This window comes from Elephas maximus, chromosome 18 (genome assembly GCF_024166365.1).
Source record: "Elephas maximus indicus isolate mEleMax1 chromosome 18, mEleMax1 primary haplotype, whole genome shotgun sequence".
NCBI classification, from domain to species: Eukaryota; Metazoa; Chordata; class Mammalia; order Proboscidea; family Elephantidae; genus Elephas; species Elephas maximus.
The window spans coordinates 16135840-16411924 of record NC_064836.1 but is presented as its reverse complement, the minus strand read 5'-3'; the positions used below and the strand labels follow the sequence as shown (position 1 = coordinate 16411924).

General features: G+C 47.4%; 4 protein-coding genes, 2 long non-coding RNA genes and 1 other non-coding gene across 26 annotated transcripts; 3 read left to right on the top strand and 4 right to left on the bottom strand.

Annotated features, from left to right (window-relative positions):
- Positions 1–15243: 15243 nt before the first annotated feature.
- LOC126061844 (U6 spliceosomal RNA) lies at positions 15244–15350 on the bottom strand. The gene has a single exon (XR_007513898.1). It is a non-coding gene; the product is annotated as a U6 spliceosomal RNA (small nuclear RNA).
- Positions 15351–52296: 36946 nt separating this feature from the next.
- LOC126061484 (uncharacterized) lies at positions 52297–75178 on the top strand. 4 transcript variants are annotated; one of them, XR_007513810.1, is made up of 7 exons: positions 54442–54562; positions 54865–54945; positions 56538–56658; positions 56973–57773; positions 70767–70942; positions 72068–72578; positions 74147–75178. It is a non-coding gene; the product is annotated as an uncharacterized LOC126061484 (long non-coding RNA). The 4 variants fall into 4 exon arrangements; XR_007513811.1 differs by having other exon boundaries at positions 54865–56658; positions 56973–57080; positions 57632–57773; XR_007513812.1 differs by lacking the exon at positions 54442–54562 and adding an exon at positions 52297–52539 and having other exon boundaries at positions 54865–56658.
- On the bottom strand, positions 58749–71760 carry DYRK3 (dual specificity tyrosine phosphorylation regulated kinase 3). Of its 6 annotated transcripts, none has more exons than XM_049858040.1 (4): positions 71531–71621; positions 70210–71221; positions 68711–68822; positions 58749–62945 (listed from the first exon to the last, which is right to left on the bottom strand). In XM_049858040.1, the coding sequence occupies exons 3-4, from the start codon at positions 68792–68794 to the stop codon at positions 61371–61373; spliced, it is 1659 nt and encodes a 552-aa protein (XP_049713997.1). In that variant the 5' UTR covers positions 68795–68822; positions 70210–71221; positions 71531–71621; the 3' UTR covers positions 58749–61370. The 6 variants fall into 6 exon arrangements, with proteins under 6 accessions (XP_049713997.1, XP_049713998.1, XP_049713995.1 ...); XM_049858041.1 differs by having other exon boundaries at positions 70210–70394; positions 71531–71609; XM_049858038.1 differs by having other exon boundaries at positions 70210–71271; positions 71531–71603.
- A 21261-nt stretch (positions 75179–96439) lies between the features above and the next one.
- On the top strand, positions 96440–122000 carry EIF2D (eukaryotic translation initiation factor 2D). 3 transcript variants are annotated; one of them, XM_049857734.1, is made up of 15 exons: positions 96440–96700; positions 97940–98130; positions 101086–101169; positions 101682–101772; positions 104720–104827; positions 106423–106667; positions 107140–107257; positions 109022–109067; positions 109497–109600; positions 109717–109866; positions 110216–110305; positions 111123–111218; positions 112881–113001; positions 117880–118054; positions 121307–122000. In XM_049857734.1, the coding sequence occupies exons 1-15, from the start codon at positions 96645–96647 to the stop codon at positions 121348–121350; spliced, it is 1719 nt and encodes a 572-aa protein (XP_049713691.1). In that variant the 5' UTR covers positions 96440–96644; the 3' UTR covers positions 121351–122000. The 3 variants fall into 3 exon arrangements, with proteins under 3 accessions (XP_049713691.1, XP_049713690.1, XP_049713692.1); XM_049857733.1 differs by lacking the exon at positions 121307–122000 and adding an exon at positions 119858–121277; XM_049857735.1 differs by lacking the exons at positions 96440–96700; positions 121307–122000 and adding an exon at positions 119858–121278 and having other exon boundaries at positions 97983–98071.
- Positions 122001–122716: 716 nt separating this feature from the next.
- Positions 122717–225852, bottom strand: RASSF5 (Ras association domain family member 5). Of its 2 annotated transcripts, XM_049857736.1 has the most exons (6): positions 225347–225852; positions 191953–192074; positions 130282–130392; positions 127896–128193; positions 127250–127365; positions 122717–125292 (listed from the first exon to the last, which is right to left on the bottom strand). In XM_049857736.1, exons 1-6 carry the CDS (start codon positions 225798–225800, stop codon positions 125140–125142), a joined length of 1254 nt encoding a protein of 417 aa, XP_049713693.1. In that variant the 5' UTR covers positions 225801–225852; the 3' UTR covers positions 122717–125139. The 2 variants fall into 2 exon arrangements, with proteins under 2 accessions (XP_049713693.1, XP_049713694.1); XM_049857737.1 differs by lacking the exons at positions 191953–192074; positions 225347–225852 and adding an exon at positions 161769–163219.
- An 11708-nt stretch (positions 225853–237560) lies between these two features.
- IKBKE (inhibitor of nuclear factor kappa B kinase subunit epsilon) lies at positions 237561–273299 on the bottom strand. 8 transcript variants are annotated; one of them, XM_049858127.1, is made up of 22 exons: positions 273040–273299; positions 272275–272364; positions 270548–270665; positions 269539–269679; positions 268244–268373; positions 267463–267644; positions 266742–266902; positions 265765–265875; positions 265052–265231; positions 264245–264441; positions 263429–263493; positions 263258–263349; positions 263016–263102; positions 258103–258178; positions 257678–257790; positions 253430–253506; positions 243869–243908; positions 242979–243080; positions 241566–241662; positions 240380–240501; positions 240060–240131; positions 237561–238068 (listed from the first exon to the last, which is right to left on the bottom strand). In XM_049858127.1, the coding sequence occupies exons 3-22, from the start codon at positions 270632–270634 to the stop codon at positions 238035–238037; spliced, it is 2166 nt and encodes a 721-aa protein (XP_049714084.1). In that variant the 5' UTR covers positions 270635–270665; positions 272275–272364; positions 273040–273299; the 3' UTR covers positions 237561–238034. The 8 variants fall into 8 exon arrangements, with proteins under 8 accessions (XP_049714084.1, XP_049714085.1, XP_049714086.1 ...); XM_049858128.1 differs by having other exon boundaries at positions 270548–270661; XM_049858129.1 differs by lacking the exon at positions 243869–243908 and having other exon boundaries at positions 257695–257790.
- LOC126061550 (uncharacterized) lies at positions 271193–273381 on the top strand. Of its 2 annotated transcripts, none has more exons than XR_007513831.1 (3): positions 271193–271249; positions 272491–272786; positions 273293–273381. It is a non-coding gene; the product is annotated as an uncharacterized LOC126061550 (long non-coding RNA). The 2 variants fall into 2 exon arrangements; XR_007513830.1 differs by having other exon boundaries at positions 271229–271549.
- Positions 273382–276085: the final 2704 nt, after the last annotated feature.

The window sequence follows — 276085 nt, the reverse complement described above, 5'->3', positions numbered from 1 at the left end:
CTGGGTCTTTTAGAACAGCAGCAGCGAATTGGAGGAGGGGGTATGTTTTGAAGGAGAAGGGATGGCAAGTGTGAGCTTGATAGGCGCTCAGGAGTTTGTTGAAATCACTGGGGCCGTTCATCCTAGAAACACGTGTGATACTAATATTAGATATTTACTTAATTGAACAGTTCCCTCGTTTACCTATGAGTTTTGGATTTATTTCCTCATACATGTATTGTTTTTCATATGAATTTAAAAGGATGCGGGATGGGAAGAGGATGGGTCGAGATCCAGATCACCTGAAATCAGGTGAGCCTTTACAATTGCCTGGCTGCATGATCAGAGAAAGACAGACTTTGCCCCTCTCTCTCGGTGGAAAGAGTAGTGACGCCTTTCTCATGGGCTTGTGGAGAGTATCAGGTAAGATCATGGAGAAAAGGGAGAGTCTGGGGAATAGGTTCTGATTTCCAACGTGGAAAATGTTTTTCCTGAACCTACAGGCATAAGAAGAAGCAGGCGTTTCTGAACAAGCCTAGTTCTGGCCCAGGGTAGCCCCATGTATCTGAAGAAGATGCCAGCGAGCTAGGGGGTCCCATAGCATAGCCTGGATCAGGGCAATGAGTGGGAGGCCCTGAATATAAGCTGCCAGGAGGCCTGGGCATGCATTCTGGTGGGGCCTGGGCATGACTATCAAATGCATCCCTGCTGACCTCCTCCCCTCTCCGACTAGTAGGGCAGTTGAGAAGTAAGACACAAAACCTCAGCTTAATTACTCGTGGGCCAAATTAGAGAATGTGGCTTGACCTATGGCCACCATCGCCCCTATTATGTCCCTCCACAAGTCCAGAGCCCCCTGTCAGGGGAAACTCAGCTTAGGGAGAAGCAGAGAACTTCCTGAGGACCAGGCTTTTGAGGAGGGAGCCCAGGAGAGGAAGGCACAAGTACCAGTGACTCCTCCCTCCCTCACCTTTCCCAGAAGACATTTCTCCCGCTGGGAGGCCAGAGTGAGGGGGTGGAGGGAAGGGCAGGAGTCGCTGTCTGGCTCTGTCCCTCCTGAGACAGGAGGGCTTGCTCTACAAACCAAGGAGCACATTCATTCTTTTTAAGGAGCACTTATTTAGTGCTGACTGTGTACATGGTACCATGCAGTGATGGATGGTGTTAACAATTTTGAGGGTAAGGAGACACAGACATGTACTAGATATCTTTAGAGAGGCACAGACCCAGCCCCGGGAGCTGAAGGAGTAGCGATCCTCTGTCTGGGGTAGCAGGGAGCTTCCTCCTGTGCTGTAAGGACGGGTAGGGTTAGACACCTCCCCTGAGCTCCCTGACTCTTCAAAGACAAAGAGGCTACCCAAAACCACAGGGGTTGGAAAACACCTCCACCTCCCCAGTTCTAATGTATTGCTATCACCTGAGGCAGGCTTGGGAGATCCCCCAAAGAATTAGGGTCACAAGGATGGGGGGAGAAAGGCTCCGTCTGATCAATTTCTTTCTCAGGTAGAGGGGTCACTGGTCTGGGGCTGTTCAGGGCTCCGGGTTGGCCTTTTTCTCTCTGCAGAGGAGTAGGGGACAGGGCTTCCCCTTGCTTGGCATTGCACTTGACTGGCTTCTCTCACAAGGCTAGGAAGAGTATAGCTCCTGGTGCTCTTTCAGAGGCAGCAAGGCATAGTGGAAAGAGAATAGAAATCAGAGACAAATGACCCGAATTCACGCCTGTCCTCCAGCTGAGTTATCTTGAACAAGCCATTTAATGTCTCTTTATGTCTAGAAAATGAAGAAAATAATAAAATCTGCTTTCAGGGTTGAGTGAGAATCCACTGAGATAGTGCACATGAGAACCCTTCATAAACTGTAAACTAAATTATCATGAAGTGTTAAATATTATCATTATTTGTATATTGCTGGCCTTGCTCCCCTGTGCTGAGCCCACTGCCTAAGGGTCTGTCCCTGATATCAAAGCCGCCTTCCTATCTAGCTGGGGCTCTGGGGAGATGCTAAAGCCTGATGACCTAGGAATAACATGACAACTGGAATCCTCATGGAGTTGAGAAGTAAGGCAGATTAGCCCTAGAGCGGCATGCAGGACTCTAAGGACACATAGACAGTGCACAGAGATTACATATACTACACACGCAGCCCCAGAAAACACACACATGTATGTGCCTACCTGAAAACCAAAACTAGATCCATTGACCTCAAGTCAATATCAGCTCATGGCAATCCTAGTGTTACAGAATAAAACTGCTCCGTAGAGTTTTCTTAGCTGTAATTGTTACTGAAACAGATTACAGCAGTACTGCTGGGTGGGTTCAAACTACCAACCTTTAGATTAGTAGTCAAATCCAGATGATTTGCACCACCCAGGGACATTTAACAAAAAAAAATGCCTAAATGGATGAATAACTGAGGAGCGAGCTGGGCTAAAGGAAGAAGCACTAGGCAAGGGAACCAGAGTCCATTGTGGTATTAACTAGCTATATGACCTCAAGAACATACCTTACCCTCTTAGTTCCCTCTTCTCATCTGTAAAATAGTGATAATAACATCTGCCCTGCCTACCTTGGAGGGTATCTTAGTCATCTAGGACTGCTATAACAGAAATACCACAAGTGGATGGCTTTAACAAAAGATGCTTATTCTCTCACAGTCCAGTAGGCTAGAAGTCAAAATTCAGGGCACTGGCTCCAGAGGAAGGCTTTCTGTCTCTGTAGGCTCTTGGAAGGTCCTTGTCATCAGTCTTCCCTTGGTCTGGGAGCATCTCATCACAGGAACCTCAGGTCCAAAGGATGCGTTCTGCTACCGGAGCTGCTGTCTTGGTGGTATGAGGTCCCTGTGTCTCTCTGCTTGCTTTTCTCTTTTATATCTCAAAAGAGATTGGCTTAAAACACTAATCTTGTAGATCTCATCAGTATAACTGCCACTAATCCTGGTGGCGTAGTGGTTAAGTGCTATGGCTGCTAACCAAAAGGTCAGCAGTTTGAATCCGCCAGGCGCTCCTTGGAAACTCTATGGGCAGTTCTACTCTGTCCTACAGGGTCTCTATGAGTTGGAATCGACTTGACGGCAGTGGGTTTGGTTTGGTTTGGTTTGGTTTGGTTTAATCCATCTTATTAACATCATAGCGTTAGGATTTACAACACATAGGAAAATCACATCAGATGACAAAATGGTAAACAGTCATACAATACTGGGAAGTATGACCTAACCAAGTTGACAGATACTTTTGGGGGACACAGTTCAACCCATGACAGAGGGTTATTGTAAGGATAAAATAAAATAGTTTCCCATAGGGCACAAAGAAGTCCAAAGTCCTACTTATATAATAGCAAGCTTTCAGCTGCCTGTAATGAGCTACTTAATAAACAGTTTTTATGGATTTATAAAAACTTCAAGGGTTAAAAGTCTATGCCAATAGAAAGTACTGTTTTTATCTACAGTTGACAAGCAAACAGACGCTGTGCAAGATAGTACACAGACAATGTAAGCAGCTCAGGTACACAGAATGGATTACTTATAATCATTGATTCATGACGTCGCCTCATCACTGGATCGGTGGCCCTTGTGCCTCCACTTTTATGTAGTTACTTGTTATTTTTAATAAGGTAATAGGCACCTGTGAACCCACTACCCAAAATTAAAACTAGGCGTTTGACAATGATTTACATCTAAACAGGTGGTACCTCGACCCCCTCCCCCAACCTATTTTTGTTTCCCTGGCCCAAGATAACCATCATCTTCAATCCTATGTTCATCATGCCCTTTCTTTCTTTTTTTGTATAATTTTATTTCATGTGGACACATTTAAAAGTTTAGGTGTCCAACCATCATAAAAGATGAAGCTGAAAATGTCTTAAAAGGGAAGTAGATATGGGTGACTTTATTAGCAAGAAGAGGTTAAAACAAGAGACCCCTTATGATAGCTTCCAAGTATTCCTTTCCTGATGATGATGCTAATGATGAAGATGATAACTGCTCACATTTACTGAACACTTACTCTGTGCCTGATAATTGTGTTCAGTCTTCCACTTGCATTGTCCCCTTCAAATCTAATTACGATCTGTGGGAGAGATTAATAGTTATCTGGACCATTATCCATTTTCCCCTTTGTCTTAATCATCTAGTGCTGCTATAACAGAAATACCAGAAGTGGATGGCTTTAACAAACAAGTTTATTCTTTCACAGTGTAGAAGGCTAGAAGTCCAAATTCAGGGCACCAGCTCCAGAGGAAAGCTTTCTCTCTCTGTTGGCTCTGGAGGAAAGCCCTTGTCATCAGTCTTCCCCTGGACTAGGAGATTGTCAGCCCAGGAATCCTGGATCCAAAGATGCACTCTACTCCCGGTGCTGCTTTCTTGGTGTCATAAGGTCCCCATGCCTCTCTGCTGGCTTCTCTTTTTTGTATCTCAAAAGAGATTGGCTTAAGACACAACCTAATCTTATAGATTGAGTCCTGCATCATTAATACGTGAGTCCTGCATCATTAATACAATGCTGCTAATCCCATCAGTCCCTGGAGAAGGGCATCATGCTTGGCAGAGTACAGGGTCAGCGGAAAAGAGGAAGACCCTCAACGAGGTGGATTGACACAGTGGCTGCAACAATGAGCTCAAGCATAACAACGATTGTAAGGATGGCGCAGGACCGGGCAGTGTTTCGCTCTGTTGTGCATAGGGTTGCTATGAGTCGGAACCGACTTGACGGCACCTAACAACAACAACAACAATCCCATCTCATCACATCCTAGAGATAGGATTTATAACACATAGGAAAATCACATCATATGACAAAATGGCAGACAGTTCACAAAATACCAGGAATCATGGCCTAGCTAAGTTTACAGGTATTTTGGGGGGACACAATTCAAGCCATGACATCCTTCCTTGACAGTGAAGAACCCCAATATTTAGCACATGGCTACCTGGAGTAGAAATTCCACTCCCAGCCTCCATTATAGTGGGTTGTGTTCATGAGACTAAGCTCTAGCCCATGACTTATAAATGGAAGTAGCTGAAGGGAAGAGTAGGGCCTCCTCCATCTCTTTGTTTTTGCTCCTTCTTGATGGCTGGAACAAGGACTTTGTAACTGGAATTTCAGCAGCCATCTGAGATAATGGAGGTCACAGGTTGAGGCTGACTGACAAACCAGACTGAAGAAGCCTGTGTCCCTGGTAAATGTGGAGCCACCTACCTAGGCTTTCATATGAAAGAGAAATAAAGTGAAGAGACTGATGTCCTGAGGTTTCTCTTACTCACAGCCAAACGTTTCCTGTTGTCCAGCCCTCTGAGGTATGCACTCTTACCTCACTGATCTATCTTACAGATGAGAAAACGGAGTCCTAGAGAAATGAAAAAGGTCACACTGCTAGCAAAGGACAGAACCCAGGTCTTTCTGACCCAAAGTCCATGCTCCTGGCTCTCACTACAAACCCCAAGCATGCATGTACCCACATGTCCTTCTTAATGTCAGAAATATGGCATCTGTCATTTAGGAGTGGCCTAAAGAAGGGTGGGCTGTACTTTCCATTTTAGATAACCTTTAAATCTCCCACACCTCCAACTGCAAGCCTGGCCTAACCTACTATAGAGTATAGGCCTGTGTTAAGTTGCATAACCATAAAAAACCAAACCCACTGCCGTTAAGTCGATTCTGACTCATATCGACCCTATAGGACAGAGTAGAACTGCCCCGTACAGTTTCCAAGGAGCGCCTGGCAGATTCAAACTGCTGACTTTTTGGTTAGCAACTGTAGCACTTAACCACTAAGCCACCAGGGTTTCCAAAGTTGGATAGGCTAGTTATATTAAAGGCTTTATTTTGAATCCATGACAATCTCTCCTCCCCAAGCTTCCCCACCTTCACCTTGCCTTCACAAAAATCAGGGAGTAAAAATTTCGTATTTTACTATGTCTTGATCTGCATGAATTACAAAAACAAACCCGTTGACATCAAATTGATTCTTACTCCTGGTGACCCCATGTGATACAGAGTAGAACTGCTGCTTAGGGTTTTTCTTGGCTGTAATCTTTATGGAAGCAGATCACCAGGCCTTTCTTCTGTGGTACCATTGAGTTGGTTCAGACTGCCAACTTTTAGGTTAGTAGTTGAATGCAAACTCTTTGGACTACATAAGGACCTCCTTATGGAGATGTCAGGTGCTGTCAAGTCTATTTTAGACTCATAGCAACCCCATGTGACAGAGTACAACTGCCCCACAGGGTTTTCTTGGCTGTAATCTTTATGGAAAGGGATTGCCAGGTCTTTCTCCCAAAGAGTCTCTGGGTGGATTTGAACCAACAACCTTTCTGTTAGCAGCCAAGCCACTTAACTGTTGTACTACCAGAGCTCCTTCCATATGGATAATAGAAGGTGGAGACCTATTGCTGTCACGTGCTGTCGAGTTGGTTTTGACTCATAGCAACCCTCTGTACAACAGAACGAAACACTGCCCAGTCCTGCACAATCCTCACAATTATTGTTATGCCTCAGCCCATTGTTGCAGTCACTGTGTTAATCTATCTCATTGAAGGTCTTCCTCTGTTTTGCTGGCCCCCTACCAAGCATGATGCCCTTCTCCAGGGACTGGTCCCTCCCGATAACGTGTCCAAAGTGTGTGAGACAAAGCCTCAACATCCTCACTGCTAATGAGCACTCTGGTCATACTTCTTCCAAGACAGATATGTTCATTCTTCTGACAATCCATGGTATATTCAATATTCTTTGCACACACCATAATTTAAAGGCATCAATTCTTCTTCAGTCTTCCCTATTCATTGTCCAGCTTTTGCATGCATATGAGGCGTTTGAAAATACCATAGCTTGGGTCAGGTGCACCTTAGTCTTCACAGTGACATCCTTCCTTTTAAAACTTTAAAGAAGCCTTTTGCAGCAGATTTGCCCAATGCAATACATCATTTGATTTCTTGACTGCTGCTTCTATGGGCATTGATTGTGGATCCAAGTAAGATGAAACTCTTGACAACTTCAGTATTTTCACTGTTTATCATGATATTGCTTATTGGTCCAGTTGTGAGCATTTTTGTTTTCTTTATGCTGGGGTGTAATCCATACTGAAGGCTGTAGTCTTTGCTCTTCATCAGTGACTGCTTCAAGTCCCCTTCACTTTCAGCAAGCAAGGCTATGTCATCTGCATATCACAGGTTGTTAATGAGTCTTCCTCCAATCCTGATGCTGCATTCGTCTTCATATAGTCCAGTTTCTCAGGTTATTTGCTGAACATACAGATTGAATATGTATGGTGAAAAGATACAACCCTGACATACACATTTTATGATTTTAAACCACTCAGTATCCCTTTGTTCTGTTCCAACTACTGCTTCTTGGTCTAAGTACAGGTTCTACATGAGCACAACTGAGTGTTCTGGAATTCCCATTCTTCACAATGTTATCCATAATTTGTTATGACCCACACAGTCGAAATGTATTTGCATGGTCAATAAAACACAGGTAAACGTCTTTCTAGTATTCTCTGCTTTCAGCCAGGATCCATATGACATCAACAGTGATATCCCTTGTTCCACATCCTCTTCTGAGTCTGCCTTGAATTTCTGGCAGTTCCCTGTCAATGTACTGCTGTAATCGCTTTTGAATTATCCTCAGCAAAATTCTTCTTGTGTGTGATATTAATGATATTGCTCAATAATTTCCACATTCTGTTGGATCACTTTTGTTTGGAATAGGTACAAATATGGATCTCTTCCAGTCGATTGGCCAGGTAGGTGTCTTCCAAATTTCTTGGCATAGATCAGTGAGTACTTCCAGTGCTGCATCCGTTTGTTGAAACATCTCAGTTGGTATTCTGTCAATTCCTGGAGCCTTGATTTTTGCCAATGCAATCAGGGCAGCTTGGACTTCTTCCTTCAGTACCATTGGTTCTTGGTCGTATGCTACCTCCGGAAATGTCTGAATGTCAACCAATTTTTCTTGGTACAGTGACTCTGTGTATTCCTTCCATCTTCCTTTGGTGCTTCCTGTGTCGTTTAATATTTTCCCTGTAAAATCCTTCAATATTGCAACTTGAGGCTTGAATTTTTTCTTCAGTTCTTTCAGCTTGAGAAATGCATGTTCTTCCCTTTTGGTTTTCTGACTCCAGGTCTTTGCACATTTCATTATAATACTGTATTTTGTCTTCTTCAGCCGCCCTTTGAAACCTTCTGTTCAGCTCTTTTGCTTCATCATTTCTTCCTTTTGCTTTAGCTACTCCGCTTTCAAGAGCAACTTTCAGAATCTCTTCTGATATCCATTTTGGTCTTTTCTTTCTTTCCTGTCTTTTTAATGACCTCTTGCCTTCTTCATGTATGATACCCTTGATGACAGTCCACAACTCGTCTGGTCTTTGGTCATTAGTGTTCAATGCGTCAAATCTATTCTTGAGATGGTCTCTAAATTCAGGTGGGACATACTTAAGGTCATACTTTGGCTCTCGTGAACTTGTTCTGATTTTCTTCAACTTCAACTTGAACTTGCATATGAAAAATTGATGGTCTGTTCCATAGCCAGCCCGTGGCCTTGTTCTGACTGATGATATTGAGCTTTTCCATCCTCTCTTTCCACAGAAAAAAAAAAAAAAAGTGGGTTTGAATCCTGTGTATTCCATCTAGCGAGGTCCACGTGTATAGTTACCATTTATGTTGATGAAAAAAAGGTATTTGCAGTGAAGAAGTCGCTGGTCTTGCAAAATTCTATCATGCGATCTCCAGCGTCATTTCTATCATCAAGGCCATATTTTCCAACTACCAATCCTTTTTCACTTCCAACTTTCACATCCCAATCGCCAGTAATTATCAATACCTCTTGATTGCATGTTTCATCAATTTCAGACTGCCGAAGTTGGTAAAAATCTTCAATTTCTTCATCTTTGGCCTTAGTAGTTGGTTCATAAATTTGAATAATAGTCATATTAACTGGTCTTCCTTGTAGGTATATGAATATTATCTTATCACTGACAGCACTGTACTTCAGGATAGATCTCGAAATGTTCTTTTTGGTGATGAACGTGATGCCATTCCTCTTCCATTTATCATTCCTGGCATAGTAGACCATATGATTGTCTGATTCAAAATGGCCAATACCAGTCCGTCAGCTCACTGATGCCTAGGATATTAATATTTATGTGTTGCATTTCATTTTTGATGATTTCCGATTTTCCCAGATTCACACTTTGTACATTCCATGTTCCTATTATTAATGGATGTTTGCAGATGTTTCTTCTCATTTTGAGTCATGCTGCTTCAGCAGATGAAGTTCCAAAAGTTTAACTCCATCCATGTCATTAAGACTCTAAGAAGCAACCAAGGTGCCCATCAATGGATGAATGGATAAATAAATCATGGTATATTCACACAATGGAATACTACACATTGATAAAGAACAGTGATGAACCTGTGAAACATTTCATAACGTGGAGGAATCTGGAAGGCATTATGCTGAGTGAAATTAGTCAGTTGTAAAAGGACAAATATTGTATAAGACCACTATTATAAGAACTCGAGAAATAGTTTAAACAGAGAAGAAAATATTCTCTGATGGTTACTAGAGGGGGGAGGGAGGGAGGGTGGAAGAGGGGTACTCACTAATTAGATAGTAGTTAAGAACAGTTTAGGTGATGGGAAAGACAACACACAATACACGCAAGGTCAGCACAACTGGACTAAACCAAAAGCAGTTTCCTGAACAAACTGAAGGCTTCAAAGGCCAGCATAGCAGGGGCAGAGGTTTGGGGATCATGGTTTCAGGGGACATCTAAGTCAATTGGCATAATAAAATCTATTAAGAAAACATTCTGCATCCTACTTTGGAGAGTGGCGTCTGAGGTCTTAAACGCTAGCAGCAATCTAAGATGCATCAATTGGTCTCAACCCACCTGGATCAAAGGAGAATGAAGAACACCAAGGATACAAGGTAATTATGAGCCCAAGAGACAGAAAGGGCCACACAAACCAGAGACTACATCATCCTGAGACCAGAAGAACTAGATGGTGCCTGGCTACAACCAATGACTGCCCTGACAGGGAACACAGCAGAGAACCCCTGAGGGAGCAGGAGAGCAATGGGATGCAGACCCTAAATTCTCATAAAAAGACTAGACTTAATGGTCTGACTGAGACTACAAGGACCGTGGTGGTCATGGCCCCCAGACCTTCTGTTGGCCCAGGACATGAACCATTCCCAAAGCCAACTCTTCTGACAGGGACTGGACTGGACAATGGGTTGGAGAGGGATGCTGGTGAGGAGTGAGCTTCTTGGATAGGGTGGACACTTGAAACTATGTTGGCATCTCCTGCCTGGAGGGGAGATGGGAGGTTAGAGGGGGTCAGAAGCTGATGAAATGGACACAAAAAGAGAGTGTGGAGGGAGGGAGCAGGCTGTCTGATTAGGGGGAGAGCAATTGGGAGTATGTAGCAAGGTGTATATGGGTTTTTGTGTGAGAGACTGACTTGGTTTGTAAACTTTCACTTAAAGCACACTAAAAATTAAAAAAAAAAAAAGACTCCACTTTGAGGAGTCAGCTATTCCCCAGTTGTCTTTTGAGTGCCTTCCAACCTCGGGGGCTGATCTTCCGGCACTATATCAGACAGTGTTCCACTTCTGTTCATAAGGTTTTCACTGGCTAACTTTTTTCAGAAGTAGACTGTGGTCCTTCTTCCTAGCCTGTCTTAGTCTGGAACCTCAGCTGAAACCTGTCCTCCATGGGTGACCCTGCTGGTATTTGAATACCGGTGGCATAGCTTCCAGCATCACAGCAACACACAAGCCTCCACAGTATGACAGACTGACATACACATTGTGGGGGAGATCTATGGAAGTGGATTTATTGGAAACTTTCAGATAATACTCTCTTGATGACGTAGAATCATCCACAGGGTGGTGGATATACATATGCACGTAGGTAAACTGGTTTTTGTATCTACTGCTAGCACAGCAAGCAAAATACTGAAGATGGGAGCATGATCCACAGGAGAAGGAAAATGACTTGAGGCCTGAGATAGAAAAGCAGCCTTCATGTCAGAGGCTAGTATTTCTTTGATAAAATGAGAAATATTCTAAAGCAAAAATGACAGATATGTAAGAATCATTAACCCCCCCTCCCCCCACCAAAACCAAACCCATTGCCGTCGAGTCAATCCTGACTCATAGTGACCCTATGGGACAAAATAGAACTGCCCCATAGGGTTTCCAAGGAGCAGCTGGGGGATTCGAACTGCTGACGTTTTTGTTAGCAGCCAAGTGGTTTCAAACACCAGTCTCGATGGCCTCTACCGCTCCTTGCATCCTACCCCTGCCTGAAGGTGCTAAGGGCTGATCCACAGAAGGAAATCCTACCCAAAGCAAGTGCTGCTGGCAACACCCTATGTGAGAACATCCCAAAGGGGAAGGAATGCTCAGTTCCTCCTCTGTGCCCCTGTCTGCACCCCATCCTTTGACAGTTAAATGCCATAGCGGGCAGCAGCTAGAGCAGAGGAGAAGACTAGGAATGGAAAGAGAAAGAAGGAAGTACTCAAAGAGGAACAGAAACTTAACTAACCTCTGCTCATCAACAGACATAACATTGTCCAAAGGGACTACAAATGCAACTAATTGGGACTAAAGGATGACTAATTTTAAATTCTGTGGCTTAATATGGGAAATGTAGGCAAGAAAGGAAAACATTCGACAACATTCAAGAAGACACAAAGCTGTTGTCCCCATATTGAAAGCTTTGCCCTTCCATTCTAGCCTATATTTGGCATGTCAATTGAAAATCCAGATGCATATAGAGCTTGTATATCAAATTGGGGAAAGGGGACAGGAAGAAGGATTTGTCATTCAAGAACACAACCAGGGTGGGTCAATCCTAAAGGACCATTAGGTCTTTACCTGGTGACCTGGTGAGCCCTGTATTTTTTTCCCCTCACTCAGGATAAGTAGATGGAAATGGGAGGGTAAAAGAAGTAAGGAGGAGGCGTGTGAGAGTGTCTATGAAATTGATGGAGGTTTCCGAGGGTATAATCGTAAGTAACTTCACACGAGAATGAAACTTTGAAGCAGCAGAATATAGTGGAATCAGATCCAGAGTTCAAATCCCACCTCCATCGTTTACTAGTACTATACCTAACTGAACCTCAGTTTCTCTTCGTATCATGGAGGGAGAGATAATATTCCCTAGATTAAATGCATTTGCTAAGAACACACTCAGCATTTCTCAAGTGAAAGAACTGAAGAAAAAATACAAGCCTTGAATTGCAATACCGAAGGATTCTATGGGCAAAATATTGAAGCAGGAAGCATCAAAAGAAGACGGAAGGAATACACAGAGTCACTGTACCAAGAAGAATTGTCTGACGTTCAACCATTTCAGGAGGTAGCATATGATCAAGAATAGATGGCACTGAAGGAAGAAGTCCAAGCTGCCCTGATGGCATTGATGAAAAACGAGGCTTTGGGAATTGAGGAGGGAATACCAATTGAGATGTTTCAACAAATAGATGCAACGCTGGAAGTGCTCACTCATCTATGCCAAGGAATTTGGAAGACAGCTATCTGGCCAACCAACTGGAAGAGATCCATATTTGTACACATTCCAAAGAAAGGTGATCCAACAGCATGTGGAAATTATTAATATTATATACAAATAAAATTTTGCTGACAATAATAACTCTTGCAGCAGTACATTGATAGGGAGCTGCCAGAAATTCAAAGTAGATTCAGAAAAGGATGTGGAACAAGCGATAACATCACCAATATCAGAAGGATCTTGGCCAAAAGCAGAGTATAACAGAAAGATGTTTACCTGTGTTTTATTGACCATGCAAAAGCATCCAACTATGTGGATCGTAACAAACTATGGATAACATTGCAAAGAATGGAAACTCCAGAACACTTAACTGTGCTCATGGGGAATCTGGACATAGACCAAAAGGCAGTTGTTTGAAGGGAACAAGGGGATACAGAGTGGTATATTCTTTGCAGGTTGCAGGCTATGCCTGCTTCTTTTGAGCCATGTAACCTGCAATTTATTCAGTTTCCACAGGCTTTCTCTCTATGACCAGGAGTTTAAGGTAGCTGATAAGTCATTTAAGCATTGGTAAGATTTTGAGGAAAGACTTAAATATATCAGGTATTTTGTTTTAATTTTGCTAATTTCATGTCTGATAGAAGTAGGAGTTATTTTATTTTTTTCATATTCCTCATTATGTTGTAAAAATTATAAAATTGCAAAGATAAAAGGAACATACGGTGATCTCCTGATCTATCCCTCCTCCAAAGACCACGCCTACATCATCACAAACAGGTAAGTGTGTGACCTTAAAAACTTGAGGCTCTTGAAACTTCTGGTGCCTGGTTACATCACAAGAGGAAGTCCTTCCTTTTTTATTGTTGTTGAAGGTATTCACAGCAAAACATACACCAATTCAACAATTTCTATATGTACGATTCAGTGACATTGATTACATTCTTCAAGTTGTGTAACCATTTTCACCTTCCTTTTTTTTTTCTGAATTGTTCTTCTCCCATTAACATGAACTCACACCTCCTAAGCTTCGTATCTAACTTTTGAGTTGCTGTTTTTAATTCGATTCTATACAGATAGTTCTTCAAAAAAGTGCAATGTTAAAGGCAAACATTCTTTACTAAATAAGCTAACCAGTTGTTTAGTTTAAAGAAGACTTTGGGGGATATTTTTGATTTAAGGTTTAAATATTATCTCAAGGTAAAAGTTTCAGGGATTCATACAGCCTCAATGGCTACAGAAAGTCTAGATTTCATGAGAATTTTTAATTCCTTTCCATATTTCCCCCTTTTGATCAGAGTTGGACGTTCCTCCTTTTATGTGTCCCATGTACCACATGCTGCAGGCAAAGTCCCTCTAGTTCCCCAAAGCTCGGTCACTTGATGCTAAAGGATGTCTTACTTGGGCACTGGGTTATTCATTTTTCCCTGGATGAATGTTTAGAATCTCCCCTCCAGCAGGAGGAGTGGTGGGTGCAGGGAAAACTGAATGTGATAGGGGAGAAAGTTGGCATGTAGCCAGCCTGACACCTGTACCTTCCCCCACTGCCATCAAGTCTGCACCCTTTCTCATGCCAGCAAACATTTACTGAGCACCAGTTAGGGCCAAGTATTATGCAGGGCATGGGGATGCCCAGATGCCCTCCAGCATCTAGTAGAAACGCCAGACAGTCAACTTTAATAGAGGTACAACTCTAAGTGCCTTGAGAAGGCTTAAGTGTGGTGCTCTAGGGCTCATAATAGTTACCCCTATTTTTCTAAGTTTAAACCTAACTTTTATTTCTTTATATCACCTTGACTTCCTCTCCATATGAAAGATCTATGACTACATTTTTTAGTCTCTCTGTATTGTTTTAATGTTGTTATCTTTTACATAGCAACATTGCTGTTTCCCTGTTCTGAGCATTTTCCTATCTTGATTTGTTTTTGTGATTTCCCTAGCTGGGTTGATATCTAGTTGCTCTGTCCTATGTTTTAGTCTTGGGTTGATATCTGATATTATTGGTTTTCTAACCACAGAACTCCTTTTAGTATTTCTTGCAGTTTTGGTTTAGTTTTTACAAATTCCCTAAACTTCTGTTTATTTGGAAATGTCCTGATTTCGCCTTCATATTTGAGAGACAGTATTGCTGGATATATGAATCTTGGCTGGCAGTTTTTTTCCTTCAATGCTTTATATAAGTCATCCCATTACCTTCTTGCCTGCATGGTTTCTGCTGAGTAGTCCAAGCTTATTCTTATTGACTCTCCTTTGTAAGTGACTTTTTGTTATCCCTAGCTGCTCTTAAAATTCTCTTTATCTTTGTTTTTGGCAAGTTTGATTATAATATGTCTTGGTGACTTTCTTTTGGGATCTATCTTATGTGGCGTCCGATGAGTATCTTGGATAGATATCTTCTTATCTTTCATGATATCGGGGAATTTTTCTGCCGACCAATCTTCAACAATTCTCTGTATTTTCTGTTATCCCTCCCTGTTATGGTACTCCAATTGCTCATAGTCTTGAGAGAGTTCCACATGATTCTTAGGGCTTCTTTATTTTTTTTCAGATTCTTTTATCTGATTTTTCTTTGAATATATTGGTGCCAAGTGTTTTATCTTCAATCTCACTAATTCTGCCTTCCACGTCCTCAATTCTGCTCCTTTGACTTTCTATTGAGTTGTCTAATTCTGTAATTTTATTGTTAATTTTCTGAATTTCTGATTGCTATCTCTCTATGGATTCTTGCAGCCTATTAAATTTTTCATTATGTAAAAATATGGAATGCTTTATGAATTTGCGTGTCATCCTTGCTTAGAGGCCATGCTAATCTTCTCTGTATCATTCCAATTTTAGTAGATGTGCTGCCAATGTGAGCACTCTATGGCTCATAAATGAGAGAGATTAATCCAGGAAGTCCTCACAGAGGAGGCAGCATTTGATCTGGGCCACTAAAGATAAACAGGAATTCTCCTGGCAGAGGCAGAAAAAGATAGCATAACAGTGAGAGGTCACACTGTGAACAAAGGAATGGAGAGAGGAAAGAATGTATGGCCTGTGTAGAAGTAGCAGGTTGTATGTGTGGGCTGGAATGTAGGATGTGTAAAGGAGTGTGTCAAGGTAGGAGACAAGAGGCAGAGTTAAGGGATAGAAATTCCACTAAAACTTTGGGCAATAGGGAGCCATGTTATTTGAAAGTACAAACTTTACCATATCATACAAATCTAACAAATTTAGGACAAAAAGAAGAGAAATATTTTTTAGAGAAGTAAATGTCCTAAGACTAATACACCATATCTGGAAACCAGAGGCAGCTTCTGGCATCTACCTTGGAGGGCACTGGTGCCCAGGGTGCTGGCATTGGCCCATGCCTTCCCTGTTGGCTCCCAAGTACAAAGGCAGCAGAGCAGCTCTGATGGCCTGCCCCAGTTGAACTCTCCAAGAAGGCGGGGAGGTGGGGGAGAGCTGTGGCCTTCCAGGCCTGGGAGGACGGCAGGAGAGCGCCAGGTCCATCCCCCTCCCCGATGAGCCATTTAGATCTGCTCAACAGCAGTGCAAGCTCTCCTAGTGCAAGACTGAGTCACTCAGACTCACAGAAAATCTCAAATCCCACTGGCTACCTCCTAACTCTAAAGTCGGGCCCAAGCGAGGCCTCGACAATGCAGTCATCTCAAAGTCCCCCTACCCTGAGGAGAGGGACAAGGGACTAGTCTCTATTTTTGACATATAGAGTTACAAACCCATAGGTTTTTTTCTTTTTTTTTTTTTTTTAAGAACCTTTAAATACCTTCACAGGGTACAAAACGCAAAAGCCTAAAAGGACATATAATAAAAAGTCTCCTTCCCACCCTAACCCCTCAGCCACCCAGTTTTCCTCCCCAGTTTGTTGTGTATCCTTCTAGAGGTGTTCAAACCATCCAGCTTCCAACTAGGAACTATCAGAGATTGTGTTTGACATAAGTCCCGGGAGATGAAATCCTAAACTCAGAAGTCACATTGTTAAGAAGAGATCCCCGGACTGGGACAGGTCACCAGAAGGCAAACAGCTCTGACAGCATCTAGACTGGGACGAAATCCCAGGGCAGCCTTCTGAGAGGTTTCTCTTCGCACTAGTGGGGAAAGTGTACAGATCTCTCCCATGGAGGAATAGAGAGTAGGGGTATGACAACAAAGGGTGGGAGCTGGGTAACTGAGTAGGGAAGAAAAGAAAAAAAAAAAAAAGTTTTTGTCAAGTCAACTCCAACTCATGGTGATCCCATGTCTGTCAGTGCCCCATAGGGTTTTCAGTGGGTGGTTTTTCAGAATTAGATCACTAGGCCTTTCTTCCAAGGTGCCTCTGGGTAGATTTGAACCTCCAGCCTTTTGGTTAGCAGCTGAGCAAGTTAACCACTTGTACAACCAAGAGCTCCTGAGTAGGGAAGAGAGTGGAGCAAGTCCTGAAAAAGGGGAGATGGGGAGTACCTTAGTCTCTCTCCCGGGGCTACCCTAAAAAATAACACAAAATGGCTGGCTTTAAAGAACAGAAATGTATTTTCTCACAGTCCTGGAGGCTGGAAATCAGAATCAGGGCATTGGTAGGCCCGTGCTCTCTCCCTGACCAAGCTGGGGGAAGATCCTTTCTTGTCTCTTCCAGCACTGGTAGCCTCAGGCGTCCCTCAGTGTTCCCTGGCTTAGAGATGGATCTTCATACGGTATCTTCCCCTATGTGACTCTGTTTCTGTGTCTGTTCTCCCCTTTTACAAAACACCTTTCAGTAGGGACGAGGGCTCACCCTACTCCAGTATAACTCTTTAACTTACCTGATAACGGGAGAAAAACCCTATTTCCAAACAAGATCATATTCACAGGCACAAGGGTTAGGACTCCAATCTACCTTTGTGGGGGGACATTTCGATCCATAGTGAGGAAGATATGACCCTGCTTGGGACACAAGCCTCAGGCTGACTTGTCTGCTAGTCTCTGCAGAGGTGTTTATTATCAAGGCCTCTGTAACTCAAGCAGGTGTGACTGGAAGGGTGGCAAAGATGGGCCTGTGTGACAGTCTTTCCCCTGGGCCTTCCCCCAAACAGGTCGGGGCTGAGCAGAGGTGTTTCTTCACATCCTTGGTGTAATCACATCTGCCGCGTAACTCCCCAGGATCTGGTTCTTGTTTACTTTGAAGAAGCACGGTTACTACAGAGCCTAGTGGCCCTCTTCCAGCTTCTCCAGAGAGCTGTGGAGGAGTCCAGGGTCTGGGGAGGAGAGCCTGGCCCAAGGAGAACGGCTGAGTGGGAGAACCAGCAGGCCTCCCAGCGCCCTGCCCATCCCCAGGCTCCCTCACTAAGGCAAGTCAGAGAAGGGCCTGGCAGGTTCCAGGGGCTTTCCTTGGACAAGACATCTGGGCCTATCTTTCCCCAAAGTTGAGGAAAGAAAGAACAGGGAAGGAGAAGTAAATGAAGGAGAGAACAGATGAGGGGCGGGGCCAAGGAACCAGGAAGAGTTCAATGTGATGTGACATCACCTTCTATGTGGTTTTCACAGTGGTAAGAAAGAATAGAAACTGGGGGAGGGAGGGAGATTTTTGCTCTGTTAACTTTGTACCTATCCCCAGTGACTTGCCCGATGCTTGCCATGGATATTTTTGCTGGAAGGATGGAATGGAGGCTGGTGGAATACAGGTGGAGAGTGAAAGAAATAAAAAAGATCATGACGGTAGCTCCCGTTTATTGAGCAGTGGTTAAGAACTCGGCTGCCAACCAAAAGGTCAGCAGTTCAAATCCACCACCCGCTCCTTGGACACCCTATGGGGTAGTTCTCCTCTGACCGGTAGGGTCATTATGAGTTGAAATTGGCTCAACGGCAATGGGCTTATTATGTTCCAGACATGGTTCTAAGTGCTTTCCATGTGTTAATCAATCCCCAAAACAACTCTACAAGGTGCTATTAATACCCTTTCAGTATCCTTTGAGGATACTGAGTTCCTGGGCGGCGCAGTTAACTCGCTCAGCTGCTGACTGAAAGGTTGACAGTTTGAGTCCACCCAAAATTTCCTCAGAAGAATGGCCTGGTGATCTACTTCCGAAAAATCAGCCACTGAAAACCCTATAGAGTACCCTTCTAGTCTGACACACATGGGGTCTTCCATGAGTGAGACCTCCATGAGTCAAACAAACAGCAACTGGTTTTTTTATTTTATTTTTTAAGTAAGGGCTGGCATAGGGATTTGAATGCAGGAAACTAGGACCCAAAGCCTGTGTTCTTATCCACCACGCTGTCCTGGACAGGAAGAAGGACAAGCTGGAAGGTGACTAAACAAACACATATAACTGCTGCAGCTTGAGGTATAAATTCTAGGCTAGAATTTTTCTTCCTCAATCATTTGCCCTGCTAAGACCCTTATCCCCATTGAAACCATCGTGGAGGCTCAGAAAAAAAAAAAAAAAATTGTATTGATAATAAGACGGTTATGTTCTTCCAAAACCAAATTTCCAATAATCTAATAATTTAGGATGAAAGCCATGAAAAGATGTGGGCTCAGGTGACCAGAACAAGACCCCTGCATCCCACCCAGTTTAAGTGCTCTTTCTCTCTCTCTGCTACCCCTCCTTGATGCCTTCCTCTCTCCTGTTCCCTCTGAGATTTTCAGAACATTGTCCAAATAAGAAGGTGTTCCTGGAACACCATTTTGGTTCCGTTCATTTACACCCCACGCAGCTGCCTGCTCTCCTCTCCCTGGGAATTTGAGTTAAGGAGGTATGTAATATGAAAATCAGGTCGTTTCCACTGTTCTTCAGCTTCCAAAGGCCATGGTGCTGCAAATGAAAATGTCAAGATGGGATAATGACATTGGCCCTGACACCTTGTTTCCCAGCTATATTATTTATCCAAAATCAATTCCTGAAAAAGACAAAGGATGTGAATAATCAACCAACCAGATGGAGTGTCAAGTGTGCAGGCCGAAGAGAGGAACAGGCTCCCTGAAAAGAGAAGGAAGAAAGGCCTCTGGCCTGGGGAACATCTCTGCCATGGGCACAAAACACAGCACGAAGAAAAGCATATGGCTCAGACCTGGCTGCCTTGGCAGGTAAGGCGTATCCCTAGGTCTAAAAACAGATGCAATTCCATCCCTAGGTCTAAAAACAGATGCAATTCCAGGACGACTCAATCAAGTAACTTTAACATCAATACGACCTGGTTTATTTTATGGTCAGTGTTCCGAAATCTGCGGAGCAAATCATAGCTTTATACCAATTGTCCTAGAACTAGTTCCACTTAAATACTTTGAAAACTGGTCAGCATCACTAGCGTAATCATTAAGAAGCTATAATAGCACTAACCTTTTAAGTTAGAGTATGAGAACATAGAATTCTCCTTAATGAATGGAACAAATAGATATTATTATTTGATTACTAGTAGTCGTAATTGTACTTACGACACTAATAATCTTTCTTCACCTTAAAACTCTGAAGATTATTCGCTTCCTTTTCCCAATCTCTAAAGAACTATCCAAGAAGTCATGTGTTTTCCCTTGAAAGAAGAAGTGAACGAAGAACTATCCGCCTTCTTCGATGTACCCGTAGGTACAATAATCCTAACTATTGCATTTCCAGCAATTCTACTTCCAACCCCAAATCGCCTAATTACCAACCGTTGAATTACAATCCAACAATGACTAGTCCAATTAATCATAAAACAACTTTTGTCTATTCATAATACAAAAGGACTGTCATGATCTCTAATACTAATTACTCTAACTTTATTCATTGGCCTGACCAACCTACTAGGTCTATTACCCTATTCATTCGCTCCTACAACACAACTAACCATAAACTTAAGCATAGCAATTCCCCTATGGACTGGTACAGTTGTCCTAGGCTTCCGATATAAAACTAAAATCTCACTAGCCCATCTTCTCCCACAAGGAACACCTACATTCCTTATCCCTATAATTATTATTATCGAAACCATTAGTCTCCTCATTCGACCAGTCACCCTAGCGGTTCGACTCACCGCCAATATCACAGCAGGTCACTTACTCATTCATTTAACCGGAACCGCCACACTAACTTTACTATCGATTCATTCAATAACAATTACAGTAACATTTATTACAATAGTTCTACTTACAACCCTAGAACTTGCCGTAGCACTAATTCAAGCTTACGTCTTTGCTCTACTAATTAGCCTCTACCTACATGAGAGTGCTTAATGACTCACCAAACACATGCCTATCACATAGTAGATCCAAGTCCCTGACCCCTTACCGGAGCATTATCTGCCCTACTTATAACATCCGGCCTAACTATATGGTTTCATTACCACTCTGTAATTCTCCTGCTTTTAGGATTAATAACTAACATCCTAACTATATTCCAATGGTGACGAGATGTGGTTCGAGAAGGAACCCTCCAGGGCCACCATACACCTGTCGTGCAAGAAAGTTTACGATATGGTATATAATTTTATTTATCACCTCTGAAGTACCAATTACTCACTGGTCTTCTCCTTTGACATCTTCTGACAGCTGTGGGAAGCACTCTCTAGGAAATGGGGAAGTAAGTAGTAAGAAAGGACCCTCAGGATATCACATGAAAGGGAAAACAGGAGCATTAGAATAAGGTTCAAATTCTGGAAACCGGTAATTTAAAGATACTCCTTGTAATACACACACTCCACGCACGGGAGCTTGTTAGAGTCTGGGGCAGGGCCACAGTTTTCTTTGGCTGGTTTCTTCTTGCCTTTAGGTCTGGCTGAGGAGACGGGGCCAGGCATTCATTTATCACTGGGCATTTTAGTCAGTCTCACTTCCTGTTTCTCATGATGAAGCCATGATCATCCCATAATGATAATAATAACTCTGCAGTCTTGCCTCTGCCTTCTATTTATCTAGGGCCGCGCAGAAGGGCATGTGTAAGTGGGAGTGGGAGAGTGCCGGCAAATCTGCTAGATCCATCAACAGCTGGGGGTGGAGGCAGGCAAGGAGTGAGGGTGGGGGACAACAATTAGCAACGGAAATTATTAAGCTTGGTTTTTTTCAAGACAAGGAATCTAAATGGCCTGGTAGTTCCTCCAAATGACTATTCTCATCACAGGGACATGTGTAAATCCCTTCTCCCAAGGATCTCCAAAAGTAAGACCTTCCCCAAACCTTTCCATCCTCCAATCTGCCTCAATCAGGGTAATCTTTGTGGTCTGAGGCTCAGGGAGTTCAAGCTAATTTCCCAGAGTCCCACAGCAGGGAAGACAGGACCGACCAGGCTTCCTGTGCATCTACCTCAGCTGCAACCAAGAAGGGACTTTCCAACTCTATGGGGAACTTGCAAAATCGTTGGGAAAAACCACAACTATTTCTGCTAAGGAAAAAAATATGCAGTCCCTGAAAATTTGAAACCCTAGGACAATAAGAGAGAGCTCCCTTATTACTGGGAGTGTGTTCAAAACATCTAAGATTAGGATTGGGCAGGAGGAGCAGCTTCCGGACTTCACTTGGGACAATGGGTTCTTAGAATTGGGGTATCAGGCCAGTATTTTAATTTTTCACCACCACTGAAGGGCTGTACTCTAAGGACAAAGGTTGAGCATTTTCCAGGCTCTGGAGAATCAGATGGGAGTGGGGGGAGGGGAAGCCATTATCTTGATGAAAGTGAGTGACATAGTCCTTTAGATCCTGCCCTTCCCTTGGGGAGCTGAGGAGAAGGGAGGGAGGGGGGAAGCCAGTGGTTCCAGAGTTCTTTCTATACAAAGAGAAGATGCAGATAAAAATAAGAAATAAACACCAGAGAGGGCCTTTAATCAATTAAGTTAAAAGAAAAGAAAAAAACCAACTCCCTCTCAGACACACGCACTCACACACCATGAAGCACTGTCTAGCTAAGCTAAGGAAAAAGAAAGGATATGATATCACACGTGGAATATATTCATCGTTGTTGGATTTTTTTTTTTCCAAAGGACAATCATAGACCTGGGTTGGATGGTGACCGACAGGTTAAAAATGTTAAAATGAAACAAGTCGCCGGTGACCCTGTGAATAACCGGCCTAGGGCGGTCAGTGTTCCTTCAGGAAGCCAGGATATCACGGTGATAGCAAACACCACACAGCAGTCGACACGTGCCAGACAGGGCTCTCAGTGCTTTCCATGTATTTGCTCACTTCATTCTCACAACAACTCTGTGCAGAGGCTGCTATTGTTAGGACATTATCATTCATGTTCCTTTTGATCTTGCCTGCCCAGCATTTCTGAGCCTGTAGAAGCACTGGGGGATTCAGCCCCTCACCTCTGCCTCTTCTCTTGATAGCTACTATCACAAGCCCAGGACCAGGTACACAGTTTGCAGGACCCAGTGCAAAATGAAAATGTAAGGCCCGTTGTTTAAAATTATTAAGAATTTTAAGGAGATTGACAGCAGAGCTTTAAACCAAGCATGGGGCCCTCCTAAGCATGGTCCCCGTGTGAATGCATAGGCCACCTGCCCGTAAAGCTGGCCCCACATCACACTTCCCTGAGTCCTTGCACAAATAAACTGTGCTGTCTCCTATTATCCCACGTGCTATGTGCCTAACTCCGGAACAAAGAAAGGGAAGGGAGAAAAACGCATCCTGTCCCAGTGACCCCACTGTACATGGGGTCACCACAAATTGAGGGCCAACTCAGTGTCATCTAACAACCTCCCCGCCCCGCCCCACCACCAATACACCAGGCTTCTGTGTATGACTTTGTTGAAGAAAACATTCTACAGCAAAAGGAAAACCATGATCTGAGCGACTGTTAAGATCTCTCCCAACCCATGTTAGGAGAAGTGCAGTTTTCTTCATCTCCTTCCTCGCATACATCCACGATTCTGCCTCAGCAGGCCTCCGTACCCTGCCCTCTTTTCCATCTCTTTTCCATCTCCCCACCACTGCCTAGTTTCCCTTCACCTAGAATATTCCATTAGCTCGCAAACTAGATTCCTTACTTCCAATCCCATTTTTCTCTTCCACCTTTCACTCTGCTTCTGTTATGGCACTTGTCACACTTGAGCTTTTATTAGTTACTTTTTGCGTCTTTCTCTCCCCTTGGGTGGAAAGTTACTCCGGGATGGGTACGCTACTGCCAGCCACCTGTGCCCTCCTCAGTAACCCTGAGTGCTAGGTACTTACACTGCGTACTTGCCCAATGCCTCCCCTGAGTATGCCTCTCCTTTCCCTTCAGGCGCCTGCTCTGGTACAGCTTAGCCTTTTGAACACTCAATCCAGAGATCAGCACTGCTCTTCTGTCTAAATTCTGGACAGAAACATCCAGAGTCCTACCTATTACCATCAAAATGTAGCCAATTGGGAACAACTCAAAAAAGCAGGGTGAGAATGGTTGCACAACTCAAAGAATGTGACTAGTGTCATTGAATTATACATGTAGAAACTGCTGAATTCGTGTATGTTTTTGCTGTGTATGTTCTCAACAACAACAAAATTAAATAAAAATTTCCTTTTAATGTAGCCAGTTGCAAAGATTAGGAAGATCCTGTGGATCAATCAGGAATGGTAACACTGGTGAGAAGGTGGGAAGAGGGCTAATCAGTGTTCCCTGCTTTCAACTGTAGATGGGAGGCTGGTTTAGCCTGGCTTTAGTCAGAAAGCAAAGGGGGCCTACCCAAACCAAACCAAACCCAGTGCTGTCGAGTCAATTCTCACAGTAGAACTGTCCCATAAAGTTTCCAAGGAATGCCTGGCGATTCGAACTCCCAAACCTTTGGTTAGCAGCCGTAGCACTTAACCACTATGCCACCAGGGTTTCCAAAGGGGGGCGGGGGCTGACTGCCATAATTTTCACTGTTTTTAGGTGCTTTGGCGTCACCTCTGACTCATAGCAACCTATGTATAACAGAACCAAATGTTGCCTGATCCTGCACCATCTTCACAAGGGATGGTTTGAGCCTGTTGTTGCGACCAATGTGTCAATCCATCTCACTGAGAGTCTCCTTCTATTTTTGCTGACCCTGTACTGTCCCAAGCATGATGTTTTTCTCCAGCGATTGGTCCCTCCTGATGACATGTTCAAAGTCAGCAAGAGAAGTCTCCGCATCATGGCTTCTAAGGAGAATTCTAGGGGTACTTCCTCCAAGGCAGATTTGTTTGTTCTTCTGACAGTCCATGGTATATTCAGTATTCTTCTTCTACACGATTTGAACATGTCAGTTCTTCGGTCTTCCTTTTTCATTGTCCATCTTTCGCATGCATATGAAGAAACTGAAAATACCACCGCTTGGGTCAAATGCAATCTTCTCTCCCATCACAAAGGAATCACTAGCTCATAATTGTTTTAGAGAGTGATGGCTTTGATCACTATTTTAGGGAAGAACCACCAGTCAAAAATGATTCACCTCAACATTTAAAAAAATCTTACTGGTACCCTGATTTCATTTCAAGACCAACTTAAATTACCTTGGGTTCAGAATAGGACCACATCCCTATGGTATTTAGGATGCATTCAGCTGAAAAGGTAACTAGCAGTGGGTTAAACCATAATGGTTAACACTCTTGGCTGGTAACAGAAAGGTTAGAGATTTGAGTCCACTCAGAGGTTCCTCAGAAGAAAGGCCTGGAGATCTATTTCCAAAAAATCAGCCATTGAAAACCTCTGGAGCAGAATTCTGCTCTGACACACAGGAGCTCGCCATAAGTCAGGGTCATTCCAATTTGTGGCCTACTCCATGGCAACTAAGGAGCCCTGGTGGTGCAACATTTAAATACTCTGCTGCTAATCAAAATGTTGGGCATTTGAACCCATCCAGTGGCTCTGTGGGAGAAAGACCTGGCAATCTGAAACCATGAAGATTACAGCCTAGAAAGCCCTATGGGGCAGTTATACTCTGGCACATGGGGTCACTACGAATTGAAAATCGGCTCCACAGCACCTATCAACAACCACAGCAAGTGGTTTTTAGTTTCTTAATAAGACTGAAGGGAAGTGATCTCAATGCTGTTCTGCAGCTGTGAGAGTTAAGATTGTGTATCAACTTGGGTGGCCATGATTCTCAGTGGTTTGGCAGTTATGTAATGATGTAGTCATCCTGCATGATGTAGTCATCCTGCATGATGTGATCTGATGTGATCAGCCAATCAGTTGCAAGGGGAGTTTCCTTGGCAGTGTGGACTGCACCCAGTATATATATGGACATTCTGGCAAAGCTCGCTTTCTTGCTCTGGATCCTTCATCTGGCTCGTCATCATCTGACCTCTGGTTCTTGGACTCTAGCCAGCTGCCTACTATATTACCTGCAGATCTTAGGATTCATCAGCCTCCACAGCCCATGAGCCAGCAGCCTGCTGTCTGACCTGCCAATCTTGAGTTCCTCAGCCCCTGCAGTTGCATGAATCAGGAGAAGCCTCCAGCCTGACTCCTGACCCATGAACTTGGGACTTGCCAGCCTCTACAACCATGTGAGCTATTTCCTAGAGATAAATATCTCTCTCTCTCCATATATATATATACACACACATATATATGCTTCACTGGTTTCACTTCTCTAGAGAACCCAGTCTAAGACATTTGGTACCAAGTGTGGTTCTAGAGAAACAAAATTGTAAGGATGAGTTTTCTAAATTGGTTCTAAAGTCTAACTAGTCTTAAAGGCACTCATGACTCTCCCTCCCGTAGTAAAGACATGCTAATGCATGGCGTAAGGTGGCAACATTAATCCACAAAATATCACCACCAATAGATCAAGTATTGGTGAGAAGCAAGGCTCCGGGTGATCACACTTTTGATACTTTTCTACAGCTTGTCAGAATGAGAAGTACAGGGAAGCTGGCTGGTTGGTCCTACTTGCAGTAGACAAAGTGGTGAAAGAAAGAGATAAGCTCAGAACATCAAGTCACAGCTCAAGTGCCACATAAAAGATCTGAAGGTTGCCACTTGTGCCCTGAGAGAAAGCCTCATTTCTTGTAGTAACAGAGCTGATATTGTGAAAAACCAACCCCAGAGTCTTATCAAAAAAAAAAAAAAAAAGAGTGGCTGAATTACAGCTCTAATTGAATTCCCAACTTTGAATGGTGTCTGAAGTTAAAGTAAGGGTATTGATTGGGAAGAAATAGGATCCTGAACTTGGGATGGGGTCATGTGGACACATAATCAGGAAGCCACAGGCACTGAGCCCCTAAATTCTGTCGAATCACTCCTGCCAACAGAACCAGCCCTCTAACTCCCATCTGGAGAGATCACTCCACCTTTGACTGCTAAGCCACCCTCCCCAGTAGAACCATTATCCCTTCCACTCCCTTCTGATGAGATTAACCCAGCTGTGCGTGAAGACTCTTTGTCTGAGATATCACCTGGGACAGCATCTGGGGCATTGCCTGGGGCATCCATCGCTTGACATAGGGGCCTTACAAGACATTGCTGAATCTTTCAAGGACCCACCCCCACCACCCATTTTTGCTTCTAGACCCATAACTAGACTTAAGTCCCAGTGAGCTCCAAAAGATGAAGTACAAACGTGACCCAGGAGGAGGTACACTACACTCCAAAAGAACTCCTTGACTTTTATAATATGTACAAACAGAAACCTGGGGAATATGTGTAGGACTGGCTATTAAGGGTATGGGATAATGGCGCAAAGAACATAAAGCTGGATTAGTCTGAGTTTATTGATAGGGGCCCACTAAGCACAGATTCTTCATTCAGTGTTTCAGCTTAAGAGGTTAGGAAAAGATCTAAGAGTTTATTCAGTTGGGTCACTGAAGCATGGATTATAGAATGGCCTACACTCAATCGAGTTGATGTACCAGACCTGCCTTGCAGAAGAAAGTATCCAAAGGCTTAGGGAAATTGGCATGTTATAGTGGATTTATCAGGTTAGACCCACAGATTCACATATGGAGTGCCCAGAGAACACAGCTTTTACCACAATGGTGAGGAACAAATTTGCGAAGGGAGCCCCAGCATCCCTGAACACTGCTGTGGTTACTGTTATATGTACGTCAGATTTGGCAGTGGGAACTGCCCTGGCTGAATTAAGACACGTAACTACAATGAAGCTGCCTGGGCCCCCTGGTGGTAGGGGCCAAGTGGTGGCACTCGATCAACAGAGTCAAGGTGATCATCGTTACGGTAAAGGACAGCAGAGTCAAAGCAGTAATCAAAATAGTCTGACTTGTATGGACTTATGGCACTGGCTACTAAGTCACGGTGTCCTTAGGAGTGAAACAGATGGAAAATTTACTACATGTTTACTTGATCTGTACAAGTGGAAAACTTCTAGGTCTAGTGAACAGCAGTTTAACTTGAATCACCAGAATAGAGAGTCACAGCCCCTCAACCAATTTCCAGACTTGAGCCAGTTTACAGACCCACAACACCTTGAATGAAGGAGAGGCCTGGTCCCCTTGAGGAAGAACCCTACTATGCTGCCAAAAATTTATACAGTTAATATTTCTTCCAGCTTCCCCAAAGGAATCTACGGCCTTTTACAAGAGTGACTACGTTGGGGAAAAGGAAATAATCAGACTTTTTGGGGATTACTGAATCCTGGCTCTGAACTGACACTAATTCCAGGAGACCCAAAATATCACTGTGGCGCACCAGTGAGAGTGAGGGTATATGGAGGCCAGTTATTAATGGAGTCTTATTTCAAGTTCATCTCACAATGGGTCCAGTGAGTCCCCAAAATCATCTTGTAGTTATTTCCCCAGTTCCAGAATGCATAATTGGAATACATACACTCAGCAACTGGCAGAACACCCACAGTGGGTGCCTGTCAAATGGAGTAAGAGCTATTATGGTAGGAAGAGGCAAGTGGAACTCATTAGAACTGCCCCTACCTAGAAAAATACTAAACCAAAAGCAATCCTGGAGGGACTGCAGAGATTACTACCACCATCAAGAACATGAATAATGCAGGAGTGGCGATTCCCACCACATCCCCATTCAACTCATCTATTTGTCCTGTGCAAAAAAAAGAGATGGATCTTGGAGAATGACAGTGGATTATCATAAACTTAACAAGGTGGTGACTTCAATTGCAGCTGCTGTTCCAGATGTGATTTCATTGCTTGAGCAAATTAATGCATCTCCTGTTATCTGGTACACAGCTATTGATCTGACCAATGCCTTTTTCTTGATTCTGGTTTCAAAGGAATACCAGAAGCAGTTTGCCTTCAGCTGACAAGGCCAGCAATACACCTTCACTCTCCTACCTCAGGAGTATATCAACTTTCCAGCCCTATGTTGTAATTTAGTCCACAGGGAACTTGATCTCCTTTCCCTTCCACAAACCATCACACTGGTCCCTTACATTGATGACATTATGCTGGTTGGACCTAGTAAGGAGGATATGTCAATGACTCTGGACTTATTGGTAAAACATTTGCACACTAGAGGGTTGCAAATTAATCCTAAAAAAATTCAGAGGCTTTCCACCTCAGCGAAATTTCTAGGAGTCCAGTGGTGTGGGGCATGTCAAGGTATTCTTTCTAAAAAAAAAAAAAGTAAAGGATAAGTTGTTACATCTAGCCCCTCCTACTATTAAAAAGGAAGCACAATGCCTGGTGGGCCCCTTTGGATTTCGGAGGCAACATTTTCCTCATTTGGGCGTGCTACTTTGACCTATTTAGCAAGCGACTCAAAAAGCAGTTAGTTTTGAGTGGGGTCCAGAACAAGAGAAGGCTCTGCAACAGGTTAAGAATGCCATACAAGCCACTCTGCCACTTGGCCCATATGATCTAGCTTATCCAATGGTGCTTGAAGTGTCAATGCAGGTAGAGATGCAGTTTGGAGTCTTTGGCAGGCCCCTATTTGTAAGACACAGTGCAGACTCAGGATTTTCGAGTAAAGCCCTTGTATCCTTTGCAGATAAATACTCTGCTTTTGCGAAACAGCTTTTGGCTTGTTACTGGGCCTTAGTAGAGATTGAACACTTAACCATAGGCCACCAACTCACCATGAAGCTTGAGCTACCCATCATGAACTGGGTGTTGTATGGCCCACAGAGACACAGAGTCGGATGTGCACAGCAGTACTCCGTCATTACATGGAAGTGGTATATATGAGATCTGACTTGAGTGGAACCTGAAGGCACAAGTAAGTTGCATGAGGAAGTGGCCCAAGTGCCCATGGTCTCAATTCCTGTCACAATACCTGCCCTCTCCCAGTCTGCACCTATAGCCTCATGGGGAGCTTCTTACAATCAGTTGACTAAGGAAGAGAAAACTCATGCCTGGTTTACAGATGGTTCTGTGCGATATGCAAGGACCACTCAAAAGTGGGCAATGGCAGCACGACAGCCCCTTTCTGGGACCTCCCCGAAGGACAGCGGTAAAGGAAAATCCTCGCAATGGGCAGAAATTCAAGCACTTTGCTTGGAAGGAGAAATGGCCAGATGTGAGATTTTATACTGATTGATGGGCTGTGGCCAATGGTTTGGCTGGATGGTCAGGGACTTAGAAGAAATATGATTGGAAATTGGTGACAAGGAGGTATGAGGAAGAGGTATGTGGATAACCAAGTGGATAGGATGATGTGCTCTGTACAAACCAATCATCCACTTTCCACAGCTACTCTCGTCATTGCCCAGTGGGCTCATGGACAAGGTGGCCATAGTGGCAGGGATGGAGGTTATGCATAGGCCCAGCAACATGAACTTCCACTCACCGCGGCTGACTTGGCTACAGCCACTGCCGAGTGCCCAATCTGCCAGCAGCAGAGACCAACACTGAATCCCTGATACGGCACCAATCCTTGAGGCAATCAGCCAGCAGCCTGGCGGCAGGTTGATTACATTAGATAACTTCCATCATGGAACGAGCAGCGTTTCATTCTTACTGGGATAGACGCTCTGGATACAGATTTGCCTTCCCTGCACACAATGTTCCTGTCAAAACTACCACCCGTGGATTCACAAAATGCTTTATCCACCATCGTGGTATCCCACGCGGCATTGCCTCAGATCAAGGGACTCACTTCATAGCAAATGAAGTATGGCAATGGGCCCATGCTCATGGAATTCACTGGTCTTACCATGTTCCCCATCATCCTGAAGTAGCTGGCTTGATAAAAGAACGATGAAATGGCCTTTTAAAGACACAATTACAGTACCAGCTAGGTGTTAACACTTTGCATGGTTGGGCAATGTTCTCCAAGAAGCTGTATATGCTCTAAGCCAGCGTCCCATATATGGTGCTGTTTCTCCCATAGCCAGGATTCACAGTTCCAGGAATCAAGGGGTGGAGATAGGAGTGGCACCACTATTACTCCTAGTGACCCACTTGCAAAAATTTTGCTTCCTGTCCCCACCACCCTAAGCTCTGCCTGCAGGTCTAGAGGTCTGAGTTCCAAAGGGAGGAATTTTCCTGCCTAGAGACACAACACAGGTTTCATTGAACTGGAAGTTAAGAATGCCACCTGGCCCATTTGGGCTCCACATACCTCTGGATCAAAAAAGGCAGTTACCATACTGGCTGGTGTGATTCATCCTGACCACCAAGGGGAAATCAGATTGATGTTACATAATGGAGGCAAAAAAGGGTATGTATGGAATACAGGAGATCTCTAAGGGCGTCTGTTAGTACTACTATGCCCTGAGATAAAAGCCAGTGGAAACCCACAGCAACCCAACTCCAACATGACTGCTAATGACCCAGACCATTCAGGAATGAAGTTTTGGTCACCACACAAGGCAAAGAATCACAACCAGCTTAGGGTAAAGGGAATACAGAATGGGTGACAGAATAAGGTAGTTCTAAATACCAGTCACAACCACATGACCAGTTGCAGAAATGAGAACTGTAATAAGTGTTTCTTCCTTGTGTGTATCAAATTTTTTTTGTTTTCTTCACTTGCAAAATATAAGATGTAAACAGGGCTAGTGCATTTTCAGTTTTACACATGCTAGTTGTACCATGTTAGACACAAGTATGACTTTGTAATTGTCCTTATTTAGAAACTGTGTATGGTTTAAGGAGATGTATACAGGTGCCAAGTTGACAAGGGGTAGTGGACTGTGATGGTTAAGATTCTGTGTCAACATTGCTGGGCCATGATTCTCAGTGGTTTGGCAGTTATGTAATAATGTAGTCATCCTCTATGATGTGATCGACCAATCAGTTATAAAAGGAGTTTCCTTGCTGGTGTGGCCTGCGTCCAATACACATATGAATGTTCTGACAAATCTCGCTTGCTTGCCCTGGATCCTGCGCCCAGTTCATCATCATTTGACCTCTAGTTCTTGAGACTTGAGCCAGCTGACTACTGTATTGCCTGTCAGTCTTGGGATTCATCAGCTTCCACAGACTGTGAGCTAGTGGCCTGCTGTCTTACCTGCCAATCTTGGATCATCAGCCCTGCAGCTAGGAGAGTCAGGAGAAGCCTCCAGCCTGATGCCTAACCCATGGACATGGGACTTGTCAGCCTCTACAACCTTGTGAGCCATTTCCTTGAGATAAAAATATATACGTGTGTGTGTATGTATACATACATATATATATTAGCTTCATTAGTTTTGCTTCTCTAGAGAACCCAGCCTAAAACAGCAGCAGGTGAACAGTGTCCTCAAGGACCATGGAGGATTTAGTTCTTAACCATTCTTCTAGAAGCTTTGCCATCCTCAGAGAACTGGGCCTCATCTTCTAGCTTATTGTTTTCGTTTTCGTTTTGTTGTACTTTAGGTGAAGGTTTACAGAACAAACTAGTTGCTCATTAAACAGTATACATATTGTTTTATGACATTGGTTAACAAGTCCACGACATATCAACACTCTCCCTTCTCAACCTTGGGTTCTCTATTACTAGCTTTCCTGTCCCTTCCTGGCTTCTAGTCCTTGCCCCAGGGTTGGTGTGCCCCTTTAGTCTCATTTTATTTTAAGGACCCGTCCAATCTTTTGCTGAAGGGTGAACCTCAGGAGTGACTCCATTACTGAGCTGAAAGGGTGTCTGGGGCCATATTCTCAGGGTTTCTCCAGTCTCTGTCAGGCTAGCAAGTCTGGTCTTCCTTTTTGAGTTAGAATTTTGTTCTACATTTTTCTCCAGCTCTGTCCTGGGCCCTCTATTGTGATCCCTGTCAGAGCAGTCAGTGGTGGTAGCCAGGCACCATATAGTCGTACTGGACTCAGTCTGGTGGAGGTCGTGGTAGATGTGGTCCATTAGTCCTTTGAACTAATCTTTCCCTTGTATCTTTAGTTTTCTTCGTTCTTCCTTTCTCCTGAAGGGGTGAGACCAGTGGAGTATCCTAGATGGCTGCTCACAGGCTTTTAAGACCCCAGATGCTACTCACTAAAGTAGAATGTAGAACATTTTCTTTATAAACTATATTATGCCAATTCAGCTAGATGTTCCCTGAGATCATGGTCCCCACAGCCCTCAGCCCAGCAATTCGGTCCCTCAGGGATTTTTGATGTGTCTATGGAGCTTCCATGGCCTTGCCTTGTACAAGTTGTGCTGGCTTCCCCAGTATTGTGTACTGTCTCATCCTTCACCAAAGTTAGCACTTATCTATTGTCTATTTAGTGTTTTTCCATCCCCACCCTTCCCCTCCCTCATAACCATCAAAGATTGCTTCTTTTAGTGGGTAAACCTTCTCATGAGTTTTTACAGTAATGGTCTCATACAATATTTGTCCTATTGTGATTGACCTATTTCACTCAACATAATGTCCTTTAGATTCATCCATGTTATGAGATGCTTCACAGATTCGTTGTTGTTTTTTATCATTGCATAATACTCCATTGTGTGTATGTACCACAGTTTGATTATCCATTCATCTGTTGATGGGCATCTGCATCTAGGGTGTTTTTTTGCTATTGTGAACAATGCTGCAATGAACATGGGCGTGTATATGTCTATTCGTGTGACATCTCATTTCTCTAGGATATATTCCTAGGAGTGGATTGCTGGATTACGGTATTTCTATTTCTAGCTTTCTAAGGAAGCGTCATACCATTTTCCAAAATGGTTGTATCGTTTTGCATTCCCACCAGCAGTGCATAAGAGTTCCGATCTCCCATCAGCTTCTCCAAAATTTGTTATTTCCTGTTTTTCTAATTCATTTCAATAATGCCAGGATGAGATGGTATCTCATTGTGGTTTTTATTTGCATTTCTCTGATGGCTAGTGATCACGAGCATTTCTTCAAGTGTCTTTTGGCCACTCGAACGTTTTCTTTGGTGAAGTATCTGTTCATTTCCTTTGCCCATTTTTTAATTGGATTATTTGTCTTTTTGTTGTAGAAGTATTGGATTTCCTTGTAGATTTTAGAGATTAGACCTTTGTCTGATTTGTAATAGCCAGAATTTTCTAGTCTGTAGGTTCTCTTTTTACTCTTTTGGTGAATCCTTTTGATGAGCATAAGTGCTTAATTTTTAGATGATCCCAGTTCTCTAGCTTATTTTCTGGAGTTTGTATGTTGTTAGTTCTGGTTTGTATTTTGTTAATGTCATGTACTAGAGCCTCTAGCGTTGATCCTATTTTTTTTTCTAGGCAGAGCCAAGATGGTGTAGTAGTCAGATGCTACTAGTGATCCCTCTTACAACAAAGACCCGAAAAAACAAGTGAATCTATTATATATATGGCAAGCTAGGAGCCCTGAACATCAAAGGCAAATTTAGGAAATCAGGCTGACAGGTAGGGTGAGGGAGAGATGGTTCAGAAGCAACGAGGAGTTGCCAGACCTGACTAGGTGGAACTGACGCTCCTCAGGCATGATTCCCTGGCACAACCGTGGCAGGGCTGGCAGTAGCATTTGGGAAATGGTTTCCTAAAGGAGGAAGAGCAAGCTGCACAGTTTACTCATGCCTCCAGAATCAGCAAAGAACAGCACTCTCAACAGAAGATAAGTAAAAAATGCTTGTGTCTAATTTACCATGCAGACCAAATAGCACCCCTTGCAAAAGAACTCTGTCCCATTTATCTGATCCCTCTGCCCTAGCTCCCAAGCCAGCTTCAGTGGCTGTCGATTTCCCTGGCCCTGAGATAGGTCCTGCTGCATGTCCTAAGCCATTCTCCTAGCCTTGGAGAAGGAAAAAATTAACAAAGGAGGAAAAATAATCTGCCGGCTCCCTTAAGCTGGGAACTCAGGGCAAAAACCACACCAAAACTACAAGAAATACTAAACGAAATTCTGTGGTTAGAAAATCGGTAACATCAGATAACAACCCAAGACTAGGACACAGGACACAGCTACCAGATATCAACCCAGAAAGGGAAATCACAAAAATAAATCAAGATAAAAAAACACTTAAAACAGGGAAAGAGCGATGTCATTACGTAAAAAATGACATTAAATCAATAAAGAGGGACTAAAAAAATGTAGTCATAGATCTTTCATATGGAGAGGAAATTAAAGTGATATAAAGAGATAAAAGGCTTAAACTTAGAAAAATAGGGGTAAATATTAAGGTAACCACAAAGGAGACCAACAACCCTACACATCAAAATAAAATACAAGAAAAACGTAAAGACTCAGCAAGCACAAAACCCACAACAATGAAAAAGAGGGAAAAAATATATATAAAGAAAAACTACCCAGCACAAAAAACTAAGTGGAAAAAGAAACTGTCCACAACACACACAAAAAGACATCAAAATGACAGCACTAAACTCATAACTATCCATAATTACACTGAATGTAAATGACTAAATGCACCAATAAGGAGACAGAGAGTGGCAAAATGGATAAAAAACGCAATCCATCTATATGCTGCCTACAAGAGACATATCTTAGACTTAAAGACACAAACTAAAAATCAAAGGATGGAAAAAAATATATCAAACAAACAACAATCAAAAAAGAGCAAGAGTGGCAATATTAATTTCAGACAAAATATACTTTAAAGTAAAATCCACCACAAAGGAAAAGGAAGGACAGTATATAATGATTAAATGGACAATATACCAGGAGGATATAACCATAACAAATATTTAGGCACCCAACGACAGAGGACTTCAAGACACATAAAACAAATTCCAACAGCACTGAAAAGCAAGATAGCTCCACAATAATAGTAGGAGGCTTCAAAACACCACTTTTGGTGAAGGACAGAACTTCCAGAAAGCTCAATAAAGACACAGAAGATCTAAATTCCACCCACAATCCACAAACTTGACCTCATAGACATATATAGAACACTCCACCCAAAAGCACCCAACTATTTTTTCTTCTATGAACTTCATAGTTTTTGGCTTTATATTTAGGTCTTTGATCCATTTTGAGTTAGTTTTCATATATGGTGTGAGGTATGGGTCCTGTTTCACTTTTTTGCAGGAAGACATCCAGTTTTGCCAGCACCATTTGTTAAAAAAACTGTCTTTCCAATTTGATGGAACTTAGGCCCTTGTTGAAGATCAGGTGACCATAGGTGGATGGATTTACATCTGCGTTCTCAATTCTGTTCCATTGGTCAATGTCATCGTACCAGGCTGTTTTGATTGCCGTAGCTGTATAGTAAGTTCTGAGGTCAGGTAGTGTGAGTCCTCCCACTTTATTCTTCTAATTCAATAGTTCTTTACTTATTTGGGGCTTCTTCCCTTTCCACATAAAGTTAATGACAAGTTTTTTGATCTCTTTAAAGAATGTCATTGGTATTTGGATCAGGATTGCATTGTATTTGTAAATCACTTTGGGTAGAATTGTCATTTTCACAATGTTGAGTCTACCTATCTGTGAGCATAGTATATTTTTCCATTTATGTCCACATATATGCAGTAGTGTTTTGTAGTTTTCTTTGTATAGGTCCTTTACATCCCTGGTTAGATTTATTCCTAAGTATTTTATGTTTTTAGGGGCTATAAATGGTATTGTTTTCATGATTTCCTTTTCATTTTTCTCTTTATTGGTGTATAGGAATCCAACCAATTTTTGTATGTTTATCTTGTTTTCTGCTAATCTGCTGAATCTTTCTACTAGTTCCAGTAGTTTTCTCATGGAATCTTTTCGGTTTTCTATGTGTAATGTCATATCACCTGCAAATAGGGACAGTTTAACTTCTTCATTACAAATTTGGATGCCCTTTATTTCTTTTCGTGCTTATTGCTCTAGCTAGAACTTCCACCACAATGTTAAATAGGAGTGGTGATAAAGGGCATCCTTGTCTTGTTCCTGTTCTCAAGGGGAATGTTTTCAGCCTGTCTCCGTTAAGAATGATGTTGGCCGTTGGTTTTGCATAGATGCTCTTCATTATGTTGAGAAATTTCCCTTCTGTACCTATTTTATTGAGAGTTTTTATCATAAATGGGTGTTGGACTTTGTCGAATGCCTTTTCTGCGTCGATTGAGATGATCATGTGATTCTTTTACTTCCTTTTATTTATGTGGTGGATTATGTTGATTGATTTTCTAATGTTGAACCATCCTTGCACACCTGGTATGAATCCTACTTGGTCGTGGTGTATTATTTTTTTGATACATTAGCTAGGATTTTGTTGAGAATTTTTGCATCTATATTGATGAGAGATATTGTTCTGTAATTTTCTTTTTTTGTGCTGTCTTTGCCTGGTTTTGGTATCAGGGTTATGCTGGCTTCATAGAATGTATTCAGCAGTATTGCTTCCTTTTCTATGTTCTGAAGTAATTTGAGTACTACTGGCATAAACTCTTCTCCGAAGGTTTGGTAGAATTCTCCAGTGAAGCCATCTGGGCCAGGGCTTTTTTTTGGGGGGGGGGGTAGTTTTTTTTTTTTTTTTATTACCTTTTCAGTCTCTTCTCTTGTTATGGGTCTGTTCAGATTTTCAACATCATTTTGTGTTAGTTTGGGTAGGTAGTGTGTTTCTAGAAATTTGTTGGAGTACAGTTTTTCATAATACTGTGTTATGATCCTTTTTATTTCAGTTGGGTCTGTTGTAATGTCCCCCATTTCATTTCTTATTTGGGTTGTGTCCTCATGTGTTTTTCTTTTGTCAATTTGGCCAGTGGTTTATTGGTTTTGTTGATCTTTTCAAAGAACCAACTTTTGGTTTTGTTGATTCTTTCTCCTTTTTTTGATTCTCTATTTCATTTATTTCTCCTCTGATCTTTATTATTTCCTTTCTTCTGGTGACTGTGGGCTTCTTTTGCTGTTCTCTATTTGTTCAAGTTGCATAGCTAATATTTTTATTTTGTCCCTTTCTTCTTTTTTGATGTGTGCATCTATTGCTATAAATTGACCTCTGAGCACTGCCTTTGCTGTGTTCCAAAGGTTTTAGTATGATGTGTTTTCATTCTCATTTGATTCTAGGAATTTTTTTATTCTATCTCTGATTTCTTCTATTACCCAGTGATTTTTAAGCAGGGTGTTATTCAGTTTCCATGTAATTGATTTTTTTCCTTACTCTTCCTGTTGTTAATTTCTATTTTGATGGTATTGTGGCCAGAGAAGACACTTTGTATTACCTCAGTGTTTTGGACTTTGTTAAGTGTTGCTCTGTGGCCTAAAGTGTGGTCTATTCTGGAGAATATTCCATGTGCGTTGGAAAAGAACATGTACTTTCCAGCTGTTGGGTGGAGTGTTCTATATGTCTATGAGGTCAAGTTGGCTGATTTTGTCCTTTATCTCTTCTGTATCTTTGTTGAGTTTCCTTCTAGATGTTCTGCCCTTTACCGAGAGTGGTGTGTTGAAGTCTTCTACTGTTATTGTCGAACTGTCAATTTCTCTCTTCTGTGCTGTTAAGTTTGTTTTATGTATTTTGGAGCCCTATCATTGGGTGCGTAGATGTTTATGATGGTTAAGTCTTTGTGATGGATCGTCCTTTAATCATTATATAGTGCCCTTCTTTGTCTTTTATGGTGGGTTTTGTTTTAAAGTCTATTTCACCTGAGATTAGTATTGCCACTTCTGCTCTTTTTGGTAGTTATTTGCTTGATATATTTTTTCCATCCTTTGATTTTTAGTAAATTTACATCTTTGTTTCTAAGGTGTGCCTTTTGTAGACAGCATATCGATGGATCCTTTTTTTTTTTTTTTTTTTATCCATTCTGTCACTTTCTGTCTCTTTATGGGTGCATTTAGGCCATTTACCAAAAAAAAAAAAAAAAACTGAACACATTGCCGTCTTGTTGATTCCAACTCATAGCGACCCTACAGGACAGAGTAGAACTGCCCCATAGAGTTTCCAAGGAGCACCTGGTGGGTTTGAACTGCCAACCTCTTGGTTAGCAGCCATAGCACTTAACCACTACACCACCAGGGTTTCCTTTTACATTTACAGTCAGTGTAATTATTGATAAGTGTGAGTTTATTGCTATCATTTTTTTAGTGCTTTTTTTGTGGTGTTGAATTTTCTTTGGTCCTCTTACTCTACTGTGCTGAGTTCCTTTCGTTTGTGGATTTCTTTTGTTTTTGTAGATTTTGTTTTTATTGAGACTTTATGTTTTTGTTATTTTGATGACTAGGTTTGTTAACTTCCTTTGTGTTTACCTTGAAATTTACCCTTATCTTCCTAGGTGTGAATTAAGCCTATTATTACTTGGTATCGCCTTGTCTTCCTCTCCATTAGAAAGTTCTATATTTACACTGTTTATTCCCTCTTTTCTTATTTTGACATTGTTGTCATTTACAGCTTAACCTCTCTGGTTTCCTGTTATAATTCTTTTTATTTTGGATAATCCTTGAGAGTTCATTTCCTAGGTTGGTATCTGGCTGGTAGAATCTTGTGTCCTAGATTCAGGTTGTGGTCTGATGCTTGTTCTCAGACTGAAGGACTCCCTTTAATAATTTTTGTAAGTTTGGTTTGGTTTTTACATATTCCCTTAGTTTCTGTTTATCTGGAAATGTCCTAATTGCACCATCATATTTGAATGAAAGTTATACAGGATATATCATTCTTGGTTGGCAATTTTTTTCTTCCAAGATTTTATATATGTCATCACATTGCCTTCTTGCCTGAGTGGTTTCTGCCAAATAATCAGAGCTTAGTCTTGTTGTTTCTCCTCTGTATGTGACTTTTTGTTTTTCTCGAGCTGCTCTCAGGATTTTTTCTTTGTCTTTGATTTTAGTGAGTGTGATTATGATATGCCTGGGTGATTTTCTTTTGGGGTCTATCATCTTTGGGGTTCATTGAGCTTCTTGGATGGTTAGCTTTTCATCTTTCGTGATGCTAGGAAAGTTTTCTGTCAGCAATTCTTCAGTGACCCTCTCTGTGTTTTCAATTTTCTTTCCCTGTTGTGGAACTCTGATCACTTGTAAATTTTTGCTTTTGACTGTATCCTACATAATTCTCAGGGTTTCTTCATTTTTCTTCATTCTTTTTTCTGATTTTTCCTCAGAGTTGTGTCTAAGTGTTTGTCTTCAATTTTGCTGATCCTGTCTTCCATCATTTCTAACCTGCTCCTCAGCCCTTCTATGACATTGTCCATTTCTGAAATCTTGTCATCTTTTGGATTTCTAGTTGTTGTTTTCACATGATTTCTAGTTGTGAATTTATTTTGGCATTTTCCTCCTGTATTATTTTCCTGATTTCTTTCATTTTTTTGTCTGTATTTTCCATGAATTTCTCTGCCTTTTCCATGAATTTGTCTATTTTTCCTCATTTTTATCTGCTTTTTCTTCAACTCTTGGATAGCTCTGAATATTAGAGATTTGAATTCCCTATCAGGTAGTTCTAGTGCCTTTTCTTCTACTGGAATGTCATCTGGTGTTTTATTTTGGTCACCTACTGGAACTATCCTGTCCTTTTTTTTTATGTTTTGATATTGTCTGCTGTGTTTGGGACATTCTGTAGTAATTTTCTTCATTTATTGATTGTAGATCTGTTTGTTTCATCATGATTTTGGTTTTATTTAGTTATGTTTGAGCATGCGGGCTGTGTGTTCTCTGTTGTTTACTTATCTATCGTCACAATACTTTTCACCTCCTTGTGCAATGGGCAGAGCCAGTCACTCAGCTATGGTTCAGCAGTGCAGGTCCAGCTGAAGGTGAGGGGCTGGGATGGGTTGTTTGTGGCATGTACTAGGGCTGACAGTGTGGGCCAGTAATCAGCACTGGACAGGTTCTGGTAGGCCATGCCTGTATTGCTTAGGGGTGTGATGTTCATTGCACGGTGCAGGTAGGCAGGAAGGAGGACGGAGGTTGTGAGGTATGGAGCTAATATGGGTATGGGAAAGAGGACAGAGAAACAGGAGCCAAAAACAGAGAAACAAACAAAAAGAGTGCTACGGGAGCTTGCTGTTGGAGTGGAGAGATTAGAAACTGAGAAATGGAGAAAAAGAAAAAAAAAAACAGATAAAAATTTGGAAGAAAGAAAGATACGAAAAGCCCACAGGGTCCCACTGGTGAGGCTTTAGAAACCGGGGGAGTAGCTCCCAGGCCATGCAATATACCCTTACTAGAGGCGGTATATATGTAACATGGTGCCTGGTATTCAGGAGACAGGAAAAGAACTTAAGTATAGAGAGAAGAGAACTGAGAAATGAAAAGACAGAAAGGAAAAAAGAAAAAAAGAAACGCCCCCAGGGATCCCACCTACGGGACTGTGCAGATTGGGGGAGTGGCTCCTAAGCCATGCAGTGCAGTCTAGCTAGAAGGGACTCCCAAGCCATGAAAAGAGAAAGAAAACAAACAGAACAAAGAACAATAACAACAAAAAAAGTCCCAAGGATCTACCAGTGCGGTGTTGCAGGCCGGGGGAGTGGTTCCTCAGTTGAGTGACACTTCACAGCCTTTCAGAAGGAAGGAAAGATGGCACATGGAGACAAGTGTTCAAGAGAAAGAAGGGGGAGGTGGTGGTAGGCACAGAAGAAACCAAAAAGAAACAGAAACAAGCAACATCAGAATAGACAAATGGCACTCAGGGAGCTGGCCAGTGTGGGCGGGGTGAATCCAAGTGGCCCGGGGGTGAAGCAGTTGTCTCTTGGCCAAGAGACAGCGGCCAGTGGGAAGCAGAGGAGGGGGGAGCAGGGAGAAGGGGTAGGGGTGAGGAAACCATATATCATTGGTTACTAGCTGCTGTCTCCTGCTGAGAAATTTGTGAAGCTGCTTTCCTGCACTCCCTGTCTCCCGATCTCCAGTGTGGATGGGGAAAATACAAGCAGCATGGACACTGCAGTTCCTGGCTGGCCGAGCCACCGCTGTCAACCAGAAAGCACAGAGGTAGAGCAGTGGGGAGAGGATGGGTGGTGGGAAAGCATGTATCACTGGTTACCAAGTGCTCTGTCTCCTGCTGGGAGCTCCGTGAAGCTGCTTTGCCATGCTCCCTGTCTGCCAGTCTCCAACAGGAGTCCAAGATGGTGAATTCGTGTTGCATTAGCTGATAAGGGACCTTTGCACGTATCTCTCCTCGCTGCCTGTTCTCTGTCGGTTTCTTATTCCATTCAGTGCTTGGCTGAGTTCTTTATCTCTTCATTTGACACTTCAGGGTTCCAGGACTGATGTTTGTCTCTGTTTTGCTTAGTTTTTCAGGTCTTTGCTGTGGAGGGATGGTGTGGTGCTTCTGTCTATGGTGCCATGTTGGCTGGAAGAAGTCTTGCTTATTGTTGAAGGACACTGCATCGGCTCTAAGCTTCATATCCTCACATGACGTGGTCCAACAGAGCAAGGAAAGAGGCAGGCATAAATATATAGAGAGAGAGACACAGAGGGAGAGTTTTGTTTTTAAGTACACATAAAAGGTTTTTTTTTCTTCTATGACCATCTTATTTATCAAGGGAAAACAATTTTTTCCCAAAAAAGCCCCAGCAAACTTCCACTTACGTCTCATTGGCCAGAAGGGGTCACATGCCCACTCCTAAACCAATCACAGGATGAAGGGACTGGAATTCCCATGACTCATCCTCTGGTGGGGGAGGAGCCTACCTTCCTCCAGCACTTTGCTGCCCACTTGCTGAACCAAATATGAGGTCTGTCACAAAGAAGAGGGGAAGATTTTTGAGTAGATTACAGCATTCGCCCTTTTCTTATCAAGTGGCTTCTTCCCCTGTGCCTATAAACGTGTTTAAGTGTCACTTGCCTGGAGTCCTGCCTCTCCCTGACACTTGTCCAGTTTCTCCTTTCCAGTTCCCCAGCAAGCTCACTGCAGGAACCACATAACTATCCTTGGTGTCTCCATTTCCTCATCTCCTGATCGCCGCTTGTCTTAGTCTAGTGCTGCTGTAACAAATTACCACAAACTGGGTGGCTTAAAACAGGAGAAATGTATTCTCTCACAGTTCAGGAGGCCAGAGTCTGAAATCAAGGTGTCGGTAGGGTTGACTCTGTCTGCGGGCTCTGAGGGAGAATTTATTCCATGCTGCTCTCCTAGCTTCTGGCGGTTGCTGGCAGTCCTTGGCATTCCTTGGCTTGCAGCTGTATCACTCTAATCTCCGCCTCCAACTTCATGTAATCTTTGTCCCTTTGAGTGTCTATGTGTCTCCAAATCTCCCTTTCCTTATAAGGATACCAGTCATTGGATTTAGGGCCCACCATACTCTAGTATGGAGGCCTGGTGGCACAATGGTTAAGAGGTTGGTGCTAACGAAAAAGGTCAGCAGTTCAAATTCACCAGCCACTCCTTGGAAACTCTATGGGGCAGTTCTACTCTGTCATATAGGGTCACTATGAGTCAGAATCAACTCGGCAGAAATGGGTTTGGTTTTTGTTTTTTTATAACCCAATATGACCTTATTTTAACCTGATTACATCTGCAAATACCTTATTTCCAAACAAGATCATGTTCTCAGGTACTGGGGGTTAGGACTTGGACACATCTTTTGGCAAGACAAAATTCAACCCACAACGTTCCTCAGTTTTACTATGGTCTCACTTTTGTCCCTGTCACTGTACTGATCTCACCATTGTCTCTCTCACTTCTGATCTGTCTGCAGAATTTAATGCTTTGAGTCATTCCTTCTTCCACAAAACACCTTCCTACCTTGATTCTCAGGATGTCACACTCTGAATTCTACTTCTACTTCCCTGCCCACTCCTTACCACTTTCATTCAATGGCTCTTCCCCCCTGCCTGTGCCTAAAATGTCAGGGCTTTCCAGGGTTCCTTCCTTGGCTGTCTTTTCTAATTGTTCTAAACTACTTCCCATTTCAACTACTAGTCACTCTATACTGATGACCTCTAAATCTACAAATCCAGCTCAAATATTTCTCTTGAACCCATATCCACAGTGGACTTCCATTACTAGATATTCCCAGACACCTTAAATACAATATCTTAAGTAAAATGTGTACAAAACCAGTTTCATTACACACACACACTTCTTTATTCTGTTGTTCAGAGAAGGTTCCACTCACCATCTGGTTACCAAAGGCTGAAAGCTGGTAGTCGATCTTGAGTCCTCACTGTCTTTCATCCCCAATGCCTGTTAATCTTGCTCCCCAGTATCTGTAAAAATCTGTTTCCTTCCTCTCCATTCTCATGCCACTACCGTGCTTCAGCCACTCATCAGCTTGCATCCAGATAATGGCATCAGCCTCCTAACTGATTTTGGTCTTCTCCTTTCTAATCTATTTTCCCAATAAAAAAAATTTTCCCAATATCACCCCCAAAATCTTCTTAAAATACAAATCTGGTCATATTATTCTCGGGTTTAAAAATCTTTGGATAGCTCCCCAGAGCCTAGAGGGATGAATCAAGCTCCCTAGTGTGACTCATGGGGCTCTTCAAGTCTTGGCCCCAAAATTCATGATCACTATTTTTAGACTTTTCATCGGTAAATGTCATGTAGGTTAGGCTGAAGAGGGGACACACTATGACAGAGAAATTAGTTGAGAAAATGGAGCCCTGGTGGTGCAGTGATTAACAGTTCGGTTGCTAACCAAAATGTCGGCAGTTCGAATCTACCAGCCACTCCTTGAAAACCCAGTGGGGCAGTTCTACTCTGTCCTATACGGTCACTATGAGTCACAATCAACTCCACATCAACAGGTTTGGTTTGGTTTGATTTTAAAATACTGTTTTAAAATCTCCATTATTGGGTTGGTAGATTTTGTAGCTCTCTGCCTCACTTGTCTTTATATTGCTCCAGGCCTCTTGAATATACACGGTGCCCAATGGATATGTATTGATTTGAAATTGAAGGGTATTACTTTGCCATGGATTTTAACTTTTCTAACTGCTTCACATGGTAGACAGAATCATACAGCCCACAGGCCAAAGATCTTGGCTAGAGCTCTTAATTTCCACAAATTACTTATTCCATTGCCTTCTCTTAGAATTTGGAGGTGTCTTAGGCTGGGTTCTATAGAGAAGCGAAACCAGTAAAGTGTATAAATTTATGTGGAGAGAGACTTACATCAAGGAAATGGCTCACACGATTGTAGAGGCTGGAACGTCCCAAGTCCATGAGTCAGAATAGAGGCCTTTCCTGATTCACACAGCTGCAGGGGCTGGTGACCCTAAGATTGGCAGGTCAGAGAGCAGGGCTCTTGCTCTTGCTCACAGGCTGCGAAGACCAATGAATCCCAAGATCAGCAGGCAAGATGGCAGGTAAGCTGTTCACTCAAGTCCCAAGGACCGGAGGTCAGACGAACAGGAGCCAGCTGCAGGATTCAGAGGAGGCAAAAGTGCATGAGGCTGGTCAGAGTCCACTTACATTTGATGCAGGCCACACCCCCAAGGAAACTCCCTTTCAAGTGACTGGCTACTCATAGTGATGATCACTGTGATCACATTATGTCAAATCTCATCGTGGAAGTGATCACAGCATCATACGGCTGCCCAGCCAAGTTGACACACAACCTTAAGGATCACAGGAGGTGAGAAGGAATGTACCAAGTAATGGGAATGAAGGAGAAGGTGAAAGAAGCACCTTGCTAGGCCCTGGTTACCATTAAACCTGGGTGCCCAGGTTAAGCAGTATGTCCACTGCTCCGGGGGAATGAAGCCAAGCTCCTGGATTTGGAAATAGTAAAAGACACAAGAAAAGATGATAGAAGCAGCAGATGCGAGTGACTGAGTATGGGGACGGGCAGGGGAAGAACACACAGCATGAGTAAACAAGTGACGATAAGGACATCCAGTAAAACAGAGACAAAGACCAAGAAAGTAACAGTTCCTTTCACATGTTACCAGCATTAGAATCCCACCTTGAAAAGGGTAGAGTCAGAGATCAGACAACGGGGAGGATTCGTTTTCTTAGGATCTGGCAAAAAAGGAGAAGATAGGAAATGGAACTGAAGTCGAAAGAGAGAAGGTTATTTCTGGAGATGCAGCTGCGAGATTCTCTAGTAGGAGGAAGGAGAGAGAACTAACATAACTAGGCTTCTACTGCTCTAACGAAGGAACCCTGATGGCATAATCGTTAAGTGCTCAGCTGCTAACTGAAAGGTCAGCAGTTCTAACCCAGCATGGGCTCAAAGCGAAAAAAAGACTTTGCAATCTGCTCCCATAAAGATTTCAGCCTGGGAAACCCTATGGGGCAGTTCTAGTCTGTCACATGTGGTTGCTGCCAGAATCAACGCAACAGCACCTGACAACCACTCTAAGGTAAAGTATTTCATGTACGTTATCTCATTCAGACCTCACACCATAAAGTGAGAACTATTATTCCCATTTTGTGGCTTAAGAAAGAAAAACCAGGACATCTACTTAGTAAGAGACAGAGCCAGCCCTTGAACCTGGGTCTCCCTGACCCAGAGCTCTGCCCTTGCTAGCTCCCTATGACCATGAGTAGCCCTAAAGACTCCTCTCCCAGGGACAGTGATCAGTCTGTCCAGATCCATTCTCTCACTAAACAAACCTTAAATCTTTACTGAGGGCTCATTATGTGCCAGGCGCTGGGGTGCCTGTGGTTCTGCTTTGGGGAAGTGTGTTCAGTGCACACCTGGAGGGCGCTTTTCGCTACGGAATTCCGAGTTCAGAGAAGGCAGCCACAGCCCCTTCTCTGCTGTGGTCAGTACCTGATGAATTTCCACTGGGGTAGGGTCTGGATCAGGCTAGGGATAGCAGAAGGAGGGAGTGTCACCGGGAAATCTGAGGGTCAAAGCTGGACTCCAGCTGTCTCTCACAGGGTCCTGTGTTAAAAATAGGCCCAGGACACCACCCTACATCTTTGCAGCCTGAGCACTGTAATCTCCAGGTCACCAGTCCTCCCCTGGCAGCCAGCCCTGTACAGCTGGAAAAGGTGACTTCCTACCATGATGGAAGAAGCCTGGCAGCCACCAGGCGCTGACATATGGGGTGTCGCAGCTCCAGGCAGGAGTAACAGGGAGGCCGGCTTCCAGCAGGGACGACCATCCACCCATGGGACTAGCTGGGTCCTCTCCCCACACATACACATACCCCTCATGCTCAGATCAGGGACTGCCTGCCATAGAACTGTGACCAAACCCATTGCTGTCGAGTTGATTCCAACTCATAGTGACCCTATAGGACAGAGCAGAACTGCCCCATAGAGTTTCCAAGGAGCACCTGGTGGATTCAAACTGCCAACCTTTTGGTTAGCAGCTTTAGCATTAAACCACTACGCCACCGGAGATTCCAGAACTGTGACAGGCATCATACAGGAGTGCTGAGATAGCAACAACCCCTGCTGTGATCAGATGTTACAACCTCCCAGAGAGGCAGGCGATGCCTCTATTGTCATCTCCATGTTACAGATATAGGAACAGCCAGGCTCGAATATTGATACTCAAACAGATAGTTTATTTTCTTCCATTGAACAAAAAGGAAAAGTGACGCATTCAATGCTCTCATAGGAACAAGACGCGATTCAAGGCACAGCTGCACGGTTTTTCCACTGTAATAGGTTGATCCAGATGTTTGAAAGAAGCTTCTGGCCAGGGACCATCGCTGCAATTAGGAGAGAGAAGGACGCTAGGGAAAATCAGCCCTGGACTCACACCGCAGGTGCACAGCCTACTTTTTTGGAGCTTTGGGGGAGAAATTGCCATGGCTCAAACCAGGGGGCAAATAAAGCGGCCCCAACTTTATCCCTATATTCACCACTAGAGGGGGTACTAGCTCCATATCAGTGGTCTTTTCTTTGGGGCTAAGAGGGGACTTGCTGAGGGTGAGAGACCCCTAAGGCTCTAAGGGTCATTTTCTCTCTCCCCTGTCCACGTGCTGCCTGCGCGTACTTAGTAAATGTCACTCTATTCTATATGAGGAAGCCACAGCAGAAGCCATGTGGTCCCAGGCAGCTGTTTCCCCACTCTTAGAAAGAGCTCCAGAAATAGATTCCAACACCTTGCTTGGCTGCTGTAATACACTCTTGGTGTGGGCTGCTGGCTGTCCACGGGCCCAGAGAACAGAAGCAGACAAGGCGGGTGAGCCCCCACCCATCTCTCTATTAGCCCCAGGGGAGGAAGCACCCCATTTCTCCTCTCCCCAGGACATCTTGCGCAGCTGGCCCACGCACCACCTCCATCCTTCGGGTCACCTCACAGACCACGCCCGCTCTCCTCCACAACCAGTGGTGGGGGCAACATTACACCCTTGGCCTGGAGCTCAAAGCCTGGAACCCATTAGTCTGTACCGTCTGCAGCGGTGAGTCCTGGCTCCTGAGACGACCCCATTTAGAACCTCCTCCCACCCTCTTTACCCCCAGTACACCTGTCCCCTTGCTTCATTCCATCTGGTGTCCTCAGTGGAATGGATAATTAAATTGAAAAGAGTTGGCCTATTTTTGGTGTTTTTCAGCTCAGACCTGGGGGAATAGACACAAAGTTTGGAATGAGCCTCAGGGAGACTGACAAGCTATGGGGATGGCTGGTGATTATAGGATAGGCAGATCCTAGGTCCCATAGGCTGACTGTTCCAGTTAAGGCTCCATCCCACCTCTTCTGGTCATCAGATTTGGGAATGTGGTAAAAACCAGAGGGAGAGGAAACATCCTTCTGCGGGTTCTCCATCCACATTGTCCTAGAAGAAGAAACAAGCTCATCCATTTGGCACTGTTATTTGTTGCAAGGTAGTCCCTGGGTTAAGCTAACTACTACTAACCGAGAGGTTGATGGTTCAAGCCCATCCAGGGGTGCCTTGGAAGAAAGGCCTGGTGATCTGCTTCCCAAAAGTCGCAGCCCTGAAAATCATATGGAGTAGTTCTATTCAGCACACTTGGGGTTGCCATGAGTCACAATTGACTAGATGGCAGTTGGTTTGAGGTTTTAATTTTTATTTTATTTGTTGCAAAGTCAGAATAACATCAGTTTTCAAATCACTGCTCTCTGGAGAAAGATGGTGGGGGAAGGGCGGGAAGAGGTGACTGGGATGCAGAGATACAAATCCACCACTCAAATCCCACTACTTGCATTTGAACAAGTATTGTATCCTGCTGCATTGGTGATTCAGTAGGAGAATTCTCTCCTTCCATGCTGGAGACCCAGGTTTGATTCCCAACCAATGCTTCTCATGTGTAGTACCACCTGTCTGTCAGTGTTGCTATGATGCTGAACAGGTTTCATTGGAGCTTCCAGGCTAACACAGGCTAGGGAGAAAGGCCTAGTGACTTACTTCCAAAAATCAGTCAAAGAAAACCCCATGGATCACGGCAATCTAGTCTCCAACTGGGGCTGCACAGGCCTGGGCAGCATTTTGTTTCGTTGTGCATGGGATCACCTTGAGTTGGGGCCAACTCAAGGGCAGCTAACACGGTTTCCTCCTGGAAAATTATTTTTCCAAAAACAAAACTCATCATGTTACTCCACTGCCTTAAAATATCCTTTGGTTGCCTATTTGTCTGCTTAACTGACAAACAAACCCCAACTCTTCTCCCCAGGCACAATTCCTGGCACTCACCACCACCCTATGCTCTGGCCACCCTGAACTTTTCACCTGTTGCTGTTTCCACACATTTCCAATTCTCTGCTAGGAATTCCTATTTTGCTGCCTAGTAGATCCTACTCATTAATGGACTTGCAGTATAAATATTACCTCTCCAGGGCCTTTTTTTTTTTTTTTTTTTTAACACCTCTAGAAATTAGTCTCACTGTGTTTCTTAGGCTGGATTCTCCAGAGAAGCAAAACTAGTGAAGCGTGTATATGTGTGTGTGTGTATAGATATATAAACAGAGAGAGATTTATCTCAAGGAAATGGCTTACACAGTAAAAACCGAAAAAAAAAAAAAAAAACCCAAACCTGTTGCCGTCGAGTTGATTCTGACTCATAGCGACCCTATAGGACAGAGTAGAACTGCCCCATAGAGTTTCCAAGGAGTGCCTGGCGGAGTCGAACTGCTGACCTTTCGGCTGGCTGTAGCACTTAACCACTATGCCACCAGGGTTTCCGCGACCCTATATAGAGGCTAGGAAATTCCAAGTCCATGGGTCAGGCATCAAGCTGCAGGCTTCTCCTGACTCATGTAGCTGCAGGGACTGACGAACCCAAGATTGGCAGGTTAGATGCCAGCCCACTGGCTCACAGGCTGCGGAGGTTGATGAATCCGAGATCGGCAGGTAATACAGTGGGCAACCGGCTCAAGTCCCAAGAGCCGGAGGTCAGATGATGAGCCAGATGCAGAATCCAGAGCAAACAAGCTTTGCCAGAACACCCATGCCCAGCCAAGCTGACAACCTTAACCATCACACTGTGCTTCCCCTGAACTTTGTTCATACTTCTATTTCACCACCTACCACACACTTTGTAATCTTTTTTTGTGTGTGTGATTCTGTTCCATACAGAATATGAGTTCCTTGAGAGCTAAGAATATGTTTAATTCATGTGTATAGCCCGCATTCCTAGCCTGGGGCCTTTTATATGACAGTCCAATGAGTTTTTATGGATAGACTGCTTGATTCATTAGGACATCACTCTTAGAGGTGGAAGAACCTTGTCCTTCAGAGAGCTCAGCTAGGAGGATAGGCAGTTGGGCAAATTGATCCTTCCCAGGTAGGTGATTAGTAATATGTGGAGTCAGACAACTACAGTCAGATGGGTGTCTTTGGCCATGCCTATAACGTAAAATCTTAGGGGTGGATCATCTGAAACTTGACCTTGGGGTGGATCAGGTTGCTAAGTGGCATTCTGCTACAGTGAGGGAGACCACTCCCAGCCCTCTTCTCACCTGTCCTCCAAGCTCCGAGCTCCATCTCACCTTTCACTTCCTCCAAGAAAGCTTCCCTGAACACTGCTGTCCTGCCTGCCCAACTGGACTACTCGGTTCTTGAAGCATCGTTCCTGTGTTTTATCCTTGGTGTACAGCACCATGCTGGCACATGTTTTGTGCTCGGATAATGTTTATTAATAGTAATGAAATTGCCTGCTTAGTATCATAGAGACTCTGTTTGCCCCTCCGGATCCTCTCTCCACCCTTCTCCACTGTGCTTTGTGCCCTAGGGTGTGGGGGGGATGGCAGGGTGGGCCTTTTTAGACTGTACCAGTCTGGCTCCCTTACATTCTGGCTTTTGGTTACTGTTGGCCAATGGGAGGCATGGGAATAAAATGAGATGGCAGGAGAGTGAGGTCAGCACATTTATTCCCTTGGTTCCTCCCTGCAGTTGGCAGTGCCTGCCTTCCTCTACCAAAGGCCACAGCTCTGTGGGGTCGTCCTCTCCTACAGCCTCATCCATCACCATCGTTGTTTAAGATTCCAGGAGCTACTTCCTTCCCTTGCCCTGTGTGGCTAGCCCTCGCACACCTCGCTGTCCTTTAGGGGGTTCCTGCACCCCTGCCCACAGTTTGTAAGGGCCTCTTTATTAGGCACTCCCCAATTACTCTGTTTTGAGTGGGAATTGTACGCAGTGTCCACTGGAAACTTATTCACTCCTGAGTCTAGCTCCCTGCCTGTCAGGGTTCTCCAGGTGTCTGCTCAGCATTGGTGCTTTGGCCCTTGGTTGGCTCAGAACCAAACTGACCGATTACATTCCAGGAACTGTGTTAGACACTTTTGCATAGATCCCAGCCCCACGTTCATTTCTTACATTTTTCAACCAGAGAAAAAATGAGCATTGTCTCCAACCTAAGGAGTAATCTCCATGGAGTCTGGAGTTCCAGATTGGTTCTTAAAATCACAAATGCTCCTGCTCTAACTGGCTTTGCTGGACAAATTAGATATGCAAATTTGGAGGTTGGTTTGTTTGGCTTTTGGTCACAAATTTCTCCTTGAACAATCAGTCATCTAATCAGTAATCTCCAGAGCTTGTTGAATGGGTTCTACCTTCCCACCCTACAACTATCATCCCAGACCAGGCCCTTGGGTTTGGGCTTCTTGGGCCCATAGTCAACAACTTGTGCTCTCTGGGCCCCCCCATTCCACAGCACCATGTCATCATGCAGATAGCAAGTTTTCTGTCCCTTCATGATCCCCAGACCCCTATCTAGCCACCCCACTGCATGTAACAGGTGCCCCTGGGGTTGAGCCATTCCAACCATAATACACACGGCATTCCCCACTAGGAGGAACTGAACAAAGTAGCCTCTTGGCTGGAGGCTCCCCCAACATTCCAGGGAACTCAGCTGTGAACAGAGAGGTCTCCACATTACTGAGAGAATCTCTTAACCTAGTTCTGGGACTTTAGTAAATCGATCTGTTCCAGAGTACAACCTCTTCTCCCAGGAGCCTCCTCTGTTCTGCCCTAGATTGTCTGGGGGGTTCTGAGAGCGAATTCCTAAGCACGCTGCCTAAGGGGAAGCTGAAGCCTAGAGAGCAGAAGGGACTCCTGAGTCAGAGGAGAGGGTGGGTGGGAGAAGAGAGTTGTCAGGGTGTGTTGTTTAAGGTAGACAGATGCTGGCATTCTGAGCAGGGTGGGGTGGGGGTGGGAGTACATGGGGGGAAGCTCTGGGAAAGAGAAGATAGGCAGTGATGGGGTGTGGGTTCCGGAAACAATGACCAGTGCCAGGTGAAGATTTGGTCTCGGAACGTATTGCCAAGCTTTTCCTCCCTTCAGCTGCTCCCCCACACTGTCCTCACCACTGCAAGGACCGAGGACCACTGCTTTGCCACGCCTCCCGCCCTGGCCCGCATTACCCTTCCCTCTGCTCCTCTTTGTCACCCAGGCCCCGCAAAGAAGAGCTGGCACCTTCGCTCGGAGGGCTCCTCATGCCAGAAGAGGCATTCGAGCCGGGAGGTTACCTGAGCTCTCTTTTTAAGCAGCCTCAGCGCATGTGACTGGCCGGCGTCCAGGCAGACATCTGCAGGCCAGACCTCTGGGCGGGGCACCCAGCGCTATTTCTTTCCTACTGGGTTCGCGCACCACTCGCGGGGCGGGCCTTTCTCATCGCCTGTGAGCCCCCAGCTGGCGCCACCGAACTGCCCCGGCCTCAGCCTTTGCCCATTTCCCAACCCGGAAGGTAAAAATAACCCCCCCCCCCCCCCACCTTTTGGCAGCAGTGGGGAGTTGGATGGGGGTGCTGGGACTTCGGTGTAAACACTGAGGGGTGGGGGTTGGGGGGGAGGTGTTGAATAGAGCCCGCTTCTTGGTAGCAGCAGGGGAAGCCTGCCTTGGCTCTGCAGTTAACGGCGACGCTGTGTGGTTTCTCTAATGTGGGCCTCAGTCTCCCACTTCTTTGTTTGGGGAGTGAGTGAGCAGCATTGATTCATATTCCCCGAGGCAGGAGGCGTTGAAGACAATGAGTAGTCAATGGGGGTTGGAGTTGCAAGGGGGCAGGCATAAGAAAAGGGAAGAGGAGAGGAAAGGTGCTGGCAGTGATGCTAGGGGCAGTCACCACAGAAATTCTTTATGACCTCCAACCAGACCCTTGGTCTTCTTTTTTTTTTTTTTGACTCCCAGAGCACCTGCCAAGGGGCCCTCCTGATGCCATGGTTAAGCATTCAGCTGCTAACTGAATTATCTGTGGTTCGAACCCACCAGCCTGCTCCGAGGGAGAGGGATGTGGTGTGGCAGTCTGCTTCCATAAGTATTACAGCTTTGGAAACCCTATGGGGCAGTTCTGCTCTGTCCTATAGGGTCGTTAGGAGTCAGAATGCACTTGACAGCAACGGCTTTGGTTTGGGGTTTGGTACCTACCTGCCATAATGGAGCCCTGGTGGCATAGTGGTTAAGAGCTATGGCTGCTAACCAAAAGGTCAGTTCAAATCCACCAGGCACTCTGTGGAAACTCTATGGGGCACTTCTACTCTGTCCTGTAGGGTCGCTTTGAGTTGGAATCAACTCAACAGCAGTGGGTTTAGGTTTTTGGTTTTACTGACCGTAATAGGTATGACATTGTATTTCAGTTCTCTACCTGTTTGACTTCCCACTAAATTTTGAGCCCCCAGAGAGCAAGTAAGGATGTGTGTCTTATTCATGTTTGAGTTGCCCAGCACAGTGTCTGGCACACAGAAGACACTGGACATTTATTGAGAGAAGGAAAAAACGAGAAAGCAGGCAGAGAAAGGAGGGAGGCTTGGCTTGTGAGCCCCTGCAGAGCCTCAGGTGCAGGGCGTGGGTGGAGATGACCCTGCAGAGGCAGGAGGGTCCTGCAGTGGTTTTCTACCTGGTTTCTGAATTGACAGACTCTAGGCTCTGTGGTCTGGGAACTCAGCTTTGTCCGCTCCTCCAGTCCCAGCCCCCACCCCAGCCGGACTTTCCCAGTAAAGCTGGCGCTCCCCACCTCCCCTCCACAGTCCAGTGGCTCTGGATTTCATCGAATTGAAGGCCCTGAGTCAAGTGAGAACAGAGCAATCACCCTGTCTTGAAATGCAGTCGTCTCCACAGGTTGGGCTTGGATAGGAGTGGTGTGTATGACAAAAAAAAAAAAAAAACAGCTGCCCCTGCAGGAAGCCCATTGAGGAGGCTTGATCGAGGGGAAGCACCTGTGGTCCACCCGCTCATCTCAGTTCCCCAAAGGACTCTTGACACCTCCGTCCCCTCACACAGGCCCCTTGACCTGGACATCTCTGGCATTTCTAAGCAGATAGTGACTTGGATTCCAAGGAGAGGAAAAGGTTCTTGAGGGAGGAGGGTTTTCTGAATGGAGTTGGGGCTTTGTGGGACAGCTGTCAAAAAGCTACAGGAAAAGCTCTTAAGGAAGCAGTTTCTGTGTCCGTCCCATGGGCTCAGCTCTGTCTCTTGGGCTCTGACTGGGCTTGACAGTGGGACAGAAATAAAAAATGTTGATTTAGCAACCAGAGAAAACAGCAATGCAAGCCAGTTAGTTGTTGAGGGAAAGAGGGCAAAGGGAGAGAACGGAGATAGGGAAGACTGGTGTCTGCTTTGTCTCCCCTACTGTGGTTGCTTTGGATAGCTAATTGGGGATTGAACTGGTGTCTGAGGAAGGGACACTTGAACTGAAATCATGTCGGAGGAACCTCAAGAGTCACCCCATATCACCTTCAAGAAACGGAGGGAACTGAGAGCCAAGTAGCTAACAGGTAACACGTCTTCCGCACCTTTCGTCCCTGCCAACCTCTCTCCTCCTCCAGCTCACACCACCAGCCTCGCACTGCACTCAGCACTAGAGTGTTCTGTTCTGAAACCATCTCCCCTTGCCGCCCCGCTCACTTGCAGACCTAGACGTATGAATTTTAAAACCACAACAGAGTGTAGATAACGTGTTGAAGAGTTTTCTCTGAACCTGTTGCCCAGCTTTTGTTACATTCTGAACGTATGGTGGTCGGCAAGGCTCCCAGTCAGCACTCCCTACCCCTGACAAATGTCACTTTTTTGTACACAGTAGTTGCTCCACAAGTCACTGTGCAAAGAATAACTGGACCATCGAAGGCCTGTGTGGACGGGCTGTGCTCGCAGGGCAGAGGTGAGTTTCATTGGTCCAGGGCTCCAACCTAGGAAGGATTACGAATTCTCCGCAGCGGTTCAGACTGAGTGTCCTGGGTTTGCCCCTGTAACAGGAGCTATTCAGCAGACAGATGCAAAGGCAGGCTGGGTGGCCTCTGCAAAATCAGCAGGTCAAATTGTGCCCCAGCTCATGCTACAGAAAGGTCAAGATCGGTCCTCAGCATCAGCAAGGTCTAGCTGCAGTCACTTTGGGTTTCTGCCTCTGAACTAACAAATTCCTTCCTGTGTATTGAAAAGAGATGTCCCTGGGTGGTACCAATGGTTAAGTGCTGGACTTCAAAGGTTGGCGGTTCGAACCTACCCAGAAGCCTGGCAATCTGCTTCCAAAATGTCACAGCCTTGAAAACCCTATGGAGCACAGTTCTAGTCTGAAACACATAGGGTCACTATGAGTCGAAACTGACTCCGTGGCAACCGGTTTGTTTTGGTATGTTGAAAAGCAACAGGCAACACACCTATAGCTCAGATTGCTCTTCTCACAGCCTTTTCTAACCTCTGGTAGTTTTAGCCTTAAATGTCATAAAAGCTATGGGAGTGTCCCTGGCTTGGGGGTGTCACAGGTCATGGGGAAATTTGAACAGCTATATTGAAAGCTGAATATTCTTTTAAACTCTGCCTGGCCTAGAGTTTCTCTAGCAGCAGTTGTTTCCTCCGAGTCGAGGAAGGTTTGCTTCTAGCATCCAGCCAGGGTCTCATAAGGCAGAAAATCTGCTCAAGAATCTAGGGAGCAATCCAGGGGTCACAGAAGGCATTCCCTCAGTTCAGCGTCAGGTTAGCTTCTGTTACCAAGACAATAATGGCTCAGGGCTAAATGAGAAGCAGACTGGAACCAAGCTGCCCAAAGTCCCTGAGCATAGTTTCTTCTTTCTTCCCATTTGCTCAGTTCTCTCAGGTTTAAAACAGTCATCTCACCAACCAAAGCTGGGCCTGAGAAAAACACCCAAACTTCCCAAACAAACTGCTCTCCTTGAAACTGCTCATCAAGCTTCATCCTTAAGGCAAACTCAGGCCCAGGAGGGTAAAATTCATGGGGCCAGGGAGAGGATCTTTCACAAGTACGACTGTGATGGCAGGTTTTGTGTGTCAGCTTGGCTAGGATGTGTTTCCCAGTAGTTTTGCCAAACACTAGACTAGTTGCTGTTCCATAATGTAATGTACTATAATAACTTTCCATAATGCAATCTAATGTAATGTGATCAATCAGTTGAAAGGGGAGTTCCTTTGGATGTGGTTTGCCTTCAGACTATAAATAAATATTTTGGCAGAATTTTTCCCCTTTCTCTCTCTCCGTTTCTCTCGATACCGACGACCTGAGGGTCTTGGTACGAGAGCCTTCAGTTCCTTCAGTTTCCCCTGCAGCTGGCTCCCAGGAACGTAAGCTTGCAAAAGCCTCCAGCCTGCTGCTGACCAATGGACCTGGGGATGCAAATCTGCAGAAGTCTCTGGCCTGCCACCTGACCTACCCATTTTGGACTTTCAGCTCCCACAACTGAATGAGCCAATCCCTTGAAGTAAATCTCTCTCTGTGTCTCACTGGCTTTGTTTCTCTAGGAACCCGAAGACAACCACACAGATGTTTTCCCATTGCCTTTCTCCACCATAGTGCTGGGGCTCACACGCCAGACTGAACAGGAACTCTGAACTAAAAGGCTGTTGGCTGAATCTCTGTAAGGTTGGATAGCATCCCACTCCTTTCCCCTTCCCAGCATCTCCTTTCTTGAGCCCTGTATCACTGCCATCAAGGCCAGGTGAGAGGCTGCACCTGCAGCACAGCCCTATTAATCCATAGCAGCTGGCTCTCACTCACCCTACTGGGAAGACAGTGGAGTATGGCACGCAAGTCCTGCTGGGAATGCCCTCAACTTTGGCTCTGAAACAACCATGAGATGTTGAAAATCTCTCAAAGCAATTCATATTTATTTTTTTAAAAACAAACACGCCAGAATAAAAAGCACTGACTCATCCATGCCTAACTGCACTTTACAGAGGAAGGGTGTCAGCAGATGTCAATGAACAACGATAGAATCCCATGACACCAAAGCATTCAAACTCGACGCGTTTAGAGGCTGACACTTGGAGCTGAAATAACCTCAGGTCAGGATTTGCCAGATTCGGGCCTCTCCGTTCTTTTTAGTCTGTTTCTGTGGTAGCAGAAGAGGTGAGAATCTTTCTAGTCACCAGTGAGGCAGGCTTCTCCTATTAGAGGAAAATTGTTAGAATCCAGCCCTGACTTTGAGGTCAGTGAGCTATATTAAGAATCATATCCTGCCCCTTCAAAGTCTAGACCATGTATTTGTAGCTCTGGCTTAACTCAGGGGTTATGGATCTTAGGGACCAGAGAGCGTTTAGTCCTTACATGGCTGGGTTCACTGTGACTCATACATAAAGCCTTCTCACTAAAATGAGCAGGCGTAATTTGACAGACACTTGGGAAGGGCTACCCCTAATGACATTATGGTTGAAGGCAAGATCCAGAAGTACATTAAGTACTTTAGCTTAGGAAGTACAGGTTGAAGCTGGAAGTGGCACACGTAGAAGTGAGGGTTTTAAAGGTATTGTTTAAAACTAGGAGGCCGATTCCCTGGCAGAGAGCAAGTCTTCTTTGATTTGCCAATCCCTGGCCTTGTCTCTCCTTATTTGTACAGACTCCAGATTTTTCCAGTCTTGGATGTCTGCAGTTGGCTCTCAGTACAGAAAGTTACAGAGCTCTATGGACTGATTATCTCTGTCAAGACCACGAAGAGATGGAGGAAAAATACGTTCTGGCATTTCCACCTCATTCAGAAGGTAAGTACTTCCCCTTAACTCTCAAGGAGAGCCAGCTACAGAGGTAGTAGTCTGGAACTATCACTGCCACACGGGAACATCCGTGTCCATGACATCAAGTAACAGATGCAAAAGACATAATTAAAAATAAATGAGAGAGAGTTTTCCATGATTCACCAAAGTAGTAGGAGTATTCTGTTATTAGTCAGGAAAGCTTAGAACCATTTATCAGCTGCTACCTAAAGTTTAGCATTTAACTTGAGTTATGCCTGGTTAGGAATTAAGCAGAACAGAAAGTGTTTCAACACGACCAGCTGCTACAAATCCAAACTATTTCATAGCTGAAATTTTTATGTAACCTTTTATTTTTTGTTCATACAATGCACCCCATTCTTAGCAGATTAAATGTCATGAAAACTAAAATGTTAATGAGGTTAGCCAGTCAATCTGTCTGCCCCAAACCCCTCAACACACCTAGGCGTAAAGCATGCTAATATAGTCCTAAATTTCCCTGTGAAAATCCAGGCTAGACTTTCTCCTCTTTCACTGAGCTCCTGCGGGGTAGAAGCAGAATTCTTATGTGATAGTGGGGTTATGGGCACATTTTTCTTTTCATTATCATCAGGGTATCTGTCTAATACTGGACCAGAAGAAAGCAGCCTCACATAACCTGATTACCTTTTCCCAAAAAGAGAGCTGAGATTAACTGTGTAGTCAGTTTACACGGAGGGAAACCAGCCTCATTATCTGCCCTTCGTCAATGAGCACCAAAACTTGCTCTTCACAACATCCTGGAGACATGGGCCTGCCCATCTGAAGCTTACATTCTTACATAAGGAGGAATCATGATAGCACATGATCAATAAACAGATCAATGGCAGCGAGGGTAGAAGGCAGCACAGACTCTGAAAAGATGATCAGGTATTAGCTGGGTTAGTCAATTTCCCTATTGAAAGAAATAATGATTTTAGGAATGAAATAAACAAAAATTCCTACCCAACTCTCACTGTGTCAATCATCATTTTGAAAACTCTAGTCCATTTAAAAATCAGTAAGTCAACCAGCTTGACCTGTCTAACTGAAATGACTAAGAGCAAAAATGGCTAAAGAACAACCTAGCAACTATGAATAAGACACCATCTGAATCGCTGCACTAACTCGGATCCAATTCAGTCACTGCTATGGCTGGGCAGAGATCCAAGTGAAAATTTAACAGTGGATGAAAACAGTAGCATAGGGTGACAGCCTCTGAAAACCCTAACTTGTCCCTAAACTTGAAACCTGTCTATAAACTTCCTCACCTCCATCTGCACAACCACCACCATGTTTTAAAGCAGGCTTCTCTCCCGAACCAACCTGAATTGGCCTGCAGAAGACAGACATGCCAACTGGAATGACTCTGCTCTATGTCACTCTCTAGGTTGCCAAATTTAGGCAAAAACACATCTATTCACTTCCCCAGAGCTTTCTAGAACTTGTCTACAGTGTCACGAACTGTCTACATCCTTCTGCTCAGGCCCGTTTCGGTAACCTCACAGTTGATGCAGTATGCAGGAACAGACCGTGCCAACCTCAGCCACAGGCTCATGTCTGACCAAGAGACCTGTTGCTAAAAACACAACAAAGAAATCCAGTGCGTGTCAGATGTTTGGGGTGGGAGTCCTTTTAGTAGTTTGCTCAGAAAGGCAGGTCTTCCACACCGAAACTTGCAAAAACAGCTCGACATCTGCTCTGCATAGATAATGTAGGAGACTGAAACAACTTATCCCACAATTCAGCAGGAGTCAGAGGGACCTAAAGGAGTTGTGAATTACATTGCCTTCTGTAAACCAGGAGTAAAGGAGATAATTGAGGTTTTCAATAGCTCAATTTCTCAGTTACCAAAGTACCAGGATGTCTTTCTCTTCAAAGGGGCCGAGGCCTCAGTTTGGGGTCTTCCTTGCCATCTGGCCCTTGTGCTTGGAGGCTGCAGTCACACCTGAACCCTTCTGATGCTTCTGTAATGAACGTTCATTCCCGTTTTTCACAGCCTGTGCTGTGCAATCAAGAACACTTTTGGATAAAGGAAAAGTTCTTTAGATAATATGTCAATGGCATTTTCCTTCTCTTTTTGTTTATCTGTTGCTCAAAGAGCAACAGAAGAACCTCCTTCCAATCTGTGGAGCTCGCAGAGACTAAATTCGAGAATAAAAATGGGAATGATTCATTCTGAGGACTACGTTTTGGAAAGCAAATGCTCTAAGGCACACGCTTTTAGGACCGAATCTGGGTATAATTTTGTTTAAAGGAAGGAGCCCTGGTGGTGCAGTGGTTAAGCGGTCTGCAGGTCCAGTCCACCAGCCACTCTTTGGAAACCCTGTGGACAGTTCTACTCTGTCCTATAGGGTCACTATGAGTCGAAATGGACTCGACTGCAACAGGTTTTTCTTAAGAAGGTGGGAAAAAAAAAGGCAGCAGTGAGTGAGTTACTGTCTCTTCTCCATCCACCCTTCTAAGACTTCTGGCCAGCAATTTGTTTTACATATTCACAGAAAAAAAAGTGAATGAAGATAAAGGGAAGAAGGGGGGGAGGGAGGAGGAGTGAATAATCACTGGTTTCTGGATTCTCAAATACAGTAGAGCGTTCTTCTTGTAACTGAAGTTTGCTCAGAATCTAGAAGATAGCCTTGGATTTAAATTGGAAGAGGGAAAAATGTGGTCCGTTAAGGTGGCAGGTAGTGATCACATTCATGAGGAAGAGGGTTCATTAAACACATGCTGGTAGGCTGGTGCCTGGAGTACCAGAAAGTTTGGGAGCTGCAACTCTTACACTGACTCTACCTCTGACGTTCTGGGACAGCTGAGGTCAAAGAAGCTCCTTTATCTTCTTTGGAGATGGGAGAGGAGGGATGGGGGAGGAAAGAGGAAGGGGAGGCAAAAGATTAATGTGAAAACCAATTCCATAAAAGGTTATTTGGTAAAGCAGTAAGATGTCTGTAAAATGCTTTGCATGCCCGGGAAGCAAATCAGAGGCAAAATATTAATAATTAAAAACAAAACGAAACACCCTGCATCAGAGAACTGAAGAGGACTGAATCACTGGAAAGCAGTGACACCAGTTCTCCAGGGACCACAGCTTCCTGGTGCCTCCTCAGCCCACAGTCTGCCGTGAGCCCTCTTGCCTAGAATGAGCCCACAGAAGGACCTGCTGGGGCAAGAGGTCTAGCCTCCTTCATCCACAGCTATGTCTTAAACGGCACCTTCAGAACAGATGCTGAGGGAGACTAGAAGTGAGTGGAGGCCAAGATATACTTTTTGGTATACCTACTATCATGAGAGAAATTTAAACCAACAGAGTAATACATAGCTTGAAGTACATCTGACAACAATAACAAAGATACACTGACCTATAAAAAGTCATTTAATGTATATTTCAGGGTGGCCAATACAAGCTGGTTAGGTAATCAGCCCTTGAAGAGTTTTTACAGTCATATAAAAATGTTTTGTCTGTTAAAAAAAGGAAGTCTAGTCTAACAAAACGTATCTACCGATGGGCTTATACTGTTTTTCCCTTCCATTGTAGGTTTGCAAGATAATTAAAAATACACGTATATGCATTTCTGAGCACACAGCTGTCCATTAGCTAATCAGTTTTGGCAATACACTGCACAGAGGTATACCTCCATTGGTTTCTGACATCAGGTTAGCTTTAAGCTTGCTGGCTATTCCAACAACTGGAGGCAGTTTGGAACCCAGTCCCTGGAAAGCGTTTGTGGGATTTACCACCCGTTTCCCTGATACCTTTTCTGTGGTGAGAGGTCTGGGCACAGACTTGCTGATCCAAGGATGTCTTAATGCTTGAGCTGGGGTCAGGCGGGCAGAGGGGTCCCAATGAAGACACCTTTTCAAAAACTCTATAAACAAGTAGTCATCACACCCTTTCAGTGCTGTCACCCAGTCTTTGCTGCCTGGGGGACCCCGCTTTTTACCCCTACGTGAGCGGCCCCCCACAAGCACAACCCTCCCATCGGCCTGAGTGGTCACAGAGCAATAGCGAGGTAGGCCCTTCGAATTAATAAAGTACTTGGCACGTTTGGATTGCTCCAGAAGTTTTGGTGGCGGCATCCCTAGAAGCTCCATCATACAGGCCAACTGGTCTCCTTCATCCTCTCCAGGGAAGAGAGGCTGTCCTGTTAAAAGTTCTGCAAGGATGCAACCAAAACTCCAGATGTCAATGGGCGTGCTGTAGCGGCTTCCTAAGATGATCTCTGGAGCTCTGTAGAACCGAGACTGGATATACGTGTAAAGCTTCTGGTACTCAAAGCAGCTGGACCCAAAGTCAATGACCTTGGTTGCACTGCGCCCGTGGTGTTTCAGGAGAATGTTTTCTGGCTTCAGGTCACAGTGAATGATCTTATTTTTGTGGAGAGCATCCAGGGACTGCAGAATGGACTGGGCAAACTTGCGCACTAACTGGACGCTGAAACCCTGAAACTTGTTTTTTTTAATTAGCTCATAAAGGTCTATGCTCAACAATTCAAAGGCAATGCAAACATGGTTCCGGAATGTGAAACTTTCCAGCATATGGATAACGTTCATGCTACCAGTTTTATCCTGTTTTTTAAGATGCTCCAAAATCCGGATCTCCTCAGCTGCTTGGCGACGGAAGCGTTTCTCACTGCGTACCACCTTCAGGGCCACATATTGCCCAAGCTTGTGATCATAGACCCGGGCTACCTGCCCAAAACTCCCCTTGCCGATAATTTTCAGCACCTCGTACCGATACGCTAGGTGGTCTCGAGGTACATGAATGTAGGCCCCATCTGCATCATCATACCCCCCGTTATTGGGACCACCAACAACCCCATGCCTTTTTTTGGCATTTGGCCCCACAAAGTAAATTTCTGGATAATTGACGATTTCCAGCTTCTCGTAAGCAGTGAGGTGGTGTTTATACTGCTTCAGGGCTTGTTCCGGAGTCAGAGGCACTACTTTAGGAGCTTTGGATGAACTGCTGGACTTCACCATGTTCAAGCTCTCTGAACTTTTGCCCTGAGAAATGGTAGGAGAGCATTTTTCAGAGTCGGTGATGCCAGCTGACTGAAGAGTATCGGGTCTGCTGTGGCCAAAGTCTTGAAACAGCTGCTCCACCTTCATGTCACCTCCATTCAGAAAGCGCTGAGCATGGTCGCTCGTCAGCTGCTCAGTGGTAATCTGAGGAGAAAAATGAAGACAGTATTAAAGCCATTAAAAGACTGGAAGATGAAAGGATCCCCCCTCCCCGCCCCGCATCTGAACAACTATAACAACAAAACAAACAGGTCTGGTCACGTTTATTTTAAGGTCACAATGTTCCCAAAGGGAGATAAGAAAAGCAGGAGTCTCTAAAGCCCTGGGATATATTAATCCTCAGACTCCCAGAATATTCTGGCTACCCCAGCACCCCATATACCCCTTGCTTTGTTCAAGACCCCAAACATGCTAGGTTCCTTCTTACAGTTACGCCTTTGCATTGAGAACCCTTTCACTCCCATTCCCTCAAATCCCCCACTCCTTCCAGGCCCAATCCAAGGCCTCTTCCTTCCACTTAGGGACTATTCCAAGCCCATACTACTTAACCCCATGTTTAACATTTAACTATAGCTCTTAAGAGTCTGTACCACACAATTTGGCACTTGATTACATACTGTCTACATTGCTTATTAATTGTTTCAAGTATCCTCCCAAATCTTAAGGGCATATGACAGGCTTGAAATAATGCATATTCAAGTGTTCTGCAAACTATAACGTACAATTCAGTGGCAGAGGCAGGATGTGAATCCAGGTCTTCTGACTCCCCGTCCAGGGTCCCTCCCACTGGTATATATCAGCACCAGATTCTCCCAGGGCCTGTACTTCTCTCTAGTAAGGCTGACACGCCGACTACAGCCTGGACTCAACGGAGGCCTTGCTATCTACTCCCAGGTCCCATATGAATGATTACAGTCTTCTGGTTTAGTTCTAAGCCAGAGGGAACTCTCGAGATAGATCATCTAAGCCAACTCTTCATGTATCTGCTGAATAGTGGGGAGTTGGGAGAGGGAGGCAGTGAGGAGCGGGGGTGAGTGAGGACCTCAGGCCCCAGGGTGCTTCTTGTAAGACTGTCGCCTCGAGCCAGAGTTTCTTGTGAGCCCACATGATAAAGGCACATCACCCTTGTCTACTCTATTCTGCTAACCTTTCCCGAAACGGTGACCCCACAATAAAGCTCTACTTAGTCCTCTGAATTGAAATAAGATTCCTTGAAGTAATATGTAGGAAAATAAAAGCAAAAACAGCTGAACACTTTTAAAAAATTAATATTAAGAAAAATGTAAGGGGGGTGAGAAGGAAAAAAGGAAAAAAAAAATTAAATCTGTTGTTAAAAAAAGTCTGGGATATTTCAGAGAACATCAGTTTTTCTCAACTGACCCTGAAGACTTGCACCCCGGGTCTGCTTGACAATTTCAGGGTTTACACGATGAGGGAGAAAGAATTCCAGGGGAGCTCCAAGCTGTACTTATAAATCTCTAAGAATGTGATCAAAATCAAAAGGTAACGATCCAAAGTGGCCAAACCTTTAGAAAATAAAGCTTTCATTTAACCTAAGCAAACAGTAATATCTGGCCTATTTAAAAAACCATAAAAACGTAATATAAAAAATGAAAACATAAACAACAGAAAAAGGGTGAAAAAGCTTGAGTGCTGACATACCTCAAACAGTTCCTAACCTAGCTGTGACGCAGCCAGTACAACCGTAGCCATGGTTGGGCATTTAGTTGTAAAATAAAGAGATGAAGTACAGACCAGAGAGAATCTCTGATACCCAGAGAACCATCACTGCTCAAGAAAATAAATGGGCCTGCAAACAAAACCTAAATACTTTGCTATAGCACAAACAAAACCCAACATTTTTCTTAGCAATAATTAGGTCAAATAACTATTCCTGTTTTTAGGGATGAAAAAGTAGAAGCAGGCCATATTCATCCATCCACCCACTCAACATACACGTGAACACTCACTGTTCACTACTTATGTGCTAAAAAAACAGGTATTCTCAAGTAACTACAATCTATTAGAAAATCAACTTGGCTGAACCAGGGAAAGATTTGGTTTTAGATTTACGTAACAGAAATAAATATTTGAATACAACCTCAGCCAGTTTTACTACTTAACTCTAGTGCTTTTATACATTTACTGCTGGAGTCTCTGGACACACCCTAAAGAAAGATGAAGTCCAAAGGCCCGGCTGCCGTCCTGTCTGTAGTACTTCAAAGCTGTGAGGTCCCTGGGCAGGTTACTTGACCTTTCCTAGTCTCCATTTCTTTATCTGTAAAATGTGGATGACTAGCAAAATGTGTGAATTAAATTATAGTTAATAAGACATATGAAAGACCCTTAGAAATGATGACATTGTAAAAACACTGGTCACAATTCGGAAAGATTCTCAGTATCTTAAGGTTTAAGTGCTTACACACCCTCCACAGGCATCTGGCACTACCCATGCCTTCTGCTTGGCGAAGGCCTCCACTATAGGGTTTCCCTTCAGGTGCACGGACACTCCTCGCCCACTCTCCCCCACAAAAAGCCTACTTTGAACTAGCTATACAATTGAAGGTGTTACCTCTCCAGGGTTATTTGAACTTTAACAGAAGATCAATGCCTTAACCCAAAGGAATGACTCTAGGAACTTCAGTCATCAATGACAAGCTGGTAGGAAAGGTATCTGAGGCCCAGGGTCCGTCCCTGGGTGTTTCACCTACTCTGCCTACGTGTAAGGCTGTGCTGGCTCTGGAGGTCTTCATTTCTGTTTGTGATAAAGAGAGGATCTCAGGTACAGAACATTAATAAGAACAAATACGTTACAGAAATTTAATTTCCACAGAATTACTACAGTAAGACTAAGGATACCATTTGGATTTTTTGACTCATGGTTTTCCCTTAGAGTTGGCCTAAATCTCTTTTCCTGCAAGTTAATTCTTACTTTGCCCTTTGGAACCACAAGTGTCCGAATTTCATGCGAGAGCCCTTCAAGTACCTCAAAGGGACCACAGTACTCCCTACCCCACCATTCTTTTCTGGGTTCGTCATCCCCATTGCATCTTCCTCACCTCACATGACCTGTGCTCAGGACCTCTTGTGATCCTGCTCACATTCTCAACGTAAAAAAAAAAAATTTTTTTTTTTTTTTTGTGGGGGAGCTGCACTTAATTTATATCTCTTCTCAAGTGTGGCTCCCAGAACAGAACACAATAACACTTTAGGTCTAGTCCACTATGTATTATCAATGTTTGACTCTCCAGTGTTTCTAGAGAATTCCAGGAAGGAATTTTTCCAAACGGGAAGGAATTTTCTCCTTAGCTTTCTTTCCTGTAAATAACTCAAATAGTGGCCTAAATCAATTACGTATCAAGTCTGCTGTGCTATAAATAAAACCTTCCTTCCATTGTTCTAGAATCTACAATGTTCACATGTTAAAGTAAAATCGTTATAAAACACTATATATTTCTAGTCTAGGATTAAAAATCACAATAACCATACAATCAGTGTATTTGCTAACTATGTATTTATTTCCAGAGAGACAGCTAATGCCAGGTTTATCATGTTTTTTTCCTTAAGAATGTTTCACGTACACTGTTAATGAAGTTGGTGGGCTTATGACATTTCAATAGAATATTCTATTGCTTTAATCAAGCAATAGAATATTCTATTAAAAAAATTTTTTTAATCAGTAATTTTATTTTTAATTTTATTATTATCTGAAATAATAGTGTCAAGCCTTAAAGATTTTTTTTAAAAACTTATTTTGTTGTTATTGAGAATATACACAGCAAAACATACACCAATTCAACAGTTTCTACATGTACAATTCAGTGACACTGACTACATTCCTCAAGCTGTGCGACCACTCTCACCCTCCTTTTCTGTGTTATCCCCCCCCAGCCCATTAACATAAACACACTGCCCCCTAAGGTTCCTGTCTAATCTTCTGAGTTGCTGTTGTCTAAGTCTTAAAGATCTCGATGAGAATTTCAGAAAAGGAATATCCTTCTCATCTAGATATAGAACCCCACTCTGTCTCCTAACCTGACTCTAAATCCCTGCAACACAAAGCTTAACCCAATAAAGGCCCAAGGACAGATGGATTTATAGTTTACAATGAGGGTGCAGAATATCTTGGATACACGATGAAGCTAAAAGACTCTGAAAAGAGCACCAGGCTCTCGGGATGGAGTCATGGCATAATGAGCTATAAGCCTCACCAAAAGATTAAAAAGCCTTTTTTCAACAAAGTTTGCAAAGATACAATTGGGTTAGAATGGGAAGTCTTGTGTTTCCTAAAAACTGAATCGAATGATTCTGAAACATACAATTTAATTGACCTGCTGGAAGGTGATTAACATCTGCCAACTTTGAACTAAGTTAAAATGAACTTTAAGTCAGATGTTAATAAATCAACTGCAAAGCATTCCCTGTAGAAACCTTCTGACTGGCAGCAAATAGCCAAGAAATCTGAAGGTCAACAGGGTGGTACGCGGTTCTGGAGAACTGACGGGTTTTACAGAGCGAAGAATAAGAATGGAAACGAAGCTCTACTGCACTCCAGAAAAGAGATCAAAAACAGGCGGCCAGCCTTCCAAATATTTTTTAGCCAATACCTTGAAGGTAAGTGAAAAGTTTGATTTTAATATCAAAAACTGACTAAAACTTGCAAGTAAATTTTTCCATATAGAAACAAAATGTGAAGGAGAAGTATCACACGTTATTCAGTTTCCTCATTAGATGATATATGCAGCAAGCTGTAAAGTCACAGGATAGCTTTTTCATGTCATGGCACTTGTCCAAGCCCTGCTCTTCCCAACTATGCTATATGCATGCTGACCAAATGTGAATTAATTTTATTCTTATCTGAAGTAAAACAGTGTCAAAAACTAAGTGTCTGCAATTCCCAAGATGATTAAATGCGTCAAAAACCTAACTGTACTGTTCAAATTTTATTTATGATCTATAAAATGGCTCTCTTTAGCAGCTAGTAAGCCGGGACTGCATTTCTATCTTGCAGGAAATAAATCTGCAAATCTGTGAATTCAGGGGTATTTGCCATCCTTTGTTTTTGTTAAAAGGAACCTTTGTGATGCTCTGTGTCTATCATCCTACTCCTCACTTATCGATTACCTCATTAACCAACATTTTGCATTTACGACAACAGTAAAAAATCTACTATCTATCTTGTCCATTAACAACGTACGTCTGGCAATAACAAATGCCGAGGTGTGAGGTGAGAGTAAAGCTGGCTGTGATGGTTAAGGTTTTGTGCCACCTTGGCTGGGCCGTGATTCTCAGAGGTTTGGCAATTATGTAATGATGTAGTCATCATCCATTTTGTGATCTAATGTGGTCATCCTCCGTTTTCACATAGCACCAATTTTTGCTTAACGACTCGGTCTTTGGAACCTAACCATGTTGATAAGTGAGAAGTGGATGTTTAAAAATAAGAGTCCGTGAATGACTCAAATGGTTAACTGCTTGACTGCTAAACAAAAGGGTGGCGGTTCAAACCCGTTCAGAGGCACCTCAGAAGACAGGCCTGGCAATCTGCTTCCAAAAGCCTCACAGCCTTGAAAACCCTATGGAGAAGTTCTACTCTGCAAACACGGGGTCACCATGAGTCATAACCAACTTGATGGCAACTAACAACAATAACACATAAAAGCAGCATATTTTTTTTTCCTATTATCACATATTTTATCCCAGTGATTGAGCGGAAAAGAGCAGCTCCAAATCAAAATCATTTTGAAAAGTTTAACTTCGACCACAGATATTGTTACTCTAAAATCGGGAGAAATGAAAAGGAAACAAGTTCTAGGTCACCAGTGACAGGTAACTGTCTCTTGAGCATTAAGTAGTACTTCCTCCTTCCTAAAGCAATGAGAGTGCAAAGAACTGTTTCATCTACTTACATTGAGTCTTCTGGGTAGAGGTGGTTCGGAAGGATTGCAGAGTACATTTGAACAGGGTGGGCACTTGGTTTCATCTATCATCATGAAGGTATCGTAGACACCATCCCCCAATCTAGTTGAAAGGATTACAGATAAAATCTGTCAGTAACTGAAGAATATAAATTTGTACTTCCAAAGCATCACTTGTCTTAACTGCTTCACATCTGCTACAAAGAACAACTAATACAAATAAACGTCTATACTGCATTTTGGCACTGAATACAAACAAATGGGGTATTTGGCAGAGTAATAAAGGAAGTCCAACTTGTGTGTGTTCTAAAGAAAGAATAACATCTCTAGGTTTATATTTTAAAATAGTTAAAATTGAGTCATACTTTCTGTATGCTGTTAAACTACACCAGTTGCTGTGGGGTTGATCCCAACTCATAGCGACCTACAAGACTGAACAGAACTGCCCCACAGGATTTCCAAAACTGTAAATCTTTACAGAAGCAGACTGCCACATCTTTCTCCGATGGAGCAGCCAGTACGTTCGACCCCAAACTTTTGGTTAGCAGTCAAGCACTTAACCACCAGCCCCTTGTTAAACTATACCCACCACTGCTGTGGAGTCAATTTTGACTCATAGTGACCCTGTAAGACAAAGTAGAACTGTCTCATAGGGTTTCCAAGGCTGTAAATCTTTATGGAAGCAGACTGCCACATCTTTCTCCTGCAGAGCAGCTGGAGAGTTCAAACTGCTGACCTTTTGGTTAGCAGCTGAGCGTTTTAAACAGTGTGTGCCACCAGGGCTCTTACTGTCATACTCATAGCGATCCTATTGGACAGAGCAGAACTGCCCCATAGGTTTTCCAAGGAGTGGCTGGTAGATTTGAACTGCCCACCTCTTGATTAGCAGCCTTAGCTCTTAACCACTACACTGTATACCTGTTGCCGTCCAGTCAATGCCGACTCATAGCGACCCTATAGGACACAGTAGAACTGCCCCATAGAGTTTCCAAGGAGCGCCTGGCAGATTTGAACTGCTGACCTTTAGGTTAGCAGCCGTAGCACCTAACCACTATGCCACCAGGGTTTCCACCACTACGCTACATACTGTTAAACTATAGGGACTATCAAAAGGATCTAATTTAACTTAACTACGACTGCTACCCAAAAGGTCAGCGGTTCGTATCCGCCAGGCGCTCCTTGGAAACTCTATCGGGCAGTTCTACTCCGTCCTATAGGGTTGCTATGAGTTGGAATCAACTCGACGGCAGTGGGTTTGTTTTTTGTTTTTTTTGCCTTAAAAATAAAAGCTAGCTTGAATCTGGAGCCTAAAAACTAACCAGAGACTTGGATTCCGGTATCAGCTCTATCATCGGCCACACCACCTTCCCCTCCGAGCCTGTTCCTTCCCACATGTTAAACGGGAAGAATAGTTCAGCCTACACACTTCTGGGTCTTACAGGCAAGAAATAAAAGGCCTTTTGAGGGCTGTCATCTATTTATTTACTTACTTGTATCTATGTAACTTGTAGAAAAACACACTGAACACTAAAGCAAATACATAAAGGATTCTCTAGGTTACAAAACTGCACTGAATTTCACTTCTTTCCCCACTTCATTCTCTGGTGGGTGGTGGAGACAAAACGCTAAATGATTAAGGATCATTTCTCTGTTCTTTAACACTGTGCCTTCGCCACTGCAAGGGAACACAAAAGACAGAGAGAGGATTTACTTAATCCACAAAACGGCCCTGAATAATGTATTTCATCTGCCACCAAGAATATGGCTTTCCCAGTTATACACATCAGCATCTCACTGTATCATTTTACATGATATACTATGAACAACGGCGACTATGTTGCAGAATTTTTTTTAATGTCTTTTAAAATATCCTGGAATATGTTAGTCGCCCTTAAAAACTGTTTTGTAAAATCAGTTCTAGAGTTTTCCTGATTAATGTATTATAGGAATACAAAGGGGGAAAAAAAAAAGCCACTACAAATATTTTTGGACTGTTCTCTTTTTTGAAACATGCTCCCATTCTGACACATCTTTCTGTCTTTAACAGGGAACTGCTTCACCGTCAAGAACCAGAGAGTCTGGATGTGACGCACCTTTGCCGAGAGCATGAATAAAACAAAACAAACTGGGACAGGCGTTTACAGAGAAAAAGAGGGGACCAACGACCTGCATAATTTCCTACTGACCGACTGCTGGAGGAAATCCACCAAAGGAAGTCTCCAGGTGAAGGGGGACGGGGTCTCTTCGCTCCAGTCAATGTAAAACAGTGCAAGACAGGGCAGCCCTCAAAATAGGATCTGCAGGAGCCCAAACTCGGCACAGCTGCTTACCTGCTTATCTGAAGCCGGACCGCACCCCTCACAGCAAAGCCCAAGAAGAGTCCGGCCCTCGGTTATCTGCTCTGAGCAACAGGGCTTCTTCCAAAGATACTGCTCCCTGGCTGCCCCGCACCAAAAAACCCGCTGCCGTCCAGTCGACTCCGAGTCTGGCTGCCCCAGTTGGCTTCAAAAACCCACAAAAAGTACCAGCTTTTCGGAACCCCAGATCTAGAGCTGTAGAGATAATCCCGGGGTGGAAATTCTTCCCCTAACCCCGCTCTAGCCCCCTCCCCCTCTGACGATGGCCTGGGGGTGCGGGGCTCCTGGAGGAAAGTGGGGCGATCCCGGGAAGAGGGTCAGGCCCCCTCCCTCGCCCCTCCTGGGGGGTCGCTCAGCCGCCAGCCTCCAGCCCCGGCCTCGCTGCCCGGCCTCGCCCGCCCGCGCCAGCCGCTCACGCCGGCGCCCCCAGCCCGCTGCCTCGCGGCGCCGTTACCTCCGCTGCTGGGGCGCGAGCCCGGCCCCGGGCGGCCCCGCATCCTTCCGCCCCGGCCCGCGAGCCGTGCCTCCCATCGGCAAGCTCGAGACCCCCACGGGCGAGGGCCGGCGGTTGGCGGCTCCGGCGGGGCGCGTCCACCTGCGCGGGAAGGGCTGCCTCCCGGGCGGCGGCGCTCCCCCGCGGCTTCCCGGACGGACGCAGCAGCTCCGCGCGCCTCCAGCGCCGACTGCCCGGGCGGGGAGGGGAGGCTGGGCGGCGGGGACGCAGGGGAGGAGGCGGCTGGCTGCCTGGCAACCGCGGCACGCCCGGGAAACGCCCCTGCGCAGCGACGCCGCGACGCACCGGGGCGGGGCCCGAGGCCTCGGCCCACCGCGCGGGCGCTTGGGGTTGGGGGCCGAGCCCGAGGCCTGCGCGGCCGGGGTGTGCTGGGGGTGCTGGGGCGCGGGGGCGCGGCTCGGGGAGGGTTTGCGAAAGTAGCTGTCAGCCCCCGATTTCCACCTCGAAAGACCTCACAGTGTGTTTTCTCTTACGTAGCACGTTGCAGGCTGGAGTTCTAAAACCTCCCTGGAGTATATGGATTTTTTTCAACCTACTGCGGGGGCACCCCTCCAGAAGATGAAGAGTTATATAAGAAAGCAATAAAAATAAACCCATTTATGGACACTGTACTAGGGCTTGCGAACAAGGACTTATTTAATCTCGGCAACCCTACTACGTGACATCCCTATTTTAAGATCAGAAAACAGGCTCCAAGAGATTTAACTTGGATCCAGAATTTAATCTGGGGTTTGTCTGATTCCTGCAACGAGATGCCACGAATGGAAGGACTCAAAGAACCTTCGAGGTCTCCTTCCAACTTCTCATTTTACGGATGCGGAAACTGCGGCCCAGAGGAGAGTGCTTGCTCGTGCTCATATGGCGAGGCCTGAGCTCCCTCTTCCTGCAACACCAGGCCCCTTGGAAGGAGCTTTCTGTTGCGCTTTTTCCTTGGAGTTTTTCCTCCCTTTTTTGAAAAGTGAAGAGAAACACCCCGGTAACACCAACGGTAAGCGAATTTCGCTAGTTTGCACGAAAGCAAGCGAGAGGGAGGCTAAAACTAGAAAAACACAAGTGTTTTCTTAAGCGAGGCACTCAAGCAGATTTTCTCACACCCTCTGCTTGAGGACTAAAAACATTCTCAAAATGCTGAACACGGGCGCCACCTGGTGGAGTCAGTGTACTCATAGTCACAAATCAGTACTGTGGCATAGTCCCAAGTTACCTTTTCACGTGACTACAAGTTATATCCCCTGTTCTTATGCCACCGGGTTAAAATGTCCCTAAATATTCTATTGCTCTTTACTTTTCTAAGTTAAGAATCTGACCATTTCGGGAGCTTTATCCTTCACGATCAATGTTGTTTTAGTCTCTCTATGGTATAAAGGGAAACCCTGGTGGCGTAGTGGTTAAGTGCTACAACCGCTAACCGAGAGGTGGGCAGTTCAACTCCGCCAGGCGCTCCTTGGAAACTCTATGGGGCAGTTCTACTCTGTCCTATAGGGTCGCTATGAGTCGGAATTGACTTGACGCCAGTGAGCGAGTAATGGTATAAATATAAAAGAAATGATTTTCTTCCATATGATATCTTAAAATTTTCTAATTTTATGAATAAGCTTTTTGTTTTTTTTTTTTTTTTTTATAGAAGCTATGAGTCGGAATCGACTTGACAGCACTGGGTTTTTTATAGAAGCTTTTACTTGAAGGAGTCCCATGGCAACAAAAGGTTTGAATTAGATTGTTGCTGACGTCCCTTCCAGCTCTAAGATTGCATAATTCTGTTAACTAATCCCCGTTCTTAGTACTGATGTGGCCACCTCAGACCACTTTCCTGTCCCACCACCCTGACGGAACTTGGCACACGCTTCCTTCCCTCATTCTGAATCACCGCTCTGAGAGGACTGCACCTCGGTCTGTTTAAAGCACATCTCCAAGAGCCAACCTGCAGCATTCCTGCTCCCCTTCCTGCCCCTGAGGTGGGAAACACAGAGGACTCCTCTGTCCTTAGCCTGTTGTTCCCATGGTCCAGGGAGCGAGAAATCTCTGACCTTAGCCATCCAAGTACTTGCCTATGCTTCTTCAAAGAGCCCCTGTTTCAAAACAGTTGGGTGGTTTAAGCCCCAATAAGGGGTATAGCAATAGCCTCCCAGCCCCGCTGGCTGCTGCCCTGTGCCTGCCAGCCCTTGAGCAGTTTCCACACCATTCATGCTCTTTCTTCCCCTCCAAAGCCCCACTTAAGAGCAGTTCAAAATTGTCATTATCTTTCTCCATCCAGTGTCCCAGATTTACCCACCATAGATTAGCCAAAAATTCACAGGGGACCTTGTCTGCCCTTTGAGGCCAGTTCTAATATGTCTGCAAAATAAGGAACCTGTAACAAACAAACAAACAAAAAATAGAACTGTTCCAGGATCTTAAAAAACCATGGAAACATCAGAAAGTGATCATAGCAGCTTCAAAGGCTCAGATTATGAAAATACCTGTGGCCACATTCATCTGGAAATTTGGGATGAAACAGTTATTGGTGGGTTAGGGTAAGTTTTAAATTGTTTCATTGCTATAAATTCTTCTTTACAGCAGGCGAGCCATGATGGAATGCGTTTTTAAAAAAATCATTTGGAGAAAACTCATGAAACTCACCCTTTTCCCCAAGCTATATTGACCTCAGATTCACCGGAGCTTCAGAAACCTGGACCTGCTATTTCATCAGAGACACAGAAATCTAGCTCAGTCGTGTCACTGAAACACTAAGACCACGATTTATTTTTTTGGAGCCTCAGAAAAATCTCTTTTGAACCTCAAGCACTTCTTGTTCTTACTCCTCCTGAGCTTTAAAAGAAGCCTCTGTTAATGCCTCTGAATCTCGAAAATACAAGCAAAACAAATAGAAGCTCTGCCCTGGGCCTCCTCCAATATTATACACATGAAGCTCTATGTCTCCTGAGCCCTGAAGTTTGCCTTTATTAATTCCAAATCCCAGAAACATTTTTCTTTTCCCATCATCCTGAGTCAGCACGATCAGTTCCAGCTACAGCAGGAGCCATTTGAAACTATATTTCTGAAGTCTTAAAACCTTACCTAAAAAAATTACTGTTATGGATTGAATTGTGTCCCGCAAAAATATGTGTTGTAAATTCCAATCTCTATGCCTTTGGTTATACTTCCCTTTGGGAATGGTTTATGTTTTTATGTTAATGAGGCAGGATTAGTGTAGGGTGTATCTTGAGTCAATCCCTTTTGAAATATAAAGAGATTCAATAAGCAAGCTAGTAAGGAGAGATGAGGTAAGATAGATACCAAGACACATGGAGACCTCCAAGGAACCAGGAAACAGAAGCTGAAGAGACAAGGACCTTCACCCAGAGCTGACAAAAGGAAAGCCTTCCCTTGGAGCTGGTGCCCTGAGTTCAGACTTAGCTTCCTAAACTGTGAGAAAATAAATTTCTGTTTGTTAAAGCCATCCACTTGCAGTATTTCTATTCTAGCAGCCCAGACAACTAAGACAATTACCATTTATTGATTGTTTACTGTGTGCCAGGCACCATCTGAGATGTTTTACATATTTTTCTTTTTTAAAACTCACAACAGTCCTGTGAGATAGGTATTATTCCCATCGTATACTTCAGAGAACGGTCTCAGAAATTAATGACATCGCATGGTCACCCAGCTGGTAAAGGGTGAACTAGAATTCAAATCCTGGTTTGTTTGATTCTAAAGCCCAGTTCCTTGCATTCCTGTATATGGCTTGTATTCTCTGAGCCTAGCAGGAGAGCCCAGGCTACATCCTTGGATCCTTTGAATTCTGTGGCGCACAGTTCCCCATGATCTAAGATTCCTAAATGTGGCAGACAGAATAATGACTCCCCAAAGATGTCCACATCACAACCTCTGGAACCTGTGAATATGTCAATTTACATGGCAAAAGGGACTTTGTGGTTGTGATTAAGTGAAGGCTCTTGAGATGGGGAAATTTTTTTTTTTTTTTTATTGGGGTGGCCCAGTGTAATCAGAAGGGTCCTTACATGATGGAAGAAAGAGGCAGAAGAGTCAGAGAAGATTCAACTATGGGAACAGAGGTAGAGAGAGAGAGAGATTTGAAGATGCTATGTTGTTGGTCTTGAAGATGAAGAAAGGGGCTACAAGCCAAGGAATAAGAGCAACCTCTAGAAGCTAGAAAAGGCAAGAAAACAAATTCTCCCTTGAGTTTCCAGAAGCAATGCAGCCCTGCTGACATCTTAATTTTAGGACTTCTGACCTCCACAACTGTAAGATAACAAAGTTGTGTTGTTTTAAGCCAATATATTTGTGGTAATTCGTTACACTAAAGTTCAGGAACCTTGGGTACTGTTATAGAATGAATTGTGTCCCCTCAAAATATGCGCTGTACCCAATCAAAAAATGGTCAAAGAACTTGAATAACCATTTCACCAAAGAGGATTTTCAAATGGCCACGAAACACATCATTAGCCATCAGACAGATGTAAATCAAAACCACAGTGAGATACTGTTTCACTCCCACTAGGATGACTAAGATAAAACAACAACATAAATAACAAATCAAAAAGAAAATAACAAATGTTGGTGAAGATGGGGGAGATGGGAACCCTTAGCTGATGCTGCTTATTATGTACAACCAAATACCTCATGGGATTTGGTTCCTTGGTTTGGAGGTTTAGGGTCATGGTTTCCTGAGACATCCCAGTTAATTGGCTCAATAACGTGTTTAGTGCTTCTGTTCTACCTCCTAGTTTGTTGTGTAGTGCCTGGGGTCTTAAAAGCTTGCAAGCAGCCCTTCAAGCCACGACAATTGGTCTCTATTCACCCGGAGCAACAGAGAAGAAGGAGAGTCAGGAGTAGAAGGAGGAAATAGGATCTGTGGCCAATTGCCTCCACGAACAACTGCCTCCTTTGCCATGAGACGAGAAGAACTGGATGGTACTCTGTTACCATTACTGAACATTTTGATCAAAGATTCTATAGCAGAATCCGAATCAAGATGCAGAACAGACTTTAAAATTCTCATAGAATCCAGACTTTCTGGAGCCATGGAGGCTGGACGAACCCGTGAAAATACTGCCCTGAAATAATCTGTAAACCTTAAACCAAAAATATTTCTCTGAAGTCTTCTTAAAACCAAATAATAGCTTATCTAGAAAAAATTTCTGCTCTTTTAAGAACTATCTATATGGGATAAAATTGACAACAAGCAACTGAAAAGATTAGATAAGAACCTTAGGGGGCAATGAGTTTATGTTACTGGGGGAGGAACAACTCAGGAAAGGAGGGTGAGAATGATTGCACAACTCAACGAACGTAAACCATGTTGCTGAACTGTACATGCAGAAACTGTTGTATTGGTGTATGTTTTGCTGTGTATATTCTCAACAACAGAAACCCTGGTGGGATAGTGGTTAAGTGCTATGGCTGCTAACCAAAAGGTTGTCAGTTCAAATCCACCAGCCACTCCTTGGAAACTCTATGGGACAGTTCTGCTCTCCCCTATAGGGTTAATATGAGTCACAATCAGCTTGATGGCAATGGGTTTGTTTGTTTGTTTAAGTCTCAACAAAAAAAAATAAAAATAAATGTGTTATAAATCCTAACTCCTAGGTTGTTGTTAGGTGCTGTCGAGTCAATTCCAATTCACAGCGACCCCATGTATGACAGAACGAAACGCTGCTGGGTCATGTGCCATCACCACAATAGTAGGTATGTTTGAACCCATTGTTGCAGCCACTGTGTCAATCCATCTCGTTGAGGATCTTTTTCTTGCTGACCTACTTTACCAAGCATGATGTCATTCTCTGGGGACTGGTATGTCCTGATAACATGTCCAAAGTAAGTGAGACAAAGTCTCGCCATCCTCACTTCTAAGGAGCATTCTGTTTGTACTTTTTCCAAGATAGATTTGTTCATACTTCTTGCAGTCCATGGCATATTCAGTATTCTTCGCCAACACCATAATTCGAATGTGTCAATTCTTCGTTTTTCATTGTCCTGCTTTCACATGCATACGAGACAATTGAAAATATTATGACTTGGGTCAGGCGCACCTTAGTCATCAAAGTGACGTCTTTACTTTTTAACACTTTAAAGAGATTTTTTGCAGCCAATTTGCCCAAAGCAACACATTGTTTTATTTTATTTTTTAATATTGTGTTTTAAGTGAAAGTTTACGCAGTAAATTAGGTTCCCATTTAACAATTTTATACAAATTGTTCTGTGACACTGGTTACAGTTTTCACAGTGTCAGCATTCTCATTATTTCCATTCTGTTTTCATTGATCCAGCTTCCCTGCCTCTCCTTGCCATCTCATCTTTGCTTCTGGGTAAATGTTCACTGTTTGGTCTCATATAGTTGATTGTTTAAGGGAGAACATTTCTCACAGGTGATACTGTTTATTTTATAAGCCAGTCTATTGTTTGGCTGAAAGGTGACCTCCAGGAGTGGCTTTAGTTCCAAGTTCAAAGGGTATCTTAGGGTGGTAGTCTGGGGCGTTTCTCTAGTCTATTGGTCCAGTAAGCCAGGCGTTTTTTAGGAATTTGAATTTTGTTCTATATTTTTCTCCCCGTCTATCCAGGATCTTCTATTGTGTCCTTGGTTAGAACAGTCTGTAGTGGTAGGTGGGCACCTTCTAGTTCTTCTGGTCTCAGGCTAGAAGAGGCTTCGGTTCATGTGGGCTATTAATTCGTTTGATTTCTTAACTGCTGTTTCCATGGGTGTTGATTGTTGGTCCATTGTATAATCATATTTGGGAACGGGTTTTCTTTGTTATGTTAATGAGCCGGTATTAGCGTAGGGTGCATTTTGAGCCAGTCACCTCTGAGTTATAAAAAAGAACAGATTAGAATAGAGAATCAAGCAAAGATGGGGGAAGATAGATGGCACGCCACATGAAGATCACGAAGTAACCAAAGAACAAGGACTTTCCCCCCAGAACCTACAGAGAAAGACCACCTTTCCGTAGAGCCTACTCCTTGAATTCAGACTTCTAGTCTTCTAAACCGTGAGAGAATAAAGTTCTGTTTGTTAAAGCCAGCGACCTGTGGTATTTCTGTTATAGCAGCACTAGATGACCAAGACAGATACTGTGGTAGATTAAACATGCCTGCACATTCTTTGCAGCTGCTCCCATCCAGTATTGTAGGCTGTTTTCCCAGCCTTTGAATCTGGTTAGCCGTGTGACTTGCTTTGATCAATAGAATGTGGCAGAAGTGGCCTTGTGTGATTTATGAGCTTAGGCCTCAAGAAGTCTTGCAGCTTCTGCTCTTGTGCTCTTGGATGCTGCCACCATGTGGACAAGTATGAGTTAGATTGCTGGAGAGCCCTCAGCCAACACCGAAAACAAAAACAAAAAAACTGTTGCTGTCCAGTCAATTCCAACTCATAGCAACCCTATAGGACAGAGAAGAGCTGCCCCATAGGGTTTCCAAGGAGTGGCTGGTGGATTTGAACTGCCAGCCTTTTGACCAGCAGCCAAGCTCTTAACCACTGCGCCACGATCTGTCAGACAAATGAGGGAGGCCATCTTAGGCTATCCAGCGGAGTTGAGTTGTAAAATTTCTTTAGTCCCAAGTGTTAACCCTAGCAAAGCTGGAAGAGGAATCACCAGCTGGGTTGAGCCCAAATCAGCAACCCACCAAGAACTGTGAGCAAATAAAAGGATTGTTATTTTAAGCCACTATGTTTTGGGATGCAACAGTATATAAACAATATGGGTCCTTCTGAACAACACCGAATCCTTCCCTATTCTCTTTTTCACCAGACCTAATGATTAAGAATTTCTTGGTAAAGCACCACACCAATCTTTTTGGAGTTGACTCAACAGCACCCAGCAGCAGCATTGTTCATCAGCCAGGCTGGGAAATGACTAGTGTAGACCTTGGAGTCCCAGTCCTACTGGGTCACCTGTACCTTGGAAGCTCATTAAGAACGCTCTATCCATGGCATCTGGGTCAAGGAAGCCGATTCTCTATCACCTAGTGCACAGGTCAGGACTTTTTCCACTGGAAGTATCGAAAAACCCAACTCAACGGCTTAAAGAAAACTTATTGTAAACATTTTTTACAAATTTACTGTAAAAAAAAAATGAGTAGGGCTAAATTTAGCCATGGTATATGTCTGTTCTTTCTCCATCTCTGGCTCTGCACTCTTCCATTCTGCTTCATTCTCAGGCTATTAGTTCCAGATTTAACTTAGTGAAAAAACTCTCTCAGTAGTCCCCACAAAGTCTCCTTGTATTTCATTGGTTTTGACTAGGTTCATCCTTAACCAGGAGCCCTGGTGGTGCAGTGGTTAAGAACTTGGTTGACAACCAAAAGGTCAGCAGTTCAAATCCACCAGCCACTCCTTGGAAACCCTATGGGGCAGTTCTACTCTGTTCTATAGGGTCACTATGAGTCAGAATTGACTTGATGGCAATGAGTTTGGTTTTTGGGTTTTGGATCCTTAACCAAATCTGTAGCCAGGAAAATAAATGCTCTCATTGGTTAGGCCTGAGCCACCTGGAGCCAGCAATAGTGTCACCTGAAGCACCTTAGACAGAGAGTTAGGGAGTCAGTGGTCCTCCAGAAGAAAATTGCTCTAGTGAGGTCTAGAAAAGGGATAAATGGATGGTGGGCAGCAAAAACAGTCAATACCCACTAGAGCTGGACAGTGGAAACCAGCTTTATCTGTGTCACGTAAATCTTGAAAGTCCACATCAGAGTCACCTGGCTAACGGAAATCTTTGTTGTTGCTGTTGTTGTTAGTTGTGCCCAACCCCATGTACAATGGGATTGGACCGTTGTGATCCAAATGGTTTCAATGACTGATTTTCAGAAGTGGATAAGCAGACCTTTCTTCCTAGTTTGTTGTAGTCTGCAAGCTCCAATGAAACCTGTTCAGTGTCACATCAACACAGAAGCCTCCAATGACAGATAGGTGGTGGCCATGCATGGGGAGCAACGGCTGGCAACCACACCCAGCGTCTTTACCTTCCCAAGTCTCAAAAGCCTAATACTGAAATGCATCTCACTATGTCACCCAAGTGCCACAAAGCAGATTCCCCTTTCCCTCAAAAATATCCCCAAGCTCTGTCAAACAATTTGTGCAATATTTCCTACGTGTGATAACTTAAGCCCAGCAGCTAGGGAAAAAAAGACACCTTTTAAAAAAAAGTCACTTATTATGTATTTGGTTTGTGCTCCTGAGCTATACTGAGCATGAAGTTCAAGAAGGGCACACTGAAGTTGGAGCAATATGTTTTCGTTTTACATTTTCCCAGAGATGTCATGGCTCTGGCACCTAGAAAATAAAGGAAAAGAAATATGACTTTTTTAAACCAACATCTAAGAGAGCAATGGGAAAGTTTTCATTTTCCCTGGGATTTGATGATTAGAAGGCAAGACGTTATACGTGCTCATACTAAGTGTTAGATTAAACAAATGGATATATTTGGAGACTACTCAAACTTCTAAGAAAATACCATGTCATAGATTGAATTGTGTCCCCCCAAAATAAGTGTCAACTTGGTTAGGCCATGATTCCCAGTATTGCGTGGTTGTCTGCCATTTTGTGATTGTAATGTTATGTTAAAGAGGATTAGGGTGGGATTGTAACATCCTTACCCCCCCACCACGTCCCTGATCTAATGTAAAGGGAGTTTTCCTGATGTGTGGCCTGCACCACATTTTATCTCTCGAAAGATAGAAAGGAAAGGGAAGCCAGCAGAGAAGGGGGAACTTGTACCACTAAAAAAGCAGTGCCCAGGAGCAGAGCGTGTCCTTTGGACCCAGGGGCCCTGAGCGAAGAAGCTCCTAGTCCAGTGGGGAACATTGAGGAGAAGGCCAACAGAGAGAGAAAGCCTTCCCCTGGAGCTGACACCCTGAATTTGGACTTTTAGCCTGCTTTACTGGGAGGAAATAAACTTCTCTTTGTTAAAGCCATCCGCTTGTGGTATTTCTGTTACAGCAGCACTAAATGGCTAAGATATACCATGAACATTAAAATGATCCAAAAACCTTAGTTCCAGCTTCCTCTCTTCCAGATGTGTGCACCAAAATCAAGCACACAAGGTTTATAAAGTGTCTTCCATAGACAAGGCTCTTTGCTAGTGTCATGGGTTGAAGTATGTTTCCCCAAAAATGTGTATATCAACTTGGTTAGGCTGGGCTTCCCAGTATTGTGTGGTTGTCCTCCATTTTGTGATTGTAATTTTATGTTGAGAGGATTAGAGTGGGATTGTAACACCACCCTCACTCAGGTCACCTCTCTGATCCAAGGTAAAGGGAGTTGCCCTGGGGTGTGGCCTGCACCACCTTTTCTCTCTCAGGAGATAAAAGAAAAGAGAAGCAAGCAGAGAGTTGGGGACCTCATACCACCAAGAAAGCAGCACCAGGAGCAGAGTGCATCCTTTGGACATGGGTCCCTGCGTCTGAGAAGCTCCTTTACCAGGGGAAGATTGAGGACAAGGACCTTCTTCCTCTAGAGCCAACAGAGATAGAAAGCGTTCCCCTGGAGCTGACACCCTGAAATTGGACTTGTAACCTACTAGACTGTGAGAAAATAAATTTCTCTTTGTTAAAGCCATCCATTTGTGGTATTTCTGTTATGGCAGCACTAGATGACTAAGACAGCTAGGTACACAGAAGGACCCAGATCCTCATCCACACACCATGATCCCTATGGAGCCTCCCCCACCCCTTTTTCCTGCCCCTGTTTGTTTTCCACTCACCAAGAGTCATGTTCTCAGTTCTTAGCTCATCACGGTACATCACTGACTTTCTACCTTTTATGGAATTTTAATAGCTTCTGTTCACCTTTCCTAAATATTCCTTTCCTTCTCTGATCTACCTACTTTTCTTGGACTGGACTTCACAAGCTCATCAGCATATCCCACTGTATGAATGGATATAAAGACAGGTTACCAGAAGAAGACAGGATGCCAGGTTAAATTTGCTTTTTGGATAAACAAGGAAACATTTTTTAGTATAAGTATGCCCATACAATATATGGAACATACTAAACTAAAAAAAAAATTTCAAATTTAACTGAGTGCCTTATATTTTTATTTACTAAATCTGACAACCCTACGTATAGGAAATAAAATCTTCACCTTGAATTAGACTTGGAATCTGATCCTGGAAGTCATCTTAAGTATCTCTCTTCCTTCTTCCTATAACAAACATACACACATACTCATTCATACACACTCAGTGTATATTTTATTCCCTAAATCCTTAAAAAATTTTTTAAATTTTTTTATTAACTGGGTATTTTTGAGGTAAATTTTACACTCAGTAAAACGCACAGATCTTAAATGTAGTCCGATGAGTTTTGATAAATGTATACTCCTATGAAACACACAGCCCAGTCAAGATATAGACTGTTTTCATCACCCCAGAAAGCTTCCTCATGCCCCTTTTCAGTTATTTCACCCCAGAGACAACCAGTATAGATTAATTTGCTTGTTCTTGAACTTCATATAGATGAAATTGTATAGAATGGTTCTCAAACTTCAGCATTTATCAGATTCACCTGAAAGGCTTATTAAAACACAGACTGTTTTTAATGCAGATGACATGATCTTGTATATAGAAAATCCTAAAGAACACACTAAAAAACGATTAGAACTAATAAATGAGTTCAGCCATGTTGCAGAATACAAGATAAATATGCAAAAACCAATTTTATTTCTATATTCTTGTAATGCACAGTCCAAAAATGAAATTATGAAAGTAATTCCATTTACAATAGCATGAAAATAAATAATAAAATGCTAGGAATAAACCAAACGAAGTGCAAAACATGTATGCTGAAAACTACAAAATATCATTGAAAGAATACTTAAATAACTGGAAAGATATCCTGGATATCTTGGATTGGAAGACTTAATATTGTTAAAATGGCAATACTCCCCAAATGAATCTATCAATTTAATGCAATCTCTATAAGAATCCTGTCTGGCTAGCTAGAGAAATTGACAAGTTGATTCTAAAATTCCTAAGGAAATTCAAAGGACCGGAATAGTCAAAACAATTTTGAAAAAGAACAAAGTGAGACAATTCCCACTTCCCAGCTTCAAAACTTACTACAAGGCTTCAGTGATGAAAACTATTAAGTGTGTGTGTGTTGTGTGTACTCAGTGGAATATAACTGGAAGTCCAGAATAAACTCACATTTATGACCAACTGGTTTTTGACAAGTGTCTTAGTCATGTAGTGCTGCTATAACAGACATACCACAACTGGATGACTTTAACAAAAAGACATTTATTCTCTCACAGTCCAGTAGGCTAGAAGTCTGAATTCAGGGTGCCTGCTCCAGGGGAAGGCTTTCTCTTTCTGTCAGCTCTGAAGGAAGGTCCTTGTGATGCGTCAGTCGTCCCTTGGTCTGGGAGCATCTCAGCTCAGGAACCTCAGTTCCAAAGGACATGCTCTGCTCCCAGCACTGCTTTCTTGGTGATATGAGGTCCTCGTGTCTCTCTGCTCTCTTCTTTCTTTTATATCTCAAAAGAAATCGATTTAAGACACTATCTAGTCTTGCAGACCTCATTGATGTAACTGCCGCTAATCTATCCTATTACATCATAGAGGTTGGATTTTACAACACATAGGGAAATCACATCAGATGATAAAATGGTAGACAATCATACAAGGGAATCATGACCTAGCCAAGTTGAGAGATATTTTGAGGGGACACAATTCAATCCATGACAACAAGGGTATCAAGACAATTCAATGAAAGAAAGAAAGTCTTTCCAAAAAATGATGCTGGGACAACTGGATATCTTTGTTGAAAGAAAGAAGTTGGACTACTACTTCATGCCATATACAAAAATTAACTCAAAATCAATCAAAGACATAAATGTAAGACCTAAAATTATAAAACCCTTAGAAGAAAATATAGGTATAAATCTACATGAGCTTGAATTAGGCAATGCTTTCTTAAACATGATACCAAAAGTCCAAGCAACAAAAGAAAAAGTAGATAATTTGGACTACATCAAAATTGAAAACACTTGTACTTCAAAGGACACCATCAAGAAAGTAAAAAGACAACCCACAGAATGTGAGAAAAATTTTCCAAATCAGGTATCTGATATAGGACTTGTATCTAGAATATATAAAGGACTCTTACAACTCAATAAAAAGACAACCCAATTTGAAAATGGGCAAAGGATTTGAATAGACATTTCTCCAGAGAAGATATACAAATGGCCCATAAGCACATGAAAAGATGCTCAACATCATTAGCCATCAGGGAAATGCAAATCAAAACCACAATGAGAGGGATGCTGGTGAGGAGTGGGCTTCTTGGATTGGGTGGACACTTGAGACTACGTTGGCATCTCCTGCCTGGAAGGGAGTTGAGAGGGTGGAGGGGGTTAGAAGCTGGCAAAATGGACACGAAAAGAGAGAGTGGAGGGAGAGAGTGGGCTGTCTCATTAGGGGGAGAGTAATTGGGAGTGTATAGCAAGGTTTTTGGTTTTTTTTTTTTAGCAAGGTATATATTGGTTTTTGTGTGAGAGACTTGATTTGTAAACTTTCACTTAAAGCACAATACAAATTATTAAAAAAAAAAAAAACACAATGAGATACTACTTCACACAAGGATGGCGAGATTTGTCTCACTTACTTTGGACATGTTATCAGGAGGGACCAGTTCCTGGAGGACAATGTCTTAGGCTCGGTTCCCTAGAGAAGCAAAACCACGTCTATGTATATATGTGTATATATAGATAGAGGGAGGGAGAGATATTTATATCAAGGAAGGCGCTCATGTGGTTGTAGAGGCTGGAAAGTCCAAAGTTCGTGGGTCAGGCTGGAGGCTTCTCCTGACTCACATAGCTGCAAGGGTTGGTGAACCCAAGACCCAGACCTCAGAGGCTAAAGAATTCCAAGACCAGCAGGCAAACTGTTAGCTCAAGTCCCAAGAGCCGGAGGTTAGATGATCAGGAGACAGCTACAGGATCCAGAGCAAGCAAAAGCCTGAGAGCCTTGCCACAAAGTCCATCTATACTGGATACAGGCCACATCCCAATGAAACTCCCTTTCAACCGGCTACTCACAGCAGATCCCATCATGGAAGTGATTACATCGTTATACAACTGCCAAACTACATCATAACTGCCAAACCATTGAGAATCATGGCTCAGCCAAGTTGACACACAACCTTAATGATCACAGCCCACCCCTTATCAGCTTGGCACCTGTCCACATCTCCTTAAACCGTACATAATCTCTAAATAAAGACAATTATAAAATCATACTTGTGCCTAACATGATACAACTAACACTCCTACAACCAAAAACACACTAGCCTTGATTATATCTTACATTTTATAAGTGAAGAAAACAAATATATTTGATGCACAGATTCAAGGAGGAAACACTCATAACAATTACAGTCCTCATATCTGCAACTGGTTACGTGGTCATAATTGGTATTTAAGAACTACTTTCTTCCAGCACTCATTCCATATTCCCTTCGCCCTCAAAAGCACATCAGCTGGCCGTGGTTCTTTGCCTGGTGGGGTGACCCAAACCTTCATTCCTGAAGGGTCTGGGCCATTAGGAGTCATGTCAGAATTGTGTACTGCAGTTTTCCATTGATTTTAATCATAGGGCATGGTAGTACTAAGAGACACCCTAAGGGACTTCTGCATTCCAGACATATTCTTCTTTACCTCCATTATGTAATATTAATGATTTCCTCTTGGTAATCAGGATCAATTACAGCAGCTTCCTTATGACAAAATTGTAGAAGGTATCAAACATGGGATCACGCAGAGCCTTGCCTTGCACCAGTACCTGATCTAATGGTGGTGATATTTTTGCATATTTCTATTGCCACCTCATGCCATGGATTAGCAGTGCCCTTTTTACTACTGGTAGCAGAGTCATCAACATCTTTAAGACTAACTAGACTTGAGAACCAATTTAGAAAACTCATCCTTATAATTTTGTTTCTCTACAACCCCACTCCTGGCCCCAAATTCTGTCTTAGTTATCTAGTGCTGCTATAACAGAAATAGCACAAGTAGATAGCTTTAGAAAGTAGAAATTTATTCTCTCACAGTCTAGGAGAACAGAAGTCCAAATTCAGGTGCCAGCTACTGGAGAAGGATTTTTCTCTCTCTGTTGGTTCTGGGGGAAGGTCCTTGTCATCAACCTTCCCTTGATCTAGGAGCTCAGCACAGGGACCCTGGGTCCAAAGGACAAACCCCACTCCCTGTGCTTCTTTTTTGGTGGTATAAGGTCTCCAAGTCTCTGCTTGATTCTCCTTTTATCTCTTGTAAGATAAGAGGTATGCAAGCCACATCCCAGGGAAACTCCCCTTACATCTGATCAGGGCTGTGACCTGAGTAAGGATGTTGCATCCCACCCCCTAATCCTGTTCTCTGAGACCATTTAGGCAATGGCCCTGCCCTCCAGAGTCTGGGTGTTGGCCACACTCTACAGATTCTGGATGAAGCCCTCTTGGCCCTGGGCTTCAGCTCCACCTTCCAGAGCCACTGATACAGCAACTCTGCTCCCTTGAATTTGGGGAACCACAGTCTCCTAGGTTTCAAAGAGTCAGGTCTTCATCAACTTGGTTCTGGAGTGTGGGGCTGCAGTTCATGAGTACAAGTGGGGTGGGGCCAAATCCACTGCCCAAAGCTGAGGGGGTGGATCTGCCATGCCAATGGCCAGAAGAATGGGGCCTGCAGGGGCCCAGTGGGTAGGGTTGTCATTCAGGCAGACTAGGAGAATGGGGCTAAGAGCATTATATTCATTATTCCATTTAATGCTCACAATGACCAAGTGATGTAGTTATTACTTATTTTATTTTTTGGAAGTAGATCACCAGGCCATTCTTCCAAGGTGCCTCTGGGTGGCCTCAAACCTCCAAGCTTTTCGCTAGAAGCCAACCACGTTAGCCGTCTACACCACCCAGGAACCAACTTGTGTAGTTTTACTATTCATATTTTACAGAAAAATGAGGCCCAAAGAGATTATGTAACCTGATTAGACCGATGGTTAAAAGTTCAGGGAAACGCTGGAAGCATTTTGGTTAAGAGCTATGGCTGCTAACAAAAAGGGTTGGCAGTTCAAATCCACCAGGTGCATTTTGGAAACCCTATGGGGCAATTCTACTCTGTCCTATAGGGTTGCTGTGAGTCAGAATCAACTTGATGGCAACAGGTTTAGAGGTGCAGCCAACATGGCACTATAGACAGAAGCACCACGCTGTTTCCTCCACAGTAAAAACCCAAAAAACTAAGTAAAACAGAGACAGATGTCAGTCCTGGAACCCTAAGCACCAAAAGAAGAGAGAAAGAACTCAACCAAGAACCAGATGGAATAAGAAACTGACGGAGAGCAGAGAGTGAGGAGAAATACGAGCCGAGGTCCCCATCAGCTATGTAGCACGCATTCACCATCTTGGACTCCTGTTGGATATCAGCAGGCAGCAAGTATAGGAGAGCAGAGTCACGGAGCTCCCAGCAGGAGACAGAGCACCTGTAACCAGCAATATACACTTTCCCACCTCCCGCCATTCTTCCCCCTGCTTGGCTCCACCACTTGGATTTGCCCCACCCATACCGGCTGGCTCCTTCAGTGCCATTTTGTTCTTGCTGATCTTGCTTTTTTGGGGCTTCTTTTGGTTTCTTCTCTGCCTCTCATCTCCTGCCTCTCTTTTCTCTCGGACACCTGGCTCTGTGTGCCATCTTCGCTTCTCCTTGACAGGCTGTGAACACCACTTGGCTGGGGAACTGCTTCCCCAGTCCACACTACCACGCTGGTGGGATCCCTGGGGCCTTTTTTTTTTTTCGGTTTCGTCTGTTTGTTTCCTTTTTCTTTTCGTGGTTGGGAGCCCCTTCTAGCTAGACTGTACTGTGGGGCCTGGGAGCCACTTCCCTCGTTTGTGAAGCCACACCAGTGGGATCCCTGGAGGCCTTTTTTTTTTTTTTTAATTTATTTTTTCTTTTCTCTTTTCCTTTTTGTTTTTCTTCATTTTCTCATCTCTCTCTGCTTTCCTTATTTTCCTGTCTCCTGAATACCTGGTGCTATGTGCCATCTCCACGCTTCTAGACGGGCTGTGCCCCGAGGCCTAGGAGCCACATCCCCAGTCACAGGTGGGATGCCTAGGGGCATTTTTTTTTTTTTTAATTTCTTTTTCCCTTTTTGTTTTTCTTCATTTCTTGGTTTCTTATCTCTCCACTCCAATGGCAAACTCCTTCAGCACTTTTTGTTGTTTGGCTCCTGTTTCTCTTTCCTTTCTCTCTTCTTTCCCATACCCATCTTAGCTCCACACATCACAACCTCCCCCTTCCCTCCTGCCTACCTGCACTGTGCACTGATCATCACACCCCTGAGGAGCACAGGCATGGCCTACGGGAACCTGCCCTGCACTGACCCCCAGCGCACCCTGTCGGCCTTAGTACATTTCACAAACAACCCATCCCAGCCCCTCCATAGCTGAGTGACTGGCCCTGCCCATTGGACAAGGAGGTGAAAAGTATTGTGCCCACAGATAAGCAAACAACAAAGATCACACAGCCCGCCTGCTCAGACATAGACAAATAAAACAAAAAAGCAGGATGAAACAAATCTACAATCAAGAAACAAAGAAAATAACTACTGAATGTCCTGAAGGCAGCAGACAATGTCAAAATATATAAAAAGAAAAAAAGGACAGGATGGTTCCAGTAGGCCTCCAAAATAAAACACCTGGTGACTTTCCAGTAGAAGAAAAGGCACTAGAGTTACCTGACAGGGAATTCAAATCTCTAATATTCAGGGCTATCCAAGAGTTGAAGCAAAAAGCAGACAAAAAAATAAGGAAAAAATAGACAAATTCATGGAATACAGATAAAAATTCAGGAATTTTACAAGCTGCTGATTGTTAAACCTAGTTTGAAATCGGCCGTGGTGGGAGTATTGACACCACAGAAATCGGCAAACACTATAAATCAAGTCTTCTCCCCTTCTCCCGGTTACCAGCACAGCACTGATTAAAGCAAGAGGGGGTAAGACCTTCAGAAAAATATCTGCAGTGCCTGTCTCTCTGGGCCTCTTGTATGTACAGCCTGTGTTGTGTGATCTAGGCAGTTTTAGCCCTAGGTTTGATCAAAGCATCCAAAAGTACAGTAACATTGGTTTAAAAAAGGTATTTCTCTTAGGACCAGGTACTATTTGAAATCCCTATGACTTTAAAGCTTTGGGAGCATATTGACGCAGCCCCACAGCTATGAGTCTAGGCTCTGCCAGTCTCTCCCTGGCCTCTCTTTACAGCCACAATTTGAAGCCCACATATAACTTCAGGGTTTCTATTCCCCCTCACTTGCCTCTTACTTTTTTGCCTTGCGCTCCTCCCTGCTGCAGACATCCAGCTCCTGGGACATGAAGTTCCTGGGAATGACAGTCATCTGTTAAGGCAGGTTTTCTCTGTGGAGTTTTCCCAGAGGCCATCAAGCCCTGGGAGTCTCCAACAACATATTTCTGGCACAGGTTCTGGGAAATATCCTCACCTCAGCTCAGTTCCCTCTAGAGCTATTCCAGGCAAGGAGATAACTGTAACTTTCTGAGATGTGGAAGGTTTTTACTTCTGAGCTGCTTTTTTTAATTTTTATTTTTTGTGCTTTAAGTGAAAGTTTACAAATCAAGTCAGTATCATACAAAAATTTATGTACACCTTGCTATGTACTCCTAGTTGCTCTCCCCCTAATGAGATAGCTCACCCCTTCTCTCCACCCTGTATTTCTGTGTCCATTCAGCCAGCTTCTGTCCCCCTCTGTCTTCTTATCTCTCCCCCTCTGTCTTCTCATCTCCCCTCCTGACAGGAGCTGCCCACATAGTCTCATGTGTCTACTTGAGCCAAGAAGCTCACTCTTCACCAGTATCTGTTTCTATCTTGTAGTCCAGTCCAGTCTCTGTCTGGAGAGTTGGCTTTGGGAATGGTTCCTGTCTTGGGCTAACAGAAGGTCTGGGGACCATGACCTCTGGGGTCCTTCTAGTCTCAGTCAGACCATTAAGTCTGGTCTTTTTACGAGAATTTGAGGTCTGCATCCCACTGCTCTCTTGCTGCATCAGGGATTCTCTGTTTTGTTCCTTGTCAGGGCAGTCATCAGTTGTAGCCGGACACCATCTAGTTCTTCTGGTCTCAGGCTAATGCAGTTTCTGATTTATGTGGCCCTTTCTATCTCTTGGGCTCATAGTTACCTTGTGTCTTTGGTATTCTTCATTCCCCTTTCCCTGAGCTGCTCTTGAGGCATCTTTTTCTGCCCAGTTGCTAGTGTCTGAGGGCTCTCAGGATCATCCAGATTCATCGGCTTTCAGGGGGACAGATTTTAGGGGAGGCAGTGAAGAAAAGCTTTTGTTTTTTAAGCCTAGCAGAGCACTTCATTCAGGCAGTCCCAAGAACAGAGAAAGGACAGGAGGGAACCATACTCACAAAGAAAGTCTTCACCCTATCGAAGGCCACCTGGAGCTCTTGGAGCATGTTGGGCAGGCTACCTGGGAAGTAGGTGCAGCTGTTCTCAGATGGGGTGTCCTGGCTCTGGCTGGCCCCCACCCCAGCCAGGAAGACCAGGCAACAGAGCGGTGCTGAGCAGGCCATGGCGGAGCTCTGCCTTCTGCGAGTCTGCCTTGTGGTTTGGTTTTGCAAGAGCAATCCCCTGACATGCAGACCTCCACCTCAGGTCCCCCTTTTATAAGTAGGTTGAGCGGGGCCTCCCCATTCATAAAAGCCACAGACTTAGAGATTTCCCGTCAGAGGTTTTTTCTAATTGAAGCTCCTCCCTTCGCTAGAGCTCCCAACTTTGCATTGGTCGAACCTTTTACCCTTAATTTCAATTTTTGCATCATAAGCAAAAAAGCTGGTTTAAAGTGAACTTCTGCATTATGGCTATTTTTAGGATGGACCGCTATCTCTTTAGAAATAATTTTTCAGTTTCTCCTAATTAAAAAAAAAAAAAAAAAAAACCACCGTTGATTTCCTGATGGAACAGCTGCTCTGTGTGCAGAGATGCTGTGGCTTCCACCAGCACCCACAGTGACAGGGGCAAATTGGCTATTCCCTAATACATGGGTTGAGAAATAATTGGGTCTGCCCCCACCCCGCACCCCCCACCCAGGATCTGGGCTGGATACCCAAGATTCTCCTTGCTGACTAGGACAGCCACCTCAGCTCTCTGGGCCTCACTGAGTGAACAAAATATCCTCAAAGCTCTCTTCTGTTCTCCCATGATACGTTTCAGGCTTGCCCCTTGAAGAGCCTGGCTCCCCACAGAACGGGCAGGGTCACATGTGCTCCAGACTCCTTCCCTGGCCTGAGAGTCATTTAGATTCTCAGGTCCATATCTCCACCTTCTTGGCTGTCCCACTGCTTGGGCGGAAGTTAATAACAGTAGTCAGTTCTTACTGAAAGCTGTTACATGCCAGGCAGGGAACCCTCACCCCGACCCTAAATTACCTCTGTTTTGTAGAGGAGGGAACCAAGGCAGAGAGGTTAAGTGCTCTGCTCAAGGTTACATGGGTAGAAAGGGAAGGCACCAGAATTTGAGCCCAGGCCTGCCTGACACCAAACCCAGGCTCCTCAGCCTGCTCTACACTGCCCCGCTGCATGAAATGAAAGGTTGGATTAACTAGTTTTTAAGGTTTCTTTTAGTTGTAGGGGAACCCTGGTGGCATAGTGGTTAGGTGCTACAGCTGCTAACCAAAGAGTCGGCAGTTTGAATCCGCCAGGTGCTCCTTGGAAACTCTATGGGGCAGTTCTACTCTGTCCTATAGGGTTGCTATGAGTCGGAATTGACTCGACGGCACTGGGTTTTGGTTTTTTTTTTTTTTTGGTTTTAGTTGTAGAGGTGCTTGGGTGGCACAAATGGTTTGTGCTCCACTACTAACCTAAAAGTTCATAGCTTGAATCCACCCAGTGGTGCAACAAAAGAAAGGCCTGGCAATCTGCTTCAGTAAAGATTAAGCCAAGAAAACCCTATGGAGTAGTTCTACTCTGTAACACATGAGGTTACCATGACTCAGAATTGACTCTACAGCAGTAGGTTTGGGGATTTTAATTGTAAGCTTTCTTTTATGGTTTATGGTTAGAGACTTAAGTTTGAAAGAGGGGAGAAAGAAGTAGAAATAAGCAAGGAAGACAAATCAGAATTCCATGAAGGGAAAACCGAGGAAGGTTGTGGGGGGTGTGCCTCTCCTCTTCCACCCCTGCTCCAAAACGTTCTCTAATTTCTGCATTCAGGTGCAAAAGACAGAAAATCTGATTAAACGTGGCTTAAATAAGAGAGGGATTTTCTTTTTTTGTCTCACCCTTAGAAGTCCAGAGGTGGGCGTTCCAAGGCTGGGGTGGCTCTCACATGTCATCTAGGACCCGCTTTCTCTGCCCTTCTGCTCTTCTATCCTTCATTCCAAGATGCCAGGAAGAAGGGAGACAGGGAAAGGCCAAAGGCATAAGGCATAAGGCCAGAGGCATAAGGCATAAGGCCAGGCAGTCGTTTCACAACCTTTCTGGGAAGCTCCACCCACTGAGCGCCACTCTGTTACTGCAGAGGAGTCCTGGCAGACAAGAACTGCGTGCATGCGTGTGAATACACTTCGGGGGCACCGGACCTTGTGCAGAATCCATTGCCCAGCTACCCTCATGCTCAGCGAAATGGCAGCCATCTTGGGATCCTTGCTCTGCACCTATCAGCAATTCTGCAACTTAGACCCAAGAGTGGGGAGCAGGCTGGAAGCCCCATGGAATGCAAGGGGGCTGCAAAGGGAGGGTTCTGGGTCTGAGCTGTTGGACTCAGGTCAGCCGGCCTGCCAGGCAACAGGGCTGCCGGCAATGAGCAGGCAGGTCAGCGATGCAGCAGAGAAGGTGAGATCGTGCCCACCTGGGGAATGGTTGACCCTGCTCGCCCAACGCGTGGCTGGATGCCCTAGAGGAATCCCCTTGGTGTTCAGTTCCTCCTGCCTTTTATTACATCTGATAATGGGAGTTTCATTTCTTCTTATCCAGAACAGCTAATGTGGAAAGTACTTCTGGCATCCCCTTGAATAACCTTCCTCAGCTCCCTGGACAGGCAGTTCCTCAGCAGTTCTGCTGCAAGAGTCCAGGTTAAGAGCACAGCAGGTGGCCTCAGCTCACACACTCCAGGTGTGGTCATGGGCCCCAGGGACAGGGGCCCTGTCGTGCTCTCCTCCTCTGGGCCCCTCTGATGTGGGTCTTGTGGCTGGGCGCTTCAGAATAAAGGCCTGGCTCAGTTAGAAATATAGAAGGAGCCCATGTTGGGGCCAGCCTCTGAGCCGAATGGAGCCAGGGTTATGCAAACTGGATTGGGTGCCCTTCTGGAGTGAGGCCAGCAGACACTGCAAACCACAGCAGAAGTGCTGATCTTGGGATAGCCAGGGTGGAATTCCCCTTTGTGCAACTGTGGGGGTCAATTCAAGCAATTTAGATTTTCCATAGAGGATGGGCACTCTAATCTGTAACTTCTCATATGAGAACTTTAGCTTCAAGGGGCCAGGACACCAGGTGTTGGAATCCTGGCCTGCAGGACATACAGCTGTCCTGCTCAAGGAAACCAATCTCTCTCCCCTGTCTGCCTGCCTGGGAGGTGCGGAGGGTTCCCAAATCTGGGGCAAGAGTGGATTCCCTGTTAATATTATCACCCCATGTAAATTTTAAAAAGGGAGGAGAAAATCCTGGAGAAATCCTAGCTGAGGCCTCTAGCTTATAATAAAGTGATTTCATGAACAGATGATTTTAAAGGGCAGCTCGAGAAGAAAGTAAAGTATTATAATGAAATGTGCAAAGATCTGGGATTAGAAAACCAAAAGGGAAGAACACACTCAGCATTTTTCAAGCTGAAAGAACTGAAGAAAAATTTCAAGCCTCGAGTTGCAATACTGAAGGATTCTACATGGAAAATATTAAGCTATGCAGGAAGTATCCAAAGAAGATGGAAGGAATACAGAGTCAGCGTATCAAAAAGAACTGGCTGACGTTCAGCCATTTCAGGAGGTAGCATATGATCAAGGACCAATAGCACTGAAAGAAGTAGTGCAAGTTGCATTGAGGGCATTGGCGAAAATCAAGCCTCCAGGAAGAATTGATGGAGTACGGAGTGAGATGTTTCAACAAATGGATGCAGTGCTGGAAACGCTTGCTCATCTATGCCGAGACAGCTACCTGGCCAGCTGACTAGAAGAGATCCATATTTGTGCCCATTTCAAAGAAAGGGTATCATTGCTAATCTCAGATGGATGTTGGCTGAAAGCAGAGAATACCAGAAAGATGTCTACCTGTGTTTTATTGATTGCGCAAAGGCACTCAACTGTGTGGGTCATAATAAATTATGGATAACGTTGCAAAGAATGGGAATCCCAGAACACTTAATTTTGCTCATGAGGAACTTGTACACAGGCCAAGAGGCAGTCAATGAAACAGAGCAAGGGGATACTGAGTAGTTCAAAATCAGGAAAGTTGTGCAACACGGTTGTATCCTTTTACCATACTCAGTCTGTATACTGAGCAAATAATCCAAGAAGCTGGACTATGTGAAGAAGAATGCAGCATCAGGATTGGAGGAAGACTCATTAACAATCTGTGATATGCAGATGACACAACCTTGCTTGCTGAAAGTGAAGAGAACTTGAAACACTTACTGATGAAGATCAAAGACTACAGCCTTTGGTATGGATTACACCTCAACATAAAGAAAACAACCTCACAACTGGACCAATAAGCCACATCATGATAAACAGAGAAAAGACTGAGGTTGTCAAGGATTTCATTTTACTTAGGTCCACAATCAACGCCCATGAAAGCAGCAGTCAAGAAATCAACCTATTGCATTGGGTAAATCTGCTGCAAAAGACTTCTTTAAAGTATTAAAAAGCAAATACGTAGCTTTAAGGACAAAGGTGCCGGTGACCCCAGCCATGGTATATTCAATTGCCTTATAGGCATGCGTGCAAAAGCTGGACAATGAATCAGGAGGATGGAAGAAGAATTGATGCCTTTGAATTATGTTGTTGGCAGAAAATACTGAATATACCATGGACTGCCAGAAGAACACACAAATCTGTCTTGGAAGAAGTATAGCCAGAATGCTCCTTAGAAGCGAGGTTGGCGACACTTCATCTCACCTATCTTGGACATGTTATCAGGAAGTACCAGTCCCTGGAGAAGGATATCCTTGGTAGAGGGTCAGTGAAAAAGACCCTCAATGAGATGGACTGACACCAAACCCATTACCGTGGAGTAGATTCGGACTCATAGCGACACAGTGGCTGAAATAATGGATTTAAACATAGCAACGATTGTGAGGATGGCACAGGACCTGGCAGTGTTTCATTGTGTTATACATAGGGTCACTATGAGTTGGAACTGACTCCACCGCACGTAATAACAACAACATACACTTTGCCATGGCGTTTATCCCGACTGGACCCTGTAGGACAGAATGGAACTGCCTCCTCATAGGGTTTCTAATCTTTAAGGAAGCCAACTGCCACAGCTTTCTCCCCGGAGCAGCTGGTGGGTTCCAACCACGGACTAGTTACTTAGCAGCCAAGGGCTTAACCATTGAGCCACCAGGGCTCATTATAAGATGTAAAGATCTTAAAAAAGATGTCTTTAAGAAAAACATTGAAGAAGCCCGCATGTGTAATTAAACACAAGAGCTCAATTAATTACTGTGGAATTGAACTAAATTGGATGGAATGGGAGCTGGCGAGCTTTCAGTCAACGCACTAACTGACGGAGTGCAAAAGAGCCGAACCGCTGTTGACGCGAGCGGGTGACTACAGACGCTCAGGTGCGCAGCTCCGACCCTCGCAGCCCCGCGCTGGGGGAAGGACTCCCCGCCTCTTCCGGTCCCCGCCCCTTCGGTTCCGGTCCTCGGTGCTTGTGGTGGCCGCGGCCTGCACAGTGGCAACAGCCGCGGAGCGTCGCGGTCTGAGTTTCCAGCCGGGCCACTTTTCCGGCGGGTCCCCAGCATGGCTGCCCTCATGGTTGCGTGCCGGGGAGCTACCGCGCCCTCGCTTTTCTGACAGCCTCTGGCTTCTGTGCTCGCCTTGTCTTCCCCGGGCCACGCCAGCAGACATGTTTACCAAGGCCTTTCGGGTCAAGTCCAACACGGCCATCAAGGGGTCGGACAGGTGAGGGAGGAAAGAGGCCTGCTCTGCCTACCAGGGCACCCAGCCGTCTCAGGGGGCCTGGCTGCGTCAGAGCCCTCGCTCGATGCGGTCGGCTGACCTGGGGCAGAGGCCAGAGGCACAGCTGGGGAAGCGACCCCAGGGGGCAAGAGTGGGTGAGACACATTTCGAGGGTGAGGGTGGAGAGGTGGCCTGTTTTTTCACTCAGGCTAACTTTTAGATAGTGAGTCAAAAAGTAATTCCTTCAGTGTTAGTCGACTGTAGACTATTTAAGGTGTGGTGGAGGATGCTGAGGAGCCCTGGTGCGCAGTGGCTAAAGCGCTCGGCTGCTAACAGAAAGGTCAGCTGTTTGAACCCACCAGCCGCTCCGGGGAAGAAAGGTTTGGCAGTCTGCTTCGCTAAAGATTTATAGCCTCGGAAACTCCACGGGGGCAGCTCTACTCTGTCCCGTAGGGACATTGACTTTCGATGGAAGCCGGTTTTGAGGATGCAAAAAAAACAAGGAAAGCAGGGTCCTTGCCCTCCAAAGAGCCTAGAGCCCCATGGGAGACATCAGATGGGGCACCAAGAAGTACAAGTATACGGAGAAAAGTGTCCAGTGATTACTTCCGGCAGGAGAGATGGTTAGAGGAAGAAGTGCAGGGGAAAGGCACCTGTGGTAAGGAGAACTGTGTACCTGCAGAAGGCGTCCCAAATGCAGAGATCACGCTGGGGATTTTGTACCAGTGTTCTCTCGTTCTATAGTTGTCATCCTTGGTGCCCCTGTATAGTTATTTAATCATAAACTGACAGATTTCCAAGCATACATGAGAAATGAGCGGCTCCAAGGACAAGGCATGGAGTCAGGAAGGCAGCTTTCCTATGTCAGGCTAACTTGGGTTGCTCACTAGGCCTCAGTTTCTCTCTATAAAATGGAAAAGCTTGCCCCAGGAATTTGTGAGAACAGTTGAGACAATGGATGAGAAAGAGAATGGGGTACTTTGGAAGAGTGTGTGAGAACAGGGTGTCAGAAACCAGGCAGTCTTTCTTTAGCCCTCATGATTTTATAGTGAGTTCTTCTGTTGTTATGTGCCATCGAGTTGTTTCCGACTCATAGTGGCCCTACGGGACAGAGTAGAGCTGCCCCATACGGTTTCCAGGGAGTGGCTGGTGGATGCCAACTGCTGACCTTCTGGTTAGCAGCCGAGCTCTTAACCATTGCCTGGGCACCATTCATGCCTGGTGTTGGTGTGTTTTCTGCAGGAGAAAACTTCGGGCTGATGTGACAGCTGCTTTTCCCACCGTTGGAACTGATCAGGTCTCTGAGTTAGTACCCGGAAAGGAAGAGCTGAACGTTGTGAAGTTGTATGCTCACAAAGGGGATGCAGTGACTGTGTACGTGAGTGGTGGTAACCCCATCCTATTTGAACTGGAGAAAAATCTGTATCCGACAGGTATGGCAATAGGATAGAGATGGCCATTACTAGTCCTTACCTGACATCTCTTCTCTCTTTCCTCCGTTACATGCCTCCCATAAAACAAGCACAGAATCTCCTGATAACATCCTTAACCCTTTCCTGGATGAGTTATTATTATTTTTTTTTTGTAATTTTTTGGTGATAACCATGTTTTTTCACTAATGTTTAGGATGAATGCTGAATCATTGTTGGTAGTTTTTTTTTTAATTTGAAAAAGTGGGATGCCAGTTGCAAGCAGTCCATGTCGGTTCCATGAAGTACATCATAAAAACAGTACATGTGGGTACCACGGCCCAGGAAGTGCATCACATCTCCTGGTTACACTTGAGCCATAAAATATCTTACCCAACTTGCCAAAAATACACACGAACTACTAAGTAAACATTGCACTTGCCATACATAATTATGATCAGTTTGATTTGAGGGAAACTTTAGAAAACATGGGGCGGCCAGTAAACGCACTTTGCACTTTCTGCACATAGTTGTTGTTCTGAGTGCTGCATCCTCCGCGTCATCTTCTGGTTGTCTTGACTGGGAGATGCCCTCCATCCTGACTGAATGGGACAGTATTTGGCACCCCGCTGGCTCCAGACTTTCTCCAGAAACACAGGAGGGTCTGCTCTTGCTTTTGGTTTCCCAGGCTCCAGCAGGCTGTCTCATGAGAGTGATCCTGAAGGACGTTTGGTCACATTTGCCTCTCTTGTTACATTTCCACATTACAAACCTGTTCACAGTGGCTGTGTAAGTAAGGGAGTGCGGCAGTCAACGTGAGTGCCTTCTGATTGCTTGCCTTTCGCATGTCTGGGCAAAGTGGCCCACTCCTCCTGTGATTGTGTGGTATCGTTCACCTGCTTTTGGGCACGTGATTACTGAGGAGGAGCCATCTTTGTTCTTCCTTTTGACAGTAGTGATGTCCTTTGGATTGTGGAACACGGACAAAACTGTCACAAGTTTGTCATTTGGCCGCTTTACTGCCAACACATATCCCTTCGTACAAAGTTAGATTCTCCCCGCCGTGGTTTATCTTTACTCCTCAACATTTTTGATAGGTGCTTTCGAGTTGGTCGTACTGTGCCCACAGCAAATAGTCCCCTGTCATCATACTGTGCCCACAGCAAACAGTCTAGTCGTCATCCTGTGCCCACAGCAAACAATCCCCTGTCGTGCATGGTTTTCATCAGTCAATAGGAGGTAAAGAAGTTGTCGAAGGCAATGAGCCTGTGGGAATGGTTGTATGGGTCACATAGTCTAAGCACAGCAGTCTCATGGAGGGAGAGTGATGAATCATTGCCCATGATGTTTTTCTCAGAATAGATTTCAAAGTTACTTACAAAGCCAGTCTGAGTCAGCCAAGCAGCAAACATATCCTTGCTTGACGGGCTTCACTGGCATCTGGTGCTTTACTGATGAATGGCCCTTGAATGGCGTCATGCTTTCATCAGCTGCCATAGTACTTGACGGCACATATGCTTCCGTTTAGACATCTGCTGAGAGCATCGATAATAGGGTGCAGCTTGTGAAGCCAATCATAGCCAGGGTGTCCTGTGTCTGTGAAGCACATCACACACGTGGTACATATCTGTCCCATGGCCCGGGAAGTATATCACAAATGGTTTTCACCCCAAAATAACTCATTTACCTGAATATTTCTGAAGGCCGGTAACTGTACCTTCCAAGTAACACAAAGAGGAAACAGTAAACATGTTTGCAAGCCTTATCTTGCTGTACAGAAGCCAAAAACACAAAAGTTTCATACAGTCACTCCTCTGGGAAGCATCCCCTCATACAGCTGGCTTTCAGCACTCAAATGTGGTGCAGACCAACTTCTTTGTTTTTCAGGCAGTTGCACCGGTATCTGCCATGACTTTAGAACATGTTAAAGTGGCTCAAATGCCTGCCAGTAAACCTCCAGGGGTGGAAAATATAACGGGGGCATATATGTCCCAGCGCCCATCTGTTTTTACGGTTGGGTCTTTTAAGACCAAAAACTGCTATTAAAAAACCAGAACAACCTGTTGCCATCATGTCGATTCCAACTCATAGCTGCTATAGGAGGGAGAAAAAAAGGGCTAACACAGAAGGAGAGAGGGTGGTTATGAAGGATGTTCTGAGATGAAGGAGCAATGGCCAAGGGGTTTATAGTGGGTTAACTGGGGATAGAACAGTTTTCTTGAAAAGGTTGGATTTTCAGAACATGTGAAAAATGGTTCTTAAAACTATCCCTAGCAGGAAGAAGCTGGCTTAGTTATGCTGCATACCTGGCTGTCTTAGTGATGTACTTCAGTGAGGGTCTCACGGGCATCTCTCTTAGGCCTTGGCTGGCTCTTTGGGAGTCTTTGCTTTCTTTCTTTGTCACAGATCTCAGGGACCTTTTCTCTGACACCTGTCACCTGGGGCTTTTCTTCCTAGAAGCCTGGCTGCAACAGTGCAAGGCAGTCTCCTTAGGCTGCCCCTGTCCCACCCCACCCCCTGCTGTAGCTGAGGACAAGCACAAGCTCTTTTTATTCTAAGGGTTTTCCAGCTAATCACTGTAGAAATAAAAAAAAATAGAAGGAGAAAAATGATAAACATGGGAAGGTTTCCAGTTTGTTACAGGCTGGATGCCTGCTCTGAGACTACTTGCTTTTGAGGTGACAGATGGAATCCTCGGTGGGTCTCTGCCCCCGCTTTTATTCACTGTGGTCTTTTCTGCTGCAAGTCCTGGTGGAACATGAGGTGCTTCCGAGTCCCCAGTGACACCCAGTGCCTTAGGTCTCTCCCTCACTCAAGAATGAAACCTCTGTGAGCATTGCCACACAGCCTTCTACGTAGCTTTGAGTTGAGTTTCTTTTCTGTATCCTGATTAAAGTGACCATAGTGTTTTGCTTTGCCAGTTCCCTAGGAGATTGAGTTTTTTTGTAGTAAGTCTCTTCTGGGTCTCTTTTTGGGCAGTGTACACTCTGTGGTCGTATCCCGATCTTCTACCGACCTTCACAACATGGCCTCCAGTACTCGAGAAGCTGGTCGGGGGAGCAGGTGAGAGAATTTTCCTATATTCTGTCTGTTGGCTGAAATCTACTTAGGAAAGACTGACCAATTTAAGAAATAAAACCACTTCCTGTGTTTGTTCAAACAATTGAAAAATGGAATGTTCTCCTTGTGTGGTTACGCCTCTTCACTTTGCCAGTTCCGTGAGCATTCTGAGTCTCTGACCCCATTGTCAGACTTAAGTAAGATAGATAGATGCTGTGAAAGTACTGCGCGACCTGCCGTACGTGGTACTTTGAACCCATAGGCTGAATTCAGAAAGCCGGGACGAGAGATCATGTTGTAGGAAGCGGAGCTGGGGATTTGTGTAACTACTTGTACCCCAAAGGGAGAAGATCTGATACTTGGCTTGCCATTTTTCATTTTCATTATGAATAACATAGTTGATACTTAACAGATGTTTCTTGGTTGAGTTAATGAAGAAATGAAGGATGAAGTAAAAGGAGACATTAGAAGGAGGCAGAATGTGGGCTGTGATGTGTTTGTTTTGTTTGCTGCAGATTTGATGCTACCAGGACTAGTGGTGCCCCCTGCTGGTCTGCCTCAAGTACAGAAGGGTGACCTCTGTGCCATTGCCTTGGTGGGGAACAGGTACTGTGCCAGCCAGCCGCACCTTGGGGGTGGAGGTTAGGGAAAAGGGGGAATGACAGCTTCTAAAGCATATCTTCCTCTGGAAGAAGCACAGAGTGGACCACTGGAGGAATAGCAGTGAACATGTGGGGTCCCACACATTTGGGAGGATGTATTTGCTGTTGCTACTGCTTTTTTTGTTTGTTTTAACTCTTTATTTCGAAATAAATTTAGACTTAGAGAAGAGTTGCACTTATAGTACAGAGAGTTCCCATATGCCCTTCGCCCAGCTTCCTTTGTGGTAACATGTTATATAGCTGTGGTCCAGTCATGAAAACTAAGAAATTGACATTGGTGCATTACCGTTACCTAAATTACAGACTTATTCCTATTGCTTCCTAGCTTGTCCACTACAGGTATCCCTGATTTACGACGGGGTTCCGTTCCAACGATTCCGTTTTAAGTCAGTTCTGACTTAAGTCAAATACCTCTTTTTTTTTTTTTTTTTAGTTTTCGTTATTATTGCCTTTTGTTACCAGTATCTCTGTAAATCTGATCTTTATTTGTCTCTGGGGGCTGAAAACATTACATGTAAAAGTACAGATAAGTTTTAATACATAAAAAACACACCTGTTTAAAAAAAAAACCCATTGCCGTCGAGTCGATCTTGACTCATAAGACTCATAGCGACCCTGTATTTTCTTTCTATGAGAAAAAATACACAAATAAAAAAAAAAAAAGTACAGTCGTAAGTGCAATTCATCATAACTTGAATACATTGTAAGTCGGGGCCTACCCGTAATGACCTTTCTCTGTTCAAGGATCCGGTCTAGGACACCACATTTGTATTAGTTGTCATGGCTCTTTCGATCTGTGACATTTTCTCATCTTTCCTTGTATGTCATGACCTTGACACTTTTTCCCATCGTCATCATCAACAATCTTTTATTGTTTTTAATAGTTTTATTGAGATACAATTCATATGCCCATTTAAAATGGCTTTTAGTATATTCACAGGGTTGTTCAACCAGCACCACTCCTCTGCTGATTTTAAAAATGTGAGGAAGTGGTCGTATGAACAATTCTGAAAATCAAAAGTCCCCTTACCCACAATTCTCTTCTTGTAAAAGTATCATTTGATGTGTATCCTTGCCGGCCTTCTTACTGCACAGATTCATGTACACATGAGAATGCATCATGTGGGGTGCGTGTGTTTACAAATAAAACGAACAGAATTATACTGTATATGTATTGTGTGAGCATTTTCCACATTGGCACACAGATCTGCTGAATCCTTTTACCTGCCGTGTAGTTGATGGAAGAGGGCTTCTCCTGGTGGGCACTGGAGTTGCCTCCAGTTTGTCTTTATTGCAAACAGTATCTTATTGGAGCTTCTAGAGATACAGGTGCCAGTATTTTTACAGTTAGATACTAAAAAGTGAAACTGTTAGTCTGAAGATTACGCATATTTTCTGTTGCCCTACAAAAGGCAGTGAGTGTCACCTTTTTCTCCCACCTACAGGGCCTCTGGGGCCTGTTCCCCATGCTCATCAACACTGGCCATGAGGGCTCGTTTTCATTTGTGAATCAGAATGGAAGATAAATGTCATCTCACTGCTGCTCTGAGAAAGGAGAGAGAGAGATTATAGACGGGGGAGGGGCCGGTGTTTAAAGATCCTATTTTTGCCACTCCCATTATCCCATTTTCTTGAACATTTTGGAAACAAACACCTAGAAATGTTTCCTTTCCTTTTTTTTTTTTCTAAATATAGCAAAAATTGCAGTTTAAAAGAATGGTGTGTCATTATTTTTTCCTCCAGTATTCTATCCAAGAGAGGAGAAAACTAGGTAACTAGGTATTTGGCCTGCTCAGTTTGGTCTTTACAGTGTGTATGGGGATGGAGCCTGGGGGTGGTTTGTGGCAGGGGCTAAGGGTAGGAGGGGGTCTGTTCACAATACAAGCCACATTTAGTATGTTTCGTGACTTTGGAGTTCTTGAGCCATTGACCCTAATGGGAATGGAAGAAAAAGACCCCTCTCCTAAGAACCGAAGGAGAAGCCAGGTTCAAAGTTTCTGTGGCATGAACTAACCCCTGGGCTTCTAGTGGAGCTACCAGATTTAGCAAATATTTTTAAGTTTAGGTGTTGGAAACTCTGCCCTTGAACCTTTTCCCTTGGCCCCTATCTTGTGGGTTTGTGTGTTCCCCCATTGTTACATAGCCGGACACCTATCCATACAGGTAATGTGTGATCGATGTTTGAGGAACACTGGGCTACAGAGATTGTTCACTTGGGCTTTGAAAGTTCTTAGCTAAAGCGTTGTACAGAGTAAGCCCCATTGCAAAGAGCCAAGTCAGATGGAACCTCCCTAGGTGGCTTCCAGCTTATCTCTACCTCTCCTCTATGGAATTCCTCAGCCTAAATTATAAAGTCTGAATTACTTCCTTTCTGAACTTCCCTATAGGATGGCTATGCCTTATTTAAGATGTTTGTTTTTGCTATTGTTAGGTGCCATTGAGTCGATTTTCGACTCGTAGCGACCCCATGTGACAGAGTAGAATTGTCCCAAAGTGTTTTCTAGGCTGTAATCTTTATGGAAGCAGAGCACCAGGTCTTTTCTCCCATGGATGAAGAGGTAGGGGAGGCAATTTACGTTTTGGGAATTAAAGAAAGGGGACTTTAAATATCCTCCCAAATCCTGGCTGGGCTAGTTCTTAATAGGAAAACAACAAAGGCAGCGGAAACAGCAGCAGACAGCTTACTCATACAGAAAGGTAATGTTTGGCCAAGGGATTTTTGAAAGTAATACATGTAGATAATCTGAGGAAAAGTGAGACTGGACCTAGTTCAGTTTTGTGATATAAGTGGATACTTCGCATTTGTAGCTTTTTCCACGTGTGTGGAAAGATGGCTCTGACACGTGCCTTCCCAGGAGACTCCCTGACTTGGTCTCTGGCCTCCTTCTTAGGGCCCCCATTGCAATCGGAGTGGCTGCCATGTCCACAGCTGAGATGCTGACTTCAGGCCTGAAGGGAAGGGGCTTCTTGGTGCTGCACACTTACCAGGACCACTTGTGGTAGGTACACAGAAGTCGAAGTGTCTCTTTGACTTTACAGAGATGTGGGTAGGTGGGTGGGGAAAGCTGAGGCCTGAGATTCAGAAGTGGGAGCTTTGGTCCCAGCCAGGTCCTTACATAAGCTGCTGATCCGCAAGACTAATTTCCTTACCGAATGTGGAGACAAGAGTTATTCTTTTTTGCTTGTTTGGACAAGAAATTAGAGAGACCTTTGATTACTTTCTAGGTGAATTATAGGTCTTAGACCTGGAAGAAGACCTGAGGGATTGTCTACTCTGCCTCTTAAAAAATGGTGATATTCTTCATTTTTAAAGCTCTTGTCAGTCAGGCTTTAGCTGCCTACATTTCAGGCATCTCCTGGCCCCATAAGGAGAGCTCTGGAATTTTCACTTCTGAATCCAAATCAAAGCAGGGTAGATTCTCAGGCCCCAGGATGGTAACCCGGCTACCTCTGTGTCATTCGGTTTTCACACTTATCTCTTCCTCGTCATGGAGGTAACACTTTCTCACTGTAACAGTTGTTTTTCTAGAGCCATATACCAGCTTATTTTCTGATTATTTTCATTTTGTCAAAATAGTAAATAGTACTTTTCCTAAAAGCAATATATCTGGTCTTTTGGCCAAGTGCTGTAGCCTATTGGTATAGATTTGTTCTTAACGTCTTTCTAGCCCAGTCTTGGGTTTATTTATTTAACAAACACTGGGCAAGCCCTACTTAGCTGGAGGTACAGCTTTGCTAGCCTGTGTATTAGCAGGTATCGGAGGGCTGATTGCTGTGGTCTTCTAGCACCTTGTTTTCTAACCATCAATCCAGGTACAGCAATCAAAGTCATGTTGTCTAAGTCATTTTATCAGCAGTTGCCACACTCCCCCCCACCCCCCCGTTTTTTCCTTCAATATTTATGGTACTTACTTGATCAGAATAGCCTCAACATACGCTTTGGGCTTGCTGTTAGTAATATGCCTTCCTTAGCTATTAGTTAAAAGCTAGTTTGACCTACATAAACTTAGCTGGGTTAAAGCTTTTTGCCTCTACCTCTTTGCATGCTCTGGTATGTGGCATTGCTTTTTCCTTTTTCTGTCTCCCCGAGGCATGATGGTATAAAACCATGGTAATTTCTACAGGTTAGATGGCATTTTGATTTAACACAGAAGCGGCTGAGTTTGCAGTCCTTGAACAGTTCAGGTGTTTGTATCTTATTACATGCTCTGAGGCTTTACTTTGTATTTCACCAAACTGATACTATAGATGCATTTGCTGTCCTCATTTTGTTATTTAATTAAAAATAGTTTTATTATTTTTAACTCATATGAAAGGGATAGTTTTGCTTTTTATTTAATTTTTCTCTATCTCAGGATGTCCATTAATAATATTATTCCTTTGAGATAGAGAGGAGGCAAGAATTATTCTTCCCATTTCAGAGATGAGGAAACTGAGGCACGGAATTTTCCAGGCCCAGAGTTGAAAATGGAGCTGAGAAGAGAGCACAGGCTCCCTGCTCCCTCCTGGACTTCCTTGCCTGTTGGCTCTTACTGTCTCTGAACTACAGGGTTGGAGAGTGCTGCTTGGTGTTTCTGACATGAGATTTTTCCAGGAAATCTGGAGACAAGTCCTCTCCACCTTCCATTGCTCCACCGGCCGAGGGTCTCGCAGATCTCAGGGAAGAGAAGGACTCTGTCCAGGCGGACCCCTCCCTGCAGGAAGACATGAGACACCTGCACCTGGAGGGAGAGGCGGAGGAGAATGGGGAGCTTCTTCAGTTGTGTGGGGAGAAGGTCTCAGAAGACCCCGATGTCGGGGCCCTGGACCAAGACACCAGAGGCAGCAAGACCCTTCAAGGTGCACTTTGGGAGCAGAAGGCTGCCCCCCTCTCAGTTTGGGAGACTGGCGTGCTCCGCTGCTTCTGACTAGCATGGCACTGAAGCTCCAGGGGAGGGGGGAAAGTCCTTTGTTTAGGTGGAGGTGGTCCAACAGCCCTTTGAGCTCTTGCCACATACATTGTGTCTCCCTGGGTGCCCATCTGCCCTTGTATTCGGGGTGTTTCCAGCTGCTGAGCCCACAGTATTTCTTCTGGGTTTGACTTGTCTGTATGAACTCTCCTAGCTTGGTGGGACTTTGTGGCTTGGCCCCTTCTCTGGGATCAGCCCCTTTTAGACACACAGTGCTCAGCAGAGTCTGGGGGCTTTGGTACCTGGGAGTGGGTTCCTCCTGGAGTCAAGGAGGTGAGGAAGGGGTGAGACTGGGCAGGGCTTTCCATACTGGGCCAGGTGCTCTGCATCCCTTAGGAAGGCTGTGGTTCTCATCTTTGCAGAGCAAATGGATGAACTCTTACAGCGCTGCTTCTTGCATGCTTTGAAGAGCCGGGTCAGAAAAGCTGACCTCCCCTTACTCGCCAGCACCTTCCTTGGCAGCCACATGTTCTCCTGCTGGTATGGAAGGGACCGATGTGGGGTGGGAGCCAGGAACTGGGGCTCCCTTTTGTTCCTGGGCAGCAGGAGAGGACAGGGCTGATGGGGGGATTAGTTGAGGGACGTGCTATGCAAATCGCGTGTGCCTCATTGCTCTAGGGCAGGGGTCGGTAGAGTGTGGAGTGGAGGACTGATCAGGCAAATACATTAGGTCCTGGGTGTTAAATACTTAAATTCTGTCCACTGAAAGGATGTTGAGGAAATGGAAGGTTAAAATTCCCTGGACAGCCCAACATCGTCTACAGAGGATCCAAGATTTGCTGAACTCTGCCTCTGCTGCTGTGGTCCCGGGCTCCCTCTCATGGATTGGGCAACACATCCTTACAGGAAGTGTCCCAGGGCAGCCGCTTTGTTAGGAGGCTTCTTCTAGAACATTCATAGTTAATACCAGCCCCCTCCCCCAACTTTTCCTGAAAAGTAGGTGGGTCAGGTTAGGTTGTGTCAGGAGGGTACACCGCAGTCCCAGACACAAGCCACCAGGAAAAGGCAGTATTACATGTGGATAGAACTTGAACTTTGAAGATAGGCACTTCTGGGCTCAGATGCCAGCTCCCCAGGGCATTTGAGCAAGGCGAACTGGTCACCAGACTTCTCTGAGCTCTAATTTTCAGTACTCAGAGATTGCTGTAAAGATTAAGTAGTTTAACAGATAATAAAAAAGAAAAAAAAAGCACTTGATAAATATTATATCAGAAAGTTTGCATATTGGTTTTTGCCCTGAGACTGAACAGCTGCTGTTTTGAGAATCTTGCTCTGTGTTTTTGAAGTGGCTTTAATGTAACTTTCTTCCTATTTGCTTGTGGGCTCCTTTAAGGTGTCCTGCACAAATGTGGGGTCTGGAGTGTGTGGTGGAATACTTGGTGATCTACCTAACCTTGCTGGTTGGAAGTAACTAGTAAAGGGGGAGTGAGGCCTTTGCTCACGGAATATTCCTTAGGATAGAGGTTGCCAACCGAGAGTGGTTCTAGGGTACCTCCCTGTGTGTCCCACTGCTGTAGCATGCCACATTTCAAGTGGAAGATGTAAGTTCTGGGGAGAGGGAAGGATTGTAACTTTCATCAGGTACCTCCGCCCCCAAACTAATTGCTCCAGGCAAACTGTTTCTGTGTAAAAGGCCAGGTAGTGACTATTTTAGGCTTAGCCGCTATATAATCTCTGTTGTAACGACTCTCTCCTGCTCTCGTAGCACCAGCACAACCATAGATAGTACAGAAGTGAATGGCCGTGGCCAGATTTGGCTCACAGGATGTAGTTTGCTGAGCCCTGCTCTAGGGGCTAGCTGTCCACAGTAGGCTTTTGAGGCCACAGAAGGTTATCTGGTTTGAGAAGAATCTAGCGCTCTATCCAATATGGTTGCCACTAGCCACATGTGGCTATTTAAAATTTTTTAAATTTTAATTAAAATTAAATAAAATTAAAAATTCAGTTCCTCAGTCACGGTCCCCTTTCAGGTGCTTAATAGTCACATGTAGCTAGTGGCTGTTGGACAGCTCAGATAGAGAACATTCCATCTTCAGAGAAAGCTCTATGGGCCAGCGCTGACCTGGTGTCTCAGAGTCTGCATTCCATCTGATGCCACCAGGGGGCAGAGAGTTCTGGAATGGTGGTGGCTTCTCTCTGAAAGTAGGGGAAGAAGGCTGAAGAAAAAGATCCTGCCCTCAGCATCAAGCAGGCCTCACCACTACTGCTTTGTGAGTTTAACTTGCCTTTTTCGTCTGCCATCAGCCCTGAAGGACAACAACTGGACATAAAGAAGTCAAGCTACAAAAAGGTAGGCAGGCCCCTTCTTTGGTGACCCACAGAGTTGTGGGCAGAGAGGGGTGCACATGTGACATGAGATGAAGGGATGCTGGGGAAGCCCTGTCTGCAGGCCTCAGGCCAGAATGAAGCTTTTTATTCCAGATGTGAGGAGGGAGAAGAGAAGACTCCCTGGGCTGAGGCAGTTGGATGGGCACCCACTCATCTCTCCCCTTTGGCCCTTTTATGTCTGACCCAAGTCCTGAAAGGCTTAACCAGTTGGTCTTCAGCAGCTTCTCTCTCCCCACCCTTCACAGTGGGGGCCTCCCATTTCCTCATGTGACAAGGGCAGGGACTGTCTTGTGTCCCTGCATGGTACCTGCCGAGCTCAGTCTCTGGTGTGCTGTAGGTGCTCAGTGTGGTAAACCCATGAGCCCCCTACCTCCAGACCTCTCTCCCCTAGCTCTCTAAGTTCCTGCAGCAGATGCAGCAGGAGCGGGTCATACAGGTCAAGGAGCTGAGCAGAGGGGTGGAGAGCATTGTGGCCGTGGACTGGAAGCACCCAAGGTGAGTGCAGGGGCCCGGTTGCTAGCTCAGCGGGCCCCAGGGCACCTGGGCCACGGCCTGGGGATTGCCTAGACACTAGTGTAATGTGTTTTTTCTTTTCTTCTGCTGGGTTTTAGGATCACATCTTTCATCACACCCGAGCCCTCCCAGACCTCCCAGACTATCCAGGAGGGTAGCAGGGAACAGCCCTACCACCCTCCGGATATAAAATTCCTCTACTGTGTCCCAGCCGGCATGACCCTGCTCTTCCAGGAGTCTGGCCACAAGTGAGTTTGGAGAGCAGCTTCCCTGCCTGCCTGCTGTCCCTGTGCCCTGAGTGCTGCTCTTCTGTGACCGACGAGCCTGCCCACCCCTGCTCTCTCTCCCTTTCTCCCAACTCCAGCTTCAAGCCTCCTTCCCCTGGGGAGCTTCTCTGGACTAAATGGAGTGAGAGAGTAGATTTCTCCCTGTTCTACCCATGACACACGGTCCTGCTCGCCTCAGTCAGGAAAAGGGAAGAAAATAGAGGTGGAATGGTCGAGGAAGGCACCTTGCTGAGCAGGGAGTGAGTCTTGGTGTTTGCAGGCTGTCTCCCGGCACAGTAGGAACTAACCCCCTGTCATTTCTCCTCACTAGGAAGGGGAGCTTCCTCAAGGGCAGTGAGGTCCGAACAGCCATCATTAACTATGCCAAGAAAAATGACCTAGTGGATGCAGACAACAAAAAGTGAGTGGGTGGGGGAGAACCATTATCCGGCTTGTTAAATATGAATCTGGCAGACACAGACACGTGTGGAGGACCCCTAGGATGGAGGAGCACAGAATACCACAGCACTTCAGAAAGGACCGAGACTAGTGGTGTCCAAATCGCGGGCCCTGAGGACCAGGAGTTACTGCTTAGGGTGTTCAGACCCGTGTGTGCTGTAAACGCTGACAATAGGTGAATAAATACCGTGGCACGTATGTCCACTACTGCTTTCCAAATGCAGGTGCTGTTGTGAGGAATAAAATGCAAACTTGTTGTAAAAATTTTACTGAAGTCATTGTAGCTTTTTCATATTTTCTATTTTCTTAATAAGTAGATACAGAAGTTCAACTACCAGATGAAGGTGGTTCTATTGATTTTTTACTTTAAAAAGCCATCATTATGATCAAAGAGTTGGGAATTGCTGACACCTAAAAACCCTCTTTTGATAGATCCCCTTCCTTCTCCTAGGCCCCCCTCCCCCCCAGCCGAAGGGAAACTAAGCCCAGGAAGCTGATTGCTTGTGATCACGTGGTTAGTAGTGGCAGAACTGAACCCAGGATGCTGGTCTCCTGATTTGTCCCATCACACCTTGCCCTGTACCGCCTGCTTCTCCTTCTAGGAACATGTCCTTGTGGCCACTGTCCATAGGGTGCCCTGCTTGAGGGACCGTGGTCCCATAGGTGATTGTGATGCTGAAGGACTATAAAGGGCATCAAAGGAGATGGACCCTGAGTTGGCCCTTGGGTCGGAAGGGGTGGGTCTTAAATTTCTTTATTGCCTCTTCTTTCCCTTTTAGCCTCGTGAAGTTGGATCCTGTCCTGTGTGATTGCATCTTAGAGAAAAATGAGCAGCACACAGTCCTCAAGCTTCCATGGGATAGTCTCCTGACCAGGTAGTGGGGACTGGGATTGCTGTATTCCTTCCCCTTAGTATCTATTGTGTTGAACTTTAAATTGTCAGCGTCTTAGTCTCTGGCCTTCTTTCCATAATCCAGGCTGTGTATACACACAGCCTGACGAATTCCAGTGTGGAAGGTATTTGGTACAACTCTGGTCAACACGATGCAGAACTTGAGAGGACAAGAGAAAAGGAACATTCTTTAAAAATAAGAATTTCAGGAAGGTTTAGAAGCAAAAAGAAGGATGCTGGGGGATTGTCTTAAAGTCTTCAAAGGATGGATTTTTAATACTCCTTCTTTTCCACAGACTCATAACTGAAAACGATTTCTATTAGGAGAAGGTACACTGCAGGTCATGGACCAAATCTGCTTTACTGGAACACAGCCACGCCCACTCATTTATGCAGCGGCTGTAGATGCTTTTGTGCTACAATGGCAGAGTTGAGTAGTTGCAATAGAGACCATATGGTGTGTAAAGCCTAAAATATTTATTATGGCCCTTTTAGAAAAAGTTTGCCAACCCTAATATACATAATAGCAAGAGAAAACTTGGTCAGATAAAAGGTAGAAATTGCTCTGGCAAAGGCGATTCACAAATATGAAGCAGTACTCGGAGGCAGTAGGCTGGATATGATAAAATCCTGAGACAGGCAGGATAACCTCCACACAGAGACTGGGCAGATCTCAGAAGAGAGGCCAGTGGGCAGTGGCCCAGTGCTCAAGTCACTCATGTCCCTTCCCTGCCTCAGTGGGCCTCAATCTTGGCTGCAATTTGGAATCATCTGGAGAGCTTTACAGATCTCTCTGCCTGGAGCCTGCCCCCAGAAATCCTGAGTTAATTGGACTAGACTGCCTCTCCCTGGGTGATTTGAATGATTCTAATGTGCAGCTGGAGCAATAAGCAACGTCACAATAAACAGAGAAAAAAGTGAAAGCTGTCAGTGATGTCTTTCTCCTTGGATCAACCATTAATGCCCATGGAGGCAGCAGTCAGGAAATCAAAGGACGTATTGTGTTGGGCAAATCTGTAGAAAAAGACCTCTTTAAAGTGTTGAAAAGCAAAGATGTCACTTTGAGGACTAAGGTGCTCCTGACCCAAGCCATGGTATTTTTAATTGCCTCATATGCATGTAAAAGCTGAACAGTGAAAAAGGAAGACCAAAGAAGAATTGATGTATTTGAATTATGGTGTTGGTGAAGAATGTTGAATATACCATGGACTGCCAGCAGAACGTACAAATCTGCCTTGGAAGAAGTACAAGAAGCAAGGATGGCAAGACTTCATCTCACATACTTTGGACATGTTATTCAGGAGGGACCAGTCCCTGGAGAAGGACATCATGCTTGGTAAAGTAGAGGGTAAATGAAAACGAGGGACACCCTCAATGAGATGGATTGACACAGTGGCCAAAACAGTGGGCTCAAACATAGCAACGATTGTGAGGATGGCACAGGACCTGGCAATGTTTCATTCTGTTATACATAAGGTCACCATGAGTCAGAGCCAACTTGATGGCAACTAATAACAACAACAATGTGTAGACAAGGTTGTGAACCCCTGCCCTGCAAGACCAGCTTATACCCAACTGCGTGATGATAGTGGGGTGTGAGGAAATGGCATTATCAGTCTTTAACTCATTGACGCCCTTGTTTCAGATGTTTGGAAAAATTGCAGCCTGCCTATCAAGTGACCTTTCCTGGACAAGAGCCCATTGTGAAGAAAGGGAAAATCTGTCCAATTGACATCATCCTAGCACAGAGAGCTTCTAATAAAAAGGTAATTTAAAAAGACACAGTGTTTGAGGATGGTGATTTAATGTCCCTGCTAAGTTCTTGTCTCTCTAACATGATTGGAGGTTTTTAGACTGGCCTTGAACACCTCAAAGGTTGTTTATGAAATGCCCATGTTTGTGTGATTGGGATGGGCCCTGTGCAGAACAGGTGAAGCTGACCTCGTCTCTGCCTTGTAGGATTTTGTGCTAGGAAACTTGCTAGAGCCTGGCTCCAAAAGTCAACAAGGCTTTATTTTTTTCTAAGAGCTATACTATGGACTTTGAGCTTTTACAAATTGTATTACCTCTTGGGCTTTGGTCAATGAAAACAACATGTAAAGAATTGCTGAAGGAACTGAGTGTGGTTAGCCTGGCAATAAAAGTCCTAGGGAACAAACTACATCTGTCTGCAAATATGTGAAAACCTGTCCTCTGGGAAGGGATTGCACTTATTCTGTGTGCCTGAGAAGACACAACTAGGATTAGTGGGTGGAAATCTCAGACAAATAGACTTTGGTTCAAAGAAAAGAACTTTGTAGTAGTGTACTGTTAAAAGCATGGGTTGTGAATTAGACACTCTCATCCCTGCTTGACCTCGAGCAAGTTACCTAATATTTTTTTGAATATTTTACTGTGTTTTAGGTGAAAGTTTACATAGCCAATTAGTTTCTCATTTAACTGTTCATACACAGATTATCCCGTGACGCTGGTTGCTATCCCCACAATGTGTTAGCACTCTCCCCATTTCCACCTTGCCTTCTGTTTCCATCTGTCCAGTTCCCCTGACCCTCCTTGCCTTCTCATCTTTCCTTTTGGGCGAATGTTGCTTGTTTGGTTGCATATAGTTGATTGGTCTAAAGAACACATTCCTCATGGGTGTTACTGTTTATTTTATAGACCATTCTATTATTTGCCTGAAAGAGGTGACCTCTGGGCTTAAGTTTCAGGTTAAAATGGTGTGTTAGGGTGATAGTCTCTAGCGCTCCTTCAGTTTCTATCAGTGCAATAACTCTGGTCTTTTTTATGACTTTGAGTTTTGCTCTACATTTTTCTCCCATTCTGACTGGGACCTTCTATTGAGTCCTTGGTCAGAGCGGTCATTAGTGGTAGCCGGGCACCATCTAGTTCTGGTCTCAGCCAGAGGAGGCTGTGGTTTGTGTGGACCTTTAGTCCTGTGGATTAATGGTTTCCTTGAGTCTGTAGTTTCCTTCACTGCTCTTTGCTCCAGATAGGAGGAGACCAATAGTTGTATCTTACATGGCCACTCATAAGCTTTTAAGACCCCCGGTGTTACTCACCAAACTAGGATGTAAAACATTACCTTTATGAACTAAGTTATGCCAACTGACCTAGATGTCCCCTGAGACTATAGTCTTTAGCCTTGAAGCCCAGTAACTCAGTCCCACGAGGTGTTTGGATGTGTCTAAGAAGTTTCCATAACTGTGCCCCCTATGTGTTCTATCATTTAAATGAATATATATGCAGCACATACAAATATTTATATACAAATGCCCACAACTATATATGCACACGCAGGTACTCCCATATGCCTCCCACACCTGTGTAGCATGCTTACCTACCTATGCACTACTACCTGTTGCCATCAGTTTTTATTGTTACTCTTGTTGCAGAATTGTATATATTACACCATTTATCATAGTTGTGCTTTATTCCTACATACCTCTCAGTGTCTTCATTTACCTTGGTCAGGTTGTGCTGACTTCCCCCATATTGTGTATTGCCTTTCCCTTCTCCAGAGTTAACACGTGTCTACTATCTAGTAAGTGATCCCTGCCTCCCCATCCCATCCCTGGTGACTATCAAAGAATGTTGGTTTCTGTGTGTAAACCTATTCTTTTTATAAAAGTGGTATCATAGAGTATCTGTCCTTTTGTGATTGACTTATTTCAGTCAGCATAATGTCCTCCAGATTCATCCATGTTATGTTTCATGGACTCATCATCATTCTTTATCCTTGTGTAGCATTCCATTGTGTGTATGTACCACATTTTGTTTATCCATTCATCTGTTGATGGGCACTTAGGTTGTTTCCATCTTTTCAGTATTGTGAACAATGCTGCAGTGAACATGGGTGTGCATATGTCTATTTGTGTGACGGCTCTTATTTCTCTAGGATATATTCCTAGGGGTGGGATTGCTGGATCCTATGGTATTTCTGTTTCTAGCTTTTTGAAGAAATACCATACTGTTTTCCATAGTGGTTGTACCATTTTACAATCCCACCAGCAGTGTATAAGAGTTCCAGTCTGCCTGCAGCCTCACCAGCATTTGTTGTTTTCTGGTTTTTGATTAGTGCTGTTTTTGCAGGAGTGATACGGTATCTCATTTTAGTTTTGATTTGCATCTCTCTAATGGTTAATGATCACGAGCATCTCTTCTCTACATGTGTTGTTGCTCATCTTAATGTCCTCTTTGGTCAAGTGTCTGTTCATGTCCTTTGCCCATTTTTTCACTGGATTGTCTTTTTGTTGTTGAGGTGTTGAAGTTTTCTATGTATTTTAGAGATTAGACACTTGTCAGATATGTTATTGCCAAAATTTTTTCCCCAGTCTGTAGGTTCTGTTTTTACTCTTTTGGTAAAGTCTTTTGGTGAACATAAGTATTTAATTTTAAGGAGGTCCCAGTTATCTAGTTTATTTTCTGTTGTTTGGACATTTTTAGTTATGTTTGACGGTGTATTTATGCCATAAATTAGGATCCCTAGCTTTGTCCTTATGTTATCTTCCAGGAACTTTATAGTTTTAAGTTTAACATTTAGGTCTTTGTTCCATTTTGAGTTAGTTTTTATGTATGTTGCAAGGTATGGATCCTGTTTCATTTCTCTACAAATGGATATCCAGTTTTGCCAGCACCACTTGTTAAAGAGACTGCCTCTTCCCCCACTGAATGGACTTGTACCTTTTGTTGAAGCTCAGGGATAGTTAGATGGATTTACTTCTGGCTTCTGAATTCTGTTCCCTTGGCCTGTGTGTCTGTCATTGTATATACCTAATCTGTTTTTCTTGCCTGAGTTTTCTAATGTTGAAAGTGGAGATAATACATATGTTGTAGGACACTGTGAGAATCAAATGAAGGAATATACCTGAGTGAGCACTCAGAACAGTACTTGGCAGATAAACATTCAATAAATGAGAATGGTAATAATGACCTTAATCATGATTAGCAGTAGCTACAATTTCTTGAGTTTTTAATTATGTGCCAGACACTGTACTAAGCAATTTCTATGTATATTAGCTTATTTAAACACTTCTTTTTATAATAACAATTAGAACTGTCCAAAATTGAAATTGGTGCTTCATAAAGTAGTGAGTTTTCTCCTGGAAGTCATCAAGCAAAGGTGAGGTGACCACTTGCTGGGGAGGATGTAATTGCCTTCTTGGATCAGGTAGAGGGTTGGCATTGATGTGACCTCCAATTTCCTGTTGATTCTAAGATCCTCTGGTTATGGAGTCCCTTGATGCGCCTAAGGTTATTTGGAAATTTCTGAGATTTTATCAATGGCAACCCTCCCACCCACCCTATAGTAACCCTTTACCATCTCTAGTCATGAGTGAAAGAGAGCTTATTTTAAAGCAACAAGGGGAGAATTGTGTTTTTTAAAAGTATTAATGTTGTACTTCTTTATCTCGAAGTCACATACCTATCGTTTGTGAAATTGATGAGTAACAGAAAAATACATGTGTTGCTGATTGGATGCTTGATTATAGGCAATTATTGTTAATTTATTTTTAGGGGTTATAATGGCTTTGTTTTTATGTTAAAAAGAGCCTTTACCTTTTAGAGCTTACACTGAAATATTTATGTTGTTGTCAGGTGCCGTCAAATCGGTTCTGACTCATAGCGACCCAATGTACAACAGAACGAAACACTGCCCGGTCCTGTGCTATCCTCAGGATAGTTGCTATGTTTGAGAACATTGTTGCAGGCACAGTGTCAGTCCATCTCACTGAGGGTCTTCCTCTTTTTCGCTGACCTTCTACTTTACCAAGCATGATGTCCTTCTCCAGGGACTGGTCCCTCCTGATAGCATGTCCAAAGCACATGAGACGAAGTCTCGCCATCCTCACATGTAAGGAACATTCTGGCTGTATGTCTTCCAGGACAGATTTGTTCATTCTTCTGGAAGTCCATGGTATATTTAATATTCTTCACCAACACCGTAATTCAAATGCATCAATTCTTCTTTGGTCTTCCTTATTTTATTGTCCAGTTTTTGAATGCATATGAGGTGATTGAAAATATCATGCCTTGGGTCAGTGCATTTTAGTCCTCAAAGTGACATCTTTGATTGTGAACACTTTAAAGAGGTCTTTTGGAGCAGATTTGTCCAATGCAATATGTCCTTTGACTTCTTGACTGCTGCTTCTGTGGGTGTTGATTGTGGATCCAAGTAAAGTGAAATCCTTGACAACTTCAGTCTTTTCTCCGTTTGTCGTATTTATAGACGAAATGGTCTGATGTCTTTGCTGTGAAGTAATATGGGAGTGGGGTATGGATGAGATACAGATGAGTCAAGGTTGGCCATAAGTTGGTAATCGTTGAGACTAGATGGTAGGCATGGGGGCAGTTATTATACTAAAATAGTTATTTTTGTTTTAAATTCTCCATAATAAAAGTTTTTTTAAGTATGTGTGATATCGGCTGGGATATCTCACACCTAGATTGGGCAGAGTAGACTGAATCAACTTAGAAGCACGAAGGTAACTTATTTTAGATGAAAAGGCACCGTGGTTATAGGCACGGTGAACCGTCAGGGAACACAGATGAGGCAGCTGCCAAGGCAGCTTGTCCAGAAGGCCCTGGGGAGGGGATGGGGGCCTTCTGCGCCCACCGTCCACCTTCTGTCCCGGCTCTCCTCTCAGGTGACCATAGTGCGGAACTTGGAGGCCTACGGGCTGGACCCATCCTTGGTGGCCGCCATCCTCCAGCAGCGATGCCAGGCGAGTACCACCGTGACTCCTGCTCCTGGGGCCAAGGACAGCATGCAGGTCCAGATCCAGGGAAACCAGGTCCACCACCTCAGCCGGCTGCTGCTCGGTGAGCACCCCCTCTGAGAAGAAGAGGCATTGGTCTAATTTGGCAAAAACCTTCCTGCCAACTCACCTCAGCCCAGTTACCATAATACCACTTTATATACAGCATAATCTTTTTACCAGGTTCTGTCCCATCTCAAACTCTACAAACCTGTGGGGCCACTAAGATGGGGATTATTATCCTCGTTTCCTAGATGAGGGAAATGAGAGGGTAGGGGGAGATGCTGCCAGCTGGCGAGAGGTGGAGCCAGTGTTTGAGCCAAGTCTTCAACCTCAGATGTGGCACTCTCTCCACCGCACTATCCGGGGAGCTTCCCACTGTGCTGGGCACCCTGCTGAGCATTTCGCAGCCGTGCTCACTCTTGATCACAAGGACACTGTGGAATTGTTGGCTCAGGTTTGCAGACGCGGAAACGGAAGTTCAGACAGGCTCAGTACCCTGCCCTGAGATCATCTGTTGAGTGCTGTAGCTGAGCTCTGTCTTTGCTGTCACACTCCCAAGCTTGAGTTCCTTTCACCAACCCCAGCTCTCCCAGCCTCCAGCTTGTCCTCAATTCAAACTGTCCTCCACATCTCAGCTTTCTAAAGCCAATGTGATCACATCACCCCCTCTCAAAAACTTTGTCTGTCTCTTCAGTGCCTTCAGAATAAACTCCTGAGCTCAACAAACAGGACCCTTCCCAGGCTGGCCCCAGTCTTCCATCAGGCTGCCCGGGTGTCCCCACCCCTGGCCAGGCCTCAGCCATACTGGTCTCTGTGCAGTCCCCAGCAACACTTCCACACTGTGCGCCTCTGCCTGGGCTGTTCACTCACCCAGTATGCTCTCCATGTGTGACCTGAGGCTGCCTGACTTTAGAAGCTCATTGGCCCAGCTCAGGGGTCACGTGAAACCAGCCCTAGGGCACTTTTCACTTTTCCTGTGTGCCCCTAAATCAGCATTTAAAAATTGCTAATGTAGCTCTTTCCATGATATTTCTATTTCTGGTGGTGTCTGCAGTGGGTTAATTTGTACTCATGTCTGAACCTCCTGCTATACTCAGCTCCTCGAGGGCACCAACCAAAAGCCAAACCCACTGCCCTCGAGTCGATTCCGACTCATAACGACCCCATAGGACAGAGTAGAACTGCCCCATAGAGTTTCCAAGGAGTGCCTGGCGGATTTGAACTGCCGACCTCTTGGTTAACAGCCGTAGCGCTTAACCACTATGCCACCAGGGTTTCCGCTTGAGGGCACAGACCTGGCCATATTCATCCTTTTTCATCCTCAGTGCTTGAAACAGTGTATGCTCAGTAAACAAATTCATGGCATGGCCCCAAGGCAGGATCCACCAGTTAGTGTCTAAGGTTGTGCCCTGTTATGAGAAGAACCGCAGTGAGTACCAAGAAGAAATAGTGAGGAAAACAGAAGTACACATGATTGACACAGGCGCACACACACTTTCTGTCTCAGGAGAAAATGTTACATGCCCGAGGTATACCTAGAAAGTGGCTGTCGCTGTGGATATCGCTGAAAAGCACACTGCAGCCTTGAGGTACGGGGATACGTTGTCCCTCCCACGAGGCTTCCCTGAGAAGCTGAGTTTTGAGCTGGGTGTAGAAGAGCAGCAGGAAAAGGTCTGAGCAGAGGCTTGACAGCAGGGTGAGCACAGTATGGGGCCACCAAGGCCAGGAGGGGAGCTGTGCCGTGGGGGCCCATGGGGAGCAACGCCAGTGAGTGAGATTGTGAGGCCAAGGGGAAGCCAGGGAGGGGCAGTGGGATGGGACCCTGGGCCGTTCCACTGAGGGCTTTCTGCTTTTTGGATTGTAGATGAGTATCAGCTCCCTCGGAAACACATCCAAGGCCTTGAAAAAGCCCCCAAACCTGGCAAGAAGAAGTGACAGACTTTTGTTTCATGAGGGGGAGCCAGTGGAATTCCAAGCTCGGGGCTGGTAATTTATATGAGCAAGTTCAGCTTTTGCAAATAAAAAATATAATTCTTTAAGAAAATAAATTTTTATTCTAATCTAAATCTGATTCCCTTTTGTTTTCTCCATATAGTTTCTATGTCGCACCAAGTTTTAAAGTCAGAAACATTTCAAGTCGACAGTGGAGTGCCTTTCCATTCATGTGGTTTCAGTGATTTGGTTCCTCCCCTGCTTTCAAGGCAGGACAGCCCATTTAAAGTTCACAGATGGGGCCTTCCTGTTTTTAAAGCCCTTCAACCAACTATTCCATAACTCTTGCTTATCTGTTCCTATACCTATTAACCTCTAAGCCAAAAATATTTCCTTCACGTCTCTGAAAGGTTATTCATATAGGAAACAACCCAGCTGTCATCAGTTCAGGCAACAGAAGAAAGAACTGGCCCTTAATGGCTGCAGAATTTAGGCTAGCTGGAAATAAACAGTAGAAGCCCACTAGGACACGGGCCTCAGTATGACAGAGATTCTTCCCCAGCTCTGGCGCACTGATATCAGCAACGGTAAATTTGTGATATGGCTCCAAGATGACAGCTTTGTGACAGTACAGAGTCTTATACAACAAATGCCTTCTTTAGCCCTGAACTTCTTAACCTGGAATTCACAGAAGGGGTCTCTAGTTGGTCTTCAGAGGGTCCGTGAACTTTCTGAAGTTGTGTGCAAGGTTTTGTGGTCATTTTCCTGAGAGAGGGCTCATGTTTCTGTCCAGTTCCCAAAGGGACCACTTGATGCCACTGCTCTAGGCCCTGCTCTGTTCAAGTCTCGTTTCTGTAGCCAACATTCCCCTTGTACATGGGGCAGTCAGCTGAGCTGGATTCCTTATGAGTTCTTTGGTTTTACCATGAAGAAACAATTTTTCTTCAACTTCCTTTTTTCTTTCTCATCATACTTTTTTTTAAACCCAGATAAGAACTTAAAAAGAGAATATCCACAATTGTAGCTGAAAGTAAAGCTCACCCAAACTACCCATCTGGGGCCTGAGAAGGGAGAAGGGCTTAGGTGTGAAAATGTGTCCTGCCTACCTTTCCTTAGCGGGCCAGAACAGGCCCTTTTACTTGTGATTTGCTGTAAGTAACTCCTTCATTTCACTAATCCCATCTATACAACCATAAACTCACTGAACGAGGAAAAGGATTTTTAAAAATTGACCCCAAATGGAATTTTATTACAACAAAGCATTTGGACAGCTAGAGTTTGATCTGAGGGAGGACAATGTATGTACAGTAGTGATGTGCTGTAACCAGACTGCTCCTTGTAAGTGAGGATGGCAAGACTTAAACTTGCTTACTTTGGACAGGTCATCAGGAAGGACCAATCTCTAGAAAAGGACATCATGGCTGATAAAGCAAAAGGTCAGCGAAAACAAGGGAACCCTTCAATGAGATGGACTGACACAATAGCCACACAATGGACTCAAACACACCAGCAATCACGGAGATGGTGCAGGGCCAGGCACTGCTTCATCACACATACGGTCGCCACGAGTCAGAGCCGGCTCGACGGCAGCTAACAACAACAGTGATGAACTACGGCCTTTACATGAATACCGCGACCATGCAGCACTGTATGAAGCTCTCTCACTCGATTTGTTTCACGCACTCTTGGAAGGACTGGAGACCCAAAGAGGTGATGTCTTGCCTTGTTAATCCCTGCTCAAGACACAAAGCCAGTAGGTGGTAGGACTGGGTCTGAGATGAACATCCATGCCCAACTGTGGTTTAGCCCCGAGTTCTGCTATGACACCGTGCCGTCAAGGCCTCTGCTTTGGGTGACTTTTCCAGTAATGGTGAGTCATCCTCCCTTTCCCCTTGTGAACATCACCACGTGAACCCGTGAGAAGGCAGGGCAGAGTTAGACTGTGCAATGGATTCCTTTTTCTGTGTGTTGGGTCAGACGATCTATGTCAAGGTCAAATTTACAACTTTGAATTTATTAATCCCATGCTGTAACCATATGAGTTTAAAGGAAAAGCAGAAACTGGTTCATTTCCAGGCTTTGGCAAAATTCTTGGAAGATGTACTGAGAGGTTAACAGATGTTACAGATGTGCCCCGATCTTGGGTAATTTTGCGAACGTCTGTGGGATGGGGTGTTCTCTCCTCCAGGGAGGTCGGTGGCTGCATGGGTGAGCCCCTGCATAGGCCCCCGGTCACTGCACTGCGTGCGATCAGAGCCGGAAGGCAGTCAGGAATTCCTCTTTAAGGACTTTTATGTGGTTATTTCCATGATTGCGGACATGTTCCTTTGGTGGAAGTCAGAGGCTGCTAAGGCGAGCGACCGTTTGGTTATCGATCTCGCCCTCTTCCTCCGGGTGAGGTGGTCTTACACTCTCAAAGGCACAATCCTGTCCACCCTACTTTAGATAATTCCAGAAGCAGAAGAATCACTGCTTACCTCAGGAGCCTGTCCCGTGTGCACGGGCTCCAGAAAACCCCGCCTCTTTCTAAGCATCTTTTCTCTGAAGAAGTCCCTTTCTGGCTCCAGCTCTGTGGAGATGTAGACTAGCCAGTCACCTGGGCAGCACCTCCAGCCCGAGCCCTTGGACACTCTTCTCAAAGCCATCCACGCAGTGGCTTGCCTTCCTTTGCCGACTGGCAAAGTGAGTCTGACTCTGCCAGGAACGGGTGTCCTTCCCTGTCCCCGCCCTCTCTCCCAGCTCCCCATTTCCCTAAGATGGCCAAGTTCAGGGAAGAAGTTTCCAGTACAAATCATTTTTGCAACGAGATTTTATTACTTTTTTTAAAACCCATGTAAGAAAGACACTTTAAAAAAAGTATCCTCAAAACAATCACTGAGCAACACAACAGTCAAAGGCACTACTAGCAGCTAGGCCCGCCTCTGGGAGGGAAGGGGTTCTTCACACAGAGATTCTTCGTGAAGGCTCAGACCTCAGCACAGGTCCTGGGTCTAACTGTGCTTTAGATAAAATCTGACTTTTCCCATAATTGTCTTATTTCATAAACGCCCTTATGTCTTAATATATAGCTATATACCTTTATGTATATACACACACATGGAACTTTTTCTTTCTCAAAAATACAATAGCCGTCCCCATTGGAGGGAGGTTCTCAGCAGCATTCGCAGCACTTGCAGCAGGGCCATGCCTCCCAGTAACGCCTAGAGACATGCAGGATGAAGGAGAAACAGCTCCGTCCACTTCCTTCAGGGCAGCAGGGAGACAGAGCTTTTGAAGGAAGGGACGTGATAAGGCTGAGCATGAGGTGGCAATAACCAGGGTCTCTGTGACTTAAGGATCTTATTTAGAGTTGCCAGCTTGCCTTTCATTCGCAGCTCTGAAGACTGCACACAGTCAGCATTCCTTCTGTGATCAGGGGTTGTGTGGACTCAGCAACGGTCAGGGAGGGAACATTTGAGGCCGGACATGGAAGCTGAGGCTTGAGCCAACCCGAAAGGGACTTGAAGGCAGAGGACAGCAAAGACATGGTCTCTCACAGGCTGGACTGGAAAATCAGCCCCGCTTTGAAAAAGAAAAGCCCTCTCTCTCTCTACCTTGGAGTGTCATCGAAGTCTTGGCCACTTGCTTGAATGGTTTGGTTCATTTATTTTTAAGTTTGAACCTAAACATGGAGCCAGTACAACTGCACAGTCAGGAATCAGGTGCCTGTCAACATGGTGTGACTTTCACTTCTTAGGAGTCAAAGCCCAGGAACTTGGATGGGAAGGCCTGTGCGCCTCAGCCTGCCTTGGGGTGAGGGCCCTCCTGGCTTGCTCCCACCTGCTGGCTGTCCATTTCCTGGCAGGAGCAGGCCAGCAGCAGAGCTCAAGCAAACATGCCCTGCTCCTCTCTCTGAAAACAAAAAGGCACTGAGGTCAAAGGGGAGGCCAGGTCCATGGGTTCTCTTTCCGTTCTCAGACCAGGCTGAATGCAGTGCCGTGGGCTGGGCTGGGCTGGGCTGGGCTGGGCTTCAGAACAGAAAGGACTACACACTGGCCGAGGTGGAGGGTCCCCTTCCTTTAATCAAGGCAGCTCCTCTGGCAGCACCAGAGCACCCAGCGTCCCTGTGGGAGGAGGGAGGCGGTGCTGGAGGCACGCGGGGGGAGGTGGTCCATGGCCCAGGCCCTCCTCTGCTCTCCATCTGGGGGAGGCTGAAGCCAGCTTTGACAGGTTTTGGCTTTCTCTGCCTGATCTCCTTACTCAGCAGGAGACTTGAAAAATGGTAAATGGCTGGTTTCCCTTTGGTGGCAAACGCGAGAATGACGACAGTATTAAGTTCAATTTTGTAACTTAAAAGCAACCAGAGTTGCTGACAGAGTACCTGACAGAGATGTCAACAGGTACCACAGCTACACAGACACAGGCCTCTGGGCTTATATGGGCACAGGCTCTGGCTGCAGCTTCTCTGGACTCTGTGCCAACCTCAGCTTTGGTGCTCCTTCCCTGAATGTCTGGGGCCAGTGGCTTTATGACCTTCCCTTCAGCATGGACAATGGACACCTGGGGCAGTAAGGAAACCATCCTTTTATGAGCATTATCCTGCTTTCAGGGCTAAGCTCAGACACACGAAATGAATACGCTGCAACTTCTGACTCATAAATAAAGGTTGCTGTGGGCGGCAAGTAAGAGAGATTGAAGAAAGAGTAAAGGCCCGAGAAGGAACACGCGACTGGAACGCCTCTGTCTTCCTTTGCTGGCTGGTGTGGCAGGTTCCGGTTTGGAGGTGAGAGAGGCAGCTGTTTGGTTTGTGAAAGGCCTTTGGGTCGAGAGAGGATGGCAGCTGTTCTCTTTACAGGAGCCCTGATCCCGTGGTGGAGTCTGGAGAAGGTGGGCAGGGCACGGCGGGCAGGAAGGAACCCCGCACGGACAGCTATTTGGTTTGTAAAAGGCCTGCAGGTCGTCGAGAGGAGGACAGTTGTTCTCTTTACAGGAGTCCTGATCCCCTCCCTGGTGGGATCTGGGGAGGGCGGGGCGGGACGGGGTGAGGCAGGCAGGAAGGAAGCCTGCACAGACAGCTGTCCATGGGGAGAGGGGGGATTTTGTGCCACATCTGGAGCTGTGGGGCGAGCGCGCACGCACCTGCCAGGGGCGCCCTGAGAAAAAGTGTCCGTTGCAAAAGAATAATAATAATAAAAATAAACCCGAGGGTGTGAGGAGGGGAGGAAGCAGGACCGGTTACCCAGGTTTGCCCTGGGATTCTCTTAAGGCCTCCTCCAGTTTCTGCCTAAACTTGTCATACTTCTTCTGCACTTGCTGGATTTTGTCCTGCTCCTCCTTTTCCAGTATCGTTAGGAAGTTCTGGAGCTCAGGGATGGAGAAGGCATCCCACTGTGAGGCGAGAGGGAGACAGGGAGAAACAGGAAGGAGACAGGTTAGAAGCTGGCACGACCTGAGGGCCCTGCTGCCTGTCTTCACCCAGCTGGCATCTGTGATTCGTCCCGTTTGCTACTGAATGTTGTAGTTGGTAGGTGCCACTGAGTCCATTTTGACTCCTAGTGATCCCATGTGACAGAGCAGAGCTGCCCCATAGGGTTTCCTAGGCTGTAATCTTTATGGGGAGCAGATTCCTGGGCCTTTCTCCTGTGGAGTGGTTGGGTGGGTTGGAACTGCCAACCTTTCAGTTAGCAGCCAAGTGCTTAACCATTGCACCACTAGGTCTCCTTTTACTACTGAATAAAACCAAAACTAAATCCTCTGCCATCGAGTCGATTCCGACTCATAGCGACCCTATAGGACAGAGTAGAACTGCCCCATACGGTTTCCAAGGAGCGCCTGGTGTATTCAAACTGCCGACCTTTTGGTTAGCAGTCCAGCTCTTAACCAATACACCACCAGGGTTTCCTTGATACTGAACAGGCAGGTATCATGAATCACACTTGGGTTTTTACATCTCTGTCACTCCAGCAACAGAATTTAAAATCCTGGCATCTCGTGACCGTGCTTTTGAGAATCGACAATCTTAAGCGCTCTCATAGCAGCTGAGATGTTGACAGTGGTGCTGGACAGCCCCACGTCCCCTGCCGGCCTGCTCCCCATGTCTGCTTTGGGGTGATCAGCATCAGGCTCCCAACGTCTAACCAGCCCTGAGACCCTGAGCACAGCACTCCATCCTTCCTGGCCCTTTCCCCATCTGCCACGGATTTCAAGTATCCGCTTCCCAGGGCTGGCAGGGGATAGTGAGAGAATAGCACATGGAAAGCCCTGGAGAGCCCCGCTGGCTCAGGCCTGCCAGAGAGGGACCTGGCCTCTCAGGGCACAAGGCTCATTCCTTCAGGGTGACCCAGGGCCTGCCAGAGAGGGACCTGGCCTCTCAGGGCACGAGGCTCACTCCCCTTCAGGGTGACCCAGGAGCTGAGGCCCCCGTGGGGTTAGGGATTTAGACCTCTAAGCTCTCTGAGCACAAAGGAGTATTGAGTTGATCAGCTTTAATCCCCACACTGGTAAAATGAGAAGACTGAAGTCCAGAGTGAGAAGGTGGCTTAGGCTTCTCTCTGATCACAGAGCTGTGGCAACAGAACTGGGACCCAGGCCGGCAACTCCTGGGCCACGTGCTTCCACCGGGCCGGCAGTGCTCAAACATTTCCAGTAGATGCTTTTCCTGGACAAAATCTTCCACAGACTCCAACATACAAAGCCGGTAGAAGCAGAGCTGCCCTCGTTGAAGGGGGAGGGGACAGTCCCCCATCTGCCTAGATTCCTCCAGGTCCCCACAGCGACCTCAAGACCCCAGGACTCACTGAGTATAGTGTGACTGACATGGTGCTGTGACACTGCGGTTGGGACCTGCCCTGCTCGCAATCATGTCTCAATAACTCCACCGGCCTGGCTTTACCCCAGTTTACACCACAAGACTAGATGCGGGGTAGGTCCCCTTGGAGGAAGGAGGCTAGTTTTTAAGAACTGGGGAGACCTAGACCCAGTGCTGCCCGTGATGGAGCTTGCTGGCTGTCACACTGTCCTGCAGCCGAAGCCACCTGGCCCTGAATGCAGGGAGCTTCTCAGTCCCCTCTGCCCTGAGTTTTCAGCACTGAAGCACATCAGACCCTTTCTTTCCCCAGGCCTTGCCAGACCCAGGCCCTGACTCGCCACCCCAGGATGCTTACAGTCCTGGCTTACAACGAACCTTCTGAACCAGCACTCATCCCAGCTCAACCTTCTCAGAGTTGTTACCCCAGCTGCTGTGCCTGGTCTCACCTGGGCTGGATGGTCAGCACAGTGCCAGCTGCCCCCTCCCCAGTGTGCCCTGGAGCTGGGCTTGTGATGGAGCAAAGGGTCCCAGGCTCACCTCCACCTCTCCTGTTTCATTCTCCTTTAGCACAAAGCTGAGGACATCAGTGTCAGGGCCAGCAAGTAAGCGCAGGTAGAGGGGGCAGTCGGCCACGGAGAGTTTCTGGAAGAGCACTGTGAACCAAGAGAGGGGGCTGGGAGCTCATTTTGGAAAAGTTGGGCAGGCCCTGGGTGGGTGGACTGCACTGGAAAAGCTGAGGTCTGGGCGGCTACAACCAGAAGTGGCTGTCCTTTCAACTTAGTGAGATTAACGTTGACAGGAGTAAGTACAGTAATGTCCTTTTATCTTGGGTGTCTGCTCAGAGTTTAATGTTTCCATTCATATAATCTCTCAACAGATTGGGAATGGCAGGGCAGACTCTCCCCATGACACAGATTCGGAAGCGGGGGCCCACGGTGTGGCTTCCTGAAGACCCACATGGGGCTAGGAGCTGCCTGCCCAGCTCTCTGCTCTTGTTTCTGCCCAGGATACATGTGTGGGTCTTCACACATCTCAGTGCCAGGGGATGGCTGGACTCCCGTCCTCCCCGCCACTGGGTCTAGGAGGGGAGCACCTGCTCCTTCCCCCCACGTCTGGCTGTGGCTTCAGTGGCCGTGGACAGAGCTGGGGAAGGTGGTTCCTGGTTGGGAGCTCACTCTCATACCTTGCCCATCCTGGTGCATCCGCTTAAAAAGTGCAAACTTGTGGGGATTGTCCACGACCATGAACTTCTTGAGCAGCCCCTGGATGACCTCGCTGACCGTGGTGGTGCTACTGATGTGCAGCTGCTTGACGGCATCGAGGGGCAGGTAGAAGGAGGTCCGCTTGTCTGTGGTGGCTGCCAGGTTGACATCCTTGATGGCGTCATAGATGGACGGGGGCCGGATCCCAGCTGGCACTGTCACCGGCCGCCGCAATTTCAAATGCACTTTGATGAAACCCGTGTACGTGCCGTCTTCACTCTGCCAGGGAGAAGGTGTCATACAGGGTTAGGGCAGGGTCCATCTTGCATGGTTATATCTACCACTCTGGGCCACTGCTCCTGGGGCTGTGGGGCCCTCCTCCTCAAGGACAGTGCTGTCCCAGAAAGCCCCCACCTGCTCCTTGAGTTCCTTCCTGCCTCTGCTGGTCTAGGGGTGCTGGAGGGTTATAGACACCCCCCACCATGGGCCAGGAGAAGGCCCGTGGTATCCAGCGACCAGAGAGGACTTCTAGAGCCTTCACGGCTTTTCCTCCAAGAGACTCAGGCTCCTGGCCCAAAACTCCTGTCACCAGGCAGACGCCGACTGCCCTTGGCGAGTCCCCACTCTAAGAGGTCAGGACTGTGGCCTCTAGTTCACATCTCCAAATGGAACATTCCTCTTGTCCCCTGCTCCCTGCGGCCCTCTCCAGATGGGGGTAGGAAGGCTCCCTGATACAGTTCTCAGCTCTAGGTGGCCTCTTGCACCTCTTTCCAAAGGACCCACCGTCAGTGAGACTTACACCCATGGCCATTTGCAACTGGACTTTCTGGCACCCTACCTAGGTCCCTGGCTGGCGCAAATGGTTTGCACTCAGCTATTATCCAAAATGGAAACCCTGGTGCTGTAGTGGTTAAGGGCTACGGCTGCTAACCAAAAGGTTGGCAGTTCGATTCCACCAGGTTCTCCTTGAAAACCCTATGGGGCAGTTCTACTCTGTCCTATAGGGTTGCTATGAGTTAAAATCGACTGGACAGCAGTGGGTTTGGTTTTTTGGGGTTTATTACCCAGAATAGAAACCAGAATGCTCCTTAGAAGCAAGGATGTTGGGACTACGTCTTACATACTTTGGACATGTTGTCAGGAGAGATCAGTCCCTGAAGAAGGACATCATGCTTGGTAAAGTACAGGGTCAACAAAAAAGAGGAAGACCCTCAACGAGATGGACTGACACAGTGGCTGCAACAATGGGCTTGAGCAGAACGATTGTGGGCCTGGCACAGGACCAGGCAGTGTTTCATTCTGTTGTGTATAGGATTGCTATGAGTCAGAACCGACTTGAGGGCACCTAACAACAATAACATTAACTAAAAAGGAGCCCTGATGGCTCAGTGATTAAGAGCTTGGCTGCTAAGCAAAAGGTCAGCAGTTTGAATCCACTGGCTGCTCCTTGGAAATCCTATGGGGCAGTTCTACTCCATCCCATAGGGTTGCTATGAGTTGGAATTGACTCGATAGCAACAGGTTTTGGTTTATTAACCAAAAGGTTGGTGTTTTGAACCCACCCAGTGGCACAATGGAAGAAAAGCCTGGAGAACTGCTTTAGTAAAGATTGCAGCCAAGAAAACCCTATGGAGCAGTTTTACTCTATAACACATGGGGCCGCCATGAGTCAGAATTGACCCCAGGGCAGCAGGTTTACCAGGTTGAACCCCCTAAGAGCCAGTTACTGCCAGCCACCAGCAGGGGACAGGGTTCTTCTACTGTTTCCTCCCTTCTGGGTTTGAACACTGCCTTTTGGAACCTGGCACAAAATTGGGTGCCCCTCCACCCCTGAGCACCGGCACAATGTAAGGAAGCTTTGGCAGACACAGACACCAAACTAAAAACCAAACCCGGTGCCGTCGAGTTGACTCCGACTCATAAGGACCCTAATACGACACAGACAAAGTAACTGCAAAAAACAAGAGGGGCAGGAGGGGGCACTGCAACTCTCCTTGTCCTGGGGTTCCTGGGAGTCAAATCATACCAGGCTCTCGGTTAGTGTATGTCCTTTAATCCCACAAGATCTGGGGCAGATGGATATTAATATCTCTATTTTACATGGAAGCTCAAAGAAGTCACAAGCTAAAAAGTGGAAGAGCCAAAAACTGGATCCTGAGTCCACTCTAAAAAAAAAAAAAATCCATTCTATTTGCCTACGTCTCACGGTGGCCCAGGGTGTCAGCCTTCCCTGGCCCCTGAGTCCCAGGAGAAAGGGAAGGGACCTGCAGCGGGGCCTCCACAGAATCCAGAGGGAGCCCAGAGAAGCCAAACCAGAAGGGGTGTGTGGGAGGGAGTGGGCGGAGGTGGGAGGGGTGCCCCGCTCACCAGCTTCATGCCCAGGCAGTTCTTCTCCCGGGTGTTGTAGCTGTCGATCTTCTGTTTGATTTCCTGCAGCGTGGGCGGCTGCCGCGTCTCCTCCACAGGCTTACAGACATTCTGCAACATACGTCCAAGTGGGGGTGCTAAGAAGGGCAACAAGCACACTCTCCCAAAGGCCTCTCTGCCCGAGAAGTGAGCACCGGCCCCACACAGTGAAGTGAATCACACAGACTCAGAGTGAGAACCATGCAGTCCAATCTCACCTGTGCCCTTGCCTAGCCTGCCACTCCTGGGAAAGTAACTTAAATCACTCTAAGCCTCAGTCTCCTCACCTGTGAAATGGGAATAATACCCCTCAAGGTTGAGGAGACCAACGTGAAAGTGCCTAGCACCTAGGCACTGACCCTAAATCTGCAGACTCAGCAGAGCTAAGTTTGCTTACTGAGGGTTGCTATGGAAACTATGCTTCTAGAAGTTCAGGGAGACGCAAAGAAATGCAAGCCAGGGGTCATCTCCTCAAGGAGGTAACAATAAAGCTGGAGGGTTAGGTGTGTGCACATGGTGCCAGCATACACTGATGGGAATGACAAGGATTCTTCCAGACCCAGAGGGCCAAGGGCACATGGACATCAGTCCAAGCCCCATGTCCCTGCCATAGTGCTTGGCACATAAGTAATTATAAACTTATCAAATGGTTGCCTGAATTGGTGGGGGTGAAGAACTACAGCCCTCTACAATAATCAAGGAGATAAACCTTCTCAACTGGGGCAGACAAGGTCCCTGGGCAGCGCAAGCAATTTGCAGTGGGCTGCTAACCTAAAGGCTGGTGGTTTCAACCTACCCAGTGGTGCCGTGCAAAGAAAGGTCTAGCGATCTGCTTCTGTAAAGATTACGGCTAAGAAAACCCTATGGAGCAGTTCTACTCTGTAACACATGGGGGCGCCATGAGTTGGAATTGACGTGACAGCAATGGGGTTTCTGCTTACTGCCCGAGGGACATAGGGACAACCAGCATTTACTCAGAACCTCCTCTCTGCAGGGACCTGCCATGCATTATCTCACTTAATCCTCACCAACAAAAACTCTGCAAGGCAGAGCTTATTATCTGCATTTATAGGTGAGACAGTGGGGACTAGCAAGGGTTTAGTGACCTGCCTAAAGCCCTGCAGTTAGCTCGTGAAAAACTGAACGGAGGCTCCGGGTCTGTCCTGTTGTGATCTCTTTTTTTTTTTAGATAGACTTTATTTTTCAAGCAGCTTGAGGTTTACAGGAAATTTGTACAGAAAGTACAGAGTTGCCATATGCCCCCTGCTCCCCGAGACCCAGCTTCCCCTAATACTACCGCCTTGCCTCCCTGGGGTACATTAGTTACAACTGATGAACCAACACTGACAGTGTTATTAACTGAAGTCCAGAGTTTGCATTCGGTTGTACAGTCCTGCGGGTTTTGACAAATGCTTAATGTCATGAGTCTACCATCACAGTATCACACAGAATGGTCTCACTGCCCTAAAAATGCCCTGGGCTCCACCTATTCATTGCTCCTTCTCACCTTCCAAAACCCTGGCAACCACTGATCTTCCTGAATATAGTTTTGCCATTTACAGAACGTCACAGAGTTGGAATCATACAGCACGTAGCTTTTCCAGACTGGCTTCTTTCACTTATCAACATGCATTTAAGGCTCCTCAGTGTCTCTCTGCAGCTTGCTAACTCCTTTTGTTTTTAATCACTGAGTAACACTGCATCTTGTGGAGGCACCAGTTTATCCCTTCGCCCCCTAGTGGACATCCTGGTTGTGTGGTGTGCTGTCTCATGCATCCCCGATGCCCTCTCTCCCCCAGGAAGGAAAAGGGAAGAAGGAAGTCGAGGGGTCAATGTCCTTCACATATGGAGGAAGTTCTGGAGCAAATCCTGAGATCTGAGCAACTCTGTCTCTGTGCCACCTCCCTGGATTTCCCTCAAGTTCATTGCCACTCTCTCCACCTGGCTTTGTCTTCACGCTGTCCCGTGTGGTGTGGCTGGGGGCGCAGAAGCCAGTTCGGTGGAACTGTTGGTCAAGACCCACCCAGACTTGCCTGGTATTAGAAAATCTAGCAGACTTCGGACGGGTCAGGATTCTTCTTTGGCAGATGGGGTCACTGAGGCCCAGAGAGGTGGGGGTGACTCCTGTGCAGCCCCACCCACGACAGGGGGAGGCTGGGAGGCCTGGGCCCTGTGGATGTCTGGGTTTGTTGGGGGAGTGTGACAGTATCATATGCAGCTAAACACAAAAGGGCACCCACAACGGAACCTACCCCAACTTCTTCCCTTCAGCAAGCCTTTAGCCTTTTGGGGGGAGACATGTCACATGGCACAGCATGCTGTCACTTCCTCCTCCCACTTTCCCAGCCCACAGAGCCGATAAAAGGTCAAGCTCCATTGCTAACAAGAGGAGCTGGCGTGGCTGAGTTGGCGAGTGGTCCCAGCCCTGAGCCCCCGGCACTCAGCACAGAGGTCAGCCTCTGTCCTCTGTCTCCATCACAGCGTCTTTCCCAGCCTCTACCCCTCTCCGTACTCTTTACTCTGTACTCTTCCCCCAGCGATGCCAATAACAACAGTACTCTCAGATGCCTTTGCTTACGTAGTACACATGTACTTCTATTTTACAGATTAGAAAACTGAGGCTCATAGAGGCTAGGAAACATGATTGTGGTCCCACTGCTAGTAGCAGCCAGTAGGGGCTGGGACCAAGTCCATCCAACTCTGGAGCTCACACTCCTCTCAAGTCACCTACAAAAAAAGGAGTTAAGCGATGGAAAGAAAATTCCAGAAGCTCTTGTTTCCAGCTGTGCTATGGCCATTTCCCTGTTAAGAACAGACAGCGTGCTGTGGCTGTCAAAGGCCAGTCAGTATCCAGGCCTGGTTGGAGACAGCAAGCATCAGCTGCCTTAGCCTAATGTTTTTTCTTCTTCCTGTTCCCCTTTCCTTCAGCAGATAAACCCCTAGATTCTCTCCTTTTCCTACCACAAACCTGGGGAAGTGATGCAAGTGGCCACAGGCACCCCCGCCTTCCAGGACTGACGCAGAAGACAGCAGCCCTGACCTCAAGGTTCTAAGGTCTGGCCTTCGGGGCGTCTGGGAAGGAGCCCTGCCTGGGAGGCCAGGGGCCCTTGTGTGTGGCCGTGGAATGTCAGCACCCAGGTCTGGGTGGCTGCTGCCCACACCGAATCTAGCCTACGAGATCTGACCCATGGATGGAATGAATCACCTTCCGAAGTAGGCCACCTTGCCAGGCAGCAAGCCACAGGGCGCAGGACTCACTTGGCTGCTCCCCACCCACCACCTCCTGGGCTCCAGCTCTGGGGATTCTGATTTAATTGGTCTGGAAGCAGCCTGGGTTTGAAGGTTTCAAAACTCTAATATGTAGCAAAGTTTGAGAAGAAGCAAGCAAGGCCAGGGTCCCCGTCCAGCTGCAAAAAATGAACACTTAGGTGCCCATGGATGTCCACCATCCCACAGCACGATCTAAAATTGCAGTATCAGCTATGTGAACAAGATCCATAACATAAATCAACAGTGGGTAGGGCTGTTGTGTGCTGTTGAGTCAATTCCAACACATAGTGACCCTGTGGACAGGATAGAACTACCCCATAGGGTTTCCAAGTCTGTCAATCTTTACGTTAGTGGATTGCACATTTTTCTCCCGCAGAGCGACTGGTGGGTTCGAACCATCAACCTTTCGTTTAGCAGCTGAGCACTTAACCGCTGTGCCACAGGGCTCCTTGAGGGTAGGGCAGAGACCCCAATTTCTATCCACCTGCCAGGTTTTCAAGTTTTCAAAAGTGAAAGATTTTCCTCAGTCAATGGGTAAGATGCTCAAAACCATGTAGACAGAGCTTTGTCTCCTGGGGTGGCCCAAGATGGAGATAGAACGTGGAACTCTGTTGTGACAGAACAAATATAGGCCTGGGCTGTGGGGTGTCTCTCCTGGGGGTTTACACACCTCAGTGCATCTGGCATGGAATTCATCTGCTCGGATTAAGCCCCTGGCGTTGGTGGCAGATGGTTTAGCTGTTCTCAGTGCACCAGGCACATCCAGGGCCCTGGTGCCAAATAGCTGGGCACTCATGTGCCCTAAGTCATGGAAAGGAGCTGTCTTCCCATTTAGCTCTCAAGGTTATTGGGTTACAGCCCAGTGAAGAGGCTGGGTGCTAGGGGTCAGGGCAGAGATGCCCCCTCTCCTGCGGGAGTGATTCTGAAACTTTTCCATTAAAATACCTTTCACAACGAAACAGAGAGTACCGCCCCCTTGTGGTCTGGGACCTATTGCAGAGCAGATTTACCCTAATGTTATAGGGTTGATTTGTGTTCTCCAAAAAGGTATGTTGAAGTTCTAACCCGAGGTACCTGTATCTGTGAACTTGTTTGGAAATAGCGTCCCTGAAGATGTTATCAGTTAACTTGAGGTCATACTTGACTAGGGTGGGTCCTAAGCCAATCAAAAACCAAAAACCAAACCCAGTGCCGTCGAGTCGATTCCAACTCATAGCGACCCTACTGGACAGAGTAGAACCACCCCAAAGAGTTTCCAAGGAGCGCCTGGCGGATTCGAACTGCTGACCCTTTGGTTAGCAGCTGTAGCACTTAACCACTACACCACCAGGGTTTCCGTCCTAAACCAATATAAGTCCCGAAAAGGCAAACCTACTGCCATCAAATCGATTCTGATTTATAGTGACCCTAAAAGACAGAGAGAACTGCCCCATACGGTTTCCAAGGCTGTAAACCTTTATGGAAGCAGATTGCCACATCTTTCTCCCGTGGAGCGGCTGGTGTATTCGAACTGCCAACCTTTCAGTTAGCAGGCAAGCACTTAAGCACTGCACCACCAGGGCTCCTTCCAATCTGAGTAGTGTTCTTATAAGAGAGCGGAAGAGGCACAGAGGGGAGACAACCATGTGATGGCAACAGAGCCAGGTCTGCTGCAGCTGAAAGCCAGGGATGCCTGGGGAGAGACAAGGAAGGATCTCCCCCTGGAGCCTTCAGAGACAGCACGGCCCTGCCCACACCTGAATTTGGACTCCTAGCTTCCAGAGCTGTGACAGAATACATTTCTAGATTTTTAAAGTACCCACTTGTCACAGCAGCCCTTGGAAACTAATCCACCTGAGTCAAATTTGCCCTTATTTCACCTTTAAAAACAAAATAAACAATGGGCTAGTTCTGCTTTCTAATCGGTTAACTTGGGTAGTCTTCATCTTGGCTACCCGGGAGTGCCTCACTGCTTTGGGAAGGAGCTGCTCTGAGTTAGTCCTGTGACATCCAGTGTCCCCAGCTAGGCCCAGGGCAGCCCACAAAAGCCCCAGCCAGGAGAGTCCCTTCTCCCGCCCCGCCCTGTAAGGAGAGGGTCACCCCCCCAAGCAGGTGAGGAGTGGGCTGGGAGAATGTGGCCCCCTCAACACAGGGGCCCACCAGAGACATCCATGCTCACTTTTTCTTGCCCTAAGTCACACAAACCTCATTTTCACCAAAAACTTCCCTCTCCCTCCTCCTTTTGAAGCTGCTCCTTCCTGCAAGCTGCTGTCAGCATAGCACCTGTCTGCCCAGCCGCATCCGCTTCCTGGGCTGCTCTAACGGCTCCCCACACACCGGGCGTCTTACCACTACAGAAATCTCTTCTCTCAAGTTCTAGAGGCCAGAGTCTGAAGTCAGGGTGTCAGCAGGGCCAGGTTCCCTCCAAAGGCCCCAGGGAAGATGCCTCTTTGCGTCTTCCAGCTCCTGGGGGCCCTGGGTGTTCTTTGGCTTGTGGCTGTATCATTCCCATCTCTGCTCCGTCTTCACAGGGCCGTCTTCTCTCTGTGTCCTTTTCTGACTCTTACAAGGACACTCTCATTGGATTTTGGACCCCCCCAATCCATCATGATGTCATCTCCAACCTTACCTTAATTACATCTGCAAAGACCCTATTACCAAATAAGGTCATACTCTGAGGTTTCGGTGGACATGACTTTTGAGGGACACTACTCTGCCCACTACACCACCTGAAGTCCCTGTGTCCGTCACGGTCTGACTTCAGTTCCTCTTTTTCAGGAAGCCTTCTTTCACCATCCCAGCCCTGAATGACAATAATGATGATGATGGTGATGCAGATCCTTTACTACGGTTATGTGCCAGGCACTGCTCTAGTCACTGCGCGTGTATTAGCTCATCTTGTTCTCACAGCAACTTTATGAGGGATGTGCCATTATTACACTCATTGTACAGACGAAGAATCCGAGACATAGTAAGGTTAAAGGTAGCCTACAGCTAAGCTAACAATATACTGCCAGCATTTAGATATACATCTACTTGTATTAACCTCCAAGTACAGCCTCTGTCTTGGTTTTTCTTCCCAACTAGACTGAAGCTCCTTAACGGCATATACCATTCTCTGCTATTTCTTCTCTATGTCAGGTGGTACTGAGCATAAACCAAAAACACCAGTTGCCATGAAGTCGATTCCAACTCATGACGACCCCATGCGTGTCGGAGTAGGACTATGCTCCATAGGATTTTCAATGGTTGCTTTTTTTTGGAAGATCACCAGGCCTGTCTTCCGAGGCATCTCTGGTTGAACTTGAACCTCTAACCTTTTGGTTAGCAGCTGAGTGTTAACTATGTGTGTTACCCAGGGACTCCGCTCTATAATTAGACTCTCCTAAGTTCCATCTTGGAATCCCTGGTGGCGTAGTGGTTAAGTGCTATGGCTGCTAACCAAAAGGTCGGCATTTCGAATCCACCAGGCACTCCTTGGAAACCCTGTGGGATGGTTCTACTCAGTCCTGTAGGGTTGTTATGATTCAGAATTGACTCGACGGCAATGGGCTTTGTTTTTTGTTTTTTTTTTAAAGTCCCCTCTTGCCCATATTGTTCCCCCATGAAATTTCTCTGGCCATAGCTATCTCCCCATTCTTGCTCTCCTGTTACAGGAGGTCCCTGACATTGTAATTCTCACACAGAGAAAGGTACGTACAGGCTTGTGCAAGCCCCTGCCTTCCCCAAAGCATGTTTCTGTGGAGAGACATATGTTTCCTGTGTATTTCCTCACACCACTAGTTAATGGGCCTTTCCTAGCTTCACTCTCACTTCATGTATGTTTTTCACAAGCAGACAAAGGTTTTATCACTTCCTTGGTATTCTGCTTGCTCTGCCCCCTTCTCAATGAGGAGACGACAAAGCTGGCTGAGGCGTGGACACAGAAAAGTGGGCAGCTAGGATCACTCACCGGCTCAGTGACTCACTCCCAGACCCCACCCACGGCCCCAAAGCCTCAGGTTCCTGTCCCGGCAAAGCTGCAAATTACCGCATGTCCTGGACCTCCGCAGCTGCTGGCTGATATTAAATCTGCTGCTGCAAGGATCCACCGAGGGACAGCCATAGTCTGTACAGCTAAGTTTGGCACCTAATTCTATGCTACTTTTTATCGTTTAATTGTTGTTTCACATGCGTTAATTCCATCTTGCCAGTCAGATGCTCCCCGGAGGCAGACGGCCTTGTGTCCGATGGCCATGCTGCTCTGGCACACCTTCTGCCCACACCTCGGGGCTCCGCTAAGTACTGGGCTCACCTCTAAGGAGGTATCAGACAAATACCTGTGGGTCAGGAGGGAGAGGGCCGGGCAGCCGGGGCAATTCTCGGCCCATCACAGCAATGTGGACACAAAAGGCTGGCCCAGGAGCACCCTGCAACAGCCCGCGTTCAGAGGGGACAGATGCCAAGAAGCTGCGGACTCAATGGCTCAGCTCTTTGCAGTTTGCTGCTGAGAATGGAATGGCAAGCCCATCAAATGGCCTGTGACCTTTGGCGAGTCACTTCCCCTTCAGGGCCTCAGTTTCCTCATCTCTGAAATCACGATGTGAGACCAGGGAAGCTCTCAGGCCCCTTGCAGCTCTAAGATTTGACAAATAAGATAGGGTGGCTTTTCATCACTGCTTCCTCTTCTGTTTCAGAGAACTGGGTGTGGGGATGGGGGCCTCGTGGGGGCTGGCAAGCAGGTCTGAATTGCAGCCCGCATATCGGTCCGCTAAAATGAACTAAGAACGTCCTAACCTTACGCCTTCACTTTTCTCACAGCTTGCCTCTCTCTCCTCGCCTGCAAGACCCAAACTCAAGTGGGTCCACACCTTCTTGACTCCTGCAGTTCAAGAAAACAAAACAAAAAATACCCCGGAAGCCATTCACCATGAGCTTTTGCCACATTTCCTCTTTCTCAGCTCTTAGCAAATCTGTCAGCAGCACTTCTTTTGCCCCTTAGGTAGAAACCATCTCCAGATCTATGTCAGGGAGGAGGCCAGGGACCCCTACTGTGTGGGAACGACCATCTGCAAAGGTCTATCGGCCATGCTGCTGCCCAAAGGCTGGGCTGCCCCCACACCTGGTGTATCCGTTAGGCCTGTCCTAAATGGGAATGTCTGAAGGAAGGGGCAGACACCCATCTGTCCAGGCTGGGTTACAAATGCCCTGCTCAAAGAGGGGCCCAGGCCACATTCAAAGCTCACTAGTCCCTTTGTGATAGCCTCTACCAGATGGGAAAGAACAAGTCCCCAGGGCCTCACCACAGGGGCCCTTCCCAGGTCCTGTAGGGTTTGTGTTGTGGGATGGCTTCCCCAACCACACCCACTGCAGTGAAGGGGTGTCTTCCCACAAGTCCCTCTATGGAGCTGTCCAATGTCCCAGAAACAAAAGGCCTGGAAATTCCTAAACTGTGTTCTCTGAGGGGTATTTCCCAGGAAAGGAATAAATGGGCTTCATCATGGTGCCATGTGTGTAACTAGCCCATGTGGAATTTGAGCAGCTCTGGTTGAGGGGAGGTGGTGGTGTAGGAGGAGCACGGAAAAAGAAAGGGGATTTGGGGAACTAGAAAGGGACTGAAGTCCCCAAATACAAAAATGTAGAGCAGATGGGCAAAGAAGACAGCCAGTCAACAGTAAGTGGCTAGCCGATGGAAGGAGGACTGGGAAAGGCACCTTGGGAGGTGAAATGGACCAGGTGTGGTTCAGTCCTTGGGAGCTCCCAGGTCTCCTGGGGAGGGAAGACAGAGATTCACACCCTGAGATACCAGGACAAACACAGTGCCACCCAGGACAAAGAGCGGCTTTCTCGGCAACCAGGTGAGCTTCGTGTGCACGGTGGGGAGTAATGAAGGGCATGCCAGCATGTCCTGGGGCCTAGGGCATCCCATCCCACACTCTCCCTGATAGCCATCTCAGTCTATAAGCAGGAGCAGGTCCTCTGGGTGGGTCAGGATCAGGCCACAGAAGCCCCATGTCGGGGGCCAGGATAGCCCTGTGGCTTTGGACCAGGGTTCAAGCCCTGGCTGGGCCTCAGCATAATAATAAAAATAATAAAAATCGCCTATAGGCAGGCGCTGCTCTAAGGGCTTCACGTTCACAACCTCATTGACTGTCCTAACCAAGCCAGTGAGCGGGGAACTGTGGCCATCTAGAGTCCCTGCTCTTCCCCACTGACCACACCACCCGCACATCAGGCCTCGGGGGGCTCTGTGTCCACACACTTGGTCCTCTGTACACTTGGGCAAGTCAGCCTGACTGGGACTAGATACCTTTGTCTATGAAATGCAGATGACAAGGTCTCCTTCACACACTGTGCTGGTGTTGTCAGATGCCATCAAGTCGATTCCAACTCACAGCGACCCCGTGTGGCTGAGCAGAGCAGCCCCGTAGGGTTTTCTAGGCTGTAATCTTTATGTGAGCAGATCGCCAGTTCTTTCTCCTGTGGAGTCACCGTGTGGGTTCAAACCACCAACCTTTTGATTTGTAGGTGAGCATTTAACCTTTGCACCACCAGGGCTCCTTTCATAGTGGAGATTAAAATGAGATCACACATCTGAACATGCACAGCATAAGCACACCAAAAAAAAAAAATCCAAACCTGTTGCTGTCAAGTTGATTCCAACTCATAGCAACCCTGTAGGACAGAGTAGAACTGCCCCATAGGGCTTCCAAGGGATGGCTGGTGGATTTGAACTGCTGATCTTTTGGGTAGCAGCCGAGGTCTTAACCACTGCACCACCAGGGCTCTGTGTAAGCACACAGTGAACAAGAACGGTCAGCCAGTGCAGCAGCATCAGAGCCCTCATCATCATCAGTGGTCATTTGTCCGGAAGGGGGCAGGAACTTTTGGACAGTGGGGATGGACACAACATGGGAGTCTTCTTGCCTTTAACCCGGATCCCTGACAAGCCCTTCAGTCAGGATCACCTTGAGTCGGAATCAACTCAATGGCAACAGGTTTTTTTTTTTTTTTTTTTGGTTTAGGTACTTTTTGGAGCCCTGGTGACGCTGTGGTTTAAGTGTTTGGCTGCTAACCAAAAGGTCAGCAGTTTGAATCCACCAGCTGCTCCTTGGAAACTCCATGGGGCAGTTCTACTCTGTCCTATAGGGTTGTTATGAGTCGGAATCGACTTGACAGCAATGTGTTTGGTTCTTTTTTTTTGTTTGTTTAGGAACTTTTTGCCTTTAGGACCGTGTGCCCTTCCTCCATTAAAAATTATACTTTATTACTGTATTGGTATAAAGACAAATAATTTATCATATATGAAAACACATTCTTTAAAAGTTCATTTTTGTTCTTCCAATTTCAAAAGAAATTAAAGCACTTTTGTGGGCCCCTGCAGCGGTTGGGACCCTAGCACTGTGCCTAATGGACAAGTTGGCAGTGCTTTCAGCTGCTGAGTGCCACATGTGATGACCAACCGTCCCAGTTTGCCTGGGATGCTAGACTTCCAGGACTAAAACTTGGCCAGTCCCAGGTCAACCAGGACAGTTGACCACCATGGCTCCCGGGACCCCCTTCTCAGGCCTAGATGGGCTGCCTCCCTCTCCTTTCCTCTCCACTGCACCCAGTGCCCTGTCCTGGGAGTTCTTCTTTCCCACGGGGCCTGGCTGGGGTGCAGCCTACCTGCTGCCTTTGAAGATCCACATAATCCCTGCAGCTCAGGCACTAAGACTGGAGCTCTCAGGGCAGGAACTCTGTCTTGTTCCCTGATGCAGCTCCCAGGTCAGTGCCTGGCACACAGTAGGGACTCAGTAAACATTTGCTTTGATGAATAGAATAAAGCCCAAAGAAGTAGTAAAAGAATTAAAAAAAAAAAAATCCCAAACCCAAAACAAACATACCAAACCAAAAACCCACTGCCATTGAGTCGATTCCGAAAGATTCCAGGTTTTTACAAGGATCTTGTAAGAGGCTTAGATTCCCGGTTTATGGCACCTACTTCCTTCTGAGATAATAACAAGACTTCGGTACTTGCCTGTTTCTGATGGCTGCTGTGGTTAGCTGCCGTGGAGTCAGCCCCTGACTCATGGGGACCCCATGTACAATAGAACAAAATGCTGCCTGGTTCTGTGCCATCCCCATGCCGTGACTAGTTGTGATTGGACTATTGTGATCCACAGGGTTTTCACTGGCTGATTTTCAGAAGCAGATCACCAGGCCTTTCTTCCTAGTCCATCTTAGCCTGGAAGCTCTGCTGAAACCTGTTCAGCATCATAGCAACACACAAGCCAAGTGGTGGCAGCGTATGAGGTGCACTGGCCGGGAAGCGAACCCTGGTCTCTGGCATGGGAGAGGGGAATTCTACCATTTAACCACCATTGCCCCCTATTTATGAGGGTAAAACCCCGTTGCCATCAAGTCAATTCCAACTCATAGCAACCCTATAGGACAGAGCAGAACTGCCCCATAGGGTTTCCAAGGAGCGCGTGGTGGATTTGAACTATCGACCTTTTGGTTAGCAGATGTACCCAGCTGTAGCTCTAACCAAAAAAACCAAACCCAGTGCCATCAAGTCAATTTCGACTCATAGCGACCCTATAGGACAGAGCAGATCTGCCCCAGAGAGTTTCCGAGGAGCGCCTGGCGGATTCCAACTGCCGACCCTTTGGTTAGCAGCTGTAGCACCTAACCACTACACCACCAGGGTTTCCAAATAATGTTAATTCCTTTCCTCCATTTCTGTTATTCCTTCCCCTGGGCCTTCATGAAGCCCTTCTTTTCAGCTCAGAGGTCTAAAATGGAATCCAGGTGGAACTGGTTAGCACCCGTTTACTGAGCTGGCCACAGGAATTTTCCTTGAAGAGTTTCCTCACTCCCTAGAGTTTCTAGGTCTTTCTTGAGGCCCATTTTCCTCAGTGGATCTGCATCCAGGTCCCGGTCTCCTCACCCAGCCTCACCTAGGTCAGCTGCCTTCCAGGCTCCTCTGCCCCTTAATCAGACCATTTGACCTCAGAAGTCTTCCTGCTCAGCTGACAGAATCTGCCCCTGACATGTCTTTGGGGATACTTCTGCAGTCCGCCACTCCCGTCTAGAATTACTGGACTTTCAAGCAACATGTTCTCATGCCCCAGTTACTATCTATGGCACTGGTTTCATCCTCTGGGTAGCAGTGTTAGTTGCATACAAGCCCGTCTACCCCATTAGACCACAAGCACCCCAAAGTCAGGGATCACACTTTTTTCCTCTCTGTATGCCCACAGCACCCCAATCAGAGTACTGTGAAGTAGGGAATGAATGGTAGATGGGTCCCAATACCGCAGCCCAGACACCAGTCTCTCCTAAGGCTCCTTCAGAACCAATTTAAAGAGGACTCCAAGGGTGGGGATCACTGGGGACCAGGTAACCAGCTCGTTTTATCTGGGTCCCTTAAAGCTGGGAGCTTACCTTACGTTCTACAGCCCAAACAAGTCGGGAGTCAATCCTCCCTTTTAAGCAAGTTGGCCGACCTCATCCCAAGACCTCCAGGAGCAGGCTCTTTTCCTAGGGCATGGCCATCCTCCTGCTAGGTGCACTGAGAAATGGCCAAATGCTAGGGGTGACCTGGGCAGCCAGGCTCTGATCAGAGGAGCTGCTGCAGCCAGGTGAGAGTCTTAGAGGGAATGGCTTCTCTGAGCCTCCCAGGGACTCCCTAGAGGGGAGGTGAGGAGCACAGAAGCCTGGGTGCAGATACCTGGAAGGGGCCTCAAGACAAACTGGTCCATCTTCTGGAGTACCCTGAGTTATTAAGTGATAGCAGGCCTTCCAGACCCTCTTCCAGTTTCTCCCTCCACCTTGCCATGCCCCGATTTAGCCAGCCACGGTCAAGGAGCCACATCTGGCTTTCCAACCCCATTCGCCCCTAGAGGGAAGGGTGTGGGAGCAAGAAGAAGATTTGGCAAGCACTGTACCCTGTCCCCCCTTTCTTCTGCAGATCAGCACACGTGGGGGATTTCTGGTGCCTTGGCTGACAACTTGGCCCAAAGCCCTCCTGTTGCTGGAGGCGGCCCCCAGGGACCCTTCCTGGGAGATTTCACGGGCCTGAGGCCCTCCTGGGCTAGCTCAGCATCCCTTTTCCACTCCAGTGACTCAGGAGGCTGAAGACAGTTGCGGGGGGGGAGTGACAAATGATGGACATGCAGGGGACGAGGTCAGCAACAGGAGACTGTCCCCCATGCTCTTTTCTTTGCCCAGGGCCCAGGCCTGCTGACATCTCCTGACAGCTGGGAGCTCTGGCTAACTGACTCTTCACGTCGCCTGGGGCCTCACCTACACTGGAGATTCTTATCTCTGTGTCCCCGTCCCTCTGCCATGGCAGCCCCTCGAAAGCCTGTGTCTTCTCATAGAAGAACTGACCGCATCCAGGTGCCTTGCAAGGGCTGCTGGCAACATGAGCAGTGGCCCAACCACCCTTTCCAAGCCACACAGACAAATGCCCTAGAGCCCAACAGCATCTGGTCTCTGCTCAGGCTCTCCCAGGATAAGGAGAAGTCACTGGGAGTCGGGGGGCGGCGGGGGCGGGGGGGGGGTGCGGCAGAGTTTAGGCAGTTCAGTAAGACAAAGTACTCCGAGAGCATTTCTCAGAAGTTGCTCTTCAGTTGCTGCTTCCTAATACAAGGCTGGAATTTACAGAGTGAGAGAATCCTGCAAGCTGGGAAACCCTCTTCCCATATGTGGAGACCCATGTGCTGGGATTCCATGTGCCCTACAGAGGCTGTCCAGAACCTTCTATCAGTCAACATGTTTACTACGCGCTAGCTTTTTCTTCAGACTTCGGTTAGACACTAAAGAGGGGGCGCCAACAAGACAGACACCATCCCCAAGGGGCTTACAGGCCACAGGGAGACAGGAACAAGTGATCAGTTACAGCTAGGTAGGAGAGCAGGGTTGCTGGAGCCGGGATCTACAACGGGATTTAACCCTCTGCTCTGGGTCCCATCCTCTTTAGCTTACAGGCCCCTTTTTCACATTGTCTGGGGAGTCCCTGGGTGGTGCCATCAGCTAAGCGCTCAGCTACTAGACAAAAGGTTGGCAGTTCAAACTCCCCCAGAGGTGCTTTGGAAGAAAGGCCTGGCAGTCTGCTTCTGAAAGGTCATAGCCTTGAAAACCCTATGGAGCACAGTTCTTTGCACGTTTGGGGTCGCCATGCGTCGGAATTGACTTGATGGCAACCGGTTTGGTGTTCTGGTTTTTAGGGATGTTGGGGGATGGGGGCTCTCACCCACAAGCACTCACAGCAGAGCCTGGTCAGAGGAATCTATCACCAGCACTAACCTGACTGGGTTAGTGGGTAAGGGCTGCCCGCGTCTGCTCTCCCTCCTTGGGCATTGACCTGGGTTCACCTGCTTACAGATCTGGAAACACAGAGCCTGGGGCCCGAGAGGAAGGTTCCTGGGGTGGGAGTGATGGGGGTGCTCAGCTCTCCTCCTCAGGCTTCCACAGCCCCTCTCCCCCAACACTGTGAGCACCGAGGGCAGCCCTGCCTGGCAGGGCCTCAGGTGGACAAGCACCATCCCTCTCAAGGTCCTCAGAGAAAGTGCTGGCTGGCCCCAGGAGCCTTCCTTTCCTGGCCCCAGGCGCCCTCCTCTCCCAGCCCCAGGCTCTGTGTTTCCAGGTCAGTAAGCAGATGAACCCTGAACTGAAGTCGATACCCGCAGAGAGAGCGGAGGCAGGCCAGCCATTCTGATCCCCCAGTGCTGCAGCTTTACATGGAGTTTTGAAGCTGAGGAAGGCTTTGCTCAAAACTCTCTTGTGCAGGGAAGTCCAGTGTGTGAGAGCCAGGACGCTTAACACTGCTCGCAGGCACTGGGGGCGCTATTCCAGGTGTTTCCCACCGGCATCTATTCTGGCTGGTCGGTGCCCATGGGTCTCCTAGTGAAATACTTGGAATGACACCCCACCTCTGGGATGGAAAGGTTAGGGGGTGCTAACCTGGGCGAGCACCCCCCTGCACACTGGGGCAGGCAGGGAGGGGGGAAGGCACAGGTGACTGGACAGAACTCAGATGACTGCCAGAGCCTGATGGGGTACAGGAGGCTGAGAGCTCTGGAGAGCACAGAGCACCCCAGGACAGAGGCCTGAGCCTGTTAGCCACCCTCACCTCCAACACCCTCCGCCCCCAAAAACCACAGAGTCAGCGCATCCCTATCTCCAGGCCTTGAGAGGTGCTGGTGTCAGGAGTCTGATTATGGGCCCTCTCCAGGGCTGCACAGGATGTGGGAGGGCATGTGACTGCAGGACCCCCGCCCCCAGCACACCAGGGCACCCCTTGCTGCTCAGGTGGGAACTCCCTGCAGGACACACTTTCGGCTCCGCAAAGGATTCAGAGGGTTTACAGGGAGTGAGCAGCACGTGGGGGCCAACCCCACTCCCAGCTTACGGCACTGCCCACTCCTGCCAGGAGATGAGGGAGGCTCAGGACTGTGCCAGCAGCTGGGCACCAGACTGCGCTGCCCAGCGCCAGGATTGTGCATCTTTCTGGGTGCCCCTCAGTCTGGAAGCCCCAGCTTTGCCTTCAGCTTTGGGGCTGGGATGGTGCTAGACCTTGCTGCTCTTCACCTGCCTACGTGTGTCCTCTTTCTGCACGGTGCTGCCTGCCCTGCTGACTGCACCCGATGCTGGTTCACCTGGCACCCAGGTGCCTGGGGCTCCATTGTGATGCTGAAATCTGTCCTGGTTGGTTATTGTGTAGCTTTGGGTCTTTTCACCTCTGTGTCGCCTATTCCAACGGGGTCTAAAGGCTCAGGGGCAGGAACATCTGGTTTCTTCTACCCCCTGAACCACCTGACAATGTACGCTATTCTCAGTGACTCCAGGGTGAATTCTGTTGACGTGGGCTTGTGTTTGTGAGCACCCTTCTGCCTCACCACTGGGGCTTCAACTCCTCAGGTAATTCTGGAAAGAGCTATAGGAGTGATCAGGAGTGATCAGGAGTGCAGGCTCTGGCGTTAGAGTGAAAAACCAAACCAGTTGCCATTCTGACTCAAGGCGACCCCATGTACTCAGAGTAGGACTGCTCCATAGTGCTTTCATGGCTGTAGTCTTCATGGAAGCAGATCGCCAGGCCTTTCTTCCAAGGCACCTCTGGGTGGGTGTCATGGATTGAATCGTGTCCCCAGAAGATACCTATTTAGCTGGGCCATGAGTCCCAGTATTGTGTGACTGTCCACCATTTTATGTGATTTCCCTATGTGTTGTAAATCCTATCACTGTGATGAAATTAGATGGATTACTGGCAGTTACATTGATGAAATATACAAAATTAGATAGTGTCTGAAGCCAATCTCTTTGGGATATAAAAGAGAGAAGCGAGCACAGAGACAGGGGGACCTTATACCACCAAGAAAGCAGTGCCAGGAGCATAGCCTGTCCTTTGGACCTGAAGTGCCTGCACCGAGATGCTCCCAGACCAAGGGAGGACTGATGACAAGGACCTTCCTCCAGAACCCACAGACAGAAAGCCTTCCCCTGGAGCCAGAGCCCTGAATTCTGACTTCAGCCTACTAGACTGTGAGAGAATAAACTTCTCTTTGTTAAAGCCATCCACTTGTGGTATTCATGTTGTAGCAGCACTAGATGACTAAGACAGTGAGTTTGAACCACCAACCTTTCAGTTAGTAGCCCAGCAATTAACTGTTTGTACCACCAGGACTCCTTGGCATCAGGCTACCTGCTTAGGTCCAAATTCTGGATCTGCCACCTACTGCTGTGTGCCTCTGTCTCTTCATTGTTAAATGGGAACAATAATAATATCTACCTCATCTATTGTTGTGAGGATTAAATGAGCCTACACATGGAAAGCACTTGAACAGTACCTGACACACAGCAAGGCCAATAAGACACCAAAACACCAGCCCGTGGCCATCAAGTCAATTCCAACCACAGCGATGAACTATTATTATTCCACTTGTAACCATTTCCCAGCAGACCCCCAACTCCTGCCCTTTCTCTGTTCGGTGAGGAAAGTCTTACACCTCCACCCACTCCAGTCACAAACCTCACCTCCACCTCAAAACCCAACACTGCCTGTTAGTTCAGGACCCAGCAGCATTTTTCTAAAATTCTAGGTTGGGCCTTTCATATCCAAACCCTGGAGTTCTCCACGGGCTCTCACTTTCTTTCCACTGGAGGGGCAAGTCTTCCCACCTTCGCCAAGGAGAAAGTGAGGTCTGGAGAGGTGAGCATTCTCCCTGAGGTGGCACAGCACGAAGGCTCAGAGCTGCAGGTCCCCAGGCCCAGCCTCACGCTCACTTGAGGTCCTCGGACCCCTGAGCAGCCAGCCCTCTGCCCACTCCCCACTGGGTGCCCACAGAACTTACTCAAATCCACTGGGATCACCAAACCAGGGTTTTTCACATGTTCAAAATTAAATTGAGGAAAAAACTGAAATGCCCATCAACGGATGGATAAATGAGATGTGGTACATACATACAATGGAAGGTTATTCAGCTCTAAAGAAAAATGAAGTCCCGATGCATGCCACAACACGAATGAACCTTGAAAACATGCTGAGTGAGATGTCAGTCACAAATGGACAAATAGTGTAGATCTCACATAAATGAAACCAGCAGAAACACAGAAAACAAAGCTTACTAATGATTACTAAGGGTAGGAGGGAGGAGGGGGGCAGTTTCCACTTGAGGGGCATTGAGTTTCTGTCAATGGTGGTAGAATAATTAGGAAAATGACAGGGATAAGGGCTGTGCAACATGAAGGATGTTATCAATCGATGTCACTGAATTGTACATGGAGAAGCCATTGAGTTGGCGGATGTTTTGTTGTGTATTTTTGCACCACAATAAAGACAAATTAAGTTAGGAAAGTAAAACATGAAAAGGTAGATCATTCCTTCCTCCCCAGCCTGCCCCTCCCCGTGGCTAGAAGGCAGGCAGAAGATATTGTCACAAGGGCTCTCCTGCCTCCTTACGTGGGCCCTCTGCCTCAACCCCCCTGAAGGCCCCACGTGAGGAACGACCACAGGAACCCCTGCCATCAGGTACCAGGCCCGGTTGCTTAGTGACCCAGCCCAACCTGCTCTCATCCTCCAGGGCAAACAGCTGAGCAGTTGCACGTGGGTGGAGAGGGCCGCTCTGTGTTTGGAAAGTCGTCCTTGCATTTTCTGCTCACTCCATGGGACTTTTCTTTCCAGGGTTACTGGCAACGTTAATTTCTTCGACAGCCAGAACTAGCCTAGATCTAGACTAGTCCTGGGATCATTTTTCACACCTGGCCCTGCAACACCTGCTCGTGTGCTCTGGGGAATCTCTGATGGAGAAAGAAGCTCCGTGCCCACTCCCCCTTTATTAAGAACTAACAGTGCCAGCACCTGCCAGGCTCCAGGGACACAAAGATGAAAGACATGGTCCCTGACCCAGAAAATCACAGCCCATCAAGATGAGGGTTAGAAGACAAATGTGTATCAGGTGTTTGGGGAGCAGAGAGAAGGGGGAATCCAAGACGCAGATGGAACATTCTCTAAACACCCTGAATCCAAAAGCCCCTGCATTTTTCCTCAGAAATCCCCACTGCTCCACCATATGTGGATGTTGAGACTGTACAGGCCCTACTGCTTTGCCATCATGTTGCTCACCATGGAGGAGACACATTGTTGTGGGTGGAACTGTGTCCCCAGAAAGATAGGTTCAAGTCTTAACTTCGGTACCTGTGAATGTGACCTTGTTTGGGAAGGGGGTCTTTGAAGATGTTATCACTTAAGTTAACATGAGGTCACACTGGAGTACGTTGGGCCCTGACTGCATATGACTGCGTGTCCTTATAAAAAGAGGTGAAGAGACACACAGACACACAGGGAAGATGGACACGTGAAGATGGAGGCAGACACTGGGCTGACGTATTACAAGGCAGTGAACGCCAAGGATTGCCAAGAATCGCCAGAAACTAGGAAGCAGCAAGAAAGGATCTTCCCCTAGAGCCTTCAGAAAGAGATGGCCCCGCTGACACCCTGAGTTTGAATTTCTATGGCCCAATAAATTTCTGCAGTTTCGAGCCCCTCAGTTTGTGGTACTTTGCAACAGCAGGTGTAGAAAACTAATTGTTGCTGTTAGTTTCTGTCAAGTAGATTTGACTCATGGCGACCTCACATGTGCAGGGTAGAACTGCTCCAGAGGGTTCTCAAGGCTGTGACCTTTCGGAAGCAGATTGCCAGGCCCGTCTTCTGAGGCGCCTCTGGATGGGTTTAAACTGCCAACCTTTCGGCTAGTAGTTGAATGCTTAACCGGAAACTAATACACATGCCTAACCTCATCACGCTTTGCAAGGCTAGCAGACCCAGCTCCTAGGAGCGTGTCACCCCATGACGGTGTGGGGAATAGATGCGCAGCATGCTTCGCTCTGGGGAGACAGCTAGGAGGTGAGAATCACAACGAGAGGCTCATGAATTGCAAGTTGATGAAATGACGATGATAGAATATGATGATCCCGATTTCCTGAGACTAGAACAGAAAAAAATTGCCTGAATTTCAGCATCGGGAAATCGGCTGAACGAGAAAATCAGCTTCCCAGGGCAGGTCACCAGAGTTTGGGGTGGGTGGTTTGAGCTTAGCAGAAGCCACGTGTGTAGTGGAAGGCCCTGGGCCTTGGAGCTGGACCGTGGGGTGGGGCCTCCCCCTGGCTAGCCCCCTCTCACAGATCACCTCATCGACCATGCCAGCCTTTTGGTTTCATGTTGTTGTTGCTGCCGGATTGGTTCCGACTCATGGCGACCCCATGTGGTACAGAGTGGAACTGTTCCATTGAGTTTTCTTGGTTGTAATCTTAAACGAAGCAGGTGACTAGGCTTTTCTTCCACAGTGCCCCTGGGTGGGTTCATGGCAACAGAAACTCTTCCAGTGCCGTCTGTCAGACCTAAGCTCTCGGCAGCCTCCTTCCCTCCTTCTTTTGCCTGAGTTTATAGCCCTGCCCCTAGCAAGGACCCAGCCAGTGTGAGTCACACTGCACAGCACCCTGGACAAGGGAGGACTGATAAACGGGCCAAAGGAGGGTGGAGGCAATAAGACAACCTCCCTGCCATGTGTGCCATGGAAATGGCTGTAATGAACCCTCAAAGCCTCATCTGGATGTAGGAGTCTCTGCTTATCAGAGCCCCTCACAGGGGCTACTGCGGCTCTGTCACTGTTGGCTGGTTGCCAGCCTGTCCCCCACCCTCACCCCAGGCTACTGGTGCACAGATCCTGGCGGCCAGCCCTCCATCTTGCCTGTCTTAGGAGCTGCTGCCACGTCCTGATAAAAGCCACATGGCTGCAAGGCAGATGTGGAGTGTCTTCCACCTGGATGTCCGTCTGCCCAGGAGGCATCACAGACAGGGACAGAGGAGGCAATTAGGGTCTGTTATGCAACTTGTAGGGGGCCACAAGGTCTCTAAGTGCAGAGACCACAGCTTACTCATCTCTGCACCCTCCACCCCCGGTGCTCAGTGCTGTAAGAAAGTTAAAAACAGTGTTGTGAATGAGGCCAGGTAACACAGGGTTTTGGATGCCATACTAAGAAGCATGACCGCCAAGCCTAGGCTTCGCTTGGGAAGCAAAGGGCTGAAGGCTTGGGATGGTGGCGTGATATGCCCCTGGCAGTTCTATGCAGGGTACCCAGGAGGGGAAGGAACAGGATGGAACCGGCTGGGTAAGCTCCTGGAGCATCTGGGTGAGAGGTGACAGGCACCCAGCATATGGCAGGGCGGGGACAGGAAGGAGAGGACTGATGGTGGCAGTGCTTTGGAGGTAGAGCCTGGCCACACTGGGTGAGGGGAAGAGAGAGGCCTCTGAGGGTTAAAGGTGGGGGCTGTGGAGGTAGAGCCTGGTGACACTGGGTGAAGGGAGGCCTCTGAGGGTTAAAGGTGGGGGCTGTGGGGGTAGAGTCTGGTGACACTGGGTGACGGGAGTCCTCTGAAGGTTAAAGGTAGGGGCAGGAGATGGTGCACGCAGGGAGACAAGTCAGCTACGGGCGCAGGATATGATTTGGTTCTGGACGTGTTAAATTTTACGTATCGGGAGCACTCAAGCAGAGACTTCTGATAGGGTGCAGAAAATTTTGTTCTAGAGCCATAAAGAGAAGTAGGATGGGGTCCCCAGGCCAGGAGTGATAGACTAGAGCCTGGGGAGTGAGAAGAGAGGGGGGCCAGGACAGCATCGTGAACAGAAGCCACGGGCTCAATGATTCAAGCCTGAAGATGTCTGCCACGGCAGCTCTCTTCTTCCTGGCTCTGAAATTAAGCTCTTGCTTCTTGGCAAATTTTGTCCTGGTCTACTGTCCCCAGGGGAGCCCTGGTGGCACAGTGGTTAAGAGCTCAGGTGCTAACCAAAAGGTTGGCAGTTCAAATCCACCAGCCACTACTCTTCCTGTAGGGTCACTATGAGTTGGAATCGACTCAATGGCAACGGGTTTGGTTTTTTGGTTTGTTTACTGTCCCAAGGAAGAAGCGGAAACCCTGGTGGCGTAGTGGTTGAGAGTTTGGCTGCTAACCAAAAGGCTGTCAGTTCTAATCCATCAGGTGCTCCTTGGAAACCCTATGGGGCAGTTCTACTCTGTCCTATAGGGTCGCTATGAGTAGGAATTGACTCGTAGGCAATGGGTTCGGTTTTGGTTCGGTTCAGGAAGAGGCCGAGGTGGTACAACAGTTAAGCACTGGGCTGCTAACCAAAAGGCTGGAGGTTCAAATTCAACTGTGGCTCCACAGGAGAAGGACCTGGTGATTCGCTCCCCTAAAGATTACAGCCCAGGAAACCCTATGGTGCAGATCTACTCCATCACATAGGGTCACTGTGAGCTGGAATCAACTCGAAGGCACCAGAACATCCGCTGGGTCAGGCCTGGGTCCTCATGCTCTTTCGTACATAGACTCGGCCACCCAGAAGAGGAAACTGAGGCCCTGGATTAGGACAGGTCTGGGGTCTCCACAAAGACAGACCCCAGGGCCAACAAATGCACAGGTTTGGGCTACTTGGCAAGTCAAAGGCAGAAGAGAGAAGGGAACTCAGACACCCGGGCACCCAGGCTGGGGCTGAGGGTGCCTCCCTCCAAGCTCATGGGCTGGAGAGCTGGATCCAGAGCCCAACCTGACGGTGTGACATGTGAGCTGCTGTCTTAGTTACCTAGTGTTGCTATAACAGAAACATCACAAGTGGTGGCTTTAACAAATGGAAACTTATTCTCTCGTAGTTTAAGAGGCTAGAAGTCCAAATTCAGGATGCCAGCTCTAGGGAAAGGCTTTCTCTCTCTGTCAGCTCTGGAGGAAGGTCCTGGTCTCTTTTGAGCGCCTGCTCCTGGGCGATCTTCACGTGGCTTGGCGTCTCTCTGCCCCCATCCCTGCTCTGCTGGCTTGCTTGTTTAATCTCTTTTATATCTCAAAAGAGATTGACTTAAGACATACCCTACACTAATCCTGTCTCATTAATATAACAAGACAACCCATTCCCAAATGGGTTTATAACCACTGGCATAGAGGTTAGGATTTACAACACGTATTTTTGGGGGGACACAATTCAACTCATAACAGCTGGGATCCAGGGCTTGATGCAGGTGTGTAACCTTTCTTCCTTTCTCCATAAACCGCTTGGGTGGATGGATTTTTATGTGCCCCAAACTATAACTGGAATTGCCTTATAAGGAAAACCAGAGTGGAGTCAGCCATAAACAGTCTAGCCTTGTGAAGGTGGAGCGGTGGGCAGGGAAGGAAGAATCTGGACCACAGAGGGGAGGGATGGGCTGGACCAAGCATTGTGTGTGAACGAGGATGTCCCAGGAGGTACTGGAGGAGGGGACTTCTGGGAGGGCAGACTGACCACCCTGGGGAAGCCCTTACAATTTAGAGAACTTGGGAGCCAATATCTAAAGTCCCTACCTGGCCCACAAGAGCCTGGTAAGAAGGGCCTTCATGCAAAGAGGTGAGGGACTCTTGGTTATGTGAGAAAATAAGAACAGGCTCGCGTCACAAACGCCACCGCTGGAAAGGACCGGATGAAGTAACTGGGTACTGGAGAGGTAAAGTAATGTGGCCACAGCCCAGCTGGGACAAGAAGCCAGGACTTGACTCAGGGTTCTGTGCTTCTTCCATAACATCACACCCAGTCAAGAGCTCAGAGAGTTGTCACCCAACAACTGAGGGAGCCTGAGTCCTTGGATCTCTTTCTACTTGGCTATGTGACCAGGGAGAATTCCTTTTACTTCTCTGGGCTTGAGTGCCCAGCCTAGGAACCTCTCAGGAATCTGTGACAAATCCATTTCTTGCATCCCATTTGGAGCACAATCACAGATGCTTCCTAAATAGATGGCTCCTTTTAAGCTTTAGTGTATATTAGAATCACCTGGGGTGAGTGTTGGAGCCCCTGGAGGTACAAACATAAGCCCTTGGCTGCTAAGTGACAGTTTGGAGTTTGAGTTTATCCAGAGGTGCTTTGGAAGAAAGTCCTGGCAATCGGCTTCTGAAAGATCACAGCCATTGAAAATCTATGCAGTTTTTTTATGGTTCTACTCTGACACATGTGGGGCCACCATAAATTAGAATCCACTCAGCAGCAAATGGTTTACTGGTGGTGGTGTGTTAAAAAGGCAGATTCCAAGGCCCTACATTCCAAGATTCAGGAGCCAGTAAGTCTAGGGTGAGGCCCCTGCGTCTTCATTTTCTAAAGGTTCCCGGCATGATTCTGGTGCAGGCGTCAGAAGCCACCCTTTGAGGAACGCTGAAGGTTTCAGACGCTACAGAGCTACCAGAGACGGGGTGAGTAAGGAAAACATTCATCCTCAAGGAGTTCACAGTCTAGTTGGGGAGACAGGACCCGATTCCAGAAGTGGCACCCCCTAAGTGACAGACGAAGGAGAGACACAGAGGTCAAATGAGACAGAGGTTATGCCCTTCACCAACAAGGCATGAGCTGAGCTTCCAGAGAAGGATGCTGCAGAGAAGCTGGTAAGTAGGGATTTGGGGCATAGCAGTGGCTGTGGAGTGGATTCTGACTCATGGTGACCCCACGTGTGTCAGAGTAGCACTGTCTCCATAGGTTTTTCAGTGGCTGATTTTTCAGACATAGATTGCCAGGCCTTTCTTCTAAGGCACCTCTGGGTGGATTTGAACCACCAAGTTTTTGGTTAGTAGACGCGTGTGTAGAGAGGCAGGGCAGAGACAGTTAAATGTTCACCACAACCCGTTTCCTTTTCCACCTGGGCTCACAGCTGTACTTCATTTCCCAATCTGCCTGTGGTCAGGTGTGGCCACATGACTGAGGTCTGGCCAACAGCATGTGAGTGTGAAAAATACACACCACTGCCAGGCCTGGCCCATAAAAACCTCCCATATGTTATCCTGAGCCCCCACCTGCCAATTTAACCTTACTTACAGGAGAAGTAAACCATCAATGGTAAACTACGGAAAAGTGGAGATCCGTTACAATAGTTAGTCCATCCTGATTAACACAGGAGGCAAGAGAAGGCCCAGAAACATTGAGTCAGTGCTGCCTTCGTAACCGAGTACTTGGTGCCCCACTGGGCCAGGAAAGAACATGATTTCTGATCTTGTAGTGCTCGTGATCTTAGCAAGAAACAGCCACAGCAGGCAACAGGCCATGAGAGTCTCGGAAGTGGAGAGCAGACGACCCCTAAGAGGAAGGCTGTTGTCTGGCTGTGCATGCCAGCATGAAGGTTTTCTGAGGTTAGTCTTGGGCTGTGTAGGCCTCTGAGACAGCATATTAAAAAAAAAAAAGTTAAATGGTCCAATAGTTCTGAAGGATTCTTATTTTTATTGCTCAAATTTGGAGCTAATTTATTTTTAGGATTCTATTCTTTTCTCTCCTGCCAAGAGGTCAGAGCAGGTGTGCCTGCTGCTGGCAGAAAGATGGGGATTTCCTGGCAGTACCGCAGAGCCCTGTCCAGAGAGGGCCAGCTGGCTGGGCCAGAGGAGATACACAAGCAAAGGACTGGAACTGAGAGCTCCCTGACCTCTATGGCCCCTTCCCCCTTGCATCTCCCTCGAGTTTTCCAGGAAGTGATGGTGTCTGGCGTAGACCAGAGAAGGGGGGTGTGGGGGGGGGGGATGGGATGGGAGAGCATGCCACATGTGTTTACATGTAATATTTAATCACAGATACAGTCAACCTTCTGTTCTCCATAACCACAAAGAAAACACACATAGGGGAAGCTCTCCAGCAGGAGGTATTTTAGGATAGACCCTAAGAAGAACTTTCAAATGTTTGAAGTTGTAAGATTCTGGAACTGCTGATAAGGACCTCTTGCTAAAGTTTTAAATGTAGGGTCAATGTCCCCTTAGCTTGTGTGCCTTATGGGAAGAGGGGTGGTAATATCCTCTCAATACCTTCGCCTGCCTGAAGCTGGGTGTTCCCGCTCTGTAGGAGAGAAAACAGATCCAGTGAGGACAAGGCCCACAGTTTGTCCTGGGGCATGCCCTGATGGAGGGAGCCCACGAGAGCACTTGGCAGAAGCCTAAGAGGGGTGTTAGTTCTGGCTCTGTCCAACCAGGTGTGTGACCTGGTGAAGTCTTTCTGCATCTCTGGGCCTCAGTTTCTCCGTGTGTAAAGTGGGGCAGCTAGACCAGGTCCCTCATGGTTCTGACATTGTGCAACAAGCAGGCTTCACATGTCCTCAGCGTGTCACCCCACTGCCCCGGGTGGGTTCCTGAGCCTGGGGTCCCCAAGCCTGTTTGACATACAGAGAGAGCTCCGCGTGCCCGTGTCCCTGCTCAGGTGCCAAAACCCTAAGCTGCCGCCATATGTGGACATCTAGAAGCTGATGGGATGGACTGGCCCCGTGGCCGGGGTCAGATTTCAGATAGGAATAAGGGAGCAGGTGGGAGGGATGGCCAGAGGGCCAGACAGGACTTTACCATCATCACAAGCCCTACAAATCACCCAGCCCTGCCTTCTGTAGGACTAAAGCAGGAACAGCTCTGACTGGGAAGGCCCATCATAAACTGGCTATATGACTTGGACAGATCCCTCCACCCACCTGGACCGGGCTAACTCTGCGTGCTTACTGAGAGGGGCCCAGTCTGCACTGCCCAAACACACAGGTTCATTCTCCCCAAAGCCATCAGGAGCCCCATTTTGACACACAGGACCCAGGGAGATATGGTCTAATTTTACCCAGCCAATGGGGAAAGTACTGGGAGAACCCCACCTCAGCCTCCTGAAACCACGACCAGTGTGACTCAAAATGAGGTCTCCTGCCCCTCCTCGAGTGAGTACATTGCTAGCGGCTCACAGCCTTGTCCTCCGCTATCTTCTGCTGTCTCCATGACCTTAGCCAAGAGCTTGACCTCTCCAACCTTCAGGCTCCTCTCTGTGAAATGGGGAGAATTTTCCCCTGGTGGTGCAAATAATCTGTGCTCAACTACTAACTTAAAGGTTGGTGGTTCAAACCCACCCAGCCACACCACGGAAGAAAGGTCTGGAAATCTGCTTCCATAAAGGTTTCGGCCGAGAAAACCCTATGGGGCAGTTCTACTATGTAACACATGGGGTAGCCATGAGTCAGAATCAACTTGACGGCAACTGGTCTCCCCCTCCACCTCTCACACCTCCTACCAAAAGGGGTTTGAGAGCAGTCTCTGGAGCTTCCTGGAGACGAGTGACAACTCCTGGTAGTGGCCACAGGCACAGTAGCCAGGTTTGAGGCAGCTCTGTCCAGCCAGGCACAAGCAGAGCAGCAGACACTGGGTGTTCCGACAAGGCTATTTATAGACGCTGCTCGGCCTTTCCCCAATGGGGGCCGCAGTCTCTCAGCGACCGGGAAACACATACACTCCTTTCCTTGGAGACAGGAAAGGGAAATTCTCAGGAGCTCAGATGTAGTCTCTCTTTTTAGGTAGGAAAAACGTCTGGTCAGGGGGTCAGAATAGGGTCAGGATGTGGCAGATGTCTTTGAAACTCTTTCCAGAAGTGGCTCCAACGATGGAGAGCTGAAAAACGTTATTAAAGGTGGAAAACAACTGGAAGAATGAAAGACTCTGCAACACTCGAATAAAGCTTCCCCAGCTCCTAAGTCACTCACAACCCTCTTCACAGCCCGCTCCTTCTTCAGCCAGTGGCCCACCTAAGAGGTGAGGTGGCCCTGCCCCTCTTACCCTTCCTCCCAAGTCTGCTGCTAGGAAAACTATCCCTGAGATCAGTTCTGAATGTTCAGTCAAGGCCACCCATGCTATTGCTGGGCATACCCACCACCCCTTCCTTCTCTGAAGTGTTTATCCCTTATTGCCCTGGTGGCGCAACGGTTAAGCACTGGGCTGCTAACTGAAGGGTTGTTGGTTCGAACCTACCCAGTGGCTGTGTGGAGAAAAGACCTGGCAGATCTGCTTCTGTAAAGATTACAGCCTAGAAAACCCTATGGGCAGTTCTACTCTGTCACGTGGTATCACTATGAGCAGTGGTATAATTAGGGTTGGCGTCACCCAGTGCAGTAACTCATGGTGTCACCCCCCCCCCCCGGACCTCTTCCTGTACCAGAACATACGAAACCAAAACCAAACCCGTTGCCATCTAGTCAATTCCAATCCATAGCAACCCTACAGGACAGGGTAGAACTGCCCCATAGAGTTTCTAAGGAGTGGCTGGTGGATTTGAACTGTCAACCTTTTGGTTAGCAACTGTAGCTCTTAAGCACTGCTGCCGCCAGGGCTCCCAGACCATACAGAATCTTTAGTAACGCTTTCTGTACTAATGTTACGGGTAAATTGTAATTCCGATATATCACTCCTTTTTTTCCTTAATTGCTACATCATTCTCAAAAAAATTATTGATATAGGTTCACAAATACTAATTACCACAATATTGTAGCTACAACACAAGAAAATTTGACAAAACCACTACTTTAAAAACACGAGCAGCCCATTTGATGTCGTATATCTGAACTAAGAAGCACATTCCTCAAGTGTATTATTGCATAATGTCACAGAACAATATGCGTATAAATTGTCGTATGAGAAATTAACTTGAGCTGTAAACTTTCACGTAAAGCACAATTAGAAACAAACCACCAGCAGCAATGAAAACAACTGTTGGCGCTTCTAGCGTGCAGACAAACCACTGCACCATGTGATTCGCAGCATCGCTGTAATTGGGCGATAATGACAGCTCTGCCGGGAGCTCTGACGGGAGTGCGTTAGAAGGCCCAAAAAGTAAATTAGCATAGAGTTTTAGCCTTGTAGGCATATTGATATGTGTGAGCTGGACTTTGAAAAATGTTTTTCTTGTTGTAACTAACTACAAGGATATTTTTATAGACACTCACTTTGGTGTCATCACTCTGACAGTGTCATCCACCGCAGTCTGCACCCCCACGCCCGCCTAGTTCTGACTGAGAGTCGGAACTCAATGGCACTCAACAATAACTACAACAGGGCTCAACAAAACAAGTTCCTCAGAAGGGATTTCTGCCCTCTGGGGCTTATAAGGAAACCTTGGTTTGCGTAGTGGTTGACTGCTATGGCTGCTAACAAAAGGGTCAGTGGTTCAAATCCACCAGCAGCTCCTTGGAAACTCTATGGGGCTGTTTTACTCTGTCCTGTGGGGTTGCTATGAGTCACAATCGATTTGAGGGCAATGGGTTTCAACGGGGGCCTATAGGCTTGGGCAAAATGAGACAGGGAGATATGCAGAGAGGGCTTATACCCGATGGACTGAAGACACAAAGTAAGAAAGAATTTCTGCTGGCACCCAACCAAAGGTGTATTTACAGGGGTGATGCTAGGAAGGGGAGTTTGGGTGAAGAGTGAAGACAGGAAGCTGTTGGGGGAGGGGGCAAGGAGCAAGTCGCTCCTCCTCCCCCAGTGCATTTTCTGGTAGGGTATCTCTACTCCCCCCCAAAATACAGAAACAGCTACTTTTTCATTTGCCAAGTAAAAGAAATGTCAGCTTTGCGATGCCCTTCCTCTCTTCCCTTATGCAGAGAGCCCATCTGCTGGGACCAAGGGCTCCCAACCCGGCTGGCAGCGAGAAGCAAGTGCAGCAGCTAAACGTTGTTTGAAAAACAGGAACCATTTCCTTCCCAGGCTGCAACAAAACTCTCTAGAGCAGTGGTTCTCAGCCTTGGCTGTGTGTCAGAGTTACCTGGGGAACTTCTCAGAAACTGGACGCCTGAGCGGCGCCCCCAAAAACCAAAAAACCAAACCCAGTGCCGTGGAGTCGATTCCGACTCATAGCAACCCTATAGGACGGAGTAGAACTGCCCCATAGAGTTTCCAAGCTGCGCTGGGTAAATCAGGCTCTCTGGAGGTGGGCCCCAGGTATCAGTATTTTCTAAAGCTCTCCAGGTGATTCCAGCCTACAGATAAGGTTGAGAGCCACTGGTCTGAAGAGCCAGCTGGGGTGTGCATGTCTGTGTGCATGTGTGTGTCTGTGCGCGTGTGTGTGTCTGTGCGCGTGTGTGTGTCTGTGCGCATGTGTGTGTCTGTGTGCACGTGTATTTCTGTGTGCGTCTGTGTATATGTGTGTGCGTGTATCTGTATGCATGTGTGTCTGCATGTCCGTGTGTGTGCGTGTGTCTGTGTGCATGTGTGTCTGTGTCTGTGTGCATGTGTGTGTCTGTGCGCATGTGTATCTGTATGCATGTGTGTGTCTGTGTGTGTGTATGTCTGTGTGCATGTGCGTCTATGTGTGCATGTATGTGTCTGTGTGCGTGTGTGTCTATGTGTCTGTGTCTGTGTGCATCTGTGCGTGTGTGTCTGTGTGTGTAGATGGGGGGGGTCTGTCCAATGAGAATCCCAAAAGAGAGCTAGACCCCTCCTCTCTGTGGCCTTCCCATTCTGCATGAGGTCTGCCTACTGCTGGGAAGCCTGCACCCCTGCCCCTGCCCTTCCAGAACCAGCCCTGCTCTCCAGCCTCATGAGGGAGTGTCCCAGAAAACAGGTGCTGGCTCCAGAGGCCTATTTTAGTCAATTACTTAAAACACAAAAATCAAAACCTCTCCTTTGGTTCTTGGGCACCCTTTCTCAAGGGAAGTCCAGTGCATTTGCCTGCTGTCAGACTCAGCACATCCAGGGCCTACAGGTAGGATGAATTCTTAAAAAAGGAGTCCCCAGAGTCGGGGTGGAGAAGTTTTTGGTTCCTTCTAGTCGGGGTAAGGCTGTTAAATAAGTGATGAGCCTGCCGCCCACCTGTGAAATTGAATGGCTCACTTCTGCCTACAAACAGTCCCTTTTAGATAACCTTGCAAGGACCTGGCCTGAAGCCCTCTCATCTAAATAAAACAAACAAACACAGCTCTGCCCCCACTCTCGTGAAGGTATGTGAAAGACATGTGGCTCTGCAGCCAACAGGGGGCTGCACCAGGGGACCCAGGCTCACTGGGTGTCTAGGGGCCAGCAGCTCTAGGGAAACACACAGAACCCACCACTGAAGGCACACGGCAACCCTCGAGCACATGTCCTCTGCTTTAGCTTACCTAAACCAACCCGAAAACAAAAACCAAATTTGTTGCCTTGAGTCAGTTCAGACTCATAGAGACCCTATAGGACAGAGCAGAACTGCCCCATAGTGTTTTCAAGGAGGGGGCGACGGATCTGAACTAACCTTCTGGTTAGAAGGTATAGCTCTTAACCAGTGCGCCACCAGGGCTTCAAACCAACCCAGGAAGTTAAAATGGTAGTTAAGGAGGAAGATGACAACAGCCTAGGAGAGAAGTTTTAGGTCACTTCTAAAAACACACCCTGGACTTCTGCAAAGTTGCTGGGCTGTGTTTTAAATGGTTAATGGCCACTCACACTGGTCAGAAATACGGAAGTCCCAACCTATGGATGTTTATGCTGCTGGGGGACTGGCTGCATCCACTTTGCACCCAGAACTTCTAACCTCAGATTTGGGGGGGCAAAACGAGACAGAGCAGTTGCCAAGTCACCCTTCCAGGAACAGGCGAGCAAGCAGGTGAGCACACAGGTGAGCATGCAGCCAATCCTGGAGCCGAGTGCCCTTCCCAAATCCTGGAGAGCCATTTTGAAAAGCCCCAGGGGCAGGAAATGCAGAAAGAGGACTGCTCAGGGTAGTGTTTGGGGTCCCTGAAAGGCCCCAGATCCAACCCTTGGCCTGCTCAGCGCACACACGTTCAAGAGGGTCCCAGGGCAACTGCCCAACCACTCAGGGCAGCTTAAACAGCCTGGCCTATTTGCCAGCAAGGAGGCTTCCCCTCTAGACCACAGAGGTTAACTCCCTACCCCAAAGAAAGCCTCTACTATGCAATTTTGAGTTTACCTTCGAAGGGTGTTTGCTCTGCACATTCCTGAAAAAGGTGGTCTTGGCAGTAAAGAAGCAGTCTTCCAGCTCCTCCTCCAGGCTGCAGTACCCACTGCTCATGCTGCCGTCCACCGTCATCTAGCCCGGAGCCCCCGGCCCGCGGGAGGCAGAGAGCATGTGAGCAGGGCGGGCTCGGGTGCCGCCGCGGGGGAGCTGGGGACCCTGAGCCGGGGACCCGAACCCAGGCTCTGCCGCCGCGCGAGCTCCGACCCCGCTGGGCCTCCGCCGGGAACTAGCTGGTCACCGGCCAGGCAGAGGCAGCGTGGGCTTCCTCAGAGTCTCCCCTCGGGCGGCGGGGGAACCTGTCCCCTTCCCCGCCCGCCGCCTGCTGCTGCAGAGCGCGGGTGTCGGACCTGGGCGCCCAGCTCGCGCGCCTCCCTCTCAGCTCACCGGCATCTGCGGTTTCCTCTGCGCGCCGGCTCCCTCCCTCCACCGGGCGCCATCGCGACACCTCCCCCGCCTCCTGCCCCGCGAGCTGCTCGCAGTGAGTTCTGCAGCCACTTCCTCTCGCAAGGTTCCTCAAAGCGGGGCTCCACGCTCCTCCCCGTCCTCCTGCCCCGGGCCGGTGCCGCCCCACCGGGCTGGGTGCTACAGGACCCCGGTGGTCAGTGGACCGAGGGCGCCACGGGTCAGATTAGGTACGGAAGAGGATGGACCTGAGGGGGTAATTCCCTCTGTTCTTCCTACATCTTTCTCGTCCTTCTGGAAATAGCCCACTCTTATCCCCCGTGGTGGCTCAGGTTCAGGGGAGAATGTGCTGTAAGGCTGTACTCCCTCTGTCCCTCTCTCCCTGCTGTCCCCCCTCTCCCCTGCTCTCCCCTGCCTGGTGAAGGAGCTTGGTCAAGCAGAATGGTTAGAGAGGTAACTGGAGAAGAAGAAAATCAATACTTGGCCTGCCTGGGAAATGCCAGAAGAAACTGCAGGGTCCCCACCTGACATGCAAATCATATGCAAAGTTATGGCAACCTGGGAAGGGAGCCTGCCCTCCCACCCACAGAACTTGGCCTTCAGGAAGACTCAGGATACTAAGGGGGCCTGCAGGCACCACCCAGGCTTATTTGTGCTTTTTCCTGACAGTCTGGTCAAGAAGGGACTTTGCCAGATCTTGTCATTCCGAACCTCAAAAACAGCTCATTTACATTTCCCATCCCACTGGATGAAGGAACACCTTCATTGACTAAGGCTGAATTCTTCAAAGCAATTCGGGCAAAACCCCCACAACCTCTCTGACCATGTTTGACAATAAAAGTAGTGATAGCTACCATGGAGCCCTGGTGGGGCAGTGGGTAGGAGCTATGGCAAGCTCTCAGGGGCTCCTAACCAGAAAGGCCCGCAGTTCATATCCACCAGCCACTCCTTGGAAACCCTGTGGGGCAGCTCAGCTCTGTCCTACAGGCTCATTATTAGTTGGAATTGACTTGATGGCAGTGGGTTTCTATAGTTACCATGGTCCCTGGGTGACGTAAATAGTTTGTGCTCGACTACTAACCTAAAGGTACCTGAGAAGAAAAGGCCTGTTGATCTGCTTCCATTAAGGTTACAGCCTAGAAAGGGCCACATAAACCAGAGACTCCATCAGCCTGAGACCAGAAGAACTAGATGGTGCCTGGCTACAACCTATGACTGTCCTGACAGGGAACACAACAGAGAACCCCTGAGGGATCAGGAGAGCAGTGGGATGCAGACCCCAAATTCTCGTAAAAAGACCAGACTTAATGGTCTGGCTGAGACTAGAAGGACCCCGGTGGTCATGGCCCCCAGACCTTCTGTTAGCCTAAGACTGGAACCATTTCCAAAGCCAATTCTCCCGATAGGGATTGGACTGGAAAATGGGATAGAAAATGATACTGGTGAAGAATGAGCTAATTGGATGAAGTAGACACATGAGACTATGTTGGCATCACCTGTCTGGAGGGGAGATGAGAGGGCAGAGGGGGTTAGAAGCTGGCCGAATGGACATGAAAAGAGGGAGTGGAGGGAAGGGGTGTGCTGTCTCATTAGGGGGAGAGCAATTAGGAATATATAGCAAGGTGTATATAAATTTTTGCATGAGAGACTGACTTGATTTGTAAACTTTCAGTTAAAGCACAATAAAAATTAAAAAAAAAAAAAAGAGAGTGGAGGGAGAGAGCGGGCTGTCTCATTAGGGGGAGAGTAACTGGGAGTATGTAACAAGGTGTATATAAGTTTTTGTGTGAGAGAATGACTTGATTTGTAAACTTTCACTTAAAACACAATAAAAATTATTAAAAAAAAAAAAATCACAGCCTAGATGGAAAACTTTCGAGACCCAGAAAAACAAGGCAGTTCCATCTCTCACAGGTTTCACTGTATATAGAAACCAAAGATTATTAGTGGTTACCAGGCAGCCCTGGTGGCGCAAGGGTTAAGTACTTGGCAGCTAACTGAAAGGTCCACAGTTGGAACCCACCCAGCAGCTCCACAGAAGAAAGACCTGGCAACCTGCTCCTATAAAGATTAACCCACTGCCATCAAGTGAATTCCAACTCATAGCGACCCTACAGGACAGAGTAGAACTGCCCCATAGGTATCCAAGGAGCAGCTTGGATTCAAACTGTTGACCTTTGGGTTAGCAGCTGAGCTCTTAACCACTGTGCACCAGGGCTCTTCTTGTAAAGATTACATCCTAGGAAACCCTGAGGGGCAGCTGTGAGTCGAAATCAACTCCACAGCACCTGACAGCAACGAGGGGTAGGATGGAGGGGGAACGGGGAAGTCTTTGCTTAGGAGGAGGCTCTGATTTTTATGTTCACGGTGGTGAAATGACTTGAAAAAGGAGGGTGAGAATGGCTGCATAACTTGAAGAATGTAATCAATGTCACTGAATTGTACATGTAGAAATTGTTGAATTGGTGTAAGTTTTCACCAACGAATAAATAAATAAAATTGTTTAAAAAAAAAAAAAAAAAGATTGCAGCCTAGAAAACCCCATGGAGCAGTTCTACTTTGTCACATGGGGTTGCTATGAGTGGAAAATCAACTCCATGGCGCCCGACAATTAACCTAAAGGTTGGATGGTGGTTCGAACCCAGCTGGTGGTACAGCAGAAGAAAAGGTCTGCTGATCTGCTTCCATTAAGATTGCAGCCTGGAAAACCCTACGGGGTAGTTCTACTCTGTCACATAGGGCTGCGATGAGTCAGAATTGACTTGACAGCAACCAACAACGGCAATAGTACCATTGCTTGAACAGCTACTCTGTGTGCCAGGTTATTTCCACGCAGTCTGTCGTTTAATTTTCTCAGTATCCTTGAGATGGACATTATTATTCCCATTTTATGGATGAGGAAACTGAGGCTCAGAGTCAAGCAGGACATGAGATGATTGCTAGTACTGACCCCTATGACTCCAGGGCCTATGTTCTTAGACACTGAGATGTTTAGGCGCTCAGTGGAGATGAGATGGTGGCCACTCTGCCACCTTTAGAAACGGTGGTGCCTGGAGTCCAAGGAAAAGGAAGGAAAGCCTTCAGAGCCTGGCATAGCTAGGAACACCATGTTCATGGTGTCTGAAGGTCTGTGGCCCTGGGAGCCCTGAGGAGTGGCTGAGAGGGGTAACCAGGACCAAGTCTGTGTGGGTTTTCCTACAGTTCTGGAACAATCTCTTCCCAGGGAAGTGCAAGCTGGGTGGAGGGCTAACTCAGCCCCCAGACACCAAGCTGCCAACTCCATTTTAAGCTATGGTTACTTTTCTTAGGAGCCCTCTCCCTCCCCCACCTTAGCCAAATCTGTCAGTGCTGAGGAGGGTTTCAATCTGCTGCCCAATTTGGCTCCTTCCTCCCACACAGTCTTCTTCCAGAAGCCTCTAAGTGCCTGGCAGACACAAACCTGAGATAGCTGGCTGCCCTCCTCTCAGGAGCTGTCAATACCAGGGGCTGCCTCCTCCTGGGGGAGGAGGTAATGGGTGGAGGTAGACAGTGGGGGTGGGGCTGGGGGGACCTATGGGGTGTGACCTATGGGGGACCTATGGAGATGCTCTCACACTAATGAGGTAGAAGGAAGGTTCTGGTTTTGTCTGAAACAGTCTTCTTCAAATAGGTATTTTAGAGGCTGTTTTTCTTTTTTGGTGGGGGCGGGGGTGGTTTCCCGAGAGACTGGGGTTCAGACAAAGGAAGCTGGTACTGGCCTTACTAGAGCCTCCAAGCCCCTTGCCAGAATGATGAACGCTGCAGAGAGGGGCCTGTGTGATCCTTGGGCCACCAATGACAGCCAGCAAAGAAACACACTTTTCTTTATAAAAAAGCCTCCTTGCTCAGTGGGAAACCAATACTTAAGAACAAAACAGGCCCCAGGTTCTCAGTGGCCACAGCGTGTCCTTGGAGTCCTGCAGGGGCCTCTGCAAAGCAGCTGTGGAGCTGCATGTTCAAAATGTGCCGTCTGAAATACGGGTCCTAACAATCTTTTCAAACACCAAGCCAAAGTATCCCAGGAGTCAGCAGGAGTCTCTCCTTGTGGGCAACACAGTAGATGCCAGACCTGATTAGAAACAGTTCTCAGTGACACTGTGTTCTTTTAGGGTGCTGCTCCATGCCATTGCAAATATTATGAAAACTTGACATCTGAATAGGGCTTTTCAAAGCTGCTTAATATCCATTACTTCATTTAGGTTACCTTAAGAGCAGGTATTATCCCCATTTTACAGATGAAGAAGCTGAGAGAGATAACTTGTTCCATCACAGCTCATTATTCTCAAAGTTTCTTGACTTCTAGTTAACGTCTCCTTCTGTAGCCCACTCCACCCACCAACGAATCTGGGCCTCATGCTCGGAAGGAAGCCATGCCGAAGAAGTCAGTGAAGCAAGGACTGCTGGCAGCTCGTCTAGGACTAGAAGAAATATGTGAACATCACAGATAATACAAGTTGGCCAGCCTCCACGAGGAACCATCCAAACTGTAGCCCCAGGGTCTCAACAGGGGGAAATGGACTCCCTTCAGTGTCTAACGACCCTGTCTGAACCTCTTCCCTAAGAATAATCAATAGTAATCATACCACAGCCTGGCTAAGCTGGGAGGGGACACGGGAGAGCCTGAGCAACAGCCTTTAACCCATTGAGAGGTGATCGCACAAAGGATGGTACATTTGTTTCCCAGGTTGCTCTCAAAATACCACGAACTGGGTGGCTTACAAGAAGAGAAATTTATTGTTTCACAGTTCTGGGGCTAGAAGTCCAAATCAGGGTATTGTCCATGTAGACTCCTTTGGAAGGTTCTGAGAGAGAACCTTCTGCATACCTCTTTCCTAGCTTCTGTGGCCTCCAGTAATCCTTGGTGTTCCCGACTTGGAGCTGCATCTTCACATGCCCGTCTGTTCTGTCTCTGTGTCTCCTCTCCTCTGTTGTAAGGACACCACCCATTTGGATTAGGACCTACCCTACTCCAGTATAACCTGATGTTAACCTGATAACATCTTCAAAGTCCCTATTTCCAAACAGGTTTACAGTCACAGGTGCAGGGGTTAGGACTTCGAAGTATCTTTGTGGGGAACACAACTCAATCCGTAACAGACGGGAACTGGTTGCTCTTTCCCTGGGCCCAGGAGGAGAAGGCCAGACCTAAAGCTGCAGCATGTGGAGCCTTAAATCCACGGCATTGTGCTGGGGTTGGACAGCCCCACTCAGCTGATGAATGGGCAGCTTTCCTCTCTCAGAATCAGATGATGAAAGGCATTATGTTGAGCTTTTTTCCTTTCTCAAACACAACCCTGATATGTGGCCAGATTCCCTTCTCAGGCACACCTTGAGGCTCTGCGTGTTCAAGACAAGCTGTGATACAAGATTGGAAGTCGGCAGCTGGTGTTCTAGTCTGAGCTCTAGCTCCAGTTTGACAGTGTATACTGAGCAACTTTGGACCTCGAGTGTGATTGTTAATTTTATGTGTCAACTTGGCTAGGCTATGGTGGCCAGTTGTTTGATCAAAAACACTAGTCTAGATTTTGGTCTAAAGGTATTTAAATGTGATGGACATTTAAACCAGTTAACCTTAAGTAAGGCAGATTACCCTCAATAATGTGTGTGGGCCTCATCTAATAGGTTGAAGGCCTTAAGAGCAAAAACTGAGGGATTCTGCCTCAAGACTATAACACAGATATCCTACTGGAGTTTCTAGCCTGTTGCCTGGACCTGCCACCCTCACAACTGAGTGAGCCAATTTCTTAAACTCTCTCTCTCTCCTAGACATAGAAGCCCTGGTGGTGCAGTGGTTAAAAGCTCGGCTGGTAACTAAAAGGTCGGCAGTTCAAATGTACTAGCTGCTCCTTGGGAACCCTATAGGGCAGTTCTACTGTGTCCTACAGGGTCCCTATGAGTTGGAATTGACTCGACTCTCTAGATATAGATATCTGTATATTTATATCCATCTATCCGTCCGTCCATCCATCCATCCATCCATGGTCTGTTTCACTGGAGAACCTTGACTAATGTATCAGGTTTCCTCATTTGTCCATTTGAAGGGTGGCAGGATGGAGACTGAAGGAGACCTGATAGTGCAGTGGTTAAGTGCTCAGCTGCTAACCAAAAGGTTGGTGGTTTGAAACCACCCAGTGGCTCCACTGGAGAAAGACCTGGCTATTTCCATAAAGATAACAGCCAAGAAAACCCTATGGGGCAGTTCTACTCTGTCACATGGAGTGCCCACAAATCAGAACCTACTTGAAGACACCCAACAACAAGAGATGGAGATTAGATTTGGGCCCTTTTAACCTACCAACATATTCAGAGGCCGAAGACCTGGGTGAGGTGCCACCCCACCCCCTAAAATGTATTTTACAGTCAGTATTAGCTAGCTTGTAGAGGTACTGTATTACACTTCACATGCATCATTTCCTTTAATCCTAACAACAAACCTAGGTGGAAGCTACAGTTATTATCTCAGTTTCACAGACAGGAAAAGGAGCTGCAGACAGGCCAAGAAACTTGCACATAGGCATACATGCTAGTTAATGGTGGAGCTGGTTCAACCTTGTGCTGTCTGACTCCACAACCCAAGTCCTCAAACTACTACACTGTGGCCTCACAATTTACCTTGTGACTGCTCTCATAATAATCATGCTCCTTGCAAATGTAGTCCATTTCAAACAAGTTAGGAAAGACTTTCTCAGTCTGCCTGGGCCTCTGTCCCCCTTCTGCTCGTTGGAGCTTTCCAGGCTTCAGGGTCTTCCCTCCACGTGTCCATGCTGTCCCTAGGCAATTGGTTTTTTTATGCCAGTGGCATCAACTACACCCGACGGACTGATGTCTCATAATTCTCTCTCCCAGGTAGCTCCAGACGGGTGACTATAATCACTCACTGAACACTCAACCCTACCCATTGGAGCCTCACTCTCAACAGGTCCCAAACTGAATTCATCATTCCCAGTCTCACCCTCCTCCTGTTCTTCCTTCTCCTTTGAGGAGCCCTGGTGGTACAGTGGTTAAGGTTCAAGTCCACTTAGATGTGCTTCAGAAGAAAGGCCTGATGCTCTACTCTAGAAAACTTAGCCCTTGAAAACTCTATGGAGCGTAGCTCTACTCTGATACTCGTGGGGTCACCATGAGTTGGAGCCAACTAGATGCAAACCGTTTTTTGTTTTTTAATTGTGCTTTAGGTGAAAGTTTACAGAGCTAATTAGTTTCCCGTTCGATAGTTTGTACATAAAGTATTTCACGACCTTGGTTTCATCCCCCACAACTTGTCTGCGTTCTCCCCATTTCCACCCTGGTTTCCCCATTTTCTTTCATTCTAATTTTCTGCCGTTTCCCGCCTTCTCATCTTTGCTTGTGGGCAGATAATGTCCTTTCGATCTCGTTTAATTGATTGTTCTAAGGATTACGTCCCTCTCACGTTATTGTTTTATTTTATCACCTGTCTATTTTTTGTCTGGAAGGTGATCTCTGGGAATGGCTTCATTTACAGGTCAGAAGGGTACCTTAGGGCCATAGTCTCGGGGGTTTCTCCAGGCTCTGGAGAAACCAGCAACGCTGGTCTTTTATTGTGAATTTGATTTTTTGTTCTACAATTTTCTCCCACTCTGTCCAGGACCCTCTGTTGTAACCCCAGTCAGAGCGGTTGGTAGTGCTAGCTGGGCACCACCTAGGTCTCCTGGTTCATGTGGTCCATGAGTCCTTTGGACTAATTGCTCCCTTAAGTCTTTGGTCTTCTTCACTCTCCTTTGTTCCAGACGGGAAGAGACCAACAGCTGCACCTTAGACGGTGGCTCACAAGCTTTTAAGACCACAGGTGCTACTCACCAAAGTAGGATGCAGGACATTGTCTTTATGTACTAAGTTGGGTCAACTGATATAGATGCCCCCGAGTCTATGGTCCTTTGTCTTCTAGCCTAGGAACTTCATCCTTCGAGGTGTTGAAGTTTCCCTGGCTATGCCCCTTTTGCGCTCTATATGAGCGGCACCTACAGTCATGTATGTAGAAATATCCACAACCAAACCTATGTTTGCCAGTGGGTGTATTCCCTTACATCTTCCCACACCTATTGGTGTATCTATCTACCTATTTGTCCACTTGTAGATTATTGCTTGTTAATACTACTGCTGCAGGACTGTCTAAGGTACAGTAGTTATAGGTGCCCTTTATTCTTGCATTCCTCTCAGTGTTCTCTCTTGCCTTGGCCTTGTACTGACTTCCCACATATTATGTATTGCCTTTCTCTTCACCAGTATTAACTCGTGTCTTCTATCTAATTGGTAATTTTCCCTCCCTCCTCCTCCGGTCCCAGGTAACCATCAAAGAATGTTTTTTCTGTTTTTCCTATGTGTAAACCTTTTGTTACGTTACCATAGCGGTCTCATACAATATTTGTCCTTTTGTGATTGACTTATTTGACTCAGCATTATGTCCTCCAAATTCATCCACGTTGTAAGATGTTTCACAGATTTGTCATTATTCTGTATGATCATGTACTATTCCATTGTGTTCATGTACCACAGTTTGTTAATTCATTCATCTGCTGATGGGCACTTAGGTTGTTTCCATCTTTTTGCTATTGTGAATAACGTTGCAATGAACATGGCTGTGCTTATGTCTATTTGTGTCTCGGCTCTTATTTCTTTAGGGTATATACCTAGGAGAGGGATTGCTGAATCATATGGTATTTTTATTTCCAGCTTTTTGAAGAAGTGCCATACTGTTTTCCAAAGTGGTTTTACCATTTCACATTCGCACCAGCAGTGTATAATAGTTCCAATCTCCTCACAACCTTGCCAACCTCTGTTATTTTCTGGTTTTTTTGATTAGTGCCTGTAATGTCGGGGTGAGATAGTAGGTATCTCGTTGCAGTTCTGATTTGCATCTCTCTGTGGGGCAGTTCTGTCCTATAGGGTTACTATAAGTCAGAATTAATGTGACAGCAATGAGTTTTTTTTTTTGCTGTTGTTCGTTTGTTTAATAGCTAATGATTGCAAGCATTTATATGTTTGTTAGCTGCCTGAACGTCTTCATTGGTGAAGCATCTGTTCATATCCTTTGCCTGTTTTTAAATTAGATTGTTTGTCTTTTTGTTGTTGAGGTGCTGAACTTTTCTATAAATTTTAGAGATTAGTCCCTTGTCAAATGTGTCATAGCCAAGTTTTTTTCCATCTGTAGGTTCTCTTTTGACTCCTTTTTTTAAAATTTATTTATTGTGCTTTAGGTGAAAGTTTACAAATCAAATCAGTCTCTCATACAAAAAGCCATACACGCCTGCCATGTGCTCCCAGCTGCTCTCCCTTCAATTCAACAGCACGTTCCTCCTCTCCACCGTGTATTCCCTGTGTCCGGTCAACCAGCTCCTGTCCCCCTCTTCCTTCTCATCTCACCACCAGACAGGAGTCACCCGCATAGTAATATGTGTCTACTTGAGCCACTAAGTTCATTCCTCACCAGCATCATTGTCTATCTTATAGTCCAGGCCAATCCCTGTCTGTAGAGTTGGTTTCAGGAATGGTTCCAATCTTGGGCTATCAAAGGGTCCGGGGACCATGATTGTCAGGGTCCCTCTGGTCTCAGTCAGACCATTAAGCCTGATCTTTTTACAAAAATTTAAGATCTGCATCCCACTGTTCTGCTCCATCAGGGATTCTGGGTTGTGTTCCCTGTCAGGGCAGTGATCGGTGGTAGCTGGGCACCATCTAGTTCTTCCGGTCTCAGGCTGATGGAGTCTCTGGTTTATGTGGCCCTTTCTGTCTCTCGGACTCATATTTACCTCATCTTTGGTGTTCTTCATTCTCCTTTGCTCCAGGTGGGTTGCGGCCAATTAATGCATCTAAAATTTTTGTCTAGTTAGTGAATATCCCACTCCCTCTCTCCCCACCCTCGTAACCATCAAAGAATATTTTCTTCTGTGTTTAAACTTTATCTAGAGTTCTTACAATAGTGGTCTCATACAATATGTGTCCTTTTGCAATTGACTAATTTCACTCAGCATAATGCCTTCCAGATTCTTCCGTGTTATAAAATGTTTCATAGACTCATCATTGTTCTTAATGATTGCGTAGTATTCCACTGTGTGAATGTACCATAATTTATTGATCCATTCATCCATTCATGGGTACCTTGGTTGCTTCCATCTTTTTGCTATTGTAAACAGTGCTGCAATGAACATGGGTGTGCTTATATCTGTTCTTGTGAAAGCTCTTATTTCTTTAGGGTATATTCCAAGGAGTGGAATTGCTGGATCGTATGGTAGTTCTATTTCTAGCTTTTTAAGGAAGCACCAAATTGATTTCCAAAGTGGCTGTAACATTTTACATTTCCACCAGCAGTGTATAAGTGTTCCTGTCTCTCTACAACCTTTCCAATATTTATTATTTTGTGTTTTTTGGATTAATGCCAGCCTTGTTGGGGTGAGGTGGAATCTCATTGTAGTTTTGATCTGCATTTCTTTAATAGCTAACGATCATGAGCATTTCCTCATGTATCTGTTAGCAGCCTGAATGTCTCTTTTGACTCTTTTGGAGAAGTCTTTTGCTGAGCATTAAGTGTTTAATTTTAAGTGTTTAATTTTTAGGAGGTCCCATTTATCTAGTTCATCTTGTGCTGTGTGGACATTTTCAGTTATGTTTGGTACACTATTTATTCCATATATTAGGGCCCCTAGCATTGTCCCTATTTTTTCCTCCATGATCTTTACAGTTTTAGGTTTTATATATAATTCTTTGATCCAATTTGAGTTAGTTTTTGTATATGGTATGAGGTATGGGTCCTGTTCATTTTTTAACAGATAGACATCCAGGTTTGCCAGCACAATTTATTGAAGACTGTCACTTCCCTATTTAATAGTCTTTGGCCCTCTGTCAAAGATCAGCTGATGTAGGTGAATGAATTTATACCTGGGTTCTCAATTCTGTTCCATAGGTCTATGCATCTGTCGTTGTACCAGTACCAGGCTGTTTTGACCACTGTGGCTGTATAGTATGTTCTGAGATCAGGTATTGCAAGGCCTCCTGCTTTGTTTTTCTTCAGTATTGCTTTACTTATCCGGGACCTCTTTCCTTTCAATATAAAGTTGGTGATTAGTTTTTCCATCATGGTAAAGAATGTTTCTGGAATTTGGATTGCGATTGCAATTACATTACATCTGTAGGTCACTTTGGGTACAATCAACATTTTCACAATGTTGAGTCTATCCATGAGCATGGTATGTTTTCCCATTTATGCAGGTATCTTTTACTGGAACCCTATTGGCACAGGGATGTTTTGTAGTTTTCTTTTTATAGGTCTTTTATAACCCTGGTTAGATTTATTTCTAAGTATTTTATCTTATGGGGGGCTATTGTAAGTGGTATTGTTTTCCTTTTTGAAGTTCTCTTTGTTGTTGTATAGGAATCCAACTGATTTTTGTATGCTGATCTTATATCCTGCTACTTTGCTGACTCTGTTAGTTCCAGTAGCTTTCTTGTGGAATCCTTTGGATTTTCTATGTATAGGATCATATTGTCTGAAAACAGGGATAGTTTTACTTCTTCCTTACCAATTTGGATGCCTTTTATTTATTTTTCTTACATTATTGCTCTAGCTAGGACTTCCAGTACAATGCTGAATAAGAGTGGTGATAACGGACATCCTTGTCTGGTGCCTGTTCTCAAAGGGAATGCTTTTCAGTCTCTCTCCATTGAGAATAACGTTGGCTATTGGTTTTGTTGGTTTTGTATTAAAAAAACAAAACGAAAAAAATCTGTTGCCATTGAGTCAACTCCAACTCATAGTGACCCTACGCCCTTTATTATGTTGAGGAATTGTCCTTCTGTTCCTATTTTGCCGCGAGCTTTTATCAGGAAGAGGTGTTGGACTACATCAAATGCCTTTTTTAAGTCAATTGAGATGATCTTGCGATTCCTTTGTTTTATTTATGTGGTGGATTATGTTGATTGATTTTCTGTTGAACCAGCCTTGCATACCTGGTATGAATCCCACTTGGTCATTAATTATATATATTTATATATACACATACACACATGCGTATATATATTTTTTAATATGCTGTTGAATTCTATTGGCTAGAATTTTGTTGAGAATTTTTGCCTTTATATTCATGAGAGACATTGGTCTCTAATTTACTTTTTTTGTGGAGTCTTTCCCTGGCTTTGTTATCAGGGTTATACTGGCTTCATAGAATGAATTTGAGAATGTTCCTTTTCTATGCTCTCAAACAGTTTGAGTAGTATTGGTATAAGCTATTCTCTGAGTGTTTGGTAGAGTTCTCTAGTGAAGCCATCTGGGCCAGGGTTTTTTTTGTTGGGAGTTTTTTTTGTTTTAATTACCGCTGCAATCTCTTCTTTTGTTATGGGTCTGTTCAGATTTTCTATCTCAGTTTGTGTTAGTTTAGGTAGGTAGTGTGTTTCTAGAAATTTATCTATTTCCTCTAGGTTTTCAAATTTGTTGGAGTGCAATTTTTCGTAATATTCTGTTACGATCTTTTCATTTCAGTTGGTTCTGTTGTGATGTCACCGATCTCATTTCTTATTCAGGTTTGCTTCCTCTTCTTTTTTTTTTGTCATTTTGGCCAATGGTTTCTCAATTTTGTTGACCCTTTCAAAGAACCAACTTCTGTTCTCATTGATCCTTTCTATTGTTTTCCTGTTCTCTACTTCATTTATTTCTGCTCTAATCTTTATCATTTCCTGTCTTCTGGTAACTGTGGACTTCTTTCACTGCTCTCTCACTGTTTGTTCAAGTTGGAGGGTTAGTGTTTTGATTTTGGCCCTTTCTTTTTTGATGTATGCATCTATTGCTATAAATTGTTCTCTGAATACTGGTTTGCTGTGTTCCAAAGGTTTTGGTAAGATGTATTTTCATTCTCATTTGATTCTAGGATTTTTAAAAATTTTACCTTTGATTTCTTCTATTACCCATTGGTTATTAAGTAAGGTGTTATTCAGTTTCTATGTATTTTATTTTTTTTCCTTTATCTTCCTGTTACGGATTTCAATTTTTATAGTGTTATGATCAGAGAAAATACTTTTTATAATTTTTATTTTATTTTATTGAGGCTTGCTTTGTGGCCTAAAATGTGACCTATTTGGGAGAACGATCCATGAGCACTGAAAAAGAATGTATATTTGGCTGCTGTTTGGTGGAGTGTTCTGTATATGTCTATGAGGTCAACTTGGTTGATTGTGGAAATTAGGTCTTCTGTATCTTTGCTGAGTTTCTTTCTAGTTGTTCTGTTCTTTTCCAAAAGTGGTGTGTTGAAGTCTCCTACTATTATTGCAGAACTGTCTATTTCTGTTTTTAATGCTGTTAGAGTTTCTTTTATGTATTTTGATGACATTTCATTATGTTTCATTAAATTTATATATGGTTATGTCCTCTTCATGAATTGACACTTTAATCATTACATAATGTCCTCCCTTAACTTTTATGATGGATTTTGCCTTAAAGTCTATTTTAACAGAGATTAATATTGCCACTCCTGCTCTTTTTTGGTTATTGTTTGCTTGGTAAATTTTTTCCATCCTTTGAGTTCAATGTTTTTCTGTCCAAAGTGTGTCTCTCGTAGACAGCATATTGATGGGTGGTGGTCTTTTTTTTTTTTTTTAATCCATTCTGCCACTCTGTGTTTACTGGGGCATTTAAGCCATTTACATCAGTGTGATTATTGATAGGCATGTGTTTACTGCTGTCATTTTGTTGAGTTTGTGTGTGTGTGTGTGTGTGACATTGAAGATTTCTTTGTTTTGCTTAATTTTCTGCAGTGATTTTTTGTTTGTGAATGTTCTTTTTCATTTCTTTCATTGTTATTGATTTTGTGAATATTGAGACTTTGTGTTTTTCTTCTTTTTTATTTTGATGGTTAGGTTTGTTAATTTTCTTAGTGGTTACCTTGAAATTTATCTTCCTAAGTTTAAGGCAGTCTTTTACTTCTTGATATCGCCTTGACTTCCTCTCCACATAAAAGTTCTATTACTACACAATTTGTTCCCCTTTTTTGCTTTCATGTCGTTGTCATTTACAGATTGACATCTCTGGTTCCCTGTTTTCATTCTTTTAGCTTTGTTTTATTTTTGAGAATTATTTATCTGGGTTGGTATCTGGCTGATGCTGACCTGTGTCCTAAATCTCAGGTTGTTGTCTAATATTGTTGAGTCTGTATCTGAAGGACTCCCTTTAATATTTCTCATAAATTTAGTCTGGTTTTTACAAATTCCCTTAAGTTTCTTTTTATCAGGAAATGTCCTAATTTCTTCATCGTACTTGAGAGACAATTTAGCTGGATATATAATTCTTGGTTGGCAGTTTTTTTCTTTCAAAGTTTTATAAATGTCATCCCATTGCCTCCTTGCTTGGATGGTTTCTGTCAAGTAACCAGAGCTTAGTCTTATTGGTGTGACTTTTTGACTCTCATATGTAACTTTTTGTTTTTCCCAAGCTGCTCTCAGGACTCTTTCTTTATCTTTGGTTTAGTCAAATTTGATTATGTCTTGGTGACTTTCTTTTGTGATCTATCCTGTAAGGGGTTTGGTGAGCTTCTTGGATGGATATCTTCTCATCTTTCATAATAAAAGGGAAGTTTCCTTTCAGCAAATCTTCAACAATTCTGTGTTTTCCATTGCCTCCCTCTGTTTGGGAACTCTACCAAAAAAAAAAAAATTTTTTTTTTTGAACTCTAGTCATGTGCAAATTTTTCCTCTTGAGAGTGTTCCACATAATTCTTAGGCTTTCTTCATTTTTCTTCACTCTCTTTTCTGATTTTTCCTTAAACAAATTGGTGTCAAGGGATTTGTCCTTAATTTCGCTAAATCTGTCTTCCAATAATTCAGTTTTGCTCCTATATGCTTCTATTAAATTGTCCATTCCTGAGAATTTATTGTGAAACTTTTGGAGTTCTAGTCGCTGTTTCTGTATGGTTTCTAGTCATCTATCTTGTCATTTTGTTCTTGTATTGTTTTCCTGAATTCTTCTATTGCTCTGTCTGTGTTTTCCTTGGTATTATCTGTGTTTTCCTTGATGTCTTTCTTGATCTCTCAGAGAATCCTGTGTATTTGTCTTTTGAATTCCGTTTCAGTTAGTTACATTACCATTTCTTCCTCTGGAAGGTTATCTAATTTTTTATTTTGATCACTTGCTGGAGCCATCTGGATCTGTTTCTTTATGTAATTTGATACTGTCTGTTATATCTCTGAGGTATCAAGGTGTTATTATATTTATTTATTGTATGTTTGTTTTCTGCATCCTGATTTTTTGTTTTGTTTTGATATATCTGAATATGTGGGGTGTGTGTGCTACTCTGGCCACACTGGAGCTCTCATCTCCTGTCTCTGGGTGGGCAGAGCAGCAACTGGGTGTGAGAGCTCAGTTCTCTGTTCACTGGTCTTGCAGGGCATCTGAGAGTATAGCTGGCATTTCTGGTGAGACGATGTGTCTGTCTGGCTGGTCAGCTGGACGTGGGTGCAGGGAGCAGTCTCGCTTGTCACTGGGTTGGGTATTATGTGTGCACACTGTCAGTTGTTGAGTGTTCTGGTCAAGGGTGTCTGGGTCGTCAGTTGCTGGGTGAATGGCACAGAAGCTTTCACTGATGGTCCCTGGCAGGCCGGGCTGGGCAGGGTGGTCCGAGTGGGAACAAGCCTCCAGTTATAGACAAGGGACAAGGTAGGAGAGATGTCATCAGTCCTCAGGTGCCTAGATGGAGTGCACTGTGGGGGAGGGTATGCTCAAGCCCCTGGTGCAGATGGCTGGAGGAAGTAGAAGGCACTGCTGGACCACAGCCAGGGTACGGACGGCTAGGCATAGGAGCACTCAGGCACCTCTGTTCACTGGGTCAGGGAGGAGAGGGAGGCAGGTGATGGGAGTGTGAGCCCGTGGTCTCACAGTTGCTGCTTGCCTAGTGGGAAGGTTGGGTGATATATGGGCTATCCTGTGTGCACCATTGGGCAGGTGGGAAAGGCAGAGCAGGTAGCTGAAGTCATGTGCTGGAGCTGTCTGCTGGTGCTCTACAGGGTCAGTGGGGAAGAAAGACAAGGCGGGCGTTCATGTATGAGCCAGTGCAGCTTGCTGGCACTAGGCCTGGTCAAGTGATGGGAAAGGTGGGATGGGGGGCTGAGCCAAGATGGTGCAGCTTTCCCACGCTTGGTGTGATCAGTGGGCAGGAAGGGCAGGTCAGGTGGTCAGATCAGTGCCTGAGCAGCCTGCCAGCACTCAGTGTGGCTGGGTGGATGGGAAAGGTGGGGCAGAGCTGAAGCTGCGCAGGAGCTACCTGCCAGTGCTTGGGTCACTCAGGTGGGGAGGATGTTGAGAGGGGTGAGGGGGTTGGGATGGGTGAGAAGGTGGGGCAGGGCCAAAGCCCACATGACCTGCCCAGTGCTTGGCTCCCTCAGGTGGGGTGGTGGGGGGAGAGGAAGGTGGGACAGGGCTGAAGCCTAGGCAGAGCTGCCTGCCAGCACTCGGCTCCCTCAGGCAGGTGGTGGGGTGAGGCAGGCAGCCAAGTGTTGGGGTGGGAGGAAGGAGAAAGAGAAAAGAATAAAAAAGAAAGAAAGAAAAATGGGGTGGCTCATACCATGGTCCTTGGCAGACTGAGCTGCAGAGATGAAGGGGTGTCTGTCACTCTTCACCTTGTTTCGATTTGAGTGTGTCTTAGTTATCTAGTGCTGCTAAAACAGAGATACCACAAGTGGATGGCTTTAACAAACAGAAGTTTATTCTCTTATAGCTTAGGAGGCTAGAAGTCCAAATTCAGGGTGTCATCTCCAGAGGAAGGCTTTCTTTCTCTGTCAGCTCTGGGGGAAAATCCTTGTCATCAATTTTCCCCTGGTCTAGAAGATTCTCAGCACAGGGACATTCTCAGCACATGTCAAAGGACATACTCCACTGCTGGCTCTTCTTGCTTGGTGGTGATGAGGTCCTTCTCCACTCTGCTCACTTCTCTCTTTTACATCTCAAAAGAGACTGACTCAAGATACAACCTAATCCTATAGGCTGTGTCTTGCCTCATTAACATAACTGCCTCTAATCTGCCTCATTAACATCATAGAGGTTAGGATTTATGACACATGGGATAATCACATCATATCACAAAATGGAGGACAATCACAAAATACAGGGAATCATGGCCTAGCCAAGTTGACACATATTTTGGGGGTATGTAATTCAACCCATTACAGGTTGTGTCTTCTCAGTTTCTCTGTGCCCTGACCGGAATTCTGTGAAGTTGCCTCCTGTGCTCCTCACCCAGGATGGCTGCTGTCTTTGTCTCAGAACAGCCCTGTTGTGCTGGGCCAGTTGGCTAGGCAACTCCACTCAGTCTTTTCTTGTTCGCTGTTTTCAGTCAGTTTCTTCTTCCATTCAGTATTTGATCTAGTTCTTTATTCCTTCATTTAAGCTCAGGGTTCCAGGATTGATATCTGTATCTGTTTTACTTGGTTTTTCAGGTCCTTGCTGCAGAAGGACGGCGTGTTGTGTCTGACTAGTCCACCATCTTGGCCTAGCTTTCAGCAACTGTTATAATAAAGTTAACATATCTCACTTAATCCCTACATCCCTGACAGCAGGTATTTTACAGATGAGTAAACTTTGGCTCACAGTGGTTAATTTGCCTAAGGTCACAGAGCAAGAGATTTCAAACTCAGAGCCCCTACACCTGACAATTTTCCATTACAATTGTTGTCCTTCCTCCAATGACTCCCTAGTGCCTACAGGATATTCCAAACTCCTGAGAGGGTCCAACATGTGTCCAGCTGACACTCCATACCCATCCACAGCCCTGATGAAGCACCTCTCATCGCAGCTGCACACAACTTGACTCGCATTTCCGGAAGCCACTTGTGCCCTCTTGTGCTTTTGCTCTTGTTGTTTTCTTTGCTTGGCAAAATCCTTTTCCTATGTCCTCCCTCCTTTCCTGACATGCTTTCCCCAATAATAGCCACACTTGCTGCACCCTCCACGTGGCTCTCATAAGCACCCTTTCCCAGGTGTCCTATCTGGGTTGACTCTTAAGGCTGTCACCCTCCATCCCTGGAGGAGCACTTTATTTACAGCATATACTGGCTGTGTACAGCAGAGAGCTCAATGACTTCCTGTTGTAAAAGATAAGCGGCCACACACCATCTAGGTTAGACTCACATAAGATTCACTTTCTTGGCGATGCTAGCTCAGACCACACTTTTCTTGCTTGGCTGTCAGGCTAACACCTTCAATAGGGCCCTGGCATTGAAAAATAGTGAGCCCATTAAATTACCCTGGTAGTCCACACCATGAGGCAGAGGCCCTGATGAGCTCACATTAGGACCTGAGTCACGCGCATGGGGTTCTCACTTTTCTGATCACCAACCCTATCCCTCAGGTGCCTCTCTCTAGGCAATGCCACCAATGGCTAGGACAATGTGGTCACCAGTGTGAGGCTGGGAAAACCCTTGCACTGGGCTACTACACACAGGAAGGAGGACTTCATTGCCACCTCAGATCCTCAGGACTGGCCTCGCCCACCCAGAGGGTGTTTCAGGCTGCCCATGCTTCTAGGTGGGGAGTGGGACTGGGAGGAGCACAGAGAAGTGCCTCCAGGGACTTAAGGATCTCTAGAGAAATAAACACTAGAGTGTTCCCTCAAACCTCAGATCTCGGGGCCTCCTTGCTGGGAAGCTTTCCTCTCTGTCCTATCAGGAACGAGCTCATGCAGGTTGGCTCAGTCTGGGCTGCTCAGACAGGTGGGCCTTGGGGAGGCTCCTGTGAGGGGCAGCTGTCTAGTGCAGTCGAATCACCACCAGCTTTGGCCAGCACTTCTGGCTTCTAGAGAGAGGAGGAGTGAAGGAACCTGTGAAGGAGCCATGGAGTGGGCTGCCTCAGACGTAGCCAGAGTGGGGCAGAGGGGGCGGAGCCTGGCTCCTTCCTTTGGCTCACATGGGTGGCTGGCGCGTGGCTGGCTACCTCTGGAATCCCCTGGGACAGGCAGTCAGTTCCTCATCAGGGGAAGGAGTCAGAATAGAAATCAGTGCCAGATTTGAGATGTGGAAGCTAAGGAAGTAGTGACTGGGAGAACAGGTGGAGTCTGGTGTACCCTCCCCACAACTCTACCATTGATGTTATATGTCGCCAAATCAATCCTGACTCATAGTGACCCTGTATAACAGAGTGGAACAGCCCCAAAGGGTTTCACAGGCTGTAATCTTTATGGGAGCAGACCACAAGGTCTTTTCTCCCATGGAGCAGCTGGTGGGTTTGAACCATTTACTTTTCAGTTAGCAGCCAAACGCTTAACAACTGCACTACCAGGGATCCCACCTCTGCCAGAACTAAAACCAGAACAGTTGCCACTGAGTCAATTCCGACTCATAGCAACCCTTTAGGACAGAGCAGGACTGCTCCATAGGGCTTCCAAGGAGCAGCTGGTGGATTCAAACTGCCAACCTTTTGGTTAGCAGCCAAGCTCTTAACCACTGTGCCACCAGGGCTCCCCCACCTCTGCCAGGAGGGTTAAATTTGAGTCCCTAGTCCCTGTCTTTTTTGACATTCACGCCATGCAAACTGAAGGTGATGACTCTCTCCCACTTCTAGTGATTGGAAGATTAGAGAAGATTCTATCAATACACCACTGACTGCTAGATCATAAATATATTAAGCTTTGATTGTAGAGCTGGGGATGCCTAACTCACTCCAAGACAGTGGGCTTCTTCCTCTCCCCTAAATCAGAAAGGAACTCTCAGCAGCCTTAAGGATCAGGTACTAGAGTGGGTGAACTTGATTTGAGACTTATGGCACAGGGGAGAACATAAAATTCTTATAATGAAAAGTGTTACGGTATTTTAGGACCATCAGAACGGTTATGCTTCACATCCTTAGATTAGCTACCTTGAGGATAACGGGTCCATGCAGAAACATTGCGAGGCAATGGGACTAGTCCTAGGCCTATTATATACATGCCTTGTGCTAGGTACTGGGGACATACCGGTAAACAAGGTAAACAAGGGTACACAGCTTACAAGTGCTTTTAAACAGTTGCAACAAACAACCACACTAGTGTCTCCATTTTATTGTTGAGGAAGTTTAAGGAGCTTGCCCAGGCTCACAAAGCCAGTAAGTAAGAAAGCCAGATTTTGAACTCAGGAAAGTCAAACTCCAAAAGTCCAAGTTCAAAATCAAATAAAAGCAATGACTTGCTGAGCTCAACTGTGTGTAATGCCCAGTGTATGATGAGGAAGACTAAATGTCATGAGACAGGATCCCTGACCTCAAGGCATTTACCTAACCCATTAAAAAAAAAAAAAAAAAAAATTTGGTATGAGGAGCAAATGAATTAGAATGCATAAATTGCTTCAAAGAGTTCCTTCGGGACTTTTGTTTCTGGCCAAGATGGAGTAACAGGATCCAGATTTACCCTCCAGATTAAAACAACCAGGAAAAAAAAAGGACAAAACGTATGAAACAATGGTTTTCAAAACACTTCATATCAGGCAACAAAGGAGAGTGATCCCTAAGATATAAGAAACAAATGAAGTGATCCGTATGATTATCTGAGCTTATTGCCTTGAGATTTTCCAGGCTGTGGTGTAGGGAGGGGGAACCAAGGTAAAGCCTGGCAAATACCTGAGTTGAGGAGATGCTATTGAGAGACTGGGGAAACCAAGTTGGCTAAAGTTCATAGGACAGAGTACTTCAGAGCAGAGAACTCCAGAGACCTGCAGAGGTTCCCGCTGAAGTATACAGTTGAGTGTATGTGAGGGAACTACGAAGGCTGGGGAAACAACCATTCAAAAGGATTAGAGGTAATAGTGTCTGACCTTCTCACAGGGTTAGGGAGAGTGCCTGTTCCCACAAGCCAGAATAGAAAACTTCATGATGCATGAGACATTGGATAGAGTACACAGAGGGTCTAAATAATTAACCCTAGCCTGAACACTGCTTCAGTCCTGCATAGTAAATCCTAAAAGCAAAACTCAAAATGATCAAACAATTTCCAAGTAACTTAACTGAGTCCCATAAACAAAACTCAAGAATATTTTTAGGAAAACAAAAGTCCCCACCAAGGTAAAATTTACAATGCCTGGCATCCAATCAAAAATCACCAGACTCAGCAAAGAAATAGAACAATAACGAGAAAAATCAATCAATTGAAACAAACCCAGAACTGATAGAGATCTTAGAATTAGCAGACAATGACGTTAAAATAGTCATTATAAGTGTATTCTTCACACACAAAAAGCTAAGTGGATACATGGAAGATAAAAAAGACCCAAATAATACTTACAGAGATAAAATTTACAATGTATGAGATAAGAAATACCCTGGAATGATTAATAGCAGATTACACATTTTAGGAGAAAAGATTAGTGAACTTGAAGACACAGCAACAGAAACTCTCCAAAACGAAACACAGAAAGAAAATTTTTTTTTAAATGAACAGAGCTGTGGGACAAGTTCAAGTGGTCTAATGTACATGTAATTGGAGTCCTGAAAAGAAGGGAGAAGGTGGGGATATAGAAAATATTTGAACAAATAACGGCCAAAATTTTTTCAAATTTGATGAATACTCTAAATCCGCAGACCCAAGAAACTCAATGAATCCCAAGCACAAGAAACATAAGGAAAACAACACCAAGAAAACTACACGTTAAAATAAATCTTAAAAGCAGTTGGAGAAGAAAGACATGTTATGTACAGAGGAACAAAGATCAAGACAACAGCAGATTTATTTTTGGAAACAATGCAAGCAAGAGGATAGTGGAGCAACATAAATTAAAATTATGAAAGGAAAAAAAAACTGTCAACCTAGAATTCTCTACCCAGTGGAAATCTTTTAAAAACACAGGTGAAATGAAGACTTTTTCTGACATATAAATGTCGAAAGAATTCATCACCAGCAAATGCACATTACAAGAAATGTTAAAGAAAGTCCTTCAGACAGAAAGAAAATGATCAGATGGAAACCAGGATCTACCCAAATCAGAAATGGTTACTACATGGATAAATAAATAATTTATTTTCTTATTATTTAAATCTCATTAAAAGATGATTGACCATCTAAACAAAAATGGTAACAATAGGGAGTTCATACCAAATGTAAAAGGAAAATGCATGAAAACAACAGTACCAAAGGTCAAAATCCAAAACCAAACCTAATGCCATGGAATTGATTCCAACTCATGGCAAACCAAGGCTATAAATCTCTACGGAAGCAGACTGCCACATCTGTCTCCTGCGAAGCCACTGGTGGTTTCAAACCATCAACCTTTCGGTTAGCAATTGCTCTAACCACTGTGCAACCAGGGCTCCTACAAAAGGCCAAGAAGGGAGAAATGGAAGTATACTATTGTAAGGTTCTTACACTACATATGAAGTGATATAATGTCACTGGGTAGGTAGACCATAATAAGTTAAAGGTATATACTATACATCCTAGTCATCAGGGAAATACAAATAAAAACCACAATGAGATACCACTTCACACCCATTAGGATGGCTATAATCAAAATGACAGATAAGAAAATGAAGCCTCATACATTGCTGGTGGGAATGTAAAATGGTGCAACCGCTTTGGAAAACACCCCTGGAGTTTCTCAAATGATAAAACATAGAGTTACCATAGGACACAGCAATTCCACTCCTAGGTGTACACCTAAGAGAAAAGAAACCATATGTCTACACAGAAACTTGTACACAAATGTTCACAGCTGCATTATTAATAACAGCTAAAAGGTGAAAACAATCCAAATGTCAACCAACGGACGAATGGACAGACAGAATGTGATATATCCATACAATGAAATATATTCAGCCATAAAAAGGAACGAAGAAATGGTACATGCTATAACACAGATTGACCTTGAAAATATCAGGCTAAGTGAAAGAAGCCAGCCACAAAAGACGTACTCCAGGATTCTACCCATCTAGGGAACTCTATGGAGATAGAACATGGATTACTGGCTGCTTAGAGCTGGGAGGAGGGGCACAAAGGGATGGGGGTACAGGGTTTCTTTTTGAGGTGATAAAAATGAGCTAAAATGACATATCTGTGACTATACCAAAAAAATAAAATAAAGACGTATACTATAAACCCTAAAGCAACCACTAAATTAACAAAGCAAAGAGTTAAAGCTTTTAAGCCAACAAATGGGATAAAAAGGAATAATAGAAGACATGCGATTAATCCAAAAGAAGGCAGAACACGAAGAAAAAGGAACAAAGAACAGATGGGACAAGGAAAAAACAAATAGCAAGATGGGAGACTTAAAACCTAACTCTATCAATAATCACATTAAATGCAAATAGCTTAAATACCCCAATTAAAGGGCAGAGATAATCAGACTGGATTTTTTAAAAAGCAAGAGCTTTTTTTATGCTGCCTACAAGAAATGATCTTTAAATATAAAGACACAAATAGGCTAAAAGTAAAGGAATATAAAAAAAATCATGCTAACAGTAATCAAAAGAAAGGTGGAGTGACTACATTAATGTCAGACAAAGGAGATTTCAGAGCAATGAATATTGCCAGGATGAAGGGATGATAAAGGGATCAATTAATCAAGAGGACATAACAATCCTAAATGTTTATGCACCTAATAATGGAACCTCAAAACGCACGCAGATAATACTGTAAGGAGAAACTGCAAATCCACAATTACAGTTGGAGATTTCAATACCCCTCTTCAATAATCAATAAAACAAGTAAAGAGAACACAGAGTTAGCTTCAATAAATGTTAGCTACTCTTATCACTAATCACGATTCATTTTGAAAACCATCTATCAAACATTTCAGAAGAGATCCAGGACCCCGCACCCCTGTGAGGTGTGCAGGCTTCGGTCAGGAGCATTTGTTAGGGAGTCCAGGGTCTCTACAGGGACAGACCTTCCTCACTGCCCCTTTCAGGTTCACCCCTTCTTGCCTCTCTAGCTCCCCTGTGTGGTAGTTCTGGGTTCAACATGTGGCCGTTCTGAGGGCTGGGCCACAGCCTCTTCTGAAGGTTCTGGGAAAGCAGAGCCCCAGGGAGGGAGACAGTGGCGCTAACTGCTAACTGCGGGAAGGAGCACAGGGCCTGGAGCCAGAAAACTCGGAACTCCACCCCAGCTGAGTCACTGCTCAGCTGCTGTGAGGGCTGAGGAAGGTGGCTCCAGCAGGGGCCCTACTAAGGGATGACCGTGCTGGGGTGAGTGTGTGTTTGGGTGTGGGTGTAGGCAGAAGGGCAGCAGGAGCCTGCAGGGCTGAAACACCACAGGCTGGTGAAGGGAGGATGGAGTCTAGGGTTTTCAACTGGAGAGTGAAGCAGCCACTTCAGCCAACTCTTTACCTTCCCGGTGTTATGAGGAGATCATTGTAGGTCTTGTAGCAAAAAGTGCCAACCAAACCACAAAGTCCTAGTGTCCTGGTACAGTAACCCAACCTTCTGGCATTCTGTAGGGTCGGCAGAACCAGATCACGAAGGGTTTCATGTGCTAACATAGGGGTTTAGATTTTGTTCTGAGGGCAACAGGGAGCCGTCTGTATGGCTTTCATCAAAGGGACGACATGATAAAAAAAAATCCATTTAGGCTGCTGGGAGGTGCCAGAGACACCCCTGGACTGTCAGCCCGGTGGTATCTGCTGTTGTCTGTACGTGTGCTCACAAACATCGCATTTGAGCATGACAACCACCCATCGCATGGGCCCCGTTCTCCAATGAGAAACCCAAGTCTCAGAGAGACCAGGAGGCTTATCCCGGGTCATGTGCCAAGTAGGTCATCTACACAATCTGGATTAGAATTTAGCTTTCCTGTCACCTAGGCCAGAGGTCTTTCTTTTCTTAAAGAAAATATTTACTACCTTAAAAAAATATTACATTAGAAACATATGAAAGCATTCTTGCCATTCAAACAGCACAGAACCCACCCAGAGGTGCCTCAGAAGACAGGCCTGGCAATCTGTTTCCTAAAAGTTACAGCCTCGAAAACCCTATGGAGCAGTGGTCCTCTGCACATGGGGTTGCCATGAGTTGGGGTCACCATGAGTCAGAGTCTACTGAATGGCAACCAGCACCAGCCACCACATGCAGCTCCATCTCTCCCTTGGAAGAGTGGCTTGGTATGGGTTTGGATGGCTACAATCTCCTTCCTCCCCAGATGGCCCTGCGCTACTCCACACTGCCCCTAAGGACCCAATGCCTTGGGAGCCCAGGCACCAGATGGTCAGACAGCAGCCTCGGTGAGGCAGCATGACCCACGGATGGTACCTGAAGTGAGTTCAGAACAGTGCCTGGCTCCGTACATATTTGTGGGATGAAGCTGAGGCATCCCTTAGACACACACTTTTTTAATTTTCAAGATTAAGTACTAATTTAATATGTGTTAGAAAAAAACCCAAGTAACGTACATTTGTTTAAGTTTAATAAAAATGGCTCCATTTATAGAAATATTAAGTAAATAACGGCACAGGTGAAACAGGGATACAGCAGGAATTTTAAGCGTGGCAAGCGTCTGAGTGAGGTCTGGGAGCTGCTGTGAGGAGGGGGCTGGACTTGGCAGCCAGGGGCTTTTTCCGAGGTTGTTGCTCCAGCACTCTGGAGGCCGGGAGGAGGGGCAGGAATCCAGCCTGTCAGACTGTCAGGCGCAAGAATATTCAAGGGCTGTCTGTAAGTGACTGAGTGGAAAGGGAAGTGCTTATGTTTCTCTCTTGTAATCAGTGCATTTCATGTCCTGCGAAGAGTGGCAGCAAATGGCCAGAGGGACCGAACTCCCAGGATCCTCCTGGGCTGCAGTGGGTTATGACGAGTAGCCACAGCTGTAGATGAGGACGACCTCTTGTGGGGTCGACTTCCCCCTAGGCAATGAAGGAACTGAAGCAAACCCCCAAGGTCTCGATTCATTTGAGGGTGCTAGGGAGCCACTGAGGCCTTTTTCATCACGGTGATGTCGCAGGGGCACTTTTAAGAGCACCTGAAGTGTAAATCTTCGAGTCATCCTCTGAAACAGGAAAAAATAAAGAGACTGCAGCTGTTCTGACAATTTATCGTGGTCTTCAGCCAATAGCTAAGACGTTCTCTAGGATCTAGACTTAACGTGAAGGGGGATCTGGAGCGGACTTGCAGCTTGGCTGGGTCTCACAAAGGGCTCCCAAAGGAAAGTCAGGCATCACAGACCCCAGAGATCTCCCAGGAGAGAATCCATAACCGCTGGTTCTGTGGTTGGCAAAAGCAAAGGCAGCTGCCCAGGTGGCACGGCCACGTGGCCTGGGGAGTTTGCAGCTGGGGGCTCTGAGGCCATGGTGCCCCTCCACACAGCTGCCTTGCCTCCCTCCCTCTCTGCCATCCTCTGGCATGGTGGAGGGAAGACAGTCAGAACCTGCTTTTAAAAGGCTGAGGCCAAATACTTATCTCCAGGGTGATCTTAACCATGTTCTGAAGAACGTATGAAAGTACAGGAAGAAAATATAAAAAATACTAGCCAATGGGGTTCCTTCTGAATTGGGAATCATCAGGAATTGCCTTTTCCTTAAAGAGCAGACAGGAGAAATGCCATCAATCTGAGACCGCCTGTTATGGATTGAATTGTGCCCCCCTAGCACCTGTGCCTGTAAATATCACCCTGCTTGGAAATAACTTGTTGCCGTTGAGTTGATTCCAACTCATAGCAACCCTAAAAGACAGAGCAGAAGTGCCCCACAGGGTTTCCAAGGAGCAGCTGGTGAATTTGAACTGCTAACCTTTTGGTTAGCAGCCTAGCTCTTAACCACTGTGCCACCGGGGCTCCTGTTTGGAAGTAGGAGATTTCACTTGTTATGTTAATGAGGCCACAGTAGAGTAGGGTGGATCCTAAAGCTAATCCCTTCTGAGGGCTGAACAGACACACACACACACACACACAGAGGAAGGGATCATGTTAGGAACAAGCTACAAGTTCTTTGCTCGCTAAGGAACACTGGGTCTACCTCCCCTAGAGTCAATGCCCGGATTTGGACTTCTAGCCCCCAGAACTGTGGGAAGACACACTTCTGTCCAGAAAGCCACCACCTGTGGCATTCTTTGTCATGGCTGCACTGGGAAACGAGCTGAGCTCAGACCCCGGTCCCTACCACAACTCCCCCTTCACCCTCCCCTCACAGTAGGTTAGCTCTGCCCAGGTGATAATGGTAGGTGAAGAAAGCCACATGCCAGTATTTAGAAGAAAGCCAAGCCAAGGCGGAAATCAGCACAAACAAGCTTTTTAGAAAAGGCAGGGGCTGGAGCAGGGCCCGGGTTTTATTGATAGAAGGCTAGGTCATCCGAGTTCTGCTGAAGCATGCAGCCAGGGCTGTCCAAGGTAAACACAGCAGCTGGCCATCCCTGAGAGCAAACCCCCCCGGGGGGCAGTTTGCAGACTGGGGGCCGCTCAGCACCCACACGGAATTGAGGCCTTTTCCTCTGTGATAGGTCAGGGGTGGTTCTGCTCTAGACCTAGCCCTGATCCAGCCTGCAGGGGCCCGACGTCGGCTCCTCTCCCCAGCAGACTTGCAAGCACCTTGTGTTAGCTCCCTGGGGCTGCCATCACAAAGGACCACAGACGGACAGCTTAAAGCACTAGTCTCTGCCTGTGTCTTCACGGGGCTGTCTTCCCTCTGTGTCTCTCCTCTTTTTACAAGGACGCCACGCATGTTGGATTATGACCCACCCTCCTCCAGGAAAAAGCCCCAGGGTGGCGCAAATGGTTAACTTGCTCAGCTGCTAATAGGAAGTTTAGAGGTCTCTGTTCAGAGGTGCCTCAGAAGAAAAGCCTGGTGATCTCCTTCTGAAAGACCACAGCCCTTAGAAACCCTATTGAGTCCAGTTCTACTTTGACACACATGGAGTTGCCATGATTTGGAATCAACTCAATGGCATCTCGTGAGTCGGATTTTGATTCAGCTAGGAAAAAAGCAGTGTTGCCCTGCTCAGAGATATCAGCTGATGGCGCCACTGTGAATGTGTGTCACTGGACTGCCATCTTTGAGTGGGGCACTGCTGCCTGCTTCTTCATCCAATGCAAAAGTCTGGTTGCTATGCAACACATACAATGCCCTTGTTTCCATCAGCCATGACGGAACCACTTAGAACCGGTTTGAAGCCCTGGTTCTGGCTAAAGGCAAGGTTTTCCCAAGAGGCCTGGTTACCTCAGGCTACACGCAAACCATCTGAAAGTCTGTGCAAGATGTACAAAAATTTTCAAATATGTATTTTAGAACCAAGTTGATACCCTTATAATAACACGCATCACACTTGTGTTCCAGTAATGCTTTCCTGGTGGAGGGAAAAGGGCATGGGGCACTGGCAGGGGTCTAGCAACACCCATGGGCGGGTCAGGAATTTCAGCGTCACTGATCAGGTGCATCACAGCCAGAAAACGCATGCAAAGGGCTACTCTGGAGACCCGGGCTGCTCACAAGTCCTTGGATTCCACCAGCACCTCTCATCTTCTGTTCAGGAAATAACCAGTCACCCATCACCTGGGGGTCCCCGTTATTGTCTCTCGCAGCACCCTAGAATTTTCCCTAATACACATGGTGTTTCTTTGTCTAAAGTCTCACTCTCCTACTCTACTGTAAGCACAGGAAGGGCAGGTCCCATATCTGTTCCCATCATCACTAAGTCCTCAGCATTCCTGGGCTTGGCACATGGTCAACACTCAAAACATAGTTGTTAAATGAATAAATGGTGTCACGGAACAATCCTTACTTCCTTGACTGGAAAACTTTGACTCACACATCAAGGCCTGGTGTAAACATCACCTCCTCTAGGAAGCCCTTCCAGATTTCTCCCTGCACAAACACTGTTTACCCAGAATGCTTGGTTCATACATTTATGGCAACATGTGTCACAGTATGTACTAACTGGTTATATTCTACCTCCCTAGCAAGAATAAAGTTCTCTGAGGACAAGACCTGTGATCATCATTTATTATCCATCCCCTACCACCCTGCCCGCCTCTCTGGCACGTAGCCAAAAAAAAAAAAAAAGTTTATCCAATATAAATCCATTGCTGTTGTCAGTTCCAACTCATAGCGACCCTGTAGGACAGGGTAGAACTGCCCCATAGGGTTTTCAAGGAGTGGCTGGTGGGTTTGAATTGCCGACCTTTTGGTTAGCAGCCAAGCGCTTAACCACTGCACCACCAGGGCTCTTTATCCAATAGAAGAATCAGTAAACGCACTTTGCTGTCTCCATTCCAAATCCTAAGCATCAAAGTTCTGATACATCATGGTCAATGGCCTCAGCAAAACCCAGAACCAGGAGCTGCTTTGGGCCTGAATATCCTGGTCCTTTAACACGTGGAAAGTGCGTTCACCCAGCCCCCCGAAGGCTCATCTGGCCTGGAGGCTGACTGGCAGTATGGTGTGCTTCAGAAGCCTCAGTCTCATCATCCCCACAATTGCAGGGTTAATCCCTGTCAGGTGCCAGGCTGCAGCCTCAAAGAACCTTCAGGAGCCTTCTCCGCCCTCCCACACCCCACATCACCCCTTTAACTCAGAGCCCTTGGCTAAAGTAGGCTCTGCCTCTGGAGAGACGCACAGGAGACTTCTGAATATCTACAGGCTTCTCCATGTCACTGCCTGTTTTATCCACCAGTGCCCTGGAAAGGTTTGGATCTGTGGAGCCCACCTGGCCAGAGGGACCCCAACATCCAGCACACATGGAATGTGGACTCCCCTTGCCACCTCCTGCTCACCAGAGCCCCCGGGAGAGAAAGTAGGGCTCTAGCCCCTGCAGAGTCTGTTCCTGGCCCGGCCCGAGAGCTCTGCGGCCTACCTGGTGGAAGGCGGGCGTGAGGGTGCTTTCTGGAGAGGGTCTGTCCCGGGCTGGGCCTTCCTGCTGACTGCAGTCCAGCTGGATCAGGCTGCGGCACTCCGGGTGGCAGGTGAACTTACAGTCTGCAGGGAAAGAACCAAAGGGGCTTAGGGGTCTGGCCAGATTTCCACCTGCTACCGCCTGCCCGGAGAGAGAGGCTGGAAGACTGTGCTGAGCCCTGGGGGTGAAAGAGGTGCAGGGGAGAAGTGAGGGATGGGGACTGTTGTCTCAGAGAGCATACGGTGAGTGGCTGGTTCTCAGCGCTGCCGCAAATGGTGAAAGCTCACAAGTGCTATACACATCTGCAAACTGCTTTCACTGCAGGCTTTTGCGTGGCCCCGCAAAATAATTATAAGTACCACTTTACAGACAGGAGATTGGGGCCCAGGGAATTTAGGGACTTCCCCGAGGTCAGATTACTGGCTCCAGATCAGTGTCCTTTCTGCTGATTTTCGGTCATCACCAGCGGCCACAGATTCCTCGGCGGAGATTTAACTTTCTTGGGCCTCCTTGTGCCAATCTGTGAAATATCGGTAATGCCTACCCTGCCAGCTGCACAGGGATGTTTATGGACAGAAGAGAACGTGTCCTGAAAAGTTACAAGTGCCTCTGGAGGCTGGAGGCAAAGGCGTTGTCATGAGCCGGAAGGGCTATTACCCCTCTCTGGCCAAACCTAGACTGCAAATGTGGGGATGGCTGCTCCACCCCAGTTGAAATAGCCTACAGACAACATTTCATACATTCCACAGACAGGTTCACTTCCATGGAAGCAGAGACTTAACGACCAGAGCTGGAAAGAACCTTGGAATGTCTTACAGGTGGGGAAACTGAGGCCCAGGTGGGTCAAGTGAGGTATGCAATGACACAGCTCATCAGAGGCAAAGCCAAGAATGGTAATGCTTCCCAGCTTTCTTAAGGGCTCCACTGAGAAGGAGGTGAAGACATGGGAAGAGACAGCAGGCTCTACCAGCAAGCGGAGGGATGAAGAAAAGGCTGGCTGCTTGGATTTGGGTGTAGTTCCCACACATAGCTGTCGGGTCACCAGGGTCCCCTGTCCAGCAGGTGCCATGTCTCCACGAGAAGGCCTAGGGGAATCGTTCAAGTCTCCGATGAGAAGGTTGCTTTCCGTTTGTAAATCAGATGCAGGGGGATCAGCTGGGGCAGGCATGCTTTGTGGAGGAGGACATGGCAGCCTGGGCTTGCTTAGAGAACCTGGGGACTAGAGAACCACTAGCCTTTTAGCTGCTATGGCTTCAAGCTCCCCAAGACTTTCCTTTCCTTCTCCCAAGCTCCAGAAGTTCAGGATACTCACTCTCTGTTTCAGAGCTGCTACTTCACTCTGTCTTACGGGCGGGGGTCTCTTCTCCCAAAGTCTGGTTTTGGAATGAGGGCCCTATTCTCCCCAGCTGCTTCCTTCTCTTATACCTTCAAAGATGGGAACCTGGGCCACAAGCCTTGTATGGGTTTTGCCATTAACAACTGCAGTGGAGGACCCTGACAGATGTGGGACCGTGCAGATTCCAGAACCCAGCGAGCTTCTTAAATCACTGGTTGGATGCTCCCTCCCACCTTTCTGGGGTGGCATTTATTTTTATTTAATCATTCATTTAGTGAAAATATACACAACAGATCATACACCAACAATCTCTACATGTACAATTCAGTGACATCGGTTACATTCTTCAAGTTGTGCCACCTTTCTCAAGATCCTTTTCCAAATATTTTACCATCATTAACACAAACCCACTGCCCCTCTAAGCTTCTCATCTATCCCTCTGAGTTGCTGTTGTCAGTTTGATCACATGTAGCTAACGCTTCAAAAGAGTATAATGCTTAATGCAGACATTCTTTTCTGATTAGGCTGAACTATTATTTGGGTCAAAGATGAATTTAGGGGACAGTTTGGGGTAATAGTTTCAGGGGGTCATCCAGCCTTACTGGCTCTAGAAGGTCTGGAGTCCATGAGAATTTGAAATTCTATTCCTCATTTTCCCCCTTTTGATCAGCATTCTTCTATAGACTCCTTGATATAAATGTTCAGCATTGGTAGCCAGCCACCATTCAGTTCTTCTGGTCTCATGGCTAAGGAGGCAGTATCTGGGGTGGCATTTAGAAGCTTCACTGCTCATCTCCTTCCTGCCTGAAGGTGAAGTCCACAAACATCCTTCCTTCAGATCCCACCTTTCTCTAGGCCTTACCAACCCCTCTTCTGCAGAGGCACCTCCTCTCAGAAGACAGAATACGTGAGGCAATTCCCCAAGGTGTGGACCATGTACCTGCAGATGCCCAGGTGCATCTGGGCCCAGAGTGGGGTATCTCCCGCCAAGCACACGGACCACCTCCACCACAGCCCCCCCTCGCCCTTAGGTGGAGTGAAGGGCATGGAGGGTGGTGTGCAGGCCCCCTCTCCCCTGCCCATGGTGCCCAGAACGTAGGGCTTAGATAAGGCAGCAGAGAGCCCAGAGCCCACACAGAGCAGCATTGTTCCCAGCTCTGCCCCGGGGCACACCTGTGCAGCCAGCCAGAACAGCCAGAGTGAGGGAGAATGCACTGTGAATGCCAAGAGGCGGGGACAAGGAAGAGGAGGAAGGACGGGCAATTCTCCCGCTCCAAGGGGAGCAAGAGTTGCCACCAGCTCCAAGCGGGAGAGCATCCTGGGCAAGGAGGAAGTTCTCTCCCCAGCTGCCTCTTTCAGCCCCTGTCTGCTGACACAGGCAGCCTGTGTCCATCTGTGCATCACACCTCCCTCGGCTCCCCACTCTCTCCGTCTGTCTCTTCCTCTGTGTGTCTTTCTCTCTCTATCTCTGTTTCTCATCTCCCTCTTCCTGTTTCTCTCTGTCTCTCCTTCTCTCTGTCTCTGTGTGTATATGTCTTCGTTCTGCTGTCTCCTGCCTCCCCATCTCCCCCACCATACACACACACAAACACACATTCACAACCTGAAAACAGTACCAAAACCTCAGGAAGATCTTTTTACAGGCCTGGTGCTGAGCTGGACAGAGCTAGGGAACAGAAGAGAAATGTTTGCGGATTTTATAAAAAAGCACTTTTGAGCACCAATGACTTTATTCCATCAGACCATGTAATCGCAGACTGCAGCTAAGCTGCTGAAGCACATTTTGGTACTTCCTGGCCCCTGAGAACACCAAGCCAGGCTGAGACCAGCAGACCCCCCACAATTCTCCAGACACACACACAAGCCCCATTGCCCATAGCCAGTAGCCTGATGTGTTACGAGTGGAAACATCCATGAGTTTTCAAAGGCCTAGGGAGTTTGACTGGGACTGAGGGGTTCAACCTCAAGGCAGCTCAACACTGGATGCTGTCTAACCACCTCTGCCCTTGATATTCCACTGTCCTCTGCAGCCTTTGGTTGGTGTCAATGTGAATGAAGAAAAAGAGCAGGGCCTTGAGTCCAACCTGCTATACAGGCCCCATCAGAGGGGCTCAGCCTTCCCTGGATGGCCAATGCCATCATCTTTGGCAGCATCACATGTATTAAGTGTGGCTTCCAGTGTGCCCTGTGCTGGCCTAGGGTTGAGGAGGGACAGACAGGACCCTTTGGGGACCAGGCTAGTGGAGTAGATCAGACACACATGTAAAGATAACTAATGAGTGAGACAGCACAAAAAAGAGGCCCAGCTATGGCACCTGAGGCAGTGGTGGAATTCCTGCCTTCCATGCAGTAGACCCAGGTTTGAGTCCTGGCCAATGCACCTCACACACAGCCACCACCCATCTGTCAGAGGAGGTTTGCATGTTGCTATGATACTGAACAAGTTTCGGTGGAGCTTCGAGTAAGATGAACTAGGAAGAAAGGCCTGGTGACCTACTTCCAAAAATCACCAATGAAAACCCTGTGAATCACAATGGTTCGATCTACAGCTAATCATGGGAATGGGGCAGGACTGGGCAGCATTTCATTCCACTGTGCTCTGAGGACCAATTCAATCCATAGCAGCTAACAACAACAACTAGTGCACAGATATAAGAAGCTTGTTCAGATGATAGAGGTACTTGCCTGCTAGAGCAGTCAGGGGAGGTTTCAAGGCACAGGTGATGCTGGGGAACCTCAAAGAATGGATCAGATCCAGAAAACTCATATTCCTTCATCGCAGGGGCCAAGAGTAGGCAGCACACTCTGACATCCAAAATAGATAGGGCAAGCTGCAGTGGAGTCTGCTATCATAGCCAGCCCCCTACCTTTCTCCCTGAGCACCCCATAGCTCCGTGCTCTGAAACCAACAAAACAAACCTCCCTGGGGGCCAGTTAGAGTTAGTCTGTCCCACCTCCAGTTGGCACTGAGGATTGCTGACTGAGGCTGCTGTGTATTAGGAAGCAGAAGTCTTGAGTGGAAGCTGCACTCTACCAACGATCTACCAGAGGGACTCTGATAGCAACAAGGCAGACCTCCATGGGGATCTAGCCAGAATGTGACACCCCTGCCCCACCTGGTAACTGTTGGTTGCCAGGCCATTGCAAACTGCTTCAGAAGGCCCCTGCAGTGGAGTCTGCTCCCATAGTCAGCACTCTACCTTCTTCCTTGTGTATCCCATAGCTCAGGCCTCTGAAATCAATAGGAAAGACCTCCTTGGGGATCAGTTTGGGTTCTTCTGCTCCCCGTTACAGTCAGTGCTGGGAACTGCTGACCAAGGCTGCTACGTGCTAGGAAGCAGGCATCTTGAGTTGAGGCTACACCCACAGCCAACATACAATGGGGTGGATTCTGATAGCAACAAGGTAGACCTCTCTGTGGGCCCATTCATTGTGTGACTACCTCTCTCCCAATTGGTAACTGTTGGCTGCTGGACTGATACAAAGGTCCACAGAAGGTTTCCTATAGTAGAGTCAGGAAACAGATCACCTAAGTGGAGACTGCTCCCTCAACAACCACAGGGCCCCTGGGGCTCTGAAACCAACAAGAGGTCCTTCTGGAGAGTGCCAAACACTGTGCAGAAACAGAGAAGGAAAGGGAGTTAATAACCAGAGAGAGGGAACTGTACCCCCTGGTAGACAGACTGATTAGTGAATCATATCTCGTCTGAGTGGCGGTGCCCGCTGGTGGACAGACTGACCACTGTGTGTTTTCTTGTGTGCTTGGGAGAGATTGAAAATTGAAAAATAAGATCTGGAACTTTTGAATCCCAATTAAACCAGAAAGGGAAAAGAAGCTATCGCAGAAGAGGGAGAGAAAACAATAAGCAAAGGCCGAAGGCTCTGCCCACCTAAGAGTTTCTTAGAGAAGGTAGTGCAGGCAAAAACAACAAATACTGGGGAAAACTGAGAAAGTTAACACACTCGAAAATTCCAATGCCCCAACAAAAAATCACAAGACACACAAAGAACAGAGAAACAATGGCCTATCCAAATGACCATGACAAAAGGAGTGAAAGCAAATCTAGGGATGACTAAATATTGAAAAAAAAATAGAGGAATATAATACAAAAACATTAAATATAATTAAAGAACAAAGGGAAAATATAGACAGCTAGAAGAAATAAGGAAGACATGCAACAACAAAATGAAGATTTAAGACAAAGAGATACTGCAACTGAAAGGGACAATAACTTAAATGAGAAACACAACAAAAGGACTTACCAACAGATTTAATGAGACAGAAGAAAGAATCAGTGAATTAGAGGATAAGATAGTTAAAATTACAGACACTGAAGAGCAATAAGAATGAAAGTTCAAGAAGGCTGAGCACAGTTTAATTGAATTATCAGACAACAAGAGACTTTATATATGCATCATGGGAATTACAGAAAGAGATGAGAGAGAGATAGAGACAGAAAGAATATTCGAAGATATAATTACAGAAAATTTCCCCAATCTAATGAAGGACATGAATCTACAAATCAAAAAGCTCAAAGAACCCCAAGCAGGATAAACCCAAAGAGATCTGCACCAAGATACATCATAGTTAGGTCCTCAAAAATTAAAAATAAAGAAAAACTTCATCATCTCAACAAGAAAAAGACAAAAATCCAATCAAAAAATGGGCAAAGGATATTTATAGACACTTCACCAAAGAAGGTATTCAGGCAGCTAACAAACGTATGGAAAAATGCTCATGATCATTAGCAATTAAACCCAGTGCCATCGAGTCGATTCCAACTCACAGCAACCCTATAGCAATTGGAGAGATGCAAATCAGAATTACAATGAGATACCATCTCAACCCAGCATTACTGGCACTAATCAAAAAAACAAAATAACAAATGTTGACAAGGTTGTGTTTAGACTGGAACTCTTATACACTGTTGATGGGAATGTAAAATGGTACAACCACTTTGGAAAATGGTACAGCATTGCTCAGAAAATTAGAAATAGAAATATCTATCATATGACCCAGCAATCCCACCCAGAGGTATATACCCTGAAGAAATAAGAGCTATCAGACAGACATACGCACACCCATGTTCACTGCAGCATTATTCACAATAGCAAAAACATGGAAACAACCTAAGTGCCCATCAACAGATGAATGGGTTAACAAACTGTGGTACACACACACAGTGAAATAGTACGCAACAATAAAGAATAATGTTGAATTCGTGAACATCTCACAATGAGGATAAATTTGTAAGACATTATTCTGAGTGAAATAAGTCAATCACAAGAGGACAAATATTGTATAAGGCCACTACTATTAAGCAACAACAAAAGGTTTACACACAGGAAGAAAGAAAACAAACACTCTTTGATGGTTACCAGGGATGGAATGGGGAAGGAGGGAAAATTACCAAATAGATAGAAGACATGTGTCAATATTGGTGAAGGGAAAGACATTCTACAACATGGGAGAAGTCAGCACAACATGACTAAAGCAAGAGAGGACACTGAGAGGAATGCAGGAACAAAGGGCAACTACAGTAACTACCATTGCATAGACAGTCCTGCAACGATAGTATTGGCAAACAATGATTTACAAATGGATACATAAGTAGATAGACATGCCAAGAGGTGTGGGAGGTGGAGGGGAGCACACCCACCAGCAGATACAGGTTCCGTGGTGGATAGGTCTACACACATGACTGCAGGTGCTCCTCACATGTTAAAACAGACAACAGAGCACACAAGGGGCATAGTCAGGGAAACTTCTAGACATAACCAAACACCTCACAGGATGAAGTTCCTAGGCTCGAAAGCAAAGGACCATAGACTCGGGGACATCTATGTCAACTGGCACAACATAGTTTATAAAGACAGTGTTCTGCATCCTACCTTGGTGAGCAGCATCTAGTGTCTTAAAAGCTTGCAAGCAGCCATCTAAGACACGATGATTGGTCTCTTCCTGGCCTGGAGCAAAGGAGAGTGAAGAAAACCAAAGATTCAAGGGAGTAATTACTCCAAAGTGCTAATGGACCATATGAACTACAGCCTAAACAACCCCGAGACCAAATGAATTAGATGGTGCCCAGCTACCACTACCAATGACTCTGACTGGGATCACAACAGAGGGTCCTGGACAGAGCAGGAGAAAAATGTAGAACAAAAAGCCAAATTCACAAAAAAGACCAGACTTACTGGTCTGACACAGCCTGAAGGAATCCCTGAGACTATGACCCTAAGATACTCTTCTGACCTAGAACTGGAGCTATTCCTGGAGACCACCCTCCAGCCAAACAATAGACAAGCCCATAAAATAAACAGTAACACCTGAGAGGAACGTGCTCCTTAGAACAAACAATTACATGAGATCAAAAGCCCTTGTGGAAAACTGTGTGATTGATGGCTCCTCAAAAAATTAAAAATAGAGCTACCATATGACCCAGCAATTCCACCCCTAGGAATATACCCAGAAGACACGAAAGCAGAGACTCAAAAAGAGACTTGTACACCAAGGTTCACTCCAGCACTATTCACAATAGCCAAAGGTAGAAACAATCTAAATGCCTATCAACGCTCATCAACAGATGAACAGGTAAACAAAATGTGGTACATACATACAATGGGATACTACTCAGCCAGTAGGAGAAATGAGATCTTGCTACAGTATGGATGGAGCTTGAAGCTGAGTGAAATAAGCCAATCACAGAAGGGACAAATATTGTATGACCTCACTTATATTAAAAGACAAAAGAGATAAGGCAAGGATCTTTCCAAAAAGCAGCAGAAAAAGATTAGGGAGCAACACTGTTAAGTTCTAATGGTAGTCTCTTAGGGAGAATTGGCATTTTTTGACAATGGGGCTGTAGTCTATAAAATAGAATTATCCCTTCCTCTCTCTATCCTTCCCTTCTAGCTATATACCTCTGGCCCCATTCCCAGCATATGCTGTGAAGGGAGAAAAAGTCCTTCCAGGTCTTAGAAGAAGGGCCTGTGGAAATAGAAGGGACCAACTGTGAGGATGCATGATGGAGATAAGCCACAAGAGGGGCCCTCTCCCAAGAAGAGAACTGTGAGTCAGGATGCAGGGAGGGCTCTGAGGGCCCAGCCTCAGCACCCAGACTCTGGGCCAAGTGGCACACAGGGCACTTAGGCACATCCTCAGGGATTCCGGCTCCAGAAATTGGCAGTGGGCTGGCTGGGCAAGGAGGCCAGGCTGCAGCCAAGCCCAGTGCCCACGTCCACTAGCCCTCTTCCTAGCCTTCGTGGCCCCAGGCTCTCCCCAGGTCACCACCTGGAACAGAAGATCAGGCCCAGAGGCCACGGCTGCCTATGACAGAGGAAGCCTACTGCTTCCACTTCAGCCCAGAGGAGGTGAAGCCACAGGCAGAACTATGTGAGCTAAAAACAAACACACCCACTGGCCTCGAGTGGATTCCAACTCATAGCGACCATACAGGACAGAATGGAACTGCCTCATAGGGCTTCCAAGGCTGTAATCTTAACAGAAGCAGACTGCCGTATCTTTCTCCTGCGGAGCGGCTGCTGGGTTCCAACTTCCGACCTTTTGGTTAGCAGTAGAGTGCTTAACCACTGCATCATCAGGGCTCCTAGACAGAGAACGTAAATGTGTGCTAAGAGATTGTTTTTCCCAAATGTAGAAGCTATAAACCTTGCCTTTATCCCCAGGGCTGCCAAAGTTAGTTCCTGCCCCACCCAAGTTGCCAAATGTATATACACACACATAGACATATACATACATAAACACAGAGACACACACACACATAGATGCACATACACATACACACAACACATAAATGCATACATATACATGGGCACAGACATACACACAGATACAGAATAAACACACACAAACATGCATGCACGTACAGAGACACACAAACATACATGCATAGACATACATATACACACAGGTGAACATACATACAAGAGGTGAACATACTTATAGACACACACACAGACATTATACATACACAGTCTGCATAAACTGAGTGGCTAATTTTTCTAAACCAGAGGCATTCCATTGATAAGGAACTCCTAAGGCCCTTTCTGCCCAAGCTGCAGGCAAGATCATGAGATACCATGGAGCCTTCGGTGTAACTCTCCCCCTCCTCCAGCTCAGGCCAAGGTAAGGGGTGAGGGTCGTACAGGCAGAAAGGACACAGCCTGGTTTACAGCGAGCCCATCAGCCCCCCTTGCAGTGAGGAGCAGCCTCTCACCCTGCATGGCCAAAGCAGCCTCAGGTCCATAGGGAAACGTGACCGTTTCTGAATCCAGGAGCCTCCTGCCCATTCTCTGGACACCACAGACCTTCTTGGAGAAGGTCAACCTCTGAACACACACGTGCGCACACACACACACACACACACACACACACACAGTCACACACTGTTCTTCCTCAGGACCAGGGTCCTGGCCTGTACAGTGTGATGGAAATAGAATGGGCTTTGCGGAAGGCTGGGCTCCAGTCTCTGCTCAAAAAGCTCTGTGACCTTGGGTAAGTTACTGAACTTCTCTGAACATGAATTTCCTCAGCTATAAGATGGGAGGAATAATAGCCAGTTCATGGGGCTGCCGTGAGGATTAAGTGACGTTTATGATGTAAGCACCAAAAGGAAGGCCTGGCCCTGGAAGCCGTTGGTTAATGTCCCATCTCCCTTTCCCCCTACCCTGACTCTGGCACACAAATTCCTCCCCGCCCCACCACGCGCTGGGTGGGGTAATCTATATTCTCACCAACCTTCCCCCCACTAGTTATTTCCAAAACAACCACACAAATAGCTTTAGTTTTAAAATAATTTGTGCTTAGCCACTATGGGGAAAGCAGAAAAAACATGCATTGGAAAGTGACAATGTTAGGGAAGTTTTTTGAAAGGGGGAGTAAGGGTCATCCTCTGGAACATGTCAGTGGGAACAGCTTGTCTCACAGCCCCTGCCTGGGCTCCATTCTCAGACATTCCCCTGAGAATCCCCCTGTCTGACGCTGGGGGTCGCTCACTCCAGTCTCTGGGCTGGACTGCTCTGGCTGCTGAAAGACTGAGGTCGGCACATTGTGTCTGCCCAGAGACCCTTCCCTCACTCTCTAGGCCCTACTTCTTTCTACCTGGCCGGCAGGTCCAGGTCTTTACAACCTGTGCCCTCACCCTGCAGCCTGGACCGTTCCTGCTCTCCAGCCAGGCAGGAAACTCACCTCTTTAGCTCCAAGGCTTCCCCTCAGGCCTCAGACCCTCTTGGAAAGCACAGGCAGTCCCTCTGCAACCAACCCACCCCTCCAGGTCTCCCAGCTGTAGTTCCGGAACTCCAGTCCCAGTCCCTGCTCTGGTCCTGCCTCACGTGTGAGAAGCCCGTTCACTGTTCAGCATTTGGAAAGGTTTATCACAAATCAGCTGAGTGAATAGAGGAAGGCGTGGAGGGGGAGGAGGGTTTACCATGAACTAATTGAGTGAATAGAGGAAGGGATGGAGGAAGGGGGTTATCATGAATTAATTCAGTGAAGACAGGAAGGGATGGAGGAGGGGGTTTATCCTGAATTGAGTAAAGAGAGGAAGGACTGGAAGAGGGAGTTTATCATGAGTTAATTGAGTGAATAGAGAAGGGATGGAGGAAGAGGTTTATCATGAATTAGCCGAGGGAAGAGAGGAAGGGATGGAGGGGGGGTTTATCATGAATTAGTTGAGTGAATAGAGAAGGGATGGAGGAGACGGTTTACCATGAATTAGTTAAGTGAAGAGAGGAAGGGATGGAGGAGGGGGTTTATCATGAATTAATTGAGTGAATAGAGAAGGGATGGAGGAAAAGTTTTATCATGAATTAGCTGAGCGAAGAGAGGAAGGGATGGAGGAGGAGGGTTATCATGAATTAGTTAAGTGAATAAAGAAGGGATGGAGGAGGGGGGTTATCACGAATTTATTGAGTGAATAGAGAAGGGATGGACGAGGGGGTTTATCATGAATTAGTTGAGTGAAGAGAGGAAGGGAATGGAGAGACCAAAGTATGAGTGCTGTGCCCTAACTCCTGTGTGCCTCAGTTTCCTCACCTGTTCAATGGAGATCTTAACAGTGCCTACCTCATAGGATTGCTGAGAGAATTAAATGAGATAATTACGGAAATTACTGGACACAGCACCTGATACAAACCGAGTTCAATAAGTATTACTCATGTTTATGATCAGGCTGAAATCCATGCCCCGCCTCAGCAGTGGCCACGGTATTATCTGGCATCCTCCTTGAGGACACCCGTCTGTGCACATCCCATCAGCGCTCTCTAATCTTCCTCCAGACCTCTGCTTCATCCTGATGCAGAGCCCGTGCCCTCCTCAGCTCTCCCATTGAACCCCTACTCCCAGTCTGAGCAGGGGGTACCCAGGTCTGGGCTCCCTGCAGAGGGGAGGTGCCTGGAGCCAGTGAGTGGTTGATCCTCCCCACCTCGGAGAGGCACCTCTGCCCACCCCCCTCCGTATCTGAACTTCCAGCATCTTGCTCTAATTTCAGAAAAGAAAATGATTTACCAAAATTGATTAACTCCCAGTATGGAAGAGAATGTGAGGAAATGAGAAATGAGAAGGTTGTTGCCCTATTGGTGACGTTAATTTCTTGCAGGAATTTATCCTGAGTGTATATTTATTTGTATCTAAATATGTCTTTACTAAAATATTCATCACATAGTTGTTTATGACAACAAAATGCTAGATATTACTGCCCCCAATCATCTACAGGGAACCAGTTAAAAATTATATTTTAAAATGGGATACTATATAAGTAGAGTCCTGATGGCACAGTGGTTAAGCCTTTGGCTACTAACCAAAAGGTCTGGAGTTCGAATCTACCAGCAGCTCTTCAGAAACCCTATGGGCGGCTGCAGTTCTACTCTGTCTTACAGGGTTGCTATGAGTCAGAATTGACTCGACGGCACTGGGTTCTGTTTTATCATAGGAGTCCCTGGGTGGCGCAGTGGTTAAGAGCTTGGCTGCTAACCAAGAGGTCTGCAGTTGGAATCCACCAGCCACTTTTTGGAAACCCTATGGTGCAGTTCTGCTCTGTCTTATAGGATTGCTATGAGTCGGAATCAACTCCATGGCAACAGGTTTGGTTTTTTTTTTTTGTTTCGTGGCAGGGTGGTGAAAAGTTAACATACTTGACTGCTAACCGAAAGGTTCAAGTTCACCCAGAGAGCCTTGGAAGAAAGTCCTGGTGTCCCACTTCTGACTAGTCAGTCACTGGAAACCCCAGGGAGCGTAGTCCTGCTCCGACACACGTGCGGTTGCCATGAGTTGGAGTCAACTCTGTGGCAACTGTTTTTTTTTTTTTTTAATAAGATGATATAGATTAATATTTATTAACCTGGAAAGATGTCCACAGCCATCATTGAATGAAAAAAGGTCTTATGTATGCCCTACTTATGTAAACATTTACACATACCCTTTGACAGCACACAACAACATATACATTGTGCACAGAGCGGTGTCTGTAAGTAAGGTCACCTGTTGGCTTCCTCTGAATGATGGAGTTCAAGTGTTTTTTCTTTCTTTATAGTTTCTAAACTGTTGAAATTGTTGTAATGAATGTATATTCTTTATTAACACAAAAAATAACACAAAAAGGGAAGAAAGAAAAATCAGGTCCCTATACTGGGATGTCAGCAGGTACCATTACGCCCATTCCATTGTGTGCCTGATACGTTGTATACATGACCTTGTAGAATCCAACCATATCTGTAAGACATGTGATTCTATCCGTATTTTAGAGAAGAGGAAATTGAGGTTCAGAGAGACTAGGTGGCTTGTTGACAGCCTCACAGCTATGAGTGGCAGGGGTGGCAACAGAAATCCACCACACCTGGCTGCTTCTCAACAACCCTGTTCTCTAGGAGACCTTCCTAGGAGCTATCACCTCCACTTGGTCCTGGCTCCCTACCCTGCATTACTTGAGACCAGGGATGGGCTACACTGGGGAGGGGAGCTGGGTGGCCCAAGGCCAGAAAAGAGCCTGGGCTGAAGGGATCTGGGCAAGGAGTAACCCTTCCGTCTGCCCCAGCAGGTAACAGAAAGTGAGAGCCTCCTCCCTGAGGCCTGCACCTCATCCGTGGAGGGGCCAGGAAGGGCGGCTCACAGCTCCCCTCCCAGCCAAGCCACTCAGCCTGAACCGACTGGTGCTGTCTGCCTGCTCTGACTGGTTCTTGATCCCTGACCCCTTTCTCTCGGGGCCCACATCTGGGAGCCTGAACTACCTAGGCAGCAGCTCCCAGGGCACCGTCACCTCTTCAGCCAGAGGTCAAACTCCCCAAAGGAGTGAGCTCTCAGACTCCCCAACTCACAGAGGCGCAGCTTCTGCAACCCTACCCCTCTCAACACCTCAGGGGCGCCAACCTGCCTCATCATACGGACAGATGCGGATGAGGAGGTATCTTAGTCATCTAGTGCTGCTATCATAGAAGTACCAGAAGTGGAGAGCTTTAACAAAGAGAAATTTATTCTCTCACAGTTTAGGAGTCTAGATGTCCGAATTCAGGGCATCAGCTCCAGGGGAATGCTTTCTGTCTCTGTTGGCTCTGGGGGAAGGTCCTTGTCATCAATCTTCTCCTGATCTAGGAGCTTCTCAGCGCAGGGACCCTGGGTCCAAAGGACGCGCTCTGCTCTGGGTGCTCCTTTCTTGGTGGTAGGAGGTCCCTCTCTTCTCTCCTTGCATCTCTCTTTTATATCTCAAGAGATTGACTTAAAACACAACCTAATCTTGTAGATTGAGTCCTGCCTCATTAACACAACTGCCTCTAATCCTGCCTTATTAACATCATAGAGGTAGGATTTATAACACAAAGGAAAATCACATCAGATGACAAAATGGTGGACAACCACAGAACACTGGGAATCATGGCCTAGACAAGTTGACATACTATTTTTGGGGACACAATTCAGTCCATTACAGGAGGCCAAGACAGCAACTCAAATGATCACTGAGCTCCCAGCACCGGCTGCCTCACAGACAGGCCCGTTCTGCAGCTGTAAAAAGAAATCCTTAGACTGTGTGGCCCCTTGAAACACACTGCTTGATGTGTGTAATGGGGGCCTTTAAGAGTGGGTGTTAGGGACAGACACTCACGGGAGCTGGCGAGTGGAAAGAACCTGGCCTCTGAGTCACACAGATCAGGGTTTGAACCCGAGCTCCGCCTCCCACTGGGTGTGAGACACCTGGACAATTTACTAAACTTCAGTTAAATAAGGGAATTTATTTACCCTCAATTTCCTCATTTGCAAAATGAAGGCAATAATACCTTCCTCACAGCAGATGTGTTGCTAACATTAGGGAGAATGTACGTAAAGCATCCACCGCGCCCGGCACATAGTAAACCAGCTACTATGGAGTTGACTTTGACTCATGGCAGCCCCATGTGTGCCAGAGTGGAACTGTGCTCCGTGGGGTTTTCAGTGGCTGATTATTTGGAAGTAGATTGCCAGGCCTTTCTTCTAAGGTGCCTCCGGCTAGACTCGAACCTCCAATCTTTCAGTTAGCAGCCAAGTGTTTTAACCACGGGGCCTCCAGGGCTCCTTGCACCCATAGTAGGTGCTCAATAAATGGTAGCTTTTTTATCATCGTCAACGGAAACCCTGGTGGCGTACTGGTTAAGTGCTACGGCTGCTAAGCAAGAGGTCGGCAGTTCAAATCCGCCAGGCGCTCCTCGGAAACTCTATGGGGCAGTTCTACTCTGTCCTATAGGGTCGCTATGAGCAGGAATCGACTCGACAGCACTGGGTTTCTGGGTATCATTGTCAACACTACAGGGCTCCTGAATGTTGCTACCCAGATGCCTGTTGACTCAGCATGTTATGTTAGCCAAAAGCCCTCTCAATTTGAGGGTCATCTTCCAGTTCATTAAGGTAGGTTTCATGCTGCTTTCCTGCTCATCTGCATTCCACCTGCCTGCTCCCACCTTTCTCCAATCCCTGCCTTTGATAAGCCCAGACAGATGGGGGAGGGGGCAGGTCATGTTGCAAGTGTGAAGGTCTTGGAGGTGTGCAGCAGTCACCAGAGTCAACACCGTCTATACATTTTTCATACTCCCATACTCTGGGCAAAACTCCTTGTGAAGCTGGCTGCAGGGGAATGGAAACTCCTCACTCCTGGGGTCAGGAAGCCGCTCAGGTCATCTGCATCTTTATGTTTCCAGGAAGCGGCCTGAACCAGTCCTCTGGGACTATCCACTGTAGTTCCTGGTTTCAGAAGACAGGCCACCCTGAGGACTCGTAGCACTGCCCACCTAGCCTGGAGGGCCTGGAGGCACATGACTGCTCCCTCCCAACCTACTCAAACACACACACGCACACATGCACACACACGTATGAACACCCACACATGTGCACACACACGCATGCATGCATGCACACATGCACACATCTGCAAGCACGTGTACACACCCACACATGTACACATCGCACACACACACCCGTAATGCACACATGAACATGCACACATATGCACACATGTGCGTGCACAACTTACACAGATACCTTCGCGCACATGTGCACACACACGTGCGCACACCCCCATGCACGTGCACACAAACACACACACAGAATGTACCAGAAAGCAAGCCAGGAGCCAACGGGAAGGGTCAGTGTGACAGTCAGAGGTGCAATCTGGAGGCCAGAGGTTGGCGGCCCTCTCATGGACAGGCAATGTGGGCAGCTGGACACACAGGGGCTACTACTTTCTCTGTGTAAAAAGCCAAGAGGGAACGCACCTGAACGTGCTTGAGTGTGGAGGAAATGCTGTGTACCAAGTAAAACACAGGGTGCGGCAGGCTGGGCTTTCTGGGAAGCAGGGCTCTGCCGGGTACGGCACAGTGCAGATGAGGTGTTGGAGATGTGGTGGTACTGGGGAGCCCTGGCTGACCTGAGGACGTGAGGAAGCCCCTGAGAGGCCGCCCAAGATCCTGATCCCCAAATGACCGGCTCTGCATGTGGCAGGGCTGGGTGGGGCTGCCATATGCACATTTCAGCAAACTTTTTATACTGAAGCAAAAGGTAAAAAAGGTCCTGCCAGTTGTTGCTCAGGGACCAAAGCAGATACTCAGATTCTCTCTGGGACCCTGGCCCCTTGTCACATCTGCAGGCAGGCCCCACTCCAGGCAGCCTGGCAGAAGTGGGGCACCCGGGCTGGCCTGCAGGGCCGACTGCTGTCTGCATGGATGGGTGTGGAAGGGTGTGCCACCCATTAATCACCCATCTCCACCACGACCTCACTTCCGAGGCTGAAAGCACCAACAAAGGAAGGCAAGGGGCTGGGCTGGGTGGGACGCGTTGGGAGGGGCAGTGGAGGGACGGCAGGATAGTTCACGACAAGTTCAGACTGGCCAGGCCTGTGCCCAGTAAGGCGGAGAGGGCCAGCCCCAGGGTATCTGTTCCACGTGGTCTGTTTCCGGACACTTCACTCTTTGGGGGTGCCGTGAAGCATACTCCCCACCCTGCCTCACAGGGTCTGAGAAAGCCTGGGGCTCCCTCCCCAGAACGGCTTGTCACTTTGGAGCCCTGTGTTCTTTTCCCATCCTGGGCTTCTTGTTACCAGTACAGGTTGGGAGGACACTTCACTGATGGGAATGCGTACTGTTTTCATAATCTTTTAGTTATTTTATTACATATACACACACATGTCCATGTAGAATATATTCATGTATATATTTAAAATTGTAAACAAATTTAATAGGGTTAAATCATTTTTAATAATTCCTGATTCAACTATTAAAAAAAAAGCTTGCTGTCAAGTCAATTCCAATTCACAGTAACCCTATAGGGCAGAGTAGAACTGCCCCCCAAAGTTTCCAAGGCTGTAAATCTTTACAGAACCAGACTGCTACATCTTTCTCCTCAGAATGACTAGTGGGTTTGAACTGCCGACCTTCTGGTTAGCAGCCGAGTGCTTAACCACTGCATCACCAGGGCTCCATCAATTCAACTATTAAAAAAAAAACCAAACCCAGCGCCGTCGAGTTGATTCCAACTCATAGCGACCCTATATGCCAGAGTAGAACTGCTGCATAGAGTTTACAAGGAGTGCCTGGTGGATTAGAACTGCCGACCCTTTGGTTAGCAGCCGTAGCACTTAACCGCTATGCCACCAGGGTTTCCAATTCAACTATAGATAGCATTAATTGAATCCCTCCTAGGGCTATGCTGGAACCCTCCCCCACTTCTGCTTCACCCCAGATTGATTTTACTGTATTTTTCTTCATAATTCTAAAATTTTATTTTATTATATAATTTTTTAATACTTTCAAAGTTTAGAACAGTTACATTTGTGACAACCATAATTCCCACCAAAAACCAAACCCAGTGCCGTCGAGTCGATTCCAAGTCATAGTGACCCCCTAGGACAGAGTAGAACTGCCCATAGAGTTTCCAAGGAGCACCTGGTGGATTCAAACTGCCAACCCTTTGGTTAGCAGCCATAGCACTTAACCACTACGCCACCAGGGTTTCCATAATTCCCACAGCTGTCTAAAATTAACTCTACTTTTGAATGGGTTGAAATCGACTGGACAGCATCTAACAACCACCACCACAATTTAAATGTTTTTATCTTGATTAATTTTTCAGTTGAATGGGTTTTTTTGGCACTTATATTTTTTACATGCACTGTTTCCTGCTAACATGGTAGACACCAGGAAGAGCTGTGCCCATTTTATTTACCTTTTTATACCGCAGCGCTGTGCTCTCAGGGCCATCACTTTAAAAAGTTCACGGGGCATCCCTCACTGGCGAGTAATGGTAAGAGGCAAGGGGCTTTGAAAAATGCAAAAGTAACTTCTCGGAGGCTGGGTCCTGGGGTGGGCAAGGCAAATGGACCTCATGCCTACCGTAAATGTGTATGAGATTTGTCATCTGGGCCCTCTGACACAATATCCAAAAAGGTCCAAATTATGTTTAGGGTGTGGCCGCACAGATAAGCACAAAGACACAGCACAACTTTTGGATGGGGGCAATGAAAATACGTGCATCCATCAGGGTGCACGCATACTCAGAGTACGAAGCCTTCTTATACGGTCATGCCTCCCAGGTTTCCACATCCACCTGGTTCCTAACCAGTTTTCATTGGTGCATTTGTTGATTCGTTCATTCAACATGTATTTATTAAGGGCCTACCCGTTTTTTTTTTTTTTACCCGGGTCAAGCATTGCTCCAGAGGACAACCAGCTACATCCAAGCCTTTCTGTACCAGGACGGAGTATATGAAAGAATATATGTATAGTTCTACGCAGTTATATCCTGTTGTGATTGCTGCCACAGAAAAAATAAATCCTGTTGCTCTAAAACCTTAAGAAGAGAAAAAAATGTTTTCCTAAAACTGCAGAAAGTCGAGTTTAAGGGAATGTAACAAAAAGGCAACAAGCCTGTGGTATCCAAAGCAGCGTGGAGCTGCCAGATGCCCTCTCCTGCTTCAGCCTGTTCAGGAGGGGCCCCCCTCCAGGCATGTGTCACTCTGCCTGGGTGTAAGAGATGCAGAGCAGCAGGCTTCCTCCCACCCTGGGCTCTGGCCCCTCTCCACCATCCCTGGGGCCCCTGCGAAGGTGACAGGAGGAGGATCCTGGGTAGCTGGTGGAGAAAGGGTTCAGGCTCTAGCAGTGAGGAGCAGATACGGAGAGAAGAGATTGGGGTTTTTGGTTTTTTAAAGGCAGACACTATCTCTGAGAAGGCACACAGGGCAGCCTAGCCTCCTGCCAACCTTGAGTATATTTTTTGGTAGTTTCCCACAAACCCAAAGACAAAGGCAGCAAGTAGGCCTGGCAGATGTCCTGCCTGGGCATACACAGAACACAGGATGGGAGGTGAAGTCACACAGGTGTGCAGGTAGGAAGGCACACACAGGTGCATGCGCACAGGTACACCTAGTGGGAGTGCCAGAAGGTCACAGGAGGCCAGGAGCAGACAGGTTCAGTCTTTATGGCACAATCAGCCTTCTACATCCAACTGGTTTTTCCATACTTGCTTTGATGTCACTTGCAGCCATTCAAAATACCTCCCACCAGTCAGGTGAAAGCAGATGTTTTGCAATGAGGAGAAAAGTAAATAGATTACGTCTGAGGTCCTCTCTGCAGGAGATACACAAAGGCTTCTTTACAGCCGCATCCCTGTGTTGGGACCGCCAGAGACTTCTGGCGAGACCCAGACCTCCCTCCCGTTGACCCCCAGCAGCCTTGAAAAATGATATATGACTTGCTTCTTGGTGACATGCTTGCTCAGCTCCTAATGATGCCCAGTGCGCTAATCTAGCTCTACCTGTTAATTATGTCAGGTGTAAACTCAATGATAGGCATTCTTTCAGAGAATGTGTTTAACATCCCTCCTCCACTTTTGCCTGGGCAACCTTCAAATCCTATTTCTTCCACTGAGACCCAGGTAGCCCACCTGGCCCAGGTGCAGTGGAAGAGCAGGCAGCCACATTGGGGGTTGTCCAGATGACCTTTTGGGAGCAGTTGTTCAGAGTCTTTCTGGGAGCTCTAAATAAAAGTCGCTCCCAAAGAAAGGCCTGCTATGTGCCAAGCACTGTGTCAGCTGCCTTACATTCGATATCATGTTTAATCCACGTAACAACAGCGTGGGGCTGGGATTCTTTGCCCCATTTTACACTTGGCACTAGTGCAGTATTGGCAGTTCAGTGGTATTCTTGCCTCCCGTGCAGGAGATCCGGGCTGGATTCCCAGCTAACACACCTCATGTGCAGCTACCCCATCTGTCATTGGTGGCCTGCATGCTGCTATGATGCTAGGTAGGTTTCAACAGAGCTTTCAGACTAAGACAGACGAGGAAGAAAGGCTTGGCAATCTAGTTCAAAAGATCAGCCAATGGAAACCCTATGGATCATAACAGTCTGATCTGCAACCCATTATGGTGATGGTGCAGGACCAGCAGCCTTTCTTAAGCTGGGGGCTGACTTAGCAGCCACTAACAATAACAACGACATACTGGGAAAAACCAAGGTTCAGAGAGATTACTCTTTCCAAGGAAGGCCCTACAGCCAGGAAGTGGTAACTCTAGGATCTAGGCTTGAGGTGGTCTGGCTCCAAGCCCATTTTCTCGAACGCCACACTACAGGCTGCTCAGCGGGTCCTGGGCGTGAGTGAGGTCCTTCAGAAGCCCTCAGTCCACAGTCTGCTGCTCCCATCAGCGTGGAGCATCCTGCCTCTCCCTCCTCCTCCAGTCAATTCCGTCCAAATGCCAACACAGCTAAATGAGCACCTGGCAGCCACAGTGCAATATCTGCACCGACCTTAATGCTGCCACTCCAGGCCTGATTGATTTTATTAAATCTATAACTCCTTGGGCTGAGCAGCAAAGGAGCAGAGAAATGATCTGTTGAATAATTCTTAAAGAGAGAGAGGAGAGATTGAATGAGCAAAAACACGCCAGTGGGCATTTGTATCGAGGAACTCAGTGTCCAATGACCTTCTCAGTGAAGGTCAGAGATATATTAGGCTATTTATGAGGATTAATTATTCAGCCTGGCTAAAGAGTATTTGTCTCCAAATGGGGATGAGATCTGCGTAGATTAAAGTTCCCACTTGTCAAGAAGGTAAAGCCTTCATCAGAAAAATTCATAGCCAAGATCATCTTGCTTTCACACTATGTTTCCAAAAACTCAGCCCGGGGTTGACTTTTCGTTTTAGTTCCTTCCCTAAGACTGAACACTATGACCCATCTATACGCTCACCACGCATGAATGTGTATGAGAACAGTATGGACAGAAATGGGGTGGGGAGCCCCAGGGAAAGCGTATGTGTGCCACAGATTTCCGCCATTAAAGAGAAGCAGTGTAAGGCCAGACAAGGAGCGGAGTCTGTGGGCTGCGGGCTGGCATGTGGCTCTGCCCTTCACAAGGGTCCTCATCTGTGAGACAGATTAATCCTTTCCCTGCTCCCACCATACAGGGATCTGGAGGGAATAAACGACAGCAAAAACAAACAAACCTAAATGCTTTGAGTCTTCAGGAGACACAGCTACAGAAATATAAGATGCTAGACAGCATGATTCAGCAGACAGAACCCTAGGCAGGGAGGCGGGTGCCCAGGGTCCCAGTCCTGGCGCTGCTACCCACAGGGCCTTCTGTCCGCCTCAGTTTCCTTTCTTTGAAAAAAAGGAGTAGGACAACCCGAGCTTGGATGATGATTGGAATTGCTATTGCTCCCCTTCTCCTCTTTCTCTCCTGCTGTCCTTCCAGGGTGAGGACCATCCATCCACACCCTAATTAGTACCTGGGGAAGGAAACCTCGGGCAGTCGCTGCTGGTGGCCGGGGCTCCTGCCCAGCTGTGTTCCACCTGGGAGTCTCTGTCCCTGAATGCTGGCACCTCACATGCACCTCCATGATCCATGCAGGTTAGAAACCTTTGCCTAGGAAACCTCACAGCTTTTGGGTCCTAGAAGGCTGAGTCAGCAGCTTGGCAAAGTCTGGCACCCCTGAGAGGTCCAGGATGGGCAGAACGGAAAACAGCAGCCGCCCAATATGCCCATATTCCCCCATGATTAAGATGACTGCTTGGCCCAAATTCTTGGCCTTGCCAAGGCTGGTAAAGCCCATGACAACCACGAGGCCTCCGAGACGGACTGGCCCTGTCCCTCCAGGCCTGGTTGTTCCACCTAAGCCTGGCAGTGTGGCACCACCTGTGTCATGGTCCCTGGGGAGTCAGGCGGGCCAAGAGCTCAGTATTGAACACCCTCTTCCCCATGAAAATGCCACTAGGCCTTGGGACTCCAGCACCCTGAGCGCCCCCAGCTGGAGTGGCTTGGACCTACCACGCGCCAACCGAGCCTCACTCCGGAACCGCCACAGGACCTGGAGCTTTTCGGATGCCGAGCGGCTCTTGGGGAGCCTGCGGAAGAGGCGCTGGAGCTGCTTGGTGACTGTTCCAAAGCAGGCAGGGGCTGTCTCCTCATCCCAGCCCTCTGTCATCCCAGCTGCAGATCAATAGCTTTTCTCTAGGTCTGGCGTCAGGATGGACTGATGAACCGGGGAGTCACAGGCCCTGGAGAGGCTCTGGGCCTGGTGTGGGGTCTGAGGTGAGCCTGGGCTCCGACCAAAGCTGTCCCGCATCACTGCTCTCCCAGAGTAAGTGGCAGGCACCTGGGACCCCGCGCTCCACGCCAGCACAGACTGACCGATGCCTTCTCGTTCCCAGCCTAGGCCTTCTCCCCTCCACCTCCCCCACTGGAAAACTTTCTATTCCTGGGGCTTTTAGCTTGATAAGATAAAAATGCCCCCACCCAACAGGCTGCAGCAAAGAGCCTGCCCTGAGTCTCACTTCCCAGTAGCGCCTGCGAGTCTGAGAATCAATGTCTCCAAAGTTTCAACAGCCGACAGAAGTGATCGGTTACCTCAGACCATGTTCCGGGCCCGGGGGGTTGTTAATGGATTTCTTTGGGGATGGTGGGTTAATAATGCTTTACCAGCTTCACAGGCTCCCAAGGGACCACTGGGCTAACTCACATCCTCTCCCGCTAGGTGGAGGGCGGGTGGGGGGACGGCTGCGGCTTTCAGCTGCCCAGACCCATAAGGGGTCGGTGTTCCTTTTGAGGGTCAGATCATTTATCTGAGACTTAAAAGCCAGGTACCTGAGCAGAGAAGAGGTGTCAGGAAACAGGATGCGACCCTACGGGATGCACAGGAGGAAAGAGAAAAGAAAGAATGGAGTCTCTCATAAAAAGGGTAGAAATACTATTTTCTTGTCCTAAAATGGTATTCACAGGGGTCCCCTCACTCTCTGACTCCCAGGAGCAGCCAATTCCTAGGAAACTTCCTGGAAGCCATGTTGTCCACACCAAGGTAGGGGACTGGCACCCGACAGATCGCAGAGCCTTCCGGGAGAGCCTCTGAGAAGGGTGTCTACTTCCAGGCTACCCAGAGATTCCAGAACTCAGCTGCCAACTGCCAGTGGATGCCAGTTTGAGATGAAGGAGGAAACAGTGGATTCGAGCACTCACACAACTGTACTCTGGTCATCTAGAATTGGTCCAGGAAGGCAGCACTAACACTCTGTCACTCCCCCTGCAGTCACTGGCCTCTGGCTCAAAACCTTTGTGCTGTGGATTTTCCCCCAGGTCAGACAGAATGCTGACTCGCATCCTATCCCAAAGGCAATCCTCCTGAGCCTATTTAGAGCAGGAAATGTTGGTAGAACAAAAGGTAAGCAGCCCTGGGATCCTCCATACAGGCTCCCCTCCCACCTGCCCTTCTCAGGAGAATCTGGCCAGGGGGTCCCAGGTTTACATCACCCTCAGCAATTGTTACAACAACAATAAAAGCTCGTTTGTAAGGGCAATCTAAAAGCACATTGCTTACCAGTCATTTATTTAATATAGAAATGCCCCACAATGCCACCCTTCCTCAGGCCTGGACACTGGTTCCTTCTCCCTAATACTTCCTCAGAAGGCTGCCCATGGCCTTTTGTGATCCTCTAGTTTACCCAGCAAGGAGCCGAGGTGGCACAGGCAGTTTGTGTTTGGCTGCTAACCAAAAGGTTGGCGGTTTGAACCCATCCAGCGGCTCTGTGGAAGAAAAGGCCTGGTGATCTGCCCCCGTAAAGACGACAGCCAAAAAAACCCTATGGAGCAGTTCTACTATGTAACACATGGGGTCGCCATGAGTCAAGGATCAACTCAACAGCAGCTAACAACAACAGCTTACCCAGCAGCCACTGCCTCAGAAGGGGGGCATGAGTGAGCCCAGGTCCTGAAATATCACTTGGGACCATCAAGCAAGGGTTGGGAGCCAAGGTTCCTTGCCCTACCTCAACTCTGATGCTTGTACACATATCTCCAAGAGGATCTGAGAACACCCGCCTGCCTGGCTGAGCACAGGCAAGGGGAGCTGCCCCTTTAGAGAGGAGAACACAAGCATGCTGGAAGATTTTTAAATATGAGTCACATGTGATGGGGCAAAATCCTTCCCCTATGGTCCATTTGGGCTCATGGACTTGCTGACCTCACTTCTTCCTTCTCCTCACCCCAGAGCTGTTCTCTGAGAGGTTAAGTCACATGAGAAGCCAGCAGGAAAGAACTATAGAGACTGGAGAGACTCTAGAATCTTCACTCCTGACGCTTTGACAACTGGATAGATTTTGTACTGTAGGGATGGTATGGGGGAGCAAAAATTGGAGGCAGGGGAATGCTTGTAATGCCCTCTTGCTGCCCTCTGACATCCAAGCATTGACCCCATGTCTTCCATGATGAAGGAGCAATCAGCCAAGGCCCAATATATTTACAAGAAACAGGCTTCACCGCTTTAAGTGTTGAGGTTCTACTATATTCTCACCTTGAAATGCCCTATTTATATAAAGGCGCCCCCAGTTGGTTTTGGTTTTTAAACTCTCAACATTAGAGGAGACATTCACGTAAGGCATGCTAGACGCTTTCTCTTGAAACTCTCACGTTACAGCTGGAATCTGTTGTTCTAGTTGAATGGTAAGGCATCTCTGAGGGTTTTTTTTTTTTTAATTCTTTCCTCAGTTGCAAAAAGACACAACTCTTTCAACAGAAACCTCAAAACCTCCAACTTCCCACTCAACTTGCATGGAAAAAACAACCTCCTGCAAGTCAGCAAGAAAAACAGGTGATGGTACCTCTTCCCGAATCAGAGACCAGCATGGAGAAGCACCCCGAGTCAGAGCTGGGATGTGTGGGGGGCTCTCCACATATCTGCTGTTCCTCACAGCACACCATACCACTGCCTGGAATTTGAGCCAAAAGTCCATTCTGCAAGTCTCAGTTTACCTTCCACTACCTATCCACCTCTTCCTCACCCTATCTGTCCCCTCTGGGGCCCTGCCTGTTAGTTTCCTTTGATCCTGGTTAGTCCTGTGTCATGAACCCTGACAGCTGGGTCACGGCAGGAGGAGGCATGGAACAGGAAGAGTCAGACTTAAAAGATCTTCTACCTCCATTTCCACAACCCACTCCTGTACATGGCTGGGTGGGGGGTGGGGGGGGGGGATACCTGTACCTTTTATCTTGGAATTCAGGAAAAACTTCACCCTTTGTTTAAAGATCTGATGGTGTACTCATGCTGAAGGTCTATTTAAAAACCAAAAGCTGAGAACAGGCTTAAGGAGAGCCAACTGTCAGCTATGCGGGCACAGGCTGATGATTCTCTAGCACGCACATGGCTCACCCACCCCTTGGCTCACTCTCCTCTTTTTCTTCTGTACCTCTTTTTTTGGACATTTCAGTGTTCATTGGCAGAAGAGAGGTAGATGAATAAGGAAACTCAACTTGCTCACATGTGTAATGCCATTAGCTCGTAAGGCAAAACGCTGTGTTGGGTGCTGGTGCAGGCTTAGCTACTAGTGAGCTGGGTCACCTTAGACAAGATATCTGACCGCCCTGCATGCTGTGTCTCCTCATCCACGCCATGGTTATGGTTAAACCAGCCCTGCCTACCTCACGAGGAATCCCTCGGTGGTGCACAGGTTTAGGTTTCAACTCCACCCAGACGCACCTCGGAAGAAAGGCCTGACAATCTACTTCCAAAAAATCAGCCACTGAAAACCCTATGGAGTACAGTTTTATTCTGACACACATGGGGGCACTGTGAGTTGGAGTCAACTTGACGGCAACTGGTTCACCTGCCTCACAAGGTACTGCAGCAACAGAGCCAGGGCCCAAAAAACGCTTTCTCTCCAGACAGATGGGATAAACTTTCTCTGTCCCCATGCTTTCTTGGCCATTCTCAGCTCTTCGTGCTTGGCGTGAATATTCCCATCCTGGCAGGTCCACAGAACACCAACAAGCACCTTCAGCAGACACAGTGATAATTCTTCCCCAGACCCAACATTCAGTAGAAACAAAACATAAAAGGATAAAAAAAAAAAAAAAAAAAAAGACAAGCAAAGAACATTGCTCTTCTTTTAGGCCTGACTCTCCTAAACCTGCCGTCTGACGTCATGAAACCTGTGGTCTGATTTCCTATAGGCAGTGGGTCCATATAAGCCAAGTTTTAATTTTCTAGCAGCATCAGCCAATAGCCACTGCAGACATCTGCTAAGACCTGCCTCCCCCGCAAAGCCTCAAGAGAGAGGGAGAAAGAGCAGAGGGCGGCGTGCAGGCCCTCCACCGAAGAGTATACACGGCCCAGCCCCGCGTGGTCACAGGTGTCACACACCGCCGCCTGCCTGCCACCCAGCGACACAGGGACGAGCCACTGCGCCTTCCCACACCATCCTTCCAACAAACCCGCACACAGCCTCCCTCTTCCCTCTGCTGCCCTTGAAGGAGACCAGAGCGGTAGGTGTGGGTGGGAAGTCCTGAAAAAGTCAGGAACCTGCTACAGCTCCCAGGGGTCACCAGGCTCTAAGAGAATCCCAAGCTCCATCTTTAGCCAAGTAGGACATTTTCCACCAGGAGGCTGGGTATATGCCTAAGGTGCCAGAAGGGGCCCTCAATGTTTTTCCTCCCTCCTTTCCAAAAAGGGCAAATAATAATAATAATAACCAAAAAAAAAAATCCAGACGCCACAGATTTCCCTATGGGTTCACTCCGCATTTTCTCTACTCCAGGAGCCACAGACAGGCTAGAACAGGCCCTGCATGAACTTGGCCACTCCAGCCAGAGGCCACACAGTAGAGAGATCTCAGGGCCCAGCGGGCTCCTCCCGTGTCTCCTCAGCAGAGTCTAGGCTGCTTGAGAGGACACCCAAATGTCACCTCCATGGGTCTGTGTCAAGATAGTCCTGACCTTGAGGCAGGCCTATGGGTCACTACTCCTAGCACTGATTGTATTCCACTTAAACCCGTGCCCCCAGGGAGCCAGGCCTTCTGCCCCCCTGACCTCACCCCCTCAACCTCGTCACTCTTTCCCAAAAGCCCGCGAGCTAGAGCTGGCTCCACTCCCTCTCAGCCCTGAGATCCAGCCGAGAACACACAGAGAGAAACTTGCCAAACCTCTTGGAAAAAACTAGAAAGTGACTAAATGCAAAACCATCTCCCCAGTCAGGGCTGGCCTTCTCTGCATCAGCTGCTGCCAGCACTCTGAGCTGGCCGGTCAGGGGAGCAAGAGCAGGCCCTGAGGGCAGCCGGGCAGGAGGGCAGAGAGGCAGAAGGCACCCTGCCACACCACCACAAGCAGCAATGACAGGGAGACCAGAAGACCCAGGGCTGCTAACACAGGGACAGAATAGCCCGGTGGCAGGGGAGATATGTTTGCCTGCTTCACATACCCACAAATCCTCACCCACCCAAGAACACTCAAGCTTGCCATTTCAGGAATGCAGACAGGAAAGCCCAGAGATGTGTGTACAGGTTCCTTCCTCATCAGCCTTAATAATACCCTGGGCTGGGCTAGAGTAGCAAGAAGTTCCCACCCATACGGAAACTGAGGGATGTGGGTGCATGTGGGGAGCCAGAGAGAACCCCATGGGAGACCGCTCCGGGAGCAAGAGCTGGGCCTATCACTGCCCCCTCACCCCAGGTGGCTGCTTTTGACACACGTGCTGGGTGCGGGGCCCCAAGAAGGAGACAGCTTGAGGGCCCGACATGGCCCTGAGGCCTTGGAGGCCGGTTGAAGTGAACCCTACCTGAGAGGTGGAAAGGTGACTCTTCTCAGCGTGCCACCTCTGCGGAAGCATCCCCGAGCTCTGACCTCATGAAGCTATTTCTGTGATGCATGTGGCAAAGGGCATAAAAACACTCTGGGCTCTTCAGAGAAAAGGCACTGCTGACACGAGAGGAATCCTTCCTGTGCTCGCTCTCAGACCTGGGCCTGGCGGAGCCTCAGCAGTCCTCCTGGGCCCTCTGGCCCCTAACCAGCACACACACCCCACAGACAGGCGCCTGGTTCCCTGAGGCAAGATAAATCCACTTCACCAGCCAGGAAGGGGGCCTTGGGGTGGGGTAGGGGGCTGTCTTTTCCCTGTCACTCCAAGCCTACCTGCCAGGCTGAGCATAAGCCAATTAACCAGTAAACCTGGGAGAAGCAAGAGGATCCCAGACCAAACCGGCAATGCTGAGGGGAGATGTCACTTGACTTCCATCTAATAACTCCGCAGGATCAGCAAGCGAACAGAGACAGTCATTACCAAGTATAATTAGGCTGGCAGACAAGTGGTATTAATCATTTTTGACTGTACCTGGGACTCGAGCCCCCTTACTCCACAATAGGAAAATTCCATGCTCTGATACATGGGGGAATCAAGCTTACGTCTGACCCTTTCACTTTCATCTTTGGAGAAGACAGGAAGCAAAAAGGAGAAGAAAGAGGGAGACAATCTGGGGACTTTCAAAGCATTCTAGGCTCTTTCCTTATCCCCAGACATAATTGCTCCAATAAGACTTTTCCCAAAAGGAAGATCCCACTTAAGGCTGGGGCAGGGGAGGGAGAGTCACCATCTCTAACAACAAAAACACATTTCAGTGTTTAATTTTCCTAACCTTCAAGCCAAACATGGGGCTAAATCAATGAAAACACTTCAGGCCACACAATTCCGTGCTGCTGGGTGTCCTGGACAAAGACCTGCCAAGTGCCCAAGGAAAACTCAAGAGCCTCAGGACCCCCAAAGACACTTGGCAAGATGCCTGAAATGAAGACCTTTCTCTGTTACCAAACCCAGCCAAAAACCAGTTGCCGTGGCGTTGACTCCAACTCACGGCAAGCCCATGTGTTGCGGAGTAGACTGTGCGCCACACGGTTTTCACAGCTGTGACCTTTCAAAGGCATATGCCAGGTCTTTCTTCTCAGGTGTCTCTGGGTGGGCCTGAACCACCAACCTTTGGGTTAGGAGCCCAGAGCTGAACCGTTTGCACGATCCAGAGGTGACTTCTCTGCTACAGGAAGAGTGACTCTCCCAGTAGCCTCTTCTGCAAAGGACCCCCAACATGGGTAGGTCTGCAGGATCAAGTGGCTGTTACCCAGGCCCGGAGAGGGGTTAAACCCAATCATTAATGTAGTGACAAGACACCACTGAAGAGGCTGGACAAGGGGCCTGTGAGATACAGCCATGCTCACCAGGACAGGCCCTGTGCTTCTCCCCAAGGCTCCGTGGCAAACCTGAGTACTCACACCATAATTAAAGCCCATCACAGGGGAGGAGCAGCGCCTATAATTCCAATCACTTAACACTTCACAGCTCCAAGCAACACCCCCTACCGACAGACATCGACTCCAGGAGCAGACAGAGGGCTCACTAGCAGTGTACAAGGCATGTGTAAGCATTCCCTCCATGAACATCAAGTCGGACTTAGGTTTCCCCATTGACAGACCATCCCTGGACAGCAGACATATAGAACCACCACCTGTCTGCCAGGTCGTCGTACCGGGTGGCACACAGGCTGCTAAGATGCTGGAAGCTATGCCACCTTTATTTTAAACATAGTGAAACGTGTGAGAGCTGGAACTTGACGGGACTGCGCTGTTTTTCTGGGTCTCACATGTTTTCTGCTTTTGACAGGGTGTAGTCTTACCGCTTTTCTATTGCTCATTTTAGTGGAAAATATTTGAGTTTCCCTTCTCTGACAGGTTTCTGCCTTACACAGGTTCTGGGTTTCACAGGTTTTACTGTACTAGCAGGGTCATCCATGGTGGACAAGTTTCAGTGGAGCTTCCAGATTAAGACAGACTGGGAAGAAAGGCCTGACAATCTACTTCCAAAAATCAGCCAGTGAAAGCCCTATGGATTGCAACAGAATATCATCCGATGTAGCGCTGGAAGACGAGCCCCTTAGGTTGGAAGGCACTCAAAATACGCAATGGACTCAAGCATACCAACAATCGCAAAGACAGCACGGGACCGGCCCACAGCTCGTTCCGTTGTGCATAAGGTCACCATGAGTCAGAGCTACCTGACAGCAACTAACAACAAGACAATGAGCAAGGGTGGCATTATGGTCCAGGATGGTTGGCTTAAAAATCCACCAAAATGGGTGAAAGGTAAAAGGTCAGCTCTGTGTGCCTTCTACAGAAGAAAAGGTCCCTGAGCTGCAAGGGACATCCCTGTGCCCAAGCGCAGCCGGTGAGTTTCTCAGGCTATTTGCTGTTTACCATTCCCTCCTGCGATGCTGGCCATGATTCTCATCACCAGCACCCCAAAACACATGCACACACTCACACAGCCTCCCTCTCTCCACCAATCTCCCCTGGACTTCTTCCTCCACCTCTCAGGCAAACATGATTTCTTTAATCCTGGAAATTAGCATTAACTGAATTCTCCTGTCGGCAAGCCCAGTCTTAATCAGCTCTCAGCCAAAGGTTCTGAAGTAGGGATAAGCTTCTAATAGATGAACTTGCAATAAAAAGACAGAGAGTGGGAGGACAGTTTTCCCAAAGCTTTCCTAATTAAAAGTCCATTTTGCCAACGTGGCTTCCACCCCGTGTCAGCCTTCTGCCAGACAGATGTCATTCACATACCCACTGGCCCTCTGTTTGCCTCCAAGAGCCAAGAGATTTAACACTATAAACACGCCAACACTTTTCTTGGCCACTGTTTCATGAGACTCCGTTCTTTGCCCGGCACAGATGATACAGACACAATGAGCTGAGGGCTTGGTGACCCCTAAGTCATAGAAGGCACAGAAGGGGCTCAGCCAGTGGCACCCTGTGAGGCTGCTCCTCAGCACAGTGGCCTCCTCTGAGGGACATTTCTACATGACACTTAATACCTCATTCCTCGGGGGCTCATGGCACCCCCTGCCCCCCCACCCCGCAGCCCAGGAACCAGGCAGAGTTTGGAAACTGTCCTGACTGCTGGGAAAGGTGACATTAGGAGGTGTCACGCACCCAGACAAGGCAAACTGCTGCACAACTGTCGGACAGGAGGGGATTCATACAATAACAGGATTAAATATTTATATAGCATTTCCCAGCATCGTTCTAAGGGCTTCACATATATTATCTTATTTAGTCCTCACATTAACCTGAAGAGGTAGATAATACCATGATCTTCATTTTTTAAGTAAAGAAACGGAGACACAGAGATGCCCAGGGTCACACAGATACTAACCGGCAGAGTCAGGGCTTGAACTCAGGTCATCTGGTTCTGGTCCATGATCTTAATCACCACCTTTTAAAAGTCATTATTATGACCCTTGCTTTTCCAAACAAAAACAAAACCAACCAAGCCCACCATGAAACGAGACCTTTAACTTAGAGAAGGGTGCTTGGTGAGTTCGTCCTGTGAGCCCTCAAGTACACACACATTTCTCAACTGGTCCCGCGCAGCCAGAACTCCACAATTAGTTAAATATTAATAATGGCAAAGAGACTCCTCTCTGTAGCCCCTTGATGCCAGCTCTACGGCTCTGGTGTTCAAACATCCTGAGACAGAGGAACAGGGCATTAAATTAACTACGCTGGGGACCGTGGAAGCCCAGGCAAGTGAAGGGACTCCGTCAAGTCACACCAAGTCAGAAGTATTACCTGTGGACCTGTGTCTGACTGCCAGTGGAAAGAATGAACTACTCAAACAATGCTAACAGGAAGTGAGGTTGGGGTTTGGGGTCAGGAAAGATACTGCCCCTGGCCCTTTGTAGAGGTTGGTGGGAACAGTAAACGACCCCGGGACCCTCAACAGGGTGAAACCCACCAACACATCCACCGACAAGTTGCATTCGATTCTACTCACAGTCAGGGGTGTTGACCCAGTGACAGCAGCCCTCCCACTCTCAACACTTGCCTCTACAATGTTTGCTCTTCTTAATTAGCACCCGATCTGCTGCGGGTTCTGGTGGTGGAGGGAGCAGCACCCACTTTCACCTCCAACCCTTCGCCTCCCACTTGACCCTGGCTTTGAGGGTAGGCTTTCCTTGCCCGCAGCCGGCTGCCGTGGCCTTAGCCCAGAGAGAGGACAGAGAGGGTCTTCCTGTGGTGGAAGTAGCTGCTGCTGCCCAGAGCTGCAGGTGGATGGGAGACATGGGGCGGCTACCATGGGGAGAGGGCCTCTGCAGAAAGATGCAAACTACAACCCATTTCAAGAGATGCTTATTAGAGGTTGTAGTCTGTGCTTTAGATATTAAAATACCTGTTTAAACAGATAAAGACATGGCTGTGGACATCCTCTGCTACACATGGCAACAGCAAGTGGGGTGGGGGAGGGTGATACCCCTTAAAGGCACCTATGTTGTTGTCATCTTGTGCCACGGAATTGATTCCGCCTGTGGGCAGGGGAAAATAATCAAGCCCCAGTAAGACTGCAAGTTTGCTCCAAAAATCTAAACGCTGGGTGTCCAGTGTTTACAGTCAGGCTTTGAGAAGAGCCTGGCTCAGAAGGAGGCTGGAGGGGACTGAGAGCTGGGGAAGAAGGGACCCGGCAGGGAGTTGGGTAATTTTGGGCACGATGACTAAATGAACCTAGCGGGAGGGAGAGGAGGAGACAGGGCACACTAAACAGGAGAGCAGAGTCCAAAGGTTTGAGGGGCCAGAGGTGGAAGGCAGGAGGGGGCATAGGTTCAGGGTGACCTCAGGCTCTCTCCAACCTCCCGGCCAATTTCCATACAAAGCCTCAGCAAGGCAGGCCATCCAGGTCTCCTTCCTGGCCCTCAGGTCCCTCTAGAGGAGGGGTCTGGGCCTGCACCGCTGGGGGACAAACAAGCCATTTTTCCGTTAACCTTAATAAAAAAAAAAAAAATTTTTTTTTTTTTTAATAAGCAAGGGTCAAATGGTGTCCTCAATACCAGTCTCACAAGCCCACCGGAAGGGTCACAGAGTGAGAAGTGCCGCAAAAATAAGAGGCGTGCACGGGAGACCACGGAAAGACCTTGCAGCCATCAACTTTCAACCTGCGGAGGCGGGGGGAGGGGGGCGGCGGGGGCGTGTACCTGTCAGGGGAGGGGTATTTGTAAAACACCGTAGACCATCCCTGGCAGTGGGCAGTCGCTAAAAGATACTCAGCAGGGGACTGAGGAAAAGAGGGCCTCCAGGGGTTACATCCCTTAGTTAAAGCCGCGGTGGTCTCTGGAGTCAGTCAGGGCAAGGCCGCCTGTCTCCCTGCCCCAGCCCCCTGGCAGTCCCGCGCCCCTCCCCGCCCTGCCCTCACACTCACTAGCGCAGCGCAGCGCCTGCCGCAGCACCTCTTGTCCGCACAGGTCACACCAGCCGGGCCCGCCCCGCAGCTCTAATTCGGCGAAGCAGTGCCCCTCGCCTCTCTCCGCCGGGACGCGGGGATCCTGCGGCTGCTCGAAGATGCTCCGCACGTCGCGGGGTCTGGGCGCCCCAGGCCGCCGCCGCAGTCTCTGCTGCCGACCAGGCCGGAGAGGGCGAGGGGGTCGGGAGGTCCCGACTTGGGGCTCCAGGTTCCCCCGGGCAGCCCTCCGGGTGCCGCGCCCGTCGTGCGCCCCGGGCGCAGTGGAGAGGGGCGCGGGGACACAGCGGAGCGAGGACCGGCCAGGGGGCGGCGGCGGCTCCAGGCTGCCCAGCCTCTGCAGATAGCGTGGAGGTTCGGGGTCCAAGAGTAAAGGGTACCGACGCTGCCCGATGGCAGGGGACGCCATGGCCATGCGTGGCTAGAGGCGGCGGCCGCGGCGGCTCAGGCGGCGGCGCTACTCCCGAGCCAACCCCGAGTGAAGGGGCGGCCCCAGACGAGCGCTCTATTAAAGGGACCGCAGCCCGTGGGGCGGGGCGCGGAGAGGGCGGGGAGATTTCGGAGAGGCAGGAAGGACCGCCCAGGGGAACCGAACGACCGAAGGGTAGGGTTGTGGGGAGGGGGCGCCTGAGCGAGAGTGGATTTACACTGGGGCAGCAGAGGGGCTTAGTATGGGAAAGGCTCACTACGGTACAACTCAGAAGAGGCATTTCTGTAGGATCCCTCGTCCGTCGCTTCCCCAACACTAGTCCCCCCCCCCACCGCCCCAATACCCTCAGGTGAGGACGCTAGGAGCAAGCTGAGGATGGGGTCTGAGGGAGGTGACGACAGTCTAGATGTCAGCTCGCCACCTTCCGCAATATCGTGCCCACTGGAGGGATGTGTTTGGTGGCTGATCCGCTGTCCCCCTCGCCACCGCCCCCTCCCAAGCAGAGCCGACCTCGGCGGGGGGCAAGGGTGGGTCGGGAGAGCCCAGGCTCGCGGTCCCGCAGCAGCGCTGAGTCCCGTGGTGATGCGGGGGAACGCGCGCACCGGGGGCGCTTCTGATGCGTCCAGGAGAAGAGCGGCCGCCTCCGCGTCTGGAAGGCTGTCGCGTGTGATTTTCACTCTTACTGCATTTCCCCTCGCTCAGCAGCCCTACCTTGTTGGATATTCCGTTTTCCCGTAAAGCTGGAATTATGCAGACCGCGAGTTAGGAAAGTTTTTCTTCCCAAGTCAAACCGTCCTCTCCCCGTAGCTGTCAGAGTGATTACTGTCAGGCCCCTTCCCCCCCCCCCCAAATAAAGAGCCCTACTTTGAACCTGATTTCTACAGTTCATCTGCCCGCGGGACCCAAGGAAAGTTCCCCTTTCTACCAGCACCAGGGCAGGCTTCATGGATCCCCGCCTGGTTTAATGCTCGGGTCTCCCTGTCGTAATGTTTGAACCAAAAACCAAGACGAACGAAAACAAAAATCAAACCCATTGCCATCGAGTTTAGTTCGACTCATAGTGACCCCATAGGACAGAGTAGAACCGCTCCATAGTGTTTCCAAAGCTGTAATCTTAACGCCTTGTGGGTTAGAACCGCCGGCGTTTCAGTTAGCAGCCAAGCAGGGCACTTAACCACTGCGCTACCTGGGCTCCTGTTTGAACCAAGGGCCCGCCTTTTCTTTCTGCACTGGGCCTTGCAAATTGTGTAGCAGGTCCTGACCAGCACCTTTGCCCTATGGAGAGAGTGTGGAAAGGATAGCAGTAACTCCATCTCATGGGTGAAAACAGGCGGAGGCAGAACTCCCAGATCTTTGAATTGAACTTTTTTTTTATCCTGTTATAGAGCCCCTGTCAGACCCTGGACCTTCTCTAGCCTCGGTTCACTTAACTGTACATTGGGCCAGGGGTGGGAAGACAAGTACATGCTTTTGCCTCCTCTCTAGTCCCAACACTAACTCAATGATCACATTTTTCCTCTTAACACATGGCTCAGTGGAGGTGGTCAGCAACCAACTTCAGGAATACTAGTCTAAGTTCTAGACCTAAGACTCTCCCTCCTCTTCCCAGGCCAGAGGCGGGTCTCCCTCTAGTGTCTGGTAGGGGAATCTTCACTTTTGCTTTTTGTTTTTCTCTTGGAGGTAATTTTTAGGTAATCCCTAAACATTCTAGAGTCCTTGGGAATTCCCAGGGAATTCCAGCATGCTTTGGTCCCTGCTTTTACCTCCTCTTGGTCATGATGCTAGACCCCTCTGCCTATGCATTTGTAGCAGAGACCACATTGCTGGGTCTCACCAGGAGGCACAGAATTCTCACCTCACCAAGTGGTTTCCGAGTAGATGGGAAGAGTGACCACTCGGCCGAGCCCACAGAGCTACAAAGCAGAGAGCAGCTGAGACCAAGAAGCTGCACCTGAGCCCTCCACCTCCCCCAACCCTCCTCCACCTTTCCTCTCCCCTCTCAGCACCTTGCTTCTCTACCTCAGTGGTTTTCCACCTTTGGCCTGCACCCCTGGAGGGCTTATAAAATCACTGAGTACTGGGGCTCTGCCTCCAGACTTCCTGAATCAGTAGATCCGGGGCTGGGGCTTGAGATTTGCGTTTTAATAAGTTCCTAGGTGGTGCGGAGGCTGCTGGTCCAAAGAGCCCACTTTGAGAACCACTGCTCTAAATCTAAGGTGATAAGAAAATGGGCTTCTGTGTTCCCTTCCTCACAGGACAGGTGAAGTTCAGTGGGACGCATCTGAGAAAACCCAAGTCAGGGTGGGGGTGGGGAAGCAATTCCTGAGTGCTTTCTGTTTTTTTTTTTTTTTTTCTGCCCAGCATGTAAAAGGAAAAATGCAATTTGCCTCTGTCATCTCTTATTCCCACTTTGCCCGCTTTTTCTGCAGGCAGTTCTCTGGGGGTTTTTGCAGAAACCTGTATTGCATATGAGGGTAAATATCTGCCTGCATCCGCCTGCTGTTATTCATTCATCTCCACAGGCTTGAGACTCAGTCCTTCCCAGGAGGGCAGTGGGCTAGGTGAGTCAGAGTGTGGACCCAGCTGGGGGAGGGGGGGGGCAGCTTGGAGTGGCAAGAAGCAGCAGGGATCCAGTACCTTACTGGAGACCAGTTTCGAGATGACATTTGTGAAATAGTAGCCAACAATCACCATCTCCACCCCTCCTCCCCCCACAAGATGATTCGGGCAGCCCAGCCCAAGGGATTCCGAGGGAGCATGGCTCATGGGGATAAAGGTCTCCTTTTGCCCAGGGAAGCTCAGGACTGTCTGGAAGACTCAGGCATCAAACCCTTCCCAGTTCCTTGCTGTACAGAGAAAGCCTGGCGTTTGTTTCCTCCTGCAGCCTTGATTTGCCGCGTGGTGGCAGCTGCTCCCAGCACTGAATGGGGGAGGAGACTTGTAGGACCAGGGCTTCTAGGATGGGAACAGAGATGAAAAGGGAGATAACATAACTTCATGTAGCCAACCCAAAAAGTGTATCAAGTTTATCTTAAAGTTCATCTCCTGGAGCCAAGAAATGGAGGTTGGGGGAGGTAGTAGCTTTCCCACAACCTCAACAGGAGGCTTCTCAACTGGGACTTGGCTCCTCTGATAAACCATCTCTCCCAGGCCCAGCCCCCTTCTTCCCTGAAGCAGCTTCCCCTCCTTCACACCCACACCCACACCCACACCCACACCCACAGAGAGGCATACATACACACACAGTAGCGACTCCTTGTTCCTTACCAGGGGAGAAGAACTAAATAAAACCTACTGTCATTGTAGAGTCAGGCCATTGCCTGGGGTAGCGTCTGATGCCTGGTCTTTGCCATCCAAGCCACAAGGCTAAGACCTCAGCGTCGGCTGAGACACCTCCACTGGGAGTTTTTCCTCCGTGTTGGCAGATCCCCTTGGCTCTGAGCCATTGACTTTTTGCTGTCTGTGACTCACTCCCAGCAGAGCGAGTGAGCTGCTTTAATTTTCCCAAGGGGAAGGACTACGACAGGGAGTTTCGAGGGTGAACAATGTGTGAGGTTAATACAGAGTGGCCCCAGAGCATGCTGGTTTTCCCATTGATGAGTTGTTTCAAGAACCGTTCCCAACCACCCCCTCTCCTCACCCTGTGAGCTCCTTAGTAGGAAGGAAAAGGGAAGGATTGAATTTGGCCTAAGTCTTGCAGGGGAAGTTTTGAGTTTTGTTTGGTTTTTAGGCATTTGAAGTCGCCTGAAATCCCCAAAAGCTTTGAGGAAATTCCCAGTGCTTATTTTTTTTTCTGATAGCTGTTCAACTCTCTCACAGGATCACTGTACCAGTCAGGACAGGCTAGGTTACACTGCAGTAATACGCAACCCCCGAAGCCGCCTGCCTTTGAACAACAGAGACTTTGTTCTCACTCTCACTCCATGTCTTTTGCAGTTTGGCAGGGGGCCTCTGCTCATCACAGTCACTCAGGAGCCCAAGTCTGATGTTGTCAGTCACTGTGCCAGAGGGAAACTGAAAGATCCTAGAGTCCCTGGGCTGCACAAGCAGTTAAGTGCTGGGCTACTAACCAGAAGGTTGGAACCCACCCACCCAAAGACACCCCAGAAGAAAGGCTTGGCATTCTATTTCCATATGGTCAAAACCATGAAAACCCTATGGAGCACAATTCTACCCTGCAACACATGGGGTTGTCATGAGTCAGAATTGACTCGATGACAATTGGTTTGACTTGGTTGGAGGAACCCGAGTCAGCATTTAAAAGCTCCAGTCACTTCTGCTCACAACTCCTCGGCCACAACTGGTTATATGGCCCCACTCTGTACAAGGGGAACAAGATGTGCAAAACTACCATAGGCTCAGATGGACGAGAGCTGGAAATATCTGCCGGAGAGCACCAACGACCACTGCAGCCTTCAAGGGTAGAGAGCAGCTATTCATTCATTCAGCAATTAATTCTCAATATCAACTGTGTACCAGGCACTGTTCCAGGTATTGAAGGTTCAACAGTGAATGGACACGTTCATGACGCTTATGTTGTAGTGGAGGAGTAAGACAAAAATGTAATAATGATGTCAGGTCATGATAAGCACTACATTGAACAAAAAAGCATGTGAAGAGGCTAGTGACCAGGGCCACTATATCAGATCCTGTGTCTAAAAAGAACTCTGTGAGGAGTGGCTGTTAAGCAGAGACCTGAATGGAATGTGAGGGGGTGAACCATTATTCCAGCTGAAGGAAGAGGGACCCAGGCTGAGGGAAGAGCAGCCCCTAAACTCTCCCAAACTTTGTGAACCTGAGTTTGTTCAAAAGGCATATTTCCAGACTCCACTCCTAGAGATTCTAGAGTCTGGTTGTTGGCCTGTATTTTATAAGTCTGATTAATATGACTCACAGACCACATTTTGAGAATGCTGGCATAAGGGCCAAGGCAGTGGGTAGTTAGCATTGTGTGACCTTGTCCACAGACATGTGAGGGAACATGTTCGTACCCGTGTTAAGTGCAAGACCACAGCTCTCCAGCCCTTTTTCCTTCTTTTGTGGGCAGCACGCTGTATGCAGAACCCAGCCTCCCAAGGAAGCTAGCACTGCTTGCCAAGTACAGCAGGGGTCAGTCATACCTTACGTTGCAAGGCTGTGAGCAGGGGCTGTGACAAAAACTTGTTGATGAATTAAAATGTTTGTGAAAGTCCCTGGTAAAATGTCACTTTACACATATTTACTCAAGTAACATGCATTGAACACCTACTACATGGTAGGTACTGTTGGCTTGAATGACTTCATCCTCCTGGCAGTTCTGTGCAACGGCTTGTTGTTGGGTGCCGTGCCATCGAGTCGGTTCTGACTCATACCGATACTGTGTACAACAGAATGAAACACTGCCTGGTCCTGCACCATCCTCACAATCATGCTTGAGCCCATTGCTGCAGCCTCTGTGTCAATCCATCTCCTTGGGGGTCTTCCCCTTTTTCACTGGCCTTCTACTTGACCAAGAATGATGTCCTTCTCCAGGGACTGGTCCCTCCTGATTACATGTCCAAAGTATGTGAGGCGTAGTCTCACCATCCTTGCTTCCAAGGAGCATTCTAGTTGTACTTCATCCAGGACAGTTTTGTTCGTTCTTTTGGCCTCCATGGTATATTCAGTATTCTTCGCCGACACCACAATTCAAAGGCGTCAATTCTTCTTCATTGTCCAGCTTTCGTATGCAAATGAGGTAATTGAAAACACCGTGGCTTGGGTGCAGCGCACCTTAGTCTTTGATTTTCAACACTTTAAAGAGGTCCTCTGCAGCAAATTTGCCCAATGCAATGCCCCTTCTGATTTCTTGACCACTGCTTCCATGGGTGTTGACCGTGGACCCTAGTAAAACGAACTCCTCGACAACTTCAATCTTCTCTCCGTTTATCATGATGTTGTTTATTGGTCCATTTGTGAGAATTTCTGTTTTCCACATGCTGAGGTGTAATCCATACCTAAGGCTGTGGTCTTTGTTCTTCATCGGTAAGTGCTTCAAGTTGTCTTCACTTTCAGCAAGCAAGGTTATGTCATGTGCATGAAGCAGGTTGTTAATGAGTCTATATCAAGAAATTTGGAAGAGAGCTACTTGGCCACCCTACTGGAAGAGATCTGTATTTATGTCTATTCCTAAGAAGAGTGATCCAACTGAATGTGGAAATTATCGAACAATATCATTAATATCACACACAAATAAAAATTTTGCTGAAGATCATTCAAAAGCTGCTATAGCAGTGTATTGACACGGAACTGCCAGAAGTTCAAGCTGGATTCGGAAGAGGATGTGGAACCAGGGATATCATTGCTGATGCCAGATGGATCCTGGCTGAAAGCAGAGAATACCAGAGGGATGTTTACCTGTGTTTTATTGACCATGCGAAGGCATTTATCTGTGTGGATCATAACACGTTATGGATAACACTGTGGAAAACGGGAATTCCAGAACACTTCATTGTGCCATGGATCAAGAGGCAGTTGTTCTGACAGAACAAGGGGATATTGACTGGTTTAAAGTTAGGAAAGTTGTGCATCAGGGTTGTGTCCTTTCACCATACCTATTCAATCTGTATGCTGAGCAAATAATCCGAGAGGCTGGACTATATGAAGAAGAACACGGCATCAGGTTTGGAGGAAGACTCATGCAACGGCTAGCATTCCCATCTTACAGATGAGAAAATTGAGGCTCTCTAGTCACGTGACTTGCCCAAACAGGTGTCACAGTCTGGACTTAAATCCATGTCATATGCTTTTGCAGAGCTGGTATGGAGAAAGGGCAGCGTTAACAAGTCTTGCTCTGGCTTTATAGTCGCAGTTTGAAGAATCAGCAAAAGCTTTCACCATTTTTCTCTCCGTCAAAACCCTGCTCAGCTTTCAAGGTCTAGTCCATATGCCACGTCCTTCATAAAGCCCTCCCAGAGTTGCCCAGATATGACTCATCCCTGCTTCTCCTGGACTACAACAAGTTGCTTGTGTCTCTATTAACATTCATATTACATTTGCCTGCCTCACTTGGGTCTGGGTCTTTCTGATCCCCCAGTGCTGGGTAAATAGAAAGTGCTTATTAAATGTTTAATAACAGGAACTCAGCTGCAGACCTCCAACCTGTGCCTGACCAGGACCTGTCCCTTCCAGCCATGGCCCTTGCCCCCAGGGAGGGGGAGGTGAAGGACTTGTTTGGTGTGAGGAGTATGGAAAGTGCCCAAAGACCCGTCGCGGCACTGCTGGGTGTCCCTTAAGACTCGTACGTCCTCCAGGGATGCTGGTCACTAGGGTGCGTTTCCTGCCTCCAGGTGCTACTGACTGGCCAGGAGCGTAGCTGGTAGAGCACCATCTCCAGTCCCATCTGTTTGGGCTTGCTGCGTGTCGCCAAACTCCAGTGCTTCCAAGGGAATCCCCGAGGTCCTTGATAGTCCCTGGGGACAGGAAGGGTGAACCAGGGTGAGTATGTGAGCAGGCACAAGAGGGCTCCCAGAATGTTGTCATCACGTTAGGGTGGGGGTGGGTGGGGCTTGTTTTCCGGTGGTTTAGGGGCGCCTCCTCCATCCTTGTCTCAATTATGTCGTTTTTCCTTCCCAAGCCACTCTGCCAAGCTTATGATAAGGCTGGCTGGTGTGTGTGTCGTTTCTTCTTCCCGTGCTGGAAAAACTCAGATATTCCAGGCCGATTTGTCAGCAGCTTTTTTCCCCTCAGTCGGCAGGGAGGCTCCAAGCCATGGCCACTTTCATTCCAGTGCTGAGCCAGCTCTGGGTCCCTGGGTGTGGCAGGAGTCCACAAAGTGGAGTTGTGACAGACAGGGAGAGCAGATGACCTCACGGGCTATCCCTGCCCCCAGCCCAGCAAACACAAATGCACACGCACGCACACACACCTGTCTCTCCCTCTGTATCTCTGTTGTTGCTCTCCTTTCCGCACTCTCTCCCCCGCCTCATCCTCTCTCTCTCTCTTCCCCTCTTCTTCTCCCCCTCCCCCTCCTCCCTCCCTCTCTTATCTTGCTCTCTCACTCTTTCTCTCTGGTGAAGGGTACAGAGAAAGGACCCACATTGCTCCAAGTGGCAGTAATTCTGAGCTTCCAAGGAAAGCAAGCTGAAGCTACCTGAGGTCATCCTGGCCTGTTCCTTATAACATCTCCTGCTGGCGTTGCCTGATTAAGAATCCTCTGTAAGATGGAGGGAAAGGAAGCCAGAAAACCAGTGAAGCCGTTTGGAAGTGAACCTAAAATGCATAGTGGCAGCAATCCTCCCAGGCTTTCCAGACTGAAGGGAGGCCGTCCGTCCATGAAAGTAACTGGTGGCCACAGCGGGAAGGTAGCCAGGCCATTGTGAAGACCCACCCACCGTTTCCTCCCATCCTTAGACCGGCTTCCTTGGCCTCAGCTGTTGGGGGTGCCTAGTCCAGTACACCACCCACTGCTGATTGTCCCATCCTAGGCCAGTCACATTTGGAAATCCAGCTCAGAGTTCTCAACCCTTTTAGCTTACATAAGAACCACCAGGGAGCCTCATCAGCAAGGCAGATTCCTGGGCCACACCCTTCCCAATTGGATTCAGCAGGCGGGTGGGGTCCCAGGACTCAAAAAGCTCTCATTGCTGCCCAGTTGATTCCAACTCACAGCAACCCTATAGGACAGAGTAGAACTGCCCCATAGGGTTTCCAGGGAGCAGCTGGTGGATTCAAACTGCTGACACTAGTCCACAAAGAGAAAGCTGCACAGATTCTGAAAGAAGTGGACACTACAGCCCCGCAGGCCCAGGCGTGGAGAGAGGCACCTTGGCTCTTGATCCTTCCATGCTGGGTCCCAGGCCCTGTGGGGCCAACCCTCCACCCAGACTGGAGCGCTGGGACGTGCCCCTGCGTCCTTCCAGCTAAGCCCCCCTTAACTTGAGCCGGCATGAGTAATGACCGTTTTCAGAGGGTGCTTACCCAAATCTGAACGGACTCTTCCTAGATATGTGTGACTGATGCTGTTGGAGACAGGAAGGTCTGCGTCTCCTGTGCACCCCCCGACCCTGTGCAGGGACCCCGTGGCCACGGGAGGCAGAGACAGGGAGGGGGTGCAGAGAACTAACACTGCCTTTCAGGTACCTTGTGGAAATACCTCATCTATGCCATCACTTTGAAAGCTATCATTTCCATTTTACAGATGAGGAAACTGAGGCACAGGGTGTTGCAGTCCATCCTCCACACAGGTGCGAGAGTAATTCAAGTCCAGGTTCCTCAGCGTGGCCTGCAAGGAACTTTGGGGTCTGGCTCTTCCACATCCTCGACCCTGGCTTCTCACTTCGTTTCGTTGATGCCAGGTGCCGTCGAGTCCATTTCTGACTCACAGAGACCCGACATGACAGAGTAGAGCTGCCCCATAGGGTTTCTCAGCTATAATCTTTACAGAAGCAGGTGGCCAGGCCTTTTCTTCCATGGAGCGGCTGGGTGGGTTCCAACTGCCAACCTTTCAGTTAGCAACCAAGCATTTAACCGTTTACTCCCCAGTAACTCAGAAATTAGGGCGGTGGTGGTTCAGTGATAGAATTCTTGCTTTCCACATGGGAGACCTGGGTTCAATTCCCGGCTAGTGCACCTCAAGTGTAGGCGCGCCTGTCTGTCAGCGGAAGCTGGTGTGTTGTTCCAATGCTAAACAGGTTTCAGGGGAGTTTCCAGGCTAAGATGAACTAGAAGGCCTGGTGATCTATTTCTGAAAAATCAGCTAATGAAAACCTGAAGATCACAAGGGTCTGACCCTGTTATGTGTGGTGTTCCCATGAGTTGGGGGTTGACTCAAGGGCAACTAGCAACACCACCCCAGAAATACTTGTGGCTCCTCCCATGCCTGCACTAAGACGGTGCCCGCCTTTAGGGGTGCCTCTCATGCCTTCTTTGTGTGGCTAACTCCTACTCCCTACTCCCACTCCAAGTCACGGGCTCCAGTCCTTCCCTAACATGCTCCCAGCTGACCTAAGCACCCTCCCTGCGATGACAGTGACTCGATACTACACTTCAGCTGTGCATTTACCACAGCACTTAACCTGGGACACTGACATGTCTGCCTTCCCCCAGAGGCCGGCTCCTCAGGAGTGGGCAGTGTACCTTTGTAACCTCTGCAGTTCCAGCACCTGGCACCGGGCCTGGTGCATGGTAGGTGCTCAGTTCCTGAGTGTCAACTGAGCCAGCTATGTAGTGAAGGGGGACAGCGAGGGACCTTTAAGAGGTTTTCAGACACTTGAGGATCTTACAAGGCTCTTCTGGTCATGAACTTGGTCCAGTTCTACACTTGCTGCAGAGATGGAATCAGAAGCTTTGCAGAACCTCAGACGGGGCAGCACCCATGTCAGTTGCTCTGCCCAGCATAGGAAGGAACTGAGGCCTTGAGCATGTCCCCACTGGGCTTGGCTCCTGAGGTCATAGAGCCTGGATTATATCATCACCCAGAAATCTGCACTTGGCTTTCAGGGATCCCCTGGCTCTTTCACTAAGCCCCACCAAGCACAGGGTGTTCAGATGAGCCAGGGAAAACCCACTGTGAGACTTCCCTGAAGTATCACTGAAGAGCCAGAGTGCTGGCTTGAGCTTCATGCAAGCAGAGCAGACCAGAGGTGGCCCAGAGCGCCAAAGGATCAGCCAGCCCTAGGGCCCCAGAACCTGAATCCATGGGCTTAAGTGACCCCATGAACTTAAGGCCCACACTGCAACATGAAGTCACTTCATTCTGAAGCAAGTAAATGGCCACCAGCAATCCTGCCCTGGGTCTTTAGAGGGCCCCAGTCTTTTTCTAGAGAAGCAAAGGACCTGGAGAATCACAGGACTGTCAGACTCCAAGACCCGTCCTTCCTCACTTTTGGCCTGGCTGCTGGGCAAAGTAGACTTGTGAGGACGTGAAGATGGCCAAGCATAATGTTGTCTTCATGCTTCAAAGCACATAGGGGGCTTCTCACTCACCCCTTCCCCTATTGGGGCAGCTTCAGTGCCTTGCCCCGACCCCTCCAGGCTAGGTGGAGAGTCTAGCTCTGGAAGTACTGCAGCGGAAAGTCGGAATCTGCAGCAGTTAGCACAAATCTGAATGCCTTACCCAGACACTATTCTAGCTTCTAGACAAAATGAGGGGATGCTTAAAACAAGACACACAATTTAAGATACAACCTGGGTTTTGAAAAGTGGTGGGGTGCGAGGGAAAGGATCAGGCGCTTAGATTGTGTGTCTGAAGTTAAAAAAAGACACCCTCTTTCCCCCCAGGCCCAGGCCCTTATATAGGTCCCCAAATGGCAGGGGATCAGGAGGGGAAAGAATGGGAAAGCGAGCCCTCCTAGCAGGGAGCCATCTTCCTTGGCTCTTCCCTGAAATGAGGGCCAGGTAGTGGGAAGGCAGGCTTCTGGAAATGACCAACCCACCTCCCAACACTTCTCACAGACCCCCACCCAGGCCCTGCACGCCCAGCTTACAGCCTCTCCTGCCTCCCAGACACAGCCTGGGGAGAGCCATGCAGAAATGGAAAAGAAGCCCACGTTTATTCCATGTCTCGAAGGCACAGGCCTTCTATTTCCCCTGGGCTGTGGACTTACAGGCCTGGCTACCTATGCTGACTGCACAGCCCAGGACCTGGAGGTGCCTCAGAGAGGGGTGACAGGGAGGGACTGGCATCCCGGGCTCAGCCAGACCAAGAACGGGAGGAAAATCAGGCTCTGCGTTGCCTGCGGCTAGAAGTGGTGACCCCCGAAATCACAGGACGAGCAGAGGACTGGGTTCATCATTAAACACTTTAAGAGGAAGGAAGACAGATTAGAATAGGCTGTTGATCTGTACCCTGGGGAAAGCCTGCAAGGCCTCCTCCCTGTTCCCTGAGGAATGGAGCTCTGTAAACCAGGGGGGCTAGCAGGGCCTGTCGGGCTCTTCTCCCCACAGCTGGGCCAGGTTCAGCCATAAGGCCAGGGCGACGGAGGAGCCTGGGTAAGGCACAAAGGCCAGCATCCAGGGTTTCCTGTGGGTCCTGAAAGAGGTGGCCTGCGGTGCTGGGCCTGGGGTGCCGGGCCTGTTGAAACTGCTTCCCAGGAGGAAAGGCAATGGAAAGTAATGCTGGAGACTTCTCCGGGCAACAGCCAGGAGGGAGGTAGGCTGAGGAGATGGGGCTGGATCTTGCCCCGTGCTGGATCCCGCAGTGCAGGAGAGCAGTGTTGGAGTAACCGTAATGCTTCAGGATGCCGCATGTACCTGCGGGGCTCAGACATCAGGAGCCGAGGGGACCCCACTTAACCTGTAAGGAGAGGCACAGGTCAGTTTCTCCCTTCCGGGTGGAGAAGCTGGCAGAGCATACCCCAGGGCCCAGCACAATCAGCTCTCGGGGGCGCTAAGCCCTGAGCCACTCAAGGCCTCAGCTCTCTTCTCCTCTCTGCTTTGTGCCCAGACGGAACTCACTGGTCCTCTACCAGTCTGCACATTAGAGCTACCTGGAGCTTATGAAAGTCCCCAAGCCCAGAGGCTCTGAAGGCAGACCCAGGCATCTGGCCATGTTTTTTAAAAGCTCCCCTGGTGATCCCAATGGGTGGCCAGGAAGGGAAGGAATTGAAGTCCGTTCATTTGGCTCCTTGGCTACAGCTCTGTTAAGGAAGTGAAAATTCACTAAGATAAAGTTTTGAGCTATCTGTAAATAGATTAAATATCACAGCAAGAAAAATTTATGTCAGCACTAAAATAGGAATTTCCTACGCATGATGACTTTTTGGAAAGTCTTTCCAAGAAGCTGTTGATTTTCCTGTTTTGGGGGGATTTAAGAGGATGGATTCTCATTTTACAGGAACGGGATTGGGTGGAGATGCCTTCCCCAACTCTAGGATCCTCTGAAACTCTGACGACAAACCACAAGGTCTCTCCTGGGTCCTGACCTTCTGGCCCCAATCCTAGTGCCCCAGATAGGCATGGCCTCTGGGGAGCCACTAACATGAGTGAGTCCTTCCCTCCGCCCCCAGACACTCTGCATGTCTCATTCCATTTAATCCTATGCTAAGACCATGAGGTAGCCATTGCCATCCCTGTTCTACAGGGGAGGGAACTGAAGCCCTGAGCTGAACAGCCTCCCAGGGTCAGGTGGTTGGTAAGGAGCAGAGCCAGGATGCAAACCCTGCTGGAAGCTCTTTTCACCGTGCCACTGGCTCCCAAATGCTAGCCCTCAACCAGGGCCTGTGAAAGGGGAAATGACAGACATAGGACGATGGGGAGGATGTGGGAGGTGCATGTATGTGCACATGTGTGTATGCATATGTATAACCCTCCCCCGCAAAAAATAACTAAACCCGTTGCCACAGCGTTGATTCTGACTCATGGCGACCCCATGTGTGTCAGAGTAGAACTGTGCACCATAAGGTTTTTCCAAAGTGCTTCTGGGTGGAATTGAACCTCCCACCTTTAAGTTAGCAGCTGAGCATTAACTGTTTACACCATCCAGGAACTCTGTGCATACATGTGCATTAGTGTGGACCGGCCATTGCCCCGCACGGCAAGGCTGTCCTTTATTCTGAGATTACGTCCTTCCTACTGTTTGGTGTTAGGATGGACTTTGTAAAACAGGACTACTGGATGACAGGGAGTTTCCCTTTACATGTGCTGACGCAGTAACGTGAGCAGCTGACCATTCTATGGCATGTCCTCCCGTTTTCTTTTCTGAATTTTACTGGTGCACAAAATCTCCAAGTCTGCGTCCCCTTGTGTCCCACACAGCACCCTCTCCTCGGCCCTCACCCTGGGAGGCATTGAGTGGGCTGACGGTCCAGAGCCTAATGCTGGCTCCCTGAGCATCACCGCAAGGACCTGGTGCCAACGAGGGCGGAGAAGCCCGGGCCTTGGGCGACCAACCCAAACTCTCTGGGCTGTGGTCTCCAGAGTGTGAAATGCAGGTGAAAGGTACCCACTCTGAGGCTAGCTGAGCAGATTAGGAGGTGGCCTGGAGAGGAGTTTTTAGCGTCAGGCACAGCATAAACCTCCTATCGAGAACTGGACAGAGGCAGGAATGCGTGTGCCACCACGCACCCATCCTCTGACTGCACAGGGCACACGTTTCAGATTATAAATGAAAGCCCACATCACGAGGAATGACGGCTCACTTGTGCGCAAGGCCTCAGTGTGTCTGAGACGATCATATGGAAAATGGACATGTCACCAAACTTACATGGGCAGTGGAGGGACTGCGTACACAGAAGGCGAGGGTGGAGGAAGGCCCCAGCCTTCTCTGGACAGGCACGAGCTCCTTACCGTTCGATGATGCGGTTGTTGTCCTGGAGGTCAAACGCGAGCAGCTGCATCTCCCTGTGAAGCTCCTGCATGCTGCTCAAAGCAGCGGTGGGAGAGCTGGCTGAGCCCGTAGGCACACTGCCAAGCCTCTCCCTCTCCCTGCCAGGCCCGTCCGCCCCACCAGCTCCTCCCAGAAGCCTCTTGATTCCCGCCTCCCAGGCCGGGCAGGAGGCCAGTCCCCTCTGGGCCTAACCTCAGCATCCTCCTCCTACTCATCACCCCCTTCCCCAACACACACGCACGCATGCACGCATGCACGCACACGCTCTCTTGGCACTTACTAGAGAACCAGGTCATGGGAACCAGGTGCAGCAGGGCTGGGGTAAGGGGCTATGGGAGGTGATGAGGCCTGAGCCTCCACTCGTCCATCCTGAAGGAGCTGGTGAGACAGCCGATCAAGGATCTGAGGGAAGCCACACTTTAGTCAGAGGGGTGAGCCAGCTTGCAGGTGGGGAGGTAGGGGTGCTGAAGAAAAGTAAGAAAAGGGTACAAACTGCCCCCTCCTACATCCCTGGATCTCCCAGAATTCTCACGTCCTTCCCATGAGCCCTTCCTTCCAATTCTGGGAGCACAGCTGGCATAACTACCTTCATTCACCTTTTCTTGGATTTAAGGATCCAGACATCCAAGAAGTTCTCCTTTATGCCTGACCTAAACCTCTCATGACACAATAGAGGCATGAACTACAGAGAAGGGGTGGGGCCCTTGCCTTTTTCTGACACTGACCTCTTCGTTTCATTAAATCAAAACCAAACTAATAGTGGCCTTAGAGTGGATTTCAGCTGCATAAGGTTTTCAAGGGCTTGGATATTTCTTCCAAGGCATTTCTGGGTGGCTTTGAACCACCAGCCTTTCGGATAGCAGCCAAGTGCTTAACCATTGTTGCTACCAAGGGGCCCCATTTGTTCTGTTACAGTCATAAGACAAAGTACCAGTTACACCAAAAGCAGCAGCCTTGTCTGTCCTTGGTGGTGAAGCGGGCAGCGTCCCACTGCTGCCCTGTGTGGTGTCCCCACAGAGAGCAGGTTAGGAGAACAGGGGAGCTCACGTGGCCTCTCTCAGCATCACTTGGGAGTCTCCCTCCCAGTCTGCACAGAAGCTTTTGGAAGAGGTTCCAGCGTACCAGGGGCTTTGCCCTTGTAGTGACCTTCAGCCTGAGATTATTTCACTCAGCATAATGCCCTCGAAGTTTATCCGTGCTGTAGCATGTATCAGGATTTCATTTGTCCTTATGGCTGAGTACTATTCCATTGTATGTATGTACCACACTTTGTCCATCCTTCCAGGAACACCTTCCACTCAGCCTATCCCCATCTCAGGGCACATCTGGGCTCAGAGACCCTCAACCCACAGCCTGAACTTGGTCAAGGGCAGCTGTGCCCAGAGGCAGGGGAATGGCCCAAATCCCCCCCGGGCACCTGATTGGCCTGGCTCCCCTCCGAGGCTGGGTGCCTGCAGCCCCCGCACCTTGCTGAGGCTCTCCTGTGCCCCCTGGGCTTCAGTGTTACAGGCGGCCACGGAGCAGCCAACCAGGCGCAGGTGGTTCCTGGTCTCCTGCACCATCCTGTGGAAAGCAGACAGAAAGAGACTAAGTGGTGGACTTGGCTGTCCCCTGGGGCCACGTAAATGTCCTCTGGGCCACCACAAAGACATGGAATTTCCAGATGGCTCAGGCCGACGCTGTTCCAGCCACACGTGCTGGGCTCAGCCATTTGCCTTCTTCATTTCCTCTGCCCTTCCAGATGGCCCCCCCACTCGTACCCACCCCATTGTAATAATTTAATAATGCTGATGAGCTGTCTGACTAAGGCTGGTGAGGGTCCCACTAGAACCATGGTAGGGAATGCTGCAAAGATGCAGTGGCTGGGAGCCAGGTCACACGGGCTGGTTATGATGAGCCAGGTGCCAGGTAAGCTTCAGAGATGCAGAGGACAGCCCACTCTTTGGCACTGCATACAGAGACTGCCCGTACTGCCTATTTCCAGTCAGTCACAGTCAGGAGTGCCCTTTTCTCTCTCTAAGGGGTGGGAGTGAGCAAGAATATTTTCCTTATTGCTCAGAGGAAATCAGGGTCCAGAGGTTAAAGTGGTGATTGGTTCTCAACCCTGGCTACATACTAGGACCCCCTGGGGAGCTTTATAGAATACTGATGCCCAATGAAATCAGAATTGGGGTGGACTGGGGAGGGAGGTGAGGAGCCGGACACTGGTATTCTAATGTGAGGGTAGGTGAATTCCAGGGTCTCAGCCCCATAATAGCTCAGAGGTCACATGAGCCCCAGAACCTAGCAATTCCTGGGAAACAGACGCCCTCTCTTCTCAGGGGGCCAATATCAATGCAGGCAGGGAAGGTGGGAGAGGTTTGTCTCTGAAGGGGGAACTCCTAAAGGGGACAGTGTGACAGAGGGTTCTGTTCGGGGGTACTGTCTGCCCCTGCTTCCCTGCCCCCTTAGAAGCCCGTACATCAGCGTGTCCTCTTCCCAGAGGGGCCTTGGTTTCCTCTCCAAAGAGGTGGTTTCCCAGTGCAACCAGCTGGACAGTGAAAAGAACTCAGACTGTAGAAGCAGACATCCCATATGCTGGCTCTGCCACTTCCCAGCTATGTAACATAGAGGCGGAGACCTGTTCTTTGTGCCTCGGTTTCTTTGTCTGTGAAATGGGGTGATAGTCTCTACTCCATAGGGTTGAAATCACGGGGTTAAATGAGCTAATCTGTAGAAACCACCCAGCAGGATGCCTGGTCCACAAAAACACCCTTTCCTCGCCTTCCTTTCCTGCATCCTTCTCTATCAGGGCTCTGCAAACCCCGTATCATCTGAAGTCTGGTACGGCCCAGGCCAGGCTGGGGTCCCTGAGCTCTGGAGGGAGGCTGGATGGTTACCTCATCCGCTTGCCGTGCGTGACCAGGGCTGCCTGATACTTCTGTACACACTCCTCCTGGAACACCTGCAGGAGCCTTTTGGCTAAATGACTGAAATTCACCCTGAAAAGACAGAGAAACTGAGGCACAGAGATGAGCAGCGGAGACACCAGGCCCCTGAGCATAGGCCCAGCATCTCTAGGTCTCTGCAATCACCCCATCACCAATGCCCATTCCCTGGGCCCACAGCAGGGGCGTATGTATCCGAGGCGGGAGGAGACAATGTTCACACATGTGAATCACACAGGCCAGAGGAGCTGGCAAACACACTTCAACAGGGAGACATGGGGGAGGGCCCAGGACACACATACACTCTTAAGCTTGGTACCCAGAGGGAAAGTAGGAGAGATGGTTATGGAGAGACAGGGAATGTGTGTGTGTGTGTGTGTGTGCACGCGCGCGCGCACGCGCCCGCAGAGCCTGATCGTGGGTGTAGACTGTGGCACCTCCAATGGGAGCCTCTGGAAGATGAGTGTCCAGGAAATGGGAGCAGCAGGGAGCACAAAGGAAGGATCTGGCAGAGGGCAGAGGCAGGAAGTGATAAGTGGTAAATCAGAGGGGGCCATTAGGGAAAGAAATCTACAGATTATTTGCTCATCCCAGAAGTAAACCCATTTACATCAGAATTACCTCTGAGCTACCTCCCTTCAACTCAGCCATTCAATCTCCCTCCCCTGCCCCAGCTAACTTGCTCCATAGACAGTTATCCCAGCTGCCAACTCACCCCCTTCTTCTCCCTGCCCAGCCACAGCCTGGGGTCAGGGCCCTTCACCACCTCTTGTCTGGCTTGGAGGATGGCTCTGCCCTGGTGATACCACCCTCCTGTCCACCCACCTACCCAGGCCACTCACTTATCCAGCTTGTGGATCTGCTCCTCGTTGTAGCCAAGCCCTGAAGGAAACAGGAATGGTGCCACTTAATCAATCAACAAAACAGAATGCCACAAGGGTGGGGCTTGTGCTGAGCACTTGGGGGTGGGGGATGGAGACACAGATGAAGACAGCCTTGCGCCTGCTCTAGAGGAGCTCACAGCCAAGTGGAGCCAGGAAGAGATAATTAATTTCGCTTGAGTTCATTCCAACTCATGGTGACCCCGTGTGCGTCAGAACACAACTGTGCTAGATGCAGCAAAAGCAGTACTTAGAGGTCAACTTATAGCAGTAAATGCACACATCAAAAAAGAAGGGCAAGAATCAAAACGTTAACCCTACAACTCAAACAATTAGAAAGAGAACATCAAAAGAAGCCCCTAGTTGCCAGAAGAAATGAAATAATAAAAATTAGAGCAGATATCAATGAAACAGAGAAAAGAAAAACAATAGAAATAACAAATAAGCCTAAAAGCTGGTTGTTTGAAAGGATCAATAAAATCAACAAACCACTGGCCAAAGTGACAAAAGAAAAACAGCAGAAGATGCAAATAAACCAAATAAGAAATAAGATGGGAGACATTACAACAGAACCAACTAAAATAAAAAGGATCATAACAGAATACTACAAAAAATTGTATTCCAACAAAATGGACAAATTTCTAGAAACATACTACCTACCTAAACTAACAAAACCTCAGGTAGGAAATTCGTACAGACCTATGACAAAAGAAGAAATTGAAGAGGTCATTAAAAAAACTCTCAACAACAACAAGCCCCATCCCAGGGGGCATAACTGGAGAATTCTACCAAACATTCAGAGAGGAGTTGACACCAATTCTACTCTACTCTACATAGAAAAGAAAGGAATACTCCTGAATCATTCTATAAAGCAGCATAAGCCTGATACCAAAGCCAGGCAAAGACATCACTAAAACAGAAAACTACAGACCAATATCCTTCATGAATACAGATGCAAAAATTCTCAACAAAATCCAAGCCAATAGAATTCAACAGCATATCAAAAAAAAATATTATGACCAAGTGAGATTCATACCAGTTATACAAGGATGGTTCAACATTAGAAAATCAATCAATGTAATCCACCACATAAATAAAAGAATCACATGATCATGTCAATCAATGCAGAAAAGACATTTGATAAAGTTCAACACCCATTCCTGATAAAAACTCTCAGCAACATAGGAATAGAAGGGAAATTCCTCAACATAATAAAGGGCATCTATACAAAACCAATAGCCAACATCCTTCTCAAAGGAGAGGGGCTGAAAGTATGCCCTCAGAGAACATAACAAGACAGGGATACCCTTTATCGCCATTCGTATTCAACACTGGAAGTCCTAGCTAGAGCAAAAAGGCAAGAAAAGGAAATAAAAAGCATTCAAATTGGTAAGGAAGAAGTAAAACTATCGCTATTTGCAGATGATATGATCCTATACATAGAAAACCCCAGAGTCCACAAGAAAGCTACTGGAACAAATAGAAAGATTCAGCAAAGTGGGAGGACACAAGACCAACATAGAAAAATCAACAAAGAGAACTCTGAAAAGGAAATCAGAAAAACAATGCCATGTACAATAGCCCCCAAAAGATAAAATACTTAGAAATAAATCTCACTAGGAGTGTAAAAGACTTATACAAAAAAAACTATAAAGCACTACTCTAAGAAACCAAAGGAGTCCTACACAAATGGAAAAATATACCATGCCCTTGGACAGGAAGACTCAACATTGTGAAAACGTCAACGCTACCCAAAGTGATGTTCAGTGCGTCAAATCTATTCTTGAGATGGTCTCCAAATTCAGGTGGGATATACTCAAGGTCGTATTTGGGTTCTTGTGGACTTGTTTTAATTTTCTTCAGCTTCAACTTAAACTTGCATATGAGCAATTGATGGTCTGTTCCACAGTTGGCCCCTGGCCTTGTTCTGACTGATGATACCGAGATTTTTCCATCGTCCCGTTCCACAGATGTAGTTGATTTGATTCCTGTGTTTTCCATCTGGTGAGGTCCACATGTATAGTCGCTGTCTATGTTGTTGAAAAAAGGTATTTGCAGTGAACAAGTCATTGGTCTTGTAAAATTTTATCATGCAATAGCCAGTGTTTTTATCACCAAGGCCATATTTTCTGACTACAAATCCTTCTTGTTTCCAACTTATTTGCATTCTAATCACCAGTAATTATCAATGCATCTTGATTGCATCTTTGATCAATTTCAGACTGCAGAAGTTGGTAAAATCTTCAATTTCCTCATCTTTTGCATTAGCGATTGGCGTGTAAGTTTGAATAATAGTCATATTTACTGGCCCTCCTTGTAGGCATATAGACATTATCCTATTACTGACAGCGTTGTACTTCAGGACAGATCTTCAAGTGTTCTTTGTGACGGTGAATGTGATGCCATTCCTCTTAAATTTACCATTCCCCAGCATAGTAGACCTTACGATTGTCTGAGTCAAAGTGGCCAGTACCAGTCCATTTCAGTTCACTAATGCCTAGGATATTGATATTTATGCATTCCGTTTCATTTTTGACGACTTCCAATTTTCCTAGATTTCATACTTCGTACATTTCACATTCCAACTATTAATGGATGTTTGCAACTGTTTCTTCTTCTTTTGAGTCATGCCACACTAGCAAATGAAGATCCCAAAAGCTTTACTCCATTCACATCACTAAGGTCGACTTTAATTTGAGAAGGTACTTCTTCCTCAGTCATATTTGGAGTGTCTTGCAACCCGAGGGGCTGATCTTCTGACACTATAACAATGCTCCACTGCTGTTTCTAAGGTTTTCACTGGCCAATTTTTTTCAGAAGTAGACTGCCAGGTCCTTTGCATGGAAGCTGTAGTCAAGAAATCAAACGATGTATTGCATTGGGCAAATCTGTTGCAAAAGACTTCTTTAAAGTGTACAAAAGCAAAGATGTCACTTTGAGGACTAAGGTGCACTGACCCAAGCCATGGTGTTTTCAATTGTTTCATATGCATGTGAAAACTGGACAACAAATAAAGAAGACCAAAGAAGAACTGATGCCTTTAATTTACAGTGTTGGCAAAGAATACTGAATATACCATGGACTGCCAGAAGAATGAACAAGTCTGTCTTGGAAGAAGTAAAGCCATTATGCTCCTTGGAAGCAAAGATAGCGAGACGTCATCTCATGTACTTTGGACATACTATTAGGAGGGACCAGGCCCTGGAGAAGGATATCATGCTTGGTAAGGTAGAGAGTCAGCAAAAAAGCGGAAGACCCTTGATGAGATGGATTGATACAGTGGCTACGACAATGGGCTCAAACGTAGCAACGATTGTGAGGATGGCATAGGATTGGTCAGTGTTTCGTTTTGTTGTACATATAGTCACTATGGGTCGAAACTGACTTGATGGTACCTAACAACAACAGCCAAAGTGATATATGGGTATAATGCAATCCTGATCCAAATCCTGACAGCATTCTTCGAGATGGAAAAACCAATCACTAACTTTATATGAAAGGGCAAGAGGCTTCAAATAAATAAAGCACTATTAAAGAAGAACAAAGTAGGAGGCCTCATACGTCCTGATCTCTGAACCTACTGAACAGCCATGGTAATCAAAACAACTTGGTACTGGTACAACGACAGACACACAGACCAATGGAACAGAATTGAGAACCCAGAAGTAAATCCATCCACTTAAGGACAAAGTCTTCAATAAAGAGCCAAATTCCATTAAATGGGAAAGAAATAGTCTCTTTAACGAACGGTGCGGGCAGAAACGAGTATCTATCTGTAAAAAAACGAACAAAACCCATACCTCACCCCATACACAAAAACCAATTCAAAATGGATAACAGACCTAAACATAAAACCTAAAATTAAAAAGATTGTGGAAGAAAAAAATAGGGGAAATGCTAGGAGCCCTAATACGCGGCATAAATAGCATACCAAACATAATTAAAAATATACAAACAGAAGAAGATAAACTAGATAAATGGGACCACCTAAAAATTAAACACTTATGCTCAACAAAAGACTTCTCCAAAATACTCCACTCGTCTCACCCCTTCAGGAGCAAAGCAGAATGAAGAAAACTAAAGATACAAGGGAAAGATTAGTCCAAAGGACTAATGGACCACATCTACCACGGCCTCCACTAGGCTGAGTCTAGTACAACTAGATGGTGCCCGGCTACCCCCACTGACTGCTCTGACATGGATCACAATAGAGGGTCCTGGACAGAGCTGGAGAACAATGTAGAACAAAATTCTGACTCAGAAAGACCAGACTTGCTGGCCTGACAGAGACTGGAGAAACAGAGAGTATGGCCTCTGGAAACCCTTTCATCTTAGTAAAGAAGTCATTCCTGAGGTTTACCCTTCAGCCAAAGACTGGACAGGCCCATAAAACAAATGACACTTTAGGGGCACACCAGCCCAGGGGCAAGGACTAGAAGGCAGGAGGTAATGGGAAAGCTGGTAATAGGGAACCCAAGGTTGAGAAGGGAGAGTATTGACATGTAGCGGGGTTTGACCAACGTCATAAAACAATATGTGTACTAATTATTTAATGAGAAACTAGTTTGTTCTGTAAACCTTCATCTAAAATACAATAAAAAAAATAAAAAAGACTTCTCCAAAAGAGTAAAAAGAGAACCTACAGGCTGGGAAAAGTTTTTTTGGCTATAACATATCTGACAATGGTGTAATCTTTAAAATTTATAGAAAACTTCAATACCTCAACAACAAAAAGACAAATAATCCAGTTAAAAAATGGGCAAAAGATATGAACAGACACTTCACCAAAGAAGACATTCAGGTGGCAAACAAACACATGAAGAAATGTTTGTGATCTCTAGGCATCCCCACCCCCCAACCCGAGAGAGGCAAATCAAAACTCAGTGAGATACCATGTCACTCCTACATTACTGGCACCAATCAAAAAAAAAAAAAAAAAACAGAAAACAACAAATGCTGGAGAGGTTGTGGGAAGACTGGAATTCTAATCCATTGCTGGTGGGCATGAAAAATGGTACAACCACTATAGAAAATGGGGGGACTTCCTTAAAAAGTTAGAAATAGAAATACCATATGATCTAGGAATCCCACTCCTAGGTATATACCCCAAAGAAATAAGAGCTGTGACACGAATAGACATATGCACACCCATGTTCATTGCAGCATTATTCACAATAGCAAAAAAATGGAAACAGCCTAAGTGCCAATCAACAGATGAATGGATAAACTAACTGTGGTACACACACAATGGAGTACTATGCAACAATAAAGAACGATGATGAATCCATGAAAAATATCACAACATGGCTAAACTTGGGGAACATTATGTTAACTGAAATAATTCAATCACAAAAAGACAAATATTATATGAGGCCACTACTATAAAAAATCAAGAAAAGGGTTACACATGCACACAAACATTCTTTGATGGTTACCAGGGATAGGAAGGCTAGGGAGGGAAAATCACCAACTAGAAAGAATACACGTGTTAATACTGGTGAAGGGAAAGACATTACACAACAGAGTGGAGTTGGCACAAGAGGACCAAGGCAAAGGAAGGCACCGAGAGGAATGGAAGAATAAAGGGTAACCACAGCATTTACGGTAACATAGACAATCCTGCAACAATAGTATTAACAAATAATAATCTGCAAATGGATATACAAGTAGAGAGGTGTGCTAAAGAGGAGAGGAAGGGTGCAAGGAGCGCTCCACCTGCAGATACAGGTTTGGTCGTGGAGACTACTACATATATATTAATATAGACAATAGAACACACAAGGTGCATAATCACGGAAACTTCCTAGACTTAACCAAACACCCTGAGGGGTGAAGTCACTAGGCTTGAAGGCTAAGGACCATAGACTCGGGAACCCAAGTCAACATCTACGTCAATTGGCATAACATAGTTCATAAAGACAATGTTCTCAACCCTACTTTAGTGAGTAGCATTTGGGGTCTTAAAAGCTTGGAAGCGGCCATCTAAGATACAACTATTGGTCTCAGTCCATCCAGAGCATAGGAGAGTGAAGAAAACCAAGGACACAAGGAAGCAATTAGTCTAAAGGACTAATGGACCACATAACCACAGCCTACACAACCCCAAGACCAGAAGAACTAGATGGTGCCCAGCAACCATTATCAACTGCTCTGACCAGGATCACAGTATGGTGTCCCGGGCACAGTGGGAGGAAAATGTCTAACAAAAACCAAATCCATAAAAATGACCAGGCTTTCTCGCCTTATAGAGACTGGAGGAACTACCAAGACTGGTCCTAAGACACCCTTCCAACACAGAATTGAAGCCATTCCTGGAGACCAACCTTCAGCCAAATAACAGACAGGCCTACAAAATAAACAACACTATGCAACCAAAAGGACAACATCTGTCCAAAAACAAAGACAAGAAGGCAGGAAGGGGTAGGAAAACCAGATAAAATGTAACAGCAACCCAGGGCAGAAATGGGGGGAGTGCCGGCAAATTGAGGGGGGGGGGGTCGCAAGCAATGTCTTAGGACATTCTGTGTACAAATCGTTGAATGGGAATCTATTTTGCTCTGTAAACTTTCACCTAAAGCAAAATATTAAAAAAAAAAAAGGATATAATGGTGCTTCATAGGATTTTCAAGGGCTAATTTTTCTGAAGTAGATTGCCAGGCCTTTCTTCTGAGGCACCTCTGGGTGGAATCCAATAGGCCAACCTTTCAGGTACCAGCTGAGCACATTAAGCGTCACATTACTTGTTTGTTTGGCCCAGAGGCCAGAAGGAGTGAAACAATTACCCAGCTATTGCATTACTATGAGGGAGAGACCTAAAAAACCTGCAGAGAAATTGCCCTGGAGCTCAGAGGAAGGGAAGCCATAGCACATGGGGTGGGGGTGGTAATCAGAGAAGGTTTCAGGTGGGAGGTGGTGGGTGGGAAGTACCAGGCATCCCTTGAAGGATGTTTGGTGAGCTGCTGCCCTGCATCCACACACCTCCCAGGGAGACTGATGTCTACAGCTGGCTGGTCCCATCTCTGAATGCTCACCCTGCAGTCAGAGTGACCTAGATAAGCCAGGCCATTCCCCTCAACCCTCCTCTTCTTGGCTCAGCCACTTTTTGCTGGAAGAAGCAGGAAGATTCCTGGCCCCCCTGCAATGAATGAGAGCTGGAATTTTCACTGCCTAAGCTTTAGCTGCCTCCTGAAGGGTCCTAACGCTCACTGCTGTAGAGAGATGCTGCCCCCTCCTGGGCTTCGAGGGAATGGCCTCCATTACAGTGGCAGCCCCAACATGAAATGATGTAAGAGGTTTGCCTTGCTGGCCTCTCACCTCCATTTCAGACACAGCAGTTCCCCTGGGCTCCTCGTCCTGGGCCTGCACTCAGCCAGCTGAGCACTTGTGAAATCCAAGAGATCTGGGACAAGACCCAGCCCTGCCTCTTATTAGCAGGGGGCTAAAATCCCTTGAAGGAGCCCTGGTGGCACAGTGGTTAAAGTGATCAATGGCTAATTGAAAGGTCAGGCGGTTGGAAACCATCAGCGGCTCCGTGGGAGAAAAGTGTGTCAGTCTGCTTCGGTAGAGACTTACAGCCTTGGAAACCCTATGGGGTCAATGGACAGCAGGGGTGGGCTGGTGTTCCTGGGTGACACACAGCCTGTAGAGCAGTGCTCAACACATGGGAGGTGCTCAGACGCTTAGTGATTATACTATTGTGGGAGTCCAGCGGTGGAGGCAGAAAAGGTGGCCAGCTGGGCACAAGCCATGCTTGCTGAGCTCGCAGTCCCACCGGCTTCTAAGAGCAGGAGACTCTCCCTTTCCTATCTCTTGTGGCGCCCACCCCACTCCTCCAGACCACAGCCTGCAAGGCTGAACTCAGAGGCAGGACTGAGGCTACCAGAGAGAGATCACCTTCTAGAACTGCACGGCTGCACGGCCCAATGCAGTGACTGCTGGACATCTGTGGCTACTAAGCACTTGAAATATAGCTAGTGTGACTGAGGAACTAACAGCTTATTTTAATTTAAAAAGCAAAGCAGTATGAAATTTTTTTCCGTTACAAATGACTTTATTATTTTGGTAGGACTCCATTTCATTGTAACTGTTAAAAATTTTAGTGTGTAAACAGAGAAGCGTTTTAAGTATAACAAGCACACAAGCTTTTGTAGATTTAGTACAAAAAAAGAATGTAAAATGTCCCTTTAATAATTTTGTTTATATTGATTTTTATATTATTTGCCTGTTGAAATGACATTTTTAATATATTGGGTTGAACGAGATATATTATTAAAATTAATTTTGCCTGTTTCCGTTACTTTTTAAAAAATGGCCATGAGAAGACTTAAAATTACATTTGTGCCTGGCATTATATTTTCATCGGACAGCGCTTTTAAAATAATCTCAGGGATAGAAGAGAATTTGACCGTCAAGCACAAGACCTTCAGTCTACAGGAAGTGCTTGAGGCAGGATGAGGAGAGAGAAGGTTAGTTTCTGCTGCCTTCGCTCCCCAACCGAGAGACAAAGAGGCCCTCCCCAGGCCCCACCCAGCCCACATCACCAGCCATCCCCTGGGTTTGAGCCTGTTCCTGCCTCAGGATGGCAGTCACCTGGGGCAAGTGGCTTCCCATCCCAGTGCCTGTAAAACAGGCTGGCCTCCTCCGAGGGTTTCTGTGAGGATTAGGAGATAAAGCAGGGTAAGTGCCTAGTCCAGGGACTCATAAGTGTTATTTCCCATTTTCCCTCTTTTCTGGAAAACCAAGCTACCACAGCAATCCAAAGAGACATTGGATGGGAAAACATCCTTTAAACTGTAAAGTAACCTGGCAAAGATGACAGGTCTCTGTCACAGGCCACTTCTACAATACCCAGGCCACTGTGTCCTTGACCCATGTCATCTAGGCCTCTCAGATAGCAACAGTCCCAGGTGGAGGGCTGCATGTCCCTGAGTGCTCTGCAGGCCCCTGTGTGAGACCAGCTGTACCCTAGCCTCCACAGAGCATTATTCCCATAAAGGTCCCCGCAGCACTGGATGGAGGACTAAGGAGTGAGCATGCAGCCCCCAGCAGCACTGGATGGAGGACTAAGGAGTGAGCCTAGAGCCCCCACAGCACTGGATGGAGTACTAAGGAGTGAGCATAGAGGCCCCAGCAGCATGGATGGAGGACTAAGGACTGAGCATAGAGATCCCAGCAGCATGGATGGAATGCTAAGGAGTGAGCCTAGAGGCCCCAGCAGCACTGGATGGAGGACTAAGGAGTGAGCATAGAGGCCCCAGCAGCACTGGATGGAGGACTAAGGACTGAGCATAGAGGTCCCAGCAGCATGGATGGAGTACTAAGGAGTGAGCACTGAGCCCCCAGTGGGACTGGATGGATCTGTAAGGAGTGAGCATAGAGTCCCCCAGCAGCACTGGGTGGAGCAGTAAGGACTAAGCATAGACGCCCCAGCAGTATGGATGGAGCACTAAGCAGTGAGTCGAAGGGAGGAAGAAGGGAGGGAGGAGAGTGTGCTTAAGGTACTATGCTCTCCCCAAGGCTCACCTGGTCTCATCCTGGATTTCTTGAACTGTTTGTAGATGAGGTACATCTTGTCCAAACAACACTGAATCTTCTGGATGCTGTGGGAGGAGACAAGGGGCCAGGTGATGGGAGAACCAAAGGGTGGGGAGAGGGTGGGGCTGAGGTGGGAGTAGGGGATCCCACAGGTTTAGGGCCAGTATGGGGGTGGGAGTGACTCGCCTGTCTCTAAGCTTATTTGAGGCCCCTTGGAGCTAGCCCACAGCCATCCTCTCGCTCACATTCATTCATTCACTCACTCACTGCTTCTCTGTCTGTCTGCCTGTCTGTCTCCATCTCTCTGTCTCTCTCTCTCACACACACCCACACACAAGCACATACATACCATGCATTTAAGTAAGGGTGAGATAAATAGAGAAGCAGCCAAGCAGGAGAGGTGTCAGAAGTTGGACTTTGCCACAGCCAGAAGCCCTGAGGATAGAACCTAGAAGAATCTCTGGGCCTCTGGACCCAGAGTCTGGAGAGACTGGCAGTGAGGACCCAGGTGCAGTGATGCCTCTTTTCGGATCACCTGCAGAGGGTAGAGCAGTGCCTTCTTGGGATCCTCAATGCCTGGCACAAGGAAGGAACTTGAATAAAGAATGAATGGACAATCCTTGTTTAGAACAAGAACGAATCAGCAATTCTTGTTCAAAACAAGGGGAGGGTCCTGCCTGGAGGGAAGTGAGGAGGGAAGGGGAAGTGACCTCTCAAGGACCTTTCAGCCTGTGTTTTAAGGTCAGTATTGTTCCCTATCTCCCTTTTCAGACAGGAGACAAACACTTGTTTGTGGTGTTGGGTGTGTGTGTGGGTCCTTCCTCCACAGGCTCCTCCCAGGAATCCCCTCAGCTATTTGCAGAGCTTATTCCTCTGGCTCTGCAGACCCCAGAAAGCCTGCCCTCCCGGCCAGATCCAGTCTTTATCCAAAAGGCTTGGTATTTGGAAGTCAGAATTTTTTTCTGAATTTTGAAAGGTAAATCAGCGCACATACAGTATACTGCAGAACAACCCTAGCAGGGTTGAAGGCAGCACTCTGGAATCAATACAGCCATGTCTCCCGGGAACTGTAAGAATATTCGCCCTAAGTAGGATAAATAAAACTGTTAAGAGCCTCCTACCACCCATCTGTCAGTTTGTCGGACCGTGGTGGTTTATGTGATACTGGAACCTATGCCACTGGTATTTCAAATACCAGTAGGGTCACACATGGTGGACAGGTTTCAATGGAGCTTCCAGACTAAGACAGGCTAGGAAGAAAGGCCTGGCAATCTACTTCCAATCTTTGCTGTTGTTAGGTGCTGCCAAGTCGGTTCTGACTCATAGCGACCCTATGTACAACAGAAGGAAACACTGCCCAGTTCTGCGCCATCCTCACAATTGCTATGACGGAGCCCATTGCTGTAGCCACTGTGTCATTCCATCTCATCGAGGCTCTTCCTCTTTTTCGATGACCCTCTACTTTAGCAAGCATGATGTCTTTCTCCAAGGACTGATCCCTCCTGATAACATGTCCAAAGTACGTGAGACATGGTCTCGCCATCTTTGCTTCTAAGGAGCATTCTGGTTGTACTTCTTCCAAGACAGATTTGTTTGTTCTTTTGGCAGTCCATGGTATATTCAATATTCTTCGCTAACACCACAATTTAAAGGCATCAATTCTTCAGTCTTCTTTACTTAGCATCCAGCTTTCGCGTGCATATGAGATGACTGAAAACACCAAGACTAAGGTGCGCTTGGGACAGGTCTTCAAGGTGACGTCTTTGCTTTTCAACACTTTAAAGAGGTCTTCCTCAGCAGATTTGCCCAATGCAATGCGTCTTTTGATTTCTTGACTGCTGCTTCCATGGGTGTTGATTGTGGATCCAAGTAAAATGAAATCCTTGACTACTTCAGTCTTCTCTCCATTTGTCATGATGTTGCTTATTGGTCCAGCTGTGAGGATTTCTGTTTTATTTGTGTTGAGGTGCAATCCATACTGAAGGCTGTGGTCTTTGATCTTTATCAGTAAGTGCTTCAAGTCCCCTTCATCTTCGGCAAGCAAGGTCATGTCATCTGCATATCACAGGTTGTTAATGAGTCTTCCTCCAATCCTGATGCCCCATTCTTCTTCATATAGTCCAGCTTCTCAAATTATTTGCTCAGCATATAGATTATATAGGTATGGTGAAAGGATACAATCTTGCCACACACCTTCCCTAACTTTAAACCATGCAATATGCCCTTGTCCTGTTGGAATTACTGCCTCTTGATCTATGTACAGGTTCCTCAGGAGCATAATTAAGTGTTCTTAAAATTAGCCAATGAAAACCTTATGGATCACAGCAGAATACTGTCTGACTTGCTTGCTTTGGACACATCATCAAGGGTGAGGCAGGGTGATCAATCACTGGGTGAAGTAAAGGGCCAGCGAGAGTGAGGGAGACCCTAGCTGAGATGGATTAGCACATTGGTTGCAAGGATGGGCTTGAACATTCCAATGATCACAAAGATGATATGGTGTCATGCCACGTCTCCTTCTATTGTATGCAGGATCATCATGAGTCTAAGTCAACACGATGACAGCTACCTATCTACCTAAGAGCCTTTTATAGATTGAATTCTGTCCCCTGCAAATGTGTGTCGACTTGGCTAGGTCATAACTCCCAGTATTGTGTGGCTGTCCACCATTTTATGATCTGATGTGATTATCCTATATGTTAGAAATCCTAACCTATATGATGTTAATGAGGCAGGATTAGAGGCAGTTACGTCAATGAGGCAGGACTCAAATCTACAAGATGAGGTTGTATCTTGAGTCAATCTCTTTTGAGATATAAAAGAGAGAAATAAGAAGAGAGGAAAGGGACCTCCTACCACCAAGAGTGAACCGGGAGTGAGCGCATCCTTTGGAACGGGGTCCCTGCGCTGAGAAGCTCCTAGACCAGAGAAAGAGTGATGACAAGGACCTTCCCCAAGAGCTGACAGAGACAGAAAGTCTTCCGTTGGAGCTAGTGCCCTGAATTTGGGCTTCTAGCCTACTAGGCTGTGAGAGAAGAAATTTCTGTGTGTTAAAGCCATCCACTTGCGATATTTCTGTTATAGCAGCACTAGGTGACTAAGACAGAGCCTCCTGCCAGTTTAGGTCAGGTTCTGCAGCCAAAACAGTTCAAAGAAATTTGTGGTTTACGAAGCCTTTTAAATTTTGAATTGAGGACACGGGATTATGGATCTGTATAGGGGCTGAGGGCAAGAGGTACAGGGGGGTGGGAGCGGAGGCTTCCCAGAAGCAATGCCCACCTCTTGGACAGAGGGGGCCAGGAAAGCCAGGGCTCTGTCCACACAGGTCAAGGGGGAGGCGTACAGCAGACGCGGGAGTGGAGGGGTATTTTTATATTTGTTAAAATGGAGGACGAGCTTTTTCTGCTATTTTTTTTTTTTTTCATTTTAACCACTTTTAAGTGCTCAATCAGTGGTATTAATTACATTCACAGTATTATATTGTATAGCTATCACCGCTACTTCCAAAATTTTTCATCACCGTAGACGGAAACCCTGTATCACTAAGCATCGGCTCCCTATTCCACCCCTGCCCCCCCGCAGCCTCTGATCACCTCCAATCTACTTTCTGTCTTTGTAAATTTTCCTAGGGAGCTGGATCATACAGGCTGTAAATCCCTGGTGTAGGCCAGGCCCATGGGCTTTGCCCCTCCTACCTCTGTCCTTGCTGATGACTGGCTGTGACTCAGGTAAGTTAACCTCCCTAAGTGAACTTCCTCATGTGTTAAAGGGTATGATAGCAGCTTATTATTGTTCTGTGGGCTAAACATGTGAGAGGACACAGCGCCCTTGGCCTTGACTCAGAAGAGAAAGGGAATAAAACTACTCTTATTCAGAACGGTTGTGCCTGCTCAGAGTCCTGACTTGCTCTCCAAATTCCCGGGGCGGCGGCGGGGGGGAGGCCCTTGATCCTTTTCTCCCTGTGGCCGGTTGCAGGGGAGGGTCTTGCTGGGTCCTGAGTCCCCACTACCACCTGTGCCCACACCTTGACTCCATACAGGAGAAAGCAGGCTGGGTCCTGAGTCCCCACTACCACCTGTGCCCACACCTTGACTCCATACAGGAGAAAGCAGGCTGGGTCCTGAGCCCCCACTACCACCTGTGCCCACCACCCTGGACTCGATACAGGAGAAAGCAGGCTGGGTCTTTGGAGTAGTACGTCCCCATCCACCCCACAAAGAAGGAAATCCCACAGACCTTCTGTCCTCATGTACCTGATCCCGGTTCTTCACCAGCTCTGAGCTCAGGTTTCTCAGGCTCATGTGGGTCTCTGTGACACTTTGCGAACATCTGGAGAGGACCTCAGCCAACTGTCAGGTAGAAGAAGGGCAGCCCCCATGGGATCCTCAGTGCGCGGCTCTGAGGAGCAGCCTGGCTGGATGACTCCCCACCACAGCTCTGCTCCTGACGAGGGTCATCCCCACACAGAAATATCCCCCATCTCCTACACCAACACCCCCACTACACTCACACCCTGTCCCTTCCACTTCCCCACATATACCCCAACCCTCTCCACACCCTCCACAGACTCCCCACCTCTTGCTCCCCCACCACACCTCTGCTCACCCCCCTCCCACACAACCCCCACACACTTCCACACCCACACACACAGCCTGACTCACAGTTCTCAGTTTGGACCTCAGCTCTGCGGGCCCGCTCAGCTCCTGGATCTCAGGCCTCCCAGCCGTGCTGGCGAACCTTGAGGGGAGGAAGAACTGTGGGTGAAAAGGCTGCCCCAGTTAGGAGGCAGTGGAGGTGGCAGGCAGAGAGCTCTCAGCGACACAGGCTGAGCGTGGCATCTTTGGGACAGCCTGGCTGGCTGGTGGTGTCTTGGAGAGTGTCATGGTGGGCACATAGGAGCCAGCTTGAAGAGGCCCCTGCTCACCAAAGTTGTGGCATTGTTGGGCATTAAAGAGAGTAAAGATTGAAGTGGATTGGAACACCCTGAATTTATGAGTATTCAAGAGTCCATAACGAGGCAGAACCAAAACCAAAACAAAACCCAAACATGCTGCTGTCAAGTCAATGCCGACTCCTGGAGATGCCATGTTACAGGGTAGAACTTCTCCATTGGGTTTTCTTGGCTGTAAACTTTACTGAAGTAGATCGCCAGGCCTTTCTTCTATGGCGCTGCTGGGCAGTTTGGAACTGCCAATCTTTCAGTTAATAGTTGAGTACAAACTGTTTGTACCACCCAGGGACCTCTACAATGACACAAGCAGCTGGTCATGAACTTTTCACTTAGACAACTGATAACTGAAGGGAAAGAATAAGGTCCTTCCCAGGAGGAACTGTGTTCCATGGTGACCAATGCTTACCGATGCGGGAGAAGCTATAATTTGTCGATGAATACCAGCCACAGGCTGAGGGGACCTGGAACATCAGCCCCCTGCTGGCCCTGGGGAAATTATTCACTCGGACTCGGTGTCAAAATCAACAATGAGTGATTGAGGGACAAAGGACTGTGCGTTGCCCTCACACCGCCTGGCTGCTTCCTTCTTTCACAGGGAACATGTAGCAGAGGAACCAGCCTGTCACCATCCAATGGTGGGGTGGTGTGACACCTGCCATCACCTATGTCACATTCTAGCCAATGTTTAACCAGAGTCCACCCAGCCTTCAGAGTTCCCGGTTTACAGCGGACAATGGACATGGCCCTTAGGGCGTGGCCCTTCAGCAGGCTGTGTCATGAAAATCAGGGAGGGGCGTGGAACCTGTGCTAGATTAAAATACACTTAAGGAACATAACCAGATTCACAGGGGGGTCCTGGACTGGACTCTGGTTTGGACGAAACCAGTAATAAAAGGACATGTTTGGGATAATTAGAGACATTTGAATACGGATAGGTACTGTTGTTGTGTGCCATCGAGTTGATTTCGACTCAGAGCAATGCTGTAGGACAGAGTAGAACTGCCCCATAGCATTTCCAAGGCTGTAATCTTTACGGAAGCAGACTGCCACATCTTTCTCCCGTGGAGTGGTTGGTGGGTTCAAACTGCCAACCTTTTGGTTAGCGGCTGAGTGCTTAACCACTACACCACCAAAGGTACTGACATGAGCCGAAAAAGCAGGTTATAAGCCAGCAACTACAGCATAATCTGACATTGGTCAATGTCCACACATAACAGCAAAAAGCTGTTGGGAAGGATATATACTAGGTGTAAGCAAGTGGTAAGTCATCCCTGGGTGGAAACATACGGTATTTTTATTTTCTTAGTTTTGCTTATCTGTATTGCTAACTTTATATCATTAGCATACACTGTCTTTTAATAACAATAACAATTAAGGAAAAAGAGTCCTGCATATTTTGGCTTGGGAATAGAGGGGCAGGGAGGAAAAAGGAAGTGAGCAAAGAGGAAATTAGGAATGATCTAGAAGCCCATGAAGGCCTCCTTCTCTAACCATTATGTCTCCAACACCCAGGAAAGGGCTTAGCATGCAGTAGTTGCTCAATAGTTGCAAAAGACATCATGTTTGGTAGAGGGGCAGCATAAATGAGGGAAGCCCTCAATGAGGGGGACTGACACTGCAGCTCCAACGATGAACTCAAACACACCAACGACGACGAAGGTGGTGCAGGATCGGGCAACCCTTCGTTCTGCTATACAAGGGGCCTGCATGAGTCGGGGATGACTTGACGGCAACTAACAACAACAAGTCGCTCAACACGTGGTTGTTGGATGAATTACTGGTGTATAACTACAGGGCAGAGAGTCATTGATGGCAGAACAGGATGAGGCTGAACTGACTCAAGTGGACAAGGAGTCAGAAGACATGGATTTGAGTTCTGGTTGCCACACCTGCTCTCTAGAGTAATCACTTTAGTTCTCCAAGGCTCAGGCTTTTCATCTATAAAATGGGGAGACAAATTTCCTTCCTGGTCCCCAAGAAGGTGTCTTTGAGGATCAATGGGACCACAGAGATAAAAGCCCTTCATAAAGGGCTGGGCAAGAAAGTACATTTATAGGAACACACATTTCTTTTGGTGACAGGTCGGGGTAGCCTCTGGGACCCCTGGGGCCATCCTGGCCATCCAGATGGCAGCAGTTGCCAAGGAGGGCCAGGTAGCTTTGGGGCAAAGGCAAGGATGCCCTGCCAAGGGAACCCGTCTGGGGGAGCCCGAGGTAACAAGAAGCACCCTGTGAAAGCCAAGGTGAGCAAGCAGGCCGGCACTGATGGGCCACTTTGTGTCAGGTACTCTGCCTTCTCCTGAGGTAAAATTCTCCTCATTAAAACAGCTCACGTTCCACTGTGGGAGGAGCTGGTGGCTTCAGCCATTAGAAGAATCTACAGGTCTGAGGACGTTCAGGAAAGAATGGGATTGCAAAACATTGGAGCTGGGAGGCCTCAGGGATCATCCACCCCCCTCATTTTGAAAATGAGGAAACAGAGGCCTAGCTAGGGAAGGTGATGCTGGCCTAGCATCACACTGGGAGTTTAGCAAAGAGCCTGGCCTTGGCCCTCGGATGCCCCGCTCAGTGCTCTCACCCTGCTGCACCCTCTTCCCAGAGGGGAGGTTGTGAAGTGCTTCACCTAAGCCCTGAGCTCTGCAGACACACCACGCCTTAGGGGAGGGGATAAACAGCAGCCAGGAGATGCCAGGACTCCAGAAGCGGGTCAGCCTGTCATTTCCCATGCTCCTGTCAGCCCAAGGAAAGTGGGGGACAAACACCTGGAATGTCTTCTCTACACATCTCTTTCCTGCTCTTGAACCTACAATGGCTCCCCATTGGTCATTTTATTGGGGTCTAACCTCCCATCGGAGCCCTGGTGGCACAGTGGTTAAGGGCTTGGCTGCTAACCAAATGTGGGCAGTACAGACCCACCAGTCACTTCTTGGAAATCCTGTGGAGTAGTTCTACTCTGTCCTGTAGGGTTGCTATGATTCGGAACTGACTCAGCAGCAAAGCATTTGGTTTTTCTAATTTGAACTTCTAATAGGGTCCCTGAGTGGTGCAAATGGTAAACACACTTGGCTACTAACTGAAAGGCTGGAGGTTGGAGTCTACCCAGAGGCACCTCAGAAGAAGGGCCTGGTGACCTACTTCTGAAAAATCAGCCACTGAAAACCTGTTGGGTGCAGTTTTACTCTGGCACACACTGGGTTGCCATGAGTTGAAATCAGCTCGATAGCAGCTGGCTTTTAACCTCCCAGGTGGAGCCCCTGGGACCTCTGTGCACCTTCCCTTCCCCTCCCTACCCCCCACCACTCTCCAGTTTCACACTGGGAGAGTTTCCATACTGACCGTGGCTTCAGCAAACCTCACCAGCACCCCCTACCCCCCCAAGCCTGGCCCTTTCCTCTCAGCCTCTGCCGAAGACCTTCTACCCAAAGTGTTCTCTCTCCTTCTGGCCATAAAAGCCTCTTCCAAGAAGGCCTTCAAGACTGCCTCTACTCATCTCTAGTCTCCCCTTACCCAGCCGTCACATGCCCAGAAAGGGCTTTCAAGGTGGCCCCAGAGAAGCATGGGCCATTCAGCGTGGGATAATGTCACATCTGTCCCTGGATTTGTACCCTGGACAGAGCTCTGCTCATGGGAGACTGGCCAACCATGCTGAGAGATCTCACTCTCTGCAGTCCCTCATGTCACCATCTGAAGGCTCAGCCTTGACAGGGACTCTGTCTTGTCATCTGGAGACGCACTCTCCGCCATAAGCATTGGGTGCCTCCGGGGTTTGGCTGCAGCAGGGCTGCAGTGAGTCAACCCCACTGCTGGGGAACTCCCCATACCTCCCGAGGGTGAGGGCTGGGGGATCCGAAGGGTGGGACAGCAGGCATGCTTGGCACAGTCTCTGCTCCTCTGTAACTATGCATCTCCCCTGGTTGGGAAAGGCTCCACCAGCTTCCCTGGGCCTCCGTGCCCACCTCTCACCTTCCAGGATCGGGCGGCTGTGCCCACTCCCCAACAATAAGAGCTGGCCCTGTGTTTCTCACCTCCAGACCCTCCACTTGGTCTCCTCCCTCCAGTCTCTACCTTTTCTGCTCCATCACCTTGAATTATCAGCCGGATAGAGGAGAAGTGGCGTGGGGCTCCAGGGAGTCATAAGAAGGTGGAGGACAGTGAAGACCCAGAGAAAGTCGGAGAGGGAGCATGGAGGACGAGAACCTCTGAATCGGTCATCCCCTGCCATGGCAGGGGACCAAGTACGGGTGACAGGGACCTGAAGTCCTTGCCCAAGGCTGCTGCAGGGTGAGCAGTCTAGACAATTCAGAGAAGGGGTCTTATAGGAAAGAGGCCTTTCTCTGGGGCATGGAGGCTGCCTTGGACCTGGAGATGGCCCCACAGACCCCTCCGCCAAGGTGAGGAGCTAGCGGTGGGAGGAGGTATGTGCAGTCATTTGCCGGGGGGTGGGGGTGGTGAAGGGTGGGTGGGAGTACTTCCCTGTTTCTGAAGGGCAGGGAAGGCAGGAGCTCTGAGTTGGGGAGAGGAAGGGCACTACTGGAAATATCGGGGGTGAGAAACAGAAGTGTCAGGGGGTCAGAGCTGGACCCATGGCCTGTTAAAACCTCCCTGCCCTGGGCAGGACACCCACCTCTCGGTGCCCAGGCTGCTGCTGAGGAAGAGGAGGGCCGTCCGCGTGACCTCCAGTGTCCGCCTACATGTGGTCTGGAGCACCTCCCTGTCCAAGGGGAGCAGAGTCAGAGCCCCCTGCTCCCAGCGTACCAAGGGGACTGTGTATGGCCCTGGCCCCAGGGACGGTTTGGAAGGGTCTGGGCTGCCCGCATTACCCGCCCACCCAGCCTCGCCCTCCCCACTCAGCCCTCAGGTACTCACACCAGCCAGTGTAGCCCCCGGAGCATCAGCTCCTGCCCCTCCAGCAGGGCCTGTGCCAGCTGCCGGGCCTGGTAGCCAGCGCCCAACATGCCCTGAAACACGCAGGTGGGCAGGGTCAGGGCCCCCACCCCCACCCTGTGGGACCCAAAGACCACCTGGGGCTGCCCTCACCTTGGCCGAGTTGTAATCTGCCTGCAGGTCCACTTTGGGGACGAACTTGGGGATGTCCAGAGCAGCTGCAGACAAAGACCCTGTCTGAGGAGCCTGACTACACAGTCCTGGGTCAACTCGGAGCTCGCTCTTCCTCATCCCAGCTCACACCCACCCTCGCCCCAACCTTTCACCCAAGCTTCCTAACTGGCCAGAGCGCCCTGCCAGCTGTCTAGGCCTCCGCCTCAAATGCACTTAACGTTGCAGTTACAGTCCCTTGCCGCCTCCAAGCGTCCACTTTGGAGAACTCTGTCCTGCCTCCCATGGCCCCATCTCAACAGCCTTAAGAGGAACGAAATCACCCTCTTGTCCATGGCTTTCAAGGCTAATTCCCCTTCCCAGCCTCAGAGACCCCAAGAAGGAGGATGAAATTGACATCACCCAAATGAGAAGGAAAGCTATTTTTGCTAGAACCTGAAAAAGGACAAAGCTCTGGGCCCTGACTGCCCGCTCCCCTACTCTCTAGCAGCTTGGGTCCCTGCTTCCTCCAGCACAATCTCTCTGGATTTCCCCAAGCCGTAGTCTGTGGAGAGTGTGTTACATCTGAATCTCCCTGTCTCAGCGGGCGCTCCTTTCACAGCCCTGAGGATGCTGTGAAGTCCTAGTCACAGGGTACTCACACAGGCACGAGCAGAACAGACTCAGATCTGCCCCCGCCCCTGCCACGGGCCCAAAGAAACACCCACAAAGAGAACTAAGCATGCCCTAAATGGTAAACTGTTTCCTCTTGGAGGAGGCAGTGAGGAAAAGAGACCCAGCCAGGGTGGCCCTACTCACGGTCCCTAAAGGCCAGCCCCTTGGGGGTCTCGCTGGCCATGCTGAACAGGGTCAGGGGGCTGCTTGCAGTCGTGTGGGTGATGTGCTGGGCTGAGAGGCTGGGCTCCAGGACACAGAGGTGGCCCTCAAAGAGGTACTCCTGGTGTTGGGGGGCCACGTTGGTCTGCTGGTACACAGCCTCTAGAAAGATGGCAATCCTAGACACATGGGGGCAGAGGGGGTGAGGGAGGACAGAAGTGTCAGGGGTGGGCACAGCAGGTGGGCACAGCGGGCAGATGATCAAGCCCCAGCTAAGACTCTGTCCGCGGAGAGGGTAGGAACTGGCTTGGTTTTCTCTTTCGTCAATGGCAGAGAGACAAAAGTAGAGCTCAGGCCTTACGGTAGATGGTGGCAGAGAAGGAACAGAACCCAGGGGTCCCAATATCCAGCCTCCACTTTGGGCATCTTCCTACCATGCTCTGTTAAAATTCATCTCCAGGAAAAAGGGTTCTAGGAGCAAAGGAATTGAGGAAATACCCCGCCCACCCCCCCCCCCCGCCCCACCACACAGGGAGATTTAGAATACACATAAGTGGTTGGGGGTGGGGGGCTTGGAATCTGAAGTCCAGCAGTAAGGACACCTGGGTAGCTTTAACTTGGCGGATTAGTAGTTTTCCAAACGACTAAGTTTGGGCCCAGATGCTCTCATATCTAAACACGCCGCAGAACGTGTTTTAGGAGGTGCTGGCTTAGACATGGCCTTGTGCCATGAGCCCCCCACCGCAGGGTGGAGAAGGGTTCCCCTGCCCCCTCACGGTCCCCACTCACGTGTTGTGGGCGTGGATGTAGACATGGTGCTGGACGGCCTGGGACAGTGAGAAGACATGGACAACCACGCGCTGCAGGATGTCGCTGGTCTCCGCAAAGAACTGGTCAAAGCCCCAGCACTTGGCCTGCTCGGCCTCCAGGATGTTGGCCAGGATGGGCACCAGCTGGCTCTGCAGCCCCCTGCTCTCCCAGGACATAGAGAGCGTCAGGGGCCAGAGCCCAGACTTGTTCTCCTTGAGTAGGTCCAAACCAAACCCACTGCCATTGGGCAGATTCCGACTCCTGGCAACCCTATGTGTGCAGAGCAGACCTGAGCTCTACTAGGGTTTTCTTGGCTTTAATCTTTACGGAAGTAGATTGCCAGGCCTTTCTTCCAAGGTGACACTGGATGGGTGCAAACAGCTTGTGCCACCCAGGGACCTTCATTGAGTAGGTGGTAGGGGCAATCCGTAAGAATGTCCTGAGGAGGCAGGACCAAGGTGGTAGGGTGGACTTAGGGGAAAGCTGGAAGAACTCATGTCAGCATCCAGATGGGAAAACTGAGCTCAGAAAGGGAGCGTGGTGTGCCTGAACCTGCAGCGTGCCAGGTACTCTGCACCAGCCCCAGGGGCTGTGTGCTGGGACCCTCTGGATTAGCCCCAGGGGCTATGTGCCAGGACCTTCTGTGCCAGCCTCAGGAGCTGTGGCTCTCAGCAGAGATGAGCCCCACTCACATGGACAGCTGGCAGGTGATGGGGAGGGTGTAGCTCCACTCCAGGGGCCCGTTTTCCCGCCGCTGAGTACCTGCAATGGCACCAGCTGGTTTCTCCGTGGTGATCCGGTACCTGGGTGAGGCAGGGGTGGGTCAGTGGCGCCCCAGCCCCTCATACTTAAGAGGATGACAAACTTACCCTGGAGGGCTCTGAGCATTTGTTCAAAGTCACCCAGCTACGTGAAGCAGCCTGAATAAATGAAATTTGAGAGTCCTGGCTCTTAGCTGAGGAGCGTGCCCTGCCCGGGGGCTCTGGCCAGTCAAGCTCTCCCTGTCCACTGTCTCTACCCAGCTACACACCCACACCTACCCTGCCTCCACGCCTCTGCCCGTGCTCCTGGCCTCCAATATCCTCGCCCTCCCCTCAAAGCCTGGGCTTCCATGACAACCCCAGTCCTGTCCCTTTCCCCTTTCCCAACCTAACATAGGGCTCTTCAGCACTCCACAGCTTGGCCCCTGAGCTGAGTGTGGGTGCAGCGAGCTTCCTGCTAATTCACCTAAAATCTCTTCTGCTCCCCGAAAGCCGCTACTATCTCGGATAGCAGGGGCCTAGGGCCAGGTGGCTGGTTCTTGCCCACCTCTGCCTGGCAGCCTGTGACCTTGGACAAGTCGCTTTTTCAGCCTCAGCTGGGATATGGCGAGCGGCAAAGAGATGCACTGACTGGCACGAGGGGTTATTATCAGTCTCCCACCAGGCCAACGCCAGGGTTCAGCTTCTGGCTTGGTTGACTGATTAACAAAGGATCTGAAAGGAGCCTGCGGGGAGGGTGGGGGTGGCAGGGTGGACCTGAGGAGAACCACAGAGTTTGAGGGGGAACAGGAGGGTTGGTGACATCTTTATGGAGGCCCAGCAGGGAGCCATGGGAGAGAAGGGCCAGGTGCGTGCCCACCAGAAGGCCGGGGCTTGTGTTCCCTCACTCTGCCTGAGGCCCACCGTACATGATCTCCTTGTTGCGCCTCGGCCCACCAAAGGGGATGAAGGGCAGGCTGCCGGTGGCTGCGTGGTACAGGGTCACCCCGATGCTCCAGAGATCCACCGTCACCCCAAACGCCTTCTGCTGGGGCTTGCGAAGCACCGCCCTCTCATACATGTCGGGGTGCTGAGGAGAGAGAAGCAGAGAGGAGAATGGAGGGCAAAGTAGGCAAGGGTCTGAGCCCACCCATAACATCACCTCCCACTGCCTTCAAGTGCAAACAGAAGTATTCAGAACATCTCCTTCGTAACCTCAAAAATGGAGCCTCTGCCCACCATGAGTCGAGCAACTTCCAACTACCACCTTTATGTAAGCAGTGGAATGCAAACCATTTGTGCCACCTAGGGGCCTCTTGGAATCTCAAAAACAGAAGTCACGTTTGCCTTTGCAGAGTATTTCCATCCGCCTGCCCTGTGCCCTAGGAAACACTGACCAGGAGCTTGGGATCCTCAGTGAGCATCAGATCAGGGTGCTAACTGCACAGGGCAGGCTGTAGCACCCCCTCCTTAGCCTTAGAGGACAGAACGGATTCTTTCAGATGGGGGCCAGGGAGTGAGATATAACCCTGTCAGAAGCAAGAGGGTGGGCTGGACTCCTAAAAGGGGGCTCTGAGGAATCCCAAGGCAAGGGCACCCAGCTGCAGGGAAGCCCTCAGCTGGGGACATGGCCCTCAAGGCCCCACTTACCAGGTACTCCTCAGTCCCATAGACCGAGACGAACTTCTCGTCGTCATCCAGCTCCCGCGCAGCCCCAAAGTCCGTCAGCTTGTAGATGCTCTGGCCTTCCTCCCCCATGAGGCGCATGATGTTTCCGGGTTTGATGTCACGGTGGACAATGCCATTCTCCCTCAGGTGGTTCATGCCAGCCACTGGGGATAGAGGACGGGCTGGGACCATCTCGCTCCGAGGCACAGCTTTGTGGGAAGCTGTCCTTAGGTCCAGACCAACGGGGAGACCCACTGGCTGACAGGGCCACAGGAAAAGCAGGGGAACAGAGGCGGGCACAGGCAAAGAAAGGGAGCCCCAGGACACTGGGGTGTCAGACTCCATCAGGGCTCTAAAAAACCACGAAAGGCACAGCCCTTGCCCCTGTTTTATTTTTAAATTGGATTTTTTTTTTTACTTAAAAAAATTGAGGTGTTCGTGTAACATAAAACAAACTCTTGTAAAGCGAACGATTCAGTGGCATTTAGTACATTCACAATGTTGCACAACCAGCCCTCTTAAAATGGAGTTTTAAATTGAACGACAAGCGGGAATCAGAGCCCGGGTCCCGCCTCTCAAGCAGTGTTCGCCCCAGCCCTGGGAATGGACACCTTTAACAGGCTCCGAGTGTTCCTCCCTGTTTGGGTGCCTATTGCAGGAACGTCACACCTTCTTGGGACGTTGTTAGCGCGGAGGGCCTAGGCCTGTGGCTGGTCTGAGGTGTGGGGCAGGGAGCTCGCCGGCAGGGCTGAGGGGGGCTCACCCACACAACGCAGCACCACCAGGAACTCCTCCTCGGGCAGCCCGAAGGCATTCTCGGGGCTCTCGAGCACACTCAGCAGGCTCCCGCTGGAGCAATACTCCATCACCAGCACCTTCTGACGGCTGCCCCCCTGTGGGCAGACAGAGGGGGGGCTTGGAGGCTGCCACTTCTCCCACCCACCGCTCCTGTGGCCCAGAGTCCAGCTTTCTTAAGAGGAGGCAGCTCAGCCTAGAGCTGAAAGCCCCCAGTGTCGTGGGTCCCGGCTTCTAGTCTGGCTTTCCCTCTTGGCCTTACACAGATCGTCTACCCTGGAACCCAGCATCACCTCCTCCTGGAAGCCCTCTGATTAAGCCCTAACAGAAATACCACAAGTGGATGGCTTTAACAAAGAGGAATTTATTCTCTCACAGTCTAGGAGGCTAGAAGTACAAACTCAGGGTGCCAGCTCCAGGGGAAAGGCTTTCTCTGTCGGCCCTGGGGCAGGTCCTTGTCATCAATCTACTCCTGGTCTAGGAGCTTCTCAGCACAGGGCCCGGAGGTCCAAAGGACATGCTTTGCCCCTGGTACTTCTTTCTTGGTGGTATGAGGTCCCCATCTCTCTACTCACTTCTGTCTCCTTTTATCTCTTGTAAGATAAAAGCGATGCAGGCCACACCCCAGGGAAACTCCCTTTACATCTGAGCAGGGCTGTGACCTGAGTAAGGGTGTTTACATCCCACCTCAGTAATATAACTTAATCTTGCCTTACTAAGGACAGGCAGAGATTAGGATTTACAACACAGAGTACAATTATATCAGATCACAAAATGGAGGACAACCACACAATACTGGGAATCACGGCCTAGGCAAGTTGGCACATATTTTTTGGGGGACGCAATTCAATCCATGACAAGCCCCTTCCCTCTGGTATTCGTTACTCCTCTTAGAGTCCCTGGCTAATAAAAAAAAAAAAAAATTTTTTTTTGTTTTTTTTATACAAACCATTAATGTGCTTAGTTGCTAACCAAAAGGTTGGAGGTTTGAGTCAACTCAGAGAGGCCTTGGAAGAAAAGCCTGGTGATCTACTTCCAAAAAGTCAGCCATTGGAAACTGTATGGAGCACAGTTCTACTCTGACACACATGGGGTCGCCATGAGCCAGAACTAACTGGACGGCTCTGGTTTTTGGCACAGGTGGTCTGCTCTGGCTAACCCACTGCTGAGCACGAGACCAAGTCTGTTATCAGGTGACTCCCCTCTCCCAGCCCGGGGGGTCAAGGACAAGGCTATCCTCCTGTGGCCAGGCCCTGGACCCACCGTCTCCTCCACAGCGAAGAGCTTGACGATGTTCTGGTGGTTCAGCTTCCGCAGGACCTCAAACTCCCTCACCTGCACCTCACGGGGTCGCAGGTAGCTGGCAGTGTTGAAGACCTTCACAGCAACCAGCTCCCCAGATTTCTGCATTGGGGAAGGGGAGGTGTGGGTGACAGCATGGAGATAACAGCAAGTCTCACTTCCATCCTGGGGAGCAGCCCCCTGCTCTCAGGTCTCAGTTCAGCCTCTCCTGCCAGCCCAACACCAGGCGAGCCAGGACAGCCTGGGTGGGGCTGGAGCTCCCGGCCTCAGCTCCTGCCCCTACTCAGACTGTAGCTGGTCCAGCCTGGGAAGTGACAAGGGCTTGGCACACCTGGCACTCTGCAGGTGATGATTTGCTGTTTCTTTATACTGTGATGTTGGAGTCCCCAGGCAGGTACTAACTGAATGGTTGGAGGTTCCAGTCTACCCAAAGATGCCTCAGAAGAAAGGCCTGGCTCTCTACTTCTGAAAAATCAGCCACTGAAAACCCCGTGGGGGCACAATTCTGCTCTGACACACATGGGGAGCCATAAGGTGGAGTTGACTCGATGGTAACTGGTTTTTGTTAGTATTGTTATTGACATTAACCGCAGTGGCAGCTGATTTGCACTGTTAGTGGCGGCACTGGGATTGGAATCTGGTCCGTCCGGCTCCAGGTCTTACGTATGCGATAGTGGAGGATTGTGTCATATATTCTAACATACTCTGCAAAGAGCGCTGGGTCAACTCAAGCAAGACCTATTTCCCTGGATGCTTTGCTTCGCGCTTTTCTCTCTTCCCCCCTAGTCCCACCCACCCTTTCGGCTCCTCACACCTCTGCTCAAACCCACGGTGCCCAGAGCATGCGGAGCCAAGTCCAGAGGCCTCGGCCTGCCACAGGCCACTCTTGATGCCTGCTGGGGGCTGACTGGGTCTAGAATGGACTGGCGCGGTGGAGGGTGGTGGGGGCCTGGCCAGGTCCGCACCCTACCTTGTTGCGGGCCTTGTACACACTGGCAGTGGCCCCCTGCCCCAGCAGGTCATCCGTGTGCCAGAGGTAGTTGACGGTGCTCTGCATTTCCTGCTCCTGCTGGCCGGCCACCTTCTGCCTAGAAAAAGAGCGTGCCTGGGGGTCCTGGAGTCCATCGATGCCTGGAGTGGACACCCATGGTCTGAGCAGTAGCTGCGTTCCAGGACCACCCCACGAAGGGCTCCTTGTGGCCACTCCACAGGCAAGGAGGTGGGGGAGTGTGAAGCACAGAGAGGTTAGGTAACTTCCCCAAAGGAAGCACAGCACAGCAGCGAGAGGCCTCCACTTGGCCCACAGCCCACAGCCTGAGCCTGTCCCACCGACAGGACATTCTGCCAGTGCCCTCTTCCCATGTCCCCTCCAGCCCCCTCCCTGACAGGCCATTCTGAGACACAGACCTCTTTTCTCTTTCACCTCTCCCAGCCTCTGAGAATTCCAGGTTCCTGGCACCCAGCCTGGGATTGTCCCAGGAAGCAGAAATGTGTTGGAGGCAGGGCCCTGGGTCAGGCAGCGTCAACCACACCACGACAAATCTCCAGGATTGCAACATGAGCCTGGAGCCCCTCCCCACCCACTCACAGGGCCCACCACTTCCTGCTGCTGTGAGCTAACAGCTGCTTCCTGGGCAGCCAGTGCCGCCAGGTCAGGGCTGCTCCGGGGTCTGTGAGTATGTGTGTGTGCCTAAGTGTGAGAGTGACTGTGTATGTGTGCGAGTGAGTGCATGTGAATGTGGGGGCGGTCGGGGGGCAGAAGCCAAAACATCCCTATGGAGGATCTGAAAGCCCTCCAGAGCTCCCCTCCCCACCCTGGCACCCATCTTCTTCTAAGGGCCAGTTCCTCTAGACCAATTCATTCCAGAGAAGTTCAACTCAGTGCCTCTTTGAAAACCAGAGCCAGGGCTGGGCTTCCCGAGATGACTGGGGAAGGGGCCTCAGCAGGCCACCATCCCTTAAGAACTCTCAGGTAAGGCTGGCCTGGATGGGGCCTCCTCCTGCCCTAACATCCTCTAGGTTCTCAGTGCGCCTGGAAGCCTGCCTTGCCTCAGCTTCCTTCTCAGCAGTCTTTCTTAAAAACGTAAATCCCTTGAGATTGTTAGTTCCCTGCCTTGCCTCAGCTTCCTTCTCAGCAGTCTTTCTTAAAAACGTAAATCCCTTGAGAATGTTAGTTCCCTGTGCCAGAGGCCAGATAATCTATTAGTGCTTCCATTTTACAGAAGCAACTAAGGTAGTGCAAGCCGCCCTGAAGATGGGGCTGGTTCTTTCTCCTGAGGCTGAGGAGGAATCAGCCAGTGGGCCCGGGGGTGTGTGAGATGTGAGGTGGAGAGTGTACCCTGAGATCAAGGCAAAGGGACCAGCCCAGGGCACTGGGGGGCAGCAGATTTCACTATCTTCATAAGCCTGCCCAGGGCTGTCCTCAACAGGGGTTCTGGGGCTGGGTACAGCTAAAGACCCCAAGGTATGGGCCGTGAGGTGCAAATGGCAGAGTGTCTTGCACCTGCAAGCCTGCTTGGAGCCCTGAGAGCGAGCAATCTAGCTGGCCTCCACAGCCCCCAGCACAGCTGGTGCTCAGAAGAGCTCAGTGACACCTGGTGAGTGGCTGGACGAATGGGCGGTGGACAGTGGGGAGGTGAGCCAGCCGCCCCGCCCACTGCCTCCCACAACCTCTTCTGTGGCTCAGTCCTCACTTACGCCACGCTCTCAGCAGCCCCGGGTCAGGCAAAGGCTCTCCTCAGCGAGGGTGCGTTATGCTCATGGTCCGTGGCAAGTCCAGGGGCTGAGCTACACCGGAAAGGGGAGGGCGGATGAGAGGCGGCCCTCCGTGGGGTGCAGTTTGAGTCTCTGCCTCCATCAAAGGCTGCCGGCCCCAGCCCTTTAACCCTTTCCTGTTTGTCACCCTCCCCACAGGGCAGGGGGTTTCCAGCCCTACTCCCCAGCTGTTCTGGAGACTTTCCTCACCTCTCCCATTCCTGGGACTCGGCCAGGGAGAAAGGCCCCAGGAGAGGGGAGGATCGGCACCAGAAGCCAGGCAGGAGGGAAGCCAAACACTGGCTCCAGGGTGTGTGGGGATGGAAAGCACAGTTGGCAGTGTTGGTGGCCGGCAGCTCTCCTGGATGCTACACACTCCCTGCCCCTCACTGGCTTCCAAGCAGGGACGGATTATCCAATAAGCAAGCCCACGTGAGATTGTGCGCTACGGATTAGTAAGTAAACACCAGTGAGCCCCTGTGTACCTTGCTAACTAGTTAATCCCCCCTACTTCCAAGCAGCCCCTTCCAAGGGTGAGCACAGGGCATCCCCAGGGCCCCCAGCAGCGCAGAGAGACACGGGGAGGGGGCACTGGGCCCGGAGAGCCACTGCAGATGCACCCGCACCCAGCTGAGGGCTACCCTGCTGCTGTCCCCACGCTGCTGGGCTCCCCCAGTCCACCCACCCCCACAGACCCTGCACACTCACCCCATCTTGGTGCTGGGGACGCGGACTTGTGGGACTTTCCGGGCTTGCTGTCATTCAGGGCAGTGCCCATAGCATCCTGGTGGTCTTGGGGCCCAGAGACCTGCAGGCTGGCCCAGTTGAGGTGGCCTTGTGCTGCCCCGGGAGCTGGGCTAGAGTTTCCTGCCTGCCCTGGGCGCCAGACACCCAGCTCAGCTCTGAGCCCGGCTCGCAGCTCTCTCACACTTCCTGATTTTGTTCTGTCTCTCTCTTAAAGGGACAGAGGCAGCCCGGCCCTCCCCACCCCCCAGCAGGGAGGAGAAACAAGACTTCCCAAGTGCCCAAGAAGAAGCAACAGGGCAAGAGTTTGAGCCACAAAGGGGCCAGGAGCTGTGGAAGCCGCTGGGTGCTGTCCTGGCATCTCCTGCAGGTCACAGGAGTGGGGAAGTTCAGGGCTCTGCCAAGTGAACAGAGCAGGTTGGGCCAGTTAACCAAATGGAGAGCTGCGTGCAAAGGCCAGCTTCTCACACTGAAGACCAGAGCCTACGCCTGGCCACACCCAGGAGAAATGGGATCTGTCTCACCTTCCCAAGGAGTCTGCAGAGCACAAGGAAGAGACCTGGGACCCAGATGGTGCCAACAGTGTGCCCTGGAGCACAGCACATGATCTCTTAGCCAGTTTTCTCATTCAGGACATGAGGAGAATAACATTTCTTCCCTGTCTTGTGTGGATGACTTGAAACAATGTATTCTGATACACTTGGGAACCCTGAAGACACTTTCACAGGCAGGCATTGAGGTCCACACATCTTCAGTAGTTTGCGCATGATCTTCAGAGACTACTGGGCTGGAACCCAGGTGTGCCAACTTCCAACTCAGGACTCAATGGCCTAAATCACATTTCCCAGAGGCTGGAGAGGTCTTCACTGTCCCGGCCAGCTCCGAGATGGCAGTTGGATAAGAAATGGTCGAAACCAGGAAATTCCATGTTTCTATTGAATGTTGGCAGGGACTTTCCCATGGCCACACCTGGTGGTTTCCTCTGTCAGCCCCACCCGACCACAGTGACACCAGGACAGGAGCCAGGCTGAGAGCTGCCTTATGCTCAGATGGAGACACCTGCTAATCACGCCAGCAGCTAGAGGCATCGCTGCTGGGTCCTACCCAAAGGTGCTGCACTGCAGGTTCCCACAGCATGACCAGGAGAAACATCCTGGGTCCTCATGTTCTTCACCCAACATCCCCAGCTTTCCACCTGCCTGGCGTGTTGCACTTCCTTGGTGCTCCTGGGGTTGGTGGGGCCATATGGTTTCTAGGCCAAAGGATTTAATTGCTGATGCTAGACTTCGCCCCACCCTCCCGGAGCTCCTGCCCTCTGACCCTCTGATTCTGTTAGACTTGGTGGCTGCTCCCTTGGCTTGGGCCCCTGACAATCATGAGCAGAGCCTCCTGCTGGCCCACAGAGGACATGCAGGTTTCATGAGAAATCAGCCTTTGTGGTTTTAAGGATCTCCTGGGTGGCGGAAAGGGTTCTGTGCTTGACTACTAACAGAAAGGTTGGTGGTTCGAACCCACCCAGAGGTGCCTCGGAAGACAGTCCTGGTGATCTGCTTCCAAAAGGTCACAGCCTTGAAAACTATATGGAGTAGTTCTATTCCACACACATGGGGTTGCCATGAGTTGGAATCAACTTGCCGACAACAAACATGTTTTGTGCCACTGAGGTGTGGAGGTTGTTGTGGTAACAATCTAGCCTATCCTTCACCCATTTCTCCCTGAGGAATCTGCTCCACCCTCGCCAACACCCCATGCTCCTCTCTCCAGCAAGCCCAGTCTCTCTTTCCCAGTGTCTTTAGCACCTTCACACACAACAAGTGTGGGTCCTGCACCTACCATGAATCAGGAACTGTGCTGAGACACAGAGGAGGCCTGAGCTCTCCCCCAGAAGTTCAGGTGAGGGCTCTGATATAGATACTCCAGCAGGTGGTGATTTTGTAAACCTGGAGGAGGGGGAGTGGGGTGGTCAAGAAGGGCTTGGCAGGGGAGGGGCTGCTTGGCCAGACTTTGGAAGGAGAGGAGTTGGGCAGGGAAAGGGGGGTTTGGATAAGGCATTCCGAGCAGTGGGAACACATGCAAAGCACAGAGGCCTGGGGACAGCGTGGCTTGTTCAGGGTGAACATGGAGGCTAGAGAAAAGAGGGAGAGGTAGGCTGGAGCTGTGTGCAGTGATGGGTTTTCAGTGGGCATCCTCTGGGAAATCGGCTTGGACAAAATGAATGTCTTGCCTGTGGTTTTGAGCTGTTGGGCCCCAAATGGGCAACATGGCCAGTGTTTCATTTGGGAAGGTGGAGGGGTCTGACGGGCGACTGAGGGAAGAGCAAGAATCTGTAAGAGGCCTCACCACATTCTCCCAAGAGGCTCTGAAGAGTCATAGAAGCAGAAGTGGCAATTCAATGGTAGTGTGAGGGCCAGAGGCTGGAAGAGGGGAGCTGTTGACAGCAGTTCTCGGGAAAAGTCTTGCCCTTGCCTTCTACAAAGGGGGGCCGAGTGGTACAGTAGGAAGGGCAGAGGCTTCATCATCGGGGCCTGGGTTTGAGTCCTGACTCTACCACTTGGTGTGGTTTTCAGCAAGTCAGTCACTCAACCTTTCAGAGTCTCAAGATGACAGTAATAATACCCATCCCACCAGGTGGGTGTGAAGACGAAGTGAGATGAAATACCTGGTAGGCCCTGGATAAACATTGGTTGCTTCTTCTGCCCCTGCGTGGCCTGAGCCTGTTTCTCACAGCTGACTCACCTGCTTAGAGCCCTAAAGGGGAAGGTTAAGGACAGGGTGGCTGTGGAAAAGGGGCGGGTTGCAAGAGCAGTGTGTCCTTGCTGTGCTCAGTCACAATAGGAAGGGCTGAGCAAGGCGGTCACAAGGTGCCTCCTTGTCACCTTCAGGAGTCAGCCTGGTCAGGAGCTGTGGAGGGGAAGAAGGCAACAAATACACCCAGACCTGGAGCTGCTCCCCCAAGCAGTAGAAAAGGAGCTGTGGGAGCAGCATCCAGGCCAGTGGAGGCAACTGGCCC

Excerpts from the sequence above, each read along its gene's own strand:
- EIF2D (XM_049857733.1), top strand. The coding sequence starts at position 96,645 with ATGTTTACCAAGGCCTTTCGGGTCAAGTCCAACACGGCCATCAAGGGG. Across the intron at positions 101,170-101,681 it reads GAAGCTGGTCGGGGGAGCAG|ATTTGATGCTACCAGGACTA; the intron begins GTGAGAGAATTT and ends TGTTTGCTGCAG. Across the intron at positions 106,668-107,139 it reads AGGCAGCAAGACCCTTCAAG|AGCAAATGGATGAACTCTTA; the intron begins GTGCACTTTGGG and ends TCATCTTTGCAG.
- RASSF5 (XM_049857736.1), bottom strand. The coding sequence starts at position 225,800 with ATGGCCATGGCGTCCCCTGCCATCGGGCAGCGTCGGTACCCTTTACTC. Across the intron at positions 130,393-191,952 it reads TCACGCCCGCCTTCCACCAG|AATGTCTGTAAGCCTGTGGA; the intron begins GTAGGCCGCAGA and ends CGTATGTTGCAG. Across the intron at positions 127,366-127,895 it reads GATGCACCAGGATGGGCAAG|TGCTCTTCCAGAAACTCTCC; the intron begins GTATGAGAGTGA and ends CTTGGTTCACAG.
- IKBKE (XM_049858127.1), bottom strand. The coding sequence starts at position 270,634 with ATGCAGAGCACCGTCAACTACCTCTGGCACACGGATGACCTGCTGGGG. Across the intron at positions 267,645-268,243 it reads GGTGGTGCTGCGTTGTGTGG|TGGCTGGCATGAACCACCTG; the intron begins GTGAGCCCCCCT and ends CTCTATCCCCAG. Across the intron at positions 263,103-263,257 it reads CGGGGGCTACACTGGCTGGT|GGAGGTGCTCCAGACCACAT; the intron begins GTGAGTACCTGA and ends CCCCTTGGACAG.
- DYRK3 (XM_049858036.1), bottom strand. The coding sequence starts at position 71,607 with ATGGGAGGCACGGCTCGCGGGCCGGGGCGGAAGGATGCGGGGCCGCCC. Across the intron at positions 68,823-71,530 it reads CTCGCGCCCCAGCAGCGGAG|ATTGGGGGATGGTGTCTACG; the intron begins GTAACGGCGCCG and ends CCTTTCAACTAG. Across the intron at positions 62,946-68,710 it reads CTCTACCCAGAAGACTCAAT|ATTACCACTGAGCAGCTGAC; the intron begins GTAAGTAGATGA and ends TTTTCTCCTCAG.